Below are 210000 nucleotides of genomic sequence, written 5' to 3'. Positions count from 1 at the left end.
ATTCACAGCACTCACACTTGTAAAACGAACCGGGAAATAGGGGTGAAACGTGCCCGGTTTGGATAGCCTAGTGTGAGTACACCCTTAGTTAAAAGATGTCGCCACATTTTCCTTTAGGGACATGATTTAAAGTTGGGAAAAGGTAAGACATTTAAAATCGCAATAACATCAAGGTGATACCCAAACCTAATAATTTCATTATCTTACTTGTAGAAGCCAAGTCACGTTGATTTCCTTTTTTTATTATCATTATTTTTATTTTAGGTGGGGGGGGGGGTCACTTTTAATTGATAGGACAGTAGAAGAGTATAGAGAGGAAAGCGTGGGTAGCAGAGAAATGGGAAGAATCAGCATAAGACCTTGAAGCAGGAATGGGAATCGGGTCACCGTAAGCACTGCAGTGCCATGTGTCGCACTAACCCCTATGCCATTGGCACCGACATCACGTTTATTTCTGCAGCGCTCTATATAGTGCACATTGTGTTTTAAAAAAGGAAATCATTAAAAATCAGTTCAGTATATTAAGATGCACAGAATACTGCTTTTGTTCTAGTTCCTTTACTGATTATCAGTTCAGTTCAGTATAAATGCCACTGTTGAAGGATGTGATTCACTGCTGAGAAGATCTCCTGACCCCAATGACCCTAAGCAAGCCAAAGGCAACAGTAACTGAGTTTCCATTAGGCACCGGACTATAACCGTTTTCAGCGGTTTGGAAAGGTTTTTCCAGTTTTTCAAGATTTTAAAACCGCCCAAATTTTCTGCTATATATTTCATACAGTATATGTAAGTTTTTTTAAACTTTTTTTATTGTTGTTGTTGTTTTTTAGTACAACATTATCTCCAGCAGAAAATATATCCAATGATGACGTTTTAAATAGTAGAGAAATCAGTGTTTTTGAAAGTAATGAAGACAGCAGATGTCAACGATTCATTTGCATTATTTAACCCCACATGTTTAATCTTTCAAAGTATAATAAATATTTTTCTAAAATAAAATATATTGTGTTCAATTGGGGGGGTTTTACCCAGACATTTAAAATGAAAATATTTTAGATTAGTAATCACAATACTGGGATACCGGGATATTTTTATTTAAGGTTATCATACCATCAGAAACTTATACTGACCCATGACTAAAGTCAATTGGCTTTTATTTCTGCAGTGCTTCATACTGTAAATTGTGTCAAAGCTATTTTAAGAAAGAAATAATTAAAAATCATCATAGTGAAGCAAGCTCAGTATATTAAGCTGCACAGAATTCAGGTTTTATTCTAGTTCATTTAGTGATTATTCATTTTATTTCAGTATGAATGTCACTGTTGAAGGATGTGATTCACTGCTGAGCAGATCTAATGACCCCAGTGACCCCAAGCAAGCCAAAGGCGACAGTAACTGGGTTTCCATAACCGTTTTCAGCATTTTGGAAAAGTTTTTCCAGTTATTCAAGGTTGTAAAACTGCCAAAATTTCTGCTATACATTTCATACAGTACATGTAAGTTTTTTAAACTTTTTTTTTGTTGTTGTTTTTAGTACAATATCTCCAGCAGAAAATATATCCAATGATGGTGTTTTAAATAGTAAAGAAATCAGTGTTTTTGAAACTAATGAAGACAGCAGATATCAACGATTCATTTGCATCATTTAACCATCAGCCAGTGTGCATTTTGATATATTGCATGAACACAAGGGATGGAAATGGTCAATTTCAAACAGTAATCTCTTCATTTTCAACTATGCTTGGTTTTAGACACTTGCAAAAATGTGTTAATGGGTATGACAGAATTGGATTTGACTCTGACGTAGAGAATGTTACACTAATGCGACTAACCAGCTGTCAGCATTATGCCTTGCCATATTAAGTGTGCTTGAGCCATGAAAAAAGGCTCTATATAAATCATTTGTATCTATTATTAGTTTTTTGTCAAATAATAAACTATTGTTGCACTGCAACAGTTGTCAATTAGACTTTCTTCAGGTTAGAGAGGGGCTGCAGCAGGATGTGGGTGGGAGTGGGTGGTGTCATTTCACCACTAAAGAGGACACACCCATCCTCATAGAGTTCATAGTTATTATCTGGCCAGCGGTTTACAGGAAAAATACATTAATCAAAGCACAACAATCAATAAACACAAAGCTGTGCAGCCTCATATTTAATTTCTCAACCATCATCGATCAAACCATCAAAAACACATCTACTAAGCTACTTTCAAATCACTCAGGTTAATATAAAAAAAACTCTTACATAAGAACTGCACTGGTTTCTAACATTTTTTTAACAAAATTTAATTCAACTAAATCAAATGGAGCACAACTTGGAATGCCTATCATCCGATTACACAAAAGCACTGAATAGATGATGTGACAATTTAACCTCTTAAACCCCTGCTATTTTGGGATTTCTGCCTGGATTTTGCCTACCCAAATTTAAAAGCTTCCTAAATCCACATGCAGAGGTGTAAATGCAAAAATTTAGGATCATTTTAAAGAAAACCCTTTGAATTTTCATAAAACACTATTGAAAGTCTTTAGAATATCTGAATATGTTGTCTGTGTTATAATAAACACCTAAAAAAAGAGGAGCTTTTTGTATTTTTTTTTTATAAACTCAATTTTGAAAGTGTAGTTTTTAGGTTCTGTGTGGTCTAGCGTGCTGTAATTCATTTTGTTGGTTCCTGCTCATGTCTGTAATCATAGGAAAAAAGAAAAAATGTCTCCACCATAATCTATGCAAAAGTTATTGTATTCCAACTGATGAGAGGTGCTGTACAAGCCACAGGGATCGGTCATTGTTTTCATATTTCACTATTCTTTTGTTTGATCAAACATAATTCAATGTGTTTAGACCACGTCAGACATATAAAAGGATTACTTATGCACATCACCTCAAAAACAGAGGAGAAATGGCCCTGAAGCGCACAGCATAAGTTTAGAGATGACAGCTGTCTGTGCTATCTGGGGCTGCTTATTGATCATAAATGTATTGTTTTCACTTCTGCGCCATGGAAACACAGTGATTTATTCGGCAACTGTTTGATATGTGAATATAATTCAGTAAAAAGAATACTAGAACCGTATGAGCACCGGCAAGAGCTTTCATTTGAGCTATACATGTGTCATATATGAACCATATGAAAAATATGAAAATGAACCAATGTTCAATACCCAGCTCCAAAATACTGTGTATTATACTATGTTATAAATAACTTTTGTACAGTAGAATAAAAACCAAAGTGATGCATATTTGCATAAAATATAGATTCTACACTTTCAAACATAACCACTTACAGGGGTCTGGTGCAATGCTAGCCCTTTAACCAGGTCCGTGGAGTTTGAGAGGTTAAGTAACACTATTATTTAAATTATGCAGAATTTCACTCAATTATAATCATTTTGCCGTAATAAATATAACGTTTAATGCTTTAAAATTGATCCTACATGTCCTCCTGTAATAAAATCCTCAACTGTAATCCATGCACACATCTATAAAATGTGCTATTTTAATAGTTAATACACATTTTCCTGACATATTCTTACTTCTATGTACGCTTTAATTATTTAGTGCTTACCTTCACCTTAAACCTTGACTTGAATCATGCCAACAGCACTTAGTATTCCTTACAGTGATAAAGAATACGATTTAGTTTGTTTCATTTTTCTTCATGTTTTACTTTTATATTCATATTTCAATATATTTAACTTTCTTTTAAATTATTTATTTCTTATTTTGATCATATCTGTGAATTCTTTTTATGTTTTTCTCTTCACCGAAGCGAATTACTCGTAAACTTTGATCATATCTGTGACTATTTTTGTGATTTTTTTTCCTCCTCACTGAAGCGAGTGAAAGCAAATTACTGATAAAATTTGACTTGAATCAATGCAACATCACTTTTTTTACAATAATAAAGAATAATATTTAGTTAGTTTATTTCTCTTTATTCACATTTTTCTCTTATATTCATACTTAGATACTGAAATTCATCTTTAATAATTATTTGATGTTGCTTTGATCATATCTGTGATATCTTTTTTGTGTTTTTCTCATCATTGAAGTTGAATACTTATAAACATTGACTTGAATCAAGCCAACAGCACTTTTTACAGTGATAAAGAACAATATTTATTTACTTTATTTTATTTTGGAATATTTTTTCTTTGAATTTTACTCTTATAGCATTTCTTCCATATATTGAACTCTCTCTTTTATTATTTAATGCTACTTTGATCATATCTGTAAATTACTTTTGTGCTTTTCTCTTCACCGAAGCGAATTACTGATAAACTTTGACTTGAATCATGCCAACAGCACTTAGTATTCCTTACAGTGATAAAGAATACTATTTAGTTTGTTTCTTTTTTCTTCATGTTTTACCTTTATATCCACATTTCAATACATTTAACTTTCTTTTTAATTATTTAATTCTTATTTTGATGATATCTGTGAATTCTTTTTGTTTTTCTCTTCACTGAAGCAAATTACTCGTACACTTTGATCATATCTGTGACTGTTTTTGTGATTTTTCCTCCTCACTGAAGCGAGTTACTGATAAAATTTGACTTGAATCAAGCTAACAACACATTTTACAATAATAAAGAATAAAATTTTGCTAGTTTATTTCTTTTTAAATATTTTTTCTTCACATTTTTATCTTATATTCATACTTCAATATATCGAACTTCATCTTTAATAATTATTTAATGCTACTTTGATCATATCTATGACCTATTTTTGTGCTTCTCTCTTCATTGAAGCCAAACACTCAAAAACTTTTGCTTGATTCATGCCAACAGCAAATTTTACAATATTTATTTAGTTTATTTCCTTTTAATTATTTATTTCTTATTTTGATCATATCTGTGAAATATTTTGTTTTTCTCTTCACTAAAGCGAATTACTGATATACTTTGACTTGAGTCATGCTAACAGCACTTTTAACAGTAATAAAGAATACCATTTAGCTAGTTTATTCCTTTTATTATATATTTTTTTCTTCACATTTTACTCTTATACTCATACTTCAATATATCGAACTTCATCTTTAATAATTATTTAATGCTACTTTGGTCATATCTGTGAATTCTGTTGGTAATTTTCTCCTCACTGAAGCGAATCACTCATAAACTTTGACTTGAATCATGCACTTTCAGGCTTTGACCGTTTATAACAAATATTATTGACAACAAACAACTTAATGACAAACCATGTGTATCAGCATCATTTGAAAGAGATAAACAACATTTTACGACTCCAGATGCTGATCCAAACGGGGAAAACCAGCGCACAACACGACTCTGCCTTACAGTTCACCTCAGTTTTTTTCAGTCAGACATGCGAGTTTAAATTGTAACTGTAACAGAAAGGCATGTGACGTCAAGCTAGATGGAACATAAACAGTTACAATGTAACAAAGTGACGCCTGTCCCGTTCAGTGAAAGTGTTACTTTGTATCGCTTATCTTTCCCGTTAGCTCATTGGCTACTGTGGTTAGCCTGTCTCTCCCTCTAATATTTTTTCCGCAATGTTTGCGTTTCTCTCTCTCCAAAACAAACATGTGGGAATGTGTGCGTCTTACCTAGATCGTCCATGTTCGCGCGCTTCCAGAAGGACTCTGCTCCTAATCCGAATCTGGAGGATAATGTGTGGTGGTGCTTTTCCAGAAGACAAGTCTGTGCTGAAGTTTGTCCTGCTGTTGTAGACGCTGGTCTGTGTGGCTGGACCTTACTGGACCCCCTAAACACCACAGAACAGAGGAACTGGCTTCAGTGCAGCGGCTCCTGCTGGACGAACAGCGCAACACCAGTAATCAAAACATTGTCATTACATTTCTGACTTTTGCTGTGGGGTGTATTTTTATTCTGGGCATTCCTGGGAAACCAGAGAAAGCTTCTACAATTTACTTACACTCACCGGCCAATTTATTAGGTACACATGTCCAATTGCTTGTTTCTAATCAGCCAATCACATGGCAGCAACTCAATGCATTTAGACAAGTAGACATGGTCAAGGCTATCTTTGAACGTGGCATGGTTGTTGGTGCCAGACAAGACAAGACAAGAGGATTTGTCTGAGTATTTCAGAAACTGCTGATGTACTGGAATTTTCATGCACAACCATCTCTAGGGTTTACGGAGAATGGTTAGAAAAAGAGAAAATATCCATTTGAGCCGCAGGTCTGTTGGCGCAAATGCCTTATTGATACCAGAGAAGAATGGCCAGACTGGTTCCAGCTGATAAAAAGGCAACAGTAACTTGAATACCCTGCAGAAGAGCATCTCTGAACACACACCTCATCCAACCTTGAGCCAGATGGGCTACAGCAGCAGAAGACCACACCAGGTGCCACTCCTGTTAGCTAAGAACAGGAAACTGAGGCTACAGTTCACACAGGCTCACCAAAATTGGACAATAGAACAGGCCCGTAGCCAGGGGGGTTCAGGTGGTTCGAAAGACCCACTCCTCACTGACAAAGGTCCATTTATACATGAGCTCACTTGTCCTACTTTGACTGCTATGCCAAAATTAATTTTGATATACCCAAATACCTATCAAAAAAGGCTTTAAGACCAAGCAGATACCTGTGTTGGCTGTCTGTACAGAATTTGGGACACCGAATTTGGTAATTTTGGTGAAGGAAGTTGAATGTGCTCACCTGTTTGTTATCTGCCTAATAAATGATAATGGGCTACTTTTTTAATTTAAAAACTTTAACAGACTCCTATATTTTCTGATGATATATGATGTAATATATTTGTATTTTTATAATAAGTATTGTATTTTTTGTATGTATTATTGTATTATTTCTTTATTCTAAATCTTTAGCAAATGTTTTTGGTACATAAAAAAAAGTGTTATGATGACCATCCAACAAGATAATCCAGCAGAAAGTGCTTTAAATGCAGTATTTAAACCTCATAAATAAATAGAAAATTAGGTGAATAACTGCTAAAAGAACCACCTATTTCACCAGGCTGGCTACAGGACCCTTCGAATGGAAGGGTCAGAATTTGGCATCAACACCATGAAAGCATGGATCCATCCTGCCTTGTATCAACGGTTTAGGCTGGTGGTGGTGGTGTAATGGTGTGGAGCATATTTTCTTGGCACACTTTGGGCCCATTAGTACAATTGAGCATCGTGTTAACGCCACAGCCAACCTGAGTATTGCTGACCATGTTCATCCCTTTATGACCCCAGTGTACTCATCTTCTGATGGCTACTTCCAGCAGGATAACGCACCATGTCATAAAGCACGAATCATCTCAGACTGGTTTCTTGAACATAACAATGAGTTCACTGTACTCAAATGGCCACAGTCAGCAGATCTCAATCCAATAGAGCAGCTTTAGATGTGGTGGAACGGGAGATTGGCATCATGGATGTGCAGCCGACAAATCTGCAGCAACTGTGTGATGCTATCATATCAATATGGAGCAAAATCTGAGAAATATTTCCAGTACCTTGTTGAATCTCTACCATGATGGATTAAGGCAGTACTGAAGGCAAAAGTGGGTCCAACCAGATCCTAGTAAGGTGTACCTAATAAAGTGGCCAGTGAGTGTATATGTGAATACTTATAGTAGCTGTTTTGTATGGAAGCCCATTCCGTCACGAAATAAAAAAATTTAAAAAAGTTATTGTGACTTTTTGAGTCAGAATTCTAAAATAAAAAGTAAATGACTTTTTTATTATTTGGTGGCGGGAATGGGCATAGTTTGGAAATCGCTGGTTAAGAGTATAAAATATCTCACTGATAAGAGTGTTATAGGGATAGTTCACACAAAAATTGAAAAAAGTTAGGAACCATTCCATAGTATTCCTTCCATAGTGTTTATTTTTCTTTCAATAGAAGTCAATAGGGCGGCACAGAGTGCAGTGGGTAGCACTGTGCCTCACAGCAAGATTGGCGTTGTCATTTCTGTCTGGAGTTTGCATGTATTCCTCGTGTTGGCGTGGGTTTCCTCTAGGTGCTCCTGTTTCCCCCACAAGTCCATGCGCTATAGGTGAACTGGGTAAGCTAAATTGTCTGTAGTGTATGTATGGGTGTTTCCCATTTCTAGGTTGCAGCTGGAAGGGCATCCGCTAAGTAAAATATATGCTGGATAAAGTGGCGGTTCATTCCGCTGTGGCGAACCCAGATTAATAATAAGACTAAGCCAAAAAGAAAATGAATGAATGACTGGAAGTCAATAGTTACAGGTTTAGAATATAAAATATCTCAACCATAGGAGTGTTAAAGGAAGAGTTCACCCAAAAATGTAAACTGTCACCATTTAAACACCCTTTACTTGTTTAAAACCTTTAAGATTTTCTTTCTTCTGTTGAAGACAAAAGATGTTTTGAAAAATGTTTGGAACCTGTAACCATTGACTTCCATAGTATTTGTTTTTCCTTCTATATTGTTCGAATATTAATCAATTCCATGCATGTTCAAGAAAAAAGGTCAGGAGAGGTTTTTCTTCAATGTCAAAAATCGTAACAATTTATTGGATACAAATGAATCATTTGATTCACAGAATTTCTCCTCAATGCAATGCAGAAGTTACATTAAGGAGGTGCGCAACCACTTTCTTTTCCTGACTACAACTTATATGGGCAGCTGATATTAACAAGTGGAGTTTAGTGAAATTCGTCACTTGTTGTCAATCATTGTCCAGTCCTCGCAAGACATAAGTCCTCTTTTTCTACGAATTCTCTGCACAGCAATAAAAGCATAAAACTTTTTGTGCTCTGTGTTCAGTTTTAACACCTTTCTTCAGACAGGAAGTTTCTGCAGAGCTGAATTTACTTTTGGACCAGAATTTATCATCTACCTCTGCAAAAATACTAATTAGTATGCACAACATTGGCAAAGCAGTGGCGCAGGTAGTGCTGTCGCCTCACAGCAAGAAAGTCACTAGTTCAAGCCTGGCTCACTTGGCGTTTCTATGTGGAGTTTGCATGTTCTCCCTGCGTTTGCGTGGGTTTCCTCTGGGTGCTCCGGTTTCCCCCACAGTCCAAAGACATGTGGGGCAGGTGAATTGGGTAGGCTAAATTGTCCGTAAATTGTTTCCCAGAGAAACTGGAAGGCTGGAAGGGCATCCGCTGCAAAAAAAAAACTTGCTGGATAAGTTGGCGGTTCATTCTGCTGTGGCAACCCCGGATTAATAAAGGGACTAAGCCAACAAGAAAATGAGTGAATGAAGGAATGCACAACATCCCACACACAACAGCACAAGTTCAGTTAATACATGACCCTTACATGACCTATACAAATTAAAAGAAAAAGAGACAAAAATTATTTAAAAAATGATTCCTATTTTCTAACAATATGGAGGTCAATGGTTACAAGTTAAGAATATAACTAATATCTCAATGATAGAGTGTTAAAGAGAGAGTTCATCCATAAATTAAAAATTCAGTCATCATTTAGTCTCCCTTTATTTATTCCAAATCTATATATATATATATATATATATATATATATATATATATATATATATATATATATATATATATATATATATATATATATATATATATATTTATTTATTTATTTTCTTTCTTTCTTCTGTTACACACAAAAAAAGATATTTTGAAAAAATGTTAGAAACCTGTAACCCATAACTTCCATAATATTTGTTTTTCCTTCTCTGGAAGTCAGCGTTTTTAGGATAAAAACATATTAATCATAGTGTTAAAAGGATAGTCACCCAAAAAATAAAATTCTGTCACCATTTACTTGTTTAAAACCATTATGATTTTCTTTCTTCAGTTGAAAACAAAAGCTGTTTTAAAAAAATGTTAGGAACCTGTAACCATTGACTTCCATTGTATTTATTTTTTCTTTTATGGAAGTCAATGGGTACAGGTTTTCTCCAAAATATCTTCTTTAGTGTTCAACAGAAGAAATAAACTCAAAAAAGTTTGGAAACACTTTTTTGGGTTGTTTCAATTTTGAGGTGATATATCCCTTTAGGAATTTAAAAGTGTATTGTGAATGTAAAGCAAGCTGATAAGGTTCATGCTTGCTTTAAAATAAGTGTATCTGGTTTTTAATGTATAATTAGCTCCTTTTAGGCAGTTTAACATGTGAGGTGAGTGACTCCTGCAGCTGCAATTCTATAATCAACTGATAGACTTTGTATTTAATACAAATACAGCACTAAAATATGAGGATTATCCACCAGTGGGTTCAGAATTCAAAAAGAAAAGTCATTTTTATACCATCATGAACATTAAAAAAAAAAACAAGATGCATGAAAAAAATCTGAAGAATCAACATTTATGTTGACTGATAAAAAACGTTGATGTTACTTCAAAGTGTATTAATCAATGAAAAAACAAACAACTCTTAATACTGAAAATAGAAAATGCTGAAATTAATTTCATAGATTGCAAACTGCTTTAAAATATCATTTAATGTTAATCAGTGTTAATCTTGTAGAAGCAATGCCTTTAAATACACACAAATAACTGGAAACAATAGTAAAATGACTAATAACCTGATTGTCTTGATGCTGTTCAAATAAATAAAAAGAAGCATTTGAAACATTTCTGCTTGTGAATGTAATGCAAGCTAATAAAGTTCATGTTTGCTTCAAAACAAGTGTATCTGGTTTTTAATGTATAGTTAGTTTCTTTTAGGCAGTTTAACAGGCGAGTGTGACTCCATTCCTGCAGCTGAAATTCTATTATCCACTGACAGACTTTGAAGGAAATAAATACACTCATCCTACACACATTTCAATATTCCATTTTTTTAAAATCGAGCCCAAAAAATGTCATTTCCACAAGTTGAGTATTAGATCATCAATATCTACAAGTGGGGCTCATATTCAAAAAGGAAAGTCATTTTTATACATTTTGCATCCCTAAATATCTGTAATGAAAATCGCCTGATTTGATTTTATTTTCTTTTTGCATCATGGCATATTCGTTTAAACAGGACTGGTATATCTTCATATTTTATTTAATCGAGTATGAACATGACTTGCATTGTTTCAAAAACAATAACAGGTGTTTGTTCTTTAACAAAATGTAACTATTTTCTATCATGTTACAAAATGATGAACATTAAAAAAAACATGATTGTTAAAACACTGCATGAGGAGTCAGCATTTCTGTTCATCGATGTTGATGTTGCTTCACAGCGCAATGCATTGATAACACGAGTAACTATTAATACTGAAAATATAGAAAATGCTGAAATTAATTTCATAGATAATCAACTGATTTAAAGAATTGTTCATTGTTAATCAGCATTAATCTTGTAAAAGCAATGCCTTTAAATACAAATAACTGGAAACAATAGGAAACATGACAAACAATGCCTTGATGCAGTTTAAACACATAAAAAAAGAAGCATTTGAAACTTTTCTTCTATTGTGAATGCAATGCAAGCTTATAAAGTTCATGTTTGCTTTAAAACAAGTGAATCTGGTTTTTAATGTATAATTAGTTCCCTTTACGCAGATTAACAGGTGAAGAGGTGACTCCATTCCCTGCTGAAACTCTATATTCCACTGATAGACTTTGATGGAAACAAATGCACTCATCACACACACAACTCAAAAAAACAGCTTTTAAAATCAAGCCCAAATCAATGTAATTTCCACAAGTTAAGGATTACATCATGAATATCTCAATACTCAAAAAGGAAAGTCATTTAATACATTTTGCATCCCTAAATATTTGGAAAACACCTGATTTGATGAGGACTTTTTACTTTTCTATTTTTGCAAAAAAAAGTTTTTGCATCATGGCATATTTCTTTGTAAAGGACTGTAATATAAACATTTTATTTAGATGAGTATGAGCATGACATACGCTGTTTCAGAAACAATAACAGGCCTTTTCTTCTTAAGCAAAATGTACCTATTTATTCTTTCATGTCACAAAATGATGAACATTAAAATACATGATTGTTAAAACACTGCATGAGGAGTCAGCATTTCTGTTCATCGATGTTGATGTTGCTTCACAGCGCATCAGCATTGATAACACGAGTAACTCTTAATACTAAAAATAGAAAATGCTGAAATCAATTTCATAGATAATCAACTGCTTTAAAATATTGTTCATTGTTAATCAGTGTTAATCTTGTAAAAGCAATGCCTTTAAATACAAATAATTAGAAACAATAGGAAACATGACAACAATGCCTTGATGCGGTTTAAACAAATAAAAAAAGAAGCATTTGAAACTTTTCTTCTATTGTGAATGCAATGCAAGCTTATAAAGTTCATGTTTGCTTTAAAACAAGTGAATCTGGTTTTTAATGTATAATTAGTTCTCTTTACGCAGATTAACAGGTGAAGAGGTGACTCCATTCCCTGCTGAAACTCTATAATCCACTGATAGACTCTGAAGGAAACAAATGCACTCATCCCACACACAACTCAAAAAAACAGCTTTTAAAATCAAGCCCAAATCAATGTAATTTCCACAAGTTAAGGATTACATCATGAATATCTCAATACTCAAAAAGGAAAGTCATTTAATACATTTTGCATCCCTAAATATTTGGAAAACACCTGATTTGATGAGGACTTTTTACTTTTCTATTTTTGCAAAAAAAAGTTTTTGCATCATGGCATATTTCTTTGTAAACGACTGTAATATAAATAATATTGTTCATTGTTAATCAGTGTTAATCTTGTAAAAGCAATGCCTTTAAATACACACAAATAACTGGAAACAATAGTAACAATGCCTTGATGCGGTTTGAACACAGGAATTGAAGCATTTGAAACTTTTCTCCCATTGTAAATGTAATGCAAGCTTAAAAAGTTCATGTTTGCTTCAAAACAAGTGAATCTGGTTTTTATAGCATAATTAGCTCCTTTCAGGCAGATTAACAGGTTGAGGGATGACTCCAATCCCTGCAGCTGAAATTCTTTCAGACTTTAAAGGAAACAAATACACTCATCCCACACACAACTCAATAGTCCAGTTTTTAAAATCATGTGCAAAAAAAAAAAACTAAATTCCACAAGCTGAACATGATGGGCTTTATTTTAACGATCCAGGGGTCACCAATCTCGGGCCAGGAGGGCCGGTGTCCCTGCAGGTTTAAGCTCTAACTTGCCTCAACACACCTGCCTGGGTGTTTCAAGTATATCTAAAGCTTGATTAGCTTGTTCAGGTGTGTTTGATTAGGGTTGGAGCTAAAATCTGCAGGACACCGGCCCTCCAGGAACAAGTTTGGTGACCCCTGATCTAGGTGCAACGTCTAAAGCACATGGCACAAAAATATTAATATTATTTAGGTCATGTCCGAATCCACTTTCGCTATTTAAAGGATTCAAAATCTGCGCCCCAGCACATGGTCCAACAGGGTTGTGCTTATTCTCCTAATGAGTTATGAGTGTGTTTTGAGCATAACGTGCATTAAACCAATCAGAGTCTGATCTCACATTCCTTTTAAGAGTCAGTTTCACCATTGCACATTTGCTATGTACATGCCGACTTTGTAAGTGGAAAAACTGAACGCTTCACTAGCGAGAAAACAGTTAAACAATCTGCGCAAGGATAAAGGAGCCTCCTTCATTCAGCCTCTTTACTTTCCCTTTACCTTAGTGGAAAAGCAAACGGTGTTGTATCCACTAAACTTTGTTAGGCACAAAGATTTGTTTCAAAGCTATTTCTAAATTCAGTTTTAATTTCCAGGAATAAATGAACAATAATAATGAAGTGTGGTCATAAAAAGAGTTATATCTGAACACACGTCCTGTTCTTATGCCCCATATGGTGATGCAGACATCTTCAAAACCTGAGAGGTGGACAAAATCTAAACTTTTTTTTATTAAAACAAATATAAATATGCATATCATAAATAATACGGCTAATAATAATAACATATCATAATAAAAAGCATATACTAAGGCAAATTGTCATGAATAAACTAAAAAAGCCCCCTAAGGAGAGGCATGAAGGCAGTGGTTTTTTTACAAAGAAAATAATAGTTTGTGTAAATTTTGTGTTAATTAAGCAATGCAATCGTTTGAACCTGCATAGGTGCAAAACTAACACACTGGACTTTAGAGCAGCTTTCAGTAGGTCTATTTCAGTTTCTCAAAATGGCAGCGCGCCAACAATGCACCTTAGCACACCTGCTTTATAGACCCGCACACCCATGAGTCCACAAAGTGTTGCAAATGGATCTGCCATTTAAAACAACGTGGCCAAAACGTAAAAATTACAGTTGCGCTGGTCTGGAAATAGCAACAAATTGCACTAAACATGTCTTACGCCTTGTTGAACTAGGTGAATAGGGCAGAATAACATGAATATCTACAAGTGGGGCTACAAGTATTTTCATACATTTTGTGTCTATTAAAGGGTCACGAAACACCAAACCACATGTTTTGAGCTGTTGACAGTCGTATCTGTGTCCCACATTGCTAAAAACACTATTAGGACACATATATCTCACAAAAAAGTGAAAATTGGTTGTTTTTGCGTTATTTTGAGCAAATTCCTATTTCCGGTTTGAAACTAATTTTTGAAGCTGCGTCACGGCCATGAGATCTTAGCGTGTATTCCAGCGTGTAGTCTGGACGACTGTACCTGGGAGTGCCTTATTACATATGAGTGTGCTGCATTAATACATGAGTAAGGCTTGGTTCAAACCAATCAGGGCGCTCTATTCTGTATGCAGTGCAACTTCATTAATATACATGATGATGCTTCAAAGACTGTTTGTACCTGTACAGTGTTCCGACGGCAGAGAGACGACACGTTGTGTTGGCAAAACAAGTGTGCAGTGTTGCTTTTATAGTTTGCTGCAGTGAAGGTTTTGTTTTCATTTTCTGGCTATGAGAGCGCAGCTGGACTCACGTGTGGATTACTATAACAATACATGTCTAAAGAACATTGTTTACCCGAGAGCTTTTCTCATCTAGAAATGGTGAGATCTGGAGTTGCTGCTCATCTCCTCTTAATAAAGACGCGGCTCTAGTTGGTGTTGATTGTCCTGTCTCTATAGATTTGGTAAGTGAGCGACCAGTGCTCTTTGTTTATTTAGATGGCAAAGTTAGTTCGTATCGAACTATTACACCAAGTGTAAACATGTTAGCACCACAATCAAACTATTACCGTCGTGGAGGATTTTCACTGCATATTGTGACTGGAATAACACACACAGCTTTCTGACGCCACCTGCCGAGTGCATCTAAGTTACCGAGAAATGCAGAGGGTTTTTTTTCTCTCATTCGGCGTGCCGTAACGAACCCTCCATGAAAAATACACGCTTAGAGCAGTTCCTCGTATCAAATATCTCGTTTGTCACGAGGGGCATGAATGAAATTCCTGAAGTGCCAAACTGCAGTGAAAGTCCACCATTTAATAATTTGTCAAATAATTCGATTACTGGTGTCCATGTAAACACAGTAGCCCCTTTCACACAGTGATACCGGTAAATATCTGGAAAATTTCCGGAACGACTTTACCGGTATATTTAAAAAAGCACTGTTCACACAGGCGAGGACAGTACAGAATTTTTCCGGAAAAGAGCATTCACACATCCATTCCAAAATAGCGGTAAATTCTGACATCATTCACCACAAATGAGCTTTAAACGGCTGCACTTGTGTTTGTAAACATTTGACTAAATTACAAACTCTGTGGATGATCAATATTGTGAACAACTTTCGCAGGATCACTTTCGCATGTCGAGATGTTCATAATATGTGCGTGTGCAGGCGCTCACAGGCTGTTTCACGGGCGCACGCAAAGCTTGAAGGTAAACAAACAACGGCTTATCATAAGCATCTCATCGATGATTATTTACACAGTTGGCATTAAGAAGAACATATAAACGTGATCTGACTAACATCTAGCAGCTAAATGTGTCTGGTAAAATATTCATAGGCTTTTATTCTCATAAACCGCGCGGACGTGAATGCATCTGACTGTTCTGATTGGCTAAAGCAGACGTCTCACGTCAGCATGTTCTAGACGTGCACGCGCTTATTACGGCAATCTTCCTTCAGCATTCACACAGCACAGCATTCCGGCAAATTGCCGGTAATGTTACAACTTCTCTTTCCGGAAAATAGCCAGAACGAATTTACCGGTATTTTCAAAAAGGACCTGTTCACACATACAACCCTTCCGGAAAATTGCCGGTAATTTTCCGGAAAGGTCTGTATGTGTGAAAGGGGCTAATCACTGTCTTTCTCCCCTATGCGTGTGTGTGTGTGTTTTTTGACTCTAAAAATCAGCACATGCGCAAACCGACACTCCCATTTTTATGCAAATTTTAGACCCTCTTTCTTTTGCTCCTCCGACACTCCCCCCTAAACAGAGCTGGACACGCCCACTTTCCTGACTTTGAGTGTGGTTTCCCTACCCACCGAATTGATTGAGAGATGCATATAAACATGTCTGGTGCCCTTTAAATGAGTACGAACATGACTTGCATTGTTTCAAAAACAATAATATGCCTTTTTTTCCATTTTTCCTTTTAGCCTTTTTGTCTTTACATAGACAAATAACTGGAAACAAATCTAAAAATGACTAATAACTTTATTGTCTTGATGCCGTTTAAATAAATTAAAATCATTCCTCCTAATGTGAATGTGGTGCAGGCTGATAAAGTTCATGTTTCCTTCAAAACAAGCGTATCTGGTTTTTAACTGAATATTTGCTTCTTTTTGGCAGATTGATTAACTGTGAGGTCTCCGTTCCTTGCAGCTGAAATTCAATAATCAACTAACAGACTTCGTCTATAATACAAATACATCCACCCCAAGCACACACAACTCAAAAGAGGGTTTACATCAAAAGTCTACAGCTTTCAGCTTTCTCTCCTCCTGCTCGGTCAGAGGCTCCTGCGCCAGAATTTTACCATGCAGCCGGTGATGTTTCCCGATTCCCAGTTTGGGCAAACCTCGATTCAGGCCCTCCAGCAGGACGCAGGACTTACACAGGGCCTGACTGGAGATGTATCCGCAGCGTGAGCACGTTCCCTGCACTGGCATCTTCACTCCCTCCTTCACGGAGAGCGTCTCCCCGGAGTGGATGACGTCTATGATGGCGCTGGGCCTGACGGACTCCAGGTCTTTGAGGAAAGCGCGAGCGTGACCTCGGTAGGCGTTGGGTGAGTAGATGCATTCAGTGGAGAAGTAATCCAGCTTCTTGAAGTAGGCGTAGAGGACGATTTCTTTCTCGTAGGCGTATTTAAGAGGTTTGCAGCGTGGGATGGCACCGTCTCCTTCACTAGAGGTGCTGATGGCGGTGCAGCGGCGGAGACGAGCGATGTCTCCACGCAGAACGTTCATCAGCACCGTCTCGGCCACATCATCCGCATTGTGACCTGCTCATCAAACAAAACAAACCTCAGTCTACACTTGACAAAATATATATAGTAATGTAGTAATAAACTATAACTGTTTTGATGCTTTAAAATGTATCTTTACCTTATAAATTTGCCCTTAATTTTGTGTTTATGTACTCAGGATGAGTCAGTCACAATAAAGATCATTTGTTGACGTAAACTTTGATGTTTTTGATGTTGACCAGCCACAATATTAGGTACGCCTGTCCAACTGCTTCTTAACGCAAATTTCTAATAATCCAATCACATGGCAGCAGCTCAATGCATTTTGGCATGTAGACATGGTGAAGATGATCTGCTGCAGTTCAAACTGAGCATCAGAATGGAGAAGGAGAAGATTTAAGTGACTGAATGTGGCATGGTTGCTGGTGCCAGACAGGCTGCCTTCATGACAGCTGATTGGTCAGGAGACCGATCTATCATCATTGGGCGACGTATCGCGGGGATATAAAAAGGACATCAATAAAAGCGGAGGAGAGCGCTTTTTCCCTTTCATCTCGTTTTTCGTGTATTTTTCTGTAATGATTATGATTTTTCGTTGTTTTTGCTTAAATTTCGTTTGGGTGAAATAATTTTGAATTACTTTTTCCACTGCGAGAAATTTTGTGATTTTTGTACATTTTTATTTCGATTGATTTGTTTGTTATTTTTTGGCTCCGCTCCTTCCCGACATATTGAGCAAGGTAAGGGGTTATTCGTGAGTTAGAATTGTTTAGTTATATTTCTTTCTTTTGTTTGGCTTCACTATTGTCCCCTTACTCTCGAGTTGAACTAATTTTTGTTTGATGCTTTGTTTGAATTGGCTACTTTATTATATTTTTATTTTTGTAAATATTTCTCTTTTTTGTATATGAGTAATTCCATCGTTATGGATGTAACGTTTGCAATAAAAACTCAAAATATAAATTCGCATAGAAAGTATACGTTAACATGATATTAAAGCATCTGTTTATATTTTGCAAAACAACTAACCACAGAGTTATAGGATCAGCAAAATATCGTTCTGTAAACATTTTTTAGATTTCAAATGTGGAAAATAAAGATGCGTTATGGATGTGACAAAAATAAAAAGTCGAGTTTACAGTCTACAACATATTTTTTGGAAATTCTGTGAATTAAAATGCACAACCCAAAAGAAATAAAGCTAATCAAAAGGAAAAAGAGTTGGCTCACTATAGAACAAACATGATTGATTTTGTTTTGTTTGATATTATTGCATTTAGCTTCGTAATGGACGTGACACTTTTCCGTTATGGATGTGACAGGTGTGAAATTGCCACTTGTGTGACTTTGGTAAATCAAATATAAAAGTTTGAAAACAATGACAGATACATTTTTGAGTATTTCTAAAGTACTGTAAAATACTTCCTTACACAAAAAAATGTAGAAACGGTTAGCTATTTTGGTAAAAATTATAATTTTTTTACATTTGCATGGAATTGCTCATATATTTGGGCATTATTCTGGTTTCACTTGTACATTAAATCTCTTTTGTTGGCAGTTCTGTTGTCAGTGTCTTTTGCTTACACCCTCACATTGTGAAACTACCACACTTTGTAAATGTTATTCCTTATAAGTAAGTTTCGTGAAACAGTTACGACAGATAGTGTGCACTTTGTCTACGACACTAATTCCATTCCTGTATCCCACTGGAAAACTAAAATGTTCCCACACAGGCAACTTAGGGTGCTTTCACACCTGTGAATCGATTCAGTTGTTCCGAAACAGAGATTAAAATTGTTACATTGTTGCTCTTTGCTCTTGCATCCTGCTAAGCTGTCTGGAGAGGTGGTGGTTTAGTGGTGATTGACAGGGTGCGCGCGTGACGTGTCTGAGGAGAGATGCGGTGGGGAGGGGTGAGAAGGGTGTGCGACGATGCCTATTTGAGGACCGGGAGGGAGACGCGAGATTACCGGGAGATCATCACTCGTTTGCGGGCATCCCGAGACTCGCAAAACTTCCCGCCATACTCATAATTCTCTCTTCATATAGCCGTAAGCCTATTACATATCCATAAAACACTGTGATATAACTGCGCTCGGATCGGATCACTTTCTCACTGCAAATCGAACCGCTCCAGGGTTCGTTTCAATCGAGCCGAGATTTCTTCCCGCCATGGCTGAACAGCGCTTCATTTCTAAAGCCCTTTCTGTTGAGCAGGTGAAAAGTCACCAATCATAAGACCTCGCCTGTCAGCGCTCAAAAAGCAGGCGGGATAATATAGACATTAGTTTTTAGCTGTAAATGTCTATCATGTCTTCTGTGCATGAGTTTTGTTTGATACATTCAGAAAGTGTGTTTTCTTTGAGCAGGTCAAATTAAAGTTACGGTTCATATATCTGACTGCTGTATTAAAGAACAACATTGTATTACAAAAAAACCTTTAACTGTCACACCAAGACAAAAGCAATAGAATTATTTTTGATTGCATTTCTCCTAATGTCGCTAATTTAACACAATCAATGCATTTTTTTTAACACATCCTATAATTTCTAAAATATCAGCCTCTACCAAATGGTTAAAATGTTGGCTTATGGTAAAAGTACCAGAATTAAAAAATATACTACAGAAAATATGAACTGTAAGATAAATTTAATTATAAACAATCAAAATAAATTTTGAACTAAATCATAGCCATAAGCCATAAAATATTTCAGATTTTCATTTAACACAGTAATATACACATTTTCCTGTTTTTTTTTTTTTTTTTTTTTTTTTACAACAAAATCAAAATCAAGTGAATTAGTGCAACAGGATTTAGTTTGCTTGTTTAGTTTAGTTTCACGAGTGCTTCCAGAAGACAGAACTCCTGTTTATTGTGATATTAACCAATCAAACTTCAAAACTCCCAAAGTGTGAGTGTGTGTTTGTGTGTGTGTGAGTGAGAGTGAATAATGTGTGTAAGAGAGAAACAGTGTGATTGTACCTGTGTGTGCGTCTGTGTGTGTAAGAGAGAGTGTAACAGAGAGTGTATGAGAGTGTAAAAGAGTGTATTTATATGTGTTTGTGTATAACAACATCGGTATTACACAGATGTTATGAGGAGATGGTGAATTATGTGGACATTATTTATAAAATTCAATCACACTATATGTTTTTTTATTTTCAGAAAGTAAAACTACACATATTTTCCTGTAAGGGTTGGATTTAGAGGTTGGATTTGGGATTAGAGCAATCGAATGTACAGTTTGTAGAGTATAAAAACAATTGTAACCTATGTAATGTCCCCACAATTCACAAAAATGTGTGTGTGTGTGTGTGTGTGTGTGTGTGTGTGTGTGTGTGTGTGTGTGTGTGTGTGTGTGTGTGTGTGAGAGAGTGTATGAATGTGTGAGAGTGTACATTTAGGTGTGTGGAGGGCAGTGTACGTGTGTGTGTGAGTGAGAGAGAATGTATGTATGCGAGTGAACATGCTGAATATTCTCATCAGTGAAGGGATTTTCTGGTAAAAGGGCCTGACGTTGTCAGTTCTTGTACCATAGAAACTATTTACAAAGAAAAACAGTATCATAAGCCATGTTTCTTTTCATTCTGCTTAATCAAGTGCCCCAAAAAAGATATTTAAAATAAACAAAACAATATGATGTCTTTTGACTTTGACTTTCTTTAATAACTACATTACACAATACTTGTACTTTTACTTTCAGTACTTGAGTAGTAAATTTTGAAATAAACTACTTGCAATACTTAAGTACAAAAAATGTTGAATACTTTAGTACTTCCACTTAAGTATGGTGCTTAAAGAGCACTTCTACTTCTACTCAAGTCAATTTTTGATAGAGTACTTGTACTTTTACTTAAGTATGGGTCTCTAGTACTTTATACATCACTGGTAATATCGTTACACCCCTACAACATAAAATAAAATGCACTATATTAGCCCATAATGCAACAGTGCAGCTGTTTTTAAAGAACATCTAAAAACATACTTGACACTGGAAAACGCAGTCATACGTAGGCTCACATAGACAGAAACCAGGGCATTTAGTCATGTAACCCACCTGTGCATATCTTATCGACGTTCAGCATCATGGCTCCTCTGTCCAGCGCCTGTCTGCGAAACACACCGCAGAACGTGCAGTTATTCTTCAAGCCCACCTGCTTCACAATGGCATCCATAGTCCATCCATAGAGCTCTTCATAAGACACGATCTTCAGCGGCAGCTCGTACTGCTGCTGGTTCCTCTTTACCGTCTCCAGAGAATCGTCTCTATAACCCGTGATGCCCTCGTCCACTGACAACAGCAGAAGCTTCAGGCCGTAATCATAGCGTTCGTTCAGCAACTTCATCACATGGGCCAGAACTGTGGAGTCTTTTCCACCTGACGCCCCGATGGCCACAGTCTCTCCACGATTAAAGAGTCCGGCGGACGTGATGGTTTGATGGATCTCCTCCTCAAAAGCCCAGAAGAAGCAGTCTTTACAGAGAGAGTGACCAGTCTTGGGCCGTTTCAGCACGGCACGTTTCTGCTCACAGTTACTGCATTGGACTGGCATGATGACAAACTGCAAAACAGTTCACAGGAGGATTTTCTGCATTAATAATACATACAATAATAGTAACTTTATCTGAGGTTCACAATTTTAGGTGCACCAAATATGATTCTCCTGGTGTGAGGGCACTTTTGTATACTGACTAAATCTATTCTGTGGTTAATGAATACAATAATTATGATATAAAAAAAATAAAAAGTGACTAAAATAAATTTTGCACTATTTTGTTTTTTTTCTACTTACTTACTATAATAAAGTTTAGTTTAATTGCTTTAATTACCAATGACTGATCTGAATATTTTGTTAATAAATATTATAAAGGTTGTAATAAATGTCAAGTTTTCCCATTTTAATAAAACAATAAATAAACAAAATATTAAATCTACTTTTAATTACCTTAATAACTAATGACTGACTAAATCTATTCTGTGGTAAATGAATACAAGAATTATTGTATAAAAATAGTAAAAGTAACTAAAATAAATTAAAATATAAAAATATATTTATTTAATAAAGGAAGGGAAATATGCATTTTAGCACCACTTTGTTTTTTTTACAAACTATAATAAAGTTAGATATTCTGTTTAATTGTTTTATTCACTAATGACTGATCTGCCTGTTTTTTTAATACATATAAAAATGTTGACAAGATTTTAATTTTGATAAAACAATAAATAAACAAAATTATGAAATAAAAGTAACTTTATACGAGGACGTTTAAAAAACTTTTAGGTGCCCCAAATAGGATTCTCCTGTCAGGGCACTTTTGAATTATTAAATTAGAATATGTTTATTAAAAAAGGAAAGGAAAAAAAATGTATATTAATGTTGGCACCACTTTTTTCTACTTACTATAATGTTAGAGATTCTGTTAGTTTAATTACTTTAGTGAATCGCTAATGACTGATCTGCCTGTTTTGTTAATAACTATTAAAAATGTTGCAATAAATGTTGACAAAAGTTTTTAATAAAAAATAAAAAATAAATACACAAAATAGTTAAATACAATTAACTTCATATAAGGAGGTTCAAAACTTTAAGGTGCCCCGAATATGATTGTCCTGGTGTGAGGGCACTATTGCATACAGAGCACATATATTCTGTCATGAATTTATATTTTAATTAAGGTTAAATAATAAAATAAAAATTATACATACATACACACATAAATATGTACATACAGTACATACATACATAAATATGTACATACATACATACATACACATAAATATGTGAAATATTCACCGCTTTTTACAATAGTTATTCTAATTAAGTTATTCTTTAATAGCTTTAATCACTAAATACATATCTGCCTATTTAGTGTATACAAAGTTACTAAATCATTTAAATTAAATTTTACAAAATCATTTTTTCATCTCAATAAAATAATTGAACAAATATTTTCATTATGCATTTCTATTTATTCATTGATTTTGTCACTAGTGGCTGACCATTTCTTCTGTACAAAATGGTTCAAGTGTCAAGAAAAAAGCTTTACAGTTTTAAAGCACATTCATTTTATATATTAACAACATAAAACTACATAGCTAAAACATATTTTAAAACCATATTTACATAACATTATTGTGTTCAGACGCAGATTCTAGTCAGAAAAAAATAAAAAATATAAAATTGTAAAACATTACTACAACAAATTGTTGGATAATAAATATTTTTTGTATTATTTGAATACAACTTTTATTTAAACGTTTGTTTAATTCTCGTCTTCAATAACAATTATTGCATTCTGTGCATCTGTGTCCAAGTAATTACAAGCCAAATCAGCCTCATGTATTTTAGATGAAGATGTTTACCATGGTACTTTGAGTATGAGGCCTGAAATCACATTTATGTATGACTTGAAAACAATATCCTGTAAGCACTATATATTTGACTGTAAACAATGTTGTACTTTAATAGTCATTAGCTGCTAATATGATTCCACTATTTAGAATTGACAAACAATAATTTTCTGAAATTATTGATATTAATGGAAAAGTCCGGATTTGTGAACATAAAACCAACTTTCATCATTTAGTTTAAGTGCTTCAGTTTATTATAGCTAAACAGATTAATGTGTGAAATAACATAAGAAAAATGCCAGAAACTGTAAACGAGTTCAGAAATTCAAAGTATAGTAACAACGCAAACATAATTAGACATTGAGAAATAAATCGAGAGGTAAAATATACAGTTATTAGTGTATGAACAACGGACAAACCTGGAGAAGTTCCTGATGTGCACGTCAATTCATTTAAACAGGGATGGAAACGTAAACACTGACGTGTTTAAGAAATAAAACGCTAACCTAGAGCTATAAAACACATAGCTCAAGGGTTTAACGACAAATTAAAACACATGATGTGAATTTAAAATACATTTAATCACGAACATCTCTGGCTATATTACTAAACACGTTTTTTCAAGCACGTCACTGACGTGACACACATCACAAACGTGACTTCCTGTTTGAGCCCGTTTGAGTTCCCGCGCCCTCTTGTGTGCTGGCGAGTATAAATGTTACGTTTATTTATTTATTTGTAAGCATTATGCTTGTGTGGTAGCAGTAAAGCATTTTAAACGTATTCTTCATTAAGTGTACAACATGATTACATGTATAAATATGTTGTTAAGTCAACTGCTAGCATTCTTATCATTGACTAGCATTTAGTTTTGGAACTGTAGGCTAATTTACTTTTGTCCAGATGATACATTAACCCACAGGTGTCAAACTCAGTTCCAAAAGGGCCGCAGCTCTGCACAGTTTAGTTCCAACCCTAATTAAACACACCTGATCAAACTAATTGAGTCCTTCAGGCTTGTTTGAAACCTACAGGTAAGTGTGTTGGAGCAGGGTTGGAACTAAACTGTGCAGGGCTGCGGCCCTCCAGGAATTGAGTTTGACACCCCTGCAATAACCCATTCAGACCAGAATTATGTTCAGTTTCTAAAAAATTGTAAAAGTATGTTTTCACAGTTCTTGCGGCTCCAATAAATGAGACCAAATTATAATAATAACAACAATTTAACACCCTTTAAGTATAAATATTATTTGTCGATTTCAATGGACATCAGGACAGAACAGTTGTACTTAGCGAACATTACACCAACATAAAATACAAAAAACATACATAATTGCTGGTATTATCTTGAAATTTATTTTCAAAATCACAAACATTACCATTGTAACTTTAATTTTGAGGTTTTTGTTGTATAGACACACCTTGTTTATAACAAACTTTATCACCATCTTCCTCATTACTTCACGTAATGTCCACATCTGAGATGTTTCCATCGGCTATATGCTCAACAACTTTAGGATCTTGAACCCACTGTACATCAGGCATATTTCAAAAGATCCTGATCTAAAGCTTGCAATGTTACAAACGTTTTTAAACTTTAATAAGTTCAATCCTTCTTCTTTACATACAATCTATGAAATATTGGCAAAGATATCAAAAAATCTGAATAAAAACATTGTAAATGTGGTTTACATCTGTGTCTGGAGTGAAATGATGCCATGCTGCTTTCCATTCATTCGTTTATTTTATTTTCGGCTTAGTCCCTTTATTAATCTGGGGTGGCCACAGCGGAATGAACCGGCAACTTATCCAGCATATGTTTTACACAAGAGATGCCCTTCCAGCTGCAACCCAGTACTGGGAAACACCCATGCACTCTCATTTACACACATACACATACACTACAGCCAATTTAGCTTATCCAATTCGCTTATAGCGCAGGTCTATGGACTGTGGGGGAAACCGGAGCTACAGCAGGAAACCCACACCAACACGGGGAGAACATGCCAACTCTACACAGAAATGCCAACTGACCCAGCTGAGGCTCAAACCAGCAACCTTCTTGCTATGAGGCGACAGCGCTAACCACTGCACCACCGTACTGTCCTGCTGCTTTTCAGTGTAGTGGATTTTTTCAATTGCAACATGTCGAGTTTTACCGCCATTTGATTGGATGACAATCGTCCACTCTCATGGACTGCAGGCTTTAAATTAGATTAAATGCTCAGGAACCACAAAAACATGGCCTGACATGTGATGTCCATTGTAATGGACACAGGGTCCGAAGGGTTTAAGTGTACAACACGATAAGATAACACATATAAATATGTTATTAGGTCAAATGCTAACACTCGGCATAGACTAGCATTAGTTTTAAAACGGTACTTTACATTTGTCTAGATCAGGGGTGTCCTGGAGGGCCGGTGTCCTGGATATTTTAGTTCCAACCCCAATTAAACACACCTGAACCAGCTAATCAAGCTCTTTCTAGGTATAGAAACTTCCAGGGAGGTGTGTTGAAGGAAGTTGGAGCTAAACTATGCAGGACACCGGCCCTCCAGGACCGAGTTTGGACATCCCTGGTCTAGATGATAAATTAGGCAGCAATTATTAGTTCATTTTGGGGTGAGGCAGGGGCGCAGTAGGTAGTGCTGTCGCCTCACAGCAAGAAGGTTGCTGGGTCGCTGGTTCGAACCTCGGCTCAGTTGGCGTTTCTGTGTGGAGTTTGCATGTTCTCCCTGCGTTTGCGTGGGTTTCCTCCGGGTGCTTCGGTTTCCCCCACCATCCAAAGACATGCGGTACAGGTGAATTAAGTAGGCTAAATTGTCCATAGTGTGTGTGTGAATGTGTGTGTGGATGTTTCCCAGAGATGGGTTGCAGCTGGAAGGGCATCCCCTGCGTAAAAACTTGCTGGATAAGTTGGCGGTTCATTCCGCTGTGGCGACCCCGAATTAATATAGGGACTTTAATAAAGGGAATTAATTAATTCATTTTCTTTTTGGCTTAGTTCCTTTATTAATCAGGGGTCGCCACAGAGGAATGAACCGCCAACTTATTCAGCATATGTTTTATTCCAGCTGGGGAACACCCATCCACACACATACACCACCTTCAATTTAGTTTATTCGATTCCACTAAATGTGTTTGAACTGTGGGGGAAATCGGAGCACCCGGAGGAAACCCAAAGCAACATAGGGAGAACATGCAATCTCCACACAGAAATGCCAACTGGAGCCAGTTGGGAATCAAACCAGCAACCTTCTTGCTGTGAGGCAATCGTACTACCCACTGCACCACCCCCAATTATTAAATATCATTCATTCACTCATTTTCTTGTCGGCTTAGTCCCTTTATTAATCCGGGGTCGCCACACCGAAATGAACCGCTTTTACGCAGAAAGTTTTTTATGCAGCGGATGCCCTTCCAGCCGCTACCCATCTCTGGGAAACATCCACACACACATGCACACACACTCTCATACACTACGGACAATTTAGCCTACCCAATTCACCTGTACCGCATGTCTTTGGACTGTGGAGAACACCGAAGCACCCGGAAGAAAACCCAAGCGAAGGCAGGGAGAACATGCAAACTCCACACAGAAACACCAACTGAGCCGAGGTTCGAACCAGTGACCCAGCGACCTTCTTGCTGTGAGGCAACAGCACTACCTACTGCACCATTGCCTCGCCCATTATTAAATATAATTGTTAAATATTATGACACTTATGAATATTACCAGTAAGTACTATAAACAACATAGCTAAACTGTGGTTAGCCTATTAGATCATTTGTAGTAGCAGCTGTAGTAAAAACATGGTTAATCTTTATGAGGCGATAGACTGGTAATATTAATAGACTATCACTAATAGTATGCGTGTGTATCTTCATTCATTCATTCATTCATTTTCTTTTCGGCTTAGTCCCTTCAACAATCCTGGGTCACCACAATGGAATGAACTGCCAGCTTATCCAGCATACGTGTTACCCAGCGGATGCCCTTCCAGCTGCAACCCATCACTGGGAAACATGCACACACACTCAATTACACTTTTACACTATGGCCAATTTTTTGCATACCCAATTCACCTGTACCACATGTCTTTGGACTTGTGGGGGAGACCGGAGCACCCAGAAAGAACCAACGCCAACACCGGGAGAAAACGCAAACTCCTGTGTATCTTTATCTTAAGTAACTTTTGTAAATATTTAGTTAAGGTCACAGGTTTGATTCAGTTGGCATGTCTGTGTGGAGTTTGCATGCTCTCCCCATATTGACGTGGGTTTTCTCTGGGTGCTCCGGTTTCCCCCACAGTCCAAACACATGCGCTATAGGTGAGTTGAAGAAACTAAATTGGTGTGTGAATGAGTGTGTATGGGTGTTTCCCAGTACTGGGTTGCAGCTGAAAGGGCATCTGCTGCATAAAACATAGGCTAGAATAGTTGACGGTTCATTCCGCTGTGGCAGACCCTAATAAATAAGGGATTAAGCCGAAGGAAAACAAATGAATAAACAAAAACAACAACAGAAGATTGAAATATATGTTTAAAACATCTCTATCCCAACAGTAAATGAACTTGCAGATTAAATAATACACCATACAAACTCAAAACTGCAAGTAAATTCACAAATAATCACAAAGATGTGGTATGCATAACACGTTATATTAAATATTAAGTTTTAAAAAAACTTACACATTTGGTTTCTCTTTTAAAACGCACTCCAAATACCATTTCATTAACACCTTTGTAACAAACTCCAAATATATAAAAGTGACGTCAATTGAAATACCAGTCATAGAGATCATGAGCTTCTTTATATTCCCTGTGTCGTGCTATATAATCACAGGCAGTGCAAATGGGCAGGATGAACTCTTGGGTTTGCTCTATTAAATGAGGAGTTGGAGTGAGACGTTTCCTCCAGTCAAAGTATCTGTGATATGCAATGTCATTTTTATTTAGCATATACAAATATCGTGCTAGAGACCTGACACTTAGGAAGTCATTCACATGAATAAAGGCGTCTCCAGGAATGAAGTTTTCATAGTTTTTCCTTGGAGGACCCAAAACCACAGGAACAGTTCCTACAGCAAGAGGACCATTGATCTTCTCAGTGATGTAGTCCTTGTGGATGGAGTTCTCAAAGGAGAGGTAAAATTTGCAGCTAGCGAGGGTAGGATAGTAGTCCTTATAGTCTAGATATGTTGAATAAGCCTTCCCGAAAAGGTGTACATGGATGTATCGGCTTAATTCCCGATAAATCCTGTTCCTTGCGCTGACACCTGTTAATGGGGAATTGTTACTCACAATCCAACAAACTAGTTTGTCCTTTTTGGGAATGACAAAATCATCGGCTGGTTTCTTCCTGGTTTTCAATCTCATCCGTACTGGAATATCAGCATCTTGTCTGTAGCTGAGAGTGTGGTTGAACAGGTTTTCCAGACCGGGGATTATTTTAGTGTTGGTCGGCGATTCTAAATGTAACCAGATCCACTTCTGGAACAGAGGACGAGGCGATGGAGGAAGGTTGGACAAATCCAAGCTGATGTTCCTGTGATAAACTATGACGGCGTCGGAATTGTTGTAGAGCGATCGGTCATCCGTCAGCTGACAACTATTAATGTTGAAAAATTTTTTGCAGTCGCTAAATTCAAACACGTAATTTTCAGGCCAAACCCACAGCAGAAGGAGAGGTTTGTCTTCTGCCGCGTTAGAAAAAGAGTTCAGGCTGTTGGCGGAGTATTGCTTCAGACAACTTGAAAGTGAGAACCAGGAAAACATGACGGTCAAAAAAACAACACCTACAAGTGCCAACATTACACCCAGATGACAGAGCGAGGAGCCATTTGTGCTTGGCATTATCTAGAAAGAATGATGAAAAGGATCAGCCTCACCCCCATGAATAACAATCAGTGCCTTTGCATTCTCTAAGATACAAAATCTTTAACGTCAATGGAAAGTTTCAATCATTCAAATTGTTATTTATAGTAAAGAATAGAGATTCTTCAGATTCACAACATACAGCATTCTTCAGAACAAACATATCCTCGTACAGCTTGTTCTATATTAGAGACAATAGGTAGTTGAAATTACCTCTAATAATGCTGAGATGTCATAACCCAACACTGAGTAAAACATGGATCAATCCAAGGCTAATTTGTTTTTTATTAAATTGTAATCACACTTTTTTTATCCAGCAGTTGTATTGATCCATATTTGACCCAGCACTAAGTTACGGACAATTAACAATTAGCATTTATTTAATTAATTGTGCTTTAAACCCACATGAAAAAATACTACAGTAATCCTTAGTAAGTACCAAACCATAATGTAGTGAAGTGTATTACAATCAGTATATTTTTTTAGAATATTCATAAAAGTGAATACTACAGAATAGCATATTATTACTTACCGTGAGCTGGTAAAATGTAATAGGCTAATTATTACAGTAGTATTTTGGTGTATATGTATGAAGTTTAGATGCAAAAAACATCTATGCCAAAGTGCCATCTGTAATCTTCTTCTACACTGAGCATCTTTGTCAGCCTCTTATGTTTATGTTCAGTTATTTCATGTTACAAGCAATGAAAATAACCTATTCTTTGCCATAAAAGTAAAATTACTGACTCAAAACATAAGAGAATGAGAAAAACGCTAATATTAAAAGAAAATTTCACATGGCGTCTGAACCCTTCATATATATATAACGAAATGAGCATCCCTAATATATATATATATATATATATATATATATATTAGGGATGCTCATTTCGGTTAATTTTGCAAACAGACAACCGGCGCTCATTAACCAAAAATTAACTGTTAACTGGTCAGATTAATATTAAATCATCATTTAATTTAAAAAGAATACACATTTCAGAAAGTTTTGTTTCTCCAATTGTTCAAATAAACAGAAGTGTGTATGACATGAATCCTGGACAGAGGCAAATAAGCATCAGCGCTGGTTTGGCAACAACTCTGACTGACTGACCAGCAATATTTTTCTTTCATTATACTTCCAAGGCAAAATATATCTGTAGGTACGTGTGGTTGTATGTGTTACCATGCTGCGAGTAACAATAATGTGTTGCACATTTATGCAGCAAAATAATATTTTTTAATCGTTAAAGTAAGACCATTAATCGGTTAAAAACACACCCTTTCCGTTAACGGTGAATTGGTTATTATGAGCATCCCTAATATATATATATATATATATATATATATATATATATATATATATATATATATATATATATATATATATATATATATATATATATATATAGGGGCTGTAGTAATACACAATCTACAATAAAATTATTTATACCCAAACTGTACAAAGTTTATACTCAACGGCCACTTTATTAGGTACACCTGCCTGACTACTCGTTATCGCAATCGTTTTTTCCCCTTTATTTTTATGCCAGAACAAACTACATTGTTTTTTTATACATATAAAAACCCACTTCAACAAACCCTAAATACACTGCCTGAAGAAAGATAGTAAAAAGGTAATTATAAAAACAATTAAAATTGAATAAAATTAAATAAAAGAAAAATAAATAAATAAATAAATAAATAAATAATAAAAACATAGATAAATAAAGTGACAACAGTAATGGGTGATACGATCAGGGATAATGCTGTGCTATCTTACAATGGTAGGTTAACATGGAAGAAGCTTGAGGTTCTGGACAGAGAAAGAAAATACAAAAAGATCACAAAAAAAAATTCCAGTTACATACAAGACCGTCACATTATTCCCCAGGAAGTACACTTATAGCAGAGAAATATGATAGCAAGGGTTGTTATCGCAAATTTCTAATCGGCCAATCACGCACAACCATCTCTGGAGACCATCAAGAGAATGGTCCAAAAAAAAGAGAAAACATCCAGTGAGCGGCAGTTGTGTGGGCGCAAATGCCTTGTAGATGCCAGAGGAGAATAGAAAGATTGGTTCCAGCTGACCATGTCTATCCCTTTATAACCACAGTGTACCCATCCTCTGATGTCTACCTTGCAACATGATAACGCAGTAAGGTACTAAGGTAGTAGGTTGTACCTAATAAAGTGGCCAGTGTGTGTGTGTTTGTGTGTGTGTGTGTGTGTGTTTGTGTGTATACATACAGCATATAGGGCAAAGCAGTGACGCAGTAGGTAGTGCTGTCGCCTCACAGCAAGAAGGTCGCTGTGTCGCTGGTTTGAGCCTTGCCTCAGTTGGCGTTTCTGTGTGGAGTTTGCATGTTCTCTCTCATTCATGGATGCATGAATATATATATATATATATATATATATATATATATATATATATATATATATGCGTGTGTGTGTGTGTGTGTGTGTGTGTGTGTGTGTGTGTGTATTTAGGGGCTTAACTAGGTTAATTAGGCAAGTCATTGTTTAACAATGGTTTTGTTCTGTAGCATATAATATTGCTTGTAATATTGACCTTAAAATAAAATTTAAAAAACTGCTTGTTATTCTGGCTGAAATAAATTAAAATAAAACTTTCTTCAGAAAAAAAAATATTATAGGAAATATTGTGAAAATATCCTTGCTCCATTAAATATCACTTGTGAATTACGCAAAAAATAATAAATATTTTACAGTATAGCTAATAATTTTGTCCTCAAAATACATGTTTTGTTATAGTTTATGTATTACCACAGCAGCCAGAGAATTTCCACAACAGATTAATCAGAAGTCTAATATTGGCTCTACATTAGTGTTTTAGTCCTTGATAAACTGACATGCGCAGCTTTGTCGTGTACTTACGTGCTACAGAAGCTCATGCGATGTATTTATAAATACGGAAGTATAATAGTGAAGTCATGATGAATCGGAAATTACCCTCAGTAATAAACTTCTGCTCGTCCACAGCTTCATGTTAGCGCTTTTCTCCTCCGGCACATCCGCTTTGTTTCAGATGACACGACTCAGAGTACAGGCTCGCTGTTGCTTCCTTGTTCAAACTTTGCGCTGTCTGATCAAAAATGTAAGCATGAACGTCACAGATTAAGATCATCTTGAGTTTTCATGGCACAATGAAACGACAAATCAAGTTGGACGGCTTCTGCGGAAGAATAGAGTCGGTCAGGTGTGAAAGACACACGCAGCGCGGCTGACCAATAGTCGGCGCTTGTAAACCTCCCACACACACGCACGCACACTCAAAATAATAAAAGCTCGGTATATGATGAGGAAATAAGAACAAGAAACTGTATTTGTGTTGTATATTTCTATGATAAAGTATCAGACACATGTAAATGCATCACTGAAAAAAATGATTAATTGGATTTGCTACATTTTTTTTTAAATAGTGGTTGTAAATAATTAATTCATTCAGTCATTCATTTGATTTTCGGCTTAGTCCCTTTATTATTCCGGGGTCGCCACAGCTGAATGAACCGCCAATAGCGGATGCCCTTCCAGCCGCAACCTATCTCTGGGAAACATCCACACACACTAATTTAAATACTTTATATGGGCTGAATTTAAACAAACAAATAGAGTTGAGCATTAATTAGTTTTAACTTGTTGTTTAAATTCAGTCCATGTAAATTATTTGCAACCACTATATCTTATAATATAATTGTGAATTCAATTGATAGTTTATTTATACACACACACATTCACCGGCCACTTTATTAGGTACACCTTACTTAAACCGGGTTAAACGTTTTTAAAAATTCATCAGAGATTTTGCTCCATATTGACATGATAGCATCACACAATTGCTGCAGATTTGTCGGCTGCACATCCATGATGCCAATCTCCCGTTCCACCACATCCCTAAAGGTGCTCTATTAGATTGAGATCTGGTGACTGTGGAGGCCATTTGAGTACAGTGAACTCATTGTCATATTCAAGAAACCAGTCTGAGATGATTCACGGTTTATGATTTGGGGCGCTATCCTGCTGGAAGTAGCCATCAGAAGATGGGGACACTGTGGTCATAAAGGGATGGACATAGTCAGGAACAATACTCAGGTAGGCTGTTGACACGATGCTCAATTGGTACTAATGGACCCAAAGTGTGCCAAGAAAATATCCCCTCACCATTACACCAGCAGCCTGAACCGTTGATACAAGGCAGGATGGATCCATGCTTTCATGTTGTTGACGTCAAATTCTGACCCGACCATCTGAATGTGTCAGCAGAAATGGAGACTCATCAGAGCAGGCAACGTTTCTCCAATCTTCTATTGTCAATTTTGGTGAGCCTGTGTGAATTGTAGCCTCAGTTTCCTGTTCTTAGCTGACAGGAGTGGCACCTGGTGTGGTCTTCTGCTGCTGTAGCCCATCTGCCTCAAGGTTGGACATGTTGTGTGTTCAGAGATGCTCTTCTGCAGACAGGCGCGTGCAGAGACCGTCCAAAGGGCATGTGCAAGATAAATTTTTTGAAGAGCAGGAGCGGGGGGGGGGGGGGGGGGGGGGGTGTTGTTGTTGAGCGCGTACTTAGGAGCAGTGTTGTCGCGCGCGTACTGCAAAGCTGGGGAGGGGGGTTGAGCGCGTACTCAAGAGCAGTGTTGTCGTGCGCCTACCAAAGGGCGGGACGGAGGGTGTGTCGCGTCGCGGGGGCACTTTTGATCATTTTAGGAGGGCACTTTCTATCCAAACTAAAAAGGGCATGTGCACTGTACAGGAGGTTGAGCCCTATGTGTGCATGTGCCTGCTGCAGACCTCGGTTGTAACTAGTGGTTATTTGACTTACTGTTGCCTTTCTATCAGCTGGAACCAGTCTGGCTACTCTCCTCTGACCTCAGGCATCAACAAGACATTTTCGCCCACAGAACTGCCGCTCACTAAATATTTTCTATTTTTTTAGACCTTTCTCTGTAAACCCTAGAGATGGTTGTGTGTGAAAATCCCAGTAGATCAGCAATTTCTGAAATACTCAGACCAACCTGTCTGGCACCAACAACCATGCCACGTTCAGTCGCTTAAATCACCTTTCTTCCCCATTCTGATGCTCAGTTTGAACTGCAGCAGATCGTCTTCACCATGTCTACATGCCTAAATGAATCGGGTTGCTGCCATGTGATTGGCTACTTAGAAATTTACATTAACAAGCAGTTGGACGGGTATACCAAATAAAGTGGCCAGTGAGTGTCTATATAAATGCATATAGGCTAATTTATGATAGTTTACTATTATAAATTCTATGCAGTTATTTGTACACGATAGTAATAGTTATATATGATAGAAAATCATATATGCAAAGTACATACTATCCCTATATTTCCCATATATTAGGCAGGTGGTTTCATATATCATATCAGGGCCATAGACCGACAATTGAAAGGAGTTCTTTAAAAACAGTAAAGATTTTTGTAGTTATTTCTACATTTTGTGTTCATGACATTTAAATACTGGATTTTTAAAAACATTTTATGCATTAAATTGTGGTGAGGGTGGCGCAGTCGGTAGCGCTGTCACCTCACAGCAAGAAGGTCACTGGTTCGAACCTCGGCTGGTTCAGTTGGCGATTCTGTTTGAAATTTGCATGTTCTCCCCATGTTGGCGTGGGTTTTCTCCAGGTGGTTCCCCCCACAAGTTCAAACACACGGGCTTTAGGGGATTTTGGTAAATTAGATTGTTTGTAGTGTATGTGTGTGAATGAGAATGTATGGGTGTTTCCCAGTGATGGGTTGCAGCTGGAAGGGCATCCATTGTACAAAACATTCGCTGGATAAGTTGGCGGTTCATTCCGCTGTGGCGACCCCAGATTAATAAAGGCATTAAGCCGAAAAGAAAATGAATGAATGCATTATTTGTGGTGAATTTGCAGGTTGTGATGCATCAAAAATATTTACTGCAATATAATTGTTTGCAGGCGACGCAGTGGAGCAGTAGGTAGTGCTGTCGCCTCACAGCAAGAAGGTCGCTGGTTCGAGCCTTGGCTGGCTCAGTTGGCGTTTCTTTGTGGAGTTTGCATGTTCTCCCTGCGTTCGCGTGGGTTTCCTCTGGGTGCTCCGTTTTCCCCCACAGTACAAAGACATGCAGCTCAGGTGAATTGGTAAGGCAAAATTGTCCGTATTGTATGAGTGTGTGTGAATAAATGTGTGAGGATGTTTCCCAGAGACGGGTTGCGGCTGAAAGGGCATCCGCTGCGTAAAATATGTGCTGGATAAGTTAGCGGTTCATTCCGCTGTGGCGACACCGGATTAATAAAGGGACTAAGCTGAAAAGAAATAAATGAATGAATTATTGTTTGCCAAACTTTATTATTATTATTATTAGGGTATTTATTTACACATGCGTATTTAAACTGAGATTTATAATATTATGAAATTATAATTTTAAATAAAATAAAAAATAGCCCAATAAATAACTATGAAATCTTGGGGGATAATACTAATGATTTATAAAATGGGACAAATGAGGTCCTTTTTAAAAAAAAAACTGACAAAAAATTATAAAGAAATATGAAATGTTGGAGGAAAGTATTGTTGATTCATTAAATGGGACAAGTGAGGTGCCTTAAAATAAAAATAGACAAATTCTGGACGTTCGGCAGTGGGAATGGCCTGAACCCTGAATCCCAATTTTTAATGCAGGATTCATAAAGTATACTGTATATTCTGTTAGGCCAAAGTGGCTTGTTTAGTGGTCTGTTGATGTTTCCATCTACAGTTGAAGTCAGAATTATTAGCCCCCCCTAAATTATTAGCCCTCTGTTTATTTTTTGTCTCCAATTTTTGTTTAAGGGAGAGAAGATTTTTTTTTAACACATTTCTAAACATAATAGTTTTAGTAACTCATTTCTAATAGCTGTGTTATTTTATCTTTGTCATGATGACAGTAAATAATATTTGACTAGATATTAGTGACGAGATGATCCCAAGGTTTCCATATCCGGGACCAGGCCATATCCTGAGCTGCTGCTGCGCTGATGGTCATGGGGAGTGGAGAACATGAGTCTGATTCCAGCGGAATTCCAGGGACAGACGAGTCTTCGCTGAGGCCATCTTCCAGCCTCCACCACTGTGACTGAAGCTCTGCACAAGACTTTTGGCCAGCGGAGAAATGAAAATGGTCGTGCCCAACTGAGTCTGGTTCTCTCAAGGTTTTTTTTCTTCACTCCCATCAGGTGAAGTTTTTTTTCCCTCTCCGCTGTCGCCACTGGCTCGCATGGTTCAGGATTGGTAGAGCTACACATCGATGAATTTGCTCTTCAGTGTTTGAACCCTCAGTAATGATTTTAAATCACACTGAACTGAGCTAAACTGAACTGAACTTAAACACTAAAAACTGAACCACACTGTTCCAGTTACTATGACCATTTATGTGAAGCTGCTTTGACACAATCTACATTGTAAAAGCGCTATACAAATAAAGCTGAATTAAATTGAATATTTTTCAAGACACTTCTATACAGCTTAAAGTCACGTTTAAAGGCTTAACTAGGTTAATTAAAAAAATATATATAGCTTAAAGGGGCTAATAATATTGTCCTTAAAATGTTTTTTTTTTTTAAATAAAAACTGCTTTTATTCTAGCTGAAATAAAACAAATAAGACTTTCTCCAGAAGAAAAAATATTAACAGAAATGCTGTAAAAACCAATAAGTGAGGTAAGCAGTTGCTTAGGGCCCCAGTAAATATCTAGAGGTATAAATTATATCAATAAACTATATATAATGTTGTTTTCTATCCTATTTTTGATGGTGAGAGTCAAACAAGTAAAAATTTAAGGCAATTAAATATTACTTAATATACAAAATAAACTGTATTAATAATATAATAATATAATGTTATGTAACAATAATATTCTAGAATAAAATATTATTACAGCTGCACAAATTTGTCCCCACTCATGGAGCAGTCCAGCAGTCAAACTTATATAAAAAAATAGATTTTATTTTAAAATCATCATTTAAAATGTAGAGATTTTGTTTGGATAAAACATAGAAAAGAAGTTTGAGTGATACATAAAACAGCTAAATGAATAAAAAATTAAACAAAAGTAGAAGGGGTGCATTTTAGGATTTTGGGCCCCATAGCTGGAATTGCGTAGGGCCTGGATACTTCTTTTCAATTTATGGCATTTTCCTACCCTGGCCTGGCTTATAGGCTTACAGGAAAATCACAACACACCCAACAGCTCACAATACATTTACATATTAATTTATCCTTAAGCGACTCGTCAGGAAGCACAATAGCTTGAAAAAAAAAAAAAAGCAGGCATATTAACAACATACATCATTTACTACTTAAAGGAATAGTTCACCCATTTTTTTATTCTGTCACGGTTTACTAACTTTTTCAAACCTTCTTGAGTTTCTTTCTTCTGCTAAACTCAATAGAAGATATTTTAGAAAACGCTAAAAACCTGTAACCCTTACTTCTCATAGCATTTGTTTTTCCTACTATGGAAGTTAATGGTCACAGGCTTTCAGCTTTCCACAAAATATCTTCTTTTGTGTTCAACAATAGTGGCGTGGCAAGAAGTTCACTGGTTCGAGCCTCAGCTGGGTCAGTTGGCATTTCTGTGAGGAGTTTGCATGTTCTCCCTGTGTTGTAGCCTGGGGGTCTTCTCCGGGTGCTCCCCCAAAGTCCAAACACATGCGAACTGGGTAAGTTAAATTTTCTGTAGTGTATGTGTGTGAATGAGAGTGTATGGGTGTTTCCCAGTACTGGGCTGCAGCTGGAAGGGCATCCGCTGTGTAAAACATATGCAGGATAAGTTGACGGTTCATTCTGCTGTGGCAACTCTTGATTAATAAAGGGACTAAGCCGAAAAGAAAATGAATGAGTGAAGGCATTCAGCAGAATAAAGGCACTCATAATGGTTTGCAACCATTTGAGTAAGAGTATGGAGGACGAAACTTGCAAAAACAATAAATAAAAAAATATGCAAATATATAAATAAATGAGTAAATAAATCCATTAATTCCTGCATAAATAAAACAATAAAATATACAAATAAATAAATGTATATATGAAATCCACAAGTTAAAAAATATTTAATTTATTAATAATTAAACATGCTAATGACACGGTGTCTGTCAATCATCAGAAGCCAGACAAATTTAATGCAAAAAAATGTTCGCTCCATGTTTTGCTACATTTTTCTAATGATCAACCAATGACGGCATAAAGACAGCCTTAAGCTGCAGTCAGGCTCGGATTGGCTTATCGGGAGGACCGGGAGTATTTTTGGCCACGAGGGCCGGTGCTCCAAGCTGCCTGCACTCTGAGCAGTCGCACTTTTTTCATTTATTTATTTATTTGACCCTAGTCTTAACCTTTTTGCAGCCTGCAGGTTAATGATGTCCAATAAAGAAATCTATGAAGTCCGTTTCTTGTCAGTTGTTGACTTTTAATCTTCACAAAGAAATACACAAATGAAAATAAAGTAAACAAAGCATAACCTCAAATTTCATCCATCACGGATGCGGTAAAGAAAACTGTCTTCTAAAGAACTCACTGCCGTCAGACTTGACAGACGCAGTTTTTAAAGAGCCCGCACACAATTTTTAACATATACTACATATCCTCAATGCAAAATGCACAGAATATCCATCTGAACAACACATGAATATTCTAAGTTCTCAAATGCAAACAGTTCAAAACAAAAATATCAATAACTGAAGTGCATCATATAACATTAAATCCAACCAAATGGCTCCTACAATATTTAAATATTGCAGAAAAGGAAATTGTGATGTTTTAAAGAATAGTGGTTGAGTTTTTGGCAAAGCAGTGGCGCAGTAGGTAGTGCTGTCGCCTCAAAGCAAGAAGGTCGGTGGTTCGAACCTTGGCTCAGTTGACGTTTCTGTGTGGAGTTTGCATGTTCTCCCTGCGTTCGCGTGGGTTTCCTCCAGGTGCTCCGGTTTCCCCCACAGTCCAAAGACATGCGGTACAGGTGAATTGGTAAGGCTAAATTGTCCGTATAGTGTATAAGTGTGTGACCCCAGATTAATAAAGGGACTAAGCCAAAAAGAAAAGTAATGTATGTATAAATTAGTTATAAATGGGTTGTTTTTGTTCCAGTCACATACAATGTCTAAATATATATTACATATGGTACTGCTTATATTATTTCACCATCTGTACACTAATAAAAGTGGTGAATGTCCATGTCTGTGGGTGGGGCTGTGTTTTTTTCTCTCATTCGCCGTGCGGTATCAAACATTGCATGAAAAATACACGCTTAGAGCAGATCCTCGAATTAAATATCTCGTTTGTCGCGAGGGGCATGAATGAATTCCCTGAATGAAAGAGCCAAACTGCAGTTAAAGACCACCATTTAATAATTTGGCAAATAATTCGACTTCAGATGTCCATGTAAACACAGTAACTTTTTCCCCTGTGTGTGTGTGTGTGTGTGTGTGTGTGTGTGTGTGTGTGTGTGTGTGTGTGTGTGTGTGTGTGTGTGTGTTTTGACTCTGAAGCTCAGCGGGTGCCCAAATAGACACTCCCTCACCATCCCTCTTTAGTTCCTCCGACACTCCCCCCTAAACAGAGCTGGACACGCCCACTTTTCTGACTTTTTCCAAAGTAGTGGTGTAAAAACACCCTGCTGAAACGAGGGGCTTTCATGGCCCTTTAAGGTAAAGTGCAACAGTGAATGTGTGAAGCTGAAGTCATGCTGTTTTGAGTGGCAACTAATTTGTTTAGATGCAAAATCAGTGGCGTTCTAGACCAGAGTGATGGGGTGGGGGGGGATGGGGGGGGGGGGGGGGGGGGGAGGCACTTGTACTTTTAGGGGGCACACTTTAACATACATCACATACATCATAAGTCACTCTGCAGTCTTCAAAGACAAGATAATTAAATAACCTAAACTCAAAATAATCTTAATTGTTTTTAATAAACAGTTTTAAGCTTACAGTTTTTAATAATAATAAAAAAAATATTTTAAGGTCAGTATTATTAGCCTGCTTAAGAAATATTTACTGTATATTTTTTGATTGTCTACACAACAAACCAGTTATACAATAACTTGACCAGGGGTGGATTGGCCATCTGGCAGTTCTGGCAAATGTCAGAAGGGCCGGACCATTTTTTAAATGTGGGCCGGTCAGTTTTTTTAATTAAATTTTATATTTATTTTATATTTATATGTATTGTTTTTACATGCAGGCAGCTTTTACCTCATGCAAGATGTAAATATTATTATGATGATGATGATAATAATAGTAATAATAATATTAATAAATGTTAAGTATTTAGCCCAATCGGCAACGACTGGCTGGTTTCGAGATGGGTGGACCCAATTAGAGGTTACGCGGACGTAATCGAAATCTGGCAAGAATGTCAAACAAACAGTGAGTGCAAAACAAGCTAATCGTCAGAGATGGGCTGTAAAAAAGAAGAGGCGGTGCCAAAAAGCTCAGAAAAAGCAAAAAAATTTCTCTAATATCAGACGCTACTAAATGCATATAATTAACTGAAATATTTTATGTGTATGGGTGTTTCCCAGTGATGGGTTGCAGCCGGAAGGGCATCTGCTGCGTAAAACATATGCTGGATAAGTTGGCGGTTCCTTGTAGATTTCATTAATATTAATATGTACAATTTATTTAATAAAATTTATTTCCCGATTTTAGTTTTATTTTTGTTTGATTCGAAATTACTTAAAAATGTCTGTAATAAAATCTAATCAGTTTTATTATAAGAATTAGCTATTGTTTTATTTTTTTATAATTTCAAAAAGAGAACATATTAATTAAATCCAACGTGATTAAAATGAGCATTTTTAAATTAGCCAGGGGCACAAGTCAAATGTCAGTCTAACCAAGGAAAGGCTGCCCTAGTCGCCGGATACACCCTTTTTTTAATTAAAAATAATACAATTACATACATAGAGACGAATAATACAAATAATAATAATAAAAAGTGTCCAGAAATACACACAAGGACAAACAAATGCCATGGTAACAAAAAAAACTGATGAAATAAAGTTACACCTTAAAAAGACACAAAGGAAAAATATAAGGATGCAGTTTTTGTTGCTTTTGGATGAAGAGAGTGCTGGATAGTTTCCAAATATTGGTCTAGGTCAATTTTGAACAGATCAAAAAAAGGTTTAGAGTCACTAAACTTCTGTTTGTGAATATGAAACTTCATGCATTTTCTTGTCGGCTTAGTCCCTTTATTAATCCGGGGTCACCACAGCGGAATGAACCGCCAACTTATCCAGCAAGTTTTTACGCAGCGGATGCCCTTCCAGCCACAACCCATCTCTGGGAAACATCCACACACACACTCATACAGACAATTTAGCCTACCTTATTCACCTGTACCACATGTCTTTGGACTGTGGGGGAAACTGGAGAACCCGGAGGAAACCCACACGAAGGCAGGGAGAACATGCAAACTCCACACAGAAACCAACCAACTGAGCCGAGGTTCGAACCAGCGACCCAGCACCCTTCTTGCTGTGAGGCGACAGCACTAACCACTGTGCCACTGCCTCACCCAGAATATGAAACTTGGCTAATAGAATACACAAATTAACTATTTATACTTTTTCCATGTTTTCTTTCGAGTCATCAAACAATCCAAAGAATATAATTTTTAAAGAAAAGGAAAATTCACTCATAATATAAGATTGAATAAAGATTAACAGATTTGAAAAGAATCTCTCTGTGAAGGAGCACTGCCAGAACAAATGAACAGAGACAGAAGAGTGACAGAAAGAGCAGTTCACATCAATATCTGTCAGGCTTATATTTCTAAAGGCAGGCCTTATTAGGATAACATTTGTGAATTAATTTAAATGTTACTTCTTTTACTTTATTTGTAATCAGATACTTGAGAGGGAAAGTCCATACTTTCTCCCATGGAATATTTTCAACAGTGTTGATCTAATAAGGTATTACATGGGGGATTGTTTGCCGGATACACCCGCTCGTCATGACCATTGGTTTTGATTCATGAAAAAATGAATCGGCTCAAAAGAGTCATTGATTCATTTCGGAAAAAACAACGAATCTTTATGCTGTTTCGATTCTAGATGCAAAGAAATGTAGCTTCAATAATTTCTAAGCAAATAAATAAATATTATAATAATATACAACGCAACGTATAAACTGAGAACGGAGAATAAATTAAATTTTGGCGCCATCCATAACCAATCAAAACAAATATATCGCGAGCAGGAATCTCCTTAACCAATCAGCTTTCCCCTTACTTCGAGCGTCACGCCTGATTGCAACACCTGCGGAGAAGAAAGTTTCGTCAGTGTTTGATCGAAGTTACCGATGAAATTGGAAATATATGAAGGATTACATCATAATTTGTGTCTAAATCTGCGATTAGGAAGATCTTCCACAGAGGTGAGCAGATGTTAGATGGAATGGGGCCCTCCATTCATTAAATCATGTTGTATATTGTGTGGAATTGACGACGCTGTGTGATTTCTCATTAGGTGTTACCTTTTTGTAAAAGTGTAACGTAGACTAACCATATTCCGTACACAACGATGTTCCGTACAGATGACCTTTTAACGTTAATCTCTGAATAAATACTTATGGATCGTAGGCAAGCTATATATCTGTGTAATCTTTAATTCTCACTCTTTCAGCCCCAACCACAACAGAGACATTCCTACTATATGTTGCCGAGTAAATTCAGTAGGTTTGTTACGTCCACCTAATGCGCTTGAAAACAGAAAGTGGGCAAGCTTAAAGTGCGAGTGTCGCCTGGGAGGGGAGACATTTAAAGCCCCGACAATATGCTTTTGCATTTAATTTATGCATCACACGGTATTACAGTCTTTATGAAGTGAATATTATGTTATCACAAATTGTTAAATAAATTATCTTTTGTTAAATAAATGCTTTGAAATGGGGATGTTTAAACATCAATTGTGGGTAAATATCGCATGTCGCAACTCTCCGCCTGAGAGACAGGCTGCAAACGCTGTTTGGATCCTCCTTTTGCAGTAATGATGTTTATATTCATAAAAGGTCAGTCAAGTTAGCTTCAATGTGCATGAATTTAATGTTTTTATATTTTAAATTGTCATGCTGTAATAAAATAAACATGATATAAAAAGTAAATGATTTTGAAGCTATTTCATTTAAAACTTTCATAAAAGAGTTATTTAATACATCATTAACTTCAAGTTAAACACAATAATAGTATATTCTGACATAAGATTCTAATAAGACTTCAAACAATGCCCATTTTTGCCAGTAAATTAAAGTTATGCGCCCTGTACGGAACACTATTTTAGTCGTGTACGGAACACCGTTAATACCTATCATCTTCCGTACACATGCGAAGGCGGTACTTATCCCATCTTTTCTCAAAAACTACTGGTCCAAAAGACATCAATCAAGATTTGGATTGTGCAATAGGTATTCCCCCAGAGAATGAACACACAAGCATGCTTATCTGGCTTTCAATGACGGAGGAGTGGTCGTTTGAGTGCGCTGAATAGCAAAAAGTGTACGGAACATGGTTAGATGGCTAAAAGATTTGTAATAGACTGTGGTATTATTTTACCTAGTGTAAGTAGGGTCAGGCTAATTAAATTAAACCAAACAATCTTTTTTTATATAGTATTTTCGCAAGTAATATAATGTTAAGGCACACGAATAACGTTTTTTGGGATTCACGTAGTTAATGTTAACGTTAATTGACGGTTAAGTTACTTGACGGTTTGTTTCATCCTGATTTAAATGTTGAGTTTAAAACTTTAGGAGTCACATGTTAAACTTGTGAGCTGCTGTGGATGTTTTCATCCACTCTGAGGTGATTTTGAGTCTTAATTTAGCCACATCGTTCTCTGTGTTTCAGCTAGCAGAATGATTTTTGGTGACCAACCTTATTGACACACATTTTAAGAAAATACTTTAATAATAAAAAAAAAACGATACACACTGGGCATTTTACTTTGCATTTACTGCATAAATATACTTTGGATAAATCTTTAAGTTAACCTCAGTCCTGAAAATTACAGGATTTTTAACTCTTAATTGCCTAATTCATAAATGATGTCACTGATTTGGTGAAAGAAAAACACGTAAAATTACATATTTTCAATATTAAAAGTAATTGTGGACTGGATTTTTTTTTTTTTTTAGCTTTTATTACTTTCTTGAACATGTGAAACAACATTGCCTTTAATGCATTCATTTTGATTTATTTTTTCCTTCACTAATTTACTGTGTGACTTCCATTATAACTACAATTGCAAAACCATGGCATCGTATAATCATGCATTTTTTATTGTTGGTGGGTTTCCCTGTTAGGAAGAGGTCAAATTTGTAATTTTCACTGTTGATAGTCAGTTGGCACCATTAGCTCTTTAGATTTCTGAATTTTATATGAACTATTGACCTTTTTATTCAATGCGGAATGCACTTTTAGAACTTCCGATTCAGTTGCCTATGGGAGAAATGACTAGAATAATAAATGGCAGAAAAGTGAAGTAAATAGGTTTATTTACTTCACTTTTCTGCCATTTATTATTTAAGTAAACAAAAACAAACACTGTATTTATGCACCACCAAATGTGGTTATAATGGAAGACAACATGGCTTAAACAGCCACCAACAATAAATTAGGGAGAAATATAAAAATCTAACAATGCATCAAAGCCAATGTTGATATTAATCATTCACATGTCCAAGACTGGTTTAAAAGGAAAAGAAAATCCAGTCCACAATTACTTTTTATATTAAAATGTAATTTTGTGTTTTTTCACCAAATCAATGACATAATTTGTGGACTTGGCATTTAAATAGTTAAAATCCTGAAATCTTTAAAAACTTTTAGTAGTTTTGATCAGGACTGAGGTTGATTAACAGACTTATGCAAACAATTTTGACATATTTATCTGATGCATTTTTACAGCAGTTTAATTTAGTAGATGTTTTAATCCTGAACATAACTAAATGGCAGTACTGTACAGTGCACAAGGGTTAACAACATCACATATTTTGTGGTTCTTTTTACTGAAAAAGTGGACTTTTTTGCAGTTATTTTCCTCGTGCGAGTCTAAATATCACAAAGTATTTGACAAATTTGCATTTAAACTATAAAACTATTACAGTTTTATAAATGTTATGAGACTAGAATTGTAAATAAAAAAAATTAAAAAAGAAATCTGAATAAATATTTTGAATACAAATTTATTATCTAACATTAAAAAAAAGGAATCTGGTTAAACTTGTTTTAAATGAAAGTGTATATAGACAACTAAAAAAAACTGTCCATCTCATTCAACTTTCCTCAGTCAGAATTTGGCCTCTTATTTGTCTAAAAGGCGCCTTCAATTGGTAATTTTCACAATTTGTATTGGCATAGCAGTCAAAAATGGGACAAATGTGCACATGTAAATACCAAATTCTGGATTTTGGCAGTGGAGCGTTAAGTCTTTCCAACCACCCGAACTCCCCCTGGCTAGGGCCTCTTATTTTTAAAGCTTAACCTAATATATATTCTACATGAAGGATATATGAATATGTGTAGAATGTGTGCAGGTGTATGCATATACATTTATACCTAGCTGAGTACTTTTTTTGTTTATTTTTATTTTGATGCCATTTGATATGAGACCGTTATGATCCATTTTTTGTGCTTGGATTCCTTGGCTAGATTTAATAGAGAATAGGAATATACATCATGGCGACTGGCGAGTTGCTTTCTGCAATGTCTTTTGGACCTGTTTAAAGCGCACTATATAAACCAATCCAAAATCATCACAGAAAAAACTGACCATCTTATAGAAATACCATTTGTAAAATGTCTTAATCACTCAGAATATAATGGATTAACATGTAGATACCTTTATAAAACATATGTGTGTCTGATAAAATATGCATTCCCTTACATTGTCCCTGCTGCTAAAGTGGAACTAGGGAATCTGAGCATAGATGCAAAGCAACAAATCAAACAAATGAACAAGCTTCTTTGTAAGCAAGTGACAGGGTATCAACGAGATGCCACAAGAAAACATTTTCATAGGTTTATTTATTTGTCGTAGGGCTGCACAATATATAGTTTCAGCATCGATATTGCAATTTAATCATTCACAGTAGTCAAATTGCAGTATTTGCAATGTTTTGTCTGTATTATAATTTATCATTTGCATGGTTTTTTGAGGCCTGTGACTAGATGAGGATTTTAGAAACATTTAAACACAAGGCATTGTAGCATTAGTAACTTTAAAAACAATTATTGAATTAATTTTATTTTTCAATTACTTTTCCTGAATACTGTTAGACTCTGGAAATGATTTTAATTGTAACTTTCTTTTATTGTATTTATTTATGATGTTAATTTGTTTATTAATGTTTTGCAAATGCATTCCCCTACAGAATCATCCCAATTTAAACTTATATGGGCAATTCCACGCAAATGTCAAAAGTCTTGCCATAAAAAATTATTTAGTTTTCAGCAAAAGACAAACCGTTTCTACATTTTTTGTGTTAGCAAGTATTTTAAAGTACTGTAAAAATACTCGTGAATGTATCTGTCAGTATTTCAAACTATTATATTTATTTTGCCAAAATCACACAAGTGGCAATTTCACAGCTGTCACATCCATAACGGAAATGTGTCACATCCATAACGACACTTTTTCTTCATAAATGCAAAAATATCAAATAAAATAAAACCAATCATTTTAATTCTATAGTGAGCCGACTTTTTTTGTCACATCCATAACGCATGTTTATTTTCCTAATTAAAAATATAAAACATGTTTACATATTGATATTTTTCTGCTCCCATAACTCTGTGGTGAGCTATTTTGGAAAATATTAACAGAAGTTTCGATATAATGTCAACATATACTTTCTGTGTGAAATTATGTTTTGAGTTTTTACTGCAAATGTCACATCCATAACACTGGAATTGCTCATATATTTTTTCTTTCTGAGCTAATCAAGTCATCTGGTGAAATTGTATTCATATTACAATACTGTATAAACTGGTGGTATAACAGATCACAAATCTCACGGTTCAGATCACTGTTTTTTTTTTTGTCACGGATCAGAACATTTTTTTGAATGATTAATGAACATGCAAATCACCATCCTTAATGATTAGTTGTGTTGGTGTTGAGATCCCAATCATTTAATAATTAATCATGCAGCTTACACTGAATGCATTAATGCAGGCTTAACAAGTAGTGACAGAAAACACCTTTAATGAAACTTACCACGTCCCGAATAACCTACCACAACTACTTCTGTCATCATTATATTTTACAGGAATACTTAAATGCTTTCATTCATATGATTTGAATGATGCGAGAGGCGATTTGTCTGTGATCATTACAAATTTAGGATTAATATACGAGTAAAAACAAAAGTATTAATTCGCAGGTCGTGTGTTCTAAACCATGGGTTGCGATTCATAGGAATTACGGATCAATCGTGATCCGATACAACCCTAGTATATACCGCAGACTAACAAAACATTGCAATGTTATATTATTCCAATATCGTGCAGCCCTAATTTGCAGTGTGAGCACTACAAATAAACTTTCGGAAACTTAAAGGTTATTGCAAATCTATAGAGATCAATAAGATGCCGGATTCTGTTTTTTAAATTCCCTGAATTCATTGCACTATTACAACACTTTCCCATTTTCTGTTGACAATCTAAACTGGGTTTTAAATGTATTTTAAATATAAAAAAAAAATTGAGCACACCCAAACTACAACCCCGTTGTACAAACCAAATCTACATCCTTCGGTTTACTGTAAACATGAGCTGTAAATGTTCTCTACTGTTTTAGTACACACCCGCATGTGTGTTTTAAGATTGTGTTCTGGAAACAATGTATCTGCGTATGTCTATCTAAATACATTGACAGACAGTTTGAAGATTAGTGCACCGCACCCAATACCAAACCTACCCATTGTGACTAACTCATTATAGCACTCCTTATTGCTCCATTTTAGCAAAAATGTACGTTTAAGCTAAAAAAAAAAGATTTGTGTTATTCAAACTATAAAGCAACTATGCAGAATGTTAAATGACCCAGAATTTGTACATTTGTGTCAAAATGGTTTGTTTACTATCATTTATTTCCAATGGAAAAAGGCAAAATAATAACATTTGGGTTATTGACCTGGTAATGATTTGGATGCATTTGGTTAATAAATCTCAAGTACTTCACATTCACTATAAAACATTTTCACACACTTGATCAAGTTTATCTATTTGCAGTGATTATCAAAATCCCTCCATGGATGTTCACAATTAGAAAATCTGAGATTGTTTATATTAGTTAAAATACCAGTCATAGATATCATGAGCTTCTTTATATTCCCTGTGTCGTGCTATATAATCACAGGCAGTGCAAATGGGCAGAATGAACTCTTGGGTCTGCTGTATTAAATGAGGAGTTGCAGTGAGATGTTTCCTCCAGTTAAAGTACCTGCGATATGCAACGTCATCTTTATCCAGCTGAAGCAGATATTCTGCCAGTGACTTTGGATCTGGAAAGTCCTCCACATGAATAAAGGCGTCTCCAGGAACAAAGTTTTCATAGTTCTTTCTTGGAGGACCCAAAACCACAGGAACAGTTCCTACAGCAAGAGGACCATTGATCTTCTCTGTAAAATAGTCCTTGTGGATGGAGTTCTCAAAGGAGAGGTAAAATTTGCAGCTAGAGAGGGTAGGATAGTACTCATTAAAATCCAAAAAATTTGCATAAGCCTTTCCAAACATAGTAACTTGGATGTGTTTGCTGAACTCTTCATAAAACTTGTTTCTTGTGCCGACACCAGTCGATGCAGCATTGTTACTTACAATCCAACAAACCAGTTTGTCCTTTTTTGGAACGACGAAATCCTCCTCTGGTTTCTTCCTGGTTCTCACACGCCACCGTACAAGAATATCAGCGTCATGTCTGTAGCTGAGAGTGAGATTGAAGAGGTTTTCCAGACCAGGAATCTTTCTGGTGTTGGTTGGTGATTCAACATGAAACCAAATCCACCTCTGGAACCGAGGACGAGGCGATTGAGGAAGGTTGGTCAGATCCCAGCTGATGGCTTTGTGAAAAATGAGGACGGCGTCTGATGTGTCATAGAGTGATCTATTATCCGTCAAATGACAACCATCAATATTGAAAATGGTTTTGCAGTCACTGAAATCAAAGAAGTAGTTTTCAGGCCAGAACCACAACAGAAGGATAGGTTTGTCTTCTGCTGTACCAGTCAGAGAGTCACTTTTCTTGGCAGAGTAACTTTCTTGTTGCTTCGGGTTAGGTAGTGGAGCTGGACAGTTATTTGGAGTTGAGGACCAGCAATAGAGGATCGTCAAAGAGACTAGTCCTGCCACTACCATTATAGCAACCAGGCGAGGCAGTGAAATTCCTGATAAACTTAACATGTTGTGATCTAAAGAAAATTATTTAAAGAAAAATTTTAGTCTTTTAGCACTGAAAAAACAAAGTACCATCCTAATAAAAGGACATGTAAAAGTTTGAGGTTTTTAGTTTAACTGAATAATAATGATGATGATGATGATGATGATGATGATAATAATAATAATTATAATTATTAAATCAAATCGTATTTAAACATTTCTTAGGTAATGATCTTCATACACTAAACTACAAAATTACATTTATCTTTTGAACTAAAACCTTTTGTAAATTTCAGAAAAGTAGTTTAAGAAGAAAATTGTTGTACCTAAATTAGTTTCAGAAATGCAAATCCTTACCTCTTTTAAGAGCCCCTGTGAGAAGATCGACAGTGTCTCCTACAGCACGGTTCACAGTGCTGACAGTTGTGTGTGGGTCTCTCCTAAGGGAGAATGAATGAAACTTTATTTGCTCGTCTACACACTTATAAGAACTTGCTTGTGCTTGCGAAACCAATCATAATTCTGCATGTAAATATTACAGGCACGTGATCCTTTTTGGCGTGTTTGGCTCCATCCATATAATCAAAACACCTGAACCAGTTAATCAAGTTACCATTTGTTAGGCAAGCCTGGACATCTGCCACAGTTGTTTTTTTTTTTTGCTCATTTAATCATGAATGTCAGGTCGTATAAGAAAAAGTTCTGTTTTACATGTAAATCTCAACATTTTAAATCTATAGTTGTTTGAAGAATAGATTTTACTGGTATCACAATTAGTCTATTCAAAAATATCACAACCAAAAGAAGAACAATTTACTTATTAGTAATCCTGCAGCAATGACAACTTTTTTCCCCATTGTATTTATATATATATATATATATATATATATATATATATATATATATATATATATATATATATATATATATTTATTTATTTATTTATTTTATTTTTTTAAATTTATTTTATTTTTTATTTTTTTTATTTATTTATTTTTTTTATATTTACTAGATCTGAAAGTTATTTTGGTATAATCATATTTCAGCATTGAACATGGTATCTTAAAAACTTTTATAAAATTAGCAGCTAGCTAATTAATTTAAATTGAAGTGAGGTGGAAGCAACACTTAGTTTTTTTATGGTTATTTAACTACACATTGTCATAAATAACCTGGAATTGCAGTTCAAGGCAAATGTATTATTATTCATATTAATAATAATAATGATAATGATAATAATAAAGCTGTTATTAATGTTTAACCTTAAACCAAAGATCCAACACTTCTTGCAAGTACTTGAATTTCAAACATGCATTTTTTGAACTTGTAGGTTAATCCAACATTTAGAAATGGCCTCCCGTGTCATTAAATGTTGCAGCAGTTACATTGTGTAACCAATAGGTGGCGACAAATAGCCATCAAAATTATGTCACTGAATAGCTTTTTCAAAAATGACCCATCTATAACAAAACATTAGGTTTTATGAGGGATTTGTGAATCATTAATATGAAAATAAATTTGATCTGTTGTACGAGATATTAGATTTCTGTATTTAGCATTATACAATAACGGTAGCAAAGATAATTTTTTGGATTGAATATATATTTTTTTGTTTCAGCTGGTTATTTCTTGATTTTTATTTTTATTAAAATTACAGGTTCTAAGTTTTGTTTGTTAAACCAATGTTTTTTGCAGTAAAATTTTTGTATAAATGGAAAGCAAATGACATTTGTCTCCTTTTTTTGCTGATCTAAAAAATGGTCCAATCCGTGGCTCAAAAACTGTAATGGGATTTGTGATCCATGACACCAATAGTATATATTAACAATGTGAATATACCTAGTTGCATAGCTGAGTAAGTGTTTAGTACATGGAAATGACCACATTATGAGCCTCAAACACTAGTTTTTTTTTTTGTTCTGTAAATCCTTTGAGTGAAAAATTTCTGTGAAAAATTGAGCCAATCAGAACAAAACTGACTGACTTTTAGGTGCAAAGTACTAATAATTAACACACTCAACATTTGAATGTACTCAAGGTCACATTCTGCAGCATGTCAGCTGGACCTGAATAACCAGCCGAGTCATCAGAAGTTCAGCAAAACAGACTATTACAGTATTTTATGATGTTTATCTAAGCTTATATTAAACTTACTATGTATGTGGGACTCCAATGCATATTACTTTATTGGTGCAGGGAGACCAATAAAACCAAAGACTGTACTTATTGCCAGGTGCACTGTTTTTGTCTGTATTGGGAGGGAACAGTGTGGTTTCAAAGCCTGCAACACCATGCTCATGTATCACACGCAATTTTGGTTCAGCAAATCAGTTTGAGCGAACACACACACACACACACACACAATGTAATTTAATATACAGAAGGTTATTGTAAATAATCAAGGTTTGATTTGGATCGTTTTAGGTCGTATCATCCAGCCAAACTCTACCCTCTGGCAGAAAAATAAATCAGTGTACATGACACAGAGCTCCTTACTATTTGTGAAGTGTGAAATATTGGATCATCTATCGCGGTATACCTTAAATGGTCATCATCCCATCCCTAAACAGTACTTGCATTTTAACATGTAATCCTCCATTTTCTATCTAAATAATGTATAACCAGTTCGTATGGAATCTTGTGATTTGGCTAGGCAGTTAAAAAATGGCTATGCACACCTGAAGTGGCGATGCATTGCTGTGTGTGTGTGTGTGTGTGTGTGTGTGTGTGTGTGTGTGTGTGTGTGTGTGTGTGTGTGTGTGTGTCTGTCTGTGTGTGTGTGTGTGTTTGTGTTATTTTCTACTAATTCAGCAGACCGGAGTCATTTATTCTGTTTATACAGCGATTACCACTCCTAAAGTTGTATTTGAAGAAACCTCAAACTGTTCCTGTGTGTATAGGATTAATTTCTTATGCAACTCACACAAAGCCTAATGATTTGTTTGGGTTTAATTTGACAGTTGTAGGCTATGGGATGACTGAAAACTTTGCGTAGTCTTGCGGAAATGTAATGTGGTCAATACCTGCTTATAAATACTTTAGCTGTGCAGTTCCCTTAAAATACTAGCACACCTTAGGGGCCGTTCACACGATGTTTTTTTTTTTCCTTTTCAATGCATAACTTTTCTATACACAGTATAAATAGTTTTAAAATGTATTTATTTTTATTTGTTAACCTGCGCTGGAAGGATGTGTGTGACCTTTGCGATTTGTTTCGTGTGTCTTTTGTTTTGAAGCATTGCGCACATGAGTGCCATGTCACAGCACAGCTCGTCAAGTCAAAAAGCAGTGGACCTATCAGAAGAGTGTGGAGGCATGGCAGGCATTGCAAGTTTCTGTTTATAGTAGAAAGTTGGCATGACAGTGGTTTTATTTACGGTTATAAAATAGCAGAGGAGCTGCCTATTGTATTTTTTCCACATATCCTGATGTATCTTAAAGTGCTTATAACATTATTTTGCTGTTCATTATTATATCACACTTTTCTTTTTAAACCTATTCCTAAGCTTCGTGTTTAAGGAGCGTTTTTAGAAGCAGAGACTCATTGAGTGTGAATTAGCCCTTAAAATGTTTAATGCCAATCATAAACGAGCATTCTACAGCCATGTTGAAAAGACAAGAATAATAACTTCTTTGTATTAACGACATTTTCATTATTTCAGCCAAGCTTGTAATCGCAGAGTAACACTTTAACTAAAATTATATTATAAATTAAAACAATGGCATAATTTTAAGGATTGAGTAGTAAAATAACTTTCAAGAGCTCACACTTTGCTGATGATTGATTATAAAGCATGTTTGGCATGCTATCCCGGGACCGAGCCCTGAGCTCATAAGATCCTCGATCCCGGGGATCCCTCCCATTGCAGGGCGAGAGGGGAGTCTGAGCTCAGGTAGATCTCAACTCCCCTGCTCTAGTAGCTAATGAACAGACTGGGATTTACTTGGAGCATGTGTATGGTGCTGATTTGGATAAGTCAATTAACTTAAGTTGCATTTTCTTAAACTCCACACAGAAACGTTGGCTGGCTTGGTAAGGACTTGAATCAGTGACTTTCTTGCTGTGAGGCAACAGTGCTAACCACTGGGTCACCGTGCCACCCATCTCGGAAAGGAGGAGTAGGAGTAGGGGTGGAAGGGGGCATTCTTCAAAATACAAATCGCTATCGTATGGAACTTGGGTTATTTATGGTGACGAATCATCTGCAGGGCACGTAATTAACCTTTTTTTTCCTGGTAGCACCGGTGCTCCTAACTTAAATTTAAGCGCACCAGACAAAATTTAGCCGCACCCACCAAAAATTATGAGCACCGTTCCTACACGTTTTATATTAACAGCTAGTCAAAACTAACAAATAAATATCTGCATGCTCTCACCAGTCCTGCACGCACTGCTTGACTTAAATAAGATTGAGTTAACATAATAACTGTGCGGTTCTCACGGGTGGTGTCTGATATTGCACAGATGATATTGACATATAACTTATTATTTGCATACATCATCTTAATAGCAATAACAGTCTTTTCATAAGCAGCAATATTAGTTTCATCTCAGTGAATGCATGCTTTTTAGCAATGGTGAACAGGGTGACAGTAGGACTGCTCGATTTTGGGAAAAATCATAATCACGATTATTTTGGTCAATTGTAATCACGATTATTCCAAACGATTGTTAGTTGTAGTCAAAATTATTAGCACTCTTGAGAATTTTTTTTTCTTAAAGAAATATTTCCCAAATTATGTTTAACAGAGCAAGGAATTTTAACAGTATTTCCTCTAATATTTTTTTCTTCTGGAGAAAGTCTTATTTGTTTTCTTTTGGCTAGAATAAAAGCAGATTTAAATATCAAGAAACCTCTTTTAAGGTCAATATTATAATATAAGCCCCTTTAGGCGATATATATTTTTGATTGTCTGCAGAAGAAACTACTGTTATACAATGAACTGCCTAATTAAGCCTTTGAATCACACTTTGAATTTGAATGCTTGTATTTAAAAAATATCTAGTCTAATATTATGTGCTGTCATCATAGCAAAGATCAAATAAATCAGTTATTAGAAATGAGTTATTAAAACTATTATATTTAGAAATGTATTGGAAAAAATCTTCTTTCCATTAAAAATAAATTGGGGGAAAGTGGTAGCTAATATTCAGGAGGGCTAATAATTCTGACTTTAGCTGCATATATACAGTTATTTTCCACCCTGCAATGGAAAGAGAAATAAATACAATAGAATAAAAATATGAAACAAACTGTGCTTTAAGAATCTTTACTGTAAGAAAAACACTTTAGCTACAAAAGGCTTCAGTCAAGAGCACTGAGGGATTTTCTTGTTGTTTTATTAATAATGATAAAAAAGATGGCAGTAAGAATTGCGTGCTGTTACTTTAATGGTTTCGCTTTCATGTGTCTTTTGATCCTTATTACAAAATGAGGGTTAATAATGTTAATAATAAATAATGGAATAATCGTTTATCTCGATTAATGATTTTTCAAAGTCTTTAGAAGCCGAAATCGAAATCGGATTTTCGATTAATTGTACAGCCCTAGGTGACAGTGACACGACTGACAGCATTGTGACGATTAGATGAAGGATTAAATAATGATAGAACATCTCGTGCTTAAATTGTGTAGATTCAGTGGCAAACATTGTTATCTGAAAACTCTGTCCTACCAGCTTTACAGTGAATGCTTTAGTCATTTTCATAGTGCACTTTAAACACTGGAAGTCTTTTATCCACTCTTCTAAAAGTGTAAATGCTGCATTGGCATTCATTACATGATCACTAATCAGATCCGGCATTATCTGTAACTTTAGGTCTAAATCTGTCAGCGTTGTTTTCATTCTCTCGTATAACGTTTTAGCGGCTGTAGCTCCCTGTCATCGGAAGTGAGTGATTGACAGCTAATATTATCCAATCCATTCACGATCGGTTCTAGCGCAATGGGCCAATAAGAACAGGTTGAAGGCGCAAAAAGCATTGCGGGCTTTTTTTACTGCAGCAAGTTGACATGACGACGGTTTTAAACCATTCCTGAGCGCTCATTTTGCAATTGTTAGGTGCAAAGATGCTTAGTGCATGAATGCCTTTTAAATCCAAGCATGTGGTAAACATTTTGCAGTGAAAACAGGTCGTATAACAACAGTTTTATGCATAAATGCTCCCATATATAATTTGTGGTCACATAGATAACATTTTGTGCGCTTATGCGACCAAAACAGTCGGAATTTCGAGCCCTGATTTAATTGGTGAATTATAAAATGGCTAATGCAGGACCAGCTGTGGTCAATCAAAAGCATGATCTCCTCTAGAAATTAGTTTATAAATAAACTTCACAAAGGGATTGCATGCATTGTACTGTGCAATCACCTGCAGTAGGCTTGCTGTGATATTCTGTGTAGACGTTGTTTTTTTTTTGGTACCGCCTTAGTAAAGCAGAACTGCTTTGGGGTGTACGTGTCAGATAAGACACACATTGTGCAGAGCCGTGGTTGCCTAGAGGCATGTATGTATCGTTTTACTACATGCAAAACTTGATCTTTGCATAAGTACATTTGCCATTTACTTAAAGTATCAAAGTTACTTGCCCAGAGGAAGAGACAAATAATATTCAGTTGAGATACTCAGAATTAGGGCTGCATGATATTAGAAGAAGCTCAACTTGCAATATTTAATTTTCCTGCTATGACTTTTTTTTTTATTAATTATTTTTTAAAATAATTTTTATTTATTTTTTTGTTTATTTTTTTTATAGACCTTTTTTTTAGAAAGCAAAATTACGCATTATGCTGTGCGTGTATGCACAAGAGGAACACTAAGAACTTCCGGTCGGCAGCTGATGCGGATAAACAGTCACATTTGGACAGCATTGAAACGATAGTTTTAATCTATTTTACCTGCTTTTATCATCTTTGATCTAATACTGTTGTTGATCAGAACCACCTCCTGGACTAAATATTTTAAAAATGTGATCTAATGAAATGGAAAACTACTGATGTGAGGCATTTTCCCCTCGTTGTCGGACGGCATCTTCAGCAGTTTAAATGAAGCCTCGTCATCGCTAAAGTCAACATTTTCTATCTTTTTTTTCAGACATATAACCAGTCCAAACAAATGTATTTCACCAAAATGTTTGACACGCGCGTAGCCTACTGTAATAAGTTGTTACAATTTTTAATAAGTGATTTAATAAGTGTTACAAAGTAAAAATAAGTTGGGGTTTTGAAAAACACATACCGTGGTGAATACTACACAACACACTAAATGAAACCTAAACGGCTCGAATTTATTGGTCATTTTGTAAATTGCATGACTTGCATATCTGTTTAGTTTCATGCCAGTAATCTGGTTTGCTCTATAATGCAGTGAAGTGTTGCGTGTGTGTATGCACGCACGCGCATTAAAGAGCCACTGAGCCAACAGGTCAGGAACACACACACTTTCTGACTGTATTTCTGATGGCAGACACGTGAGCTAAGAGAACGTTTTTATCTCGTGCTTGAACTAGAGCTGTACAATTAATCGTTAAAAGATCGCAATCTCGATTCAACCCTCTAGACCAGGGGTCTCAAATTCGCGGCCCGCGGGCCATTTGCGGCCCTCAGTGCAATATTTTGTGGCCCGCGCCGACCGATGTACACTGACAGAATCAGCGGAGCGGGGAGAGAGAGCGCTCCCCGCTTCGCTGATTCTATCCGTACACAGCGGTCACTGGCATTCCCCGCCCGCCGTGTAAACAAAGGAGCAGGGATGCCTGTGACGTCACCACGCACCCCGCCCCTTTGTTAGACGCTGTGACGGGCGTTCCCGCCCCTGCCTGCCACTTAGCTACCTATCTGCAGCCTGCCACCTACCTAGCTACAGCCTGCATCTTATATATATTATAGGTAGATACAGACTGGTACAGAATGATGTGAGTGGGGTGGGGGTGTTTTATTTATACATATATACGCCTTTTTTTTAGGTGAGGGAATGGAAGTTTTGAGTGAGTTCCCCCACTTTTGCCAATCATGTTTTCAAGTTCAGGAGAGTAGAAAAGGCAGCTCCACGAGTCTGTTTATTGTTTCACATACTGTACGTTGCTCAGTGACATTGACACCTCCAAATGATGTTAAATGAGTCACATACTGTATTTCTAAGGTATAATTCACCTAAAAATGTAATTTTTGTCTTCATATAATGATGTTTTCGCGGCCGGGAAATCTCACATGACGTGAGCTGCTGGCCGTGAGCTGTTATCACAGAGCTCTACTTAATGATAGACGCATATAGATACATATGTTGCGAGTAACAGGTAATACAGTTGTAAATAATATTCTGTTTGTGGCACAGAGTGATTGTTTGGGAGCCGTGCCGAAAGTGTGCACTTCATTTAAATGATCATATCGCATTTTAGAGTTATGATTACGTCAAGCATTTGCTATGTTTTTTTTTCTTTCATAGCGAACACACAGCTGTGCATGAAAATAAATGTTTACAATGTCAGTATAACTACTCTAGCCTATATATTGTTGTTGAATATAATCTGATAATGGCAAATATCAGATTTTTTTTTATGACAGATTGCAAGCATATATCTCAAACATAATAGTTCAACATCCTAATTATTATAAGTAGAATAGAATTATTTATAAAAATAGACCACATAATATTATTATCAAGGTTGTGCCATATGTTTGTTTTTACCATACCTTTACTTTACATATACCGAATGGTGAGAAAATCGTGATCTTTATTTTAAGCAAAAAAAATCGCGATTCTCATTTTAGCCACAATCGTGCAGCTCTAGCTTGAACTACATCTGATATTATAACGGCTTTAACACACACCTTTCAAAGTTGTGTGTCAAAAAAACACTCAGTAATCCATTCAAAACGCTATTGAAACCCATTTTCAGAGCACAAATTACCCATTGTATATGCTGTAAACTGAAGTTCTTAACATTCTACAGGAAGACACTGGTTGCTTTGGCGCCCTCCATGCAGCAGTCGAGAAAAGGTCTATATATTGCAATTTTTGAATATTTTCACAAGCCTGTTATGACGTGTCTTTATAGTTCATCATAATCTTAAATCCTTAAGTTTTTAATATTTTGATAAAAATAAACGAAACTTACTAACATTTTTATGCATTTATGAATTTATTATATCATCTTTGCATGAAATCACAAAAAAATGTATTTTCGCTTATGCAATGTGTTTGTAATGCAGCGTCTATGGGGATGAGAGTAAATTTGACGTTATTTTTTCCTCTATTGGTCATAATGAGTTTCACACTTTTTTTTTTCCATTTTTCTGAAAGTCTTTACCACCATCATGGAGTTTCTTTTATCATTTCAGCTAGTAGGATTGTAAATTATTCGTTGTACTCTCCTATTCACTGCGCTCCGAGTTTACCCAGCTATGACCCCTTCCGCAACTGACAAATTCGGAAATGTGAAAAGGGTCTATTAGAAAGGAATTCTTAACAGAGGAAATTGGTTCGTGAGCAAAGATATTTGCATGCTTGTATTAGACGAATGCACTTTCAAATTGTACTAGTGCGTTCTCTACATTTGTCATTTTAAAATGGCTCAGTGTAGGTCCGGGTTGAGCTCTCTCTGGGTGTTAATGCCTTCCACCTTTATGATTCCCTGAGCTTATGTTATTCAAATCTTAATAGACTGCCTTCATCTTGGGCAATCATACCACACCACGGACAAGGAAAGTATAAGTTGGCTATTCATAAAATACCACAGGGTTATATTTATTTTACAATATCATTTTATTAAACGGTCGTTAATGGAACAAGTATGTCTCCAACATTTATTAGACTTGCTAGGTACATTTTTAAATGGCTCCAATAAACCTTCAGATTGCCATTAATGTGTCCTGAAGTAAAGTGAAACAACCAAACTCCAGCAAGATAAAGTCATTGTAGGCAAAACTGTAGACCTTTATCTATAAATAAAGTAGAATTACGGAAATTGTGCTCATAACTGAAAGCTACATTGTGTTTGCTGGTTTTAAGGCCCTGTCAGGTGCTCCTGTCAGTTAGCATGTGTAAACTTAAAGGGTAAACAAGTAACTCACAGCACTACTATGATTATATTTCACCTACCTTTTTAGTACGTTTTGGTGCGACTAAAACCCATTGTGAAAAAATGACAACGACTTAATGTTTTGAGCTAGAAGCTGTAATGTAGCCATGGCTGGAATGAATTTTGGTCTGGTGTCCCACCACAGCAGAATGAATGTAGCGGAAATTATGCTATTAGCACATTACAAAGCCTCACACTGAATAAACAAGACCGCCTGTAGCCTGCTGTCAACTTCCACATTTTACTCTGTCATTTTCAAGAGTCTTCTCACAACTGGCATGTTAGCGACCCCTACTGTTCATGTATCTACATATACCATGTTCCCTCTCTGTGGAAGTATGACAACTTAGAATCTCAGAAATAAAACTGAAATGCCAACTCATTGCACTAGTATTTCAATAATTAAATATTCCAGGCCAGCCCCTGTGCTAAATGCATGTTTTAAAGTGGAGATTGACACTGGGATGCACAGGTACTGCCTGGCTAGACATGCAAGAGTTAGCACCGTCGCTTTATGGTTCTTCCATCAAGTAGATGTGTGGATCTTCCAAAGCATGTCCTTCTGTCATTTGTTTGTAAAATAAGGCCTTCATCAGTCCCCTTTTCTTTCACTACTGAGTTCTTAAACTTCTGTTCTGTTCCCAGTGGTTAGTGGGCCCAGAGTTCGAATTCTGGATGGTGGACCTCTTCTGATCCTGTCCACTTCTCTCTCTTTTATTTCATATGACCGTAAGATTACAGAAATTAAGGCAAAGATGGGGAAAAAAAAAAAACACTAAAGAAAAATAAATGATGGAGAGCAGGAGTTCTGTTTTCATATATTGCTGTCAATTTTTTTTACATGGAAAAGCGCTCTGTCAACACTGAAGACTTCAGCTCTTCACTCTATTCATCTTTAAAGCTGCTTAAAGGTTCTATGATGTCTCTAATGATTCCTAATGTTGCCAGATCACCTCAAGGCATCAGATGTCAATTCTTTGTTTCCTTCTCTTTCTTAGTCACAACTGCACAGACAGCTTGTTGCTGGATAGATATCTATCTGGAAAGTCTATCTACCTTATCAAAGGTGGAGTTCCAGCATGTAGGCGTATTATGAACAAATTTTTGTACAGATAGGTTTAAGGAATTTTGTTTTTCAACAGTTTGTTTTTTCTTTTTTTTTTTCTTTAACTGAAAAAGGCAGACATGGCTGTCTGGAGCCTGAACTGAACACTTGAGACGTGGGTCAGACGTCAATATAAAAACCCAGTATACTTTAAACTAAAGCTGCGTTACACCCCACATTTAGGGTAGATTCACACTAGCACTTTTAATCTGCACCCTGTTTCGTTTGACGTCAAAGTAGTATGGTGTGTTTGGCTAGTGTGAACGTGTCTTCTGAACTCGAGTGGGTGCCCGTGTCTGCCTAAAAGAGCTGGTCTGGGGTACAGTTCATGCGAACTCTGGTACAATTCACATCTGAAATAAGTGAATCAAATAACAGAAGTGAACCGCTAACTGAACTACAAACTTTAGTTTTCATAATGTTCATTCTAGGGATGCTCAAAATAATCAATTGACCGTTAACCAAAAGGGTGCGTTTGTAACAGATTAATGGTATCAGACAGTTAAACGATTAAAATAGATTTTTATATATTTGTAGAGTTTGGCTGCATAAGAGGCTGATCGAATGCGTTTTTTTGCATTAAGAGCGGCATCTTTTGAATGGTTTATTAAAAGCCGCAAGTGTTTTGCATGCAGCTCATCCTAGAGCTGCTGTATTTGTGTTCTCAAGACAACTACAGAGAACTTTTAAAGAGCATGGTTCCCGCTACATTCATTTTAAAGGTAAGGGAATTATAACAGCGCAAAGTTTACTGTAACCGTATAGTGCTGTGCGTTATTTATTAAACCCTTTGAGGTGACGTGCTGACTGACTGACAGGTGCGTGAGGCTAGTAAACACGACTTAGCTTTTTTTATTCTATTTAGTTTTTTACTTCAGGACGCATTAATCTCGCTCTGCAGGTCTATTGGAGACGTTCAGAAATATTCCTAGCAAATCTTATAAATGTTGTAGACATACTGGCTACATCAGGGGTGGCCAACCTTGTTCCTGGAGAGCCACCTTCCAGCAGATTTCAGTTGCTACCCATATCAAACACACCTGAACCAATTAATTAGGACCTGAACACCACGTGATAATTACAGGCAGGTGTGTTTGATAAGGGTTGCAACTGAAATCTGCAGGAAGGTGGCTCTCCAGGAACAGGGTTGGCCACCCCTGAGCTACATAAACGCTCTAAATTGCGCTAAAACACCCTTAAACGCGCTAAAAGGCGTTTTTGGAATGGAAAATCACGTTTTCCTAAACAGCAGGGCATTAAATAATTTTTTACAAAAAAATTAATTATAATTTAATATTAATCTGACCAGTTAACCGTTAATATCCAATTAATAAGCTGCGGTTGTAGGTTAGCAAAATTAACCGAAATGAGCATCCCTAGTTCATTCATGTCGTCGTATCATCTACCTTGGCGACAAGCGGGGCTTACCCAGGTTAAACGGTGATGATGTCTGCTTGTCTCCACCAAAAACCCTTTCAAAAGATCCTGCGATGTCTGCAGAATGTTTTTGCGGCAGACAGATGCAAGTGGCTCTCTGTATTTTGGTTTTGGTAACAAAACCAAAAGATTCAATAAAAGCTGACTGACAGTGATATGCGGACATCTCCAATTTAGCCACTTCAACAGCAGCTGTTCCCAAAACAGCAGCTTGATGATGCAAGCATACTGGGGTTTAGGAGGGAAAAAAGATGGTGTGAACACAAGCTGTGAAGGTGGCAAGAGAGACGATGAAAATTGAGCTCTGTTCAGGCAATTGAATCAAGAGTGAAAGCACCCTTAAGTCTGATTTATACTTCTGCGTCAATCGCACGCGTATGCTATGCGCACCTCTCAAAAAATTTAACTCGTAGCGCAAGCTCTGTGATTAGTGAGCTTGGTATAAATGCACGGCTTTGCGCAAGGCTCGCGCCGTGGGTCGCGCCGATCACTTGATGCAGAAGTTTAAATCAGTCTTTAGACATCCACTTGCAAATTTCCCCTCAGGGGAATCTCTGCCGCCATTTTAAAGTGCATTCCGCTTTGTCAAGTGTACAAGGAAAGTTTACATTTACAGTCTCTCAATTTTGACTGTGTTTATGTACACTCCAGCACCTATTGTATGTCACACAATGCACAATACAATGTGATTGAGACGTCACAACAGAGACATTCATTCGCAGTGTATATTAGATTTAAAGTACTCAAGGGTTTAGGGCATTTCATTTAAACCCATTCCACCTGTAGAGGACACTTGTGTTAAGTAACCAGTGACTTAAAGCTGAATAAACAAGATGGAGGTACGTTGGTGAGTGAAGGGCATACAAATTTGGACTAGAATTCAGATGTTTTTTGTTATTCTTTGTTTGAGGGGAAAAAAGAAGTTTGAAAAGGCAGAGTAAATATATTTTCACTCCAACACCCCTGCGCTGCAGTAGGCAGGATTGTAAATGTGTAATGCTGCTCACATGTATCCCTAAACACAATAATAGTTTAAGTAAAGTTTATTTACTTGTGTAAATCTGAATTTTAGTTTTTATTCCTTAATTTATTACTTTTTATTTAATATATTAAGGTCTAAGTTATAATACTCCGCTGGATACTCCCAAAATAATTCAGCAGAAATCTGCAGATTTTTACCAAAATTCTGCGCAGAAATGGCAAAAAACGTCCGCAGATTCCGTCTGGCCCTAGTAACAGGTAACAAAGTTGTAAATAGCATTCAGTTTGTAGCAGAGTGATCGTTTGAGAGCCGCACACGAAGTATGAACAGCACTTAGCAGATACAATGAATCCGAAAGCATGCACATCATTTAAATCAGGGGTCACATATCTCGGTCCTGGAGGGCTGGTGTTCCTGCAGGGTTTAGCTCCAACTTACCTCAACAAACCTGCCTGGATGTTTCAAGTATACCTAGTTAGACCTTGATTAGCTTGTTCAGGTGTGTTTGATTAGAGTTGGAAATAAAATCTGTAGGGCACCGGCCCTCCAGGAATAAGTTTGGTGAGCCCTGATTTAAATAATCATATATAGTTATGATTGCGACAAACATTTGATACTTTTTTCTTTCATAGCGAAAACACTGTTGTGCATAAAAATAAATGTTTACAGTGTCAGTATAACTACTCTAGCCTATATATGGATTTTACCATTGAATAAAATGGTCTAATAATGTTTTCAATGACAGATTGCAAGCATAGGCCTATATCTCAGACTTAATTCAACATCAGAATTATTAAAAGTAGAATAGAATAATTTATAGAAACCAGTAGACCTACACATAATTTTATTGTTTTACCATATGTTTGGGGAAAAAAACAATAATAATTGCCGACTCATGTTAGCCTTTATTTTACATCTACAGAATCGTGAGAGAATTGTGATCTTTATTTTAAGCAAAAAAAATCGTGATCTTTACTTTAGGCAAAATCATGCAGCTCTAGTGTGCGTCTGCAATAGTAACATCGCTGGATCTGTAATGTCCAATTGAAATTCTAGTTGAGTAAGAGACACAGTTTAAAACATCTTATTGTGGAGTAATTGCAAATTTTAACCATAAAGTTGCCTAAAAATGTATGTTTATAATTCAATATCTCCGTTTATCATGGTGCATTGGCGTTGCCTTTTATTCCACGATTTAATAATTGACTATAATTGAACGGAATTCCAGCGACGCAGTGGCGCAGTAGGTAGTGCTGTTGCCTCACAGCAAGAATGTTGCTGGGTCGCTGGTTCGAGCCTCGGCTCAGTTGGCGTTTCTGTGTGGAGTTTGCATTTTCTCCCTGCATTCGTGTGGGTGTCCTCCGGGTGCTCCGGTTTCCCCCACAGTCCAAACACATGCAGTACAGGTGAATTGGGTAGGCTTAATTGTCCGTCGTGTACGTGTGTGTGTGGATGTTTCCCAGAGATAGGTTCAAGCTGGAAGGGCATCTGCTGCATATAAATGTGCTGGATAAGTTGGCATTTCATTCCGCTGTGGCGACCCCGGATTAATAAAGGGACTAAGCCGAAAAGAAAATGAATGAATAGAATTCCAGTTTCGCACATAAATTTAATAAGCCTTTTTGGATAGAAACATAGCTAATCACGTTCAATTTATCTTTCTGCCCTTTTTGCAAGGACAAGTGAGTTCTAAGTGTGCATATTTGCAAAATATAGTTCGATTCATTCTCTCTTAGCAGAAACCCACACACATCTGTCAAAACCAGGAGGACACACAGGAAATCTCTTAGGGGCTCGTAAAAGTGTAAGTTGTAATTTTGGAATTCATTTACGTAATACAATTTTAATCTTTATTACTTCAGTGAAATTGAGCTATAATTTTAAAGCAAAATGCAAAAGTGTGCTCTTTTATGCAAGATGATTAACTGTTTAACTTAAGGCAACTTGTGTAGCTTATTGTTTCAGAGTTGTACATATCTTTTTCATTTTATTGCCCATGATTAAAAGTAAATGTTTCTTTTTATCCTTTATAGATCACAACATGTTATATTTATCAGGAATTTCCCTGCCTCGTCTGGTTGCCACAATGGTAGTGGCTGGACTCGTCTCTCTGACAATCCTCTATTGCTCACCCTCAACTCCAAAGAACTGTCCATCTCCGCTGCCAAATCTGAAACAAGAAGAAAGTTACTCTACCAAGAAAAGCGACGCTCTGACGAACAAAATAATAGAAGACAAACCTATCCTTCTGTTGTGGTTCTGGCCTGAAAATTACTTCTTTGATTTCAGTGACTGCAAAACCATTTTCAACATTGATGGTTGTCATTTGACGGATAATCGATTACTCTATGAAAAATCAGATAATGTTCTCATTTATCACAAAGCCATCAGCTGGGATCTGTCCAACCTTCCTCCATCGCCTCGTCCTCTGTTTCAGAAGTGGATTTGGTTTAATGTAGAGTCACCGACCAACACCAGAAAAAAACCTGGTCTGGAAAACCTCTTCAATCTCACCCTGAGCTACAGAGAGGATGGAGATATTCCAGTACGAATGCGATTGAAAACCAGAAAGACACCAGCCGATGACTTTGTCATTCCCAAAAAGGACAAACTGGTTTGTTGGATTGTAAGTAACAAAGCAACATATACAGGTGCCGGCACAAGGAACAAGTATTATGAGGAGCTCAGAAAACACATAAATGTCACTGTGTTTGGAAAGGCTTTTGGAAAGTTTTTGGATTACAATCAGTACTATCCTACCCTCGCTAGCTGCAAATTTTACCTCTCCTTTGAGAACTCCATCCACAAGGACTACATCACTGAGAAGTTAAATGGTCCTCTTGCTGTAGGAACTGTTCCTGTGGTTTTGGGTCCTCCAAGAAAGAACTATGAAAACTTTGTTCCTGGAGACGCCTTTATTCATGTGCAGGACTTCCCAGATCCAAAGTCACTGGCAGAATATCTGCTTCAGCTGGATAAAGATGACGTTGCATATCGGAGATACTTCAACTGGAGGAAATATCTTGTGGCAACTCCTCATTTAATACAGCGGACTCAAGAGTTTGTTCTGGCTATATGCACTGCCTGTGATTATGTAGCACACCATAAGGAATATAAAGACGCTCATAATATATACGACTGGTTTTTTCATTAATACAAGTATGATCTCAGATTTGTAAACTGGTAATTCATGGAGGGATTTGCAATACGCTTTATAAGGTGCGTGCGTGTGTCTGTTTTTTTTTTTTTTCACTTTGTTGTAGGGTAGTATTAAATATAACTGCAGGAATTAAAAGTTGGTGTTCTTTTGCCTTTTTCTTTGGAAATAAATATGCTTAAACATTTTGGTTACTCGTTTTAGTTAATATGTTACTTATTGGTATTATGTTGTTGTTAGCATGTTGGTTATTATCAAGTGCAGTGGCACTTGATGAGATCCCAGACCTGTGAAGGATGCCAACCATCGAAAACTGCAAGGACTATACATACTTAATACACAAATACTCTTCCTCGATCATGTACACCTAACCTATATACGCAAGACCTGCTTAAATTTTATATATTTATACCTGCAATTTTTATATATATATATATATATATATATATATATATATATATATATATATATATATATATATAAAAATATTCCTATTAGTTGGGAAACTACAATAAGAAAAACTGTGACAAACTTTCAATGTTAGGAGACCCTGATAAGTATGATTTTAAACATTGTGAGTTACAAGGCAATCAGGCATGTCCTCATACTACCATAACAGAGTACAGCTAGCTCATACCCATATGATACAAAAACACCTTGTAAATTACCAAAACCGGTATGTGCACATACTGTACACTTGTTGAAAAATAAATCCTCTGACTTGTGCATTTCTGGCTTCACCAAAGAGGAAAAATAATCAAGACGCAAATCATGTTAGCAGCAGGAGATATAAATCTAACTTCCTTGTACACTTAACCATATTTTAATACTGCACCAGCAGACTGTCTCAATAAGGATGTATAAATGTATGTATACTATCTGCATGATTCACCAAAACTCTCAAAATAAAGCACCATTTGCAGTGTTATTCTAATTTGTTTTGGTGTGACCATTATTAGATTTCCATTTTCTTTCTATAAATATGAATGAATCAAATTTGTCTTCCAAAGTGCATTCAAATCTGCATGAACTTTACATTTTTACAACCTTACTCCTACTATTCACCATTTCTGTTTGTTGTCAACTCATTGCTGTAGCTACGTGGTTAAATATGTTACCCATGCTTAATATATTAATATAATTAATGTTATATAATATATTAGTATTAAAAACTACTAAATTATAAAAATAAAAAAAAAATGCAATCTGACAATTTAACCGGAAAACAAAAACAAACAGGAAGGGCATTTTTAGATTTCAGTTAAACATTACAAGGACAAACCATTTTTAATGGCATGCACAGATGTGTTGTTAACAACTAAACTAGCAATGTGAGCTAACAAAATCATAATTCATGTTATAACAATATCATGTTTCACAAAAGTTTAGCCATGAGTTTTTTTTTCAACCAAAGTTCTTAAATTAACCTTTTGTGCTAATTCTTTAGTTGCAATGGTAAAACTACAATAGAAATGTATAAACAAATGACTCCATGTTTGTCTACACTATACATGTATAGCAGTGTTTCCTCTAGGATTTTTTCCAGCTGTGGCGGCAGGCCTTTTTTTACAAAGAGCTACCAACTCCCTGTGGCGTTATTTCACTGACAAATGTCGTGAGTGCAGTATTAGAAGTCGAGATCGCATTTATGTAATAGCCTAAAGCATGTGGATCTTTTTTCTTGTGCGCCGATTTCCGCTGCTCGTGCACAAAACTTCTTGCACGCCCTCAAATATAAGCCACGTCAAGAGCGAGCAGATCTTCTTGTGCGCACTCAAATAAGCGCTGCTGAAGTGCGATTTAGTGCGTTTATGTCTCCAGCATTTATTCGATTTGCTAGGAATATTTATGAATGTTTTCTAATAGACCTACAGAGCGATATTAATGCGTCCTGAAGTAGTGAAACGGCTACACGTCGTGTTTGCTGGCCTCATGCATCATGCACCTGTCAGTCAGTCGGCACGTAAAGTTAAAGGGTTAAATAAATTACGCACAGCAATACTTATGATGTCTAACGTGAAACATCTTGATGGACAATGGCATTATCATCATAGGTGAAGGTTAATTAATTATTTATGAATAATTAATTGATTCATAACGAATTAAATATTTGTACCCTGCTGTTTCAACTACCTGACCCGCATGATCTCTTTTTTTACTCATAAACATATCATAAATAAATAAAGATAAGTTGCACACAAATTACCACCTGTCAATCACTTTTTCTGCCGGAGGTTGTTCTGTAAAAAAGGTACACAACCTACAGTATCTGAGGTTTTCACTACAATTAGTGTGTGAAAAGTGTGTGAAAGTGAAAGATTGAAGCAGTGTACTGATGCTGTGACATGTTACCTGATAGATTCAAAAGACCGAAGAGTTGTTAAATAGAGACAAGATTAAGTAAACATCATGTTTAACAAATATTTTGAGACGCGATATGTATATATACTAGGGATGTAATGGTATTGTAAATACCGTCATACCGCAATTAGGGTTGTAACAATATACCGGTATGACGGTTTACCACGATTTGAACGTGCACGATTATCATACCATGAACAATTGCATATCAACGGTTTTAACCCTTAAAGACCGAGACAGCCGCCCGCGGCTAAAAATAAGTATTGCTCTTAAATGTTTAATAACTTTTGATCCGCTGATCCGATTCATACAATTCAAAGATTGGCATAAAGAAGAGAATCTCAGCTTTCCAGTGCTGTATCACATAACATTCGCGGACTTTCAGAGGCTCCGGAATCAGTGCGGTTACGTCATCAACATTTGACAACGCTGATTTGACAAAGAAACGCTCGTCACTGTGTCTCCGGACAAATCAGACATGATACATTGATGCATTGTCCCTCCTCCATGCCCAGATTGGTTCAAACTCGCTATATCACAACCAATAAGCATAGGTTTCGCTTTTGTTTGTTGACCAAGCTTTTTGAACAACACGGAATGAGAGATAGGCATACATTTATGCGCGGCTAAATAAAACGCAAAAAAAAAAAAGTTTTGCTTGAAATAATTCTCATACTAAGTACTTTTGCATGCACAACAGCACAGAAACATGACAAAACAGTGACACAGCAAAGACAAACTGCTGCTCGTGCTGTTTTCAAAAGACGCAAATGAAGATGCAGCTGTTTGTCTGCATTGCAGACAACCATATCCAAATCCATATCGATAGACAACCATATCCATGCTGGCACATAAAACCTAGGGATGTTCCATATTGAATCTAGTTTCGTTATGTAACTATTTATAGTATAGTAAATATTTATATCTATTTTTTACTGAGGATTTGCACCATGTTTATTTGGACTTTATTTGGACTTTGACACATTATTTATTATTTTCTTATTTTTATTTGTTCATTGTAAGTGGTGTTGTTTATAGTAACTAAAAATATATTATTTGGAAAAAGTCAAATTTGCTTCACTGTTCTATTATTTTGTAACATTTGTAACATACCGTATACCGCGAAACCGTCAAACCGTGGTATTGTTTTAGACGATTATCATACCGTGAAAAATTCATACCGTTACAACCCTAACCGCAATAGCAATTTTTTTTAATATTACCGTAGTCGCATGACTCGGTAAAACTATAGGTCTTCGGAGAAAATTTGCTACAAACTACAATTCCCATCAGCCCAGGCATGGCCATCATCCTTTGCGGTCTGTTGTCGCTACAGATCCAGTAATGTGGAAATGGAGTGTGCTGCTAGTAGCGGGGGCACTTTTGATCATTTTGGAAGGGCATTTTCTATCCAAGACTAAAAAGGGCATGTGCACTGCACAGGTTGAGCCCTGTGTGTGCACGTGCCTGCAAGTTGGGGAATACGACTAATAACAGTCATGGGGACTAGAGAAACACAGCACACTGTTCAGATTGATGCAGACATTGACTTGTACCGCAAAGAGACCTCTATCTCACTCATGGTTTGTCCTCTCAAGTGGGGGAAAGACAATGCACAACGTTACCCACTGCTGTCAACCTGGGCCAAGTCATATCTCTGTCCCAGAAACCTCAGTCCTAAATGAGAGGGTTTTTTTCTGTTGCAGGGGACATTGTAAAGTGAGTGAGTGAGTGATTAAATGTTGAATGTGATGAGTTTTCAACAATACTGAATTGAAACTTTATTTTTTTACATGGTTTAATAATTTTTTGTTATTAAAATTGAAAAATTGAAGTTCCTGTTTCAAAGCTTACAGATAGATGGCTAATTTGTATGTCATTGACACTTTTGGCACTTTTTTTGGGGGTATTTTCATTAGTTTTGTTTTTCCTGTAAATGATTCAATAAATACCGTACCGTGACATTCATACTGAGGTATTACCGTACTGTGAAATTCTTATACCGTTACATCCCTAATATATACACAACAGTTCTGTCTGGATCTCGAATCTGATTGGCTGATAGCTGTGATATATTTAAGTAATATTAGCATCCCTACACCTTTACCCCTTGTGTATAACTCTGCCCACACAGCGCCAGCAACAAGCAGACACTACAGTTTGACAATATTACTGCTGTTAGACAACAAAATTTACTTTTGAGGCTTTTTTTAGTCGAGAATGTAGTTGTTTAGATTTCAACTGCTGTTTATTTGCCAGAATAGTGCCTATTTTAAAATATTTAAAACTTTTGAGAGACAGCTCGTCGACGACAGTTGACGTTTTCTATCCTCAAGATGGCGACAGAACCGCATAATAAGCCCTTACGCTTAAGAGATATAACAGTCTGATTTCTAACTATAACAGATCAGATTAGTATTAAACTGGTAAGAACACCTGCCAACACTTCCATTTTTCATGGGAGTGTCTCGTATTTCAAACCAGTCTCCCGCAACCATCCCGTTTTTATTTCTTTAAAAAAAAAAAACTCCTGTAATTTCACTCATAGCAGTGCGATATGGCTGTATATCAGCACTGGTGGGACGCAAAGGCACTCGGCCCACGTCCTCGTGCCTCCCTCCAGTGCTGATATACAGCCATATCGCACTATTGCTCATATATATATATATATATATATATATATATATATATATATATATATATATATATATATATATATATATATATATATATATATATATGTGTATGCATGTATGTATGTATGTATGTATGTATGTATGTGTGTGTGTATATATATATATATATATATATATACATATATATATATATTTATATATTTATATATATATATATATATATATATATATTTATATATATGTAAATATAAATCAGAAATCAGTTGTAGGGATGCTCCCATTAAACATTTACGTTAATTGTACATGATCAACTGTTAATCGAAGGGATGCATTTACCGATTAATGTTATCATTGTTTTTTTTTGTGTATATCTTTAATGTTTTGCTGCATATATGTGCAACATGTATTTGTTAAAGAGGTCTCCGGGGTTTAAAAATGTCTTCAATCTCAAAATCTAAATATTAGGCCTTTTAAATTTACTGAAATATTGTGTTGTCTACTCAACAAATATTGTTAAGTCTTATTTTAAACAGGTCTTATTTTTCTTTGTTTGGGTTTTGGCCAGACTGGGTAGCAATGCATGAACCATTACCAACAATCTTTTTATTTAAAAAGATAATTTTAACTCCATTTTTCATAATGGTTTATTTATAGATTATAATTTTTTATTATTAATATATAAATGTACAAATTTTACAAATTCCCTTTATCGGCCTAAAATTTTATTCATAATAATCTTAATGTCTTAGTCTATTTTTAAACTTGGTAAAACATGCAGAAACCCTTTGTTTACTCCACAACAGATCTAGTTTTGATGATTAAGTGTAGAACTATGAACCAATCTTTTCTTTTCTATTAAAAAATTGTTATTAATGATTCTTGTAAAAGATTCCGATGGAGGAAATAAAAGCACAGAAGCTGTACGGTAAAATCAGAAGCTCAAGACATTCTTTAAAATAATGATTTCTATTAAAAATGTTGACAGGTTTGTGATATAAGAATAACAGCAGAGCATTAATGAATATTTTCCATGCAGCGATCGATTTGAGGTAACCTAATATTTTTATTTGACGGAAGAAAAAACATAATTGGCAAAACAGCCTGTCGGTTCTTGAAAAGGATTCAGTCAGTGTTTTCGTTTTGTAATCTAAATTAGTCATTTAAGTGAAATATCTATGGCAGGCTTGTTTATTTTGTTCTTTTTATTTAGTTTCTGTTTTTTTATGCTGTTGGAAACACTACAGGTGTGTATAGATGCTCTGTTCTGTATGCGTTTGTTCACATTAAAATAGTATTTTATGCAATATTTAATGCATCACAAATAGGGTTGTAACGGTATGAATTTTTCATGGTATGATAATCGTCTAAAACAATACCACGGTTTGACGGTTTCGCGGTATACGGTATGTTACAAATGTTACAAAATAATAGAACAGTGAAGCAAATTTGACTTTTTCCAAATAATATATTTTTAGTTACTATAAACAACACCACTTACAATGAACAAATAAAAATAAGAAAATAATAAATAATGTGTCAAAGTCCAAATAAAGTCCAAATAAACATGGTGCAAATCCTCAGTAAAAAATAGATATAAATATTTACTATACTATAAATAGTTACATAACGAAACTAGATTCAATATGAAACATCCTTAGGTTTTATGTGCCAGCATGGATATGGTTGTCTGTGGATATGGATTTGGATGTGGTTGTATGCAATGCAGACAAACAGCTGCATCTTCATTTGTGTCTTTTGAAAACAGCAAGAGCAGCAGTTCGTCTTTGCTGTGTCACTGTTTTGTCATGTTTCTGTGCTGCTGTGCATGCAAAAGTACTTAGTATGAGAATTATTTCATGCAAAACTTTTTTTTTGCGTTTTATTTAGCCGCGCATAAATGTATGCCTATCTCTCATTCCGTGTTGTTCAAAAAGCTTGGTCCACAAACAAAAGCGAAACCTATGCTTATTGGTTGTGATATAGCGAGTTTGAACCAATCTGAGCATGGAGGAGGGACAATGCATCAATGTATCATGTCTGATTTGTCCGGAGACACAGTGACGAGCATTTCTTTGTCAAATCAGCGTTGTCAAATGTTGATGACGTAACCGCACTGATTCCGGAGCCTCTGAAAGTCCGCGAATGTTATGTGATACAGCACTGGAAAGCTGAGATTCTCTTCTTTATGCCAATCTTTGAATTGTATGAATCGGATCAGCGGATCAAAAGTTATTAAACATTTAAGAGCAATACTTATTTTTAGCCGCGGGCGGCTGTCTCGGTCTTTAAGGGTTAAAACTGTTGATATGCAATTGTTCATGGTATGATAATCGTGCACGTTCAAATCGTGGTAAACCGTCATACCGGTATATTGTTACAACCCTAATCACAAAACAGACACACATTTTTTTATCAAATAATAATTTAATATTAATATGACCGGTTAATGGTTGTTGGTTAGGAAAGTAAATTAGATTGGTTATTAAAACTATTAGAAATGTGTTAAACTTATTCGTTAAACAGAAATCTGTGAAAAAATATATACTGAGGGCTAATAGTTCACGAGGACTAAATTCTAAGTTGTCTGAAGTTGTCTGAAGTGTGTGTGTGTGTGTGTGTGTGTGTGTGTATGGGTGTGAGCTAGTTTACTCCATTACAATGGTTTTAGGAGATGCCGGATGCCTGAGTTAGGAGATGCCGGATGTCATTGTAATTCAAAGGCTTAAGCATACTTGATGGTGTTTTCACATTTAATGTCAGGGACAGGTTTGCTGTGACGCTTGGGTTTAGGGGTGGGGTGGGTTTGTCTTTTCACTGCATAAAATATTGTTAAAAATACATTATATCTATGAAAGAGTCCTTGTAAACCACAGATATCAATGTGTGTATTTAAAGTAAACATAAGTAACCAAATTGTTATTTTTTTACACTTATTTATTTCCACAGAAAAGGCAATAGCTTAACATATGGAATTCATGCAGTTACTGAATGCATTTGGTCTCAATTGCTAAATACTTCATGCAAAAAAAGAACAATCACATGCAGACACCTTATAAAATGTATTCAAATTCTTTCAGCTTGCAAACCTCAGATTATATTTACATATTATTGAAAAAACCAGTCGTATATATCATGAGCTTCTTTATATTCCCTATGGTGTGCTACATAATCACAGGCAGTGCATATAGCTAGAATGAACTCTTGGGTCTGCTGTATTAAATGAGGAGTTGCCACAAGATGTTTCCTCCAATCAAAGTATCTGCGATAGGCAACGTCATCTTTATCCAGCTGAAGCAGATATTCTGCCACTGACTTTGGATCTTGAAAGTCCTCCACATGAATAAAGGAGTCTCTAGGATAAAAGTTTTCATAGTTCTTTCTTGGAGGACCCAAAACCACAGGAACAGTTCCTACAGAAAGAGGACCGTTGATCTTCTCTGTAAAATAGTCCTCGTGAATGGAGTTCTCGAAAGAGAGGTAAAATTTGCAGCTAGCGAGGGTAGGATAGTACTCATTGTAATCCAAAAACTTAGCATAAGCCTTTCCAAACAGAGTGACATTTATGTGTTTGCTGAACTCTTCAAAAAACTTCTTCCTTGTGCCCACACCTGTCCATTCAAGATTGTTACTTACAATCCAGCAAACCAGTTTGTCCTTTTTTGGGATTACAAAATCCTCCTCTGGTTTCTTCCTGGTTCTCAAACGCAACCGTACAAGAATATCAGAATCATGTCTGTAGCTGAGGGTGAGATTGAAGAGGTTCTCCAGACCGGGTATTTTTGCTGTGTTGGTCGGTGATTCTACATTAAACCAAATCCACCTCTGGAACCGAGGACGAGGCGATGGGGGGAGATTAGACAGATCCCAGTGGATGCCTCTGTGAAAGATGAGGACATCGTCTGATTTGTCGTAGAGTGATCTATTATCCGTCAAATGACAACCATCAATGTCATAAATGGTTTTGCAGTCACTGAAATCAAAATAGTAATTTTGAGGCCAGAACCACAACAGAAGGATAGGTTTTTCTTTTGGTGTACCAGTTGGAGAGTCACTTTTCTCGCCAAAGTAACGTTCTATGTATTGTTTCGGGTTTGTTTGTGGAGCTGGACAGTTCTTTGGAGTTGATGACCAGCAGTAGAGGATTGTCAGAGAGACTAGTCCTGCCACTACCATCATAGTAACCAGACGAGGCAGTGAAACTCCTGTTAAAGTTACCATTTTGTGATCTAAAGAAAATCATTAAAAGAAATGTTTAGTTTTGAACAGGAGCAGTAAAATAATAAAAAAAAATTAACAACATTGCTTTATTAAGGTGTGTAAACTTTAAACAATAAGCTACATTAATGACTTGATTCATAACATCATTAATAAAAATATTAATACATAATAGTTAATCATGCATTAAAAAATAAATGATCAGTTTGCTTTAGACTTAAAGCCTTTAAAATTTTACTTAATAAAGATTACAGTTGTATTACACAAATCAATTTCAGAATTACTCCTTACCTTATTTAAGATGAGAGAAGGGAAGAGAGAAGCTCCTATGGACAGATGTGTGTGAGCTTCTACCAAGAGAGGAAATGTGTGTGACTGTATTCACGTTTTTAAGATCTGGCTTGGAAGCCAATCATTATTCAGTAGGTAAATAATAGTCACGTGTCCACTTTTGATGCATTTGGCTCCATTTTATAAACAAAACACCCAAACCGGTTTAGCAGCAACTGGCAGTTTGATTGGCAAAGTATGGCATCTGCCTTAACTGGAGTTATAATTATCATTTCAACAACATTGTCATTTAAAGCAACCGTTTTTGATGCACTTTACAATACAATTTAGTGTACAGGGCATCTGTTGATTTTACATGTGCACTTTGCTTGTATTTGGGTTTAAAAGTCTTGTGTGTTTGTGTGTGTTTGCTTATAATAAGGTTTTCTTTTATGAATAAATAATATCAGACCAAATAATAGAACAAGGTATCTAACTATTTCACTTGTAAACCACCATTTCTAAACTATGCTGGAATGCATTTCCAAATAAATCTCAAGCCAAGACAACCATAAAAATAAAGTTGACTATACAAATGTCATGAACTTCACAAAGATTGTTAGCCAATTAAAATACTTATAGAAATGGGCATAAATTTAGTTGTCTACTCTAGACATGGTAAGTTGGCACAATAAGCTTGTCACAGCTCATTGCTAAAATCTAATGACCACACAGTTCAGGATAGGAATGATAACTGGGTTCAAGGTTTGCCGTGGTTTGAAAAAGTCAAGGTTTTAAAACTGAACATTTTCTGTTGTTCCGTTTTTATGGTATATGTAAAAACATTTTTATGTGTTTATTATTTACTATTTTATTTCGTTATTTTAAAAGCAACTGTATCTCCCGCAGACAAAGACCCTACATATCAGGGGTGAGGCCAGAAATTTTAAAGAGGGTCGACCTTGGTGAAATAGGCTAGAGCTCAGCGCCTACGCTTGTTGTAATAATAAAAAAACCACTGTTATTATAAAATAAAGATTTTGGCTATTTTTAGGAATGTCCAAACAACTGAGTACAATTCCTCCTGCTTAACTAAATGTGCATTATGCACACAGATTTGGGAAATATGTTTTAGGCTACATGTATACTAGGGGTGTGAACCTATAATGGTCTCACTATTAGGGCTGCAACTAACAATTATTTTAATAATCGATTAATCTGTCGATTATTATTATTTTTTTTTTGGTTAATCGAATCGGATAAAAATGCATTAATTTCCAACCGTTTATTCAAAAAAGCTCATCCCTGAGCTATAACGCGAAATAGTCGTCGCCATGTTTACTTGTGGCTGAACGTTTGCCTCATTAATAGAAAGCAGAGCACGCAGAAAAAAAACAGCGAAAAAAAGAAGCACTTTTCCGACGATCCCTTACTGAGAGCTCTGCTCAGCGCTAGACACCCCTCCAAAGATTTTCTCAGTTGACGCTCTAAAGGTAAACGAGCTAACGGTAACTTGTCTTGCTTGTCAAGCTGGATAATGAGTAAAACATCAGCACCAGGGATGTTCCCCACTTAAAAGCGGAACAAAAGTAGGACACTGCTGTTGAACTTCTTTCTTCCTTATACCTGTCTATGAGATGCCGAACTCTGTATCAGTGCTTAAGAGACTGAGTTCACTCTGCTCCATGCTGAACTAAAGTCTTGTTGTTGTTTTTTTTAGTAATTAAACTTCCCTGTGTCGCGTGTAACCACGAATTGATTATGAAATTCGTTGCCAATGCTTTTAGTAATCGATTTCATTGATTCGTTGTTGCAGCCCTACTCACGATTGAGTTCAGAAACTATTACTTTGTCATCGTTTCTGTTCAATTCGATATCACAGTTCATCATGATGCATTGCTTTCCATACACAATTTTTTATTTTACTTCACACAAATACATTGTTTTCTTTTAAAGCAGTAAGCTTTATGAATGGAACTGTTCATTTTACCTGCTCAAAGAATTTACGGTGCTTGTGTTAAACAAAAAGTACAGGCACAGAGGACAACATGAGCATTTAAGACATAAGATACACAAAAATAATTCTTTTCTGTTCAAGTCTTATATAATATTAGGGAATATAGTTCCTTTGCATTTGCTTGTTTTGTTCTGTATTCTCACCATGAATGAGATGTGGCATTTAAAGTCTGTTTTAAGTAGCATAAAATATTAAAGAATTTAGAGAGAAAGAGAGTTCATGATAACAAACTGCTTCATTGGCATTTGCTAGACACTTGATACAATGCACTTAGTCTACTGTAAAGAGGCTTTGGTTGAATGTATGTTGTCATAACATCACATAATGGGCCTGTTTCAGTAAGGAGTTTCAACCAACTTTGAAACTTGAAGATTAAAAGATTAAAAACTTTTTGGTTTCAGGACAGCGGATCTGAGTTTGGTCAATCAACTTTGAGTAGACCAACTCTGAGTTAAGCGCGCACACCGCGACTATGAAAGGCATTATCAATGCAGCGCAGATATTACTGAAGCAGCATCTTAAAAAAAGATCACCATTTTTTTTCTTTCTTTTTTATATTTACGTATAATAAAATAAGTAATGTTATGTGTGACGTTTAAAAAAAATCTTTATACACGTTACCACTTTTATACACGTTGATCAGTTTTAATAATTTAAAAGTGCACTTATTTGTCTGCCTTTTTTTATTGATTAAGTGGTTGCAGTTTGATATGACATCAAGACTGTAAGCAAAACTAAACAATAGTTTTTAGAAAGAATAATAATCCATTAATCTACTTGTCCCTGTTGAAGGTCAGTGCATTTAAGCTAATTATTTATTAAAAAGGGACAAGTTATTCTTGTACGTGACTTTGTTCTTTGTGTGACTGAAATGTAGGCAATGAAGGTAGATTTATGTGCAAAACTGAAATAATGCATAAAAGATGTTCGAATTAAGCAGCGTTTTCATCCAACAAGCCAAAGAAAACAAAATCGTCACTTCCTGATTAAACGGGCACCAAATATCAACAGTAAAAGCAGAATGTACTGCGGTAGAAGCTGCTTCAATCTTTTCTAAATGTACTTGTGCCTCAGAAGACAATGCTGACACGCAATGAACACGTGGGGGTGTTTGAAGCCATGAGACACGGAGAACAGACGCTCTTTACATGCTCCAGATGCTCTGGAGGTCATTAATAACAGGGCTCGAAATTAACCTTTTTGCTTGGTAGCACCGGTGCTCCTAACTTAAAAAATGTAGGCGCATCAGCCATAATTTAGTCGCACCCACCAATTATGAGCACCGTTACTTCAAGTTTTATATAAACAGATTTATTGCATTTGAAATCAACAGTAATCAAACTGTGAAGCAAAAAAAAAAAAAAATATATATATATATATATATATATATGCAAGCGTGAGGAAAATATGTCTCAACGAAATCCTGTTATCACAAGAACATGCATTTTATAACATAACTGAGTGACTAAAGCCTGATTTATACTTCTGCGTCAGGTGACCGGCATAACACACGGCGCATGCAACGCGCGTGGCTGTGCATTTATACTTCTGCGCGCTGTCTCTGTTGGTCTGCATTAACACTTCCGAAACGCTTGTTGGCAGTGAGATGTAAATGTTCCTGTGTCGAGTTTCTTTGCTGCTTTTTGCTTTTCCTGAACACTTCCTGAATGTACAAGTGGCTCAAACTTGCTCATTTTGAGGCAGGAACCGGCGGACGTGCAACAACTTTAACTATGAGGTAAACACAAAACAAAACTTTCCATCCGGAGCTCCTTCACGGGACTCTTGGAAACAATCACTCGCGCGGCTCTCGGTCCCGCCCAAACTCATCAGCGCTACCAAGCCGACCAATCACAGAGCTTACGCTACGCGTCGTTGTGACGTGTAGTTACATTTTTTGAGAGGTGCACGTCAGTGACGGCGACTGCCACGGCGAAGGGCTATGCGTCAGCACCGTAGCATACGCCGGCGTTTGACGCAGAAGTATAAATCAGCCTTAAAGCATACTCCAGCCCTGCACACACTGCTTGAATGAATCTGTTAACGATATAACTGTGCTGTTCTCACAAGTGCTGTCTGATATTGCACTGATGCATTTGACATGTACTGTACCTTATTATATGCATACATGTTAATAGCAACACCGGCCTTTTCATGAGTAGCAATATTAGCTTAGTCAGTGTAAGCCCGTTGCGATGCCGATGGTGTACGTGGTGTTAAATTTTACATATAACTGTCCCTTGCACGGCGGACAGCATCTGGCGATTATATGAGGGATTAAACAGAAGCTCTCGTGCTAACGTTAAATTGGGAAACAGTTACCTGAAAATTCCATCCCACAGACTTTTTATAGCGGACTTGAAGCCAATGGAAGTCTTTTATTCACTCTTGGAAAAGTGTAGATGGTGGATTAACATTCAGCACATGATCACAACTAAGATGTGTCATTATTTATAACTTTCGATGCCATGGTTTTTAAAACAAAATCTGTCAGTGTCATTTTCATTCTCATCTTCAGCGCTTTAGTTTTTCTCTGTCATCCCAAGCTAGAAGGCATTGACTGAGTGATTGATAGCTGATATTAACCAATCATACGCGTTCAGTGCTAGAGCAGTGGGCCAATAAGAAGAGCGCGAAGGCGGGGCAAGCATTACGGACTTGGCTTTGTTTACTGCAGCAAGTTGACATGACAACTGTTTTAAACCACTCCTGAGCGCTGCGTTTCGCATTTCAAGTGCAGACAAAGAGCTTAGAGATGCATTCTGCGTGAATGTCTCCCAAATCCGTGCACGTGGTGAACATTTTGCAGTAAAAACTGGTCGCACACAACAATTTTAAGCACAGGCAGAAGTGCTCCCAAAAATATTTTGAGGTCGCATAGATAAAATTTCAGGCGCATATGCGACCAAAATGGTCGCAATTTCGAGCCCTGAATAATCAACATTAATACTGAAACTGAGGCTTTTTAGAATGAATGAGCTAAACAACATTTAAGATGTGTTACAGTGTGCTCAGCCTGCTGGTTTGTCCATTCACACACATTTTCATCATATGATCTCTTATAACAAACCTTTTTTTAATGCACATACTGTAATTTGTTGAGTAAAAGTATTTTCATCGTAGTTTAGGCGCATCTTTTCGAATAAAAGTTTATCCCACTCATTTATGTGCATGTTTTATTAAGCGTGTTTTCAAAACGTTTGTGCATCATGATGTTTCCATCAATCGTTTTTATATGCATATCCAAAAAGAGCATTAAAATAGGTGGGTGGAGACGTAAGGGTAAGGCGAGAAATACCGCTTTGTCTTTTAAAAAGAGGAGGAGACCGACAGAAACTCAGAGTTTAGAGAATAAAACCTGCTCCTGACCAGGTTAAGTTCACAGAGTAAGTTACCACAGTAACTGACTCGGAGTTAAAGTTACCTCTCTTTCAGAAACAGGCTTGACTTATCCTTCTTCCTCGAGTTTAACAAACCTGCCATTTTTAAATATAAAACCCAGAGTTTCTCTCATTTCAGGGTTAAAATACTTTGAGTTTTCACTTAACCTCCTTTCTAAAACAGGCCCAATGTGGCATCACACGCACACAAGTAAACAAATCCCACTTGAGCGGTTGACACGATTAAGATGAATTCTGTGCTTTCCATGTTATTTACACTGTGCATTGATAATTAGCCTTTTTGTGCATTTGTATGTGTTGATTATTGTCATTTATTCACGTGAACACTTCATGTTTGGTGTGAACAGCATAAAAGCAGGATTTATTTACTTTATTCCTGGCTCCACTGATTTCTGTCAGATTCATGCAGCATTTTACAATAAGCTCACTCTCTCTCTTGGTGAGACATGCTGCTCAGTTGTGAGTGCACGGATCAGAGCAGAATTTCACTGCATGTGATATGCAAAGTAAGGACAGGTCGTTATGTAAATGAGATAACACCTCTCGTTTGATTAATAAAATAACAAAATATGATATGCACCTGTTCTGTGGGGAAGAACTTTATTTGTTTTTTGTTGTCATCTGGTGCTATATAAAGTAAATAAAATTTAGATAACTTTTAAGGGGGCCGGGTGACCCCTTATATTACAGTAGGGGAAACACTGGTACATCATAACTGGTTATGATCTATTCCTGAACTTGTACTGAATCCTCTACATCTAGATTGTGATGCATTGATGGCAATTCATTTTGACACCCCTAATGCATACTGTAAAGATTATCTGAGTAAACGTGTTTGAGAAAACCCTCTCTGGTTTTGTTATATATCTATGTTTGTGATGTCCTGATCAGATTTTTTTGCCATTGAGTCTGAGTTGTTTGATTTTAAGTCTCTACCGATACTGAAACCCTATCCAATACTTCTATAATACATAAATAAAGAAGAGCGAAGAAACAGATCCAGGATGTTCCTTATTTTTTTATTTAATTCACTTTATTTTACCATTCAACAATTATGTTAACAAACAGAGCACTTGTTTGAGGTACATATGTGTACTTTTCGAAAAACAACCCAGAAAATTCCCAAAAGCCCTTTTGACTTAACTTTGGGTCAAACTTTGTGAGCTCATAACTTTGCATCAGATTTTAAACTTACTAGCCACTCCCTAGCAACCACTTATGACACCCTAGCAACTGTCCATAGACTTCCATTGTAAAAGACTGCCATTGACTTAAAATCAAGTTAACCTTTGTGAGCTAGCCAGCAGCCAATCACTGATGACCTTACTTACTAGCCACTCCCTAGCAACCAATTTCAGCACCCTAGCAACTGTTAGAGAGACTTCTAACACATGCTAGTTGTTTCAACATGCTACTGACATGCTAATCTTGCAAGATTCATGCTAATTACATGCTAGTCATGCTAGCACAAGCTAATTCATTAACAACATGCAAATTCATACTAGAAACAAGCTGATTCATGCTAGAAACATGCCAATTCATGCCAGAATCATGCTAACATGTTAATTCATGATAGATACATGCTACCAACATGCTAATTCATGCTAGACTGGCTTGTTTTAGTCTTTACAGTGGTTACATTGTTGACTGCAGGGATCTTAAACATTCTTTTAGTCAATTTGATACTTTTTCAAACTAAATAAACTACTTCTAACAGGCTTTTTCAAGCCACCATAAATTTTGTACTCAAACTTTATTATCTAGTTTAAATACCATATTTAACATTAGAGGGATGTTATCCAGCTGCAGTATTTTATTTTCTCCTAATGTTTAAATTTTTTTGTTCGGTTTTAAATACACTCTTGCACTAAATAACTCTAAATTTTATCATACAGTAGTATTTTTATTTGTATTTTGTGGATGTTCTCTTCTGCCATTAAATTTCACTGGGTTGGGTTGCTATGTATTATGAAATTTGTTTATTTTAAGTTCACGCAAATCACCTCTTCATCCACTCTTGATGACAAGAGATGGAGCAAGAGCACATCCGGGAAATTGAATTGTACTCGGCACAATGTGTTGAATTGAAATTGGCACAGTACTTTGGCATTTAACTGCTGACGTTTTACAAGAACAAAATAATGCAAGATTGAGAAAGAGCCAGGGAGATAAAAGACAGTTAAAGAATGCACAAGGAGTGTCACATGCCATTTATTTAACTCAGACTCAACCCACACAATCAAAATATTGTTTGACAATACAAAAACTTGCTATAGTGGTTGGCCATAAAATATAATTGTTGGCTAAATCCTGCCATCTGGCAGAAGCATAAATCAGGATACAGTATATGACAGACAGAGCAGCTTACTGTTTGTGAAGCGTTAAATACTGAAGATAATCCAAAAGTTAAAGGGGACCTGTTTTTCCTATTTTTAAGACTTAAGATATGTCTTTTGTGTCTCCAGAATGTGTCTGCAAAGTTTCAGCTTCAAATACCCATCAGATTATTTATTAGACTTTTGTGTATTTTGGAAATTTGAGCTGTTGTTGTTGCCTGTGCCTTTAATGCAGTTGAGATGGTTCACCCCATCATTTCCACGTGCGTGACCGAGCCAAAAGTAATTGTGATTACAGTTATGAACAAAATAGTCGTGATTATGATTTTTCCTTATGCCTTATTTAGTTCAGTCAAATCACACTAGAGTTTTTATCCCTCTTGGTGTGGTTAGTTTAGGCTGGTGCGATTGTAGCAATCTTACTCGAGTGTGCACCAAACGCGGACCAAAAAAGCGCACCGAAACCTCCCTCAAGAGGTGGTCACCGTACGCTTTCAGACGAACCCTGGAGCTGTTTATTTGGGGTAAACTACTTAACTTATTTGGGGTAATAATCAAAATTGAGCATAAATTTTGATCGATTTCGATTAAAAACCGAAATCGTGACACCCCTATTATTGATAATTATTGAACACCGTTGTCTTTGTCTACTTTTGAAGAAATAATACAGTATTGTGCTACAGCGTTCGTTGTATATGGTATAATTCTGGTGCTTGTCTCAGTATACTCCATAACGTGAGATCATTCACATCAAATATTAACCCAGTGATCGAGTTACACTCACAGGACACAGAACTTACTCGTAATGACAAAAGTAAATATCCTTGTTGGTTAAACATTTCATCTGTGTGCAGTGCGCACACTTCCCCCCCACCCAAGAGTGTTCACATGAGGAAACTACAAAGCCTGACAAACAATGCCTTATTATAGGGTGAAGTATTTTTCACATCTGCTTTGTCTGCTTGATTTAAATAGTCAGCAAAACCTGCTTCTGTACGTAACATCACTATCAAGTTACTTGTCCAATTGATCAAATAGATTTTCACTTACCTCTGTAGAGCATTCACTTGTCAAGGACAAACATTAAGGTGGAGCCATGCAGGGTGACCGGTGCTGCTGCTCATGAGCTGGCTCTGAATTGACTGTTTGATAAGAGAGGTTTTGGTTTTTTAAGCTGATGAATATTAAATGTAATCAAATAACAGCATGGAAATAATGTCACTGAAGTTTCGTCTTGCTCAGAGTAAACATTCAGAACTTGATTTACCTTATCGATTCATTTTACATAAGTTTTTGATATGCATTTAATTCATAGCTTTATAAACTTGACATCACAGCTTGATCATCTTTAAAAACCAAATGTAGAAAACTAATCTCACACTGATGCAGGGCATGATGTTGTGCGGTTTCACTGTTCACATGGGTAGAAGTTCACTTAGTAGCGATTTTGAAAGTGAAAGCAAACCATTCAAAATAAATCCGTATTGTTTGCATTAATAAAAACAAAAAGGCGCAGTGACCGCGAGTCTGTCACAAAGCCATCAGTTTGATTTACTTATTTCAGTTTGTTTTTCATTGATGGAGCGTTTTTAGTTAACGTGGTCACCGCTTTTGTACATCCTCATGCGAAGAGGGCATTGTTTACTATAAAGAACTAGCTCACTTCCACAGTGTAAAATCTCCTTATATTCTCACCTTTTGTCATCCAAGATGTTAATTTCTTTCTTCAGTCCAAAAAAAAAAAAAGAAGAGTTTTTGAGGAAAACATGCAGGATTTTTCTCCATTTTGTGGTCTCATTTGGTACTCTTTTGGTTAGGGGTGTGGCGAGATCTCCTGTTACGAGATCAGGTAACAGCTTTTTTTTTTTCCGTGTTATTCATTCACAAGCAGAGGCTGCTTTAACTGGCACCACACAAAATCATAGGCGTTACCAAGCGATGGAATAGCACTTTAGATATGCTGAAAGTCATAATTGTAGTAAACGCAAATTAAATTAGGACTTAAAAAATAAAATTGCAATACAGATTTGTAAATGCCTATGACATTTATCCATATTTTGTGACAGGATATGCTATACTCATGCCTGTGTTGTCTTCATCATCAATAATGCTGTCCTGGAAATGAAGAAGTTTTCTCTCCATTTAGTGTGCGGTATCAAATTCCAACTCTGTCCGTGCTATAAGTCCTTACACTCAGGGGCATGAGTGAATTAGGGTTAGGCGATGTCTAATGTGAAATCACGATGGACGATGGCATAAACGTTGTAGGCGGCAGTGCATGAATTATTTATAAATAATTAATTCATTCATCATAAATTAATTATTTGTAGCCTACAGTTTCAACTACCTGACCCACATGGTCTTTGTTTTACCCATAAATAAATAAAGATAAGTTACACACAAATTATCACCTGTCAATCACATTTTTCCCGGGACTCTGGCATGAATAGGCAGAGTGATGTCTGTCATAATGACGTCGACAAACTTGGTTGGTAAAAAAAGGTCCCAAACCAACAGGAACCAACCAACAGTATCTGAGGTTTACAGTAGAATTACCAAGTACAAGCGTTAAATCGAAATATTGAAGCAGTGTACTGACGCTGTGATGTGTTACCTGATAGATTCAAAAGACCGAAGAGTCGTTAGATAGAGACCAGATGAATTAAATATCACATTTAACAACTATTGTGAGACTCATTCCAACGTTACATCCTTGATAAACTATCCAACGTGCACTGCACTCTGGGGTTTTGGGTTCAAAACACCCGCTGACTGCTGGAGCTCAGACGCACGCAAATGCTGCAGCCAATGCCAGAGTGTGTGTGGGGTCATGTGATGTGCATTTTCAGGGGTATAGTGTGGTCGATGTCTATCGGCCGTCGACCCAACCCTAGAATGAATTGTTGCTCAATGAAAATGAAACTGGTGAAGTCAAAAATTTAAAAAATAAGGAAGGAGTTAGATTTCACGTGTGAAATTACACAGCGTAGAAGCCACTGCATAGAATTAATTAAAATACACTACCTGACAGAAGTCTTGACGTCTATTTCAGTTTTTAAAGCAACATATAATAACAATAACAACAATAATAATAATAATAATAATAATAATAATAATAATAATAAGACTTCTCGTTGATCATTTGTAAAAGTGGCAGAAGGTGGATTTTTCTGATGAATCATCTGTTGAGCTGCATCCCAATCATCACCAATACTGCAGAACACCCACTGGAACCCGCATGGACCAAATATTCTCATAGAAATCAGTCAAGTTTGGGGAAAGAGAAATCATGCTTTGGGGTTACATTCAGTATGTGGGTGTGCGAGAGATCTGCAGAGTGGATGGGAACATCAACAGCCTGAGGTATCAAGACATTTGTGCTGCCCGTTACATTACAAACCACAGGAGAGGGCACATTCTTCAGCAGGATAGCGCTCCTTCTCATACTTCAGCCTCCACATCAAAGCTCCTGAAAGCAAAGAAGGTCAAGATGCTCCAGGATTGGCCAGCCCAGTCACCAAACATGAACATTATTGAGCATTATTCTGGGATAAGATGGAGGAGGCATTAAAGAAATTGCGATGAGCTATGGGAGTCCTGCAAGAACGCTTTCTTTACCTTTCCAGATGACTTTATTAATCAGTGATTTGAGTCATTGCTGAGTTGTATGGATGCAGTCCTCCAAGCTCATGATGGAGTCAGACACAATATTCATTCTGTTTCCACTTCAGCATGACTTTATATTCTATACTGGACATTATTTCTGTTCAGTGAAGAGACTTTTGTCTAAGCAAAGTCAGACCTTACTGTCCTAATTAAAAATCAAGGCATGATCATGTTTTATTTTGGTCAAATAAGCGTAATCTAGAGGTCTTTGCCTTTCATATAAGCCACTTCTAATATGTATAATTTTTTTTCTTTCATTTAAATAAGTTTATTTTCCATTCATATATTTCATTGTTGAATATTTCTTAAAAATAGTGTAAAAATCATGTCTTGTCTCGTTCTCATGAACTCAATCTGATGTCTTGCCTTGTCACACCCATAGTACTGTACAATTATGTTGTCTTGGAATTAATGTTGAGGAACCGGCTTGTGTTTCTGTGATTAAAAATAGTAATGTAAAGAAGACTGTCTTACAACGATCTTCATACCATTTAATCTACAATCATTTCATGTTGGCAGGATAACACCTCTTCAAATGCTTTATTAAGTTGCTGGTTAAAATTAATAATAGTTGTGCCAACATGACAAATGAGCTGGTTATAAAATGCTCCTACATTTTTTTCTGGTGCTCCTGATTTTTCGAAGTTGGGAGCACCGGCAATTTCAAGCCCTACATTAGAAAAATACTGTTTTTTTTTTTCAATTTATTATTTATTCTTATATTTTGTTATTTTTTGTTTTGTCATTTATTTAAAGTGTAAAATTATTTCGGTTTAAATGTCAAAAACATTCACTTATTTTTAAGCACAAAGAGAGAAATTTACTATTGTTTGTTTTTTATATTGTTTTGTGCTGTTTTAATTAGTTACTGAGCAGCAATAATCAACACTGTAGAATAACTTATTTTCTTATTTTTTAACCTAGTGGGGTTTGAACTTAATAAATGCATAATAATCGTGAAAACCGTTAACCGTGATTATTTCTCAGACTATAATTGCACAACCAAAATCTATAATCGTTGCATCCTTAACTGCATGTCTGTCAGTCAATATTGGTGGGAGGGTTTATGTCAAGTTGCCGTCGGTCTCAAAACCGCTCCAATTGGTCCACCATTTTTATGTTGTTGAATTGAGGGAAAAAAAGGACTGTGTTTTTATATCACCCCAATATGATGGTCTATACACTATACCAACACACGTCTGTCCAAGCAGCTTGAAAAGTAGATTTTTCACCATAGGTGCCCTTTAAAATCAATATAACATTACCAAACATTAATAAAATACTGCATTGTTCATTGTTTTAATGAAACCTTACTGTAAAGTGTTACCAAAGTTATTAAAGCTGTACAAATATGATTCAGATAACATATAAAAATAATAATAAAAGTGCACATTTTATTCATAAATTTGGTTAAAAAATGACCTAACCTACTATTCAGCATTCACTATTCAATGTCACAGCTATTTTTGGATTTAATACTAATTTATAATAATTTGTATGAACTTGTTTTGTACATTTTAGTGTGATTTTAATCTCCCAATGATGGGTAGGTTTTAGGGAAATGCCTCTTTAAAAAATATGTTTTCATATGAATATGGATTATTGGTTTTGATTTGGTGAGCTTCGCCTCAGTGCTTCCTCCGCTTGCCACCTTTATCTGTATCCTGCCCTTCCCTTAAGGTTGGGCACTGAAACACAGTTCTGTACCTACATAACCGGTACAACTTGGTAATGGAATTAACATTGGCTAGTAATTAAACGTTTTTTTTTTTTTTTAATCTCTGGACAAATGTTTGTGGGTGTGTATGCACATTGTATACTGTTTGCATGTCTGTGTGTATTGTTTCAGTGTCAACATTGTAATGTATGCATTCACATTAGTCACAATAGTCACGCAGGATTTTGAGTTGGAATTGTAGTTGACCATTGCGGTTTGGGAGACGTGTTTGTGGAGTTGTTGCAGATCTAACTATAATAAAGTGAAAGTGAATCATTTGCATGTGTTTTGTGACTGGATGCAAATTTAAAGCATTTGTGCACAAGAAATTATAACATTTGCATCTTTAACAATGAGTTAATTGAATTTAAATAGTTATTTGGTCAAGACATTATTTTGGTTTGTTTTGTGGTTCTGTGGTCACAGTTAATTCAGTTTGGTTTGGTTTAAGTTTCCCCTAATTAAACATTTAAAAATATTATACATCAGCATTGCATACAAGAGATGCTGGACAAGGATATTTGATTATTCAAATATTCGTTTCATGGGTTGGCATTCAGTTCGTATTTTCTTTTTTCTTGTTTTTTTGTTTTTGTTTCCAAATACATGGCGCCCCTTGTGAAATGGTTCTCGTTCATCCATTCACCCATTAGTGAACGTCATAATTCACCTGCACCTGATTGATACGTTATCAGAAATGTTGGCAAACTCATTGTCATAAATCAACACTTCCTCACACTCACACACTCAACATGAAGAGTGAAGGTAGCAATGTAGCTTCACCATAGCTGGCATTTTGATTGTTCTTTGTTTAAAAGTTGACTTTGTGAAGAAATTAATTTTATTAGATGATAAGATGCTCTGTAAAACATGCAGGATTCACACAGTTTATTCACATTGTGTGACAATGGCGGTGGTGACGACATGGAGACAGATGGGATGCAAGTGCAAGAAGTTTAATAGTAAATAGCAAACAAATTACAAATCATTAAAATGATTATGTATGTATGAACGCATATGATAACAGTTCATTTAAATACTTACCTCATATAAAGCTTAAATTTACATGAGATTATTAGACATAACTGTGAAATCATGATTATTCTTCAGATTATAATCGTACAACCAAAATCTATAATTGTTGTATCCCTAATTGTTATGCAGTTTAAAACATAAGATATGAATGTTTCTGAATGTCGAAGAAGCCCACTTCAGTGCTTATGTTGTGCTCTGAAATACAACATTTGAATGTTTGTAAAAAAAAAAAAAAAAGAAAGAAAATTACATTGTATACATTGTAGAATGGAGTGATGTTATGTAGTTTCAAAATACAATATATTAATATTTTAATGTAGAAAAATACAATGTGGGTGTCTTAAGGAGCGAAAAGTACAACATATGGGCTCTTATATGCTGTTGTGTCGTCACTCATATTGCAAGTCATATCTCTCCGGCCCTTTATTTGGGATACTTTCATGAACTTGCCCCATGATGACAAACTAATTGAATAGCCCTGTCATAGAGCAAAACAGACAGCAAAATAAGATAGTGCAAGTTTGCGTACTCCTGGGGTCTGTTCTTCGTACGTGGATTACTCCGTTAGCTGGATTTGGATATTGACGATTTGACACGATTCAGTATCGTTTCGTTCTTCAAAGCTGATCCGAGAGTTGTTGTCATAGCAACAGTTCTGCTTGGTCAAACCTGATCGGGAGCAGGTTCAATTCATATAAACAGGATTAGATCGGCTCAGTTCAAGCAAAGATGATACAGAAAGTATGTTCCCAATTCTGATATTTTCTTACAGTTCTTACAGTAGTAGTTATATACACTTGGGAAAATGGTACATATTTTTAACTATATATATAAAGTTATAGTCATTAATAAAAAAAATAAAGTTATATATATTAATAAAACGTATGCAATCTGCACCCTCGAAATGAAAGTACAAAGACTGCCACCTGGTGGTGCAAAGAGAAAACTTATTGATATGAACTTTTTAGATCGCTTTAGTACAAATTGTGTATAATAGAAATGCACAATATGTGACTTTTTTTTTTAAAGCAATAATACATTTATGCAGTCATGAACATGTTTTGACAGTTAATATGCCAGTGATTTGATGCTTCACAAAAGTTGCAGACGCCTTTACCAATATCAAAATGCTTTTGTAAACAACCAGTTATTCTTTACAACGATTAAAAAACGGCTACAATAATAAAGAAAATCTTTTCTAAATGTAGAACTAAATACATTGATTTGCATTGAAATACATGATGAATACTCTTGACACATGAAAGTGTAAAGCCTGCAGTTCACAACAAATGTGGAAGGTTATTGCGTGTCATATTTATCAAACCGTTTACTGCTAATTTGATGTAATTTTGCTCACATGGATAATTGAATATTAATCAGATGATGTCATTACGCTGCTGTGCCGTCAGCCAATCGTTGCATTGCTGATCATGATTTCGAGGATGGATAGATCTATCCTTCACAGCACACATAGCGATCTCAGATCAGTTTATCCAGACATTCTAATCTGATTCGCGAACTTGTTTGAAGAACCAAATTAGCCAGAGATCAGTTATCAAGATTAAAAATCCAGGATCTGCCAAATAATCTTAGATAATTTAAGCGAGGTACGAAGAACGGACCCCTGGTTGGAGAAAGATTAGTTTAAACTGTGGCTGAAACCTGTCGCTGAAAACAACCACGTAATTCACAGGTGTCAAACTCAGTTCCAAAAAAGCCGCAGCTCTGCACAGTTTAGTTTCAACCCTAATTAAACACTCCTGATCAAACTGATTGAGTCCTTCAGGCTTGTTTGAAACCTACAGGTAAGTGTGTTGCAGCAGGGTTGGAACTAAACTGTGCAGGGCTTCGGCCCTCCAGGAATTGAGTTTGACACCCCTGACGTAATTTATTCTCTCAAGGTTTGTTTTTTCCGAGCTTATCCAAGTTCTGTTGCACGGTTGTGCTCCATTGATTTATTTAACTACAACTGTTTATTAACATTTGTTTATTAAATTAAAGGTTTGATAATGATTACATCTTGAAGTGGTGATGAGGTCTTAAAATATTCTGAGAAGGTCTTTTAAAAAGGTATTGAAATTTCCTTTAGGATTCCTGCAAATACCCTCATAAATCACGGCCTTAAAACACTCCAATTACTCTCTGTAAACAGCAGTGAGTTTGGTCAACTGATGACCTTTACGGCCAATCACAGTAATTTCTGTTAAGCATGTGAACACAATGCCAAATCAGCACTGTTTAAAGACTTACTCAACAGTGCTCAAATGTTAGCAGCCGGAAAATGGGCATTTTTAAAATTTAAGTACTGATTGGTACCGAATTCCAGTATTGTGACCACCCTAGATTGAACAATAACAATGAAGTTGTCTTCTTTTTCTGGTATTAAGTTGTCTAAATTTTTGTGTTTTATATCACTGAATCAAAAATCATTGAGTCATTGAAATGGTCTAAAATTCTAGGACTGTTTTGGCATTTGGTATGTGAACCCACTAAAGCACCAAGAGTGTAAAATAGATATGCATACACTCACATCTGACACATCTACGGCACCCCATGCTTATGAAATAATGCAGCTATAGGACAGGGAGAAAAGTTTGAGAATGCATGCATAATTCAAGAATCAGCACACATCAGTGGAGGAGTAACTCTGAAACACCAAAAGTGTGACACACACAGAATTTTTAGGTTTTGTGTTCAGAAAAAAACTAAACTCAAATTAGTCAAAAGGAAATCTTTTAGATTATCTGAATGTATATAGAACTCACAAGCAGTTTTGTAGATATAGTAATACTGCAACCTATTGGTTACACCACGTCATTACATGTTTTTTCTTTTATACAACCAGGTGGCGCTATTTCGCTTTCCCCAAATTGTATTTGGATGCCATAGGGCAGGAGTCTCAAACTCAATTTACCTGGGGGCCGCAGGAGGCAAAGTCTGGGTGAGGCTGGGCTGCGTAAGGGATTTCACATAAAAAAAGTCCTCAAATGTCATTATTAACAGTTTTAATTATTTCTTCTGAACATGAAGTGTCCTGAACATTAATAGAACATTGAGTGAAGATTATGAACAGTTCTTCTGAACATGGCATCTTTTGCCTACTCCTTGCTGCCAGAGACTTGACAGCGCTTCTTCTCACAAATCTGAACCACATTTGGCTTTAGAGCGGAAGCAGTTGAGACCCTCAGTATGGCCTGAAGATGATCATCATTAAGTCTAGACCTGTACTTTGACTTATTGAAGTTCAAGGTGGAGAATAACTTCTCACACAGAAAAAAAGTGGGGGAACTCACTCAAAACTTCCATTCCCTCACCTAAAAAAAAAGGCGTATATATGTATAAATAAAACACCCCCACCCCACTCCAGTCACATCAGTCTGTAACAGTCTGTATCTACCTATAATATATATAAGATGCAGGCTGTAGCTAGGTAGGTGGCAGGCTGCAGATAGGTAGCTAAGTGGCAGGCAGGGGCGGAAACAGCTTAAAGCTGATTTATACTTCTGCGTCAAACACCGGCGTATGCTACGGCGCTGACGCATAGCCCTTCGACGTGGCCATCGCCGTCACTGACGTGCACCTCTCAAAAAATGTAGAAGTATAAATCAGGCTTAACACTTCCCGCCCGTCACAGCGTCTAACAAAGGGGCGGGGTGCGTGGTGACGTCACCGGCATCCCCGCTCCTTTGTTTACACGGCGGGCGGGGAATGCCAGTGACCGCTGTGTACGGATATAATCAGCGGAGCGGGGAGCGCTCTCTCTACCCGCTCCGCTGATTCTGTCAGTGTACAGCGGTCGGCGCGGGCCACAAAATATTGCACTGAGGGCCGCAAATGGCCCGCGGGCCGTGAGTTTAAGACCCCTGCCATAGGGCCTATTTTAACTGAAAATACTGCAATAACAAAAAAATTGTTTAAAAAAAAAATCCATTGTTTTCAATCGGAGTAAAATGGATGTTAATTACAGCATAAATATTAAATACGACCACAAATCCCTGTCAAAATAAAATAAAATAGAAAAACTATTATTTAACAAACAAATTTGATTAATTGTACTGAGAAAAAACTTTTCTTTTTGACTGCCTTAGACCAGCAGTGTAGTTCAAAAATAAGAAGCACCAGAGGGTTAATATTCTTGCAGCAAGGAAACAATACAGACGATACACACAAAGTTTCTCTTGCTTTTATACAGGTATACAAACAGATGATGAAACATTAAATTTAATTAATGGTATAAACAGTTTGGTTGTACCTAACAAAGTGGCCGGTGAGTGTATTTTTCAAATAAATGTTCATAATTTTAAGGACCTTTTGTTGGGATTGATAAATGTTCTTATGCTTTTTGTTTTCCATAATCGAGCAGTCTGACTCCACACTTAGGTACAAGTGACAGGTTTTAGACCTTTATTTCTAACAATTTCATATTCATACCTTAAATCTACAAATTTATACCTTTTATGGTAGTGATTTAACGGCTCACAAATCTCACAGTTCGGATCACATTAAGGTTTTTTAGTCACAGATCAGACCATTTTTCCGATCAACCAAAAAGGGGAGGAGACAAATGTAATTTGCTTTTCATATATTACAAAAACAGTACTGCAAGACACTTTTGGTTTTAGCAAACAGAACTTAAGCTGTAATTTAGAAATAAAATAAAATGAAGAAATAATCAGCTGAATCAAAAGTGACTACTGTTGCTGATATGTAGAAATCTAACATTATAATTTATACAACCCATATTTATTTTTAGTCTCATTATCAATAATTGATTCAGTTATTCACTCATAAATCTTCGTTTCATTGCTAGATCATTTTGGAAGAATTATTCATTCATGGCATATTATCATGTCATGGCAACATATGTTAATTCAGAATGGCATCGTACTTGGCAAATTCATGACGTGCATTTATTTATAATACAAATCCTATTTGATTACTTTGTATGTGTCTCATTCTACTAAATTTACTTGTTATAAAACCATTCAGCAATGTATAGTTTAGTTTTAGCGTTGGTGTTTCTTTATAAAAGCGTCTCTGCTAAAATTCTCAAAGGATTATTGATGTAAATATTTATGAATTCTGTGATGAATCAGTTGACCAGTACTTGAATTGTTTGCAGGCCAGCCTAAAAGGTGTAGTATGGAAACCGACTTTAAATTTGTGAGACCACCCCTCTGATTGGATTTCATGTATTAGCCTCAAAGTCATAACCTTTTTTGCTTTGCGTCAGTCTTTTTAACAGGAAACAACGTACTTCCGTTTCTGTGTGCATGTTCGGTTATGGTTTCAGTTAGTTATTTGTGACCTTTGATTTCGTCTTTTTGGAGCTCTGCAAAACAGGTGAGGAAAAATTCCATGTGCTTCAGTGATAAACGCTTGTCTTGAAACTAGAGTTTGTGAATATTATGCAGGGCTTCTGCTGCTCTTAAAAAAGGTGCATACACAAATTAAGACTTGAGAATTTGACTTTTAAAGTGGAAGTAAAGGGTGACATGATGGCTCAGTGGTTAGCACTGTCACCTCAATGCAAGACGGTTGCTGGATCAGTTGGCATTTCTGTGTGGAGTTTGCATGTTCTCCCTGTGTTGGCATGGGTTTCCAGTGCTCCAGTTTCGCCCACAGTCCAAACACCTGCACTATACTGTAGGTGAGTTGAATAACCTAATTGCAGTGTATGTGTGTGAAAGTGTTTGGATGTTTCCCAGTACGCTTATTGCAGCTGGAAGGGCTTCAGCTGTGTAAAACATATGGTGGATGAGTTAAAGGAAAATTAATGAATTAAAATATGTTATACTCCATTATTTTAACTGTTTTGAAGAAAAGCGTATGTTTAATACAGTTTTTGGAGCTTGGGTGCTGCCATCTTGGATTATTGAGGTGTTTCACATCACAGGGTTGGTTCCGTTTCCTGAGGTGAACCGATGATGTGGAAGTAATGGTCTGACCACTAAAGGCTGATTTATACTTCTGCGTCAAACGCCGGCGTATGCTACGGCGCTGATGCATAGCCCTTCGCCGTGGCTGTCGCCGTCGCTGACGTGCACCTCTCAAAAAATGTAACTACACGTCGCAACGACGTGTAAGCTCTGTGATTGGTCGGCTTGGTAGCACTGATGAGTCTGGGCGGGACCAAGAGTCACGTGTATGGTGCGAGCCTGATGGAGCGATTGTTTACAAGTGTGGAGTGCCGTGAAGGAGCTCTGAATAGAAAGTTTTGTTTTGTGTTTACCTCATAGTTAAAGTTGTTGCACGTCCGCCGGTTCCTGCCTCAAAATGAGCGAGTTTGAGCCACTTGTACATCCCGGAAGTGTTCAGGAAAAGCAAAGCAGCAGCGGAGAAACTCAACACAGAGGAACATTTATAACTCACTGCCAACTAGCGTTTCGGAAGTGTTAATGCAGACCAACAGAGACAGCGGGCAGAAGTATAAATGCACAGCTATGCACGTTGCATGCGCCGTGGGTTACGCCGGTCACTTGACGCAAAAGTATAAACCAGGCTTAAGACTGCACAGATTAATTTAACCCAATGCGTGAAGTTGTGAACATGGAGCTGCGGCAAATACAAGCCTCAAATTTGTATCTAATACATACAAATATATTTATTCTATTATTTATTCTATTACTAGTCATTCGATGCACTTTGGTACACTCTCTGTACTGCTCTGCCTGACTGCTTGCCTGTCTGGGCTTCAAAAAGGAGGTAAAGGTGGCGGGTATTTTCACTTTTCACTAGGGCTGCACGATATTGGAAAAAATTGACATTGCAATATTTTTCCCCCTGCGATATATATTGTGATATTTTTTATATATATATACTTAAGACTAGGACTGTGACGGTCAGTTGAGTATATTTCAAGTATATTTCAAATCTGTGGGAAGCACGAGCTGTCTCAAATGGCACACTATGCACTCATACACTATGTACTAATGCACTTACACACTCAACAGCATAGTATATAGTGTCGTCCCAAATGGAGCACTACTGTTTTTTTACTAAGCGGAAATTCAAACCGTTTCCCTGATGATGTTTGACGGTCACTTAATCAGTAAAATAAATGACCAAACTATCAAAAAATTTCTGCAGTGAGTATAACCGCATTCACCATCAGGAGGCGCTGTAATCACTCCCGTAGAAGAATTGTGCTTTCACCATCCAAAATAAATAGTTATCCAACATGTGCACCTGATAGCTCCGCGAGCAAACCTGTAGTTGTTGAGTGCGTTAAGTGTCCATCATTCCACACTTAATTTTACCAGCTAAATGAGTGCATCATCCGGCTAATTAAAATGTGCTTATTATTTTTAGAGTTTTCAGTGTGAACGCACTACTTACACTCTTTATACTACAAAATGGCGTAGAATAGTGCATAAGTATGCGATCGTGGCTGCTGCATGGAGGGCACCATAGCGACCAGCGTCTTCCGGTAGAATGCTAAAAACTTCCGTTTACAGCGTGTACAACTGGTAATTTGCGCTCCGAAAATGGGTATCAATAACGTTTTTAATGAATAACAGTGTTTTTGTGACACACAACTGAGAAATGTGTCTGTTAAAGCCGTTAAAATCTGTAACGTGGTTCAAGCGCGTCAGAAATACGAGAAAAACGTTCTCTTAGTTCACATGTCTGCCGTCAGAAATACAGTGTGTCAGCCTGTCAGCTCAGCGGCTCTTTAACACACACACACACACACACACACACACACACACAGAAAGAGACCGAGAGAGAGAGAGAGCAAACCAGAGTACTGGCATGAAACTTAACAGGTGAAAGTCGTGCAATTTACAAAAATGACCAATAAAAGTCTGTTATTGATCCTCTGCTGGCTGATTTGCTGTTCATTCTAATCGCGAGCCGTTTGTGTTTTATTTCGTGTCTTGTATTCACCACGGTTTGTGTTTTTCTGTCATTTCGAAATGGCACTAGCCTATATTTTCACTTTGTCACAGTTATTAAATCAGTGTGTCAGTGGCACAGTACAGGCTACGTGTGTGTCAAACATTTTGGTGAATTACATTTGTTTGGGCTGGTTATATATCTGAAATAAAGAGAAAATGTTGACTTTAGCGATGACGAGGCTTCATTTAAACTGCAGAAGATGCCGTCTGACAACGAGGGGAAAACGCCTCACAGCAGCTGTTTTCCATCCTATTAGATCGCATTTCTTTAAATGATCAGTCCAGGAGATGCTGCTGATGGACAACAGTATTAGTTCAAAGAGGATAAAAGCAGGTAAAATAGATTAAAACTATCGTTTCAAAGCTGTCCAAATGTGACTGTTTACACGCATCAGCTGCCGACCGGAAGTTCTTTGCTTTCTTCTTGCGCATACACGCAAAGCGTAATGGGTAATTTTGCGTTCCAAGAAAAAGGTCTATAGAGAATCGAAATTACGTTACTCTCAGACCCTAGGTGCCTAACATATAATGTCAATACAAACAGTAGAGTTTTAAGAAAGAATTTACAATAAATACAATTATACATAAAAAATGTAATCTAAATATATACCTAAAATTTAGTCTAAATATATGCATAAATATGATCTAAATATATACATAAACTGTAATCTAAAGAATAATAAAAAAAAAAGAATAAAAAGTGTAATCAATACAATACAATACAAAAACATTAAGGGCATATGGCAATGAGTGCAAAGCAGAGTTGTGCAGATAAAACCGTATATAGTGCAATAAGAAGAGGAGGAGACAGTAGTGCAAAAAAACCTCACTGTAGCTGCTTCTTGAGACATGCATGGAGAAGTGAAACTGACAATGAGAAAACCAGGGCCGCCTTCTATTTTAATTAGTCTGTGTGAAACTTCTTTTTCAGATGAGGGTGTGTCAGCGTCACTTTTGTGACCGCACACACATTGACACTCTAAGATGGTGCACCCATCAGCGTAATGAGCTTTAGTCACCACAAAAGGTCAGAGGTCAGAGTTATTATAGCGCATCTCCCCATTAAAACATAGCAGCGTGGCCCGTGCAGCCTCCTCACCCCTGCTCTCTACCGCCACAATTAAGAGCAGGAATCACTGACCTGAAACACAGCAATTAATAGAAAAAGAAGTACAGTCAGTTTAATCGCGGCAGCACAAACACAAAGTAAAGATGCATGATTTTAAAAGGCACTAACCAATTTCAATAAACATTAGATATGTGATGTCTGATTATTTGAAAATGACCTCAGTTAATGTTACAGTAAATAGTACCTGTGTACTGTATATGTAGAGTTAGGGCTGGAAATTATCACAATATCATATTTCATATCATTCGAAATCGATAATTATTAAATATTTATTGGCAAACCATTTATGAATATCATTTTTTAAAACCACTTGATTTTATTTTATCAACATAACTAAGGCAAATAGTTTTAAAGGGTCACAAATAGGGGTGTCAAAATTAATTGTTTCTTTGGTGCACTGCGATGCAGACGCAGACAACACAGTATCGGTTCAGTAATAATCACAACCGGTTATTATGAACTGACGTCATTTATCGCATATGCGCTCTGTCGCTAAGGTGAGCGCAGGTATTTACAACACTCAACCAACTCAGGGCCGACCCGTGGCATAGGCACCATAAGCAAATGCTAAGGGCGCTGTATATCCAGGGGGGCGCCAGAAATGAGCGCGCTTCAGTTGCTTTTGTTTTCAATATTCCTGACACACATTCAGTTATAGACGGCAATAACTCAAACTCTTAAACTAAAAAGATCTAAAGTGTGTTTCCTACAAAAAGACAAAGCTGGTTATGTTTCACAGCTGTCATTTTCTCTTTTTTTCGCTCGACATTACGACCACTGTTCAGTAATAATCACAACCGGTTATTATGAACTGACGTCATTTATCGCATATGCGCTCTGTCGCTAAGGTGAGCGCAGGTATTTACAACACTCAACCAACTCAGGGCCGACCCGTGGCATAGGCACCATAAGCAAATGCTAAGGGCGCTGTATATCCAGGGGGGCGCCAGAAATGAGCGCGCTTCAGTTGCTTTTGTTTTCAATATTCCTGACACACATTCAGTTATAGACGGCAATAACTCAAACTCTTAAACTAAAAAGATCTAAAGTGTGTTTCCTACAAAAAGACAAAGCTGGTTATGTTTCACAGCTGTCATTTTCTCTTTTTTTCGCTCGACATTACGACCACTGTTCCGTTTAAGCCCTCGAAATCTGCGTTTAGCCGGGAGAGCTCGCACTGAGAGGAGCTCTCAGTAAGGGACCATTGGAAAAGTGCTTCTTTTTTTCGTTTATTTGCTTTTTTCGCTCAGCGCGAGCTCTCCCTGTTGCGAGGGCTAAAGTGTGTTTGTGTGTGTTTGTGTGTGTAGGTTTGTTTGGTGCTGTCTATGTTTGTGTATGAGTGTGAATGAGAGACAGTGTGGTGCTGTGTGTCTGTGTGTTTATACAAACAGCTTGTTAAAGCCTCCCCCCAAAATATAACACTGTTAAGCATCGTCGATGCACCGAGATATCGAATTTAACCAAATCGATGGCATGATAATCGTAACCGAACCGTGAGACCAGCATAGGTTCACACCTCTAGTCACGAAACCTCCCGTCTCAGCAGGGTGTTTTCACACTTAGTTTGAAAAAAGTCAGGGAAGTGGGTGTGTCCAGCTCTGTTAAGGTGGGAGTGTCGGAGGGTGGGAAAAGAGGGATGGTTTTGCATAAAAATGGGAGTTTTCAGTTCGAGCATGTGCTGATTTTCTGAGGCAAAACACACAGACGCAGAAGAGAAAGACTGTAACTGCAGTTTTTCACTTCATACTTCATCATATGTATATATATATATATATATATATATATATATATATATATATATATATATATATATAATATATGTATAATATATGTATAATATATGTATATATGTATGTGTGTGTATGTATATGTGTGTGTGTGTGTGTATATGTTAAACTATAAAAAACCCAACTTGTAATAAAACTGGGCAGAGATTAGATACTAATCTCTATTAGATACAAATTAAATGCTTGTTATATAATTAAAATTTTTATTCCTTTTGTCCAATTTTCTGCATGCACATTTCATGCCCAGAAAGCAAACGTTGCCTGGTTTAGGAATGCATAGAAAACTGCAAAGCAGAGTTCTCCTGAGCTCATTGACCCACTGATGACAGCCACTCCAAAAATAACACTTGCAATCAAGACACATTCACCTCATGCTTGTTATGCGGTACAATCCGTAAACTCCACCCATTAGAATATCAGCTTGGTCTTTATACTGTAAAATCGCAAATATATTTAATTATTGATTGTGGGCCACAAATATTATCGTGATGATACGATTTATGGTGCAGCCCTTGCGTTAACCAGCTGCTACAGTACATTATAATAATAATTTCTTCTTACTTTGTTCATTTTTGGGGCAATCTCCTCTTCCCTCACCACTACATTCAGCTAACTACTGCTTCATAGAGGAATAAAATTCATTTAGATTGAATTACTTGTGTTCCTCACTTCAGTGGCTGCTGTAACTTCTCTGTATTTCAGCAAAAAATATGAAGACTTCTCTGCAATTGAAATACAAAGACAAAGGAAAGAAGATACCCAAATGTAGTCAGGAGTTGTAGGGTGTGTCATGAGAAAACCGACATGAAATAACCAAAACACAATACAGTCATGGAAATGAAACACAAAAAACACGGCACAAAGGGATGTGACATTGAGAACACAGAGCATGTTAGGTTAACTTGTTTAATATTGTTTAACCCTCTCAGTGCATTCAAAATCTGTGTAGCATTTTTATATTCAGGATCTGATTGGACCTTATGCGTGTATTTTATTTATATTTTTTAATAATAAAAGCAAAATGAAACACGATTATTATTATTTAAAAAATGTTTAACTAAAACTAAAAATAGCAGCAGAAAAGAAACGTCATAAGTGTGAACACCTTATTGTTCTGTAACTGTTGTCATTTTTGAAACATCACCTTCTTTGACTCTTTAGTTAATTTTGTGATTAAATATTTTCATGGAAATTATTAGAACGAATCTTTCGAGAGTTGCCAGTATTATCCCTGTTAGTGTAAATAGATTTAAACAAAATTTGTTTGAATTTATAGCTCAAAATTCAATTTATAGCTTGAATTTTATAGCTTTTCAAAAGTAACTGGTAAATAAACATGCGTGTGTGTGTGTGTGTATATATGTGTGTGTGTGTGTGTGTGTGTGTGTGTRTATATATATATATATATATATATATATATATATATATATATATATACAGTAAATATATACAGTAAATATATATTTATATAGTACATATATTTATATATATATAAAATAGTTTCTTCGGTGCACAAACAACAACGATTTAGTAATAATCATAACCGGTTATTATGTACTGACGTCATTTATTATGGAGTGTGTGTTTGCTGGACAGTCTTTCTCTGACACTGGAGTACAGCAGAAGCCCCTATTTCACTGTAATTGAGAAAATGAAAGTACACTTTATTTCTCTTTCTCTGTGGCCCATTTGCCCTGCTAGCATGACGTTTCCTCTCCTCTCGGCTGTTACACCACTGTTACTTCTGCATACAGACTTGAGCGCATGTCTGCAGAGCGAGTTTTCTCCTATGTGTCTATCATGGATGAGCTGTGATCGCCACTGTGTCGGTGCCACTCATCGCTGAACAGTGATTTCCAACAACGGCAGAGTGTTAGAGCCAATCGCAGCCCTTGCTGTTTAGCGCCTGACCAATCATAGGGGTGTAAAATCTCACTCGAAAGGGCTCAAAGCGAGCGGAATATTTATTTTTGTTTATTTGCTATAAATATATGCGCGACATGTCTGAACTGAAGAGCAGAGGGATCCGGGGGTGAGAAGTGTGCGCAACTTATTTGAGGACCGGGAGGGAGACGCACAATTTCCAGGAGATTTCAAAAACGAATCAATGCTGTTTTTCAGCCTTCATAAAGCATATAAACATGATTGTCTTCTCAATAAAATTCATGTTAGCCATTTAGCAACGAAACTAGAGTCACCGGGCTGACAAAAGCCCCGCCCATCACATGAAACTGCGTCTGTTCTGAAGCGAATTTGTCGCGCGAATGAAGCTGATTTTGACATGCAAATGAAGTGAGTAAACTCATGTTCACACGTCTATTTACGCGTGAAAAGTGCCTGGTGTGAACACAGCATAACAGAGTTTTACCTTCATTAATGCAAAAATGGCAAACAAAATAAAATCTATCTGGCTTGTTCTATAGAGAGCCAGCTTTTCTTTAGATTATTCTTTAGATTAGCATTGTTTCTTTTGGGTTGTGCAGTTTCATTCAGAGAATTTCTTATACTGTAAACTCAGACTTTTTTCGTCACATCCATAACGCATGTTTATTTCCCAAAAATAAAAACCGATGTTTCAATGTAATGTTAACTTACACGTTCTCTGTGAATTTGTTTTGATTTTTAGTGCAAATGTCACATCCATAAAGCTGGATTTACCAACACAATCTCACGGCAATTCGTAACTTTTTGATTTAGTAGCTAATTCGTATAAATTCGTACGATTTCATTCATACAATTTAGTATGATTTGCTCATTTGAGGGTTAAGGGGTGGGGTTAGGTGCCACGCCTCCTTTTTAAAATCATACAATTTCATTCGACTGAACTCGAATTAGCCACTAAACTGACAAAACGTACAATACTTACGTTTTCTTGTGAGATCAGGCTGGAATTGCTCACATATATATATATATATATCAGGGCTCGAAATTGCGACCATTTTGGTCGCATATGCGCCCGAAAATTAATCGATGCGACCTCATAATATATTTGGGCGCATTAGTGCGACCTGTTTTGATTTTTTTTTTTTTTTAAACGTGCTGAATCGCTCTTCCCTGCCGCTATATTGGTTCATATTAGCTGTCAATCACTCAAGGCTTTCCACTGTTAGATGACAGGGAGGGAGCTTTTATGTCCACGGGAAATGCAAACGGCTAAAGTGTGAAAACGTAAAGCACACAGGTTTGCAAAGTGCAAACCCCACCTAAAGTTGAGGCGCAGATGAGAGCGATCATGACACGTGGTGAATATTGATCCGCCAGCTGAGATCAATCGAGTACGTGCTTTTCGGAGAAGGTGGCTGAATCTCGATGTGGTGCATACACTGCGTGTTCAGCGCAAATGTCCGCTAAAAGTCAAATCTAATACTGTATCATCGCCAAAGAAGCTCGCCTTTACTAAGTTTACACTGAAACTGCGTCTCATAACAAACAGCGGTATTGCGCCGGTGCTTAACCTGCTCATAAATGGGGTCGGCTGACTCGCCTGCTTTTCCACAAACACAGAAAAATGAAAATCAGCTCAGACGGAACATTTAAATTGACACAAACTGAAACCAAAACTTTTAAGAGTGATAGAAGTGAGACTTTACTTACTTTCTTTTGCCTAATCTTTCTTGAGGTGTATATATATTTTTTTAATTTAGTTACTGATGACTGTTTTGCAGCTTTCAGCCTTGAATTTAATATTTTATTATAATCTTTTGTTTGTTTTGCAGCAGAAATATTATTTATTAAACTGACATGCATATATATGCTGTTTAGCAGTACAAAATAAAATATTTTTTACTGCAATGCTTCATTTTTGTTTGATGCAAACTATACATTTATTTTTCATAAAGTAACAGACTTTTTATAGCAGATAACTTACATTCAAACACATTCAAGGCAGCATGATGATGAGAAATGTAATTCATTGTTACTATTATTGTCATTTTCATCATCATTAATATTCTAGAACTATTAGACACACATTTTGTATTTATTGCACACAAATATCAATGTAATCTCAGCATTAGTTATAGTTGTTTCTGGTTTTTGTTAGTCCTAATTGATGTTGTTTTAAAATACAATAAGTCCCTTAAAATACAATTTGCAGCGGTGCTCAATCATTTTTGGTGGGTGCTCCTAAATTTTTTCTGGTGCTCCTAAATTTTTGAAGTTGGGAGCACCGGTGCTACCAAGTAAAAAAGTTAATTTCGAGCCCTGTATATATATATATATATATATATATATATATATATATATATATATATATATATATATATATATATATATATATATATATATATATATATATATATATATATATATCAATGGAAATGGCTGGAAAGTCAGGGAAATGTATAGTTGTTGGGGAGCTCCCGAATGTAGTTCTTGTATTGTATTGGTGTAACTTAAGTGACAGACGTGACCCAGAGCTCTGAGTTGAGTCATTTGTATATAATAAATGACTAATATTGTTGCCATTGAAAATCCTCTCCTGACTTTTTACTGAACACGCATGACATTGGTTCATAATTCCACAATTAGAATTAATTGTAAGAGGTGTTTTGTTAGGGTTAGGGATCAGGGTTGGGATTAGGCAATTAGGGATTGGCTGATGCCAATTTTTTGAAAAATGACCAGTGGCAGCTAATATCAAGATATGGATTTACAGGATTGGATGTAGAGAGCACTGTTTATCCAGCTACTGTCATCTGGTAAAAAACGTTACAGCAGCGAAAACATAGCGGCTGCATTGAATTACAAGGTTAAAAGGAAACTACAAAAGGGAAGTGTGTCTTTGGTATGTTGATGAGGGTGGTTGCAGATGAATAGTATTTTTGTGGTGTCAGGTCCTGGTCTTGGTCCTTCTGTTAAAGTCTCTAGGGCTACGTTCACACTGCAGGCAAATGTGGCATGAATCTCATTTTTCCCCCCTCATGTGAGTTAGGTGATGACAGTGTGAACAGCCCAAACATGGAATCTGATCTTTTCAGGTCAGATCTGTGGCACTTTCATATGTAGTCTTAAATCAGACACAGATCTGATGTTCTGCAATTCGACCGCAGTGTGAACGGTTATGTCAGATTTCATGTGACTTTTACGTAATCTTTGAGCGACATGCGTCATCATTCTGTGCTGCAGACATCATCTACCCCTCAGCAGCACAGTAGAACAGCACACAGGGCGATTACAGTACCACAGAAAGTTGTTTGTTCATGTTGCAAAAGAATTTGAAGTTATAACTGGTGCTTGTTAACTAATCTAGTTAACGATTGAGGCACGGGTTGATCGCGAAGCCGAAAAACATCGTGGGTGTTGCGGATGGGGGATCTGTGTGCAAATAAGGAAGAACTTTCTCTCCGAGAGAAAAAAAGGGCAGGTGCTCGAGCACACAAACCGCCCTTCTGCACGTGTCTGCTGTTTATAAGGAAGTAAAATTAAATAACTCCACAAACTGAGATAAACCAACTCCGGCTTCACAGTTCAGTCTGCGGCTGGCTGCTTATTAACCCCTGATGAGTCCGCTACACCGCCTGTGGTCAGAGCGCCACGCACAGCGCTTGTCATAAATCACAAATGATCAATGTTTTTTATCATCACAGGAGACTTAATTTTATTACTATTTTAGATCTCAAATGCCGAAATACACAAGTAATAGCTAGGGGTGTAACGATACACTCAGCTCACGATACGATGTGTGTCACAATATAATGTTCACGATTCGATATGTATCACGATATTTGGAATAAAAATTTAAAATTTAACTGAAATGCAAATATTACCAAGTAAACTATTTTTTATGTATTTCTTTTGTTTCAACTTGTTAAACTAAACCTTCTTTAAGAAAATAAATTAAACAGGCCTGTCTCTGAAAATAAAACAATTTAAAAACTTCTTAAAAATATTATTGAAATGACAGAGACAAAATTAAGGAACAATTTAAGTAAAGGTGCAAAAAAAAAAAAGCTTTCTATTCCAATTGAATTTAACAGTAAGAGCTTAAGGCTTTGCTTGGTCACTTGTGTTTTTTGTGTGTGCAAAAAAAATCCACATTTCCAGGTATTTAATTCATATTTAATTAAATTCATTTAGAGATATCTGTAATTACAATTGTGACTAGTCAAAACTCATTTAGAGATATCTGCAAATATTTTTCAATGGAAGTCAATAGAGGAATATGACTAGTCATAATATATTTGCAGATATCTCCAATCTGATTTCGTACTAGTACAATTGTAATTGCAGATATCTCTAGATATCTGACTAATCAAAATATAATTAGAGATATCTCAAAATATATTTATGGATAGTCAGAACAAAGGTTTAAATGCTAAAACGGCTTGCCATACGCGCGCGTCTATCAAAGTCCGCCCTCTGTAGTAACAGCTCAGGTCAGCTCACGTCATGTGTGATTTTGCGGCGGGAACATTATATGAAGACAGAATGATATTTTAGGGTGAATTGTACCCTATAAATACAGTATGTGACTCTTTTAACACCATTAGGAGGTATCCCTGTCGCTGTGCAAAGTATGTAAATCACTGTGAAGACTTTAAAACTTAAGATGTTTGACCCAGTATGCGTGTCAAAAAGCGGACGAGTCTAAAGCAATGACTGTACAACCGAAATGTTGCCAGACGTCTGATTTTGAGAAGATGGGCCATCCTCTATTTCAGCTCCACTCATCTTGGTCTGCTAACATTACTGCTGCTGCAATCTGAACTCACGTGCGACAGCAGGTGGAACAGAGCTCACGTGTAAACAGCTCAACTAATAAGAGAAAACGGACGTCATATCGTAATCAAATCGTCATAACGCCACGATGCATATTGTTACATTTTTGCATCGCAATAAATCGTACAACGATAAATCGTTACATCCCAAGTAATAGCAGAACAATCATTTACAGTTCATGAATTACACCACGGTTGTCTGTGAAAAGGGTAATAATAATATAAGCATGATCTGACAACGTGCTCACTCATGCAGCACTCACGTGTGTTGATAATTAGACATTTTGTGCTCTCCGTAATGCACTTTTGCGCATGCTGGTCAGTTGAGGACCATGATCTGTTGACACTGCAAATCTGATATTGGCCACATTTATAAGAGCAGTGTGAACAGCCATGCAGAAAAAAATCATATTTGAGCACTAAGCCTTGCAGTGTGAACATAGCCTAGGGTGAGTACACTCAAACTACAATCGGACTCCTTAGCAGAGCAGATGACATGTAGCAGTCATCCTTGGCAGTAGGGCTGCAGCAAACAATTATTTTGAAAATTGTTTAATTTACCTATTTTAGAATGAATAATTATTGATATGATAGTGAACTTAACGAGATTTATACCTATTTAATGTACAAGCTGGTACCCTGTATCTTCTTCCTGACGGTGTCAGCTTGTATTAATTATGCAGAATAGAGCTTACATCATTTTAAGGCTCTGTGTGTACACATGTTGGGTTAGATTACTAACTGCCAAGAGGCACGGTGTCATTTTACATGGTTAATTGTGATTGGTCTGTCTCGTAAGTCTTTTCTTTAGCATTAATATGGGTTGGTGTTGCTGTGCTCAACAACCCAGTTTTTGCCCATTCTTTACAGGGAAACTGTTTCTCATCTAGTGTAAATATCAGACTCTTGCTTTGGGACACCACATTAAGACTACATATTACTTCTTTAATCAGGTGAGGAACTGAGTTAACATTAATACCAAAAATGTCATTTAAAAAAATTTGTTAGAATTTTTTTAATGTTTAAAAGCTAATAAAGCTGTTTTTAATGATGATCTCATGAACTTTTAGCTGTGTTGTAGCTTCTGTATTGTATTCAATTGATGCATTTCTTTTAATTCTTATCTTTAAAAAATATTCACTTGCAAAATTCTTTTTAGATCTGAAAATGTCAAGCACAAATGGAATATTGCCGTGTCGCCTGGGTTTAGTTGTGACGTTAGCAGGCATCGTCTGTTTGAGCATTATGTTTTTCTGGTTTTCTCCTTCACCGACGTGTCCTCCTCAATTTGTTCAACAAGTTCAACATTATGAAAGCAGCTCTGCCAAAAGCAGCAACTCTCTTACTGACACAGCAGAAAACAAACCTATTCTTCTGATGTGGTTCTGGCCTGAAGATTTCAGATTTGACCTGAACGACTGTAAGAATATCTTCAATATCGATAGTTGTCTGTTGACGGTTGATCAATCTCTCTACAGCGATGCAGACGCTGTCCTCATTTATCACAAGTCTATTAGTTGGGATTTGTCCAATCTTCCTCCGTCTCCTCGTCCTCCATTTCAGAAGTGGATTTGGTTTCATTTGGAATCACCGACCAACACTCAGAAGAAGCCTGGTCTGGAAAACCTGTTCAACCACACTCTCAGCTACAGACAGGACGCTGATATTTTCACCAGGTTGCATTTGACAGTAAGGAAGAAACCAGCTGATGACTTCGTCATTCCCAAAAAAGACAAACTGGTTTGTTGGATTGTGAGCAATAACGCTCCTGTAACAGGTGTTGGTGCAAGGAACACATTTTATCAAGAGTTCAGCAAACATATAAGCGTCACTATGTTTGGAAAGGCTTACGCATCACATTTAGATCATAAAGACTACTATCCTACCATTGCAAGCTGCAAATTTTACCTTTCCTTCGAAAACTCCATCCACAAGGACTACATCACTGAGAAGATTAACGGTCCTCTTTCAGTAGGAACTGTTCCTGTGGTTTTGGGTCCTCCAAGAAAGAACTATGAAAACTTTTATCCCAGAGACTCCTTTATTCATGTGCAGGACTTCCCAGATCCAAAGTCAGTGGCAGAATATCTGCTTCAGCTGGATAAAGATGAAGACGCGTATCGCAGGTACTTTGACTGGAGGAAATATTACTCTGCAACTCCTCATTTACTGCAGCAGCAGGAGTTTGATCTGCCCATCTGCACTGCCTGTGACTATATAGCCAAACACAAGGAATATAAAGAGATCCATGACCTTTATGAATGGTATTTCAATTAAATTGACTTAAAGAATCTTGCCACAGAATGGAATTTAAGCAGATTACACAATGGACACTATTGAATGTTGGATGCCTTTTATATCCTCCTTTGATTCTTGGCATGGACAAAGCAACTGTTGAATTAATAAATACCATATGTTTTTTCACTAGTGGTTGTTTCTGTTGATTATGTGCATTGTTTAAAAAGTTTTGGCTCTTTAATAGCTTATTAAACGATAAGCCAACAAAGAGGATGCACTGCTCACACGTCAGCTTATATTACTGCAAACCTTTCTGTTATTACACCATTTACTCATACAACTAGGCTTGGCTTGCAGCATGAACCGTGATCATGGCTGACCAAACAGGATTACATGATTTTGGTTTTGAGTTGACAAAACTAGGCTTTGTTGGTACTATGACTGATTGCCAGCTTAATTTGTTAACTCAGGCTTTGATCCAGAGCTTATGTAATATTTGCACATGAAGGCAGCACATCAGCAGCAAACAACCAATGCATGCCTGTGAAGGTGTGTATTTGTGGATCAGGGCTGTCATGATTATGAAATGTGCCTGATGATGGCAAATGTTACTGTAACTTGTAACAATTCATCCTCTGCCTTTAAGACGAGGCTAGGGCAACACAAAAGTGGCTAAAAATGGGATTTGCAATATTGTTGACTTTTGCAATAATGATATTTCTTGCTACTTTTTCCTAGAGAAATCTATTTTTATTGGCTGTTTATCTAAACAATTCAACCCATTATGAGTAGCTTGGTTTTAGGGGGGTGGTAGGTGTAGATGTTGGTACAACACAATAGTTTGGATAGTTTATGCCATGTAGGAGACATTAAATAGATCAATCAAATCTCCAGGAAGTTTGGACGGCCAATTTGGAGCTTAAGTCCCACCCACTTGGAGCTGACCTGCCCATTTGGAGCTGGCTCCGACCTCTGTTTATACCTTTCTTGCTTTGAGAGGTTTGTTATGCACAATATTAAGACCAGCCTCCTCAACAGATATGATCTGCTCCAGTTTTCATACCATTCAAACCACTCTACAGACAATGCAACTTCCTTTACCCTCCACCTGGCTGTTACCTATGTAGAAAATAAAGACTAAAATTCTGTACATTAACTTCAGCTCCGCTTTCAACACAATCCCACAATAGCTCATTTATAAGCACAACCAGCTGGGCCTTAAAATCTCCCTCTGTAATTGGATCCTGGACTTTCTAACTGGACAACCTCAGTTCGTGTCAGCAACAACACCTTGAGCACTATCCCACTGAGCACAGGTGCCCCACAAGGCTGTGTGCTCGGCCCACTTCTCTTCCCTCTAACAACCTGCCCTTTAATGTGAAAAAGACAAAGGAGGTTGTGATTAACTTCAGGAACTCTGTTGACCACCCCCTATTCACGATGTAGACAGCTACCACCACTACTTTCCTGGGGTGCACATCACAGGATCTCACCTGGACCACAAACACCATGTCTAAATCCAAGAAGACAAAACAAAACACTTTCTATGCTCGCCAAAAAGGGCAAATGTCCTTCCAGCCATCCTCACCACCTTCAACGGGAACCATTGAGAGTTTGCTGACTAGCTGCATTACTGTCTGGGACAGGATCTGCAGAGCTGCTGACTTCAAGACCCACCAGCATACAATAAAGACAGCTGAAAAGCTGTCATGAATGCCTCTCTACCTTCCATTCAGGACATTTTCCTGTACTATAAAAAACTCCACCCATTCCTTCCACAACCTCTTTGAACTATTGCCATCAGGAGTATTTCTATTCCAATTCTTGTTCAAGAGTATTAGAGTCTGTTCTGCTAGACTTCTCAACAGATTCCTCCCAAAATCTGTTAGAACCATCAACTCCAGTTATCTTAACCCCCCACCACCACCACCACCTCTGAAATATTATCCACAATTCCAGCTTTCAAAAGCAGGATCCAGTCTCCTCTTTACGCCACTACCATACACGGACACCTCATACAATGATACAGTTCTGAGTGTGCCTCACACAGGTGAGTGATTTTGACAAACCATCTTTCATCTCCTTGACACTTTAAGCAGCACTTGGAACAGTTTTGCACATTTGCACCTGAAACTTTATTACAATCACTGCATATCTCTAAAGAAACCTTGTCACACAGGTGAGTGGGCTTGACAAACCACTTGTAGAAACACTTTTCTCTCTTTATGCATTAGACACTTTACTTAAACTCCATCTTATAAGGGCTCAATAAGGAAAACAATGTTTACCAAAAACCTGTTTTCTTCGACCTTAAAAACCTCTTTTGCACAGTGCCCTGGACAACACTGTACGGTCTTGTGTAAAAGTGCTTGTAGCACCAAGAACAGAATTTAAACAAGTCATTTTACTGATGCACTGACTACATTTCTACACAAACAGATCTTATGCTTTCATTTTGTAGCGTCTGTTGTACAAACTCAAACTACTTTAGTAACATGCATATGTCTTAGCCAAATGCAAAAGCAGAGGACTAAACTCACTTTCAAGAGTTCACACTATTGCTATTGCTTGATAATAGTTGCAGGTTTGGCATGTTGTCCCAGGAAAGAACCCTGAACTCAAAAATACTTGAGCTCAGGGCTTCCGCTTAGTCATATAGCATAGAAAAGGGTCCAGGGTCAGGTAGGTCTCGAGAGCTTCCCTTGGTTAAGGAGGAAAGGGGGATATGGGGTGGATGGGGGGAATCTTCTTAAATGAAGATAAGGAAGGTAAGACAAACTGGGATATTTAATGGAGGCTTGGATTTATCTGATTGGTTTAAACTGACAGTGATTGGTGTTGCGGAACCAGCCACGATCAAGCACACTGTAGAACATGATCCTCTCAAAATGAATGAAACTTCTTATAGTTTGACAAACTGCAACTGTTGGACCACATAATGTATTATTGAGACTTTTTAGGTGAAAATGTAGTTGTTTAGATTAAGAGCGACCATTCAGCCTTTCATTCCCCAGCTAGATCACCATTGTGATGGACACTAATTGTAGGTCCTTTTAAATAAAATTTCAATAAATTTTTCCAAGAGATGGTTTTGGTCATTTAAGCACGTGTTTCCCCTACCATTATTTTAGGGAGAGGGGGTGAATAAGTGCAAATAGATGCAAATTATTGCTGTGTGTTGTGAATGACGTGGAATGCTGCAAATGTGCAGGATTTGCCTCATTTGCATCTACAGGGTGGGCCATTTATATGGATACACCTTAATAAAATGGGAATGGTTGGTGATATTAACGCCCTGTTTGTGGCACATTAGTATATGTGAGGGGCGAATAAATAACTCATTAAAGAATAAAGTTAAGTTTAAAACCAAGCACACCATTGTTTTTCTTGTGAAATTCCCAATAAGTTTATTAAGGTGTATCCATATACATGACCCACCCCGTACTCTGCAAGTTGTGGGATTACTTTTGTGTAAATGTGCATGATCTGTGTCATGTGACGTTATCACTACACATTCTGCCAAAGCCTGTTTAAACTAGGCTAAGTGTGTTGTATCAATTGCTATGCTTGCCATACATTAATGGCATTTGATTAAAGTTTATGAGGGCAAATACATTGCTTGAAAATGAGGTGCACAGATGCATCATTTAATACAAGAACTACTACATATGGAAAGAAGAAGAGATGTGTAGAGACACTGAATGTGGAGTTTTCATTTTACAAAGTCAGTAAAATGGAAAAGTTTAGGCCCATGCACACAGTATGCTTTTTTTCTTGTGTTTTTCGTTGGCGTTTAATGTGTCATGACTAAAAAATGACACTACTGTGATCTTCCACACCAATGTGCAAAACGGCAGGGGTTAAAGCGTAATTTTGCTTTGAGGTGCCTAGCTAAAAACTTCTCCACCAATCAGATTGCCACTTTTCAGAGCTGCTACAGTATTTTTTTAGAGGTTTTAACCTTTTCGATAGGACAGCAGAGAGAATTGACAGGAAAGCATGGGGAGCAGAGAGAGGGATAGGGTCGGCATAGGACCGCGAGGCGGAATTGAACTCGAGTTGCCATGAGCACCGGAGTGCATGTGTCGAGGCACTAACCACTACACCTCTGGCACCAACGTCAGGGGGGGATTTTTGCATGTTCACTCTGCTCAACGTTGATGAAAATCGGCTGGGTTTGAATGGAGAAAAATGTCTCAATGCTAACGATAAACGTTAGTGAAAAGCATTCCAGTGTAGAGAACTGCGCGGGACTAAATTTTGAATCCCGATCCCGCCCGTTTCGCCAGGTTTTATTCCGAGCTTGACCACTTCCGCTTATATTCAGCATTTGTTGTCCCGCTGCCCATCCCACCCCGTTTTCTACCCGCTGTGCCCGATCCCGCTAACAAGCGGGGGGAGAACAAAACTGAAAATCACCCAGTTATACAGTCGAGTTATACAGTTGAAGCTGTCTGTATAAACACACACACACACACACACACACAAACACACACACACAGCACAAAGCTTTCTCTCTCATTTGTGTGCACACACAAACACACACACACACAGCATTAAACAAGCTAAACGCAGCATCACGCTGTCTCATTCACACATGCATACATACATACTTGCGCTCGGTCAGGAGTCGGGAGCGATATTTGCTAGACCGCCCACTCCGGTACAAAATGTAACGTTACCGACCGCTCCCGCGCTTAATTCGGAAATTTATTCCCGTGCCAGAGAAATTTGGTCAGGTCCTGCGGCTCAGATGCAGACCTCTATTGCAGTCTGCATGAACCTTTACACTTCCAGTTAAAGAGGATTTGTCAAATAAGTAAAGAATTAACCAGCAGGTGCAAATTAACACCAATTATTGAGAGGATCTGAAGGCGTTCTCCAATGTTGGTGAGTGTTGAAACATGATCAATAGGTCATGGTAACATGTTTTATGCCACTTTATTTTAAAATAAGTTCATCAGGTTTCACCTCATCATATGGTTTTTATGTTATTTTAACTTTTTTTAAATAAGTTAGTCAGGCTTCAGCTTTATTTTTTAGGTCATGCAGATTTGATGTCTTATGTCAGTATAATTCCCATAAAAATAAAAAGTTTTCTCATTTAAACCTGCTTTAAACTAGGCTAAACCTGTCCTATTCCTCATAACCAGAATATCTAGTATTGCCATAAACCATGGCAAGCCTCAGGGTATGTTTTATATAGTGCAACTAAGAGACTGTTCGATTGTAAGCAAATACCATAAAACTATTGAAAGTGCAAAGCAGTTTTACATTTTAAATTATGCATAATAATGATCTAACTGTAGCATCATGATACATTATTCAGCATTAGGCTTGACATTACTGCAGGTCCAGTGATGTTTTTATGATGTTGGAATACTTTATAGTTTTATTGATTTGTTGTTTCGGCCTATTTGTCGTGTGGTAATTTTAATTCAACTCATCTTTATTTCCAGAAGGCTTTTACAATGTCCATTGTGTTATAGCATCTTAACAGAAGTTCTAGCAGATTGAAACGGTGTCAGTCCTGTTTTCAAAGTTGAAGTTCAGTTCGGTGTGGTTTAAAATTCACTGCTGAAAGTCCAAACACTGAAGAGCAAATCTATCGATGCGCAACTCCACAAATCCCAAACCATGCAAGCCAGTGGCAAGAGTGGTGAGGAACAAACTTCACCAATTGATAAAAGTAAAGTCTATTACAGAACAGCATTTCCTAAGTGTGTTATCATATCCTAACAGATCTTACAAATAGGAAGAAAGTATTGCGGAAACCTCCTAACTTGATAAAACAAAATCCTAAAACTATTTGAAATTTAAAAGCTGCCCAAACTTCTAAAATATTCTCAAAGCTAATAGAAAAAAGAATTGCTTACAATAGTGCTGTGAGATTACATTTACAAACAACAATTTTCCCAATGTTTACATGCATGGCATAACCGATTGAATGCTCATCAAGTAAAGGACAGGTGAACATTTATTGGTCATAACTGAATAGCAGGTGCGCTCGCGTCTCTTTCATTTTCATGTGAATGCTACGGTTGGGCCGACCAACCCTAGGGAATGCGTCACCTACTTTAGCACTGACTGATGTTTTAGCACATGGACATGCATTGTAACATGCACAGAGTCAGTTCAGAGAATAATTAAAGGAAGAGCGCAATGTAAAATACAATTTTTAAATGAATTGCTTTGCGCAAGCTCTCCTGGCTAAACGCAGATTGCGAGGGCTTAAAGGGAGCAGTGGTCGTAATGTCGAACGAAAAAAGAGAAAATGACAGCTGTGAAACATAACCAGCTTTGTCTTTTTGTAGGAAACACACTTTAGATCTTTTTAGGGTAAGGTTTTTGAGTTATTGTCGCTATAATTGAATGTGTCAGGAATATTGAAAACAAAAGCAACTGAACCACGGTTATTTCTGGCGCCCCCCTGGATGTACAGCGCCCTTAGCATTTGCCTATACTGCCTATGCCACGGGCCGGCCCAAAGTTGGCTGAGTGTTGTAAATACCTGCGCTCACCTCCCTCGCGACAGAGCGCATAGGAGATAAATGATGTCAGTACATAACAGATTATGAAAATTACTAAACCGATACTGAATTGTCCGCGTCTGCATCACGGTGCACCGGAAAAACAATTAATTTTGACACCCCTAATAATCATAGATTGTAGATAGTGTGTGTTTCCTTAAAGTAATTCACCCTTCATTCAAACATCTCAGATATGTAATATGTGAACATATTTACTGTACAAAACCTGTCAGTGAACTGCGAAGGCTAAAAAAAAAACTAAAATAAACATTTATTAATCGTAATCGAGTAAATATTCAATTAATCAAGATTTTAATTTAAGGCCAAATCACTCAGCCCTACATTTCTCCATTATGGAAATGACTGATATGAAACCGACACTTGTGTTATTTTGGTAAATTGTTTGAAAACATTGACATTTTTGGGCGTTTTACAGTATTGTAAAATGCAGACCTACACAAGCAACTTGTTGTCACTATTTTGTTGTGAACTTTTCTTCCATATCAAGTAGGGTTGCTCGATTTTGGGAAAAATCATAATCACGATTATTTTGGTCAATTGTAATCACGATTATTCCAAACGCTTATTAGTTGAAGTCAAAATTATTAGCACTCTTGAGACCTTTTTTTAAATAAATATTTCCCAAATGATGTTTAACAGAGCAAGGAATTTTAACAGTATTTCCTCTAATATTTTTCTTCTGGAGAAAGTCTTGTTTGTTTTGTTTTGGCTAGAATAAAAGCAAATTTAAATATTTTGAAACCTCTTTTAAGGTCAATATTATTAGCCCCTTTAGGCAATATATATTTTTGATTGTCTGCAGAAGAAACTACTGTTATGCAATGACTTGCCTAATTGCCCTAATTAAGCTTTTGAATCACACTTTGAATTTGAATGTTTGTATTTAAAAAAAAAATCTACTAAAATATTATGAGCTGTCATCATAGCAAAGATACAATTAATCGGTTATTAGAAATGAATGATTAAAACTATTATGTTCAGAAATCTTCTTTCCATTACACTGAAATTGGGGGGAAAAGGTTGCTAATATTCAGGAGGGCTTATAATTCTGACTTTAACTGCATTTATTATTTTCCTCCCTGCAAAGGAAAGAGAAATAAATACAATAAAATAAAAATATGAAACAAACTGTGCTTTTAGCATCTTCACTGTAAGAAAAACACTTTAGCTACAAAAGTCTTCAGTGAAGAGCAAAGAAGGATTTTCTCATTGTTTTATTAATCGTGATAAAACAGGCGGCAGCTGTGCACTGCAATAATATCCAGCTGCAGGCCAGCAGAACCACACACGTTTTAGGCACACACAATCTAGGACACACAATCTAGGCAAACCATATATGGTTACGACGGATGTTAATGTTATTAACGCCTTTAACATCTTTTTGAACATCGTCATCGATATATTTTGATATATATGATTAATAAATATTGTACAGAATAAACAATAGTGTTTACTTTACTTTATTTCACAAATATTGCGATCGAGACGGCCGAATGGGGAGCATTGTTTCCGATCGCCATTCAATATAATAGACTGAACAGTTTTAAATCAGTCATCATAGCTGATCAGTCATTATTATCTGACAATAGTATAGTAGATACTTGTTTGCTGGCCTTGCTGAACGATCTTATTTGGACAGGTTTAGTTTATATAATGCATTAATTTTTGATAAAGGAAATAATAGCAAGTTAATATAGGTAATAATACATGATATGTAATAAAAATCTTTTTACATGTAACAAATGTATAACACTATATTAATATTTTACTCAAGCGATTTAATAGTGTTTATTTATTTGTTTAACTTTCTAATAATCTTTTAATTAATGATTTCCTACATTTAATACTGTAGTAATTTATAGTAAGCAATAAATTGTAGTAAGCAAAATTTAGCCATAGGAACAAATTAACTATTAATAATAATAAAAAAAAAAATATATATATATATATATATATAGTTTGGTAAAAGATAGCAGTTTATATATAAACTTATTATAATCAGATAATCAGTTAAGATAATCAGTTTATATATATATATATATATATATATATATATATATATATATATATATATACATATATACATATATATATATATATATATATATATATATATATATATATATATATATATATACATATATATATATATACATACATATATATATATATATACATACATATATATATATACATACATACATATATACATACATACATATATATATATATAGTTTAAATGATTAACTATAGTAGGCTAATATATTTTAAAGTGACATTATTGTTTGCTTTTTATATTTTACAACAAAGTGATTTTAACCAAGTATGATAATATTAAGATCTTGAATTAATTTATTACACTTATTCCAACAATTAGACGGTCTATGATTTATTTGTGTATGTGGACACATGAATAAAGTCATAAATGTCTTTAACCAATTATATTTATTTAAATAGGCTAATTTGAGTTCAGAAACCGCAGAGATGTTAAAATGATTGTAACGATATAATAATAATAATAATAATAATAATAATAATAATAATAATAATAATAATAAAAATAATAATAATAATGACTGAAATGGGAAACCATACTTGTAAAATTCAATAGTTGGTGACCATATATGGTTTGCCCAAATCGTGTGTCCTAGATTGTGTGTGCCTAAAACGTGTGTGCTGCGGGCCTGCAGCTGGATATATCTCGTGCACTGTCACTTTAATGGTTTCGCTTTCACGTGTCTTTTGATTCTCAACTCGTTTATTACAAAATGAGGGTTAATATGAATAATCACTAAACACAGCGTTTTGACACCTCTTTGAACATTAAAGCGCTCACGTTAATGACTTCAGATGTGTGTTCTCTCTGCTCGTCACAATGTGCGAATGAGACCAAGTGCAGATTATTCCATTATTTACCGCCCCCTGTCCAGTTGTCCTCACTTGTTGCTCTTAAAAGTGCGAAAGACCGCATGCTTGTGTGTGCGGCGCGCAGACAGTCAGAAGCATGCGGTCTTTCACACTTTTAAGAACAACAAGTGAGGACAACTGGACAGGGGGCGGTAAATAATGGAATAATCGTTTATCTTGATTAATGGTTTTTCATAATCGTTAGAAGCCATAATCGCAATCGGATTTTCCATTAATTGCACAGCCCTAATAGCAAGATTGATGTGCATGGAATTGCTCTTCTAGAGTTACTAAAACTAAAGTCTGAGTGCTTTTGGTATCAGATAACATTTTTCCTTTATTCATCCAGCACAGTAACTAACTTGTTTTTTAAAGCTCTGACAACCTGTTTATATCTAATACCTTACCTACAGCAAGGTAGAGATTGTGTCCAAAACAAGTGCTCCAGGTGTAGCTCTAAAATGCTTTTGCTGTTGGATAAATATCTATTATATGGTTACTGTATTTACATCATGTATGAGCCCTCTGTTGTGTTTGTTTTAGATGAATAATTGTCAAGAGGGGCGGTGCCATGGTGATATTTGCATACTAAATTGTGATTGGTCAGTGTCATAAGGTCTCTTCTAAAGCATTGGAGCGTCTGTCAGGTGTTTCCATGCTCAACAACCCAGATTATTGCCCATTCTTTTCAGGAAAGTCATGTTTTAAAGAAACACTTCCGTATTTCTGGCTATTCATTTAGTCATCAGATGCTGGCTTTATGTGACAACACTCTGCGATCTGTTTCTTCTCTAACCAGGTGAGGAACTAAACAAAAACATTGATACCAATAATGTCATTAGCAATAAAGTGGAGTAGGCATGTTAAGGATAATTAAGCTTCTGTTTCATGATTAACTTACACTGTGCTGAAGCCTCTGTTTGTCATGATATATTGAATTCTTTTAAATTAGTCTGTGAAAATGCATGATTACATTTTCTCTTCAGATCTGAAAATGTCAAGAACAATTGGCTTATCACTGTGTCGTCTGGGTATTGTTGTGGCATTGGCAGGCATCGTCTGTTTGAGCATTATGTTTTTCTGGTTTTCTCCTTCACCGACGTGTCCTCCTCAATTTGTTCAACAAGTTCAACACTATGAAAGCAGCTCTGCCAAAAGCAGCAACTCTCTTACTGACACAGCAGAAAACAAACCTATTCTTCTGATGTGGTTCTGGCCTGAAGATTTCAGATTTGACCTGAACGACTGTAAGAATATCTTCAATATCGATAGTTGTCTGTTGACGGTAGATCGATCTCTCTACAGCGATGCCGACGCTGTTCTCATTTATCACAAGTCTATTAGTTGGGATTTGTCCAATCTTCCTCCGTCTCCTCGTCCTCCGTTTCAGAAGTGGATTTGGTTTCATTTGGAATCACCGACCAACACTCAGAAGAAGCCTGGTCTGGAAAACCTGTTCAACCACACTCTCAGCTACAGGCAGGACGCTGATATTTTCACCAGGTTGCATTTGACTGTGAGGAAGAAACCAGCCGATGACTTCGTCATTCCCAAAAAAGACAAACTGGTTTGTTGGATTGTGAGCAATAACGCTCTTGGAACTGGCGTCGGGACAAGGAACACGTTTTATCAGGAGTTCAGCAAACACATAAACGTCACTATGTTTGGGAGGGCTTACGCATCACATTTGGATCCTAAGGACTACTATCCTACCCTCGCTAGCTGCAAATTTTACCTTTCCTTTGAGAACTCCATGCACAAGGACTACATCACTGAGAAGATCAACGGTCCTCTTTCTGTAGGAACTGTTCCTGTGGTTATGGGTCCTCCAAGAAAGAACTATGAAAACTTTTATCCCAGAGACGCCTTTATTCATGTGCAGGACTTCCCAGATCCAAAGTCAGTGGCAGAATATCTGCTTCAGCTGGATAAAGATGAAGACGCGTATCGCAGGTACTTTGACTGGAGGAAATATTACTCTGCAACTCCTCATTTACTGCAGCAGCAGGAGTTTGATCTGCCCATCTGCACTGCCTGTGACTATATAGCCAAACACAAGGAATATAAAGAGATTCATGACCTTTATGAATGGTATTTCAATTAATGTTTGATTAGGGCTGGGCTATAAATGGTATCTGTATTTTATTGATTGTGTACCATTGTCAGTAACGATTAAAAAAAAAAGTTAGGTATGACGTTTCGGTTTGAAGCACTGAAGTTTTATTAAAATGTTGCAGCTGAGTGCACGCCTTGCAAGAAACGCCAATGAGCTTAAGGTGTAAGCTTGTCATTTCCAATGGAGATGCTCGACTTGAACAAGCATGGAGCACCTACTTGAAAACATCAGAACTTTTTAGAATACCGCGAACGCACCATGATTTGTGTATCTAAAACTATGTAGAACTAACTATATTATCGATAAAGAAAAAAAGGATGAAATATTATAGTTTGATAATTAATAACGTCCAGCCCTATGTTTGATAACTTCTGATAGTGGAGCTTATGATGAGGATTTTGATTGAGGTGTTGGACAATTATGTTTAATAGGATTGTGTGAAGTGAAGATTACAGTTGAGGAGATTAGACTTCGTTATCTGAATTCTGAAATTGTCCATTTCTCACTAACATTTGGTTCTTAAACACAGCTGATGTTATGGCTATTACGTTCACACGCTCAACAGATATAACTGTGATTGGCTGCAGCGATCATCGCTTTCTGCTCTTCACCAAGTGCTTAAACAGATCTTTAAAAGATGAATCAATCCATCATTGACCAGACATACTGGCTGTTTCTCAAAATCAAGTACGCAAAGTTCGAACTTGTGTCCTCGGAAGTTCATACTTACCAAGTTTAGACTTGGAAGACCGAACTCCCGAGGACACAAGTCGGGTATTTCAAATGGAACGGCAGTGTACTTTATATCGTCACTTACTTCACCATGGATTCTTTGGTTTTACTGCACAATAACAATGAAATGATTAAACTATATAAAGACCCTGTAATTAATATTATAAATCTACATTTTTGATTTAAGAAAATGTACACATATTCATATAAATGTGAAGTAAAATGAGTTATTACGCACAGACACGTGTCTTTGATTATCAGATTTAATAAACTTTAATGGTAATTATACAAGTATATACTCAATAAAAAAAATAAAGTCATACACGATAAGAAATAAAGATTATGTCAAACAATTTGGTGAGCAGACAAGCAGTGTAAAACATGGTAACGTAATTAAAGACAATTATAAAAGGTAAGAAAATAACACTGACAAAATAATACACCTGAGAACAAATAATAGATTTAAAAGACCAAAAACTCTGCTAGATATGCACACGATGAAATAAATATCATGTTTTTACTGCAATGGAGTGATGAGATCCAACCAGGCCGAAGTAAAGCTGCTCTCGGCGGGGGAGCTGATGACGGCTGGCTGGGAGTCGGAGTCCGCATAAGCTGAGGCACATCGCCAAAGACGCGCCATCTTTATAAACAAACTGCTGATTCCAGTTTAAAACAACTACATTCTCGCCTGAAACACTGTTAACTTTATTTTGTGACACAGTAAAGGAGTATTTTTAAAACAGTGCGGGTTTTCTCCTCCACCATTAGCGTTTGCTGGTTTAGCTGCAATGCATTCGGGGATACTTGAGCTTCACAAGTTCGCTCAAGTCGCCTCTCGATGCATTCTTGGCCAAAGGGACAGAGCAAGTACACATCCGGGAATTTTATCTGTACTTGGCGAGATGTGAACTTAGAAATTGAATGGTACTTCGGCGACGGTTGATGACATTTTACGAGGATACAAGAATGCAAGTACAGACAAGAACGCATATTGAGAAACAATCACTGTATGAGTGATATCAGCTGACAGATCAGCTAAAAGACACTTGTTTTTTTTTTTTTTTAAACACCCCAGTATCAGTGTAAGCATCATTAGAGCCTATCACAGTCCTTCCTGTTGAGTAAATGAACACAAAGGCCAATCAGCAGTGTTTAAAAACAAGCTCCGCAGCATTTAAATGTTAGTAGAATATTAATATTTTTAAAGTCAACACTGTTTGGTGATGAAATTTTACTACTTTTTTTGATACTTTTGACAAGCCTAGTGGACAAAATTACATACATAAATAACTATATACTATATAAAGTGTGTATGTATGTTTCTTTCAGAACAAATGTTTAAGCCTAGATCACACAATGTAGATTACTGAACACCATTGTTCAACAATTTATGGTGTGCAAAAATGTGTGAGTCTCTGAAAAAAATAAAAATAAAAAAAAGCCAGTGTCTGATGACTAAATGAATAGCCAGAAATACGGAAGTGTTTCTTTAAAACATGACTTTCCTGAAAAGAATGGGCAATAATCTGGGTTGTTGAGCATGGAAACACCTGAAGGATGCTCCAATGCTTAAGAAGAGAACTCATGACACTGACCAATCACAATTTAGTATGCAAATATCACCATGGCACCGCCCCTCTTGACAATTAATCATCTAAAACAAGCATAAGAGAACACACATAGAGGGCTCTTACATGGTGTAAATACAGTAACCATATACTAGATATTTATCGAACAGCAAAAGCATTTTAGAGCTACTCTTGGAGCACTTGTTTTGGACAATCTCTACCTTGCTGTAAATAAGGTATTAGATATAAACAGGTTGTCAGAGCTTTGAAAGAAAAACTGTAATTGCCAGTTTTGGGGCTTTGTATTCTTGAATTGCAAAAAGATGTCAGATTATTTTAATTAAATTGTAGTTGCCTCTTTACATCTTTATTAATATGTAACATTGTTTTACATGAAAAGTAATACTGTATATGTTAGATACACATGCAATTGCATACTTTTGATTTTATAGTTTTTTTTATGCATCACTTAAGGTATCTCTATGTCTAACTGGTGTCACCACTAATTATGCGTATTCTGAATTACAGTCAGTAAGGATGTGTTTTTGAGTACATCACCTGACTCTTCAGATCAGTGGTCACTAAACTTGTTCCTGGAGGGCCGGTGTCCTGCAGATTTTTAGCTTCAACCCTAATGAAACACACCTGAACAAGCTAATCAAGGTCTTACTAGGTATACTTGAAACATCCAGGCAGGTGTGTTGAGGCAAGTTGGAGCTAAACCCTGCAGGGACACCGGCCCTCCAGGACCGAGATTGGTGACCCCTGCTTTAGATTAAGGGATCAGTCATGGACTTTTCCATCATGAGAACACTCCCTACATTGGAGTCAGTTTAATTTAGTTGAGTTTATCAGATAATTTATTTGAAATTTATTTGGTGTGTGGGACCCCCTTTTTCCTGTTTTATCGAGAATCGAGTGTAAAATAAAAAGCACTGTAAAAATAAAATTGGAGTTAAAGGGATAGTTCACCTGAAACTGACAGTTCTGTCCTCAGTTCCTCACCCTTCACTTGTTTTAACTGAATAACTTTTTTTTTTCAGTGTTCTTTAACAGTCGGCTAGTCTAAATTGAAAGTAAACATTCATAGAAGTGACACCTTCCTGAATTACATTTCCCCTCTTGCTGCATCAGAATTTCACGTCTAAAATAATGTCTATTACTAAGATCAAGCTGCTTAGTTCTTTCTGGTTTTTGATTACATGCCCTTGAGTATAACTATTTTTGTTAAAATACTGTAAATGGTTGATTATTAGGCTATTTTGTGCTGATGTATGGTATTTTAGTGTTACATTAAGGCTTGTTTTACAATGTAATGTAAATTGATTTAAGAAGCGTGACCACAGATCTGTGATACAAACTGACAATTTTAGAACTATCCAAGCCCTATTGTTGATAAAGCTATAGTAAAGCTACATTTATGGCTGGACGATATGGCAAAACATTTACATCATGATGTATTTCTTAATTTTGGTCGATACGATAATTTTATATAAATATGGACAATATTAAAAACACAGGAAAAAACTGGCAAGAACGTACACAGTGGATGTATGTACTTACAAATGTCTGCAAATTGAATATGCAAAGTCTTTCATACCTCCAGGCTGTTATAACTTCTGTTTTATTTGTATTTAACCAAACAAGTAACAAGTTTGAATTTAATCAAACAAGTAATGTGAAATAATTAGCTTGACAAACAAGATGAACAGAAATTTTTATCAGTGTTTTTTTTGTATATGCTGTATATTTAACAAATCCAAATAATACCAAAATCTTACAATTATGACATGGTAAAAAAAAACAAACAGAAAAAGAATAATAATTATAATAATAAAAAAAATGAAAAAGAATACAGACTACATTAATATTTGCAATAGAAATGAGTATATTCATATTCTGGTTGCTTTTCATCTTGAACATGCTTTAAGGGTTCTATCTGTTTTTATTTATCTGGTCCATGTCCACACCGGCGTTTCACCTAGCATTTCTGAACAGCCCTCTGTCCAAACTATACTGCTGAAAACGCACATCTCGTGACCACAGACCACAGATCACTATTTTCTCATGGTTCTGTAGATGTAAAATAAATCTTAATAAGCGTCGGCTATTATTATCATTGTTATTTCTCAAGCATATGATAAAACAACAATAATAATATTATGTGTAGGTCTACTGTTGGCTAGACTTGGAATGGAGGACTTAAACAGACTTTAAATTTGTCCTGGTCATTAATGCACAGTAAAGTGAAGACATCAGAATACAACTATTCATAATTCTGAAGTTGAATTATTATGTTTGAGACGTATGCCTGCAATCTGTCATTATCAACGTTATTAGACCATTATTTCTACTGGTAAAATGAGACATTTGTCTTTAATAAATTCCCCTCCTGCTTTATATTCAACATTATACAGGCTAGAGTAGCTATACTGACACTGTTAAACATGTATTTTCATGCACAACATTGTGTTCGCTATGAAAGAAATACACAATAAATGCTTGTTTATATCATAACTGTAAAATGCTATATGATTATTTAAATGGCGTGCACGCTTTCGGTTAAATTTTTTTAATTCCGATTATTCGCGCAGCTGTAGTTAGCGGGTACTTTGATCACAAAATCACCGTTGGACAGTTTATCAAGGATGTACCGCTGGATGGCGTCGTCTCACTTTAGTTGTTAAATGTGATATTTAATTCATCTTGTCTCTAACGGCTTCAGTCTTTTGAATCTATCAGGTAACATGTCACAGCGTCAGTACACTGCTTCAATCTGACACTTTCATGCTTGTACTTAGTAATTTTAGTGAAAACCTCAGATACTGTTGGTTGTGCACTTTCTTTTCTTTTTTTTTTTACTAACCAAGTTAGTCGACAGTATTATAGCAACACAGATCACTCTGCCTATTCATGCCAGAGTCATGTGGAAAAAATGACTGACAGGTGGTAATTTGTGTTTATCTTTATGTATTTATGATTTGGTTATGGGTAAAACAGACCATGTGGGTCAGGTAGTTGAACGATAGGCTACAAATAATTAATTCATTATGAATTAATTAATTATTAATAAATAATTAATTCACTGCTGCCTATGACAACGATTCCATCGTGATGTATCACATTAGACATACAATGCCACATCAGTCAACATCGCCCAACCCAAGCTACAATCAAATATAAGTTATGTGTGGACATTTCAGTCCAGATAACTTCCGAAAGTTTATTTTGTGTTACATCTAACTTGTCTTTGAGTTTAAATTTAAACTGGAGCTTGAGAACTGTGGAAAAGAGTAGGCACATATACACAAGTTCAGTAAACTCAAATATTTGCAGCTGGTTGCAGTATAGTTTTAAAGATATAGTTCACTCATAAATGAAAATTCTGTTATACTAGCCTTTTACTTGTTTCAAACTTTTGAGTTTCTTTGTGATATGGCCACAGCCATATCACCCTGCAACCCAAGACTGGTTACTCACTGAAGCTAAGCAGGGCTGAGCCTGGTCAGTACCTGGATGGGAGACCACTTGGGAACACTAGGTTGCTGTTGGAAGTGGTGTTAGTGAGGCCAGCAGGGGGCGCTCAACCTGTGGTCTGTGTGAGTCCTAATGCCCCAGTAAAAGTGAAGGGGACACTATACTGTGAGTAAGTGGCGTCTTTCGGATGAGGCGTTAAACCGAGGTCCTGACTCTCTGTGGTCATTAAAAATCCCATGGCACTTCTCGTGAAAGAGCAGGGGTGTAACCCCCGTGTCCTGGCCAAAGTCCCTCTATCGGCCCTTATGATCATGGCCAACCAATCATCCCCTTTCACCGAATTGGCTCGATCACTGTCTCTCCACTCCACCAATAGCTGGTGTGTGGTGAGTGCACTGGCGCCGTTGTCCTGTGGCTGCCGTCGCATCATCCAAGTGGATGCTGCACACTGGTGGTGGTGTGGAGAGACCCCCCCTCATGATTGTGAAGCGCTTTGGGTGTATGGCCATACACAATAAATGCGCTATATAAATACACATTACATTACATTACATTTCTTCTGTTGAACAGAAAATAAGAAATTTAGAAAAATGTTAGAAACCTGTAACCATTAAACTTGTATAGTATTTGTTTCCCTACTATGGAAGTCAATGGTTACAAGTTTTCAGCTTGCTTCTAAAATTCAAAGCCATGTCATGCATTATATTTCTTAAAAAATATTTTATTCAAATAGCCAGGAAAAATAAAGTGAGAGGAGTTTGAGATCTAATTTGTGATAAGATTGTCAGTTGGACGTTGAATGAAGTGCTAGAGCCTTTTTGTCTGAACAAATAAGATGACTGTAATAAAATCCCTTTTTAGTGTCGGGTTATGCAAACTGCATGAAATGTATACTCTCCACTCGGCCTGCTCTCGAACCTGCTTTTCCAGACGGAGTTGCTTGTTTCTGGCTTCTTTAATCAGACCAGACAGCAAAACTATTTGACCAATTATAAAGCAAAACATTCTAACCATTAATAAGCCTTCGAATGCCAACTTGAAGTTGGATTATGATAGTTATCATAGTTCTGTTTTATCATGTAGTTAATGAAATCAACTTTGCCAAACATTAATAGTTTAATCGAATGTCTTTAATCGAATTATGTGCTATAACATGTCAAACGGGATCATGAAAGGTACATTCAAAAAGTTACTCCTGTAATCATATTATTGTCTTAATCAGATTAAGGCAAATCCTTTGATTACTGATGCCCATGTAAACATATTCAGAGATCACACACTGCGCTAAAGAAAGACTTAAGAAAGACTTTTGGAGCTTTTAATAAGAAGTATGCGTATAAATACATCAGTTGACACTTTAGATTAGGGGTCAGACATAAGCATTTTGCAGCGTGAGAAGACACCCAGAGGGTTTAAATACGAGTCACTGTCAAAAAAAATTGGGTGAGGTTTTATTTTTTTCTAATAAAAATAAGAAATAAGTGAATACTACTACTACATTGGGGAGGATACTTCCAGAATGTTGCATATTATATAACTAGTTACTGTCCTTTATTTATTAACCCTCAGACCATTCCAATAGACGAATTATCGGTTTGTAAACATTCAGGATGTGCACGCAGCAAGTATGCAGAAAAAACGAGAGCGCTAGCCTTTACAGGGAGGGGAATGACATCCGATGCGCTACAATTTGTTGTTGTATTAGATATAAGTTATATTATTTACATTATGCTTTCAGCGTATTATAACAGCTCGTCACGCAGTGATAAGCACAGTGATTCAGCAAAATAACGTTAAGTGAGCAGCGTTCGTCTGACAGGTCTATTTGTGATAGCACCCCCTCAATGTATTTTGGATAAAATGAAATGGCCAAGCATCCACCCCGAAATATACAACTATCTCAGTGAAACTCCAAGTGAAGAGAAGTTAAATTTTTAATTTTGAGGTTCTAGGCCATTTTGTGATTTATAGACAAGTAATAGCAGGGTTCAACAATAAGGACTGCCCGATGGCCCGGGGCCAGCATGAGGGATGCTCGGGACAGTAGACAGAATCCTTACTGGCCCGATCGGGGCAGTGCTGCCTTGTCACTAAATTTTAATAGACGTCAACATAACCGTAACACTAAATTATGAGGCTAAAAGAAAACGTCTGCTTCTAACTTTGTGGAAACGTTTACATGAGTACAACACGACAAAAAAAAAATGAAGGGATGTTTTGCTTAGTTTGCCGTCACTTTTAAGTCATACTCTATATTTTACTGCTAAATATTTTAACAAATATTTGAATTCTAAATTCACAGACAATATTTTGTGACATATTATTTAATAAATGTGGCTAAGAAATAGCAAATAACTTTTTAATTAATTAATTAAACATTTTTTTTGGGGGGGGGGCAGTGAAAATTTTGGCAGGGCAGGTAAAAATCTGAACCACTGGTCCAATCGGGCCAGTAGGAAATATCCTTAGCGTTGAATCCTGAATAGTACTCTAAACTCTATTCTGAATGTAACTGGAAGTCAGTGTAAAGACCTGACGTCAGGTGTGATGTGCTCGGATTTCCTAGTTCTGGTCAGAACTCTGGCTGCAGTGTTCTGGATGAGCTGCAACTGTCTGACTGTCTTTTTGGGAAGGCCAGTGAGGAGGCCGTTACAGTAATCCACCCTGCTGCTGATAAAAGCAGGAACAAGTTTCTCTTTACTGGGAACAAAGCATCTAATTTTCGCAATGTTTTTGAGATAATAATATGCTGCAGTGTTTCCTCTAGGATTTTTTCCAGCTGTGGCGGCAGACTCTGTTGGCCATTTTACACATATCTACCACTACATGTGATGTGATGAATTTTGGTGTGGCGCCCCGCCACGGAAGAATGAATGTAGCGGAAACCAATGACTGTAAAAAATATGGACGACGCGACAGCCCTTTTTCCCATTGAACGCCTTGAGGGCAAAACGCCTGCTTGACGGGCACAAACTGTCGCAAAAGACTGCTGAAATTGGAGCCAGACATGCGCAGAAGGACTGTCTGATGGAGCCAGAGGAGGAGCCGCGAAAATGAGCAGAGTCGAGCTTCCAATCAAACGCTTTATGTAAAATCAACTACGCCCCCCGAACTTCTCAGCATGCGTTTGCTGTCATATCAACACAAATGGATGTAATAACGTTAACAAATATGAGGGTTTTATATATTCAATCGCGCCAGCTCCAGGCCGCAGCGCATAACTTACTCGCGGCGTCACGGGCTGATTCCGGCTCGCATGCGGCAGCGCCTGCTCGCTCGGCCGCCGCATCTGGCTCCATTGACTCGGGCTGGAATTGGGTAGTGAGTCCAGGCATCCGGAGTAGGTCCAGCAGAGGTAACATTAGTCAGTCTGAGCTCTAAGAGATAAGTCTCCGGCAGGCGAGAATCTAGCCGGAACTGTGTTTTGCTATCTGGGTGGCTAGGCGTGTATCAGCAAACTAATAAAGCCCGAAAAAAGCCCTGAACTTAGCTTCAACTTAGTTCCACCAGGATCATGTATGTCAGAAACTATAGTTTACTGCTGAACTCATTTTGTCATGGTAAAATAACACAGAAATCGAATAATAACATTTCAGTCTACTTCAGTCTCCTGCCGAAGCTCAGACGCCGCGCTTTGAGAAACTGTCAATCACAGCTGTCAATCACGATGACACGCCCAGCATTAAATTACTGCTAAAAACAAACTGTTTACAAAAATGAAGATCTGCACCTATTTCAGCACAATAACCAGTGCCTTAATCGACCAGAACCATCTTTCGGGATATTTTATTGCAAGTGTAATATTTTTTTTTATTTGGGCTCAAGTCTCCTTCATTAACACGGAGGAGGCGGGCTTTATGACTTGTACTGCAGCCAGCCCCCAGGGGGCGATCTAACGGCCGAAACCTTCACTCAAACGTAGGCTTGCGGCACACTTGGCGGAAACCATGTGCTGATTTAGTCACTGCTTTGACATGACTACTGAAGTCACACCAAGATTCTTGACCTTATTTTTTTCAAGGTACACATTCAAACCTCATCTCTGTTCCCAAACGCAATGACTTCAGTTTTCTTTGTTTAACTAAAGAAAGTTTTGGCACATCCAACGTTATCCAACTGTTAACTACTTGTCAAAGAAGCTTTATTGGCGGGAACAGCCAACATAGTAGAATAGAAATTAAAATGTAAAAACCGAAACATTGTTAAACGGATAGTTTACAAATAATCATCATTAGAGTTATTTTCCAAATTGAAGACAGTGGTTTCTTTTTATTTATTTATTTATTTTTAAGGGAAATGTCTCAAAAATCATATTAAATAATGCACACATTTCAAATATCCCCCAAAAGGGTCACATTTCTAATAAAATAAACAAATACAAATATATATCTTTAAACTGAACTGTTTGTTTATACAATGGAATTTAATGGGATTTTACAAAAATACTGTTATATGCCTTAAATATCAGCTGTCACTCTATCCCCCGGTTTCACAAACATGGTTTAAAGCTAGACAAAGATTAAATTGCATGTTTAAGCTGTCTCAACTCAAAATAAACTGGGCCTATACCTTTCATTAGTTCATAGTAAGATTAGAGAATTAGAAATTCATAAGGTAGTGGTAATTGGGACAATCGTGACATCTACTGGTCACTGCAAGCAGTAGCTGCAATAGTACCTGTGTGTGTGTGTGTGCTGGTTTTGGTGGACAGAAATGTGTAAAATGATATGGGTATGATGTAGATATCACAACACTGAGGTGGGTTGAGAGCATGATGTGTGCCCCTGTAACAATGCTTACAAATCATACTTAACTGGGTCTTTTAACCTTTAAAATTAGCTACATATTCCCTATGAGTAGCCCCACCCGGAGTCTGCACACACACAATTCCGCAGATTTTCTGCAGATTTCCGCAGATTTTTAGCCCATCATTTATTCAGTTTTTTACTTGAGTAAATGTGTGTAAATCTTTATTTAGTCAGTTTTTAAATTAATTTCAGTAATATAATTGACTAATGTGAAAATGTTCATCTGATTTATGTACCATGCAGTGTGTACAGTAATACTTTCCGTTTTTTACTAAATATATTATATGACAAACTTGCTTTATTTACCAAATAAATTGAATCTAATTGCATTTGCATTTTAAACATTAAATAAAAGTTAAAAAGATATTATTTTTTATTTCACATATTAAGGTTTTAGTTATGATACTCCCAAAATAAATCAGCAGAAATCCGCAGACTTTTACCAAAATTCTCCACGTAAATAGCAAAAAACATCCGCAGATTCCGTCTGGCCCTACCGATGAGAGTTGGGTATAAAATGTACTATACCTATAGAGAGTCCTCGTAAAACACCAATACCAAGATGACCAACAGACTGTTTTTGCAATAGTGCATACGATCTTATGCATGTATACGCTTTATAAACATTTGTTTGAAAAAAAAAAAATAATAAAAAAAATCTAAATCTCTAGACTCATTCTTCCCAGTGATTGCATTGGTGCAACTAATTCAGGTCACCGGCTTACAGTTTTGTCACTCCCTTTTGATATAGTAATGATAATGACCTTGCATGTTCATGAATCATTGTTTTAATTTGTACAGTTGCAAAGGGCCCAAACTTGCTCGCAACACCGCTGATTAGCAGTGACTTGGTTCCGTGTACCCGTGTATAATTGGGTTTCTTGTTTTCGGTATGAAAACCGAAATGAAGAATAAGTGGTTCGCTAGTGCACTGAAAAAAATAAGTTCTGCAGAATTGTTGCAGACAATTTATGTGTGTTGAATTTAAACAAACAAATTAAATGTGCTGTAGTAATGTTCAACTTGATTTGTTTGTTTTAATTCAGCCCAAATACATTTTCAACCACCTAAAAATTTAGTAAATCCTAGGAATCATCTTTTATTAATTTTTTTTTTCAGTGTGTCAAATTGGAACTTTCTCACGAACATATTTTTTTCAAATATAAAATTTTTTCACATTGTTTTAACACACAAAATAAAAATGCGATGAAACCAAAACGAATAAACAGTTTTGATTTTCTTTCTGTGCGGTAGGGAGTTATAGGGGAGCCCGGCGCACTAAGTAACACGGTATAAAATGTAACACTGAGTTTTAAGGTATTTGCCCAGGGTTAACCATTGCATACTTCTAAGGTTTTTGCCACAGTGTCGGTAGACGTCTTCCTGCCAGTTATTAAAAAAGTTCAGTGAAATTTAGATGAGAAACACAAGAGAAACCATTTTTGCAGCATAAAAGTATTTTTTATTATAGTGGATATTTTTATTTAAAGAAAATCTGAAAGTATGAACATATTGTTGTGATCACCGTCTTCTAGGCTAAAAGATGAAAGCATTTTAAAAGATGTAAAACTGTGACTGCTAGCCAGTTTTGGGGAAAACATTTACAATTAAGCCTCACACTATTTGACAATAAGCTAACAAAATATTTTTTGAACTTTGAGTGTGATGTTGAGAACTTTTTATAATAAATGTTTTTAATAGAAAATATATAATTTTAATAGATTTTTATTGCTAATAATGTAAATAAATGCACTGATAATAATGGATAAATGGATAATAATGCAAATAGATTTGAATGTGTTTATCCAGAAGATAAAAAAACACACTGCTATGTAGAATAAAACATAAATTGAGCTATGAGCAGAAATTTTTTAAGTAAACTGAATTTAAGTTAACTGTGTGAAATCTGCCTTTTAAAGCATGTGTTACAACTGACCCTGTTACTACACTGTTATAAAGTGGTTTGTTTGCAAAAAACAGCCTTGGAAATTATAGGAATAAAACAATACAAGCGCATACAGACTCTATATATGAACAGGCGGCTATAATAAGAGCAATACGTATTAGTGCTGATTCTAAACATCCCCTTTTCAGTGATTATCAGCTGTTAATATCAGGAAAAAGACTGAGAATGCCAATGTGTAAAACTAATAGTCTGAAGCTTTTGTTTTTTCCTACCTCCATAAAACTGTTGAACTCTACCAATAACACTGCTCCTGTAGTACGCTAGCACTTGACTGGGTTTATGTTGTGTTATATATTTATACTTATATACGGTCTTATTCTGTAAACAGTGTATGTTCTTAACTGTACAGTATGTTCTTAATTGTTTTGTTTTATTTATTTTTACTGTCTGTTTAGAGCAATGTTGTAGCACCTTTTTAGCTTTTTAACTTTTAAGACAAATTTCCTCTCGAGGACAAATAAAGTTTATCCTATCCTAACTTGCTTCACTGGAGGGGTAAGTTGTAACATTTTTACTTCTGGCACTTTTGGCAGTATTGCACAGAAACCATAGGCCCAGCGATCATACAACCAGTGCTCATTTGTAGGAGAGGTTTGTGTATTGTTGGTAAAACAAATAGTTTCTCTAACCCCATTACTTTGTTCATTATATGGCCAAAATAAAAGTGTTTTTTTCCCCGCTCTCCCCTACACACCCCCTCTCCACTAACTGGTCATCAAACATCAAACTGTGCCTTCATCAGCTGTTGAGTCCCCATGATATGATATCATCTCAATCCTTGTCACGGTACATTACAATATTATTGTTATTTTATATAAATTTCAATATTCATGCAGCATAGTGCAATTTCTATCTATTCCATCTTAACCTTTAATTTGTCTTCCATTTTATAATTTACTTTTTTTTCTGCAGTTCTAATTTTACCGCTAACAAACTGACCAACACGTTTAATGAAAACTTGAAGATGTTAAAGTAGTTAACTCTACACACTCACCTGGAAAAACTAAACAACACTATCATCTAGTGGACTGTGATGACATTGCGGTAATTCAACTAACTAAACCCAGCTAAACCTTATTATCATCATCATCATTTTCTTGTCGGCTTAGTCCCTTTATTAATCGGGGGTCGCCACAGCGGAATGAACCACCAACTTATCCAGCACGTTTTTACGCAGTGGATGCCCTTCCAGCCGCAACCCATCTTTGGGAAACATCCACCCACACTCATTCTCACACACACACACTCACACACTACGTACAATTTGGCCTACCCAATTCACCTGTAATCTTTGGACTGTGGGGGAAACCGGAGCACCCGGAGAAAACCCATGCGAACGCAGGGAGAACATGCAAATTCCACACAGAAACACCAAATGAGCCGAGGCTCGACCCAGCGACCCTCTTGCTGTGAGGCAACAGCACTACCTACTATGCCACTGCGTCACCCCTAAGCCTTATTATTATTTAGATTTAAAAGTATAGTGCATCCGAAAATCCTTAATTGTCCTGATTTACTTACCCTTCCTAAACCTGTTTGAGTTTTTTTCTTCTGTATCACAAGAGAAGATACTTGGAAATCTGTAATTATTGACTTCCCTATTAGTTTTTCCTTTGGAAATGAATGGTTACAGGTTTTCAGCTTTTTCACAAGACAAAAGAAACTTATAAAGGTTTGAACCAACTTAAGGGGTATAAAGAGAGGGTAAATTTCATTTTTTTGGGTGAACTGTCTCTTTAAAATGACTGTATTGGTTTCTATTGCTGTATCAGTTGCTACATGTGGTTTACTCCCGGGTGTCGGTCAGATCACATGAACCAGACCAGTAGCTGAATCTGAGGGTTTTTAAAAAACAGTTTAATAGAGTTTATGCAGTTTTATTTACAATATTTAGAGACTGGCAGAGTCAAATTCAGTTTTGAACTACCCATTTGAACTAGTAGTCAGTATTTTCCCCACATTTTTTTTTTTTTTTTTTTTTAAACAACATTTTATAATTGACTATGTCTAAGCTTAAACTCTTAGGCTCTTCACCCCAATCTTTAATATAATTTGCCTGCATTACTAATATGGAGGGCCAGACGGAACATTCTTTGCTATTTCTGTGCTGGATTTTGGTGCAGTAGATGATTGTCTTCAGAAGCATTTTTTGTTGTGCTGGTTAAAAGTCTCCTCACAGCCTAATAGTAATGATTGCAGTAAATAATCTAAATGTATTTATATGTATTTTTATATTTTGGGTAAAGCATAAAACTAAAAAATGTTCATCTAATTAAATAGAGTCGGGCTGACATCTCTCATAATTCCGATAAGTAGCCCAGTCTGTCTGTCAGCAAATGCAGATTTGAACAACTGTGCAGCCGTTTGTATGCAGCTCCTCCGACAGCTGCATGTTCACGAGAGAGAGCACTCACGCGATCTGTAAAAACCTGCTGAATCAAAAGTTTAAAAAACCTGAATCAATATTGGAGTTACCTTTGCACTCTAAAGAAAGGATGACACAACGGCTGAAGGATTTCTCTTAGACAGGTTATGTTCTGTTTTAAAACTGTTTTAGCTTCACGCAAAGCTGATGTAACGTTAAATGTTGTTGTTACAAATGCGTTATATCTTCACAGAAGTGTTGTTCAGCCACTAAAATCTTCCGATGAAAGACTGATAAGACTATTTTCAGTTTCATAAGGGACCTTTTACAACATCGATAATGTACATTTGAATTAGTTTAACAACAAAACACAAGTAAATAGCGCTATTCCACCTAGTCTTTCCCTATATTGTTTACCATGCAATTCTAAATATTCACTCTGAAATAGCATGTTAGTTTGGCTTGGACGCCGCTGGGCAAGCACTAGTCGCTTTTAACACATGAGAGAGGGTTCTTTTGCGGTGCTCGTGTTAAAGGAGGCGTGGCTGTAGACGGCAGGGGAGGGACTGTGATTCAGAGATTTATGCTAAGTTGTTAGCATTGTGGAAGATCACCTATTAGATCCAATTAGATCCTATTTATTTAGTAAACAAATCAAGTCTTCTATATAATAAATCTACTAAAAGATAGAAAATATTACTGTACAAACTGCATTCTAAATAAATTATATGAACATTTTCATATTAGTCAATAATTATTACTGAAATTCATTTTAAAAACAGAACACATACAAATTTACACACATTTGCACGAGTAAATAAACCGAATCAATGATGGGCTAAAAGTCTGCGGAATTCTGCGGAAACCGTGTGGGCCTACTAATATGTCACAGTTTATTCACAAGTTTAATTTTCTGCACAGAAAGGACAATTATACATTAAGACTGCCAGTAATGCTTTCTGGTTTTAGGATAAACTGGTCCTATTCATCATAACCAGTATAACTAGTATTACTGTATACAATAGCAAATAAAAGATTGTGTAATGTTCAGATGCATTTACATTGAATGACCTTCAGACGTGATCAGTTCTTTTTGTTTGTACAATGTCTAGTCAGGATTAAATAGGCAGAGTGCCAGACACACATCCAACTGTGGTTTGTTTAGTTGTTGCAAAGTGTATCATTTGTATCTGTTTTTAAGGCCTGTGACCGTGTGTGTTGTGTAAATGTAAAGCATTTGGGCACAATAAGGTTCGAGCTACAAGTTTGTACATTAAAGTTTGTGTCAAATCTAAATTTTAAATGTTTACTTTGCTGACTCGCATTGTTGCTCTTAAGGTGAAAAATAGATGCAAGTTAAAAACTAAAAGAAAGTGTTGTTTTGGTAATCTTTAGGTCCCATGAAGTTAAAATAAGTTTTTTTTTTAGATGTTAGTATGAGTAATTGGTAGTTTTTAAGATGTCTATCTATAAGCTAGTGTGCCCCAAAACAGTGACAAAATGACCATTTAGAAGATGTAAAACTGATATTAGCATGTAAAGCTTGTACACTGTAAAACCCAAAGAGTTAAGGTAACTCGAACCATTTGAGGAAAAAGATTGCAACAAACCATTCAAGTTCAAAAACTAATCCTAATGAGTACTGTGAACTTAATCCATTTGAGTAAACGAAGGAATTTAAGCACAGAAAAACCCCAATAAATGAAGAGAACTCAAAGCAACTGTAAAACTGTAAAACACAATAAGTTGGGGCAACTAAGGTTGGGCCGATAGACGATGCCATCGTCCATCACCAATAGTCAATAGACAACACGATCCTCCTCCCTGCCCCCATCCAGGGGCAGACTGACCATCTGGCAATTCTGGCAAATGCCAGAAGGGCCGAACCATTCTTTAAATGTGGGCCGGTCAGCTATTTTATTTTTTTTTTTTTTGTTATATGTATTGTTTTACATGCAGGCAGCTTTTATCTCTTTCAAGATATGAGTATTATGATGATGATGATAATGATGATACTAGTAATAATAATAATAAATGTTAAGCATTGGCCCAATCGACAATGATCGGCTGGTTTCTAGATGGGCTGACCCAATTAGAGGTTACGCAGACATAATCAAAATCTGGCAAGAATGTCAAATAAACAGTAAGTGCAACACAAGCTAATTGTCAGAGATGGACCGTAAAAAAGGTGGTGCCGAAAAGCTCAGAGAAAGCAAAAAAAAATGTCTTTAAAATCAGACGCTGCCAAATGCATAAAATTAACTGAAACAGTGTCGAAATGACACAGCGCAGGGGTGCAAGAAGGTCGTTTTTTTGAGCCTCGGCTGAGTTTGCATGTTCTCGTGGGTTTCCTCCTGGTTTCCCTGACAAGTCCAAACACATGTGTTTTTGTTCCAGTCACATACATTAAATGTTTAAATATCTATGAAATATGGTAGTGCTTATATTATTTTACCATCTGTACACCAATATAAGTAGTAAATGTGCGTGTCTGTGTATCAGGCTGTGTCAATGTGGTAATGTGGCTACAGTGCCAGGGCTGATTTTTGGTCCCAGTCCACCCCTGCCCCCATCACAAACCCGCTCGCGAAAAATACACACTCAGGCCTCATTTACACTAATAAGTCTTAGTGTTAAAATGGCCTTTTAGAACGAAAATGATCCACATCCACACCGTATTTTACCTAGCCTTTCTGAACAGCCCTCGGTCTGCTGAAAATGCACATCACGTGACCACACACATACACACCCACACACACTGTCATGCGCTGGTCTAAGCTCCAGTGGTCAGTGCACATCGGACAGTTTATCAAGGATGTGCCGCTGGATGGCATCTAACTATAATTGTTGAATTGATATTTAATTAATCTTGTCTCTATCTAACGACTCTTCTGTCTTTTGAATCTATCAGTTAATGTGTCCCAGCATCAGTACACTGCTTCAGTCTTTCACTTTCACACTTTTCACAAAAACCTCAGATACTGCACCTTTTTTACAGACCAACCTCCAGCAGAAAAAGTGATTGATAGGTGGTAATTTGTGTGCAACTTATCTTTATTTATTTATGATTTGTTTATGGATAAAACAAAGACCATGCGGGTCAGGTAGTTAAGACGGCTACAAATAATTGATTCGTTATAAATGAATTAATTGTTTATAAATAATTAATTAAACTCCGCCTATGACAACGATGTCATCATCCATCCAATGTTTCACATTAGACATCGTACGATGCTAAATTGGTCGACATCGCCCAACCCTAAAGGCACCACAAACCGTTTGAGGAAACCGATTGCTACAAACCATTTGAGTTAAAAAGACTAACCTATATGCGAACTGTGAACTTTTTTTCTTCCACCTACATGGATCAACAGTTGTATTTATGTCAGCTCATTCTTTAGTTTCTCATCAAATCATAACCAATTAAACGCTCTGTAGTATCTGACACGCCCCGCCCCGTTCAAGACGCTTTTCATTTGATGCACCTGAGCTCAACCCCTCTCACTGGCAGAGCGGTGGCTAAAACAAAATCCTATTAGCTGTTTTAGAAAAAGTAGAGAAGCTACACTATGTTCCACCCTCTGTCTTGGTTAAGATTTGGTTTAGACATTAGCTGCGTCCCAAATGGCACACTATACACTATGCACTCATGCACTATGTACTTATGCACTTACACACTCAACAGAATAGTATATGTATGTAGTGGCGTCCCAAATGGCACACTTATGTTTTTTTACGAAGCGGAAATTCAAACTGTTTCCCTGATGATGTTTGACGGTTGCCAAATCAGTGAAATAAACGAACGAATTATCAAATAATACCTGCCGTGAGTATTGCCGCATTCACCATCGGGAGGCGCTATAATCACTCTCGTAGGAGAATTTTGCTTTTACCATCCAAAATAAATAAAGTTATTCAACATGTGCGTCCGATAGCTCCGCCCCTTCCGTTACGTGAGCAAACCTGCAGCCGTTGAGTGCGTGAAGTGTCCATCATTACACACTTCATTTTAGCGGCTGAATGAGTGCATCATCCGGGTAATTAAAGTGCACTTATTATTTTTAGAGTTTTCAGTGTGAACAGACTTTTTATACTATTTATACTACAAAATGGCGTAGAATAGTGCATAAGTATGCGATTTGGGACGCAGCTATTAAATAAAAATGCATATTTTAAAGCACTTCATGAGATCTTTAATCAAACTCTGAGCATTTGCTTTCACCTTTGGAGTGGCGGTCCTTTTGTTAACCTAAGGGATTCTATAGGAACTGCATATTAATACCCTCTCCTACCATTAGTTTGCTATGCGGGAATGATGCATAAATACAAAGCCCTGCCCCCTACTATATATTTCATTTCAGTTGGATGTACAGTACATCAACACTGAAATAAGTCTCAGCAACTTCCGGTTAACAAAGATTAATTGAATTAATTTATTATATATGATAAACTATACAGTGTTATTTTGCATTGTATGATTGAATTTTATTTGTATTTTATCTTCTATATTATTATTATTATTCAGATTCACACTCTTTTCCCATTTTTTTTAGGCTCAGAGAAAAACGCATCAAAATCAACTTAGACTTCTTATAGCATTAAACTCTAACAAGCCTTTCTCTTAACCTAAAACACCTAAGATTACTTTTGTCAACATTTCCCTCTCTTAATTAAATCCCCCACAAAAGCATGCTGGAAACTACATCCGCTAACCATGTAGTTACACCAACACTATGTTGTCCTAACACAAAACATATTTTAACATAATATTTTACACATAAAAGTGGAATGAACGTTAAACCTTATAGAATTACACAAATTGTTTTGTTTCAGCTTATTGTTATTGTTAGCAGGTAGTTTAAACAAGCAGCTGCAGTGCTTTTACAATCTCTGGTGATATATAAACTTTACAGCTGCTGGAATAGCGGATCTAATCTTCCTGCTGAACAAAATTCACAATCATTTATCTGTAGATGCCTGGTATACACATCCTTAAAAGGGGGACATATTAATATCAACTTCAATAAAGTATTTTATGTATTAGAGCAATCCAATAAATTAGCGAGCAAACCCAACGATGGATCAGCCAAACAAACCCAATCTAACACAAGCCTAATCCAAGGTTTTTGCTTTCAAAGGAATTGTAATAGGGATGTTTAAGAGAACAATGAAACTGCTGAAAGGGCTAACCAGAATTACAAGTTTAAATGACTAAATTATGCATGATGTTCCAGTCGGTATCGTGGTACTACATTATTCAGGAAAAGGTTTAACCTCACTCAGGGTGACTGCAGGGTCTTAAAAAGCCTTAAATCTCAAAATTTAAAGTTTAGGCCTTAAAGTCGTACATTTTCTGAAATATTGTGTTGTAGATCTTAAATCGGTTTTTAAAAAGGTCTAAATTTTTCTTTGTTCCTGTATAGCCAACCTGGCCAATACCCATACAATCACCAACAATCCATCTCAACTTATAACTGTTTATTTAAAAGGTCATTTTTAACTCTATTTAGCATAATGGTTTAATTATTTCCTTTACAATAACATTTGTTTAAAAGTGCTCCATGTGTTTACTGCTGAGGACACCAACCTGGACAGATTGTTGTACATATTTTTAGTTTATTATAGTTTTTAAAAACTTTTAAAACATTTGTAATTTTTTTTTTTTTTTAATTTTTAGTTTAAAGAAAGTTTGTGTATCCATACAAGTAGAGCTTGCTTGTTTTTAAACATTATTTAAAATATTTAGCTAAGAAATATCTATTTTTATTATTAAATGATCATTAAACATATTAAATTATAATAATATTTTTGATAGAGCAAATAAAAATCTTTTCTATCTGGGCTATTTAAATAAATTCTTAGCGTTAAGCCCTTTATGAGTCTAAAATTTAATTCAAAATAGTCTTAATGTCTTAAAGTATTAAATTTAACTTGGTGAATTCTGCATAACTGCATGTTCAGTAAAGCCTTAATATTGTTAGAATATCAACCTTTAAGCAAATTTTTATTATTAGCAGTAATTTTTTAAAAAATTGTTTAGTTTTGGTCAAAGATTAATGCAAAATAAAAGTTTGACATTAAGATATGCGTGTATTTATATAATATATAATGTAATACACACAAATACATAAAAACAAGTTTAACTTTTTCAGATATTTAAATTTGCATAATTTGATTTGTATACATATAAATTTTGTATCTCAATATAATTAAACATTTTCTCAAATATATGCATGGTGTATGTATTCATTCATACATTCATTTTCCTTCGTTTAGTCCCTTTATTAATCAGGGGTCGCCACAGTGGAATGAACTGCCAACTGAATGTGTTTTACGCAGTGGATGCCCTTTCAGCTGCAACCCACTACTGGGAAACATCCATACACACTCATTCACACACATACACTACAGCCAATTTAGTTTATTTAATTCACCTACAGCGCATGTGTTTTGGACCTGTGAGGGAAACCAGAGCACCTGGAGGAAACTCATGCCAACACGGGGAGAACATGCAAACTCCACACAGAAATGCCAACTGACCCAGTCGGGACATGAACCAGTGGGTTTCTTGCCGTGAGGCGACAGTGCTAACCACTGAGCCACTGTATGTACTTATGTATACATATAAAATATACTAATTACACACACAGAAAATATTTCAAAACAAACTTTTATTTGGAATGTGATTAATATTTGCCCAGCACATTTTGTTATATAAATGATTTTACTAACACTATTTTAATTGTTATCAGCCGATCAGATCTAGGACTGTGAGATTCTCGGAGACCAGGTGGAGATTTTAAAAGGGAAGAAAGGGGAGATCTTCATTGAGACCTGATCAACAACCTCCAACACAACACAGTTTTCTAGTTTAAGAAGTAGATTTGACAGATGAAGGCCAATATCAGTGAGTAACATGGGAATTTATATTACTTCTATAAGCCAACCATTGTTGACACAATGTTGAAATCATGCAATTTCCGCTCATTGACTGTTCAAACTAATTATGTAATTTTTATTAATAAATTAAGAGTTTGTAATAACAATTTAGTAATATAATATAATATAATATAATATAATATAATATAATATAATATAATATAATGTAATATAGTATAGTATAATATAATATAATATAATATAATATAATATAATATAATATAGTATAATATAATATAATATAGTATAATATAATATAGTATAATATTATGTAGTATAATATAATATAGTATAGTATAATATAGTATAATATAATATAATATAATATAATATAATATAATATAATATAAAATAGTATAGTATTATATAATATAATATAGTATAATATAATATAATATAATATAATATAATATAATATAATATAATATAAAATAGTATAGTATTATATAATATAATATAGTATAATATAATATAATATAATATAATATAATATAATATAATATAATATAATATAATATAATATAAAATAGTATTATATAATATAATATAATATAATATAATATAATATAATATAATATAATATAATATAATATAATATAATATAATATAATATAATTTAGACCGTAACAATGTGGTCATTTCATTTGGCCCATGAACATTTACTGTTTATTATCAATCTACTTCACAACTGTAACAAGAGGCAATTCAATCATATCTTAATGTTAAAACAGCTATCATAACATTATTCATCAATATGTGACTCTTTTTTTGGATTCTGGGAAGCTATAGAAATTAAACAAGTAAAATAGGAAATAAGTTGGGACTGTTGTTTTTGTTTACATTCCTCAAAACGGTCTATAATATATGAAAAACAAACAGAAATGCGATATACAATCGAAAGCAATTGAAAATAACACACACTAAAAATATTTTTCCAGTGTTTGTGTTATGAATTGTATTGCATAAATTACTGCTATGTCTACTAACATATAACATAATATAACATAATATAATATAATATAACATAATATATTATAACATAACATAACATAATATAATATAATATAATATAGTATATTATAATATAGTATAATATAATATAATATAATATAATATAATAAACATAATATAATATAATATAATATAATATAATATAATATAATATAATATAATATAATATAATATAGTATAATATAATATAGTATAATATAATATAGTATAATATAATATAATATACTATAGTATAATATAATATAGTATAATATAATATAATATAGTATAATATAATATAGTAAAATATAGTAAAATATAATATAATATAATATAATATAATATAATATAATATAATATAATATAATATAATATAATATAATATAATATAATATAATATAATATAATATAATAATGTTTTTACCAGTGATTAAGCATTGTCATGATATCCATTATTTGGAGGCAGTGCCATCTGCTGGGCAAAAGTACATTCCATTCAAATCTGTTTACATAATAAAAACTATAATTGCCTAAATTATCTCCATTGTAATTTGAATAATGTCTAGAGCAACATATAAAAAGCAAACAGTAATGATAATTATGATGCTTTCTGATGATTTGTTCTTGGATTTAATGTTCTTTTGTTCTGGGTCATTGTTGATTTACCGGTTTGGCTTGTTTGGTTGCTTCACCGGCTGTCAAGAAGCAATGGTGTCATAGTGATATTTGCATAGTGGATTGTGATTGGTCTGTGTTTTAAGTCTCTCTTAAGCATTGGGTCGTCCTTCAGGTGTTTCAATGCTCAACAACAACCCAGTTTTTTTTACCCATTCTTTTCAGAGAGATCATGTTTTAAAGAAACTTCCGTATTTCTGGTCATTCATCTAGTCATCAGACGCTGGCTTCATGCAACACCACACTACATGCTTTATTTCTTCTTTAATCAGGTGAGGAACTTATTTAACAACATTAATACCTGTAATCTGAATTTGACTCATTTTACTTGATGGCTGACAGTTTCATTTGTCATGACCCTGGACCACCAAACCAATCATAAATGTTTTATTATTTAATTTGACATGCATGTGTAGATCATCTATGAGCTGAATGAATCAGTTTTCCTTTGATGTATGGTCTATGTGGATGTGGACAATATTTGGGATCAGGGTGTCCGCGCGCTCTTAAATTCACTTAAATATTGAGTTGTAGGTCTGAAATGTAGCCAGGGCAGGTTCGGGTGGTTTGAAAGACCCACCCCTCAATGACAAAGTCTAGAATTTGTCCCACACATGAGCTCATTTGTTCTATTTTTATTGCTGCACTATCATAAATTGTAAAAAGTAACCTATTGAAAAAGGCTTTACTACCAAGCAGAATTCGTCACATCAGTGGGACCTCAGCTAATCGGTTTTGGCTAATGGTAACACATATTTTTCATGAGGTCAACAACCAGCGGTGCAAGAAAACATACAGTCGCATGTAGGTGAAGTTGTATTTAGCTTCTGTACTGTTTTTAAATAGAGAAAATATTTTACAAGTAACTTTTATTTCTGAATTTTAGTCTTTGTTTTTTAAGATAAACATTACCAATAAAAAGGTGTCAAGCATGAAAAGCGCCCTGTATTAAAATTAATTTAAATACAAATTTGGCTATTGATGTTATTCATGAATTTCTAATCAAATGTGTTTCTCTTTTTTCTTTTTTTTTTAAATGAAAGGCTAGACAAATCATGAAGCTCTTTTATTATTTTTATGTTTAAATTTATCATTATTTAAAGAGCCAAATTCTGACTGAGGAAAGCTGAATGTGGTCAGTTTTTTATTTGCTTAATAAATGACAATAAACTACAGTTTTTTTAATTTAAAACTTTAACAGATTTCTATTTTTTTCTAAATATATATGATGTAATAAATTCGTATTTTAAAAATATGTATTCATATCTCTTTCTTCTACATCATTAGAAAATATTTTGGTACATTAAAAAGTGTAGTTATGATGATCATCTGACAAGCTAATTTAGCTAAAAATTCTGCTTAAAACATCATTAAAATGTAATATCAAAATCTCATAATTAACTATAAAAAAGGGCTGATTAACTGCAGAAAGGTCCACTTTTTGAGGAAAAAAGGACCACCCCTTTTACCATGCTAGCTAGTCGGGCCTGTATGTCTAAGTAAAGTTACCCAAACGGGTGCACACTTAATCACCAATAATCCATCCATCTTTTTTGTTTTTTTTATTGCAATTAACAATTCACAGCAGCTTTTGAACATTTTTACAGCAAATTACAGGGTCTCAAAGTCTTATTTCAAAAACTAAATTTTAGGCCTTAAATAGTCTTAAATTCACTGAAATATTGTGTTGTAGGTCTTAAATCTTTTTCAACAGGTCTTAAAATTCTTGTCTAAGTAAAGCTACCCAATCTGGTCGACATCCATCAACAATCCATCTCAATAAATATTCACTTTTTTTTTTATTGCTAAGAGATCCAATTTACAAACTGTTTGACTTTTTCCAGCAATTTCTCTTAATTAAATTCCCTAGTCGGGGAAAGGAAATTAAAAATAATCACTCAACTCTTCACGATAACAACAGAGAGAGCAAAACATCACTTTACATGATACATTATCTCAATTTGATCCAAAACTCAACAAATTTGATTATGTCATTGTCTAAATAATAAATACACTTTTAAAAATGTTAAACTTATCATTAAAAAATGTGTAAAACTAGAGTTTTCTTGTTTTGACAATTCAAATATGTAGCTAAGAAAAAAAAATACATTTTATACTTCTGAGCAATTCCAGCGTTATGGATGTGCATCACAGCACGATTTTAATTCTCTCATATCGTGTACTAATCAGGGCTAAAACCATACAGTTGGCATAAAGAGCACCTATTCAACCCCATTTTTAAGATTTAGGATAAGCCTTTTGTGTTTTCCAAACGTGTCTGAAGTTTCAGCTCAAAACACCCATCAGATTATTTATTCTAGCTTTCAGAATATTAAATGTTCTGCTCTGGACACAGTGTAGCTGTTTTTGTTGCCTGTGCCTTTAATGCTAGTTCTCCCTGCCCACTGTTCCCACGTGCCTGTCAGAGTGTGCCTCAATCTCTGCATCGTCTGCATTAGATAAACAGCACAGTGACAGACATGAAGCAGATCTCACGTAGTGTTTGGGAGAAATACTACAGTAAGAACTTTCCCAATGATTATTTGATGTATTTGTTGTGGAGTTAACTCCAGCATTTCGATGAGTCACATGCAATGTTGTTACAAAGTTCATGCACACATGCTAACACAGTTTTTGCATGGCAAATGTGACAGGATGCAGGTTAATGTCCACTGCTGTGTGAATATCTGTTATGTTAATGTACAAAATAAACCTAATTAAAAGTCCACAAACCGGGACTGAAGCGTCTTCTTTTAGATCTGTACTGACATGCAGCTGTGTTGAAGACGGTAAAACCGCTGTAATTCATTACAAACAGGCACTGTTTTAAAACATTTTAAACTCACTCATGATCACGTTTGATAATGATTGATGATAACAGAGAGCTGAACAGATCTTTTAATCTCTGTCGCTTTGCTCAGGTCCTGTCTAGTGGATATGATTATATGCATTACATACGCAGCTGTCAATAAATTCGCTGGGCAGGGAAATGGAACTCCTACGTTACGTTGCTGTGGACTTAAAAATGGGAGGAATTTGGATCCTATTTTAATGTCAAGAAATTAAAAAAAAGCTAACTTATTGTGTTTCTATCACTCCAGTATGACTGTAGACACACTTTACCAGCACACATTTCTGTCCAAGCAACATACAAAAGATAATTTTCATCATAGGTGCCCTTAAAATTGTCCCAAAAGTTTATTTTAGCTCATTTTAAGTAGTTTGAAAAGGCAAGCATTTTTTGAGTATAAACGTGTTCTTTGAGTAAGTCGTCCAGGGTCACACATTCTAAGGCATTTCTTTTAATTCTTGTCTATGAAAACGAAAAATAACTTTGTTCACTCTTTCTTTTCAGATATGAAAATGTCAAGCACAAATGGCTCATCGCTGTGTCGCCTGGGTTTAGTAATGACGTTAGCAGGTGTCATCTCTTTCAGCATCGTGTTTTATATGTTTCCACCCTCACGAAACTGTCCACCTCAATTTGTTATACATGAACAGCAGTCTGAAAGCAGCTCTGACAAAAGCAACAATTCTGTCTCTAATGCGGCAGAAGACAAACCGATCCTACTCCTGTGGGTTTGGCCTGAAAACTACAGGTTTGAATTCAGCGACTGCAAAAAGTTTTACAACATTGATAATTGTAAGTTGACGGATGATCGATCGCTCTACACCAATTCAGACGCCGTCATGGTTTATCACAGAGGCATTAGTTGGGATCTGTCCAACCTCCCTCCATCGCCTCGTCCTCCGTTCCAGAAGTGGATTTGGTTACATTTAGAATCTCCGACCAACACTAAAAAGATACCCGGTCTGGAAAACCTGTTCAATCTCACTCTCAGCTACAGACAAGATGCTGATATTGCAGTACGGATGAGATTAAAAACCAGGAAGAAACCAGCTGAGGATTTCGTCGTTCCCAAAAAAGACAAACTGGTTTGTTGGATCGTGAGTAACAATGATCCTTCAACTGGAGTCAGCGCAAGGAACAAGTATTATCAAGAATTAAGCAAGCACATCAAAGTCACTTTGTTCGGGAGGGCTTATTCATGGTTTCTGAGTTACGATGAGTACTATCCTACCCTCTCTAGCTGCAAATTTTACCTCTCCTTCGAAAACTCCATCCACAAGGACTACATCACAGAGAAGATCAATGGTCCTCTTGCTGCAGGAACTGTTCCTGTGGTTTTGGGTCCTCCAAGAAAGAACTATGAAAACTTTGTTCCTGGAGACGCCTTTATTCATGTGGAGGACTTTCAAGATCCAAAGTCACTGGCAGAATATCTGCATCTACTGGATAGGGATGACGTTGCGTATCGCAGATACTTTAACTGGAGGAAACATCTCACTCCAACTCCTCATTTAATATTGCAAACTCAAGAGTTTGTTCTGGCTATATGCACTGCCTGTGATTATATAGCACGACACAGGGATTATAAAGAAGCTCATGATATATACGACTGGTATTTCAACTGAAGATATTTTGGCACATCAATTACTGTATACAAGACTCTTTTATATATATATATATACTGCCAATTTTTATATTTATAGTTTGTTACAATTCTGGTGAAATGAAAGTATTTTGACTGCCAATCATTGCTAATTCTTTTTTTTGTCCCACAAATTGGTTTACTTTTATACCGCAACTCACATCTACATCATCAGTTTAATAAGTGACTCTGAATAAATTATGGCAAAGAAATAAATACAAATATTCATATCATGGTCAATGCATTTATGAAAGCCACAGTATTAAACCCTCAAAATAAATACACAGGATTTAATAATTTTGACAGTTTTGTGTAATTGTGGTTTGTTAGATTTGGGTTCCCTTTGCCCTCATCACTTTTTGGATGTAATAACCTACCCCAGATCTCGAAAAACTAGTTTAGGCTTGAGGCTAAAAAAGCAAGTTGTTCAAAATTTATCTTCCAGAAAATCCGGAAACACTTTGTTTTTAAAAACATTTCGCAATCAACAAGGCAGCTCCAAATGTAAGTGAATCTATTTACTACACTCAAAAGATTGTTTGTTCAAAATACTTCTATGAGCTGAAACGACACAATTCTTGAGGTTGTTTTTGGGACAACTTACAGGTGCAGTATGTAACTTTGACATCCAGTGGTTAAACTAGGTATTGCACTCCTGGATCATAACACAGTTTCACTGCGAGTGCAGGTTGCCAGGTTGGAAAGCATGTGCCTGACTATCAAGCCTAAAGGCTGATTTAAGGCAGTTTTTAAACATTTTCTAACTAAAAGCAACAGCACGTGATATAGAAAGAATTTCCATACTAAAAAGACTTTTTGTCCTAACCAAGACCTGAAATGTATACTTTAGAAGCACCTATTTCTCACAGGTAAACAATGATCAGCTCAGGTAGACCTCATGTGCTTTAATCAGTGTTAAATGCTAATAATGCGAGTTTGAATGGCATTTTACATGACTTTTATTGCCATACTACTGAAAGCAGCAGCAGAAAGTTCACCTTAGATCTTCAAAATAAAACCGTTTATAATTAAACTTAAGATCTATGATTCAAAACCAACACAAATCAGTGATTCAGCATCTACATTTAATAATGTTAAAGAGGTTTAATATGTATTAATTAGATTATAAACCTTACCATTTCATTGCAGTGCAGTGAGTGCACTATTCTGTGCCTCTGAACGGCTGTATTTAAACTCCTAGGGCCTGAGTGTCCACATACGTGGACAGCACATTTTAGCTCTTAAGTGGCTATTTAAAATACTTTGAATTATTTAAACTTTGTTGCAGTGTCATTCTGCAACTTTTTTGCAGCATTTGAAATGTCCCAAACATTATTTTTAACTGTCCAAAATGGAAAAAAAAAGTTTTTAACTCTCAGATTTTCAAAGCAATTAAAAAAAAATTCTATTTTATATATGCATTAAAAAATACAGTCAGGAAAAAGTGTTTTATGTAAATTCGGACCACGAGTCCACATATATGGACATCATTTTTCTCTAAAATTACTTCATATCAAAATATCATACTTAGATTTTTTTCTAATTAGGTTCAAATAAGCCCAAATAGCAAAGAGAAATAAAAAATGCATGTAAAAAACACCTTGTGCCTTAAGGTTCTATTTCTATCAGGTTTTGTCTGGTGCAAACAGCCAATTTGCTGATTGCTTTAAGTTGTTAGGACATGGGGTTACAATGTATCCTGCTTACTTAATGTTTACGTTCGAAATATTTATATTATTTGCTAATTAATACCCTGATTTGGAACTATGAATCTGCGTCTCAATTCGGAGTCTGCTACTGTCCACTGGAGGTCTCATTTCAGTCGGGGGTGCATACTTTGAGAGCCTTCCTGACTGAATGAAATACGTTGTTTTCCACCAAGGCAACCCGGGGTGCTGAAATATAATTGACTAAAGTGGCATTGGGCAGGTTAAAAGAGCAAAACAAAGACAATTGTTCCGGCACGGAAAACACACTTTCAAAGAAGAAAATCTGACTTCAGCATTGTTTTTTAAATAAACAAGAATGTTCACGTAGCATGTTTCTTAAATATCTTGAACTTATTAGGGTGTTTTTATGATTTAGAGCAGGGGTTTTCAAACTCTGGTGCGTGCCCCAAAAGTTTTTTACGTGGTGTGTCCTAAAAGTTTGAAATCCCCTGCTTTAGAGGAGTCAAAATCTGACATACAGCACCTTTAAAAGTTTTTATTCAATCTACTAATAATCGTAAAAACTCACAAGCTAACTTAATTCCTTCATAAAGTCCCAACGCAAATCAATTGTGTGGAACCCAGCATTTTCAGTGTATACGTTACAAATGGACTATTTTATTATTTTATTTGGATTATTTTATTTCGCATAAATTCTGTTCATTTTTGTGTGTTTTTAAATCATTAAAAACGAGCAGATCTTTATCCACAAATGATTTAACTTTAATTATAAGAATAGTTTTTTATCTCTTGTTTTTTTATGCAGCTTGCTCACTTCTCTTTTGTCTTCTTAGGCTTTCCATGTTTGTGTTTCTATAATTGTGAGTCTCTGGAATGACAGAAATGTGAAGCAAAGCACAACACAACACATTTCTGCTTCATTGAAATACGCATGTTTGTTGGAAGGTGTGATCAGCTGTTTTCACATTCATCCAATTCATTAATCATCTGCTGCTTCACTGAGGAACAGAAGTCATTCTGGGTTAGAAGGACATGGGGGTACGGAAAGAATGTGTTTTAATTTCGAATTCAGTGCTTGTTTAACCATACACAGTAACAGTAATGACCCAAAAGTCAGGTGAAGACGATCGGAGTGTTGACGTAAAACTCAAATTTAGCCAGGGGCTAGTAGGGTGTGTCATGAGGAAACCGGTTTAAAAATAACTAAAACACAAAGCATTCATTGAACTGTTAAAAACTGCACAAATGCTATGTGACTGAAATGTTTTTACACTCTCTGCATAACGTCATTAGAATATAGTTCAGCAGACAATCCTGTAATGCAGGAAGTGCATTCAAATTCTGTGTAGTGTTTTTACATTCAACATAATGTACTCCATTGTTTAATACAAATTTAGTCATGTAGGACAGGGGCTCCCGAACTTTTCAGCCTGTGAGCCCTAAAATAACAATGTCATTGACTTGCAACCCCCAATGTATTCTGAAGTGTATATAAATATACAGTTTAAGTCAGAATTAGGTCCCACTTTATATTAAGTGTCCCTAACTACTATGTACTTACAACAACAACAAAAAAAATACAATGTATTTACTGTGTTTATAATGTATTTGAGAACACTTGTGGTGCTTTTGAGTTGGAATAGAGGTTGGGTTATGGACAGGTTTGGTGGCATGGGTAGGTTTAAGGGTAGGCTAAGGTGTTAGGGATGGTTAACAGTGTATTTACAAATGTAATTACAAAAGTTAATTATAGATGTAATTACATACATGTATTTAATCAAGCATTGGTTCACAGTAAATACATGTATTTACACAATAAGTACATTGTAAAAAACTATTAATTAATATGTAAGTATATATTAGTTAAGGCCACTTAATATAAAGTGGAACCCAGAATTATTAGCCCCCCTTTTTGTTTTTCTCCAATTCGTTTAACGGAGAGCAAATTTTCTTCAACACATTTCTAGACATAATAGTTTTAATAACTCATCTCTAATAACTGATTTATTTTATCTTTGTCATGATGACAGTAAATAATATTTGACTAGACACTTCTATACAGCTTAAAGTGACATTTAAAGGCTTAACTAGGTTAATTAGAGTAACTAGGGTAATTAGGCAAATTATTGTATAACGATGTTCTGTATATATTGAAATAAATTTGCTTAAAAGGGGCTAATAATTTTGTCCTTAAAATGGTGTTCAAAAAATTTAAAACTGCTTTTATTATAGCCGAAATAAAACAAATAAGACTTTCCCCAGAAGAAAAAATATTATCAGACATACTGTGAAAATATCATTGCACAGTTAAACATCATTTGGAAAATGATGAGAAAAAAATTCAAATGGGGGCTAATAATTCTGACTTCAACTGTATAAACCTTGCACACATACCAATAGGCTCAAGTCTATTAATCATTTCATTTTGGAGAATGCCACTCGGAGGCCGTCCTCCATGTTTAGTTGTGGCCTGTATTTATTTTTAATATACGTGAGTGCTGTATAGGTATCTTAACCTGATTTAACCTGGTGCCATAAAATCAATCTGCTGCGTCTGACACTATTGCTGTGTTTTTATTATAATGTAAACACCCCAGGGGTTGCAAAAACATTCATTTTCACTTATTAAAATGTGACCGAGCCTGACTTTTAAGCTTGTCTTCCTCAATAGAATCGTACAAAAACAAGCATAAAATCATACAGTTCAATCATAGAACACACCCTTGAACACTGTCAGCTCCTCCATCAAATGAAGTCTTGTCCTGAGTCATAGACTTAATGCAAATGTGTCAGGACTGGCAGAAACATGGGGACAATTGTAAATTTATTTGTAGTATTTATTTGTAGAATTTATTTATAACTTCATGTTTGTAATCAATTGATGTGAATGATAACAACTTAAACTTGCCAACTCAAAGTATTTTTCTGAATAATAGTTTTTAGCATTACAAAACTTAAAGCTGTAGGTTTAATTGGGCTGAGGATATCAATACAATGACCGGATTTTTGCATTTGTAAAGTGTTTTTAATAAAGAACAAAAATCTGACAATCAAGTGAATCTCTTATTCCTTTACAGAACAACTCAGAAATCAAGCATCAGTCCAGTTTAGACATTTTTGGGATGAAATACTACTTATTCGCTGTATTTATGTTTTTATTTTAGAGACAGATAATGTACGTTTCTAGTAGAGAAGTGCCTTAGTCAGGGAGGTGATCAATAACCTGATGATCACTCTGTCTGAGCTCCAGTGTTCTTCTGTGGAGAGAGGAGAACCTTACAGAAGAAAAACCATCTGTGCAGCAATCCACCAATCAGGCCTGTATGGTAAGGTGGCCAGGCTTAAGCCACTCCCCATCTGGAATTTGTTAAAAGGCATCAGAAGGACACTCAGACCATAAGAAACTAAATTCTCTGGTTTGTTGAGAATAAAATTTAACTCTTCCGAATGAATTCCAGGCGTTACAGTTCGAGGAAACCAGGCTCCGCTCATCACCAGTCTAATACAATCCCTACAGTGAAGCATGGTGGTGGCAGCATCATGCTGTGGGGATGTTTTTCAGCAGAAGGAACTGGAAGACTAGTCAGGATAGAGGGAAAGATGAATGCAGCTGAATGAAAACCTGAATGAACACCTGCTTCAGAGTGCTCTTGACCTCAGACTGGGGCGACGGTTCATCTTCCAGCAGGACAATGACCCAAAGCACACCGCCAAAATATCAATGGAGTGGCTTCACAACAACTCTGTGAATGTCCTTGAGTGGCCCAGCCAGAGCCCAAACCTAAATCACTTCCCATCCAACCTGATAGAGCTTGAGAGGTACTGCAAAGAGAAATGGGTAACAATTCCCAAAGACAGGTGTGCCAAGTTTGTAGCATCATATTCAAAAAGACTTGAGGCTGTAATCGCTGCCAAAGGTGCATCAACAAAGTATTGAGCAAAGCCTGTGAATACTGATGTACATCTGATTTTTTAGCTTTTTTATTTTAAATTAATTTGCAACAACTTCATAAACTCTTTCACATTGTCATCATGGGGTATTGTGTCTAGAATGTTGATGGAAAAAAAAATCTGTTTTGGAGTAAGGATGTAACAAAAAAATGTGGAAAAAGTGACGCGCTATGAAGACTTTCCAGATGCACTGTATATTGAGATGACTAGAAATGTTCATTTGAACAAAAAAAAATAAGTATAACTTTAAAAAAAAATAGGATGAAAACTAATCGACTGATTATTAAAATAACAGTGTGACATTTACTTGTATCAGGACTTACAGTATAAACTGAAATCATTTCCGAGTCTTTGTTAATGTGATCCCGGTTCACATCTGAGCCTGAATGACTATTGTTTACCTACTTAGTATAAGTAAACTCCACAGGAAGGTGAATGAGTAAGAATAAACTTGCCAGTAATCCTTTTGTGTGTGTGCCTTCAGGAAGTCTTGCTATTGTCCAGGAGATGGCGCTGTTGATCTTTACATGACCGCCTCCACACATTAATGAGACGGAAACATGTCAGAAAGCGAGCAGCTCTTAGATTTCAGGTATAACAAATTTTTTATTATTATTATTATTATTTCCTAGAATGAGCTGACAGAGCGCATGCAGGATTTTCCAGTATAATGCGTGTTGAGCAGCCATTAATCTGCTATCTGCAACTTTATTTTTTTAACATCCTTTGTGACTTGTAGGAATGGATTTTTTTTCTCCCAGCGTTATTGAAGACAGGTGAGCAATTACGTAGAACATAGGCGTGCATCTTCTACGGGACTCCGGTGACCCGAAAGCCCACAAAACCCACGGCTGAGATCACTAACAGACCCTATTAACCAGCCATCATGCACCTGCAGCCGGCCATACTACAGATAATTAGAGCGTTCTGCATACTGTGACAACTTCTGCTGAAACTCATCCCTAAAACCTGCTCATTATGTACACGGGCATCCTCTGGGTATATGGAGAAAGCGCTGGTCTAATTGTCACATCAATTTACACCGTTTTCAAGGTAATGTGAACGTTAACAGAAGGACAAGTAAAACGGTATGAAGCAATGGTGTGTCAGCTGCAATGAGGAACGAACAGGCCTGAAACCATTGCCTTTTTTCCTATCAGTCATTTCTAATGTGAATTTTAGAGTTATTCAAGTACTGTTTTCTTATCCTTGTGTGATTTCTTTGTTCGTTATCTTTTATATAAGGCTACATCAGAGCGTCTGAGAATGAAGAAACGACCATCTCCAGGTAAACTTTTAAAAGAAGGACACAACAGCAGGATATTAATAAAGTAGAGAGATTAAAAAGTGAAAGATGGAATAGAAATAAATATGCTGACGTTTATAATTAAGCAGGAATAGCCTTCTCAGATTTTCTTGCTACAATTATTAATTGCTTTTATAACGATATGTGGTATTATTGCCCTATAAGCTTGAAAATAGATTATTTTAACATGTTTAATAACCAAAATGATTGCCTTATTGTATATACTGTACATGTTTAGAGTCGATAAATGTTTTAAACAAATTAAAATGCATTATAATGGACAGTATAACACATCTGATTACTATGTGTTAGTTAAGAGATTAAAATTAACAATGAGAAATATTTTTGTTAAAGTTAATTTTAACTTGGATTTTAAAGTTGCAACAGCAGGATATTAATAATGCAGAGAGATTGCAAAGTGAAAGATGGAATAGAAATAAATATACTGACGTTTATTATTAAGCAGGCTTCTCAGATTTTCTTGTTGCGATTAATTGCTGCTTTTTTGTGGTATGTGGTATTATTGACATATACAGTTGAAGTCAGAATTATTAGCCCCCCATTTAAATTTTTTCCCCTAATTTCTGTTTAAAGTAGAGCAGATTTTTTTCAACACATTTATAATCTTAATCGTTTTAATAACTCATCTCTAATCACTGATTTATTTTAGCTTTGCCATGATGACAGTAAATGATATTTTACTAGATATTCATAAAGACACTTCTATACAGCTTAAAGTGACATTTTAAGCTAATTAACTAGGTTAATTAGATTTACTAGGCAGGTGGTTCTGTATATCAAAAAAAAAAAAAATAATAGCCTAAGGGGCTAATAATTTTTGTGCCTAAAATGGTGTTTAAAAAATTAAAAACTACTTTTATTCTTGCCAAAATAAAGCAAATAAGCCTTTTTCCAGAAGAAAAAATATTATCAGACATTCTGTGAAAATTTCCTCGCTCTAATAAACATCATTTAGAAAATATTTAAAAAAGAAAAAGATATTCAAATGGGGGCTAATAATTCTGACTTCTACTGTAAGCTTCAAAACAGATGAACATGAATAATAACCTAAATGATTGCTTTATTGTATGTGCTGTTTAGAGTCAATAAATGGTTTAAACAAATATAATTGCATGATAAAATAGGTAAAACTTTATAATAGTCTTATTAATACATGTTGCCTAATGTAATACACAATCAACTGTGAGAAATATCATAATAATGTTAATTGTAACTTTAATTTTAAATTAAAGTTACAACAGCAGGATATGAATTAATAAAGCAGAGTAATTGAAAAGTGGAACATGGAACAGTATAATAACTCAAATGATTGCTTTACTGTATATAATGTACATGTTAAGAGACAAAAGTTTTAAACAAATTGCGTTGTAAAGTACAGCAGGTAACAACTTTTCCTGTTGCAATGAATTGCTTTTATCACTGTATACGCTATTATCATGATAATAACCTATAAGCTTAAAATAAATCATTCTAACTTGTATAATAATCAAAATGATTGCTTTATTGTATATACTGTACATGTTTAGAGTCAATAAAAGTTTTAAACAAATTCAATTGCATTATAATGGACAGTAGGTATCAACTTTTCCTGTTGCAAACAACTGCTTTTATCCTGGTATACACTATTATCACTATGTTAACCTATAAGCTTAAAAATAGATTATTTTAACATATATAATGACCCAAATGATTGCTTTATTGTATATGCTTTACATGTTTAGAGTCAATAAGAGATTTTCAACAAATTAAATTTGTTGCATGATAAAGTACAGAAGGTAACAATTTACAATGAAGTGTTAATTATATATACTACATTAGTTAATGGATTAATATCATCAATGAGAAATATATTTATGTCGAAGTAAATTTTAACTATTTTTAAATTATATTAATAAAGTAAACAGATTGAAAAGTGAAACATGGAATAGAAATGAATATAGTGACGTTTATTATTAAGCAGGAATAAGCTTCTCAGATTTTCTTGTTGTGATAAATTGTTGCTTTTTATTGCAATATGTGGTATTGCTGACATATAAGCTTCAAAATAGATTAACATGAATAATAACCCAAATTATTGCCTTATTGTATATACTGTACATGTTTAGAGTCAATAAATGTTTGAAACAAATTAAATTGCATGATAAAGGACAGTTGGTATCAACTTTATAATAAAGTCTTATTAATATATATTAGTTAATGGATTAAAACCAACAATAAGAAATATCATGCTGTACTTGTTAATTTTAATTTTATATTAAAGTTGCAACAGCAGGATATTAATAATGGAGAGAGATTGTCAAGTAAAACATGGAATAGAAATAAATATGATGTTGATAATTAAGCAGGAATAGGCTTCTCATGTTTTCATGTTGTGATTAACTGTTGCTTTTATTGTGGGATGCGGTATTGTTGACATATAAACTTCAAAATAGATTATTTTAACATGTATAATAACTCAAATGATTGCTTTATTATATATATACTATACATGTTTAGAGTCAATAAATGTTTGAAGCAAATTAAATTGCATAAGTACAGTAGGTAACAATTTACAAAGTCTTAATAATATATGTTACTTAATGGAACACATCCTGCTACTGTATATTTATGTTAACTTAACTTGAATTTTAAATTAAATTACAACTGCGTATATTAATAATGCAAAGAAATTAAAAAGTAAAGACGAAATGCAAATGAATATACTGACGTTTATAACTGAGTTGGAATATGTGGACAGGTATCAAATTTTTGGTCACACTTTACAATAAGGTTCATTAGTTAATGTTAATTAATGCATTTACTAAGAGGAACAAACAATGAATAATACATTTACTACTGTATTTGTTAACGTTAGTTAATGAAAATACAGTAGTTCATGGTTAGTTCATGTTAACTCATGGTGCATTAGCTAATGTTAACAATCATGGACTTGAAGGTTAATAATGCATTAGTAAATGTTCAATTATGATTAATAAATGCTGTACATGTGTTGTTTATGATTAGTTCATGTTAGTAATGAGAAATGAGAAATATATTTATGTCGAAGTAAATTTTAACTATTTTTAAATTATATTAATAAAGTAAACAGATTGAAAAGTGAAACATGGAATAGAAATGAATATAGCGACGTTTATTATGAAGCAGGAATAAGCTTCTCAGATTTTCTTGTTGTGATAAATTGTTGCTTTTTATTGCAATATGTGGTATTGTTGACATATAAGCTTCAAAATAGATTAACATGAATAATAACCCAAATTATTGCCTTATTGTATATACTGTACATGTTTAGAGTCAATACATGTTTGAAACAAATTAAATTGCATGATAAAGGACAGTTGGTATCAACTTTATAATAAAGTCTTATTAATATACATTAGTTAATGGATTAAAACCAACAATAAGAAATATCATGCTGTACTTGTTAATTTTAATTTTATATTAAAGTTGCAACAGCAGGATATTAATAATGGAGAGAGATTGTCAAGTAAAACATGGAATAGAAATAAATATGATGTTGATAATTAAGCAGGAATAGGCTTCTCATGTTTTCATGTTGTGATTAACTGTTGCTTTTATTGTGGGATGCGGTATTGTTGACCTATAAACTTCAAAATAGATTATTTTAACATGTATAATAACTCAAATGATTGCTTTATTATATATATACTATACATGTTTAGAGTCAATAAATGTTTGAAACAAATTAAATTGCATAAGTACAGTAGGTAACAATTTACAAAGTCTTAATAATATATTTTACTTAATGGAACACAGTCCTGCTACTGTATATTTATGTTAACTTAACTTGAATTTTAAATTAAATTACAACTGCGGGATATTAATAATGCAAAGAAATTAAAAAGTAAAGACGAAATGCAAATGAATATACTGACGTTTATAACTGAGTTGGAATATGTGGACAGGTATCAAATTTTTGGTCACACTTTACAATAAGGTTCATTAGTTAATGTTAATTAATGCATTTACTAAGAGGAACAAACAATGAATAATACATTTACTACTGCATTTGTTAATGTTAGTTAATGAAAATACAGTAGTTCATGGTTAGTTCATGTTAACTCATGGTGCATTAGCAAATGTTAACAAGCATGGACTTGAATGTTAATAATGCATTAGTAAATGTTCAATTATGATTAATAAATGCTGTACATGTAATGTTTATGATTAGTTCATGTTAGTAAATGCATTAACTAATGAACCATATTGTAAAGTGTTACCAAATTTTCTTGTGTTTATTTGCTACTTTTGTCATGGTATATGGTATTATAACAATATTTGCATAAAAGCTTCAAAATATTCAAACATGTATAATAACTAAAATGATTGCTTTAATGCATATAATGTACTTGTTTAGAGTCAATAGTTTAAACCATGATAATGTACAGTAGGTAATAAAATCTCAGTACTGTACGTTAGTTAAACGATTAAAATCAACAGTGAGAAATATGTTAAACTTAATTTTAAAATTCAACTAAATTTCATTAGTTATTAACTCTACTTAAAATGCATTGAAATCAAAAAGTGTAATAGTTTATGGCAGGGGTCACCAATCTCGTTCCTGGTGGGCCGGTGTCCCTGCAGGGTTTAGCTCCAACTTGCCTCAACACACCTGCCTGGGTGTTTCAAGTATACCTAGTAAGACCTTGATTAGCTCGTTCAGGTGTGTTTGATTAGGGTTGGAGCTAAAATCTGCAGGACACCGGCCCTCCAGGAACAAGTTTGGTGATCCCTGGTTTATGGCATTAACTAAGGAGTTGAAAGATGCTTCTGTTTTCAGTTTCAGTTCTGACTTTTGTAAACATTGCATAAACTGTGAACAAATGGAGCCTTATAATAATCTTTTTCAATGTCGTAGGCCTGATTAACATGTGAATGTATGAAAATAAATCACCTATAACAACCACTGCTGATACACAAATCTGATTATTCTTGCTCTAAAATACACTCATAAAACTTTAAATAATTAGTTAAATAAATAATTATTCACAGTATTATCAAGCACTCATAATATCAATATAGTGCATGCTCAATGTTAAGACCTTGAATTATCGACAGGAATCCAGAGGAATAAATGGATTCATCAGTCGTTCATATCTGCTACACGTTTTCAAAATGTGTCAACTTATTTTACACAAAGTTATTTACTTGTACTTTTATTCTATGCATATGCGAGAGATCTGTGTGATTATAGATTCATGAATGAAGTAGTAGTAGTAATATTGCATAAATATGTAAATTTGACCGCAGGCTTGTGAATCTGCAGGGGATTGTTTTAGGAGGCCATGCACGGCCAAGGCAGAATCTCGTGTTTTGCCATGTTTTGTCTTTGGTCTGTAAACAGATTTCTGCTGTTGTCTGTCAGTGCCCTCGCTCATGTTGGATTTGAATAATTGATGAATCTTAAAGTGATTGTATGGCAGCTGTGGTGCTGATGAAGGAGCGGCGAGAGGAAGGGACCTTTGTGCGTTTCCTGTGTCTCAGGGGGCTGTGTTGAGATTCGCTGCTTACTCAGTAGTGAAACCTTCATTTCCAAGTGTTTTGTGCTGACAAAGGGCAAATGGGATTCTGTTTTAAAGCAAACGATGCAAGATTGCACTATTGCGCTTCAAAAGAGCGCCAGGCTGAGGGAAAAAAAACACAAAACAAACGGTGGGTTTCCTAGTCATCAACCGTCTCACTTTGCATAAAATCGTAGATGAGATAAAACTGAATGAATCGCGGGTTTCATGCAACTTTCTCCTGCAAAGTTCTTTTACAGTTAGTAACACTTTGCATTAAGGTGTTTCTAATGTTTAATTAACTGATAGTGAGAAATACATATACTGTACTATAGTAGTATTCATTCATCTTTGTGTAAGGGTTACCTCAGGTGTGTTAAATACTGTGATATTGTAATTTAATGCTTCATTACAGACTGAAAGGAACATTATATTTGATTAATGAATGATCTTTCATCGTTAGTGAATTGCACACCATCATTTTACCAAGTACAACAACATCTATGTTGGCCCTGGAACATCATTTTTGTTAACATCATCTATTCCCTACCCTTAAACCCAACCATTACTGTATTGATTTCCAAAATCAGAGAGAATAATAGTTGAATAAGTTATGTAGAAGTGCATAGACTAAGCCTAAATTTAACATAAACAGATCCCTTAATTCTGATTGGCTAATTGGAATGTTGTTCCAGGAACAACATGGATGTTGATCCAAGAACATGTCTGGGGTCTGTTCTTCGTAACTCGCTTGAATGAACTAAGATGAATTGGCAAATTCTGGATCTTTTGATCTTGAGATCTGGCTAATTTGGTTCTTCAAACAAGTTCACGAATCAGGTTAAAATGTCTGGATGAACTGTCCTGAGATTGCTGTGTGATCTATCGATCCTCAAAACCATGATCTGTGCTGATGGCACAGCAGGGTAATGACATCATCTGAACAATATTCAATTATTCATCCGAGTATAATTGTATAAAATTTGTAGTAAACTGTTTATTAAATATGATACACAATAGCTTTCCACCTTTGTTGTGGGCTTAAGGCTTTATAGTTTCATGTGTCAAGAGTATTCAGCAATTTATTTAGTTTTACTTTTAAAGCAGACATTCTTTATTATAGTAGCCTATAGGCCTATTCAAGTTTCTAAATTGGCAAATTTAAATTCATTTTGCATCAAAAAAAGCAGTTTGATATTTCGATAACTTTTGCAAAGCATCAAATCACTTTCATGTTAGCTGTCAAATTGTGCATGAGTGCATACATAAACTGAAAACAGTGGAATATTTTGCATGTCTATTACAGTTTCGTACTCAAATTGTAAAGCTGTGTCATTACCTTAAAGTAGTACACTTTTGTGTCTAAAGTCAATATTAATAAATGTTCTCTTTGATCCCCTTGGGCAGAACCACTCTATTTTGAAACAAGTGCAGATTGCATTAGTTTATATATCTACACAGTTGAAGTGAGAATTATTAGCCCCCCTGAATTATTTTTTTTCTTCCCAATTTCTGTTAACATAGAGATTTTTAAACACATTTCTGAACCTAATAGTTTTAATAACTCATCTCTAATAACTGATTTATTTGATCTTTGCCATGATGACAGTAAATAATATCTGACTAGATATTCTTCAAGACACTTCTATACAGCTTAAAGTGAAATTTAAAGGATTCACTAGGTTAATTAGGTTAACTTGGCAGGTTAGACTATTTCCACAAGTTATTGTATAACGATGGTTTATTCTGTAGACTATCAAAAAAAAATATATATAGCTAAAAGGGGCAAAAAATATTGACCTTTAAATGGCTTTTAAACATTTTTAAACTGCTTTTATTCTAGCCAAAATAAAACAAATAAGACTTTCTCCAGAAGAAAAAAAATTATCAGACATACTGTGAAAATTTCCTTGCTCTGTTAAACATCATTTGGGACAAATATTTTAAGAAAAAAAAAAAGTCAATGTGTAAATTGTAAAAATGTGTAAATTTTATAATTTTTTTTTTTTTTTTTACTATTTTCCCAAGTGTAAAAAGGTTACTACTGTAAGAACATATCAGCATCTGGTACACACTTTCAGTATTACCTTTCGTTTAGAAAACCCTTTAATGCTGTTTATGTGAAATGAGCTGCTGCTCACGAGCAGGTTTGAGCTACCAAAACTGTTGCTATAACAACAACAACAACTCTCAGATGAGTTTTAAAGAACGAAATGATCCTGGATCTTGTCAAATCGTCAATAACCAAATCCAGCTAATTGAGTAATCCATGTACAAAGAACAGATACCAGGTCCCACAAAATCTGTAGTTATACATAATGTAAACATCAGACAAGTATACAAATAGAAGTATTTGAGTGTAGTAATAGACAACAAGGTTTCATGGAAAGATCATATTGTTAGTGTGTGTAACAAGATTAAACAAAAAAATCTATTTTTGCGCTGTCTTAGATCTTTTGGAGCATCGAAAAAAGATTCTTAAACATTTTTATGTCCGTACTTAGGAGTGTCCTGCAGTAATGTAATGATGTATGAATCTGTCTGTGAGTCTAAAAACAAAGTTGACGAACCGGATTCAAATCTGTTTAAAGGTAATAGGAAAGCCTCTTGAGAAAATATATCACCATTTGTATCATAAGAACTTCACAAGGCTGGCAAGGAAGATCTTTTCTAACCTTGTAGCCATGTGTTGAATGGTGAATTTATACCATTAAAGTCTTATCGTCAATTTAAAGTGCCAAGTCTTTATAAAGTGAAATTAAAACAGTAATTTGTACGTCAGAAGGGCTTCATGGTGGCGCAGTGGGTAGCACGATCACCTCACAGCAAGAAGGTCGCTGGTTCAAGCCTCGGGTCAGTTGGCGTTTCTGTTTGGAGTTTGCATGTGTGTTGGTGTGGGTTTCCTCCGGGTGCTCCAGGTTCCCCCATAATCCAAATACATGTGGAATAGGTAAATTGGGTTGGCTAAATTGTCCGTAGTAAATGTGTGTGAATGAGAGTGTAAGGGTGTTTCCCAGTGATGGGTTGCAGCTGGAAGGGACAAATGCTGGACAAGTTGGTGGTTCATTCCGCTGTGGTGACCCCAGATTAATTAAGGGACTAAGCCAGAAAGAAAATGAATGAATTAATTTATACATCAGCTTGTCTTGGAGCTGAAAAAGGCTCGTGTAAAATAAATTTTCATTCATTTCTTTAGCATGTCTTTATCTTTTTGTGAGGAGTATTTATCATGCTGTTATGCAAGGAAAATTTCAGATGCAAGTCTGTAAGTTTTGTATTGTATTGACAGAAAAAACTCTGAGGGGAAAAAAATGAGGAGGTATTTTTATTTTTTATTTTTGGGTGAACTATCCTTTTAACTTGCAACCACATATTGCACCATGTCTTAAATTACAACTGAATGTCTAATCTTACGTTTTCCCTCTCCTGAATCTGTTTATCTTTTTTTAAAGCACATTTTCTGTTGTTAAACCCCTGATTTGTAGGTTCTCATTTTCACATTGGGTTTATTAATTCACTCTATTATTAAATACACAACGTTTCCTCGCTATACCAGCTAATTTACACAAGAATAGAGTCCAGCTCGGTCAGATGTACCAAAGAAGTCAAAGTTCCCCAATGTAAATCAATACCTAATAGTAAGATAGATGCTTTTTAAGCCTTCTTAATTAGGTCCCGCGGGTGTTGAGATCTCCTCCCGCCGTGCCATCGCTTAAGCCGGTTTTAGCAGACCCTCCGACCGCTCATCGACACAATATATGCAAGGCTTCCGATGTGTATAGGTGCGAACGAGAGGTCTGTGTTATGAGATGTAAAAACGTGTGGACAGGAAATCGATGTACTCCCCTGCCGATACACGGGCCGTCATCACTCCAGCTGCCTCGCACGAGCCCACATCGCTCCTGACACTCCTCACACCAGCGCCGCGGCAGATGGCGACCAGGAGCGGAGGGGGAAAACTGCTGCCCAACACAGGCAGCCAAAAAACCCTGGCTACAATCCCCCCCCCTCCAACTCCTTCTCATTCGCGGTCTCCCTTGGGTCGGGTTCTGAGAAGACCCTCCACCAGCCCCGATCCAGGATTCAGGCCGCTACAGATGGGCTTTTATACTGTAGATGGACGGCGGTGTTCAGTTGAGCAGGGAGGGAATGCGATGCCCAAATCTATGCTAATAGTGTTTACTGACAATTGCTGATTTTGGCAGCTCGGAGATCCGTAACAGGCTGCGTTATGAATGTGTGTGTGTGTGATTCAACGGGAATCGATATCCTTCCACCTCGCTCTCCCTCCGAGCAGTCAGGCTGCTTTGTGAACTTTGACAGCTCTTGAAAACTCCTGCAAATGATTATCAATGGCTGCGTATTAGCTGGAGACTGGAACAAGGGGCTGAGTGAAGTGCAATAACATAATATCAGGGTGAGAGGCGGGTCAAGGTGGACTAGGGCGCTAACCTCAGCACTTTACCAGAAGGAAATTGGTAAAATTGAGATGCCTGCTCGCTTTAGGGCTAGCAAACAAGCAGTCATCGGCCGCGATGCAGATGGCACGCAGCCTCCCACTGTTTTGTGTTTCCATTTGGCGTTTCATCGCTGTAATGCATCGGGCGACCAGGAGGTAATGACCCTCAAACCGCTAACAGGTCTTTCTGTCAAACAGATTACTGTCAGCTCTCATTGATTTGTGTTGCCTTTAAAAATGGCTCGTTTTTCCCTGCTCGCTAACGGATCGGATCTATAATTGGGCCTGGCCTAAATGATTCAGATGAGGTGCTTGTATCGGTCCCGCTCTCTGGTTTCCCTCGTCAGTTTCACCCCCCCTCCCACCCCTCCTCTTTCATTAGCAATTCAGCAGACTTGCTAAAACTGCGGGGTGCCCCATTCCCGTCACCCCTGACTCGATGAGTCAAAGCCCCCGTCCTGCACAAAGACATAGTCAATCTGTGCTACAAATCACCCAAAATGGTGCCATTGGTCTCTCTCTGAAGAGCAGTTATGGAAACCCAAATGGAACCTAGGCCTCTTCGAAACGTAGTAAACGCCCGATATCTGCTCTAATTGGATAGAAAAATGAAGCCACATATTCATATTTGCTTATTTGTTGCTCCAAATGAGTCCATTGAAAATCCCTAATAGCGCACTGCACAAACAGACCGCTGAATGGGGAGCCCAATTCAACGGTCATTGTCGCATGGAAAAAAACGCACTGCTCTAAGGTAATCGCTTTACCTGTTCATGGATATCGAGACCAGTGAAGGCATTTGGTTGAAGAAGACTGCATTAAAAAGGTTTATTTGTTCTCACAGTGCTTTGAGATCCCAATTGTTAACTTTGAATGACGCAGGCATAACCTGTGTCAAGATGACGGAGTAGGCAATTGAAAGTGCCTTTTAAATTATTCAGCTGAATTTCATACGCAAGAATGTAAAATTAACCTGCATTGAAATTTAAGATTTCGTGTAACCAAGTTGTTTAAAATCTTGAAGCGTGAAAGTTTAATGGATTTATAAATATGTAAGTGAATATATCCTTGTTGAAATGTAATTGTGTGTTTAAGGGTTGAAGGACACTTAAAATCCCAGATTAGTACAATTCTCCATATTAACAAACTATTAACTACTGTATGACTAGGGATAGACAGAATCTGCTGACAATTTGTACTATTTCTGCTGTGAATTTTTATCTAAATTGTGCATTTACGCGTTATGATTTTAGGAGTGTCAAAACTAAAAACTTAAATGAATTAAAAATAACACCTTCTATACTTTATTTAATGCAAACCCAATGAGATCCACTCATTTGGTACAAAGTCTCTCATATAATATATCTACAAAAAGACAAAGTATGAATTTAAAAACTGTATTGTAAATAAATCATATAAAATGAATATTAATATTATTATATAACAATAATATTAGTGAAAATTAATTTAAAACTGAATAAAGATAAATTTACACACATTTACAGAATTAATTCATTCTGTACGCGCAGATTCCATGTGAGCATAACTATGACTTTTAGCTCAAACTCAATAGCTATGATAGTAGTTGGATTTAGATCAGGGGTGCCTAAACTTTTTCTTATGAAGGGCCAAAAACCAAAACTGATTGAGGGCCATGGGTTGAAGGTAAATATTTGAAGCTGTATTACAAAGCCGCAACCCATCTCTGGGAAACATCCACACACACACTCATACACTACGGACAATTTAGCTTACCCAATTCACCTGTACCACATGTCTTTGGACTGTGGGGGAAACCCACGCGAATGCAGGGAGAACATGCAAACTCCACACAGAAACGCCAACTCAGCCGAGGCTCGAACTAGTGACATTTTTGCTCTGAGGCGACAGCACTACCTACTGCACCACTGCTTTGCCCGAAAATAACAAACTTGAAAGCGGAAAAGACGTGATATGGGAACCTATAGTTGATCTGGTGTGCGTGCGTATTAGCCTCGGTGTACATAATTGGAACTTTAAACTAGCGCACAGTTGGCAACTTGTCATAACTTTTCCGTGCAACAGAAATGCGGTTTAGAGAAGCCTTTACGATTCATTAGCTGTGACGAATTAAAGCGCAGTTAATAGTGAAATCAGCCAATCGTTGCATCCCTATTAATGATTACAGTGCATTGTACAAAAGGCGTTTTCTACAAAACATGTCCAAATGTTTTCAGCTGTCCGCACCACTCGCTTATGGTGACTCGCGCTCTGTACAGCCTCTGCAGCTCATACTGAATTAAACAGACGCACGTCACTTCATAGCTATAGTGGCCGTTTTTCGTCTGAACTAAATTTATTTTTGATGTCTTGGTCACACTATTTGGAGGGCCAGAACAAATTGCCTCGGGGGCCGCCAATTGAATAGCCCTGTAGACCTATATTCATGATTTCACATAAACCAGCATGAAAAAATTTATTATTTCCTTCATTGCAAATTAACATGCAACTTGACTGTTGCATAAAAAATAATAGGTTAAAAACAAAATGGGATTTAATCAACATGCAAGTTATATATATTTTAAATAAAATAAAAATGAAAAAGCTAAGGACTGAAACCAGCTCAAATAATCTTCAATAAAACGTATTACAGTGATGTACACATGTACATATGTAATGTCCGAAAAAGCCTTTTTTAAAGGTGTTTTGACAGTTTAGAGTCACCATACAAGCGAACAGCTACATACAGATTGTATTACTTTAGAAAATGCGGCATAGATTCATTCTGTTTGCTGTTTTAGATTCTTTTGAACACTTGTTGCTGCAGTGCTTGCAGATTAGCCCTCGGAGTTTTGATTAAACACGACCATTGAGCACAGATGACTTTATGACAAACACAGAGCAGAATATAAAGACCGAATGTGTGGTGAGTTGAGAGCCTGTATGCTGGATTCAGTGATCAGCACACCTCTCCCCGGTGCTGCTGTGAAGGCTGTCAGATCAGATATATGTGTGTGTGTGTGTGTGTGTGTGTGTGTGTGTGCGCGGTGACAACCATCACGGGCACTCATTATAATCAATATAAATATTCTGATCAAACTGGATACAATCTTACATCAACAACACATGGCAAGCAATACGCTGATAATAACAAATAATCATATTAGATTACAAACAACCCAACAAGTTGTTTAGCACATCTGCATCGCTGCTGTAATGTTTACACATGTAATATTTTTCCTCATTTAAGGCAAAATACACAATGACACTCAATCAAACATATCTACAATGATAAAGAACATGGTTACTTACGGAGTTATTAACGCACAGCAATACCACATGAAGAAAGGACGGACTTTGAAGAAATAAACAATGTGAGGAGAGATCCATTATAGTGCACTGGACATGTCTGAACAAGTTTCCCCCACTCATGCGCGAGGCACATAATTTATCGGCTTAAAGATATCGGCCTAATTTAGACATTGGATCGATTGCGATAATCTTAAAAATAGCATTTATCGGCCGATAACGATATGGCCGCCGATATATTGTGCATCCCTAGTTTAAATAGTTGAATTCATACGTAACCCAAACTGTTTCCTTGTCATTAATTGCATGCAAGTAAATTCCCATTCATCTTCATGGAGTGTGGCCAATTCAAACACACAGCACTGAATTGAACAGTAGCCAATTCTTCAATTATGAATGTTGCACAACTCTGTTGCTCGCTGTATCCCTGTGTTTGCCGGACATTTTGAGCAACCATTGTAAAGTTCCTAGCCAGGTTGAGCTGGCGAGAGATCTCCTCTCTAAACCCAACAAAACAGCCCAGCCTAACCACCTGTTTGTTTTCCTGCCTGGCCCACAGTAAAACACTGCCGTATCTCCTCCGACATGCACTATATGCACAACAAATAGTGTTATTGCTGCTGGACAAAGAGAGCAGGATCTGCCATGGTCAAAACCCGTCAGTACAAACAGCTTTTTGGGTCTGTTTGTATCCTCCATACTGGCGCATGTGTGTGAGAATAAACACTGTCTCAGTTTGTGTTTACAGCACATCTCCATGCGCGAAAGAGTCTGGTCTCCCCTAACAGAAGTGCAGGGCTGTGGTGGAAAGCTTTGCCCTCCAGTGGTTATAAAACATGCAGGCCTCTCGGCCGAACCTGGCCTCCCTTCAGACCAATGAATAATAGCACAAAGTGAAGCTACTAAATCATTGAAATGACTGCAGCGTGTCTGTCCAGTTAGCGCTTCTCCCAGAAACGCTTGATCAACGGCAGAGAACAGAAATCACAGGCCGATAAGATGCAACGCTGCTGCTCTCTTTGGGATTATTTGAACTCTGTCGGCCTCAAGAAATCACGGCTTTGTTAGCGGCCGCATTTATCGACGCTAATCAGATAATGGTCGGTTTAAGACTTGGTTCAGCCGAGCTCGGTGTTGGTGTTTGGATGCACCAAATTGGCGCGCTGACCTAGCCGTGAAGGCGTTTGAGAAGGAAATGCGCGAAGGTCACTCGAGCAAAGTCAAGCGAGGCTCGCGGTAGCAAAGGGAAAGGTTGAGCTCAGCCCTCTAGAATGTGATGATTTATTTACGTTCAGAGACAATATGAATAATGTATCTGGGAGAAGGAACATGAATTTCTTTAGTACTAATTGTGGAGAAGGCTGGGCGCTCGGTGGAAGGGAGGGGGGTTTACTGGAGGACCCCCAAGATCAGAGGGGTGAGAGCCTCAAAGATGCCTGTCCTGCAGCCACCGCCATCGACTTGCAAATCAGCAGAAGGAGGCTAATTAGCGGCAAGCTAATGAAACCGCCATTCGGGGCATCGCTGAGGAAGAAAAAAAGGACACGAAGAAGAATCAGGGATCCCTTTCTCAGCGATATCGCTGGCACCATTTGAAGTTGATTTCAGAGCACATCAATATGTGAACAAAGTTGAGGAGAGCGAGCGAGCGAGAGAGAGATACAGTATGAAATTAGCATTCATTTGAAGAATGGAGACTGTTATTTACTGGCTTGCTTTTGGCACATTTGCTACTCTAGGGAGCGACTTTTCCATTGCGTCTCAACGCCGCATACAAAATTCACAACCATGGGAGACAGGGGATGTAATGGCAACTTCTTGAAATCTCTCTCTCTCTCTGTCGTGCTCTGGTTTGCTCTTTCATGCACACGCTGCTCTCCATCGCTGGGGTTTTTAATGTTGGGTCTGTCGCAGAATGTTTTTCGTTGTGATCTGAGGCCATTTCTATTGTAGTGTGCATTGGTCACCCGTGTGGCCTGCAGGAGTCTGCTGGACAACACAACTGTGCTGGAGAAGCTTGGATATATGGCATGCATGGTTAAGGTGTGGCCCTGTTTTCACACTGTGCTGTGGAGAGCACGTGTCTTTAGTGTAGCTTGAGATTTGAGTCAACTTAGGCTCTGTTTCCACTAATACATTTTAGTTTTAAACCGTGTTTTTGAATGAATTGAACTCTCCGTCCATACAGATTGCTCTATAAATGTTAGATTATAGTTCAAACAATTTAAATTGATGCATAGATTACAATATACTTAAGCTAAACTTAATATGCTGTATCTTTCTATCTCGCCTCCGTGTGATAAATGCAATGGCACAGTCGGGACCTATGGTCATACATTCTGGTCCTGACCAGAATTATCTGAATCTTGGAAAAGTATCTTCGGACTATATTCCTAGGCTTTTGAAATGGACATTACAATTGATGCGGAATTAGCACTGTTTGGATGTTCAGACCAGGCTCTAATTTGGCCTAAATGTCAACAACTGGTGCTGGCCAAGAGAGTGATTCTGATGGAATGAAAATCAACGACACCTCCAAAAAATGTTTTAAAATGGTCAGCTGAAATGGTTTTTGCCCTCAAGCTGGAAATGCTACATTTCTCTAGCTTTGGCAAACAGAAGTTGTATGAGTAATCTCGCAACTCAGTCTACAATTAGAGGAATACAATGTTTGCGTTAGCGCTCCTATAAAAGATCTGGGTGTCACATTAGACAGCAATTTAACTTTTGAAAATTATATATCCCATGTCACAAAAACTGCCTTCTTTCATCTGAGAAATATTGCTTAATCACGAAGTATGCTATCCATCTCAGATGCAGAAAAGCTAGTGCATGCTTTTTTGACTTCTAGGATGGATTACTGTGACGCACTGTTTGCTGGCTGCCCAGCATCCTCTATTAACAAACTTCAGCTAGCACAAAATGCAGCAGCCAGAGTTCTTAACAGGTCTAGAAAATATGATCATATCACCCCAATTTTATCCTCCTTACACTGGCTGCCTGTTAAGTTTCGTATTGAATTTAAATTATTGCTTCTTGCGTATAAAGCTTTAAATAATCTAGCTCCTGTTTATCTAACCAACCTTCTGTCTCGCTACAGTCCAGCTCGCTCTTTAAGATCTAAAAACTCAGGGCTTCTGGTAGTACCTAGAATAGCAAAGTCGAGTAAAGGAGGTCGAGCCTTCTCATTTATAGCTCCTAAACTCTTTATTAGCCTTCCTGATAACGTCGGAGGCTCAGACACACTCTCCCAGTTCAAAACTAGATAAAGACCTATCTGTTTAGTAAAGCATACACTCAGTGCATCACTTAGAGGGTTTCCTAACAAGTTTCTGCATCATGTTTATATACAACATGAAGAGCAGCTACGCTAATTATTATTTTTTTTTCTCCCTTTCCACCTGGGAATACTCGTCCCGAGGCCCTCAGACTATGCGGAGTCACTGATTGGATGACCAACGACGAGATGATCCCAAGGTTTCCATATCCTGGACTAGGCCGTATCCTGAGCAGCTGCTGCGCTGGTCATGGAGGAGTGGAGAGCATGAGTCTGATTCCAGTGACGCTCCAGGGACAGACGAGTCTTCGCTGAGGTCCAGCTTCCAGCCTCCGCCGCTGAGACTGCAGCTCTGCACAAGACATTTGGCCAGCGGAGAAATTAAAATGGTCGTGCCCAACTGAGTCTGGTTCTCTCAAGGTTTGTTTTTTCTTAACTTGCCTATCAGTGAAGGTTTTTTTTCCTCTCCGCTTTCGCCTCTAGCTTACATGGTTTGGGATTGGTAGAGCTGCGCATCAATGAATTTGCTCTTCAGTGTTTGAACTCTCAGTAATGATTAAATCACACTGAACTGAGCTAAACTGAACTGAACTTAAACACTAAAAACTGAACTACGCTGATCCAGTTACTATGATTTTTTATGTGAAGCTGCTTTGACACAATCTACATTGTAAAAGCGCTACACAAATAAAGCTGAATTGAATTGAATTGAATTGAATTGACAACATGTGGGGCCCCTTCCTTAGATGTATAGGTTAATAATGTTTCTGTAAATATTTTGGTAATATGTTTTCTCTCCTTCTTTTTGACTTGTCATTCTATTTTTTTTATTGTTCCATTAGTCTGGCTGAGATTATAATTTTTTTTTGAAAGTGCTGCAATATTGCTGTCTTGTTTTGGTGCAGGTTCTAGTTAGTAGCAGGGAATAACACCAAGATAATTTTGTTAACATATATACTTGATGTACACTATTGGGTGTTATGTTTTATTAAAAACTTCTATAAATAAAGTAAAAAAAAAAAACTCTCCATCTATACACACACACACACACACCCACACACACACACACTTTCTGTCATGCACTGCAGCATGCTTTGAGCACATCCACCATATAAGAGTTATGCGAGTCGTACTGTTCATTAAGGATCTAATCTCACTATATTTGATATTTAATTCATCTTGTTGTCTACATCTGACGGCATATTTCCCGACTTTGGTCTTTTGAATCTATTACTTGTTCTCAGGTAACGTGTTTAGGCTGAACGCAGAGATAAGTTAGGTTAGTGTGTTAATTAATGTAACCGCGTACACTGCTTCTGCACATTAGACTGATGTCTTGCTTTCATTTGCTATATTGTATAAACGTATTGTACGTTACACTTTTATAATGACCTTTATTAATTATTGAAACTGATTTCCAGCAAAAGAGAGGGTATGTTTTGTATCTTCACTGAAAATGAAAGGAGGCAGTGATGTTATAGGCTCCGTTTTGTTATAAATATGCACACAGTGAAGATGACGCTCATATAAATATGCAGCTACACGACGCCTCAACATTTTTGGTGTCTGTTAATATCAAAATGAAAATAGGCAGTTCCTCATATCATGTTTTCATTTCATTGTTGAGAAAGTGAAACACATATCCAGGGTGATGTGAGTGAGGTTATAGAGCACACTGTTCCCTTTGAAGATTTACCCGATGTGTCCATGGGATTTTGTTTTCTATATCAAACTTGCAAAGTCTGAACTTTGTGTAGGCTACTTAATATTGAGGAAAAAGCCCCAAAAAAAGCACCGCCTCCATTTTCAGATGTCTCCATTTTTCTCCATCCACACTGAGACGGAGCAGCAGCATTTAAAATGAAATCAGCCATTTCAGCGTTTTCAAAACGCCCCGTTTTCGGGTCTACCGTAGCAAAATTTGTGTGTTTTATAACGAAAACATATTTGTGTAAACGGGACCTCAGATTGAAGAATTTTTCAAGCTGGGCTTTCTGTTTGTCAACGCTATGAATTTGCATGGCCAACTAATTTGGCATGAAAATATCCTCATGCAAAATTTTCATACCCATACTGTCGATTCCTGTTAACATCCACCATTGCAGGTAAACCACATGAGTGGCATGTCAAATCCCATGTTAAAATCACATGCAAAATATATGGACAGACATGTGCACAAATGTGGCCTTGTCTTTTTTTTATATGAGGCCCATGTGAATGCTTTTCCACATTTGTGTCACATATCTTGTTCACATTTCCATGCGTTTTTCAGCTGATTGCACATGCAGAGCTTGTGGTTTTTCTGTAAGGACACAATAACAGTAAAGATGTGGCCACAGCCATATCACCCTGCAGCCCTAGACCGGTAACTCTGAAGCTAAGCAGGCCTGAGCCTGATCATTACCTGGATGGGAGATCAAATGGGAAAAAGTGGTGTTCGTGAGCTCAGATGCTCATGACAGTTCTGGAGGGAATAATAATAATAATAATAATAATACTGAACCACTTTAATGACAGGCTTTAGCCAAGGCATTTTAGAAAAACCCAACCAGCATTTCATATGTTTTACAATGTGCTTGAAACACTGCTTTGTCCATAACGCTTATTTCACACGGCCACCATTTTAAAGAACCAAAGCGAGGCTGCGGTGGGAAGAAACCCGGAAGTATAGGACCAGCACCATGTAAACATTGCAGTAACATGCTGTGCACTACAAACCTCCAGCTGTTGCCGAGATTTTAAAATGCAGAAATGGCATAAACATCACTTTAATATCATTCAGTAAGTTTAATTTAAACAATTAAAAGGAATTTAGCATTAAACAACATCACACTCTCTGTAAGAATAATACGCTTAAGTGTCCTCCTAGGCTTCAGTTCATGGTACCAGTTGAACACCGTGGGGACACTTTCCTGCTTTAGCCTATGTAACCCGGTGAGTGCTAAAACACTGCAGTCCTCTGCAGCACGCCCTCGTGTTGTCTGTAATAGTGTTTTCCCAGTAATGAAGTTTTAAATCTGTTCATTTCTGATTAAATGGAAGCGCTGCTGAGCGCGGATGACTCGACTGATCTTCACGGCTGCTTTGCGCTCCAGTCTCCGTGTATCTGTGTTTGGTTTGCACCCAGTTTACCGTTCTTCACCCAGTGCAAACACAGGCACACGGAGACTGGAGCGTATAGATCAGTCAAGCAGATCACTCATCTGTCTGTGTTTGTGCTCGGCAAACAGCGGAGGGTGAACTGATGACCTTCTTGGCCAATCACAATCATTTCTGTTGAACACGTGAACACAATGGCAAATCAGCACTGTTTTAAGAAAACCATCAACAGTGCCTTAAATGTTAGCGGGAAAGTTTGATAAACGATATCTAAAACGTTTGTTTGGGAAAGAAAACGTTAGCTAAGTAGTGGCATTTCCCTTAACTTAGCTGAAAATGAGCTCTGATATCTCTTTTATTTTCACCATTCATTCATTCAGAACAGACCTTCGGGTCACCCGGAAGGCGGTGAAATGATAAATTTGTGTCGCTTTCTCTTCGCTGATATGATATATAGATAGCTACACAACATCCTATGTAACTCCCAATGATACTTCCGGGTTTCTTCCCACCACAGCCTCGATTTCGCTTTTAAAAATGGCAGCTGTGTGAAATCAGTCTTTTAGAGCTGGTTTATACTTCTGCGTCGAGTGATCGGCGTGACCCACAGTGCCTGCCTTGCACGTAGTCATGCATTCATACTTCTGCTGTTGTTTGTATTGCTCTGCAATAACACTTCTGAAACTAACACTTTATGAAACGTCATTCATAAAAATAAAAGATTCTTTCAAAATAAAGGATCGTCCAGACTCCGATGATAAATAAAATGGAAATAATTAATGACTTCTTGTACGGCTCGATACCTGATCCACACACCAATAAACAGCCTGGTGGTTGGGGACCACTGTTCTAAAGCACTTTAGCACTAAAGCATTTATATATATAAGTAAATAGCCGGCAGCTAGCTCTCTGCAACTCGCCCACTGAAGCTAAGCAGGGATGCGCACGGTCAGTACCTGTATGGGAGACCACATGGGAAAGCTAGATTGCTGCCGGAAGTGGTGTTAGTGAGGCCAGCAGGGGGCGCCCAACCTGCGGTCTGTGTGGGTCCTAATGCCCCAGTATAGTGACAGGGACTCTATACTGCTCAGTGAGCGCCGTCTTTCGGATGAGACGTTAAACCGAGGTCCCGACTCTCTGGTTGTTAAAAATCCCAGGATGTCCTTCGAAAAGAGTAGGGGTTTTAACCCTGGCATCCTGGCCAAATCTGCCCACTGGCCTCTGTCCATCATGGCCTCCTAACCATCCCCATATTCAATTGGCTTCATCACTCTGTTTCCTCTTCACCAATCAGCTGGTGTGTGGTGTGCGGTCTGGTGCAAAATGGCTGCGGTTGCTTCATCCAGGTGGATGCTGCACACTGGTGGTGGATGAGGAGATTCCCCCCCGCCCATTGTGTAAAGTGTTTTGAGTGCCCAGAAAAACGCTATATAAACGTAAGGAATTATTATTATTATTAAATAGCCACAGTAGCTTCTTCTAATGCAGCAAATTCCCTTTTTCTTTTTGATATTTGCCGCCGGTTTATCAGGAGCTGATAATTTTGGTCTCTTTGACTCATCAGATGCAAACAATGGTTTATTTGCAAGTGTTTAATGCAATGTTCCAGTTCTGCGCATAAGTATAATTAACATCTTTGGATGGAAATCTATCTAATGATCATATTTTAACAAAACTTTTAGTTCAAACAACAGAATCTTTTCCCCTTTTGAACATTTTATGCACTGTAAATGTTTTATGGAAGGTAATGGTTCTTGGTGGAACCATTAATGCTAATGAAGAACCTTTGTTTTTAATAGTGTGATGTTTCAGATGTTATCGTGACTTCTGCTGTGTGTGTTTGTGTGAGAGAGAGAGAGAGCGATATGTTGGCCTATGTCAGCGTCTGCTGTCTTTGAAGATGTTGTGTTGCCGTCGGTAACGCTGAAAGCCTACAGCATCTGAAGGCCTGAGAATGTGTGTTTGAACATCAGTCACCTCATATATGGTCACAGCCTCAGGGAGACACAACACACGCTTGCTAACATCTCGCAATCCCTCATATAGCGATGTCAGTGTCAACTATACATGGAGTTGGCATCAGTCAGTATCTCATTATCATCTAAGGCTGTATATACAGCTCCACCGATCACAACTTTAGGGACACTTAGAGATGCACACATTGATTCAAAGACCAAACAAATGCAATGACTTCCTAAATCTCTTGATTTGCTGCTTCGTTTTTTGTTTGGCATTACTGTAGTTGTGTTTTGTGAAGAGATTATTTTTTATTATATGTTGTTTGGCACAGTACTTTGTGTGTGTGTGTGTGTGTGTGCGTGTAAACCAATTGCTGTTTAATCTGTAAAGAGGCAAATACACCATATTTACTTTATTATATCATTTGATCACTTGTTGACTGATTGAAACATGAACAACTTTGCAAATCAAGAGGCATTTACTAGACAAGCAAAGAATATTGTCTTGTATTAAGAAACGAAATGGCAAAATTATGTGACTTTCCCTTGCAAAAAGTTAAATACCGTGGTCCCTTGCTGTAAAGTGGCTCATCTTTTGCAGTTTTGCATATTTTTTTTATGGTGCAATTTGACATGCTTTTTTTAACACCGCATTGTGTTCTTTGTGGGGCGTCACAGTGGCACGGTTGGTAGCACGATCGCCACAAAGCAAGAAAGTTGCTGGTTCAAGCCCAGGCTGGGCCAGTTGGCATTCCTGTGCGGAGTTTGCATGTTCTCCCCATGTTGTTGTTTGTCTGGGTGCTCTGATTTCCCCCACACTCCAAACACATGCGCGATAGCCGATTTGAATAAGTGAAATTGGCCGTAGTGTATGAATGCAAGAGTTTATGGGTGTTTCCCAGTACTGGAAGGGCATCCACTGAGCAAAACGTGCTGGATAAGTTATAGGGGTGTCACGATTTCGATTTTTAATCGAAATTGATGGAAATTTATGCTCAATTTCGATTATCGAATCAAAAAATAGAATCGTCAATGCTGCCACACCCCCATGTCACGTCAGCTTGGCTTGCCAAGCGAGAAAAAACAGGCTTGTTGAAGTGCTTGTTAAACTGCAGAAGCAGGAGACCCGTCGACAGAACTTAAACCCTCTCCTCTTTCAATGAAGTCGCCGGTGTTTAAGCATTTTGGATTTCCAGTGAGTTATGTTGACAACGTTCGTGTTGTCGACAAAAAAAACACAGTTTTGCAAGCTCTGCTATGTACGTATGTACGTCTGATAGACAACACCGGCATCCCGATCCTCCGCCCGTCCCCGTTGCAAATCCGCTCGTGAAAAGTACACACTCAGGCCCTGTTTACACTGTCTTTGTTTTTAAATGGCATTTTAGAACGACAACGATTTGAGATCCACAGTGGCGTGTAGCATTTCTGAGCAGCCCTCCTTCCTCTCTACCTCTGAAAATGCACATCACGTGACCACACAGTCACAGAAGCACATACAGCCATGCTCTCGAGACAGCAGGTCCAGGCGGTCAGAGGACTGCTTCAATCTTTCACTCACTTGTACTTAGTCATTTTAGCGAACACCTCAGATACTGTTGGCTGGTTCCTGTTGGTTGTGCGTCTTTTTTACCGACGCCATTATAACGACACAGATCACTGCCTATTCACGAGTCCCGCAGAAAAAGTGATTGACAGGTGGTAATTATGTGTGTATCTTGCCTTTATTCATTTACTGTATGATTTGTTTATGGGTAAAACAAAGACCATGCAGGTCAGGTAGTTTAAACGGTAGGCTACAAATAATTAATTGGTCATTGATTAATTAATTAATTATTCATAAATGAAAATCTAATCGAATCGTGACTTTAGAATCGAAAATGTAATTGAATCGAGGATTTGGAGGATCGTGACACCCTTAATAAGTTAGCGGTTCATTCTGCTGCGGCGACTACTGATTAATAAAGGGACTAAGCTGAAAAGAATGAATGAATGAATGTTTTCTGCACCCTGATTAGCTGAAGACCACTGCAGAAATATTTGATCACTAGCAGTGTGACTCTGACGTGCTGTACTGTATGTTTATAAGTTTTCTCCACAACAAACCCCATATTGTCGACGAAACATTCTGTGCACTCCAAAAGCGGAGGGAAATGCTAACAATCGCACAAAAAGTTGGACTTCTGGACATGATAAAGGAAGGTAGAGTTTATGTGAGTGTTTAAACAAAAAAAAAAAAATGTGAATGGGAATTCCTGAGAAAATGAGGGGTTTTACAGCCTTAAAACTTCTATAATAACTGTGAAAATGAAGCAGACTACTTAGCGGATTTCACCTATCGCAAGCTATTTTTAGAGCGTTACTTCCGCAATAAACCAGGGACCACTGTAGTGTGCCAATGGGCTGAGCAGAATAAATGTAGTTTTCATTTTGCAAACTCATTCTGAAAATGTACCGCTATATACATGTCTGGAGAGCACCAAATACATCCCAGTAGCCTCATTGTTTTTGCAGTTTTTGTTTTCGTGAATCCACCTGTATGCTCTTTTCATATCTCAGATATCTGTCATGAGTGCTATTCACGCCTGCTTTTCTCGTGCAAATCCTGCAGAGGCAGCTGTCCACTGACTTACCGATCGCCTGACCCAATTTCCTAAACCCAACTGATAGTGTTTTCAAAAGCACAGATTGACCAGCACCCACCCACTTGCCTAAACACGACCGACAGTGTTTTAAAAAGAAAAGCCCTCGCCTGATTTTTACCAAATTTACCACCCTGTTATTTACTCGTTTATTTTATTTTTTGGCTTCTGTTTTTGTCTTACTGGAACTGTTATTGGCTGGATTTGAACCCTGATGTCGTAGTCATTGTCTCTCTGTGCCTCAAGTCTGTCAACATACATGGCGAGCTACTGGAAAAACTGGTAACAGCAGGAAAGCTGTCCATACGGCGGTCAGCTGGTAAGCGCTAAAAGGAGCAGCATCATACCGCAAGACAAAATAAATAAATAAAGACAAAATTCAGCCATGCGTACTTCTGGCTACAAAGTTCGTGATCTCCAGAAATGTATAGAGGGCTACACTATCAAGCTTTATTTAGCTTGCATCCATTGGCAGGTTATTTAGCTTGTTTTAAGGAAAAACTCACTTAAAATTTTGACATTATTTCCTAAAACAAGACATTGTGTTTTGCTCGTCTAGAAAAAGTTTATTGACTTAAGAATTTTCAAATATTTGGGTTAGAAACGAGACAATGCATTTTTTTTTTTTGCAGTGAAATCTAAACTGGCTAAACAATAGATTTTTACCAAGGAAAATTATGATTTTAAAATGAATTTTCTGACTGAGTTATTCAACATTTTTGGTTTTAAATACTTTGGCATTATAAATTCATAGAAACTGGTGGCCAGCATGGTGGCGCAGTGGGTAGCACAATCGCCACACAGAAAGTTGGTCACTGGTTCGAGTCCCGGATGTGTCAGTTGGCATTTCTGTGTGGAGTTTGCATGTTCTCCCTGTGTTCGCGTGGGTTTCCTCCGGGTGCTCCAGTTTCCCCCCACAGTCCAACGACATGTACAGGTGAGTTGGGTAGGCTAAATTGTTCGTAGTGTATGAGTGTGTGTGTGAATGAGTGTGTATGGATGTCTCCAAGTGATAGGTTGCAGCTGAAAAGGCATCTGCTGCATAAAACATATGCTGGATAAGTTGGCGGTTCATTCCGTTTTGGCGACCCCAGATTAATGGAGGGACTAAGTCTAAAAGAAAGTGAATGAATAAAACATAGAAACTGAGATTTTCAACAAGTCATTTAGTTTGAACGCAAATAAAACACTACAGAATGGCTGATGCACATTTAAGGGATAGTTCACGCAAAAATAAAACCAACTTTTTGTTTTTTTCTTTCTTTTAAACACAAAAGAAGATGTTGGAAATCTGTTGGAAATTAATGTGTGTTTATAAAGTTGTCATAGTCCCCCCTCCAAAATATAACACTGTAGCTGCATCCCAAATGGCACACTTTACACTATGCACTCATGCACTATGCACTTATGCACTTACACACTCAACAGGATAGTATATGTATGTAGTGTCGTCCCAAATGGCACACTAATGTTTTTTACTCAGCGGAAATTCAAACTGTTTCCCTGATGACGTTTGACGGTTGCCAAATCAGTGAAATAAACAACAGAATTATCAAATAATACCTGCCGTGAGTATAACCGCATTCACCATCGGGAGGCGCTATAATCACTCTCGTAGGAGAATTTTGCTTTCACCATCCAAAATAAATAAAGTTATCCAGCATGTGTGCCGCATAGCTCCGCCCCTTCCGCTACGTGAGCAAACCTGAGGCCGTTGAGTGCGTGAAGTGTCCATCATTACACACTTCATTTTACTGGCTGAATGAGTGCATCATCCGGGTAATTAAAGTGCACTTATTATTTTTAAAATTTTCAGTGTGAACGCACTACTTACACTCTTTATACTACAAAGTGCATAAGTATGAGATTTGGGACGCAGCTTGTGTATGGAAAGCATCGTTGATGCACCGGGATATTGAATTGAACCGAATCGATGGCATGATAATCGTAACCGAACCAACCCGTGACCAGAATAGGTTCACACCTCTAATATTTGGTTATGTACCTTATCGGCGTCGATGCGATCAAACAAAAGATCCGAACCCAACTCGATTCATTTATTCGACTCTGAGTCAACTGTTTCGCTAAAGAATCAATCGTTTTAAACATGCTGCTCTCAGATTTAACGCTCAGCTGGATGGTTTTATCCACTCAGAGCTGTGTTACACACTGCATGGACGCTCATTTTTAAAACCCCATAATAGAGGCTCTTTAATGTGTTTATCATCAGCCATTTCTGCAGAGTTTTAGAAGCGTTCAGTGGGAAGATCCTCACAGAACTAAAAACTCCTGTTGAGCTGAATGTTTTATTTGTGAGTGAACTATCCCTTTAATATCCGCATCAGCCATTTCTGTAGTGTTTTCACATGCAGATCCTCAGCAGTGTGTGTGTGTGTGTGTGTGTCAGATCTCTCTCGTGTTCACGTTTAGACACACACATGCTGCAAGTTGAGAATTTAGGTTGCTCACTCCAACCTCCCTGTTCCTCTCTCTCTCTGTTTCTCTCCTCTGGGACGTTAGGGCTGAGATGGATGGTGAGCAGAGCTCAAACAGACTGATTTATGGGGGTCCGTTTCGCCTGCAGGCCCCTTGAGGACCCCCCTCTCAGCTGGCTGCGGTCTAGGGCCCGTCTTCCCCACCCTGAAGACTGCAAGGCTCTTGTGTGACTGCGCTGATGCCAGACACCAAACGGCCACTTCTCAAACACCCCCATTTGTCACCGGGGGCGGCTGGGGAGCTCCCTTAAACAGGAGGAGAAGAAAGAGATAGAGCGAGCCGGAGAGGAAAAGAAATAGACCTGTCTCTTCTCTGCTCCGCCGGCATTGATCTCGGCGGAAAGCCCTTTTTTATTCTCCGGGTTTTGTTTGTGTCGGCGTGAGAGGTAGAAGAAGGTCCCTTCGCCACCAACCGCGGCCATTATATTCCATTAAAAATGAGTAATGAGCGCAAATGGCAGGAAATTAGAGAAGAGATGCAGAGAGACGCTGTTAGTCTGAAGCGATTTAGATGTAAAAGTGCAACGCTGAAATGATTTTCCTACTTACTTTTGTCTTGTTTCTAATCTAAATATCATTCATTTGTTTTCCTTCAGGGCGAGGCTGTGGCGCAGTAGGTAGTGCTGTCGCCTCACAGCAAGAAGGTCTCTGGTTTGAGCCTCGGCTCAGTTGGCGTTTCTGTGTGGAGTTTGCATGTTCTCCCTGCGTTCGCGTGGGTTTCCTCCGGGTGCTCCGGTTCCCCCCACAGTCCAAAGACATGCGGTACAGGTGAATTGGGTAGGCTAAATTGTCTACAGTGTATGAGTGTCTGTGTGAATGTGTGGATGTTTCCCAGAGATATGTTGCCCCTGCTAAAAAATCCAGCTTAAACCAGCCTAGGCTGGTTGGCTGGTTTTAGCTGGTCGACCAGGCTGGTTTTAGAGGGATTTTGGCCACTTCCAGGCTGGTTTCCAGCCATTTCCAGCCTGGTCTTAGCTGGTCAGGCTGGAAAATGACCAGCTAAATCCAGCAAAAACCAGCTTGACCAGCCTGATTTAAGCTGGAAATAGCTGGTTTTGGATGGGCTCCCAGCCTGCTAGGCTGGTCAAGCTGGTTTTTGCTGGTCATCTCCCAGCCTGACCTGCTAAGACCAGGCTGGAAATGGCTGGAAACCAGCCTGGAAGTGGCCAAAACCCCTCTAAAACCAGCCTGGTTGACCAGCTAAAACCAGCCAACCAGCCTAGGCTGGTTTAAGCTGGATTTTTCAGCAGGGGCGGCTGGAAGGGCATCCGCTGCGTAAAAACTTGCTGGATAAGTTGGCGGATCATACCGCTGTGGCGACCCCGGATTAATAAAGGGACTAAGCCGACAAGAAAATGAATGATGTTTTCCTTTAGATCAGTTGCTGATTTATCAGGGGTCACCACAGTGGAATGAACCGCCAACTACTCTGGCATATGTTTTATGCAGCAGATAATCTAAATATCTAAATTTGAATCAAGAAGCACTGTCTAGACAAGTAAAGAATTTTACTTTGTTATCGGAAATAGTAAGTCAAAACGAAGTGAGTTTGTCTTTAAAACAAGCTGAATAATGGGGGAAATAATGGATGCGGAGAAACGCTGTTAGTTTTAAGCCAGGTTATTATAGTTAATGAAAACGAATGAAAAAACGAAATCTAAAATGTAAAATAATTGTTGTTCACTGAAATAAAAATAAAAACGAGTTTTTTTTTTTTTTAAAAACTAGAGCAAACTGAAACTGTTTTGTGTACATACAAAACTAACTGAAACTAACTGAAATGGTAGCAAAAACCTCCTTCGTTTTCGTATTTGTAAATGTATTTAATACATAATCTTACTGTAAGCCTTTTAGAAGTAAATCTATTCCGCTCTGCAGGTGTTTGACCCGTACGGCACCTCAGAGTCTGTAGTCCTGCTGCCATTGGCCAGATAGAGCCGGTTCTCCTCCAGTCATCCTCGAGTTGACATGACAGCAGCACGGTGACATTAAATTCAGATACTTAAAACTATTGCTTTAACACATTTGTGCCCAATAATGGGTTTATCTCTGTCTCGCGATCGCGAATGAATCTTTTTAACCGGATCTTTTAAGTCAGTGGTCACCAAACTTGTTCCTGGAGGGCCGGTGTCCTGCAGATTTTAGTTCCAACCCTAATCAAACACACCTGAACAAAGCTAATCAAGGTCTTACTGGGTATACTTGAAACATCCAGGCAGGTGTGTTGAGGCAGGATGGAGCTAAACCCTGCAGGGACACCGGCCCTCCAGGACCAGGATTGGTGACCCCTGTTCTAAGTGAACCGGTTGAATGAGTTCACCTAATCGAACTGAATCATTTGAAACTATTCGTGTCTCCAGTAAGCACTTATCCGCAAACTACTTACTTTTTAACAAGTCTAATACCCTTCTCTGATTCTAAATAATCCAACATATACTCTCATTCAGTAATTAGAAGAGTAACGTTACACTGAGATCAAATTTGAAAAGTGGTGAACCGATAATACTGCGCATGGGTGATTCAGTGAACCAAACACAAACAGCCGAGCGGCGCTTTTGGTTTGCGACCTGCTTAATACACAAAGGGTAAAGAGGCTGTAGGAGTTCTGATACTACAGAATATCGCACGGCTATCAGCCAATCAGATTTAAGAACCAGACAGAACTGTTCTATAAATAAATCTATCTATCTATCTATCTATCTATCTATCTATCTATCTATCTATCTATCTATCTATCTATCTATCTATCTATCTATCTATCTATCTATCTATCTATCTATCTATATATATATATATATATATATATATATATATATATATATATATATATAAATAAAAAACTGTAGTTAAAGTTTAAGGGATTGTTTACCCAAAATGACTTGTGTAAAACTTCAGTTTCTTTCTATTGTTGAACACAAAAGTAGAGATAAATAAAGAATAACCTGAAACTATTGTCTCCCATAGGAAAAACAAACACTTTCCAACATTCTTCAAAATATATTTTGTTTTAACATAATTATTTTATATATTTGGACTATAAACAAGAGTAAAACTTTAAATAAGAAAAGTATTTTTGTTCTCACATGAATGAGTTTATAAAACTATATCATTTTCTGTCCAGTGTTTATGCATTTAGTAGATGACAATTATGAATTAAAAATGACTTATCTGACTGTTATTTAACATTTTCGGTCTTAAATACTGATTAAAATGACAATATAATTGTTTTTATTAATATTATAGGGGTTAGTTCAACTAAAATGACTTGTTCAAAACCCCAGTTTCTTCATGTTAAACACAAAAGAGATTATAAAGAATAACTTATAACCAGGGCCAGACGGAATCTGCGGACATTTTTTGCTATTTCTGCAGAGAATTTTGGTAAAAATCTGTGGATTTCTGCGGAATTATTTTGGGAGTATCCAGCGGCGTATCATAACTTACACCTTAATATATTAAACAAAAAGTAATAAATTACTGAATAAAAACTGAATAAATTCAGATTGACACATTTACACAAGTAAATAAACAGAACTAATGATAGGCTAGAAATCTGCGGAATACTGCGGAAAATCTGCAAAAAACCTGCGGAATTCTGCGCGCACAGATTCCGTGTGGGCCTACTTATAACCATTGACTTCCGTAGGAAAAACACACTATTTCCAACAGATTTCCAACATTCTTCAAAACATCTTCTTTTGTGTTCAACAGAATTTGTATATATTTGGATTATAAACAAGAGTAAAAGTAATTTTTCAATGCAATCTCACGGCAATTTGTAACTTTTTCTTTAGTGGCTAATTCCTATGAATTCATGCGATCTAATTTGTACAATTTAGTACGATTTGCTCATTACCCAATGACGGTTAGGGTTATGGGTGGGGTTGGTTGCCACGCCTCCTTTTTAAAATCGTAAATTTTCATACGACTGAACTTGTACGAATTAGCCACTAAACTGAAAAAACGTGAAATACTTATGTTTCCTCGTGAGATCAGGCAAAATTTTTTGCAAACTATTGTTTTTTTTTTTTTTTTTGCACAAGAATGAGTTTCTAAACGTATATAATTGTCTGTCTAGTGTTTATGCGTTTAGTAGATGATTTTATGGGCTTTAATCAACAGTGTTTGTTCCTAAATATACTCTGTACATACGAAGCATATTAATAACAAATTATTTAAACATTCAGCACAATAAAAAAAAAATGTTTCTGCCACTTCATTTTTTCAGTTTTTGGACAGTCCATGTTTTAAAAACAACCGGTGTATGAGTAGACAGCTTTAGGAAGAACTTTTGACGTGTTGCTGGATGATGTGCAGTGTGGTGTTTAATTCATGCTGCCATTTTTGGGTATTTACTCCTGAAATGCACATGGCAGCTTTAGTGGCTGGTGGGCAAAATCCCTTATTACTGTGTGCATGGATTTCTATTAGAGTTTCTGCATAGAACTTGTGTGCAGGTCGCTGTATATATTAAATCATGTTCATGTAGAAAATACATTTCTAGTGCAAGTTCAGCCCAAAATTGAAAATGCATCAGTTTACTTAAAGAGATAGTTCACCAAAAATGGAAAAGTCTGTCATCATTTACTCACCCTTTACTTGTTCCAAACATTTATGTTGATATTTAGAAATATGTTTAAAACCTGTAACCCTTGACTCCCATAGTATTTGTTTCTCCCACTATGGACATTAATGGTTACAGGTTTTCTGCATTCTTCAAATTATTTTCCTTCGTATTCAACAGAATAAAGCAATTAATGAAGGTTTGGAACCATTTGAGGGTTAGTAAATTTTAGTTTTTGTGTCTTTAACCTCATATCATTCCAAACCCATGAAATTCCAATAATTATGGGCTGTATTTTAACGATCTTGGCACAAAGTCTAAGGTGCATAACTCAAAAGCTTTAAGGGCCCTATCATACACCCATCACAATAAGGCGCAAGACGTGTTTCCATGACATGTTGCTTTTTTCATACCAGCACAACCCTAATAATAAATACACACCTATAACTAATTAAGAGAATAAGCTCAACCCTGTTAGACCATGTGCCGGGGCACTGAGTTTATTTTCCCGTTCTTAAAATAGCAAAAGTGTATTCAGACACACCCTTAATGCTTTTGCACCCTGCGTTCAGACTTTGCACCTAGACCGTTAAAGTAGAGCCCTAAAGGTTTTTCTGAATCCACTCTGCATGGTCTAACAGGGTTGAGCTTATTCTTTTAATGCGTTCTGTGTGTGTTTAGAGCATAATGTGCTGCCATTCCCTTTAAGAGTCAGTTGTGTCACAACATGGTGCATTTGCTATTTACATGGCAGACTTTATAAGTGGAAAAACTGAAAAACAGAGCATCTGCAGCGTGAGCATAAAGAATGAGCCTCCTCCATTCGGACTTTTCCTTTTTTCTTTACTTTTACTCTTTACTTTTGTAAACAGTGTTGGAAGCACTCCACTTAAGGCATCCATTAGCCGATATATTTAATTTAGTTCAAGCACAAAGATTTGTTTCAAAACTATTTTTAAATTCAGTTCTAATTTCCAGCAAACAAATAAATAAACAATAATAATAAAGTGTGATCAAAAAAGTTATTTCCAAACACACGTCTTGTTCTTATGCCCCATATGGTGACGCAGACGTCTCCAAAACCCCACAGATGGACAAATCTCAACTTGTTTTTAATAAAACAGTTATGAATGTGCATATAATAAATAATGATGATAATAATAATAATAATAATAATAATAATAATAATAATAATAACATTATACAAATTGTCATGAATAAACTGGAAAAAGCCCCCGAGGTGAAGAAGGCATGGATGCAGTGTTTATATTTATGTAGAAATTTAAAAAAAAAAACATTTTAATCCTTTTATTGTTTTCATATGTAAAGATATTTGTGTGTTGCTGTACATCCTGTGTGTTTTCAGCAATGTGTAAGAGTTTGGACTTGCATAGGTGCATAATTAACACGCTCTGCGCTGGACTTTTGAGCAGCTTTTAGTTGGTCAATGGTGCGGTCTATTTCAATTCTTCAAACCAGCAACGCACCAACAATGCGCCTTAACACACCTCTTTTATAGACTGGCTCACCCATGAGTCCACAAAGTAGCGCAAATGGATTTGCTATTTAAACAACGTGGTGCAAAACCCTGAAAATTAGGGTTGCGCTGGTCTGAAAATAGCAACAAACCACACCAAATATGTCTTGTGCCTTATTGCGTCAGGTGTACAATAGGGCTCAATATTTTTAATGAAGTCTTTCTACTGAACATTTTGAAATCCAAAATATGAGAAGATCCAAAAATGCATTGTAAAATAAACCCAACAGTTTTAATGACAAAATCAGTCATGCTGTAACTGTAACACTTTCTTGAAATCAAAATGCTAAATGCTAAATAAATAAGCTTTTTATTGATTGATTGGGAGGTTTGGGAGGATAGAACAAAATTTGCACAAGATACAGCTACTTGAACATCTGAAGTTCTTAGCAATGCATATTACTAATCAGAAATTACGTTTTGACATATTTACAGTAGGACTTTTTACTTAATATTAAAAAAAAACTTGGCACAAACGTTTGACCCATACGACATTGCTAAAAATATACCAGTTAGAACAGTAAAGCATTTACCACTTTGTATTGTTGCCATTCCTTTTCACAACACTTGAAGTTGTTTAGGAACTGAAGACACCAAGTGATGAAGTGTTTCAGGTGGAATTTTTTCCTTTCTTCCTGCAACCAAGTCTTAAGGTGGGCAGCAATACAGGGTCTTAATTGTCACATTTTGCACTTCAAAATGCACCACACATTCTCTATTGGAGACAGGTCGGGACTGCAGGCATGCCAGTCAAGTACCTGTATCCTCTTCCCCCACAGCCAGGACTTTGTAATGTGTGCAGAATGTGGTTTAGCATTGTCTTGTTGAAATATGCATGTGCATCCCCGGAAAAGAGGGCAGCATATTGTGCTCCAAAATCACTATGTACTTTTCAGCATTAATGGTGCAACAACATAAGACACATAAGATGTTTATGAGATGAGAATTACTGGAAAAAAGCTGGTCATTGAGTTATTGGAGTCATTAATTGGTCATGGAAGGACATGTTACTGGTGACTTTAGCTCAAACACGTTTCAGACAGATCGCTGTGCAGCTCCATAAACATCATCCTCTGTTCAGAATGTAAATAAATGTGGGATTAATGCTGTTCCTCATCCATTGAACACGTCTCTAGGGTTTATCACATGCTCAGCACAAAATCAGACATTTTTAATGGGTGCATGAAATATTAAGGTAGTTTGAGTATTCTGGCACCATGTTTGGTGTCGTTCTCTTTTTCAGAAATAGCACGCATATGATCGCATTATGCATTATCTTACAAATCATGAAGCAGATCTGTTCTGATATATTCACTGCTCTATTTTTATGTTTCCACAAATTTTTTTTTTCTTTTTACAAGCACCAGCAGATCCTCTTCATAAGCCGATTTCGCGTTTGGTTTGCTTGGTGAACTGAACATCAAGAAAGGTAAGTTTTCAATTGGTTAAAGGGATCGTTCACAACAAAATTAAAACTACCCCATACTTTACTCAGGCTTTTCTGTCTAACGAACACTGTCAGAGTGTGTGGTTGGCTGCTTTTGAAAGACCGCTTTATGAAGCTTGGAAATCTTTATGAAACTTACATTTACATTTAGTCATTTAGCAGACGTTTTTATCCAAAGCGACTTACAAATGAGGACAAGGAAGCAATTTACACAACTATAAGAGCAACAATGAATAAGTGCTAAGAAGCAAAACATTAGTAATTTAGTACAGGTAGCGGTGGAGCCAGAGAGGGAATTGCAGATTAGGAAGGAAAGTGGAGACTAAATAGTCGTTTCTTAAAGACAGCGAGTGACTCTGCCGTTCTGATGCAGTTAGGGAGTTCATTCCACCAACTGGGCAGATTGAGCGCGAGAGTTCGTGAAAGTGATTGCGTCTTCCCTCTTTGGGATGGAACCACAAGACGACGATCATTCACAGAATGCAAGTTTCTGAAGGGCCTATAAATCTACAGAAGTGAGAGCAGATAAGAAGGAGCAAGGCCAGAAGTCGCTTTGTAAGCAAACATCAGAGCTTTGAATTTGATGCGAGCAGCAACTTGCAGCCAGTGCAAACGGATGAGCAGCAGAGTGACATGTGCTCTTTTAGGTTCATTAAAGACCACTCGTGCTGCTGCGTTCTGAAGCAGCTGAAGAGGTTTGATAGAGTTAGCTGGAAGCCCGGCTAGTAGAGAGTTGCAATAGTCCAGTCTGGAGAGAACAAGAGCTTGAACAAGGAGTTGAGCTGCATGTTCAGATAGGAAGGGTCGGACCTTTCTGATGTTATAGAGTGCAAATCTGCAAGATCGAGCAGTTCTAGAAATGTGGTCAGAGAAGTTTAGTTGGTCATCAATCCTTATGTTTCAAATCAGGGTTCATAATGTGTTTATCAAATTGGTATGATCATGTGATTTCAGTAAACAAGAGCTTGTTAAAGTCATTACTTCCAAACATTTTTTAAAAATCCATGATGCGTCCCAATTCGCACACTTATACTATGCCCTAAAAGTATGTTTCAGTGTGTAACAAGAGTATGCAAGCTTTGGGGCATACAGTACTACTTCCTCATTAACAGATTGCTATTTTATTAGTAACGTCCCGTCCAACATCTGGACACATCATCCACATTTCTTTCATATTTAATTACCTTACTTATTGGAGAAGGAGCAGCAGAATAATTCAATTCATCTGTATTTCTCTTTCGCTTTTACAATGTAGATTGTTTCAAAGCAGCTGAACATAGAAGTTCTAGTAAACGTAAACTGTCATTTCAGTTTTCAGAGTTGACGTTCAGTTGAGTTCAGTTCAGTGTGGTTTAATTTTCACTGCTGAAAGTCCAAACACTGAAGAGCAAATCCATCGATTTCCAAGTCCCAAACCAAGCAAGCCAGTGGTGACAATGGTGAGGAACAAATTCACCAAAGTAAGGGAAAAAAAACTTCAGAGAAACCAGGCTGAGTTGGGCACGACTTATTCAGCTGTTAAAATGAAGTGTGGACTGATGGACACTTCACAAACTCAACGACCACAGCTTTGCTCATGTAGCGGAAGGGACGGACCTGTCAGGCGCTTATGTTGGTTAGTTTTTTTTATTTTGTATTGTGAAAGCAGTATTCTCCAAATGCAGTTATACTCATGGCAGGTATTATTTGGTAGTCATGTCATTTATATCTTCTTATCTGGGGCTGGGGTTGCGGGGGCAGCTGTCCTAGGAGAGAACTCCAGACTTCCCTTTCCACAGACACATCCTCCAGCTCCTCCAGGGTTTCGTGACCCTTTAAAATTTTACTCTGGCTCTTTTGTGCTGTGTAATGGTGTTGGATAGCTCTCAAAAGTGCATTCATCCATCGTCAAACTAACCCATACGCACCCAGGAGTTAATACATGTCTTATAAAGCATATCCATGTGTTTTTGTAACAGATATTTCATTAATTTATTCAATTTTCTTTGAATTAGTCTCTTGTTTTTCAGGGGTCACCTATAGGGAAACTATTCCGGCATATGTTTTACACAGCGAATGCCCTTCCAGCCACAATCCAGAACTGGGAAACACCCATACACATTCATTTTGCATTCACCCATTCAACTCGCATACACACTGCGATCAATTTAGCTTATCCAATTCACCTACAGCATAGCGCATGTTTGGACTGTGGGGAAAACCGGAGCCAACATGGGGAGAACACGGTAACAGAAATGCCAACTGGCCACAATAGCATCTGGATGCAGCCTTTATGATGCATGCTGAGACTGCATCTCTCAGCGATGCAATGTCAGACACAATGACCTCAAACGGAGCTAGTGACTTCACTGTGACGGGTGGGGTTAGGTGAGCCCATTAAAAAGCATTGGATGCAGCCCAGATTGCACTGCACCAATTCTGCAGCCAGACCCCTCTCGCTGGCCCAGCCGAGACTCAACCAGTGTTAACCACCGAGCCACCTTAAAATATTTAATTCATTTATTAATTCATTCATTTTTTTTATTCAGATTAGTCCCTTTATTAGTCAGCTCAAAACATGTGTTTTGGTTTTTCATGCCCGCTTAAGCAATACAAATGCAATTGATTAATGAACAAAAAAAGACAAAAAAAAAAAATAAATAAAAAAAGAAAGTAATAATTATTTATATATATATAAAAATTATATATATATATATATATATATATATATATATATATATATATATATATATATATATATAAGGGATGTAACGTTATCAGAATTTCACGGTACAATAATACCTCGGTATGAATGGCACGGTACGGTATTTATTTATTTTAAATTTTTATATTGAATAATTTACAAGAAAAACAAAACTAATAAAAAGACTCGAAAAAAGTGCCAAAAGTGTTTATTTACCTTAGCACTGAACATATCAATGACATACAAATCAGCCATCTATCTGTAAGTTTCGAAACAGGAACTTCAATTTTTCAATTTTAATAACAAAAAATTATTAAACCATATAAAAAAAATTAAATTTCAATTTGGTATTGTTGAAAACTCATCACATTTAACATTTAATCACTCACTCACTAAGATAGAGATGGGTTTTTTAAGGAAAATTATCATATAACTATAATCTGGTAAAGGCTGGGATCTCTGGGCATGTCCCCTGCAACAGCAATAAAAACCCCTCTCATTTGGGACTGAGGTTTCTGGGACAGAGAGATATGATTTAGCCAAGGTTGACAGCAGTGGGTAACGTTGAGCATTGTGTTTCCACCACTTGAGAGGACAAGCCATGAGTGAGATAGAGGTCTCTTTGCGGTACAGGTCAATGTCTGCATCAATCTAAGGGCCTACTCACACTATGCCATCCGTACCGTGCCCAGGCCCGTTTCCCGGATCGTTTGAGAAGTGTGAGTGTGCTGAATCGCGCTCAAGCACGGTTCACTTGGCCGGCCCTGGCCCGGTTGGAAGAGGTGTGCCTGAGCGCGGATCACTTGGGCTTTGGCGCGGTACGCTTGTGTGTGAGTACAAAACGCGCCAAAGCCCGAAACTGAAAGCGAGACGTGACTTTTAAGGGACTGTTTCATATGGATTTATTAATCATTCTTACTGTTCAGTGAACGCAAACTGCCGTAGTTTATTAAAGACGCAAACCCCTCACAGCACGCCAGCTGCGCGCCCTCAGCAGACCTCCTCATTCCTGCAGCACGAGGGCTTTATGATTGTTTATTAGCGCCAAAAGTGGCGGATCTGTCCGGCGAAAATATCTGACTGCGTGTCCCCGCATCCCTAAGGACTGTTTGGCGAAATATTTGACTGCATATCAAACCACTGAAACGATATAACTAGAGATATCTCCACTGTGCTGCTGAGTGAGAGCGTATGGCAAGCCGTTTTAGCATTTAAACCTTGTTCTGACTATCCATAAATATATTTAGACATATCTCTAATTATATTTTGACTAGTCATAATTATAATTCGACTAGTCAGAATGACAATTAGAGATATCTGCAATTACAACTGTACTAGTACGAAATCAGATTGGAGATATCTGCAAATATATTATGACTAGTCATATTCCTCCATTGACTTCCATTGAAAAATATTTGCAGATATCTCTAAATGAGTTTTGACTCGTCAAAAATCCAATTCAAGATATCTACAACTGTAATTCGACTATTAGTAAATTAATTAGAGATATCTTCAAATATATTTGTAAATATCTCTAAATATGACGAATTAAAGACATCTCCAAATGTATTGTGACTAGTAAAAACTCAGTTAGAGATATCTCTAATTACAATTGTGACTAGTCAAAACTCATTTAGAGATATCTGCAAATAGTTTTCAATGGAAGTCAATGGAGGAATATGACTAGTCATAATATATTTGCAGATATCTCCAATCTGATTTCGTACTAGTACAATTGCAATTGCAGATATCTCTAATTGTCATTCTGACTAGTGGAATTATAATTATGACTAGTCAAAATATAATTAAAGATATCTCTAAATATATTTATGGAGTCAGAACAAAGATTTAAATGCTAAAAAGGCTTGCCATAGAGAGGGCTTCTGAACAGCGCAGCAGCGATGACGTAAGCGTGCCGAGGCCCGATATGGTGGACGGGAGGGGGGACAAGCGTGCTTTGGCCCGGTTCGAGGCAACTGTACCTAGTGTGAGTACGGCCTAACAAGTGTGCTGTGTTCTGCAGTCCCCATGACTGTTTTAGTCGTATTCCCCGACTTATATTTCACCACAGTCTGGCAGTTTCTGCATACTGTTTTTGTCTTTGTCTGTCACCTTTTCTCCTTTTTCGTATCTTTTTAGAAAGAAACCGAAATGCTTCCACACGTCCGATTTAAAACCCGCTTTAGGTTCGATCATTTCCAGCTCTTATTCTTTCCCTCTACTAGCAACACACTCCATTTCCGCATTACTGGGTCTGTATAGTTACAACAGACCGCAAAGGATGATGGCCATGCCTAGGCTGATGGGAATTGTAGTTCCCGCTATCTCCCGTTCGCTTCATTCGCCTAAGCAAACTTTTCTCAGAAATATTTTTTATTGAGTCATTCGCCTACGGTAATATTGAAAAAAAATTACTATTGCGGTATGACGGTATTTACAATATTGTTACATCCCTAATATATGTATATATATACACACACACACACACATACAAATACATACATACATACATAAATATATATATAAAAAGGACTATATATATGTATATGTATATAAATATATATATGTATATATAGTCCTTTTTCCTAACACAACATAAACATTGTACACTTTCATTTCACATGGACTTTCAAGTTAAAACAGAAAATCAATGCAGTCCCTGTATCGTCTACAGGCCTGACAGAGTTGGAGAAGTTGTCCAAAGCATGTTGTGCAGAAATAAACAAAAGCCAGAGCACTCCGCTGGGCCGCTTCCCGCTCCGTTCTGTTTCCAGAGAACAACTGCAGCAGTTTATAACCACCATTTTGTGTCTCCCCAGACCCCAGAAGGCACAAGGCCCAATTGCAGTGAAATTTAATGTGGCCATAAGACATAAATCATCTTTTACGCGTCCAGACGAGCAGGTAGCGATATTAAGAGCGTCTCTGCTGTTCTGCTGGTGATATAAATAATTTATGGTGCCCCCACTCGAAGCCGGGTGTTTATTTTGTCCCACGCAGAGTGTGTATTCCTCAGACGGCGTTTTAGAGGAGGCCCTGTCACTCGCCGTAATGAACCCCCCTGTGAGAGCGCAGGCGGCCGTGGTCATCGCTCTCTGACCGACACACACACACGCACACACAGTAAAGATGCTCACAGACACATTTATAACAAGAAAAGAATGTTCATATTTCACTTGCATGGAAGCTGCTGCTGAGGAAGCTCTTTGTTCGATTGCAGACGTTCACATGGCCTGCATAAACATGCTCGGACATCCGTGTATACCCGCTGGGACGTGTGGTCATTGCTCTCTGACCAGCAGGTGACCAGGCTGCCCTCGCTGCCTGCTTCTCTCAGCCGCTTCATCCATCACCGTTTCTAGCGCAGGAGAATGAGTTCAGAGAGGCTTCAGTAGAGTGTTCATGAGCTCTGCTGATGGAGGGTTTATGCATGGAAATTAGGGCTACTCGTATTGATTTTGAGCTCCATACTGAGCTTGTGTGTTCATAAAATACTTTAGAAATGGTATATACTTTTTTAACACAGGCTCATTGGGAACATGTGCCCAGGGATACACTCTTGAGAACTGAGAAATATGTGCTTGTGGTACATATGTCTGCATTTTGTGTGTAAAACGAACGCCACATGGTGTTTTTTTTTATTTTATTTTTTTTATCTCCATATGGATGGCTATTCTACACTGTAAAACCCAACAGTAAACTTTATGAAAATGAAATGAGTGTAGGTAACTTCAAATGTACTGAAAGTTAATTCTACTCATTTGAAAAGAAGTTTTGAACTCAGTGTTGAAGGTAATGAGTTCATTAAATACTTCAACTTAAATGGAGTGAGTTCACAGTACTCATATATGTGTATATATATTTAGTTGAAGTCAGAATTATTAGAGCCCTGGTTTATTTTTTCCCCCAATTTCTGTTTAATGGAGGGAAGATTGTTTCAGCACATTTCTAATCATAATAGTTTTTAAAACGGATTTCTAATAACTGATTTATTTTATCTTTGTCATGATGACAGTAAATAATATTTTACTTGATATTTTCAAGACACTTCTTTACAGCTTAAAGTGATATTTAAATGCTTAACTAGGTTAATTAGGTTAGCTAGGCAGGTTAGGGTAATTAGGCATGTTATTGTATAATGATGGTTTGTTTTGTAGACTTTCCAAAAAATTAGCATAAAGGAGCTAATAATTTTGTCCCAAAAAGGTTTTTTTTTCTTTTAATTAAAAACTGCTTTTATTCTAGCCAAAATAAAAGCAATAAGACTTTCTCCAGAAGAAAAAACTATTATTAGACATACTGTGAAAATTTCCTTGTTCTGTTAAAAATGATTTGGGAAATATTTTAAAAAGAAAAAAGAAATCAAAATGGTTTCAGTTTCCTCAAACAGTTTGAGTTGCCTTAACCTATTGAGTTTTACAGAGCTCAGTTGGTTTATGTTTTCTTCATTTATTGGGTTTAATGTGCTCAAAATGCTTTGTTTACTCAAATGGATTAAGTTCACAGTACTCATTAGGATCAGCATTTGGACTTAAATGGTTTGTTGCTGTCGGTTTTAGGGATGCTCATTTCGGTTAATTCTGACAACTGCTGCTCGTCAACCGAATATTAACCAGTAACTGGTCAGATTAATATTAAAATATTATTTCAAGAAATAAATAAATAATTGATATGCCTATTTTGTGACGCATTAAATATTGCATTTTTTAAATACTAATTTATTTTAACATGTGAACAGCAGCATACAGAACATCTTTCCACACCTGCAATGTTTTCAACAGAATAAAAAAAAAAACTAAATAAAAAGAATAAAATAAACATTCCTGAGATATTTTTCACTTAAATGACAAATTTAGATAACAAAACGAAAACACTGACTGAATACTTCTTAAGAACCAGCATAGGCTGTTTGTCCAATCATGTTTTCTTCTTCAGCAAATAAAAATATCAGGCTACCTCAAACCGATTGCTCCACAGAAATTATACATTTAATTAATGCTCCACTGTTGTTTTATTACAAAACCTCTGTCAACATTTTTAATAAATTCATTAGTTTAAAGATTGTCTTAATTATGATTATGACTTATTTCCTCTGTCTCACTCGCGTTCATGTGTGCCACACAGCGTGTCATGAAAGACAATGACAGTAAACCTTAAGGCTCATATGTTGACTTTTTGTAAAGTACAGGCTACTATAGTATATAACAATTTTGTTGTTTACATATGATATTGCATTAATTTGCATACATGTTTTATAAGCTGTAAAATGAAAGCCTCAGTTTGGTGCAATATTGCTACATATTTCTCTGTTATCAAAAATGTAGACCTGGGCACATATCTTCATTGAGCCTGGGTTGCAGCTTTTGATATTTACACAACTTTAGCTATGTCTTCATTCAGTGATGATTTAGTGATTTAGTAAAATTTGCTCATCACCCAATGACGGTTGGGGTTAGGGGTGGGGTTAGGTGCCACGCCTCCTTTTTAAAATTGTACATTTTCGTACGACTGAACTTGTACAAATTGGCACGCATTAGCCACTAAACTGACAAAACGTAAAATACTTACGTTTCCTAGTGAGATTAGGCAGCAGTAACTTAGATTAGGCAGAGTTAATTCAAGGCAGTAAGATTTTTTTAGTGTAGGTATTGGCCTAGAAAATAGCAATGTTGCATTTTCCGTTGGTCCTAGTGCATGATACAATTACAGAAGGTAAACTTTTAAATAGGAAAAATATCAAAATCATTTGATCGTTTATTAAGATCAATGCTAACGGTCTAATCCGAGTCAATGATCTATGCTAAGCTAAGCTAAAAGTGCTCCTGCCAGACCTGAAGATTGGCTGAATGGATTAAAAATGAGTCAAATTCAACTCTTTAACATTAGGGGGAGCTGTAAAATGAGCCTACTTTTAAAGAAAAAGTGAAGCGTCCTTTAAGATGGTGTCATGTGGGTTGGCTGAATTTATGTTTGGGTCTTTTTCAAATGAACCAGCGCATCAAAGAAGATCTCGACAGGGCTTCAACCTTGAAATGTTTCATCCACCTCCAAGTTGAGTGTTTAGTTACTTTACCTGCATTTGTGTGTGTGTGTTAAGTGCACCTAAATACTTTATGATGTCTAAGCTGCAGAGAAAGTGTAGCCAGAGGCACCCCAGAGTTCAATGCATATCAGATGCCTTGTGGGATCGCTTTAAAGAGCTGCGGGTCCCGCTGGTTTGGTGTCTGAGCAGAGGAAGACGACACTAGTCTCCCTCTCGTTCCCTTTCCCGGCTTTCACCCCGTCCTCTGCTCGTTCCCTGCGGATTTAATCCTCCAGGGTTTGATGCATTTCATTGGAGGCTGATCTGGAAGCATGAATGGAGATTGTGCTGTAAGTATTGTACTTTTACAGTCTGCCGTGCGACGCTTTATTGTTGAAACGCCTCCTGAGAGAAGGCAGAAGAAAGCCAGCCTTTACTGCTGACTGCAAACTAAAGCACACAAAGCTCTCACATCATCTCCAACACAATCTGTGTTTTTCACTGAGCGCACCACCCAGCAGCGCACAGACCTAAAACTATCACTGTTTACCTGCATGAGACGCCCGCTGGTTCCTCCACAAAAGCATCTTTAGTTTTCTGTGCACTGAGATGTGTTAAAGCTGATCTGAAGTAGAGCTTAGAGCCCAAAGAAAATAAACCAGACCTACCCGAGCCAGTCCTACACAATAACTGTAATCATGAGCCCGAGCCTGATTCAAACATGGCTGTTTTTTAATAAGTGGGCTGTTAAAACAACATTCCCAACTACAATTCTGAGTTGTTTAAACTTCAGAAAGGAGTTTAGGTTTATCTTAATGAACAATGCAACAAGGACGAAGTACAGTATGTGAACTGGATGGTTTTTTCAGAACGGATTGTAACAAAAGAGGACAATGAAGGCTGACTTTTATACTTTCTGCCATGGCAAGCCTGCTTCATGTGTCTGTTCATCATGGATGTCCCCATTTGTACACCTTTTTCACAACGCACATGCAAGCAGAGCGTGTTTTTTCTGGCGTCCATGTTAAGCCTGGTTTATACTTCTGCATCAAGTGACCGGCACAACCCACGGTGCATACAACGCGCGTAGCTGTGCATTTATACTTCTGCGCGCTGTCTCTGTCGGTCTGCATTAACACTTCTGAAATGCTAGTTGGCAGTGAGGTGTTAATGCTCCTCTGTGTCGAGTTTCTTCGGTGGTGTTTTGCTTTTCCTGAACACTTCCTGAATGTATAAGTGGCTCAAACTCGCTCATTTTGAGGCAGGAACCGGCGGACGTGCAACAACTTTAACTATGAGGTAAACACAAAACAAAACTTTCCATCCGGAGCTCCTTCACGGGACTCCACACTTGTAAACAATCGCTGCATCGGGCTCGCCATTCGCACGGCTCTTGGTCCCGCCCAGACTCTTCAGCGCTACCAAGCCGACCAATCACAGAGCTTGCGCTACGCGTTGTTGTGACGTGTAGTCACATTTTTTGAGAGGTGCACGTCAGCGGCGAAGGGCTATGCGTCAACGCCGTAGCATACGCTTGCGTTTGACGCAGAAGTATAAATCAGCCTTTAACTAATAGATTAGAAATAGATTACAGTTAGATTGCACAGCACGCAGAAGCAGCGAGTCAGTGCAGAGCGTAAGCATTTTGTGCATTAACTGCCCACTTTTCAGTACATCCAGAAAGTGTTCATAGTGCTTCACTTTCTTTACATTTTTTGTTACAAACTTATTTCAAAATGCATTACATTTTTTATTTCCTCAACATTCTACACACAATACCCCATAATGAAAATGTGAAAAAAGAGTTTGTGAAATTCTAGTAAATTCATTAAAAATAAAAAAGCTGAAAAATCACATGTACATCAGTATTCACAGCTTTTGCCCAATACTTTGTTGAAGCACCTTTGGCAGCTTAGGGTGCTTTCACACCTACACTTTTGTTTCGGAACATGTCTCGATTGCCCAGTTAGCGCAGTTCGTTTGGCATATGTGAATAGGGCAATCGCGCTCTGTTCCGCGACAAAGTAATCGCTCCGAGATCGCTTGAATGAGGTGGTCTCGGCTCGACTGAAACGAACCCTGGAGGGGTTCGATTGCAGTGAGAAAGCGATACGAGCGCGGTTATATCACAGTGTTTTTTGGATATGTAATAGGCCTACGGCTATATGAAGAGAGAATTATGAGTATGGCGGGAAGTTTCGCGAGTCTCCTGTTACGCCCTCGGGGTGAAACAAGTAAAAAATAAGAGGGGAAGCCAAAAATCACGTTACAAAAGTTTTATTTAAGCCCACTGTGATCAAACATTAGGCAAGAACGCCCCGCCAACTCGCACGCCGCTGGTCTCCGTCCCAACCCTTAGCCGGAAGAATCAACCTCCCAAACAGTGGCCGGACGCTGATAAAGGAGCGCTCACTTAGACTCAGGTGTTCCCCATCCACCTGATCATGCCCCGCAATGCTACAGCGCATCTGTAGAGGGAGCAAAACAGACACACAGACAGACACGGCAGACAAATGACAGCGCAGCAGGCGTCACACCCTCCCCCATAAACAGGAAACAACGTTTCCATACAATAAACCATAAACATGTACATAATAAAAAGAAAGTGAATACAAACCCATATTTACAAGGGGGCCCTAGACAGGGCGTCGGCCACTATATTCTCAGAGCCTTTTAAGTGCCGAATGTCCAAATGAAAAGGTTGGAAAAACAAGCACCAGCGCATAAGCCGTTGGTTAGGATTTTTAAGCGAGTGCAAAAAGGTAAGAGGATTATGATCGCTATAAATCGTTAAAGGTGAACTATCTCCTCCCACATACACCTCAAAGTGTTGGAGAGCCCAAATTAATGCGAGCGCTTCTTTTTCGATGGTAGAATAATTCCGTTGATAACTATTGAATTTTCGTGAGAAAAAACAAACCGGACGCTCGATGCCCACATCATCCTCTTGAACCAACACTGCACCCGCTCCCTCTTTACTGGCATCCACCATAATCTTAAATGGTTCTCCTAGCCGGGGAGCCATCAGGACTGGTGCTGACGTAAGCAACGCCTTTACTGCATCAAACGCAGTTTGACAAGACTCGGACCACACAAATAAAGCTTTGGACTTAAGCAGATCAGTTAAAGGGGCAACCACTGTGGAAAAGTTTCTACAAAAACAGCGGTAAAACCCTACAAGTCCCAGAAAGAGCATTAATTCTTTCTTAGTGACAGGCACCGGATATTCATCTATCGCCTGCACCTTCGCCCTCACTGGACGCACCTGTCCTTGTCCCACTACCTTGCCCAGGTACGTCACCGTCGCCCCTGCAAATTCGCATTTAGCGAGATTGATGGTAAGGTTGGCCTGCGAGAGGCGATCGAGAAGGCGGCGCAAACGACAAAGATGCTCCGGCCAGCTATCACTCACAACAATCGTATCGTCCAAATAAACGGTAACCCCTTCTAATCCCGCGACTATTTTGTTCATTAATCTCTGAAACGTTGCGGGCGCGTTTCGCAGCCCGAAGCTCATAACCCGGTAGGAGAATAACCCATCAGGTGTTATAAACGACGATAATTCCCTCGCACGCTCACTTAAGTAGACCTGCCAATAGCCCTTAAGTAAATCCAATTTAGTCACGAATTTTGCAGCACCGACCTGATCAATACAATCCTCCATCCTCGGTAGAGGAAAGGAGTCTGGTTTTGTTACTGAATTTAATTTTCTATAGTCCGTACAAAAACGGAAACTATCGTCGGACTTCCGAACTAAAAGACACGGAGATGACCAGCAAGAGGAAGAGGGTTCAGCCAGTTTATTGTCGAGCAAATACTGAACTTCTGCTCTCAATACATCACGTTTATTCAGGGGAACACGATAAAAGCGCTGGCGGATAGGCGTGGCTTCCCCCACATCTATATCATGCGTCAAAACACTCGTCTGTGTCGGTACATCGGAAAATAACTGTGGAAACTCCGATAACAACTGAATTAATTCTTGTTGTTGAGTAGCATCTAGATGTTTAAAATCGAATAACAACTTTTAAAAAGTCTCAGAATTCTTTAACCTACCCTGCAACACGCAATCATCGGGTGTTTTCAATTCTTCCACCTGCATATCCATCACATGATGCGCATAGTGCTCAGGAAAACTATCAACCAGCGCTACAGGATTTACCTGCATTGGTGTGACACAGTCTCGATTAAAATATGGCTTTAAAATATTAACGTGACAAACTTGTGTTTTCTTTTTACGATCTGGTGTTAAAATAGTGTAATTGTCATTACTGCCAATGTGCGTCACCTTATATGGCCCAGTGTACTTGGCTTGAAAGGGCGATCCCAACACCGGGAGGAGCGCAACAACCTGGTCTCCCACGCTAAACTGTCGGCGTTCGGTGCGACGGTCAAACAGACGCTTCATCTTTTTCTGGGAACTACCCAACTGCTTTTTAGCTAGTTCCCATGCCAACGAAAGCCGTCGACGAAAACCCAAAACATAATCCGACAATTTTTCTGGCGGATCTAAATCGGTCCACTGATCCTGCAAAACAGCCAGTACCCCCCGAACTTTATGAGCAAAAACGAGTTCATTCGGGCTATAGCCAAGACTTTGTTGAGTTACTTCCCGGGCTGACAGCATCAGCCACGGGAGGCCCTCCTCCCAATCTCTGTCCATCTCAACGCAATAAGCCCGGAGCAAGGATTTTAAGGTGGAATGGAAGCGCTCTAGCGCACCTTGACTTTGCGCATGATACGCAGTGGACAAATTGTGTTTAATCCCCAAATGACGAAGTACTTCGGCAAACAAGTTTGAAGTAAAATTACTTCCCTGATCGGACTGAATAACTTTAGGTAAGCCAAAAATAGAAATAAACTGAGTGAGAGCTTTTACAATAGCCTTAGTGTTAATAGAACGCAAAGGAAACGCGGCCGGATAACGAGTGACCTGGCACATCACTGTTAGCAGATATTCACTCCCCGCTTTTGAGCGAGGGAGTGGCCCAACACAGTCAATGATGAGATGCTCGAAAGGTTGGCATACGGCAGAAATGGGCTGCAGAGGCGCCGGTTTTAACGGCTGATTAGGCTTACCAGTCAACTGGCATGTATGACAGGTTTTAACATAACTGGCGACATCTTTTTTGATTCGTGGCCAGTAAAAATAACGAAGAATTCTGTCATACGTCTTTTTAATGCCAGCATGACCGGCAAGACCATCATGGGCAGTTTTTAAAACTACCGGCCGCCATTTAACGGGCACCACCACCTGGACAAAAGGATCCCCCACACAAAAACCAGCATGTGGAGACCATTTTCTCAATAATACCCCATCTCTGATGAAATAACCCTGTGCCCGGTTCCGAATATCAACATCATCATAAACTTGCTCATACTGAGCTTTTAAAGTTACATCGCTCTGCTGTTCCTTCGAGAGCTCTTCCCTAGAAACGGCCAGTGGGTAATCAGTTAACGGAAAAAAATGTTCAGTACTTACAGGTTTTACTTCAGATTGCGCCCGGCTAGCAGATCGAGTCACTGCACAAGCAACAAACACATCAGGATTTTGCGGAGCACTCTCATCCAGACAGTCACAATAAGGAGGCGGGTTAGAAACTATCAAAGGTGGCGTTTCCCCAACCCAAACGCGTCCGCCCGCCAGATTATTGCCAAGAATAAGTGACACGCCTTCAACGGGCAGAACAGGTCGCACGCCAAGCTCTACATCGCCCTGCACTAAGTCACAATTCAGAGTCACTTTATGTAAGGGTACAGATAATGTATTTAATCCAATGCCACGAATTAACAACGACTTACCAGTGTCAGACTCCAGTGAAAACGGCAATATAGATTCCAAAATAAAGGAAGCCGATGATCCTGTATCTCGGAGAATTTTTACTGCTATCCTATTACCACTTTTAAGTGACACAAAACCATCCGAAATAAACGGATTAAAAATATCCTGGCGGTCTAACACGCTTGATGTATTCGCCGGTGTTTCAGCTGACAGAGCGGACAGCGGTACAGGACCCACAAGCGCAGCGGGCTTTACAAAACCGGCGGATTTAGTTAGCTGTGCTTTGGCACTTTTTGATTTAAGAACGGGACAATTTGATTTCCAATGCCCTTCTTCTAAGCAGTAGTTACAAGTCAAATCGTGTCTATTTGATGGACTTTTAGGACGCCTTGCCTGGTTCAAATAAACGGATGGAGAACCTAAGCAGGGAGAAAGGCGATCACTTCTGAAACCGTCTGCACGAGTTTTATGAATGAGTTCCCACTCGTCGGCCAGCACTGCTGCCTGGGACGCGGTCTTAACATTACGCTCGGCAATGTAAGTGACAACAATATCTGGAAGCGTATTTTTAAATTGCTCCAATAAAACCAAATTTATCAGATCATCCAAGGTGGTCACTTCTGCCGACATACGCCAACGATTAAATCGCAAAGTTAGATCTCTCACAAATTCCACATGCGTTTGATTGGATTCACGCCCCAAAGAACGAAACTGCTGGCGATAGCTTTCCGGCACACGCTCATAAATCTTTAAAACAGATGACTTCACATTTTCGTAAATTTGACTCTCCTCAACTGATAAAGCAGAATACGCTTGCTGGGCCTTTCCCGTCAAAACGCACTGAAGGAGTAAGGTGCGCTCAATGTCACTCCACTTATAAGCTACAGCAATCCTCTCAAATAACAGAAAAAAAGTTTCCACATCAGACTCATTAAACGGAGGAACCAAGCGCAAATTATTAACAATATCCAATTTAGGAGAGGAGGCTACAACACTTTCAGCAGGGAACTTACCCTCTTTTAGAAGATCAAGTCGTTTCTGCTCGACCTGCACGCGCTGCTGCTCCAATCGACTCTCCTCAATCTTATGTTCTATTTTAGCTTTCTCACAATCTAAACGCCGTTTTTCACATTCAGTGTCGCGCTGCAACATCAACAACTCTTTCTGCTGCTCGAATGAAAGTGCACCAAACCCAGGTTGTATCGGAGCCGGTGCTTCCACCAGCACATTCAGATCAAACAGCGACGCTTTTAAAATCTGCTTTATCCCCTCCTTCGTTCTCTTCTGAAGTGCGGAGAGCTCAATTTCGTAATGAGTTGCTAAATCTAATAATTGATCCTTCGTCATTAAGTCTAATAAGTCCTCCGACGGAGTTTGAACAAACGTTTCCACAACACTCGCCATAGAAAAAAAAATCTAATTAACTCCAATCCAATAATAATAATAATATCACCGTTATTGCCACCAATCACACAGAAATAAAACCTCCCCGACTCTTCACTAATGTAGACCCTAATCTTCAACTAGCCCAAGACCGGGAATTTATGCACTATATACCGCAAGTTTGGGAGAACCACCAATGTACAAGTAATTCCCCAAACCTCGGCCGTGCTCCCGAGACAAATGCTACCAAGCCCCGAGCCAGCCAAAAACAACAAACTAAAATAAAAAAATAACGTATCCGAAGACACGTTCTTCACCTACCCGGGGACAGTTTATTTCTGCACAATTTGGCTAGGTTTCTTTTGACGGATTAGACTATGATTAGAACTTAATCAAATATTACACTTGGGCAGGACGGAGACCACAAATTGCCTGCCAACCACTACTTTCCCCCTCCTAACAAAATAAGCTAATAATCAAAGCAAAACATAATAATAAAATAAAACACTTACCAAACGAAAATCTAACCAAAACAAACCGATCGACGCAAAAAATAGTCTTCATCCCGGACGAGCCCCCAATTGTTACGCCCTCGGGGCGAAACAAGTAAAAAATAAGAGGGGAAGCCAAAAATCACATTACAAAAGTTTTATTTAAGCCCACTGTGATCAAACATTAGGCAAGAACGCCCCGCCAACTCGCACGCCGCTGGTCTCCGTCCCAACCCTTAGCCGGAAGAATCAACCTCCCAAACAGTGGCCGGACGCTGATAAAGGAGCGCTCACTTAGACTCAGGTGTTCCCCATCCACCTGATCATGCCCCGCAATGCTACAGCGCATCTGTAGAGGGAGCAAAACAGACACACAGACAGACACGGCAGACAAATGACAGCGCAGCAGGCGTCACACTCCGGATGCCTGCAAACGTGTGATGATCTCCCGGTAATCTTCCGTCTCCCTCCCGGTCCCCAAATAGGCATCGTCGTGCACCCTTCTTACCCCTTCCCACCGCATCTCTCCTCAGACACGTCCCTGGCACCCTGTCAATCACCACCAAACCACCACCTCTCCTGACAGCTTAGCGGGACGCTGCAAAATAAACCCTGACACTCTGACCAATGTAAGGAGAGTTTACTCGCACGTGATTTGTTTTAGCTCTTTTGGTCCGATTAGAAACTTTGCAGTGTGAAAGCGAACCGCTCCAAGAGCAAAGAGCAACAATGTAACAATTTTAATCTCTGTTTCAGAACAACTGAATCGATTCACAGGTGTGAAAGCACCCTTAGATAGCCTACCCAGGTAGGCTGTGGCGTTGATACGATACTTAATTGGTACTAATGAGCCCAAAGTGTGCCAAGAAAATATCCCACACACCATTACACCACCAGCCTGAACTGTTGATACAAGGCAGGATGGATCCATGCTTTCATGTTGTTGATGCCAAATTCTGACCCTACCATCCGAATGGCCCAGCCAAAATGGAGACTCATCAGACCAGGCAACGTTTCTCCAATCTTTTATTGTCCAGTTTTGGTAAGCCTGTGCCAATTGTAGCCTCAGTTTCCTGTTCTTAGCTAACAGGAGCGACACCCGGTGTGGTCTTCTGCTGTAGCCCATCTGCCTCAAGGTTGGATGTGTTGTGTGTTCAGAGATGCTCTTCTGCAGACCTCGGTTGTAGCGAGTGCTTATTTGAGTTACTGAAACCTTTCTATCAGCTGGAACCAGTATGGCCATTCTCCTCTGACCTCTGGCATCAACAAGGCATTTGCGCCCACAGAACTGCCGCTCACTGGATATTGCCTTTTTTTCAGACCATTCTCTGTAAACCCTAGATATGGTTGTGCCTGAAAATCCCAGTAGAGCTGCAGTTTCTGAAATACTCAGACCAGCCCGTCTGGCACCAACAACCATGCCACATTCAGTCACTTAAATCACCTTTCTTCCCCATTCTGATGCTCTGATTGAACTGCAGCAGATCGTCTTGACCATGTCTACATACTTAAATGCATTGAGTTGCTGCCATGTGATTACATCAGCGAGCAGTTGGACAGGTGTACCTAATAAAGTGGCGGTGAGTGTATTTTGTAACATGGAATAGTACTGTACTGTAATGTTTATATATTCCCCAGCTGTACATGATGGACATGCTTAAACAGCCCTTTTAACCGAGGGATGAATCGTTAAGATGCAAAAGAATTTCAGATGGCATTTAGAGGTTTTTTGCAACTCTATAATATGTGACTTTTGTGTGTGTCAGGAAGATCTATTAAGTGTGTGTGGCTCTCACAGAGATGCTCCGTGTTCCCGTTCTCTAAACCACTCCACAATCTGACAACAACTCCACAAAAAAACTCCAAAAAACTCTCTAAAACCTCTCAATGCTGGAGCGCTGCGGAGCATCATCTCTATGGCAGTTTCCCCCCTCAGGCCAGCAGCCAATCAGGTCGTCCCCCTCCCCGCCGAGGCTCCTGGGAATTGATGGCAGAGCGGTGCGTTACGCTGGTGACAGAGCGCCGCGGTTGTCAGGACTCGCTCTCTCCTGCAGTCGTTTTGTTGTTCCTCTTGCTGATACCTGAGGGACCATTAAGCTGAAAATAATTGGCTCCAGATCTCCTCCAGCCATCGATCCTTTGTGTCAGTGAACTCTCTGACATATACAGTAGACAGACACACACATGGCACAAACCCACGCTCGTGTGCGTGTGTATGTGTGTATATATACTGCTCTCTCCAACAATAATCAAACACAGTGATGTGTATTTGAAATTGTACACATTATGTCGAGGGGTTAATAGAATAAGCAGCGTGTTTTGTTTAGTTTTATGTATTTTTTTTTAAAGTTCCAACAGAAGCAAACGCAGGACTGGTGACAGTCAAGATTCAGAAAGAAGAAGCAGTTAGGTGTTAGACACATTTATATGTATTTTATTAATATTTTATTGGTCTTTTGTTTGACAAAAATAATAAAATATTGAGAGAGGTAAACGGTAATATATTGCCCTTTGTTAAATTAATATTTATACAACAGTTCTGTCTGGTTCTCGAATCTGATTAGCTGATAGTCGTGAGCAGGCCCGGATTGGCTAATCGGGAGGACCGGGAGAATTCCCGGTGGGCCGGTCCGTTTTTTTGGCCGCGAGGGCCGGTGTCCGTAGCTCCAGAATCTTTTGCTCTCAGCAGTCACACTTTTTAAATTTATTTATTTACTTG

At 37.0% G+C, this 210000-nt stretch overlaps 8 protein-coding genes and 1 long non-coding RNA gene across 28 annotated transcripts in view; 5 read left to right on the top strand and 4 right to left on the bottom strand.

The window, feature by feature from the left end:
* Nucleotides 1-5714, bottom strand: part of pxnb (paxillin b) — a 72761-nt gene extending 67047 nt beyond the window's left edge. For all 11 annotated transcript variants that reach the window (XR_012384054.1, XR_012384056.1, XR_012384055.1 and 8 more), the window contains exon 1: nt 5578-5714. Coding sequence is in view for 8 of the 11 variants with exons in the window: in XM_017357399.4 (XP_017212888.1) it covers nt 5578-5590 (13 nt within the window). In the remaining 3 variants the exon portion in view is untranslated. The remainder of the gene's footprint in view (nt 1-5577) is intronic.
* A 10779-nt stretch (nt 5715-16493) lies between these two features.
* Nucleotides 16494-32775, bottom strand: ctu1 (cytosolic thiouridylase subunit 1 homolog (S. pombe)). 4 transcript variants are annotated; one of them, XM_005172440.5, is made up of 3 exons: nt 32472-32775; nt 21324-21828; nt 16494-17301 (listed from the first exon to the last, which is right to left on the bottom strand). In XM_005172440.5, the coding sequence occupies exons 1-3, from the start codon at nt 32505-32507 to the stop codon at nt 16766-16768; spliced, it is 1077 nt and encodes a 358-aa protein (XP_005172497.3). In that variant the 5' UTR covers nt 32508-32775; the 3' UTR covers nt 16494-16765.
* Nucleotides 32776-42739: 9964 nt separating this feature from the next.
* Nucleotides 42740-66857, top strand: fut9b.5 (fucosyltransferase 9b, tandem duplicate 5). The gene is made up of 2 exons (NM_001099266.2): nt 42740-42909; nt 65546-66857. Exon 2 carries the CDS (start codon nt 65599-65601, stop codon nt 66664-66666), a length of 1068 nt encoding a protein of 355 aa, NP_001092736.2. The 5' UTR covers nt 42740-42909; nt 65546-65598; the 3' UTR covers nt 66667-66857.
* Nucleotides 42740-110286, top strand: fut9b.3 (fucosyltransferase 9b, tandem duplicate 3). The gene is given in 3 exon segments (NM_001008604.2): nt 42740-42909; nt 108730-108812; nt 109019-110286. A coding segment is annotated over 1 exon segment (1110 nt). The 5' UTR covers nt 42740-42909; nt 108730-108812; nt 109019-109026; the 3' UTR covers nt 110137-110286.
* Nucleotides 42740-149977, top strand: fut9b.1 (fucosyltransferase 9b, tandem duplicate 1). Its single transcript, NM_001007454.2, is given in 3 exon segments — nt 42740-42909; nt 145360-145466; nt 148550-149977. A coding segment is annotated over 1 exon segment (1068 nt). The 5' UTR covers nt 42740-42909; nt 145360-145466; nt 148550-148602; the 3' UTR covers nt 149671-149977.
* On the bottom strand, nt 48568-85704 carry fut9b.6 (fucosyltransferase 9b, tandem duplicate 6). 5 transcript variants are annotated; one of them, NM_001017772.2, is given in 4 exon segments: nt 48568-49938; nt 50264-50346; nt 84956-85047; nt 85601-85704. In NM_001017772.2, a coding segment is annotated over 1 exon segment (1065 nt). In that variant the 5' UTR covers nt 49886-49938; nt 50264-50346; nt 84956-85047; nt 85601-85704; the 3' UTR covers nt 48568-48820.
* fut9b.4 (fucosyltransferase 9b, tandem duplicate 4) lies at nt 74586-76224 on the bottom strand. Its single transcript, NM_001039834.2, has 2 exons — nt 76173-76224; nt 74586-75892 (listed from the first exon to the last, which is right to left on the bottom strand). The coding sequence occupies exon 2, from the start codon at nt 75837-75839 to the stop codon at nt 74772-74774; it is 1068 nt and encodes a 355-aa protein (NP_001034923.1). The 5' UTR covers nt 75840-75892; nt 76173-76224; the 3' UTR covers nt 74586-74771.
* On the top strand, nt 120099-122741 carry fut9b.2 (fucosyltransferase 9b, tandem duplicate 2). 3 transcript variants are annotated; one of them, XM_073909011.1, is made up of 3 exons: nt 120099-120157; nt 120248-120354; nt 120542-122741. In XM_073909011.1, the coding sequence occupies exon 3, from the start codon at nt 120550-120552 to the stop codon at nt 121657-121659; it is 1110 nt and encodes a 369-aa protein (XP_073765112.1). In that variant the 5' UTR covers nt 120099-120157; nt 120248-120354; nt 120542-120549; the 3' UTR covers nt 121660-122741.
* A 999-nt stretch (nt 149978-150976) lies between the features above and the next one.
* LOC141375570 (uncharacterized) lies at nt 150977-157288 on the top strand. The gene is made up of 2 exons (XR_012384043.1): nt 150977-155900; nt 156048-157288. It is a non-coding gene; the product is annotated as an uncharacterized lncRNA (long non-coding RNA).
* The last annotated feature ends 52712 nt before the right edge of the window (nt 157289-210000 follow it).

The sequence above is a fragment of the Danio rerio genome, chromosome 8 (assembly GCF_049306965.1).
Source record: "Danio rerio strain Tuebingen ecotype United States chromosome 8, GRCz12tu, whole genome shotgun sequence".
In the NCBI taxonomy this organism is placed as follows: Eukaryota; Metazoa; Chordata; class Actinopteri; order Cypriniformes; family Danionidae; genus Danio; species Danio rerio.
The sequence above is the reverse complement of the archived record's forward strand: the minus strand, read 5'-3'. Positions and strand labels throughout refer to the sequence as shown.

Coding starts and splice junctions, on each gene's coding strand:
- fut9b.5 (NM_001099266.2), top strand. CDS start 65,599: ATGGTAGTGGCTGGACTCGTCTCTCTGACAATCCTCTATTGCTCACCC.
- fut9b.6 (XM_073909454.1), bottom strand. CDS start 49,930: ATGTTAAGTTTATCAGGAATTTCACTGCCTCGCCTGGTTGCTATAATG.
- fut9b.2 (XM_073909011.1), top strand. CDS start 120,550: ATGTCAAGAACAATTGGCTTATCACTGTGTCGTCTGGGTATTGTTGTG.
- ctu1 (XM_017357291.4), bottom strand. CDS start 32,507: ATGAAGCTGTGGACGAGCAGAAGTTTATTACTGAGG. Junction 29,481..32,471: donor GCAGAAGTTTATTACTGAGG/GTAATTTCCGAT, acceptor CATTCTTTCTAG/ATAATGCCAAGCACAAATGG.
- fut9b.4 (NM_001039834.2), bottom strand. CDS start 75,839: ATGGTAGTGGCAGGACTAGTCTCTCTGACAATCCTCTACTGCTGGTCA.